Genomic DNA, 288,358 nt, shown 5'->3' with positions numbered 1-288,358 from the left:
CCCGGAGCTCACCGCTTTCAAGACCCCATTGGGTTTGTTCCATTTCAAGGTCCTTCCTTTTGGATTACACGGGCACCCGCCAGTTTTCAAAGACTCATGGACCAAGTATTACGAGGATTAACCTTTACCGCTGCTTATCTGGATGACATTGTGATTTACAGCAACACGTGGGAGCAACATCTGAAACACATCCAGCTGGTTCTGCAACGTCTCCAGAGAGCTGGTTTGACGGTTAACCCACAAAAGTGTGCCATTGCAAAGACTGAGACTGAGTATCTGGGATTTGTAATTGGTGGTGGAGTGATCAGGCCGCAGGTGGGAAAGGTCCGGGCCATTGAAGCGTGCCCTCAGCCACGGACACCGAAAGGAACTGCGATCATTCCTGGGCATGGCTGGATTTTACAACAAATTTATCCCCAACTTTTCTAGTAGAGCTGCAGTGTTGACCGATATGGTGGGTTCAAAGTGTCCGAATCAGGTTCGCTGGATCGAAAGAAGCAGAAGCGGCATTCAAAGACCTTCGAACTGCCTTGAGCAGGAACCCTTTATTGCATAATGCTGATTTTAACCAACCTTTTATTCTTCAGACAGACGCTTCTGATAGAGGCCTAGGAGCAGTATTGTTGCAGGGTCCTCCTGATGCCCGACATCCCATTGCTTTCCTCAGTCGCAAACTCTTTCCCAGAGAAGTCCGTTATTCCATTGTGGAAAAGGAATGTCTCGCTGTGAAGTGGGCGTTGGACTCCCTGAAATATTACCTCTTGGGAAGGGAATTTGTTCTGGAAACCGACCACAAGGCTCTGCAGTGGCTCCAAAAAATGAAAGATACCAACAGTCGAATAACCCGTTGGTACCTGGCCATGCAGCCCTTTCGCTTCTCCATCCAACATGTCCCTGGCAAAGAGAACCTAACGGCAGACTATCTTTCCCGCTGTGCCAGTGACATGTGTGAAGGGGGAGTATGTGATGGCCCACGAGGCAGCCACACATCAATGAGCTGTAATGTTACACATGCACACATACATACCACACACACGCGCACATACACATGTACATGCTGGCTCTAATTTATCCGGCACATTTTTGAGCTTATGTTCATTCTCTTAAGGGCCTGTATTCATATCGCAGGTATTATGGTAATTATATTTAGTTATTTAAGTTCTAGTGCATCATTGACTAGTTGGAGTGCACACATTCTAGTTTATGGTGTACGGTTTATACTTTTATTAATATTGCATTTTCTGAGTTTAAGTTACCGCTGTGGTGCTGAGGAGTGGATGGCTGGAGCTGTTGGCTGTGAATAGTGGTGGAGTTTCCGCGTTCCTGGTCCGAGTGTTTTAAGGACCGGCATGGCACTTCGACCGCTGCTTTAGTTCCACTTGCCGCTACCAACAAGCAGATTGACTGTGGGGAAATGGGGTGGATGTGTTGTGGATTTTCGTTTCTAATTTGTTGGTTTTCTTAATTGATATTTGTTTATTTCTTCAAGATATGTTTTTCATTTTATTCTGATTCTTTAACTGGCCTGGTTATGAATTTTGTTATTTGTATTTGAAGTTTGTGTTTTTGGTTTCCCCTTGTGTGTTCATGTGGACTAGTCCGTTTGTATAAATGTGTCCCAGTTGTTTTATTCAAGAGGTCAGTTCAGTTCTCTCATATTCTGTTATTGGAGTTTAATTTTGTTCTGTTGACCTCTTTTATTTGCCTGGATTTGGGTTATCTGGACTTTGTTTTTTTGTTTCTATTTGAATTATTTTGGTCTGATTAATTAAAAGATTATTTTGGGAAACAGTTTGTTACGGCCCTTATTCCTTGACTGTGCGGTCCCTCACAGGCATTAACAGACGATAAAACTGTAATGTCTATAATGTCGATGAATCATCATTGTGTAACTAGATAAAATATGATTATTAATCATGTTTAAAAATCAGTAATTAATTAATAATTGTATTATTAACCCCAGTGAACAATCTGAAGGCAACTGTGGCAAGGAACACAAAACTCCATAAGATGTTGATTAATGGAGAAAAATAACCTTGGGAGAAACCAGACTCACTGTGGGGACCAGTTCCCCTCTGGCTAACATCATGAATATAATGTAAATATTACTAATGTATTGTTAAAGTCATGGTTTAAAATGATTAAACTAAGTAAGTGTTAAGGGTCAGTGTTTAAACAAAGATTTTGTTTGAACTTTAAGACTAATGACCAATGTCTTTGAAGTCCATCCTGGATTAACTGCAGAAGTTCACATAGATGCAATTGTCCTTGTTAATTGGCTGATGAAGGCTTTTGTTGGCAATTGTTAGTCTATGCATTCCATTTCAAGATCGTAGTCTATCAAAAGACCGAGGTAATTCAGGCAGAGATCAGGGATGTGAAACGCATTTCAACCTGGCCGGTAATTTCGGTGAGGTTTGGTGTGGTCCATCCTAAATCCAAGGTTCAGACAATAGCATATGAAGTATTCCATGTCTTATGGTTGGAGTTGGCATAAGTTCATCCTCTGAAGTCCATCATAATAGACTGAAGTGATGTTTGGCTGACACCGGCTGCATTTAGTCATCATCATTCAGCGACACGTAGCAGTGGAGTCCAACATGAAGCATGAATGGTGCTGGATCCAGCCGGTTCTGGTGACCTCAGGATAGGTCTCCCTAACACTGTTCGAGATGCAGACACACTCCCTCAGTTTAACTCTAGACTAAAGACTCATCTATTTAGCCAGGCATACACCTAATTTATCCTCCAACCCACAATTAGGCTGCTTTAGTTGGGTCTGCCGGAACCAGAAACAAGAAACATTGATCATGATTTATAACTCTGCAATAAATTGAATGGCATCTATGCTTATATTATTTTATTTGTTTCCCTGTCTCAACCTCGGGACTCCATTCCATAGTTTAGGAGCCAAATATGAAAAGGATCTACCTCCTTTTGTGGATTTTGATATTCTAGGAACTATTAACAGGCCAGACTTTTGCGATCGTAATGAATGTGATGGAATATAGCGTGGTAGGTCACTTAAGTACTGTGGAGCTAGACCATTCAAGCTTGTACGTAGTTAACAGAATTTTTAAAGTATGTATAGAATATAAAACATATAAAAAATATAGACAAGTTTTTCATCTAATAACATGTGCAGCTGTCAGTGAAAAACTGTGTTTTATTATTTCAGTCTCACATGAAGCCCTGACCACTGATATATACGCGCACATGGATATATCGACATACACAATTTTCTGCTTGGTATTGCATTTTCTAAAGTCAAACCAATTCCACACCACAGAGGATGTACTTTTTCCTTCATAATCTCCTCTCATCTTCTCATTCAAAAGAATTTGAGGAAGGAGCAGTCCCTCCACCTTGCGCCATTTATCCAACGGAATGTGTAATTTGTACGTGTTATGTGCTGTACACATTTCTCTTGTGGCAATTTTGCATTACCATTATAGAGACGATAATCCAAAATGTATATCGGTTGGCAAATTTCTACTGGTTTATCATGTCTACTGGTATATCGTCCACACCTACATCTGATTATTTACCATTTTGAATATATAGTGACTGAAGCTTCCTTCCGTGTTATGGCCATTTGTTGCCATGGTAAGAAATCCCTTTAAGTTGTCTGTCAGGATACTTTTTCACACCTGAGTTACATTTGCATTTCTCACCTTCAAGATAAAATGTTCACCCCTATTGTTAATTTACCTCAAACTGGATTGGCTGCCATTAAACTTAACCTACACTTAAAACAACCATTGTGTCACTGCATACACTGGCTTCCATTTTATTGGTTACAGTTTGTTTAGCACATCCCTAAATCTTGACAGCTATTGGGCCACTGCATGCATTTTATTGGTTAAACTTAACATCTACCCCACCCAATCCCAAACAGCATTTAGCTTATGCCTCTTATTACAGGCTTTTCTTCAGTGTTGACTCAACATAAATGCTGAGACAATAACTGGGTTAAAAGATCTTTATTTAAAAGGAAAACATGAACTATACAAAATATAACAATAATAAAATATACAAAAATCTGAAACACATTGTGAAGCTTCAATTAGAGTTCAGTAAATTAACTGGCATCTGACTCTGTGTGGGTCTGAATCAAGTCTCTTCTGTAGCTCCTGGAACAGAGCTTCTCAAAGCTCCTGGTTTTACAACCCACACTGCACAGACAACACCATCTTCTTCATCAGATATCATCTCCACGGAATAAACTGACCCACTTTATCATAGGTGGCCTTAACTACTATGTACTTAACCATTTGATACAAAGTTCTTAATATGTACGTACAAGTTGTTGCATTGTAATTATATTTAAAGTACTTGCATTTAATTACATTTGTAGTTACACTGTTAACTTTACCCCTAACACAGCCCTTACCCAAAAACCTAACTCTAACCCCTAATTCTAACATTACCCTTATTCTTAAACCTACCCATACCTCAACTTCACTAGCAGTACATTGGGGAATTGTGCAGAACAACCTGTAGTTACACAGTAAATACACAGTCCTGTATGTATTTAATGTTAGTACATTGTACAAAATATCCCTGTATCTGTCTCTGTTGACCTGGTCTGTAGCAACTGCGAAACATAACCGTCATTTAACCACTGAAAACGGTCACTTAAAAAACTCCTAACAACATATGCATTAAAAAAGATACATTAACTATATAATTGATTTTAAATTTACTCCTCTCTCTCTGCCATAATCTTGATTGAGTCTCTCTGCTCAGCCTTTTCCAGGATGAACGTAGGAATACTTCTTCCTCATAGTCTCATTATAAGTCTTGCAGGACACTTAAAAGACATACAATATTGGTAGTAACTGAAGACTGAATAGGTAGGCCAATATAAAAATGGATATTAAAAGATTGAAACAAAATTCAAACGAATGTTACCTTTTATAATCTCAGAAGACGAGTTGAGTCTGGTCGTACGGGAAAATATTATTGTGTGAAAAAGAGGAATCATCATGTGAGAGATTATAAGTTAAAATCAGATGAAGTTAAATACAGTATTGGTATTTATTACAGTATAAATAATCTGTTTTACCTGGTTAGTGGATTCATTTAAAGAAGATTCTTCTTACAATGTTGCTGTCGGACAATCTGTCTGTAGCATCTGTAGGTGTGTTTGAAGTGACTCAAGTATGGCCAGAGAGCAGAACAACAAAAGTCTGTGCAGGAGGGGTGGGGTGTTAGGTGGAGGTGTGTATGTGGGGATGGTGGGTGGGTTGAGGGGGGCCAATCATGAATAGTCAACCAGGGCTAGTTGTTATACTTGTTTCTCCAATAAATATTTCTCAGAGTTGGGTTACGTTTAAAAGTCTTTTCTGTATAGACACACACCTTAAAGCCTTCCCAGCTGAAATAACCAGCATTGCTGATCACCAGTTTATTTTGTGCTTGATTGCTGGTCAGCCAGCATGGGATGTTAGTGTGTTGGTGTCTGCACCAGGGGCCGGTTGCACCAACTATAATAAGTTACATCTTAGCCTAGTTGTGGCGTAAATGGGCACTAAGTCACAATTTATGCACTACTAAATATTAGAAATTTGCCCCATTAAACTTTGGTAGGATGTAACCCTGCGTATAAACTTAATATTTATGGAAGCCTCCGACCCAAAAAAAGCAGACTGATATTTTATGACATCAGTGAGCTCATGTTTTGACATACAGTATGATGTTGACATTTACACTCGTTTACATTTACGAGAGAAAAAAAAAGGACTTTTACAGGTAAACGTCATATTATGCAACTATGCATTACTTTACGGAGAGCTTACGACCTATATATATATATATATATATATATATATATATATATATATATATATATATATATATATATATATAAACTGTTATGTTATTTTCTGCAATACTTGTTGACATTTCATGACAAAGTGATCATGGCTATTGACCAAATGCTTTAGGCAGTTGTTATAAATGATCCATTGGCTATTTAACCAAACTATTATTTCAGCATATGGTAACAGTGTATGTTGAAAATGTATATTACAAAATTTTTTACAAATACAGATAAATCTCTTAATTTTAAAATCATATTTTTTCTATAATGTCTGTCAAAAATGTAGAGTAAAATAAAAGTAGTTATTATTGAGTTGAATATCACCACTGTTTGGTTAACAATTTATAATTTCAGGGTGTTTATTTTAGCATGTTTGCCTGTACAGTAATGTAGTTCACTGTAGCTGACAATAAGCCATACTTTCAGTTATTTGTCTTCCCCTGTACTCTGAAACACAGCAAGCTTGAAGCACCACAGCAAGCGATTTCCCTTAGGCCAAACAAGGCCAACTGGGGAGTGAGGCGGGCCAGTGTCAAAGAAGGAGTTTTGCCAAACTTGCCAGGTTGTGTATCCAGCAACCAACGATACAGGTTTGGGACAAATCCGTTAAAATGCACATTTGACAAAGTGGTGCCCAAAGAAAGAACTTTTCATGGTTTGAGATCATGGACGGTATGCTGGGACATTGTCCCACTGTTAGTGTAGAGACCACTCGGGAAACCAGTTACAGTCAGTGAATTGTCAATGCTAACTTATCTACAGTAGGTAGCTAGCTAATATACATAAGATATAAACTCAATATTGTAGATAACTAGATAGCATGATACATCAGCTTGAGCTTCCCTTTTGCTTATAAAATGGGCGGTTGTGAGACATTGGCACCAGGGTAGCGTGTTAAGGGTGATATTAGGGCATAGCTGTGGGGCTATTGGTCTGATGGTGGGAACCAAGATTGATTATGGTGTTGCGGCTCTCAAGGTCTGAGGCTATTGGACCCACCTGGCCTGTTGATAGCCCTGGCTCACACTGGCCTGATAGTGGAAAAGCGGCTGTTGACTCCATTGTGAAAAAAGGCCAAGCAGAGATTGTACTTCCTTAGCAAAATAAAGAGGTTCAACCTGCCAAAGATGCTGCTGATACATTTATACTCAGCATTCATTGAGTCTGTCCTCTGCACTTAACTGTCTGGTTTTGCTTGGCTACCAAATTGACATCAGAAAACTACAAAGGACAGTTCAGACTGCTGAGAGGATTGTTGGTGTCCCCCTGCCCATCTTTCAAGAACTGTACACATTTACAGTGAGAAAAAGGGCTGAAAAAATCACTCTGGACTCCACTCACCCTGCCCACTACCTTTTGGCAGTCACTACAGAGCACTGAGCACCAAAACAACCAGGCACAATAATTTATTTTTCTCTCTCAGGCCATATATCTCATGAACAGTTAAAACTGCCCCCAAGGACTCACCACTGTGCAATACAATCACGTGCAATAACAATTCACTCATATTTTTATTCTACCATTACATTCCTTTGCACAAAAGTGTATATTTCTATATATCATATTTGTACATATGTTATTTGTTTTGTCTTATTGTGTATTTCTATATATATTTAATTCACTTATTTTTTATTTTATTTTATAATCTGTGTCTTGTTGTTGTTTTCCTCTGTACACTGGAAGATTCTGTCTCCAAGACAAATTCCTGAGTGTTATCATACAGGATAACACATTTGGCAAAAAATCTTAATCTGATTTTGATTCTGAAAAACTAATCTGAAACTAGAAAACTAAAATAAAACTAAAGGCCTGAGAATACTGTACTTCAGTTGTCCGCGTTGCTGATCGCTCCAAGCAACTATGTGTGATGCAAATTTAATCATTAGCACAGTCCGCACATGTCCCAGATTTTCTCGGCACGCTGATAGTCCTTGTTTATGCGCATCGTCAGCACATGCGCCTGTTGTTCACTGTACTAAAAGAGTATCATAAAGCAGTCATTGTGTGCATCCATCAAACATGTTCATATTCGCTCGTGGCCAAAAGAGTATACTTTGAAAAGCAACAAAGTCAATGGGCACAATCTGATCTGTAAATGCAGAAAAACAAGTATAACCGGGCCTACAGTCATAGAGTGAAAACCAAATTAAAAATTCAGATTTTTTTAGGCACTGTGAGTTTGCAGGTCCTTGCATGTGACAGAGCGAAGGAAACGGGGTAGAATCACAAACCTCCAGGAGAAAATAGAGGAGAAACCCAGGGATTGAGAAAGAACTGAGAGGCAGATAGAGGGAGAGAGGGGGGGTGTTCTGGCTGGGTTGACAGCAGCCCATTCATCCTCCATGCTAGAGGAGACAAAGTGCTGGCTGGCTTAGGACAGGGCCCATAAATCACCTTCCATAAGACACACTACCTACTGCTTATTACATTCAGCATGACAAAGCCTCTCTCCCTTTCCCTTTTTCTGCTTTCTTCTCTCCACTCCTCTCTATTCATTTGGCCTTGGGTTTCTCCTCTTTCCTTTTTTTGTACTTGTTTCCTTTTTCCTGTATTCTTGTCTTTCTGTATCTGTAGGAAGTGTAATCAAGCTTCAAATCATGACCCAAAACCTACTGTATCACTTCAGAAGACATGGGTTAAACCCCTTGAGTTGATTGGATTACCTTTACACTGCCTTTTTGGAGCTTGAAAGTGCATTGTGTATCCAAAGCCAGTCTCAATATCACTGTATCCTGTTCAATTCCATTATTCACCATCTAGCTGTTTTAAAGGCAAACACGTGCCTTCCCAGTAAAAAATGCAACTGATCGGGGTCAGATGACCTTATTTATACAGGGATTCCTTAAGAACCAACTGACTAGTCAATTTAAAAAATATGTATTTTTGTAAATCCTTATTTTTTCATTCTTTGTAGTGAAACAGGATGGGTGGCTGGTGGCTGGCTCTCTGAGTTGGACATGTTGCTAATGCTCCAAGTCAGACAGATCAGAAGAGGGCAAAAGAGACAACATTAAGATGAAATTGTAAAATACATCCTCAGGTACTGCACACATAGGACAGAATATTACAGAGATATTTTACGCTTGATGCATCATGGCCATTACCCGAAGTAACCTTGGTAAGACTGGATGATTTCACGAGATACTGGACAAAGACAATTTTCAATGTACTTTATTGGCATGATTGTGTTTACATACAATATTGCCAAAGCATTAATACACAAAACAGATAATGACAACACAAATAATAATGATAAGACAGAATTAAAATAAGGTGCCAGATAATGAATAAAATAAAATAAAAACTATAATAACAATATACACTATACAATATAAAATAAAATATGCATTTAACATGACATTATAAACATAAGAGAATAAAAGTACTGTGAATGAAGTACATTAAGGCAGTGATTGGTTTCTGAGAGTTTGCAGCTCAAAAATGAATTTAGCTGCAACTGATGCATGATGGTCCTCCCCCAGTAACACCAGCATCTGATCGGTTTCTGCCAAACTGGAAAACTGTGGCATGAGGTTTGAGAGTTTGTGTAGGTATCTTTCTCTCATCTCTGTAAATTTCTCACAGTGAAGGAGAAAGTGTGTCTCTGTCTCGACCTCCCCCGTGTCACAGTGAGCATAGATTCGTTCTTCCTTCGGAAGCCATGTTTGTCTGTGTTGGCCTTTTTCTATGGCCAGACTGTGATCACTGAGTCTGTATTTGGTGAGGATCTGTCTCTGTTTTGGATCTCTTACAGTGTGCAGATATTCTGCCAGATTATATGTTCTGTTTAGGACCCGATAACATTCCAATTTGATTTGGTTTTTACTTTCATTTTCCCAATGGTCCAAATATAAATTTTTGTATATGTATATGTATATGTATAATAAGGGGGTATCTGCCTAGTTCGGCCCGGCATGCATTAGTAGGTGTTCTTCTCTGAACTCTTAGAATGTTTCTGCAGAATTCAGCATGCAGGGATTCTATGGGGTGTTTGTCCCATCTCGAGTAATCTGCCATACAGAGGGGACCCCAAACCTCACTTCCGCACAGAGCAATAGGCATTATAATACTTTCAAAGATCTTACACCAGATTGTTACAGGAATATCAACTTGGATTTGCCCTTAATAGCATAGAATGCTCTTCTAGCTTTCTCTTTTAGTGCATTCACTGCCAGACCAAAACCCCGAGGTAGTCGTAGTGTCGGGTGTTTTTAGACCGAGGTAGTCGTAGTGTCGGGTGTGTTCTATTGCAGTGTTCCCCATGTCTCCAGAGAGGGACAGTCTCCATCTCTGACTTTGCTACAAGAGTAAGAATGCCAATGGCCTCATCAATCTCCGCCTCTACATTATAGAAACACAATATTTTCATTTCCCTCTCTTCTCCATCGTCTGAGTGCATGTGTGTTTGTGTGAGCCGCTCTAATGGAGGATGTGTTACAGCAGGGTAATGATCTGTGCATGTGTGTGTGTGTATTGATCAGAGTGTGATTTATTTCAGCCGTCTCATGATTATCGGGTCATTCATCATGTCTGAATTACCCTATCAATACCGCTGCCTGCACAGACCACAAGAGACTGCAAAAAGAGAGAGAGATTTGTTATGAGGGTAGCAAAGAGTGGAAGGGATGTATAAGGAGAGAGGAGTGGAGTAGAAAAACATTTAAATACTTCCTCCCATCTTATCCTGCACACCGTAAACAACTGCCACCTCAGCAGTTCTTTAATATGTTGAAACCCCCCTACTTTATTAGAGTGGAAAACCAATCTCTTCAACTCTCTCAAATAGTTATAAACCCTTTGAATAAACTCAACTAACAAGGTTTTGCTGTTCTGGCTCAGCTGAATCTGCACAGAACAGACAGCAAACATGAAAGAGTGGTCTGCATAAGGCCTCATTCACACTCAAACTAAACAGAATAGTTCACCACAAAATAATAGGCCCTTTCCCACTGCATGAACTAAAGCCAATTTTAGGTACTTTTCCCCAGGAATAGTACATTTTGTCATTCGTTACTGAGGAACTATAGTTCCTTATAGCTGTTTTAAGGGACATTTTAGCTCCTACTCTGGGGTAGGTACTTTTGGGGGCTACTGTGAGAGGTGCTGCAGTCTGTGATTGGTCAAAAACCTATAATGCACAAGCAATGAAAAAGTATTCAAAACAAACAATGTATTCAAAGAGAATCACCCGTTCTACATGTGTGTGTATTTGTGTTACTTCATCTTGAGACACGCTTTGAGTTTCATTGCATCTGTATAGTTTGTGCTGTGTGACTACAGAAAACAAAGTGATTTCTGGATGACTACATTGATTTTTTTTCCTGGGATGATGGATATAAACAATAAGATGTTTATTGAGAGTGGGTAATTGAACACTATTTATTATACACTAAACCGTTATGAAATCTAGTTTACATGAGGGAAGTATAGCGTGCCTGTTACAGAGTGGTTAACTTGCATCAAGATGTCTTTTTTAAGTCAGTGAGTGAGTATTTCATCACAGTAATTTATGTTGAGTCATAAAAGCCTTTATTGTAAAAAATAAATGGATTTATAGTGCGTTTTCAACATGATGCCAGCTGAGTTCAGCATGTGCTGTATGGTAACTTGTCCGCCTCATCTCTCCTCTCATGATGGCTTCAGGATGCATGACTTAAGCACCAAGTAAAAACTGTTTCCTGAAGACATAGATAATGAGGTAGGATGAAATAAGGTGCTTTTTAAACAGTTCATAGATCCGTTTGCTTAAGAGTTTCATTCATCTAAAAACACTGTTGTTTAAACCATTAACTGATAGGGCAGAAAGAAAGGTACCTATGTTTTCAGATGCAGCCAAAGTTTGTGTAATACAGCCCTAGCGTCCTCCATCGGTGTTGTTGATTTAGTTGTTGCAATTGAATCACGCATACAAAAAAACGTCAGAAGACAAATGGTCGATAACAGATGACTACAAGGGTTACTATTGTGAGTGTGAGTGAAAGAGGGGAAAAGACTCCTCAGGTGTCCCATTCCTCTAAAGAGTTCTCATTTAGAAAGTTACTAAGGGAAAAGTACCGGGAGAAAGTGTCTAATTCTCTCACCATAATTTTCTCACAATTATGTCATTTCAAACTCATATGACTCTCCATAGTAGAACACAAACAAAGGATATATAAGTGTTTGTCCATACAAAAGGGACCAAAACTTTCAAGCTCCAAAAAGGACATAAAGGCATAAAAATGGTAATCCATACGATTTGAGTAGTTTAATTCCTGTCTTTAAAAGTGATCGGTTTGGGGTGAGTAACAGAGCAAAATGTAGCTCCTTTTTCACTATAAATCTTGACATCTGCAGTCTCTTTGGCGTAATCATGATTTGAAGCTTGATTACACTTCCTCGCACTTGATGCATAAGCAGAGCACTGAACACATGCTCTGTGCATTCCGATGTGAAGACTGTTTCACATGGTAGGCAGTAAAACTATGCTGCCTTCTAAGATATCCTTATAATGCCTAATAATTTACATAAATGTGAAGAGAAAAGTTGACAACAAATGTATTTCATTCAATACCTAAAAGTACCAATGATATACAATAGTTGTTTTGTTAATCTTGTTAAAGTTAAACAGTTTTAACCAAATATTTATGTGTGCTACGTATTTTTATGCTAACTAAAGTTTGCGTTGTTAGCTTAGCAACATGGTAACATCAAATTGTGAAACAGTCTCCTGTGTTACATCCAAAGTTGCTGCCCATAGAACATTGAAATATAAATCAATATAAGGTTCCATTGCAATTAAGGTGCTACCTTTGCATTGCTGGTCACCAATTTATGATGTGTTTTGGGTGCTGGTTCCCCAGCATAGAATGCTTGTGTGCTGGGGTCCCCACCAGGCTTTTTAACTAGCTTAACCAGCTTATTTAGAAAGACCATGCTGGTCTACAAGCTTCACCAGCAAGGTTTAGCTGGTGAAAAGCATGGCTTTGTTGGTCCACCAGCTAGACCAGCACCAAATTGCATTCTGGTTAAGCTGGTCTTTTCAGCAGGACAGTATACAGCAATGCAGCTCATTAGGGTTTGAAACAAAACAAAAGACACATACAGTACACACACATCACACAAACGCATTTAACAGGGAAAGGTTTGTTGTTGTTCTAGTTTCTTTTTTTTCATCTCTTGAGGCATTTCTCATGACAATGCTGGTTTAACCACTTTGAAAAACATTCCATTTACAACACTTTTTGGCAGCTTAATTATATTCTTTGTGATCTTTACTGTAATTGCTCTCACTGATTGTCCCCTGGAGTCTTCCAATGTCACCTCCTTGTCTATTTCAAGGGATGTCAGCTTTAACTTTTTCCTACATGCCCAAAATCTCCATTTAAAAGCTTACAGAGCTGTAAAAGCTAGAGGACATGATGAGATGCTAGCTTTGGCACAAACCATGGGAAAGCCTGTGTTAGCGCCTAGCAGCTAACCGCGTTTTGAGTAAGTGGTCGAAGCTGTAGGATGCCACAGGAATTAATGTAGCTGTTAGCATGGGTGTGTCCTTAGCTCATCTGTGGCTTGTCCCAGAGCTCTGGGGTTGCATAATTGAAAAGAGTCGTTAACTGCCTGGGTGAAAGAAGACAGTCTTAAAGTTTGTTATTGAAGTGACAGAGAATTATTACAGTAATTTACAAATGGTAGTCAGTCTCTGAATTACTCTATATTTTTCCATGCAATCTAACACATTTTAATAACAGTGTTGGCATCCACTTTAGATTATCTAATACCAGCTAGTAGACTTTCAAAATGAGCTTGATTAACCATGCTGAAAAATAAAAACCCTTGTGGTGTCCCCAGCAGGCTTTACATTTACATTTATATTTATGCATTTGGCAGACACTTTTATCCAAAGCGACTTACAGTGCACTTATTACAGGGACAATCGCCCCGGAGCAACCTGGAGTTAAGTGTCTTGCTCAAGGACACAATGGTAATAGCTGTGGGGATCCAACCAGCGACCTTCTGATTAACAGTTATGTGCTTTAGCCCACTACACCACCTGGCTATGCTGCTTCACAAGCTAGATCAGCACCAAACCAGCACTAACCAGGATAAACTAACCTAGACCAACCTAGGAATTGTGTGCTGCATAAGATGGTCTTTTTAGTTGGGATTATCCCATTGAATCAACTCATTAAAAATAAAGAGATCTCTGATAATTCTGTTGTTTCTCTTTGACAAAAATTAAGATTTAAAGGATAGAAAATGGAGTCTTTTGCTCACCACTCTCTTTTGCTTCTCAGACTTTTCCTGCTGAGAAAACTGCCACAGTAATCTTAAACGGGTCTCCACTAGAGTTTAAAAGAGATCACATCAATGTCTCACTGTGCAAAGATTTGCCAAGTTACAAAGTCTGCAATCAAGAGTCAAAGACTTCAAAATGAACTTAAACATTTCTCATCAAACTCTTTTAATACACATTCTGAGCCATGCTTTCCACATGAAAATTCTCCAGTCTTGCTGTATGTAACAGTTGTTTAATGTGTGTTTAGTTAAGACAAATATTGCAATAGTCATCAAGTCTCACTCTACCCCATGGACCATAATCCAAATAACCATCAAGCCATGTCAACTCAATGAACCTCTGAGACAGACACTCACTCTACGATAACTTTTCATATCGTCATGCACAAATCATTCATTCAGCCCACTTGGAATTTTTCCAGATTGAAGCAAGACATAAACTAATATGGGTGCTTTACATTCAAGGCCTAAAGTCTCTGTCTTTTTCTCTCATGCTGTTGCCAGAGATTATACTTCTGTAAGATGAGAAGCACTATAGACAGTGTGGATGGGATAATCAATCAGGCAGTGCAGGAGAATGTGAAAGCATAGAAGCTGAGGCAAGGAGAGGGCAGCAAAATAAAATACATATACATGGTTATGAGTGCAGGCTGCATCTGCACCAGGGAATTGGAGTCATAAATCAAAAAGGCTGTCAGAGGAGAGAAAGAGAGGGTGAGAGAGAGAGAGAAAGGCAAAGGTAGTGTAACTAAGAGAGAGAGAGAGAGAGAGAGAGAGAGAGAGAGAGTGTGTGACACTGTCACTGACTCTTCTGCTCTCTCCTTCACTGGAATGCAATTTCCTGGAATGTCAGGCGGCGAGATGGGGAGCAGATAACGTGCCATGAGTGTGAGTGTGTCTGTCCTCCACCCCGTCCACAGCGGCAACGCAGCTCAACCCAAATCTCATTACAGAGACATGATAGAATTTGCTCAGTGTGTAACCTCATTATTCTCACTCACAGATAAGGCCTGTAATTGGCCAGATCTACAGAATGGAGAAGAAAGAGGAACTGGCAAAACAGGTGTGTGTGTGTGTGTGTGTGTGTGTGTGTGTGTAACTGGCCAGGACTATGCCAAAAGAAACAGGAAGTGACTGACATTGCAAAGTGTGCGTGTGGGTGTGTGTAAGGCTGACCAACCGCATGTGCACAAAGTACTTTATGTGCAGGAGATTGTTGCTTTGTAAGTGGGTCTCATTGCATCATGTGGATTTAAACACTGGTCAGACCTGTGTACAGTTAAGACTGTGGGTGAGAGCCCTCTGGGCAAAAACTGTTATGGTTTGTTTTTCTCAAATGTCAGTTCCTCTTTCCATGCCAAAAAATCAAAGTTGATTTGGGGAATCAGTGTGAAATTGACTGAAACTGCAGTATGTTGCCTTTCATGGTCATGCCTTTCTAGAGGGACATTGAATGGAAATTAGATAAAAAAAAATAAAAATACAAACAGGGCAATTGTGCCTTTATTTTCGTTTGGGTGAAGTACATTGATGGTCTTAGTTGTGTCTCATGAAAATCGTTGTCTAGGTGAAACAAAAGCAAAACAAAACAACCAAGAAAAAAAAGCCAAACAAACAAATAAAAAACAAAGTCAGGTCATCATTATTAATTTGTTATGGAGTCATCTTTTCTCTTGTGTGACATATTTGTGGACTATAAAACTAATATAACAGAAAATGTATCATTCTAATTAATTAGAAAGACATTTATTGACATTTTACCCACTAGTTCAGTGTTTCTGTGCTCTAAAGTTATTCATAGTACACTCAAAAAAACAAATTCATCAACTTTACTTAATTTAAGAATGGTTTTACAAGCAATTTAGTTGGATTAAGTCAAATCAATTTACTGTGGTTGGTTTAACTCAACATTATTAGTTTAATCAAATGTTTTGTTCTAATGTATTATTAATTTACGAAGGTTTATTTAATTAATTGTCTTATGTTAGTTCAAGTTAATAATTTTTTATGATCGTTCGAAAACTGTTTATCATTCGAATCAGTTTGATAGCAACTGCATATATAGCTCAGCAGCATTCAAATCAAACATCACTTGAAAGTGCAAGTCCATCCTAAACCAAAGCACAAGCACCAGTTTTCACCACAAAAGTAACCCTCCAAACTCCAGCCAAACAAATACTACTTTTAAAAAATTATTAAAAACAGAACAATAAACATGAACAAAACTCCTTCTGTTCTTATCTTGCTCAGAAATGCATAAAATAACACTTAGTTTCAACATTTGTTCACACCATCCAGTCCCTTGCAAAGCATGCTGGAAATTTGAAATCCCCTGGACAGTTTCATCAATGCTACAAAAGATATTATGAATAAAAATATCATATAGACCTTACTCCATTACATCTTACAAATGTAATTGAATTTAATGTCATGCATTTAAGTTAAGACAAAATATTCTAGAATTGTGTTGCTTTAGTTAATTTTAATTAAGTGAACAACCTGCAAAAATCATTTTTTTAATGTAAATGCTTAGGCTGCATACTTGCTCAAAACCACAAAAAAGGATCTGAAAGCTATAAAACCTCAGAACCCCATGTTTCTCCCTCATTGCAATTTGTCAAACAGTACATTAAGCTAGAAATCACTAAAATGAGAGAATAATAACAGTAATGTGGTGGAGACCACTGTAACTAAATATTGTGTGTGTGTTTGTGTGTTGTTATCTATCCCAAGGACCACCCATCAATCTGTCTGCCCCACTGCCACACACATGCAAACCTTGAGGTCACTGCAGCTTTCACTCTCACACACAGTAAACGTACCCTAACGACCACACGCCCTGTGCCGGAACAGAGGTACTGTTCCAAACCTAACATGGAAAATCACACTGTGGCTATAAGACTAAAAGTCACAGCTGATTCAGACTGGACAACTGTGCTTATTCTGTAGGCCTGTTTCATGTCCAATCAAGCCCACTGCAGAGAGTGTGGCCAAAACATAAACATTTATTCTGTATTGAGCTCTCTTTCTAGGTTATTATTTCTCATTTAGAATCACTGTATCAGACCATTGCTCAAACCAAAACAAATGGGTTTTTATACATTTGTTTCTTTTGGTTCTAGACTCTGTAGACTCTTAAAAATGGTTCAATGCATTTTACAGCTTATATGCCATTGGACAACCTTTTCCACAAATAACTTTTTACTCCCTTGCTCTTTAGGAAACCATCAATGGCCCCCAAAATTATTTAGAGTCTTAAGCCACAAAAAGTGTATATGAATGTCATTGAGTTAGATAAGAACATATCAAACCAAGCATTTATTTAAAAAAAATGTAATTAAATGTAAGCAAAACATTTCACAAAAAGAAGTTTTAAATAATAATATGAATAATAAACAATAAGTATATCCTGTAAAGTATATGAAGAATTTCTGGTTGTCAAACTTTAGTGGAACATGTCCATAGTTAAAGTAAACTACTACATGTGTGGTTTCTTTGCTAGGACACCTGCATAAGAGGGCAACTGACTTCATACACACCCTAAAATTCCCTTTTTAATATTCCCTGAAAGAAATTGCAAAAATGGCTAAGAAAGTGATGTTCGTTCAGAGAAAAAAACATTATTCTTTGCCGATGACATGTGATTTGATATCTTGTATGCAATTTGGGGCTGGCCGATATGGCTGCAATAATTATATCTCAGTATTTTTCAGCTTTTTGACCATATTCAATATTTATCTCATTAATTATGTATTTGTTTTAAAATGGCATTAAAAGTGTGTGTGTGTGTGGGGGGGGGGTGGGGGGTTTAGTCAAAGGAACCATAATTTCAACAAAACAGGTGTTGTAGCCAACTATATTGGTAATGTTTAATTCGTGAAATAAAAATGTTAAAATAATGAAGGCAAGTTTTCTACAGCTTTAACTAAATGAACACAACGATCGACATTATTTAGTCATTTTCATTTAGATGCACCAATCCAACAATACATTAACAAAAAGTAATATTTTCATACATACACAGTATTTTTACAAAAACAGTTTATTTGTGAATGAACAGGGAGTGCAAAAACTACAAGTTAACTCACTTTTGAAGCCCAGATTAATTTGATTATAATACAATATAATACTGAATTTGTATTATTATTTGAATGAGGATTATATTTGTTTTGTACAATAGTAAAATATTTTTGTCACATTTCCTTTACCTTGAGCTTTTCATTTGGTGAAAAGCTAGAGGTACTGTCGTATTTATTTTCCCTTCAGCTGGAGCTTTTATTTTGGCAAAAAGCTAAAAGTGCTGTCGTATTTACTTCCCCTTCAGTTGGAGCTTTTATTTTGGCGTAAAGTTTAAAGTGTTGTTGTATTTGTCTCCCCTTCAGCTGGAGTGTTTATTTTGGGTTAACAGCTAAAAGTGCTGTCACATTTATTTCCCTTTCACATGGAGCGTTTATTTTGGTGAAAAGCTAAAATTGCTGTTGTATTTGCTTCCCCTTTAGCTGGAGCTTTTATTTTGGGTTAACAGCCAAAAGTGCTGTCACATTTATTTCCCTTTCATATGGAGCGTTTATTTTGGCGAAAAGCTAAAATGCTTTCATATTTACTTTCCCTTCAGCAGGAGCTTTTATTTTGGCAAAAAGCTAAAAGTGCTGTCGCATTTGCTACCCCTTTAGCTGGAGCTTTTATTTTGGTGAAAAGCTAAAAATGATGTTGTTTTTACCTTTAGCTGGAGCTTTTATTTTGGCGAAAAGCTAAAAATGATGTTGTTTTTACCTTTAGCTGGAGCTTTTATTTTGGTGAAAAGCTAAACGTGCTATTGTATTTACTTCCCCTTTAGTTGGAGCTTTTATTTTGGCAAAAGCTAAAAGTACTATTTGATTTACTTCCCCTTCAGCTGGAGCTTTTATTTTGGCAATAAGCTAAAAGTGCTATTTGATTTACTTCCCCTTCAGCTGGAGCTTTTATATTTGCGAAACACTGACAGTGCAGGTTGTATTTGAAACCTTCCAATGTTGCTCATTACAAATCTGGCGAAACGTTGTGACCTTCTTTTTTGTGATACCATGTTCTATTTTTAGATTGAACTTGTAGCATTTAAAAAAGTTTGTATAGAAAAACCAGAGCTGTCAGAATTAGCGCAAGCAATTAATGAAAAAAGTTTAACACGTAAATGTTTCTTAATCGCAATTAACGCATTTACCATTAATACAGCATAAACACTGGTGTGAAGGGTGGACATTTTGTAATGTGTCTGCCTGGAGTCATTACACCGATGCACACACCACAGCGCCAGAGCCTTCTACCTATGGAGCCAACAAGCTTAGCATAAAATAACATGGCAGTAGACATTCTATGGGCAGTTCAGTCGTGACACACCGCTTGACTGTTATGCTCTCTCCTTCCCTCCTTCAGGTTGTTATTTCAGTAAATAAAATAATCTCTGACAGCGCTACCCTGTCAGTGATAAAATAATGGAGAAAGGTGCTCTTATCGCTATTTGTTGTACAAAAAACCCCAGATGGGACTTGTGACAGAATTCAAATATTTGTAAGCCTATGTAAGGTACATTTTAATTACCTCAGAAGCACACCAAATCTTAACTAACATTGCCACCCTGACACAAATCATGAATGTGGCTTTATTATTGCTGTAACAAAGCAGATAGCCAAGGTCTACTGGCAGATTCGTATTGTGGAGGATGACAGTTTAAGGGATTTAAAGCCCATTGCAATGAAAATGCAACCTGTACGGGGACTATTATTTATTTTTTTTCAATTAGTCAACTTCCCAATTAGACTTTGGGAAAAGTTTAAAGTTACGTTTAATATGAAAATCGCCTGCTTGCATATGAAGCATATGAAACATGTAAACGACAAGTCACAGTTCGTTTGTTGTTACGTGCCATCGTGTTACTACAATAATAGACCGGTGTACAACACAGTGTCATTTAAATGGTCCGCATATCAGAGCCGCGACAGAGGCGTTTGAGCTCATAATGTTAAATGCTCGTCTGTTTCATTATCTCTCTCTCTCTCCTCAACAATTCCCTGTAACTTTTACCGGTCTTGTCTAATGATAAAAAGACAAATATCAATAAAACTTCTATTATAAGCAGATATCTCATTTAAACAGATGTAATAAACCAACCTCACACAACTTCAGCAGATCCAGCATCCTGTGGACATGCTCATAAATCTTCCTCTGTAGCATGTATTCTAACAGTCTCCCCTCAACAGTTCCCTGTAACTTTTCTAATGATAAAAGGAAAATATCAATAAAACTTCTATTATATGCAGATATCTCATTTAAAAATGTCATTCACTAACCTCACGAAAATCAAGTGTTTTCTTCCAGTTGAGCATTCTTCTAATATAAGCATGTATTCTATCAGCCAGAATCAAAAACTTCAGGATCAGGTGTGAAATTGAGGAAATATAGTGATTAATTATCATTTTTAGCAATTTTATGTTTGTTATTGCTGTATTAAATTGAGGGTTGTATCAGCCTATCTGCCTGTCTGGATATCGACATCGGCCATTAAAAAAAAAACATATCGGTCGACCACTAATAAAAGCATTATCGCGATAAATCATGAATATTCGATATATCATCAAGCCATAATGCAATTTCATTAATTTCATACATTAAGCATGGTCTAAGTGTCCAAATACTTTTTGGGACCACTGTATGTAATGATGCTTCAATAAACCCCCCCAAAAATTACTTATTATTACTTATTATCTCAAAAGCCATATAGCCAACACAAGAACCCAATGTAGAATACACAGATTCTTGATAAGAACAGGATTCTTTGCTGAGCCTTAAGGCCCCAATATACTTCCGGAGAAGTCCTTCTTCGTTCTTCGTTAGGCGGTAAAATAAGTTCAAAATAGCCGTGCAACGTTGTACTGTTTGTGAACGTTCAGACATCGCCACACCGCTATGGGAGGTGCTAAATGTACATTTAAATATGAGGATGTGCTGTAAAACCTTAACTAATGGGACATTTAAATGTCTTATTAATGACTTTATGCCTCATATTATGAGTAGAATTCTCACTAGATCAGTAAAAGATGCCTTTTTAACCACTCTATGATTATTTAAAGTAATATATATGCAGTAGAAATGTGGAATTTGTCTTGTTTACATTCTGAATTCATGATCTTAATGGGCTCAAACACTATACATGGTCATAATATGCACCTATTTATAAAAAAATAAATAAATGCATGACATGTTCTTGGAAAATGTCTCTACATTAACGATTGTACAGATGTAGGTACATTTTTACCAGCTCGCTAATAACTGCATGGCGGTGTGTTAATGTTGACTGATGTTGACTGACTGAACAGGAATTAGCTGTCAGCCTCAATGTAGGTGGAGCTCCAGATCACACCAACCAATGATGTGGACCAATGACTGTAAAAGGTGTTTAGCAGCCGGTAAGACATTTTCCTAAAGTTTGCATAGGCAAGCTGTTAAAAACTAACAAAACGAATTCAAAAACATCTTGTTTTTGGCCAGATTTAGTTCTAAATTACTTCACACCCATTCATTCTTCAATTTGGTATATTAGGGCCTTAGAGTTCTCCAAGAAACAACTGAACATTTATTATCTCTCTTTTTTCTCTCTTTTCACAATCCTCCTATCCGCTTTGTTTTCTCTTTACATTTTAATCTTTTAATCCCTCCGGCATGTTCATTTACATTTCCATGTACTGATGCAAGAACAGCCATCCCCATCTGAATCAGAATCAGAATGAGCTTTATTGCCAAATATGCTTACACATACAAGGATTTTTTATTGGTGTTAGAAGCTTCCAGTCCACAAACAATACAACAACAAGACAGATTACAATAATAATAAAAATAAAGCTAATAGAAAATATAAGTATATGTAGAAAGACACAACACTATATATATATATATATATATATATATATATATATATATATATATATATATATATATATATATGTATACATATATATATGCATATACAAATATTTTTTTTGTATAAAATGTAATGGAATGCAGAAGAGTCAGGATATGTTAAATAAATATAATTGACTAAGCTGTGTATTGCACGTAATTGTATGATGATCCCTGCCATTAAATGAATAAACCCAGGTCTGCTCTCAGATCACAGCAGCATTGCTCCTATGAACCGTGATCAGTGCTGAAGTCTGTAGTCTGACAAATTCATCAGCTGACAGGGGGTGGAGGTGGGAGGGTTTGACTACACTGGGACCTGCCAGGGCTGTCATTACATACTGAATGGCTTCTCCCACACACACACAAACACAGGCAGCTGGTTGTCTGTCCTCTGAGAAGGCAGACATAGTAACAGAGAGAGAGAATTTGGATCAAAACAGAAAAACAAAGTGAGAGAAAGACAGAAACTGTGGATTTGTAAGTAAAAGAGAGAGGGGGAGAGTGGGAGGGAGAGTCAAGGGGTGTATCGTTACCCCCTATTTTTTGTTCCTTTTCCTCTCTCGGTGAAGGCATGTTGACATGTCATGAATTCAGTTCCTGCTGTGTGAAGGCTCAGTGTGTGTGAAGTCAAACAGCTAGAGCAGTACATTAGTGTCACACACACCTAGAAAAACACACAGACACACACACAGCCGTCATATAAGGGGTATTATGAGTTTGGAAAGGGCAAACGGGCCCAACAGGAAGGCGTCCCAACCTGAAGAGGCCTGTGTCTGTGAATGTGTGTGTATTGTGTGTGTGGTGTCTCCTCCCTCCCTTTCAAGTGTGACAGTGATTAATGGTTCTCAGCTGTCAGGTACATTACTCACATGACCTCTCCTTTTCACTGACACACATTTTCTTTCTGTCTCTCAATAGCAGACACCACAACTCCACGGGGGCGGGGCTGAGCAGACACAAACAGAAAGACTAGAAGATAAAAAGCAGAATAGGGTGGAGGAAACAACATGCGGTTCCCTCTGGACAGTGAGCTGCAGCTATTTGAGCACGCCGATACCCCTTTGCCAGAGAAATGATGCTGGTTGTTGTGCCAGAGCCAGTGCTTGGCTGTGGCGTCTGCAAACCTTCCTCAGAACCGGCTTGAGTTTTCACTGACTTGAGAGTCATACTATGACCTAACTGAGTTTTTTTCTACATAACTGCCCACAAATAGGTTACATTTACATGCACTTGAAAAGTTTGAATTCAGTCAGACTAAAACAATAATTTGTCTTGTAAAAATGTCATGTAAACGCTTTAGAATTTCAGTCGTTTTTTTGCAAAGTCTGATGAACAGAACCCTGTAACAGGAAAAAGAACAAAACCACTAAAAAGGGGGCAAGAGCACAAATGTGTGTGTGTGTGTGTGTGTGTGTGTGTGTGTGTGTGTGTGTGTGTGTGTGTGTGTGTGTGTGTATTTATCACTTTGTGGGGACCAAATGTCCCCATAAGGATAGTAAAACCCGAAATTTTTGACCTTGTGGGGACATTTTGTCAGTCCTCATGAGGAAAACAGCTTATAAATCATACTAAATTATGTTTTTTGAAAATGTAAAAATGCAGAAAGTTTTCTGTGAGGTTTAGGGGTAGGGTTAGGTTTAGGGGATAGAATATAAAGTTTGTACAGTATAAAAACCATTATGTCTATGGAAAGTCCCCATAAAACATGGAAACACAACGTGTGTGTGTGTGTGTGTGTGTGTGTGTGTGTGTGTGTGTGTGTGTGTGTGTGTGTGTATGCGTGCATGCGTGCGTGTGTGTGTGTGTGTGTGTGTGTGTGCGCATTAGGTCTTCTCATGCCTCTGTCAGTTTGAAGAAATCAAGACACCCAAAGTCAGCCATTACTCCTTCTCCCACCCACCCACCCTCCCTCCCTCTCTCTCTCTCTGAATGATGGATGGAGAGGAATGAAAAGTTTCCTCTCCTGGATCGAGCCGTCGTCATCAAGCAGCCATCTGCTTTCAATCTCTGCATTCCACCAAGCCTTCAACCACTGATCTTGGACCAGAAACTTTCCCAAACCCTGCAAAGACTTTTACCAAAGAAATGCATAAAACTGATCATAGATCAAGTCAGTCAGACAACGACAATTCCATTCTTCCTCTTCAGGGTCGCTGATGCAGTGAGGAGAACGAGCCAGCCTGACAAAAGAGGAATGTCTGACGAGGCATTGCAGTTGGGGTTGTGAATCAAATATAAAAAGAACCAAAAGGTCTTTAGGGAAATTACTTTGCTTTTAAGCATCACTGTCAGCCAAGTCTCTTATTTAATGCACTTTTTTCAGTTGACAAAGCCCTGGACTGAAAAAGAGCAGGTTGTCTTCTGAAAGGTTTATGATAGTTCTAGGCTTTAAAAATGTGATAGCGTCACAAAAATCCTCCTTTAGCTCTCCACCCTCCAAAGAGGACTACAAAACAGAGGATCATCTGTGAAAAGAAAATGAAAAGAGGGGATAGGAAGAAAGGATCGAGAGTTCCAAACTTCAGAGTAATTACCCATGAGGCTCCTCCCAGCTCTCTGTGCAGGGCTGTCACAGAGTTATGGCAAGAGAGGAAAGTATGTGAATTTAAACAAATTATTTTAACCATAGTGGCGCAAGCCTTTCTGTCAGACTTGATTTATTACCAACAACGGATTAATGCAGGAGAGGTGAGGAGGTCAGAAGCTACAGAAAAGAGAAGAGAAGAGAGAGAGAGAACGTTTTTTAGGCCACACAACAAAACTGTCATGAATGTGTAAACATGGTTGTCTTGCTCTTACAGCTGCTTCCACATCTCCATCTTCAACGTTAGTCAGGAGGAAAAGAAAATAGTAGTGTAGAGAATCTTGGAGATGAAAGTTTGGTATTAACGGTTTGTATTTCCAAGAATAGTATGCAAGATTAGAATTTGTGTGCAGTTTTGTTGTCTGCAACCATGTATGCTTTTGTGCTGATATTTCCCACAGTTCTGAACACTTTTATAATTTTCAGTTGTGGAAAAATGGTGAGATATATGAGGCTGTCACACCAACTTCTAAAATAATGACTATAAAAGTTAAGTATAAATTCATTTAAAGGTGCACTACCTAGTATAACAGGGGGGTTACCAAGATGAGTAGTATTCAGCTGGTCATGTGATCTCAACCTGGCGGCCCCCTTGAGGAAGCCCATGTGAAATAAACATGCTTTAATTAGGCTACTGATATTGATTCTTTATCTCATGTGAGTGATTTTAAACATATTTTTCAAAAGTACTACTTACATCTTTATGGCTATTTTTAGTTAGAAAGAAAAAAATCTGAGTACATTTTTAAGTAGTGTTGGGTTCGAATTCACCTTAGTCGAGTCCGAGTGAAGTCAGAGTCTGTAAACAATCAAGTCTGAGTCCATAACAGCCCGTTGTAACCGGAGCACACACACACAAGACGAGACAGTCACAATGTAGATGAAAAACTGCTTTATTCGTGAATAAAGCAGTGCAGGCAAAAGTACAAACAGGGTAAATCCAGAGAGAGTAGTCGAGGGAAGCGAGGGTCAAAGCCGGGGTAATCAAAGATACAAACAAGGGGGTCGAAGACGGGAAAACAGTTAACAACTATGGCGGGAAGGACTAAACAGGGGAGCGAGGGGAATAAGCGGAGATAGGGGGGCTGGCAAGCTAAGAGGAGGGTCGAAACTAGACGAGACTAGCAGGGGGGCGAAACTAGACGAGACTAGCAGGGCAACGATATAGGGAACTAAATACAATAACCAACACCCGTGAAACGGAAGTACAGTGTATTTATAGGGGCGAGTGCAGGTGTAACGAATGAGGGAGTGATGAGACGAGTGCCGGTGAAACTATGAACAGGAGTGCAGATGACGCGAGTGCAGGTGTACATAATAAAGGGGTGATATAGACAGGTGTCGGTGGTCATAATGTTCTGGCCACCGGCGTGCATGTGGGTCAGAGGAGGGAGATAGCCCACGAGCGAGAGCTCGCAACAGCACCAAGAGCGTGAGTGCTCGTGGGAGGAAAGAGAGCGTCAGACTCGAAGGGGGCGGAACGAGCGAGTAAGCTCGAGGGAGTGCGCGTGTGTGTGCGTGACGAAGCGGGGAGACGCAGAGATGGGGCAGAGGAACGGAGTTCGTGACACCCGTGTCCGGATGAATCAGTTCAAGAATCTGAATTAATTGTGTAACCGTATTATTTTAAGCTTATATTAACCTTTACAACTAAGAAAAACTTTGCAGTGAATATGCCAGGGACTTTAGCTAGATTCTAACATTTTCAGTACACAATAATGTTGTCTCTGCTATCCCTGCTGAAAAGATCAGCATTACTGGTCACCAGCTTATGTTGTGTTATGGGTGCTAGTGCTGGTGTCCCCAACAGGCTTTAAAACTAGCTTAACCAGCTTCATCATAAAGACCATGCCGGTCAGCCGGCTTCACCAGCTAGGTTTTGTTGGCGAAAAGCATTGCTATGCTGGTCCATCAGCTAGATCAGCACCAAACCAGCAGAAACCAGCCTATACCAGCATGGGAATTACATGCCGCTTAAGCTGGTCTTTTTAGCTGGGATCAAGACTTTATTTTCATTTTAAAAGTGATGTGCATACTTTTAGTGCTCAGTAGATCTATACAAATTGGGACACAGCATATGTATGGGATATTATCTCAAAATACACACATGTGGTCATTCCTCTGTCATGTGTTAATGTTTTTATTTTTCTTTGTGTATATTAGCTGCCTAGAGTGATTTTGTGTGTTTGATTATCTGTACCTCTACATCTGGTGCATGGTATTTTTCATCAGGAGAGTTTCATTCACAGCAGTTTACATACAGACATACAGATCACCTGACAGCAGAAACCAATTTGTCTGTGCTCACATGTGCTGTAATGCACAATGTCATACACACACTTACTTTCTCCCAGACCCTCTATGTGATTCTCTCTGTCATCTCATCTGAAGATATAAAACAGACTTCCTCCCTTCTCATAACACAGACTCGGTGGAAAATGTGTGGAGTATTATCGCTGTGTTTGCAGGCAGTCAGACAGGCCAAGATGACAGGTGACATCACACAGGTGAGATGAGGATGACAGCTGGCATGTGTCACAGTAGGTGAGTTACAGGTGGGCGTGACCTGCCAGTCAACATCAGTTAGAGTAGCAGTGTCTAAGCCAAGCATATATATCCACTTACAACCCACAGCTCTGTTTTGACAGAATGTTGTCTCAGCATCTGCACTAATACCAACTTTTCTAGACTTCAGAGTAGAGTATGTAAATAAACTCTGTAAGACATAATTTGAGTTCAAAACAAATTAGCACAACATAATAGCTACATACAGACCGCTTATTTTCATCTGATATAAGCATGGGAATACATTTTATATCTAGGGTCTAGCTGAGCTGGAAAAGGAGGGTTAATGTGCATGTACGGGTTTTGCTATAACCTGACAAAAGCTGACGTATTGTAGCTATCAGAAGTGGAGTAGGAGGTCAGTGGTCCAGAGGGAGATCATCCATCATTTCCATCCACATGGCTGTCTAACAGCATCTGACAGGCTGCTATGTCTCTATTATCCCTCTCATCCCCCTCTGCTCTATTCTTTCACACTTCTCTTTTTCCTTTTGTCTCTCATTCTGGCCCTTTGCTGATGCTAAAGTTTTAACCTAGGCCTAACTTTTTCTGTGATAGTTTGGCATGGTGGTGTTTAGATAACACATACTTTATCAATTACAAGTTACTTGATGTTACATTTTTAAATATTTTGCATTTTATGTTCACCCATTGGAAAAAGAATCGCACATAAGATCTCTTCATTATACCAATATTTAGCATTAAATATTAGTAAATGGAGACATTTGCTTAATTAAATTTTACGGTTTATACATTTCAAGTTAGGCTCAATTGACAGACAATTGGCAAAAATTTGTTTACAAAGTTTACAGTGCTGCACTACAATGAAAATTAATGGGGGTACATTTTGTTATTGTTTAAAGGCAGAAATGTGGAACTTATAATTTTATAAAAGCAATTACATTAATTCTATACTTACATCTAATGCATTATTTGAGCTGTAAAGTAGTTTAAATTGTAGTTTTTAACTTTTGATGGTTTTAGGGTTTGCAGTGTTATGTTGTCATGACAACGAAGTTGTAAAATTGGATATAACTTTACACACAATGTGACAAACTGTGCTTGATAAAAATAACAATGAGACACGAAAGAGCAACCTCTGAGCAATAAAATTATTCTCTGGGCAGTTTTGCCACAAACAGAATCTAACCTGAATCTCAGGACAGCTAATCTCTTCATTGTTCTTCAAGGCCGTTATTTGTTTGTTCAACTGTTATACTGGCAAAAATTATTTTAAATTAAAATAAACTAAAGTTTAGCCTCTTCAGGTGTGCTTTTGTGGCTTTGTCAGCAGGATAGGGAGTAGTTTGTCATTCCCTCATCCCTCAATCCTTCCTTCTCTTCAAAAAATTATGACTAATGTGTGTGTACATGTAGGCATGACATGATGTATCATTAACAGTTTGACAGCCACTTCTTTCTCTATGAGTGTTTCACCATTTAGCTGTGTATCCATCACTCTCAATCAATAGTCTTGTGGTTGAGTGAATCGTTGAGGTAGGCACTTGACTGACAGAATCAATCTCAGCCTCTCCACAACAATGTGCTCAAGCCATACCACCAAATTCCATTTCGGACAGAAACCCAGTGAGAGGACAACTGGAATGCTTGTCTCTGTGGGATGTACAGCTTAAAGAAAAGTGGACTGGAAGACAGAAGGAGGGTGGGAGTATGATGATTTGTTCCTGATTTGCAAAATCCTGCTGAAAAGACCAGCATAGATGATCACCACCATACAGGGGCATCAGAGTAACAGGGGGGCCCACAGAAAGGCTTCTTTGATATATTATCATTAGTTTTTATAAATAAATAAATATATATATATATATATATATATATATATATATATATATATATATATATATATATATATATATATATATATAGCAATAACATGCTATTGTTTGGAATAAAAGGTGGCAAGAGTTCCACCTGTAAAAATGTCCTCTATAATCAGCCTTGTATCCTCCCATGTTAGTGACCCAAACCCCACTCACCAAAAGGGAAGTGGTCTGGTTCATCAGCCAGCATGCGCTCTGAACTGAGAACATCATGATGTACATTGCTTCAGTCCGTTAATGTATCTACAAAAATATATCCAAAATTGGACATTTCAAAAGAAAAAGAGCAGGAGGTAGTAGAATATTTATGAGGTTTTTTTACAGAAGAAAAGTGAGCCATACATGTTAACGTTGCTACATTGTGAATATAAGTTTGATATCCATGGCCCAAAATTAACACATTTATCACATGCCACATGCGAGGCAAAATTGCTTTTGGCAAGAAAAAAAAGGTAATTATTATACATGTGAAATTTTCCTCATATTTAAACTAAAAAAATATTACTGTAGTTGCGCACAGATGCCGTTATCTATTTAAAGATACAGTACTGATTTAGCATGTGTTCTGTGTATCGATGCAAATCATTGTAAACAGAACAATCTATGCATGTAAACAATAAACATGTAACAAATATATAGATACAAATTTATAAATGCAGTTACAAGACATTAATTGATGGAATATGTGTTTGACCATTTTACAAAAGATAAAATGTGACCAATCTGATGAAAAACTGACAAAATAAAAAACTTAATCTGGAAATCTGTAATCTAATCTAAAATGTTTATACTGGATAATATCTCCACCACAAACACAAATTGTTTAGGGTGCCCTAAAGTTGGTGCTATGCCCCTGCCACTGTTTTGGATGCTATTCCCTTGCTTAGGATGCTCAAGTAGCATAACCACCTATACCAGCACAAAACCAATATGCCTACAAACCAGTATACTAGCCTATAAACTTAATTCTGAGCTTTTTTAGCAGGGGATTTTGCCATATTGTACTTCCTTGCAATGGAACCCCTGTAACACATCAGCATGTAGAAAGCAAATTAAATAACTCACCCACTTAAAATTCTTTCCCACACTCTCTTATGGCGAAATGTCAGGAGTGTGTGCCTTTATGACGTTTTACACAGGGAGAGCAAGTGGCAACAAATGGGCGAGTTTGATTGACAGGCCATTGTCATTTCTGGACAGGAATCCCCATTATCCCTCAGGCCTCCTAACACTGCTATAGGGATTAGTGTGCATTCATTACTGATCAGGGTTTGATGAATAACTTTCAGATCCTCAGCACCTTACAACAAAAGCTGTCAGACAACTATTCAGCACTCTAGACAAGTGGCTCAAATTCTACTGATACTTTTCCATTATCTCATTCTCCTGCAAAGCCCGAGAGACACATACTAAGGGGGCAGTGAGTCAATATTCCAGCCTCAGCTTCTTGTTAAGAGTGACAGTTTATGAATATGTATAAACATGTATAAAGGATAAAGATCTCTATTTCTTCCTTTCTCTCACACACACTCTCGCTCCCTGGGTGTCTCTCAGCTCTCTCAGCTGTTCAAATATGGGTGTGCTATTTATATGAGGGTAGTGGAAATATTTACCTTGCGCTGCAGAAGTAAAATGAAATGAATGGGCATCATTTCAGCTTGACAAATTAGCCTCCGTGTGTTACCTTCCAGTGTATGTAAGTAGGCCTTTTGTAATTGGAGAGATGGCTGGCCTGTCTGTCTTCCGATGGGCTGTGATGGTGATGTGTGTTCTATCTTTGCAGGGATGTCACCAAAGCAAAATGTATTGCAATGTTTTTGGGGTCCTATTAGAAAAAGGTCTGTTTTTGGTGATTGGTTATGGCATTATGACAAGCTTAAAAATGCTCAATGTTTCCATTTTAAATCATGTACACATATATAGTAGCTATAATCACAGACAGACTGATTACACTGTGAATTTGTCAACAGCAGGTCAAAAGTTTTTCTTACTGAAATTCAAATCACTGATGTTGTTGAACGTATGGGCATGTGTGAGCTTCAGTTTCCAGGTGCAATGCCCACATGGTGGCACCAAAAGCAAGTTGTATTTTTAGTTGTTTATGATGTAATACAGTCAACAGGAATGCATATTTTATTAACCCTACACAGTAACCCAAACCCGACCCAAAACCCAACCGTCAGTGAAGTAAAAATGTCATTTTAGAGTGTAAAAGCATCCACTGAATTACAGTCACCATTTTTTATGTGAATGCATTTACTTCCAGGTTCCCATGGGACCAGAACCCATTTCTCATAGGTTACTCATGAGTAGCACTAGAGAAAAATGTGTTCACACTTGAACCGATGCAAAAATGTTTGAAGGGGTATAGCGCTTGTCAGTAATTTGGCTAAATGGGGTTGATTTCAGGGTATGTGAATTTTTAGATCTTTTGTCATAGAATGCATTTTAAAGGGTGACGTGTAATTTATGCACCACTAGCAGCAACAAAAGGAATTGCAAAAACAATGACCGTTTTCCAACAGGTTTCCAGTACACTACCTGTTCGGTCAAACAGATAGTCCAGATCCAAACTCACACATTGGTTTAGCCAATATTGCTACACATGTCAGGCTGGTTGAGGTGCTCAAACAAACAGAGCAATATTTTGATAGTGCCACTGAGCCATACTGTTTAACTTTCTAGGAAATCAAGCTATGAATGGCTTACTTATAGTTGTCTCAGCAAATTAAGATGATATAGGAGAAAATAAAATAGAAAAAAATTACCTTTAAGACGGATCGAGAAAAAAAAATCCAGCTTACATATCACAATCAGTACAAACTGATTAAATGTCATACACAATTTAAAATTTAATTAAGAGAGTTCTATGGTGCAAAAAACAGTTGTTCTTAATGATAATGGCAGACCAAGATCAATATTTTGTCTTTTTCCCAATAGATTCCCCCCAGGGTTAAGAGGCAGACAAAGAGTGAGCAACAAAAGAGAGACAGAGAAGGAAAGCAAGCAAGCATGTATTGATCTTCTGCTAGGAGAGATTGATAGAGCAATAAGGAGCTGAGGCGAGGAAGGAGGGACGGAGAGGGAGAGAGATGGAATAAGGATAGAGGAGAGGGACAGAGACAGAGTATACGTGTGATGGGGAGAGAGGCTAAATGAAAGTGTGTGGAGACCATCTCAAGCCAATCAACTCATACGGGCTGCATTATAACCGGGGATAAGATGACATATGGGGTGACTGTGAAAGAGAGGGACACAGAAGATGAGAAAGAATGGATGAAAAAAACAGGTGATTCGTTCTTATCAAGAATCGAGTAGTGAGAGGCCTACGAGGCAGAGAGGGTAATTATCTCATCATAATATAGAGGAAACACACAGACAGACAGACAGACAGCTAGATAGACAGATAGATAGATAACAAAATAATTTTAGTAAACCATTCATTTTAAAAGAAGTAACAAAATGCAGTTTGAAATATATTTCAAATAGTTATAGATAGAATACGTCACACCGCAGGACATGTGAACTTTTCAAAAAGTATTTACCGACAAGGCGCAAGGCCACATAAGGGCCAGATTGGCACTAGTCCACCAAGATTTGGCACTTATCCACCCACATTGATGGCTGGTCCACCCAATCAAAACTGCAGGAACATAAGAACAGTTTGCAAATAAAAAGAAACTGCATTTTGTCGCACGCAAAATAGATCACATGCAAAATAATCATCATATTCCTGTAATAAATATAGTTAGAATTTTTTTTTTTTTAATTTCAAATAAAAAATTTGATATGATTATGGTGGACTGAAATGGGTTGCAGCGGTTTCCGGATAATGTTGTAACTTAAGCCTTTACGATCATTTTAACTGACATCGTTCATTATTTTACGATGGAGTAATGCATGTTTCCCAAACCAGCACATAGATCGCTCATTATAAAATTTAACTTAAGTGCTTTGTTACGGGAGCTGTCCGGTCTAAAGGTGCTGATCACTTCGGCAAATATATCCAGGTGTTTTACTATGGGCTGAAATATGTGCCACCAGAAACTGAATTTGAACCATTTATATTTGAATTTGAATGGCTAAACTTGAATAATTGCATTGAAAAACTGAATTTGAATCACATCATTTGAAATTGTATTGTTTAATTAAAATTGAATTTATTCAAAAACTGAATCTGAATTGTATCATTTGAAATTGAATTTATTCGTTTGGAACTGAAGTCCAATAAAATTTGATCCTCACTGAAAATTAAACTCTCTATATATCTTCACATTCACTTCTCACAATTCAGATTCAGTTCTCAAATTCAATTTCAAGTTACTGAGACAGACATCTGGGTAGTTGGAGGATGAAGGAAGAGCAATCGGCATAGATCGATAGATAGCGTTCATTAACGCACAGGACTCCTCTTGGGCCAATCAGCACCAATGTTTTGGAGCACAGTACGTTACCGCCATGAAACTATGGAATTACGATTGTGTCAATAATAATGAATGTAACTTTATAAAACTGAGCGTAACTTTTTCAGAAACTATCAAAAATATTCCATTACAAAAGAAGAAAAACACAATTCAAATGAAAAAAATGAACTTAGTCGCATCGAATTTAACAGGCTCTTCAAATATGCTTCATTTTTTGTTAATGTTTTTCAAAGATTCGTTTTAGCAAATCGTGGATTCTGAATACATTGCCACAGATTTAAGCTACGCCGCAGTTTTTAGTTTGCTGTTTTGAGACAAACCTCTCGTGGGGGTGGGCTTAACAGTGATCTACTCTGATTGGATAGTGAGCTTTTGATGGACAGGTGCTCTCTGACCCGGATGTACAGGCGTCACTCAGTGGCGCGCATATTAGAAAGCTCTCGCGGTGATTTGTAGTTATGCAATACGTGCGTGCTTTGTTGTATTACTTACTAACAATATGTAAATAATATTTGACCTATAATTATATAATTTAATATTATATGAGACCTTCGATCAGTCTGTAAAGATGAGCTCTCAGGAGAGACATGGAGCGGCATCATCTTCCTCCTCTTGTCCTTCAAGGCAGCTTGAAGTAAGTTACGTGTTACTGAAGTAACCAATAACATCGATAAAACTTTTATTCATGTAACGTTACAGTGTGCAACAGTTCTGGCTTTATTTTGCAAATTTATTGTTGTATTGTAAATGCATGCTAAATAAAATGTTGCTGTTTTGTCATTGTCATGACTGCAAAACTGAAACCTGGCCATATCTTGGTCCACTGTTTGACTCTGCCCCGACTGCTGAACGGACTGCTGCTGACCCTGCCTTGTACTGGTATTCCCGAGCGACTGGTTAAGAATTTCAAGGTTGTTATGTACAGCTGCAGCATCTGCACCAAGATTTCTGCCTTGCTGTAGAATAAAGACCAGTTTGATATCTGCACTGTCTACATTGACACGTCCTTGAATATAATAACTGTGCAAAAGAGCAAACAATCAAACTACATAACATCATGACATGGCATCAGTGCATTGCAAACTTGTGAATGACAATAAAAAATTATTAAAAAATATATAAAATTATGATATTTTATATGTGTTTATCAAAACATTGTGAATAAATATAATAAAATATATGCAATATTCCACCACTGTGTTGAAATTTAGAGTGTTTTCTGTAAAATTAGAAAATTGTATCGATGTTATTGGTTACTTCAGTAACACGAACTTACTTCAAGCTGCCTTGAAGGACAAGAGGAGGAGGAGTGGAGCATTTGTTTAATAAGCAAGGTCTTTTATTCAGATATTCAGAATTTCTTTCTGAATACCAAATACCAGTAACCCCAAAAGAATTTGCTACAGTAATGGGTGCTATTCCCTCTGGTTTATGTATGCTTTTTAAAAACCGTAATTACTTCACCCCAGTATCTACTGCATCCTTTCCTAAACCTTGTGATACTGTTGGTCAAATCTGTTTTTCAGAGTCGAAAGCTAAAAACTATAAGATCTTTATTTCTTAAGGATTTGATTTCTGTTCCACCTGTTATTTCCTTTTGGAATCATTTGTTTGGTAACCTTAATTGGAAAAAATCTGGTCTTTACAGCAGAAATTCATTCTCACAAATAAAGTGAAAGAATTTTCCTTTAAGTTGATACACAGGTTTTATACAAAGATTTAAATCTGACATTGAGCTAACATGCTCTTTTTGTGTGAATTCTGATGAAACAGTGGTTCATTTATTTTGGTGGTGTCATTACACTCAGAAGCTCTGGAATGAAATTGATGTTTTTATCAAGTGTAAGATTTTGCCAGGCTTCTCAATACATATGACAAACATTATATTTGGGTATTTTGATTCAGACCCCACAAACGAAAATGTCTGTTTTGTTATTAATTTAATTATTTTCTTAAGCAAATTCTATATTCACAAATGCAAATTTTTAAACTGTAAACCTATCTTCTCTGTCTTCTTAAAAGAAATAGAAAATTATCTAAATTTGATTTCAGTATCTACTAATAAGAAAGCCATAAGGACTGTTAGAATCTGCATTGCATTTGATCTCTTCATGTGAACATTTTTGTGTGATGTAATGCCCTACCTCTTCTTTTATTGTTATATACATTCTTATTATTATCTTTTTTTTTTTAATTATTATTATTTTTTCTATTTATTTTTGTCTTCTTTATTGTTTTGGTTGATATTATGTGATGTAGGTATGCTTTCTCTTTTGTATGTTCCTGTTCTTTGCATTAAAAAACATATATATATATATATATATATATATATATATATATATATATATATATATATATATATATATATATATATATATATATTTAAATAAATAAGAGGAAGATGATGCCGCTCCATGTCTCTCCTGAAAGCTCATCTTTACAGACTGATCGAAGACGATTATTAGACGATCGAAGGTCTCATATAATATTAAATTATATAATTATAGGTCAAATATTATTTACATATTGTTAGTAAGTAATACAACAAAGCACGACGTATTGCATAACTACAAATCACCGCGAGAGCTTTCTAATATGCGCGCCACTGAGTGACGTCTGTACATCCGGGTCAGAGAGCACCTGTCCATCAAAAGCTCACTATCCAATCAGAGTAGATCACTGTTAAGCCCACCCCCACGAGAGGTTTGTCTCAAAACAGCAAACGAAAAACTGCGAAGCGTAAGCGAAATCTGTGGCAATGTATTCAGAATCCACGATTTGCGAAAACGAATCTTTGAAAAACATTAACAAAAAATGAAGCATATTTGAAGAGCCTGTTAAATTCGTGCGACTAAGTTCATTTTTTTCATTTGAATTGTGTTTTTCTTCTATTGTAATGGAATATTTTTGATAGTTTCTGAAAAAGTTACGTTCAGTTTTATAAAGTTACATTCATTATTATTGACACAATCGTAATTCCATAGTTTCATGGCGGGTAACGTACTGTGCTCCAAAACATTGGTGCTGATTGGCCCAAGAGGAGTCCTGTGCGTTAATGAACGCTATCTATCGATCTGCGCTCGATTGCTCTTCCTTCATCCTCCAACTACCCGGATGTCTGTCTCAGTAACTTGAAATTGAATTTGAGAACTGAATCTGAATTGTGAGAAGTGAATGTGAAGATATATAGAGAGTTTAATTTTCAGTGAGGATCAAATTTTATTGGACTTCAGTTCCAAACTAATAAATTCAATTTCAAATGATACAATTCAGATTCAGTTTTTGAATAAATTCAATTTTAATTAAACAATACAATTTCAAATGATGTGATTCAAATTCAGTTTTTCAATGCAATTATTCAAGTTTAGCCATCCAAATTCAAATATAATGGTTCAAATTCAGTTTCTGGTGGCACATATTTCAGCCCATATTTGTCTTCTCAAAATCAAAATAATGTGGAAATACTAATAAACATGGACATTGTTTGTAACCTTGTTGAGGTGCCGAAATGTATTACTATTACAGAATTAAATTAAAGAAATAATCACGGCTTTGGTAAGACAGGGTTTCAGATGTTTGCTTAGCTTATAGAGATTAATGAATGTGATGCTAGGAGTGCATGTAACGTGAATGTACCCGATGAGCTTCACATCATAATAAGGGGATCTCACATAGCCTGTGTTGTTTCTTTGCCTGGAAACTGAACAGATGCACAAAGAACAGGATTACAATGACGGACATCAGTGCTGAACTACTCATAGACTTTTCTAAACAGAATAAAGGGAATCTCTCATTGCACACTCACTCTAACCTCCTTTGATAAACATATTTTATTTATTTATTTAGGCCTACTTATATATACGTTTGAAACTGCAGAGTCAGTTTACTCACATATGTCTAAATATTTTTTTTTATAAGATAATATTTCTATTGCAATCATAATTATGATTATCAAATGCAATAAAACATTATACTGTATTATGTGTTATGTAAATTTAGATTTAGATTTAGACCTAATTTAGAAATATCACGTTGCATGCACAGACTACGGAGACTGCCAGTGATTTTTATTTACACTTTTTTTATCCTCTAAAACAGTGGCTTTCCAATGATCAAAATATATTAATATAATTTATTCAATGTCCCTTTGTCTCTGATAAACAGTGAAAGATCCGAGAAAGATACATTTAATTTGCACTAAATGGACTTAAGAGCGGTTCAAAACTCTCATTAATTTACAAATGTTTTTATATAGATGACGATGCATTTGAGAAATGCACAGTAGAGATTTAGTACTACTTAAGTGCTACTATTGTTCTTCTTAGTGCTTCGGGAAACCCAGCCAACACCTGTGAAAAGCAGGAGAACTGAAAAGTGTCTAACAATAATGTTTATTGCCATATCTTTTTGGAGAGTGGTGGTGGTGTAGTGGGCTAAAGCACATAACTGTTAATCAGAAGGTCGCTGGTTCGGTCCCCACAGCCACCACCATTATGTCCTTGAGCAAGACACTTAACTCCAGGTTGCTGCGGGGGGATTGTTCCTCTAATAAGTGCACTGTAAGTCGCTTTGGATAAAAGCATCTGCCAAATGCATAAAAATGTTTTTATTTTTTTTTATCTTTAATTTTAATTTATTGTATTTATTTCTATGGCCGTTTTATTTTTGTGTTACAGGATCAAAAATGTGCTTCCACATGCTTTACTTAATTTTGTGTATGACCCTTTAATTATATTTAAGCTGCACTCTCTACACATTGACTGGTGCTGTGTAGCGAACTGGTTCCGGTTGAGATTTGCGCCAGCCAGTGGTTGTTGTGGGTGAGTGCTGCCCAGAAAAATATTTTAATTAACTGTATCTTATTTTGGGGGGATTATCATCTAAATGTATTTTGTTTTGTCATGTATGAAAGTGTAGTGTATGCTATCTTCTCAAGCTACCATGTTTTACGTGTAGTAAAGTTTTATTTAATGTTCATCCGCATTATACACCATGTGTGAGCATTATTATTGGGACTGACCACTGCTTTTCAATGTGTTTAAACAGGTACAGACTTTATATTTTAAGTAATTACACATATTAAGTAATATGTGTAATTATTGTATACCTGTCCTATTATGTTCATACATATAGATTAAGATTTGCGCCAGCTGAGAGAATGGTTGTGGTGGAACATGCGTGAGCATGACATGATTTTGGGGACTGACCACCGCTGTTTAAACAGAATAAAATCCACCAAAGCTGTGATATGGTGTCCATCGAGTGCTTTATTCAACACAACACAGAGACAACCCCATTACAATTGCAGCAATATTACCTATTTAGGTACATTTCTAATAATAAACGTAATAATTGTTAAAAAAAAAAAAAAAGATTATTGTTATTGTACATGTAATTATGCAACTGTTAGTAATATGTAAATGAGTGAATATTGACTCATAAAGGCTGAGGAAAGAGGCAAGCTTCACAATTAAATTATTTTCACCAAGGTCCACTCATTTGGAGATTTCTGGCCTCGCCCCTGCTACCCACATGGATTGGATGGATGGATGGATTGATAGAGCGAAGGGCACTTGGTTAGTGTGTCATACATCCCTGCAACAAATTAGAGATTCAATCTTTCTGAAGGATGAAGCTGACAACTGATAAAATCAGAGAAAGAGACTCAGAACTGAAGCATTAATAATGGGCTCAGACCGTTATGGTGACCTCACATAGCTTAATGACATCATACTGTATATATTGTGTGATGTACTGAAACAGATTTAATGCAAAGAGCTCTGTCCCTTTCAGCAATACATATCCATGCACACGCTCATTTACATTTATTCAGTTGCCTGACACTTTTTATGTGTGTTCCCTGGGAATTCAAAATATGACCTTGGTGTTGATAGTGCCACGTAGTAATACAGGAGACACTTGCGCCAATGTAACATATACTAATTCACAGATACACACAGACACCTATCAGCACCTGAATAAGCAATGCTGGAAGGGCACAAATAGATTCCCTATGCATATGTCTGATAACATGCATTCTCTTGCATGCATGCCTGATAACACTCCTATTATGTTCAGTTTAATAAAGACATCGCCTCCTTTCACACTTTCTCTTTCTCTCTTGTCTTCTCACTCTCCTGCTGCCTGTCCCCTTGGGTCAGGTGTAATTTACATTGAGCGATGTGTGTGAGTGGATGGACAGGGTCATTAAATAGAGGGCTCCAGAATGACACATGATGCATAGCAGTGCTGGAACCATTACGTTGTGAGGTGTCTAAATGGTGTGTGTGTGCATGTGTGTGTGTGTGTGTGTGTGTCCCATCACTCAGGTGCAGCCCTAATGGAAGGCCTCTGACAGGCGCTGACAGATCACCCAACTCATAATGCTGAGCTGCAACAGTCATTAGATAGCCTTGCTAATGTCTGACCTCTTTCAATGCTCTACTCATCCTTCATCTGCAGAAAGAGAGAACAACAGAGAGAGAGACAAAGAGAGAGAAAGAAGGTGAAACCGTGGTGTAAGATTCAATGATGAGAGAAGAACGAGTTCTTAAATTTCTTTCCCAATCGAGATCAGATGTAATAAATAAAAAATAAAACTGCCTATAATTAGATTTTTTTTTAACTCATGTGTCACTCAAAATGAAACTGCACCTGTCACTAAAATATATAGAAACAACATGATTTAGCTGAAATGTTTTTAAAAGGTGTGCGAGTCGTGACAGATATTTTCTTAGTAGATGGTTTGATTTGATTCGCTCATGTCACTTACAAATTCAGAAAGTATTCAGACCCCTTCATTTTATTCACATTTTGTAATGTTGCAGCCTTAAGCAAAAATGCTTTAAATTATTTTTTTCACATCAATCTACATTCCATACCCCATAATGACAAAGCAAAAACAGATTTTTGGTAACTTTGCCAATTTATTAAAAAGAAAAAACTTAAATATAACACTGACATAAGTATTCAGACCCGTTGTTATGACACTTGAAATTTAGCTAAGGTGCATCCCATTTCTCTGGATCATCTTCGAGATGTTTCTGCACTTTCATTGGGGTCCACCAGTGGCAAATTCAATTGATTGGACATGGTTTGGGAAGGCCTCACAGCTGAAATTGCATATCAGAGCAAAAAATAAAGCCATGAGGTTAAAGGAACTGCCTGCAGAGCTCAGAGACAGGATTATGTCGAGGCACAGATCTGGGGAAGGCTACAAAAAGATTTTGGTTCCCAAGAGCACAGTCCTCTAAAATCCTTAAACGGAACCTTGTAACAACCAGGACTCTTCCTAGAGCTGTCCATCCGGCCGAACTGAGTAATCGGGGGAGAATGGCCTTGGTAATAGAGGTGACCAAGAACCCGATGGTCACTCTGGTTGAGCTCCAGAGATCATGTGTTGAGATGGGAGAAACTTGCAGAAGGACAACCATCACTGCAACACTCCACGGATCTGGGCTTTATGGCAGAGTGGTCAGACGGAAGTCTCTCCTCATTGCAAGACACATGGAAGGCTGCTTAGAATTTGCAAAAAAGCAACTAAAGGACTCTCAGACTGTGAGAAACAAGATTCAGTTCTGATTAATCGAATATTTAACTGTTTGGCCTCAATAACAAGCATCATGTCTGAAGCAAACCAGGCACCGCTCATTACCCGCGCAATACCATCCCAACGTTGAAGCATGGTGGTGGTAGCATCATACTGTGGGGATGTTTTTCAGCAGCAGGGACTGGAAGACTGGTCAGGTTTGAAAGAAAACTGAATGCAGCAAAATAGAGACATTTCCTTAATAAAAAACCTGGTCCAGAGTGCTAAGGACCTCAGACTGGGCCGAAGGTTCACCTTGTCCTTAGGGACAATGACCCTAAGCACACAGTCAAGACAACGTAAAGGTGGCTTAGGGGCAACTCTGTGAATGTCCTTGAGTGGCCCAGCCAGAGCCAGGACTTGAACCCAATCAAACATTTCTGGACAGACCTGAAAATGGCTGTCCACTGACAGTCCCCATTCAACCTAACAGAGCTTGAGCGGATCTGCAGAGAAGAACGGCAGAAAATCCCCAAATCCAGGTGTGCACAGCATGTTATACCAAAAAAGACTTGAGGCTGTAATCGCTGACAAAGGTGCTTCAACTAAGCACTGAGTTAAGGGTCTGAATACCTATGTCAATGTGATATTTCTGTTTTTTCTTTTTAATAAATGTATCTAAAATAATTTTTTTTCTTTGTCATTATAGGGTATGGAGTGTAGATTGATGTGAAAAAAAAGCATTTTATCATAAGGCTGCATCATAACAAAATGTGAAAAGAAATGAAGGGGTCTGAAAACTTTTTGAATGCATTGTACATAAACGAAGGTCATACTATTGTTACCATAAACTGGCAGCTTTATTTACTCACAAAAGACCATTTTTAACCACATCTGGTGCAGGAGTTTTCATTTTAGACCCTGGATGTAAATCCAGATTAAAGTGTATACTATTAGCAGGATATAGAACTCAAATAAATCTCCAGCAAATACAAAAATATCTAGAAAGCCTGGACTCAATTACCTCCCTCCCAATACTAGTGACATAATCATGTTCCCATTGCTTTAAACAAAGCACACATGCACAAACCTGCGGAAAAGGATGAACCAGGTCATTGTAGCAAAGGAACATGGCTGCCATCACTCTCCGTTAGGCTTTAGGCAGATGAAATGCTAAGAGACATTAAGGTAATGTAACAGCCCAATAAAGTATTTAAATACCCCCAGGGAAACTCTTTCTTGTGGACTGATGAACGAGTGGAAAGGGAGGGAAAGATTGAAAGAGAATTCACGGATAGTATAGCTACACACCCCGCTGGACTCCCCGTTTATCTCTATTTTAATCTTTCCGAGGTTTTGCATTTGTTTTCGGTCAAGTCAAGTCATTTTTATTTGTATAACGCCTTTCACAACACTCATCATTTCAAAGCAGCTTTACAGAAGATCAGGCATTGACAGAAGATAAAACTGTAATATCTATAATGTCTTAGAGTCATCATTGTGTAGTTTGATCAAATATGATTGTGAATTGTGTTTAAAAATAAGCAATTAAATAAGTAATTAAATAATAATTGTATTTATAACCCAGTGAGCAAGCCGAAGGCTACTGTGGGAGAATGTGTTTTTCCATGAGCATGGAGCGGCTCCCTGACCGAGGAACCAATCGTCTAGCCGTGAGGTTTGAGGGGAGGACGGAGGGTTCCAGTCCATCCCCACACTCACGTTGGCCCAGGCAAGCATATCGGACATCTGCGCATCAGCCTCAGCCTGGGTGGGCAAGCCCGAAGTTGGCAGCCCAGTCGAGTCCTCCGCGTCAGACGCTGCGACCCTCTCCGATGCAATGGCGACATCATCATCCTGCTCCATGGCCCCAACGGAGACATCAGACTAGCCGTGAGGTGAGCTGGTCTCACATCGAGCCCGGACAGAAGCAATCGAGCGTGCTGGGGGTTGGGTAGTTTGTGGGGATTTACCTGGCGAAACCACACACACTGAACTCCACAAATCACCTCCATCGCCAGCCAGGTTGTCCTCAATCCTGTGGGAAGAAGGATTTTCTTTGAGAAAGGAAAGCCGCAACGATGCCATGTTCAGGTTCTCGCAATGAGTACATGAACCATCTACAAACGCTGCCTCGGTGTGATCGTGACCCAGACACACAAGGCAGCGCCTATGGCCGTCAGAAGCGGAGAGATATCTGCCGCATCCAGGAACAATGCAAAAGGCGGAAGGCATCTTGATAAAGACACGTCTTTTTAGAGAAAAGATTTTAAAGGAGTTGTTTGCTTGACGTGCAGAGAAGGGAGAAAGCCACTGGCAATGCGCTGTAGATCTAACAGCAAAGCTCTCTTAGAGGTGAGTGGAACAGAAGTGAGGTTTTTCAGCTCACTGAACACACACAACCGCTCGGCTCCGAAGAAAGAATCTGACTGAACAGAGGCACATCCCGCCTTTTATACCCATATGTCTGTTTGCCAATTTGGCATTGGCCTTTTTCATATTCAAAGGTATCCGAGGCTCCTGAAATAAGCCCCTTTTGTTACTACAATTGACACAATGTCGAGTGAGTGACAGAAGGAGAACTCCATAAGATGTTGATTAATGGAGAAGAATAACCTTGGGAGAAACCAGACTCACTGTGGGGGCAAGTTCCCCTCTGGCTAACATCATGAATATAATGCCAATATTACTTATGTATATTGCAATTCATGGTTTAAAAATATTAAACTAAGTATGTGTTAAGGTTCAGTGTTTAAACAAAGATTTTGTATGAACTGTAAGTTTAATGACTAATTTCTTTGAAGTCCATCCTGGATTAACTGCAGAAGTTCACATAGATGCAATTTTCCTGGTGTTGGCAATTAATTGATAGTCTATGTATTCCATTTTAAGAGTGTAGTCCATCATTAGACCAAGATGGTGCAGGCAGAGATCAGTTAGGTGCATTGCAGTTCAACCTGGCCAGTAATGTTTGTTAGGTCTATCCTAAATCCAAGGTTCTGGCAATGTCATACGAAATATCCCATGTCTTATGGTTGGAGTTGGCATCAGTTCATCCTCTGAAGTCCATCGTAATAGACTGAAGTGATGTTTGGCTGGCACCGGCTGCTATTAGTCACAATCACACAGTGACACATAGCAGTGGAGTCCAACACGAAGCAGGAATTTAGCTGGATCCAGAGGGTTCTGGTGACCTCGGATAGGAGTCCCGAGGTTGAGACAGGGAAACAAATAGAATAATATAAGCATAGATGCCATTCAATTTATTGCAGATTTATTGATCAAGTTCACTGTTTCTGGTTCCGGCAGACCTAACTAAAGCAGCCTAACTGTGAGTTGAAGGATTAATTAGGTCCATGCCTGGCTAAATAGATGAGTCTTTAGTCTAGACTTGACTGAGTGAGTGTGTCTGCATCTTGAAAAGTGTTAGGCAGACTATTCCATAGTTAAGGAGCCAAATATGAAAAGGATCTTCCTCCTTTTGTGATTTTTTATATTCTAGGAACTATTAACAGGCCACAATGTTGTGATAGTAAAGAATGTGATGGAATATAGCGTGGTAGAAGGTCACTTCAGTACTGTGGAGCTTGACCATTCAAAGCTTTGTATGTAGTTAACAGAATTTAAAAATGAATACAACATTGAACAGGTAGCCAATGTAACAATGATAAAATTATGATAAAATAATATGATCATATTTCTTGGTTCTCATCAGCACTCTGGCTGCTGCATTTTGAACCAATTTAAGTTTATTTATTGATCTTGCTGGACATCCTAGTAATGCACTGCAATAATCTAGTCTTGAGGTCATGAACGCATTTATTAGTTTTTCGGCATCAGCAACAGAGAGCATGGGTTGTAATTTAGCAATATTTCTTAGGTGGAAGAATGCTGATCTACAAACATTGGTAATTTGATTTTCAAAGGACATATTGGTATCAGATATAACACCTAAGTTCTTTGCTGTTGAAGATGATGTAACAGTACATCCATCGAGAGTGAAATGATATTTTAGCAGCTTATATTTAGAGGTTTTTGGTACCTCTTTTTGTCAGAATTGAGTAGAAGGAAATTTCTGAATCATTTCATTGATACACTCTGCTAATTTGGAGAATTGTGAAATTTCATCAGGTTTTGAAGAAATATAAAGTTGTGTATCGTCTGCATAACAGTGGTTATTCCATGATTCCTGACAATATCTCATAGGGGAAGCATATACAAGGAGAAAAGCAGAGGCCCTAAAACTGATCCCTGTGGCACTCCATACTTTACCTTTGTTTGATTTGACAATTCTGCTAATGCAAGTCCACTAATGCCAACATAATTCTCTAGCCTATTCAAGAGAATGTTGTGCTCTATTGTGTCAAAGGCAGCACTAAGATTTAAAAGCACTAGAAGTGAAATACAGCCACGATCAGATGATAAGAGCAAGTAATTTGTAACTCTGATAAGTGTAGTCTCTGTACTGTGATGAGTCAAAAACAATGCAGCATTACAAGGAAATATGCTGAAGGACATTTCATCTTAAAGAGTAGAAAATGAAAGTCCTGTCATTAATAACTCACCCTAATTTTGGTCCAAACCTGTATATGCTTTTCTTTCCATGAACACATAAGGAAATGTTTTGAAGAATGTTCAAGCTGCTCTTTTTGTACAACAAAAGTGGGCAGTGATGTTTACTGCCGCATTCAAGAAATCACCATAAAAACTATGATATACTGTATTTCTTAAGCCTTATATTGTCAGGGTAGAGACCAGGAGATCGGAGGTAAGTGATTCAAATATAGTTTTATTCAAGTATAGAAGGTGAAAGGTAAGTATCAGGTGACTTTTCAGGTGCTGGTTTAGTGAAGATAGTTCGTTGCACGGAGAATAACTGGAAATCCAAATGACTTGGATCGTAGAACATTCACTCTGTATCAGTTCGTTAACTCCTTCTCTTTTTTGGAGCAATCGGGCCGGTTAGATCAGATCTCAGACAAGGGTTCAGGAATCGGATAAGTGATCTGGAGATGGCAGAACAGCAGTGCATAGGGTTAGTATGAATCAGGTAAGAAAACGGAATACTCAGGTTTTCAGGATCGACGGAGATATCAGGACTCAGGGAGAAATGGTCTGTTCCTGTTGGAGGCTTGACAAAGACTGGATACAAGGTGAGTGTTTTTATGAGTTGGCTGATGAGGTGATAAGTGATGACCAGGTGTTTGTGATTTAGAATTCTGGGGAGAGTGATCTTTGAGTGGTGGACTGCAATGAACTTGACTGGTCTCTGACATTACCCCCTCCAGAGTCCAGCCAGCTGACCTAATACCTTGACGTCGTGGGGGTCTACCTCGGGTCATGGAGCAGGCCTTTCAGGATGAAGTTCGTGGAATTCTGTGAGTAACATGGGGTCGAGGATGTCCCTTCGAGGTACCTAACACCTCTCTTCTGGGCCATAGTCTTCCCAGTCTACCAGATATTCGAGTAGACCCCTACGACGTCGGGAGTCCAGGATTTCTCTAACAGTATAGATGGGGTCGGCTTCAATGGGAGGTACTGGGGGGTTGTCATCGTGCACTAGGTCTGTGGAGGGAACAGGAACAAGTGGATGATGGGGTTTCAAGAGTGAGACATGGAATGAGGGGTGGATGTGATATTGGGCTGGTAAACGGAGCTGGTAGGTGACTGGGTTAAGTTGTCTTACAACGGGGAATGGACCAATGTATCTCGGACTTAGTTTACGACAAGGGAGTCTTAGACGGATGTCTCTGGTCGAAAGCCAGACCAGTTGCCCAGGCTGATATTCGGAGTGTTACTGCGGTGAATGTCTGCGAAGTGTTGTTGACGGTTCAAGGCTTGTTGGAGATGATGATGAGTTTGGTTCCATACCCTCTCACTGTTTTGGAACCAAGTGTTAACTGCGGGGACTTCAGATGACTCACCGGACCATGGAAACAATGGTGGTTGATAACCCAGTACACATTGAAATGGTGTTAGATTCGTGGAGGTTTGTCGAAGGGAGTTTTGAGCATACTCTGCCCATACGAGATATCGGCTCCAGAGATGTTGATTCGAATGGCAGAAAGTACTGAAGGAAACGACTGACATCTTGTATTTTTCAGCTCCGTTTGACCATTTGCTTGTGGGTGGTACCCTGATGTTAAACTCACTGTAACATTCATTAGTGCAAAGAAGGCTCGCCACACCTTGGAGATAAATTGTGGCCCTCTGTCTGACACAATATCCTCCGGGATGCCAAAATTCGGAAGACGTGTTCCATCAATAGCTCTGCAGTCCCGAAGGCTGTGGGTAAGTTCTTGAGGGAATTAATTTGCAGGCTTTGGAAAAGCGATCAATAGTTACCAGGATACATGTATTCTCGTCTGAGGGAGGAAGGTCAGTGACGAAGTCGACTCCAATGTGCGACCAAGGTCGTTCGTGGGACTGGCAGAGGCATGAGTTTTCCAGTGGGTAAGTGACGAGGGTTCTTGTTCATGGCACAGAGAATGCATCCTTGGATGAAAGTCTTGATATCCTGTAACATGTTGGACCACCAGTATCGAGTTTGAAGAGTGGAATAGGTCTTATTAACTCCAGGATGACCTGTGCCGACAGACGAGTGTGCGGAGGAGATTAGAGAGGTAGGAAATTCTTCGGGTACGTATATCTTTCCGATAGAACATTCTGGAGGACTGGGTTGGTGTTGAGACATTTCAAGCAGTTGTTCATTTAGGTCCCACTGAATGGGATTGACAAACATTTTTTCGGGGAGTATACTCTCAGGTTCTTCGTGGGAAATTTCGGGGGCATGGAGACGGGACAAGGCATCTGCTCGGACGTTCTTCGAACCCGGACGATAGGAGATCTGGAAATGGAAGCGAGTAAAGAAGAGTGCCCATCTGGCCTGGCGTGGGTTAAGTCTCCTTGCCTCTTTCAAGTACTGCAGATTCTTGTGGTCTGTGAGAACTAGGAATGGATGTTTGGCTCCTTCTAGCCAGTGTCTCCACTCTTCTAGCGCAAGTTTAACGGCCAGGAGTTCTCGATTACCAATATCATAGTTCACTTCTGCAGGAGATAGCTTGTGGGAGAAGAATGCACAGGGCATGGGTTTAGGTGAGGAAGCAGAGTCTTGTGACAACACCGCTCCTGCTCCTGTTGTAGAAGCATCTACTTCCACAATGAACATCTTTTCAGGGTTCGGGTGTTGGAATAAGGGGGCTGTGGTGAATGCGGTTTTGAGAGATTGAAAGGCATGTTCAGCCTCAGTGGTCCAGAGCAGTGTTTTCGGTTTTCCTTTGAGTAGAGAGGTCAGAGGAGCTGTAAGCAGGCTGTATTGATAAATAAATCTTCGATAGAAATTCGCAAATCCAAGAAATCATTGTAACTCTTTGACAGACTGTGGAGTGGTCCAGGAAGTAATGGCTTTGGTTTTACGATCATCCATCTCTACTCCTCTTTCACTGAGGTGGTAACCGAGAAATTCGACTGAGGTTTGATGGAAGGAGCACTTCTCTGCTTTCAGGAACAGGGAGAATTCACGTAGCCGTTGGAGTACCTGAGAGACATGTTGCTGATGCTCCACCAAGTTTCTGGAGTAGATTAGGATATCGTCTATGTAGATAATGACAAACTGATTCAGGTAGTCTCGGAAAACTTCAACCATGAAACTTTGGAAAACTGAAGGGGCGTTGACCAGACCATACGGCATGACGAGATATTCGTAGTGTCCTGCTGGAGTGATGAATGCAGTCTTCCACTCGTCAGCCCTTTCGGATTCGAATGAGATTGTATGCACTTCTCAAATCCAGCTTGGTGAATATCTTGGCTTCTCGAAGTTGTTCAAGTGAAGAGGGAACCAATGGGAGTGGGTAACTGAACTTGACGGTTATCTTGTTTAAAGCTCTATAATCTATACACGGACGTAAACCTCCATCTTTCTTAGGGACAAAGAAGAAACTGGCGGCAGCAGGTGAAGTAGAGGCCCGAATATAGCCTTGTTTTAACGCTTCTTCAATATACTGTTTCATGGCTTCTTGCTCAGGAATAACCAGAGAGTAGATTCGCCCCTTGGGGATGGATTCTCCGGGAATCAGATCGATGGCACAATCCCATGTCTCGATGGGGTGGTAACTTGGCAGCCTTGACGGTGTTGAATACATCTGAATATTGAGAGTAGCATGAAGGAATGGATACCGACAAGTTGTCTATGGGGCTTTCAATGGAGGTTGAATTCATCGGGATGGTGTTGGGCAAGTTGGCGATGGGCGTATACGGGTGTTCAAAACTCATGGATCGAGCACAGGCAACCCCATTTCAAAATCTTACCCGATTTCCAGTCAATGTTAGGTTGATGTCGTATAAGCCATGGACGGCCAAGGATAATATCAGTCTGGCTATTCTCAAGTACAAAAGGTTCAAACAGTTCATGGTGGGTGTCTTCAATACAGAGTAGAATAGGTTTAATTCGAGACGTGACATACCCCTGATTAATGGTTTCACCCGTCACTGCATGGATGGCGTATGGCTTGGAGGTGGCGGATTGTTGAAGTTGGAGTTTCTGACAGAGCTGCCCGGAGATGAATTCTCCTGCTGACCCGGAATCCACAATGGCTGTAGCAGAGACATGGAAACGTGTAGATTTCAGAATCTCAGATATCGTTAACGGAGCTGATACAGAGGCGGACGTGCAGACAGAACTCACAAGCATTCTAGGAGGTCGTGTAGGGCATGAACGAAGAAAATGTCCTCCCATTCCACAATATAGACACAGTTTTAACTCTCGACGGCGAGAACGTTCAGCTTGGGACAGTCGATAGTTATCCACCTGCATCTTCTCGACAGTGACTTCGAGGGTCGTTTATCGGGTACTGATGTGGTGAAAAGGTGGGTTGCTGGGCTTCGCGATAGCAGCCTTGAGATCTTTGGTGCACACGGAGAGCTTGCTGTATGAATTTCTCGACCCCAGGCTATCATCATAAATCGCAAGTTGAAGGCGGAGTGCAGGATTCAAACCACGTCGGTAGATGGAAATGAGCTTTTCGTTCCACCCACTGGCGGCGGCTAGAGTGCGGAATTCCAGTGAATATTCAGCAACTGACTTCTTGCCTTGGTGTAATTGCAATAGCTTGTCACTGATGGATGAATCATCTACTGGACGCTCGAAAACTTCTTTGAAATGGTTTATAAATTCTTGTACAGAGGAAGTAACGGTAGATTCCTGCAGCCACAAAGTTTCAGCCCATCTTAATGCAGCTCCTGATAACTGTTGAATGATAAAAGCAACCCTCGACTTTTCAGTGGGGTATAACTGGATTTGTTGTTCTAGAGCGAGCGTAACACTGTAACAGGAAACCGTTGCAATCCTCCGCCCGGCCGGAGAATGGCGCTGGACGGAAGTTGGATTGGCGAAGCAAACCAGAGAAGGAGCGGGTTTACGGAAGTGCTGGAAGCTGGCTGACTGGGATTAACAGCGGCGGCTGTCGGTTGTGCAGGGTTATCAATATTACAAACAGATTCCATCAGCTGTTCTTCTTCCCTTTTTTCGCCAAGCCTTCTGTCAGGGTAGAGACCAGGAGATCGGAGGTAAGTGATTCAAATATAGTTTTATTCAAGTATAGAAGGTGAAAGGTAAGTATCAGGTGACTTTTCAGGTCCTGGTTTAGTGAAGATAGTTCGTTGCACGGAGAACAACTGGAAATCCAAATGACTTGGATCGTAGAATATTCACTCTGTATAAGTTCGTTAACTCCTCTTTTCTAGAAGCAATCGGGCCGGTTTGATCAGATCTCAGACAAGGGTTCAGGAATCGTATAAGTGATCTGGAGATGGCAGAACAACAGTGCATAGGGTTAGTATGAATCAGGTAAGAAAACGGAATACTCAGGTTTTCAGGATCGACGGAGATATCAGGACTCAGGGAGAAATGGTCTGTTCCTGTTGGAGGCTTGACAAAGACTGGATACAAGGTGAGTGTTTTTATGAGTTGGCTGATGAGGTGATAAGTGATGACCAGGTGTTTGTGATTTAGAATTCTGGGGAGAGTGATCTTTGAGTGTTGGACTGCAATGAACTTGACTGATCTCTGACATATATACCTTTATGCCAAGAACAGATTGAAATTTAGTTGTCAGATTGAGTTGTCGTTTACATAATGTCGCATCACGCCAAGTTTAGTATGCTATTTTGCAACCAAGATTTGAGGCCAGCAGCAGAGAGGAGGATTTTCAGTGAATAATTTCTTACATTTTAGTCTGCTCATCACACAAAAGTATCATGTGGCTTGAACTTAAAAGTTAGTATCACAGAGAGTAAAAATCACTGTCTCCTTTCATTGTATGGAAATAGTGAAATATCTGCTTTTGCATTTCTCGAAAGAAAGAAAAATTAAATGATGACAGAACTTATTTTCTAAATCAGAGCCATCTTGAAGCAAATTCCTGTTATTGGCAAACAGGAACTACAGGACACCAATTTGAATCTTGAACTTGGAAAATGTAAGATGTAGGCATGTTTAAATGATGCATGCGTAACGAAAATGATCACAGATGCATTAAGAATGTGGTAAGAGAGCCTGGGCAGGAAATGGTCTGGCTGTATTGATTATTCACAAGCCTTTTATTGCATTGCAGCAAATAGCTAACAGCCCTGTTCCTGCTCTGTGGTGAATTATTAAACAGAGTGTTTTGTTATGTGTCAGTAACAAAGTCATTGTAGATTTATTGTAGCTGAGGAGTCACACACACGGCAGTTCTCTGAGCACCGTTTTGGAATGCAAGAGGATAGTGAGGACAGTTGAGAAGATCATCGGGGTCTCTCTTCTCTCCATCACAGACATTTACACCACGCTGCATCCACAAATCCACCAGCATTGGGGATGACCCCACGCACCCCTCACACAAACTCTTTACCCTCCTGCCGTCCGGCTAGACTGCAACAGTTTCTTCCCCAGAGTCTGGACTGATAACACACGCACACTCTCACACACACACACATACACACACACACGCACACACACACACTCACTCACACACACTCACACACACACTCAACTGGACACCATCCAACTCCCTTTTCAATTTTTGCTCATTTCTGTATTATCTACCCAGAAGTTCATAAATATTTTACTTAATTTCTTTTTACTTTCTACCTGGCTGCTACCCCAATAACTGTTATGTCCATATATGATATAAGCCTATCTGCTGAATACTATGTCAGAGTTTCCAAACCACTGTGCCACGGCACACTAGTGTGCCATGAAAGATTGTAAGGTGTGCCTTGGAAAATGATCAAATTCCACAAAATAAATTAATGCATGAAAAAAAATTCAGGGATCCAAACTCCTTATATTTCGGAGAAATTTGCAGTTTTGAAACCATTCTTCACTTTTGTTACTGTGAAGAGCAATGATAAATGTGCAAAAGCGACTGATATTTATATGCGTTAAGGGTTTTTCACATGACTCATTGAATACACTGCAGAATACAATGAAGTCTATGAAGTGACTTTACACCAAAGTGTTTTTTTAGACACACTTTTTTCCTTTACCAATAATATCTAGACACACGTAAAATGTGAATGATATAAAAGCTATTAAATGTCTTATTATCATTAAATTATGGAAAGTAAAATTATGGGTAATAATAGATTATGACAGAATTTTTACGACCCTGTCCGTCAAAATGATGGACGATGAGAAAGTCTAACTTTCTGGCACACACACACACATACAATGTGACTTTTTTTGTTTTTTTTGCATAGCCGAATTTCAAACATTACAAGTAAACATGCTACTAAGATGGACAGAAAACACAGACAAATGACTATGGTTATCCTATGTGGGATAATATAGCTGTATATTGTATATTCAACTGAATTGACTTGATCCACTGTCAGTGCCAATCAGGTAAACCATGCCAATGGCCCATAGACCTCTATGTGGCGAAACACTGAGAAAATCTATGGCATTTACTGGGTGTAATGGGCTAAAGATGGAGGAGCTGGTTCAGTCACAGGAGGAACAGAATAATCTCACACATAATTTCCTGTGGTGAGACATTCAACTAAAACAGAAGGAGATAGCAGGATATTAAAACTAGAGAGAGATTACAGTTGGAACAATGAGTTAAAAAAGTGATAAAGCACTTGGCAGTGACCTAATATGACCAGAAGAGACAGAGAAAGAAAGCGAGGAAGGGAGGATAAAAGCAGAGGGAGAGAAAGAGAGGGAGAGAAGTAGAGGAGTTAGTTAAGATTCAGGAGAGCTGCAGTAGGCCTATCATTACCATACATCAAGACAATAAATGAGGCTTTCAGCGGGCCGTAATAAGAGTTTGATAAATCATCAGGCGAGAATTAACTAGACGTCAAAACAATGTGCAGGGCCTGATGGATGGGAAGGGTGGGGGCCAGGACACACATTAGTCAGGCTGGCCACTGACACAAACTCACACACACACACACACACACACACTGAGAGTGGGGGCCTGCACGAACATTAGTCAAGCTAGTCACTGGCACACACACACACACACACACACACATACAAGAGGGAAGGGGGAGGAAAGGGGAGGATAGAGAGTTAGAGCAAAGTCACAAGAAATGTGTATGTGTGTAGTAGAAGAAGGTCAGAAGGGAGATTTTGATCAAAGACAGATGTGTGTGTGTTCAGTTACATGCAAATGATGGATAGAAGAGGGTTTACACTTATATGACAGAAGGTTAAGGGGATAGTTAACCCAAACATGAAAATTCTGTCATTATTTACTTGACCTCATATCTTTCAAATCTCATATTGTGCCATTTTTTGTTGTACCAAATTGTTCAGATTTTGAGGAATATTAACACAGCTCTTTTTTAAGACAGTTCAGAAAAGTAGTCCATATGAATTATGCGCTATATTACAAATCTTCTGAAGCCTTGTTTTAAGTGAGGAACAGACTGAAATTAACTTAAATATAAATTATTTTTCAGCTCATGCAGTTAATCATGAAGGGACATTCTAACCTTCTAGGTACAATTTGAAAATATTACTTTTACTAATTATTGGTTGCATTATAGCTTTTGTAAAATGCTAAAATCCATTATATTCCATCAATAAATGTCCTGTTTTATTTTTCATACATATATTTGCTAAAGGTTTATTGTTTAAATGCATAAATTCCATTTATAATTATTTACATTGATACTCAGAACACATGCTAAATTGTCTCTTTAAATAGCCAAAGGCACCTGAGCTCAATGACAGGTGATTTTGTTCCTTACATATTCTATCTAATTCAGATATATGATAGATATCATATATCTAATCAGAGTTATGGGCGTCATAGATAAACATCTGATGGTACATTTTGCACTGAAGTGAAATATGTTTAAACAATAAATGCGTGAGTAGTGGCAGATGTTGACAGTTTGATATGAATTGTACACGTCACTTTATTAAGCATCTGATTGTTGTTCACTCTTTAAGGAAAAGCCAAGTGTGCAATTATACAGTTGCTAAAAATTTTACCCAAACATGTTTGCAAACATTAGAGGAGACAAGGCAAATTATAGGGAACTCCCCGTTTTTACAGTCTTTTTAAAGTCTTGCGACAGTTTATTCCAACCAATAGCATGTTATTACTATAAATTTATAAATGATAATATAATGGAATATCAGTGAAGCCTTTCTGTGGGCCCCCCTCCAGTGAGGACCCATGTTACTCAGGTTCATCATAACCCATGGTCCGACACCCCTTATAGCACTTGTTAGTGAGTCAGAACAACCCGATTTGTGTGTGGGGTGTCACACTTTGTGACTATTTTTGCAGATTTTTCCCATCTTGTCTGTGAGCCTGTCACACTTAATAGTTAAGTGAATTTGTCACACTTAATGTGACACCGCCTTTGACTTCTTTTTTTGCAACTCGACATGAGTGCTCTTTACAGCAGATGCAGGCATAAGCATATATCATGTGAGAGTTTGATAGCAACACCTTCTGTATTATACACAGCATCCAGCATCTGAGAAGAGTCCTCCACTGTTTCTGTGTTCCTTGTATTCTATGGCATATTTACAGCGCTGAATACATTTAGACCACAAGGTTTGTACACAGCTAGAGTAAATTACATCTTATCTGTGCGTTTAGAAGTGCTTTTATTCTTATTTATGTGTTGACATTCGCTAATGTCCTTCATAAAAGCGTGACAAGCTGGACCGACTCCATGAGCGAGTGTCTGTGTGCTCATGCTGCTGTTGTCAATCAAACTCACTGCTCTCTGTATATTAGCTGCTCTCTTTTGGCAAATAATGAAATAACCTTTTTTTAATCTGGGTAACGAGTAACAAGAGGCTCTGTCTCAAATTTTAAAGTATTCATTTAGCTAAAAAAACTGAATAAGGTAAAAGTTGTAACAAATGTAAATAGTCATGAAAGTGCTGAAAAAAAGCTTTCTGAAAAAAGCTACTTAAGGACAGAAACAATGTATTTGTACTTTGTTACATTACACTACTGTATATAATCTAAAGCTCTACAAATGTAAAGCGCATTTCTACGTGTAGAGCGGAGGAGGGCGGGGCCGGGGAACAACGCACGTCCGGTCCCCAGTCAGCCTGACGGGTACACATGTGCGTTGTTCCAGCCTGGCCCCGCCCTCCTCCGCTCTACACTACGTTATATAATATACTATAAGATCTAAGTACTAAATATAAAAGGTTTTACACATTTATTGTAATGTTGTGCAAAGAACTGGGCAATAGAATTCTTTTAATGGTCTGTCATGATATGACATATTAGATATGTCATACAAACATACTTGTTGACTCCAAAGAGCAATAAGCTTCTCTTCCAAATGCACCATCCATGAGCGTTTCCAGACACAGCGTTTCCTCCAGGAAACTTAAATACATTCTATATTAAATTCAGAAAAAGCCAAATAAAAATGTCAATTCAATAACAAGCAATTAATAAAATAAACGGTGTCATAAATTTAGTTTATTTTGCTATAACATATTTTTTAGACTGGTCCAGCTAATATGCCCGCTCGATTTTAGCACTAAAAAATGTAGCTTGTTTAATTGAATGTCGATTTATATTGTCTCCAGCAATTTACAACAAAAGTGAAAAACTAAGGATAAAGATGCACGAAGGTAAATATGAGAAGTGAAACAGGGAAAGAGATACCCCTGCCTGCAGACTGGTGTATAACGAGAAGCATAAGTAGGCTACTGTGTGAGGCATTAGGGACCCGGTGTAACACTCAGTGGCGAGTGCCTGTGTCTTATTCCCCTCTCGCTCCAGCCCACCGCGGGGTTGATTTAATTGCGTGGCGTTGACCTTTCCATGGTCGCCTTGACAACCCTGTGGGCAGCGTGGAGAGGTGACTGCAGCCCGATTACTTCTGACAGGGCGAGCAGGCACTAACGATGACGAGGAAGATGAGGACGAAGAGTGGATAATTAAAGCTCATAGTCAGCATTGGCTAGTCGATACTGCCAAGCTCCAAGGACTCCTATGTCAGGTCTACTCAGCCTTCGGAAACTTGAGTGAATGTGTGTGTGTATGAACCTGTCAGGCCAGGGAGCAGAGGGGTAAGCTAAAGCGACAGTTCGATTGAACAGCACGAGGCACAATTACTACGTAACACTCTGAAGATAATAATGTTCCGTAGTAACACACACACACACACGCACTGCTTTACAGTTAAACTGATGTAATATATCTCTCGGGGCCTCTGAACGGGATTTGTCCTACAGAGGCATGTAGGCCGTTAGAGTGCTGTCACTGCTGGGATGCCATTGGCCTCTGCTTATGGCTCTGCTGCTTGCTTGGCATATTTAGTATGGTTGCCTTACCTTGAATCGAATGCCCTTTTACCATGGTAACCATAGTTTCAGTCAATAAAATTATATTGTTATAAAATACCATAATAAAATTGTGGTAACTTTGTACAATCCACCACCCACATAGAAAAAGCTTCTATCGCTGTTTGAGGGAGACCCTATTTTAATGTAATATAGTTTTGCAGTAGGAACAATAATTGTAAAAAAATAAATTAGAAAAAATCATTAAAAAAACATTTTCACAAAAAAAAACAATTACTTGAATACACCTTGTAAAGGGATTAATGGAAAGGAGGAGGCGAGAACCGGCTTGACAATATCAATTACATTTCATAAAGAACTTAAATCAAAAGACAAACACTCACATATGACTGACAGCTGCCCGTATATATGCACTCTCTCTGTCGCACCACCATGCACAGTCGGCCTTTATCCCTCTCGGAGGCTTGATTAGCCTGATAAGGGGCCGAGTGTGTAGAATCAAGACCCCCACCCTCCACCCTGTCACATTCCTCCCTCGTTCTCTCAGGCCAGGGAGAAAATCACGACCCGGCCCCACCCTCCACCCTGTAATATAGTTTTGCAGTAGGAACAATAATTGTAAAAAAAAAAAAAAAAAATCACAAAAAAAGAATTACTTGAATACACCTTGTAAAGGGATTAATGGAAAGGAGGAGGCGAGAACCGGCTTGACAATATAAATTATATTTAATAAAGACAAGCACACACATATAACGGACAGCTGCCTGTAAACGCACTCTCTCTCTCTACTGTATAGAGCAAGTTTTTTAATTTCTAATTTCAAAGAAATTTTGAAAAACATTTCTGTGGCTTAAATAAATAAAATTCTAATTGGTGTAACTGTCAGGACAGTAAAAAACAAATCCAAAACATAAAAGATGAAATTCTTGGAAAAAATAAATGTTGGAATGATCTATATATATATATATATATATATATACACTGCTTCAAGTCCAGAGCAGCATTGCATGAAGATGAACACAACTGTTTATTTATTTTGGTAAAATAAGAGCTAAATGGCTACCTGCATGTTGCTTACACCACCTGACTTTGATTTGGTGGACAAATATTATTTTTTTTATGTATTAATAATCTTTTAAAACAAAATTGCTTTTATATATTTATATATGTGTAAATATTTGTATGAACATTAAGATTCAACAACGAAGACATAAACAGGTAACACTTTATTTTGATGGTCACAAGTAGATATTTCAATGACTATAAGTGACTTATCAACTGGCTTCATACCTGCCAACACTACCGTTTTGTTATTTCTCCTGGGAAACTCCCGTAATTTCCAAGGTTGTCCCGTTGCCAGATCTTGTATTAAACGCATCCTACTCACACAATCGACACATCACATAAATTTCAACCCATTTGTGACCTCAACCTGGCAACCTACAACCCAGTTGCGCTGTTGATACCTGCACAGGTAGTAGACGCGGGAAGTTGAATCAAGCATCACTGGTAGATGGGAGGAGAAGATTCAAAAATAACAAAATATCATGTAAATTTAACAACAGCTGTTCCAGCAAAGGTGGGTTTGTGCCCATAGGCGACGTTGTTGCCGGTGATGTCTGGTATGAACCTGCCTTACAACAGGCCTACAAGCCCTCAGAACAGCCTCTATAAGCCTATTGCGGGCAGTCTGAGCACTGATGGAGGGATTGTGCGTTCCTGGTGTAACTTGGGCAGTTGTTGTTGCCATCTGTCCCGCAGGTGTGATATTTGGATGTACCGATCCTGTGCAGAAGTTTTTACATGTGGTCTGCCACTGCAAGGATGATCAGCTGTCCTTCATATCTCCCTGTAGCGCTCTCTTAGGCGTCTCACAGTACAGACATTGCAATTTATTGCCCTGGCCACATCTGCAGTCCTCATGCCTCCATGCAGCATGCTTAAGGCATGTACACACAGATGAGCAGGCACTAGGGGCGGACTGGGAAGAGAAATCGGCCCAGGATTTTACATAGAAACTGGGCCAAAAGTATTTTTGTCGCTGTCCTTTTTTGCATATCGCTGCCCCATTCGGAATATCACTGTACCATTTTGTGGCCTGGCGCCAACAATCATGCCATAATCAGAGATCAAAATGTTCCCCCATTCTGCCTGATTTTATGCATTGCACTGCTGCCACACAATTGGCTGATAAGATAATCACATGAATAAGTAGGTGTACAGGTGTTCCTAATAATGTGCTCAGTGAGTGTCTATAAAAGAACCATGGATTTTGGACGTGTTCCATGTCAATGCAACTGTTCATGAGTATGGTAAACATTGATTTACCTTAAGCAGATGCTTTTATCCATAGCATCTTGTAGTGTATTAAACTTGTAAATTGCATCAGCACATGTATCTCCAGGGAACTGAACCCATGACCTTGGCATTGTAGCGAGATGTTCTAATAGTTACGCTACAGGAATCAAGCTTCACAAGACCTTCAGGCTTACATTGAGGAGGACATTTCAAAATGGCCGCTGTGTGTGTGATTACTTGGGAATGAGTGATGGCAATAGAAGTAATAGAAGCCATCTGTCCCAGTAATGAACATACTCGTCTCAACGAGCTGTTTTTAATTAAGGCCCACTGCATTAGCCGTGATATGTTGCTTATCAGCAGTCTCTGTCATTATGCAAATATAATTAAGATCATCAAGCAGCATATAAATTAATAACAGAAGTGGATGCCAAGTTTTCATTAATGGATCTAGCAGAGCTTTTGTATCGCCTCGCTACACGCTGGTGTCATTGTTGTGGTTTATGTTAAAAGTGGTTTGGAGGTCAGGTTTCGGCTAAAGGTTGAATCACGGGATGATGAAAGCAACAACAGGTTTCATTCAATCTTTATTCAAGCAAGATAATAACTCTGTGTTAACAACATTTTGTTGTGTTTAGTATCTAGATGCTACTATGCTAGCTTAAAATGACAGTAAGTGATTATAAGTTTAGGCCTAGTTACATTTACACACTTGGAAGACATGATTATTAAGTTACTTCATTACATCCAAGCTATACATTTTATCAGTATGTGAGTTCCCTGGGAATCGAACCCATGACCATGGCATTACTAGCACCATGTCTACAGCAGTTGAGGCTGTAGTTTTCTAACATGTTTTCTAACATTACAACACTTCACTAAAATCTCCCACAGTCAGAAAAAGGCACATTTTCGGTCCATATAACAAGTCAATTGACTTTTGAATGTACATATATTAACACAATAATTTCTGTGTGGTTCAAGGACTGCAATGTCCATTTCGTGCAATGGAGAAAGACAGATGGAATGAACTGAAAGCCAGAGAAAGTTCAGAGCTGGAACGAAAACCAGTCCTGAAGCTCAAAAGCTAACTTAACACTGCTGAAAGACCTGACAGCACTGCGTAACTCAATATACCCTCATGAGTAAATGAAAAGAGCATGGAAACGCAAGACAGCAGCCACAATACTTCCAAGGGAAAAAGACGATTAATCAAAATCTTTCTCTCGCTTTCTTTTGTCATTCACACTAACACTCTGTACTTACTGTATTATGTACTGTTTATATGTTATTTGATGTGTTTGTGTCCAGCACACCCTGCTATGCTTCAAAGACTGTGTATGTGTGTGTGTGTGTGTGTGTGTGTGTGTGTGTGTGTGTGTGTGTGTGTGTGTGTGTGTGTGTGAGTGTGTGTGTGTGTGTGTGTGTGTGTGTGTGTGTGTGTGTGTGTGTGTGTGTGTGGCAGGGAGATGGGTGCCCCTCACTGACCCTGTGGACATTAATCTCTCTCCTTGTCAGGCTAATGGATGATGATGGACAAGCCAGTGTTTGCCACGTATCACTGCACATATACTCTAAAAAACACTCTGGCCCCACTGACAGCAACACACACAGACACACACACACACCTTCAGTCATTCAGTGGTTGACACTGTCTAAAGCAATCATTCAGTGGGTTGCTGCTAAATCTGCACTCTGTGTGTGTAATTTTGAAGTGTGTCCTATTTGTGTGTGTTTGTGGATGTGTGGTGTTGAGGTGAAGTGTTACCAGTAAGCCCCTTCTGTGATACAGCATATCCATTGTATGTAGCTCAACTAACTCATATAAGCAAGCAGTAATGCCTTTGCCACAGTCACCCCCTCTGGTGTTGGAGTGAGGAACTTTGGCCAGTGTCCACTCACTCCCAACCATTGAGCATTAGCATCTGTAATGAAAAATAAAAATACCCATAAAGGACATAACTTAACTAGCACAAGCACTGCTACACTGTCAAAAGGGGTTGGAAAATGCATCGGACAATTGGCCTACATCTTTGTGTGAAAGAAAAATGTCTCTTGTGTGGAATTACTTAGAATTGGGTGTCAATGACAATGAGTTTGTAAACTGCACTGCAAGAATATCATGAGGTGGAACAACCATTAAAACTTCTAACACAACTAAATTGATTACTCACCTTAAAGCTCGACACAGCAAGGTTATATTATAATTTTGTTAAAGCTAAAGTGGGGGCTGCTTTAGCTATAAAGAGACTAGCTTCATCATTCAGAATTAATTTAATGCGAGTTAAAGGAATATTCAGGGTTTAATATATGTTAAGCTCAATAGGCAACATTTGTAGCATAATGTCGATTGCTACAAAAAATTATTTTGACTCGTTCCTCCATTTCTTTAAAACAAAAAGCAAAAATCTAGTTTACAGTGAGGTAGTTACAATGGAAGTTAATGGGGCCAATATCTGGAGGGATTAAAGGCAAAAGTTTATTATTTTTATCAAGGCACTTACATAATGTCAAAACTTGAGTATTATTTGAGCTGTAAGTGGAAATTTTAAGGTTGCTTTAGGGTTTACAGTGTTGTGGCATCATGGCAACAAAGTTGTAAAATTAGATATACATTTACACAGAAAAGATTAGAAAGGGAATTTCTCATCTAAAATTTCTCCTTCACAATGACTCTTTATGAGGCCATAATTCATGTATCCTACATAAATAATATATTGGAAATAAATAAAACCCTATGATATACTTAAAAATAAATTAATTGAAATTCAGTAACTGTAATCTGATTACAAGAATTTAAAATGTAATGCATTACACTAAAAATGTATTTCATTACTGTAACTAATTACTTGGTTATTGGATTACACCCAACTCTGATGCAGAGAAAGAGAGAATAAAGATATTATAAAAATGTATTTCAAAGCTGTGAAATTAATTATCAGTGATTTGTAACAAGGTAGCATAAAACAGCAAAACCACCAAACTGTCTGAAAATGCAGATAAGACATTGGTGTATCCCTAGTCAAAATGAACTGCTCTGTAAAAATGTTCAACCCACTAAAATTTAAAACTTATAATTAAATTAAAGTCAAAGTGATGCCAAAGTTACAACTTGATTAAAGGCATAGAAATCAAGTTGAATCTGAAGAATTTTCGAAATTCTGAAAAATGACAGAAATAATTGTGACAAGTTAAATGGAGAGAAACAAAGACATTCTATTAACATAATGATTAAAACATCTGATGAAAACTCAGTGTGCTGAGATAGACATCAAACAATACCCATTCAAAATTTCCCCAAAACATTTGTAGTGTGTTTCTGAGGTGTCACAGGGAGGTCAGAAACACAACATTGTCACTCAAAGCCTGCTTCCCTCTATTTCTCTCTCTCTCTCTCTCTCTCTCTCTCTCTCTCTCTCTCTCTCTCTCTCTCTCTCTCTCTCCCTTTCTGTCCAGCCAGCACAGTTCCAGCACATTTCAAAGCAATTACTCTATGTTGATTTAGCTGTCATTGGGGGCATGTGTTTCAACATGATTTATAGACTTGCTCTCTGTGCCAGTCGACTTGCCATGAATTGCACAATATTCAGAAAGGGCTCATTTGCTTAGCGTTACATTAGTGGGGCCGATGATTGCTGCACAAAGTCATGTAAATGAGTTCTGAGAGGCCCCATCACTCATGATGTCATGTAGCCAATCCTATTATTATTTATTAGCATAATTGCCCTGTGTTTCCCCAGGCCATGTAGCACTCCTGATATATGCCATGACAGCTCCACTCAGTGTGACAAGTAGAGATATATAGAAAGAGAGAGAGAGAGAGAGAGAGAGAGAGAGAGAGAGAGAGAGAGAGAGAGAACTGCACCCCTGCATAATATCATGTGACTGCATGTGTGTTTCACTGCCACTTTTGTGTGAATACAAGGTATTTTTTTCTTTTGGTCTTTGCTATTCTATTGATAATGAAAGTAGAGAGACGAGAGGAAATGAGAAGGGAATTGGATTTGGATACGACCAAAGTCTTTAAGGCAAGTCATTCCACTTGGTAATGCCCACAGGCAGCTATTTTCTATGCAGTTAATAGGCATACAAATACAGTTTCTATTTGCTGTCATAGGTCATGAAGAGCTAACAAAACTTATCGAAACATCAAAAGTCACAACATGATTGTTAGATCCAATACCAACCAAGATCTTAAAAGAGGTATTCTTTGTAACCTCAGAACCTCTTCTTAATATTATTAACTCTTCGCTATCCTTATGACATGTCCCAAGAAACTTTCAAATGCAGTTATCAAACCACTTATTAAGAAGCCACAACTTGATCCTGGAGAACTGGCAAATTATAGACAGATTTCAAATCTCCCGTTTATGTCAAAAATACTAGAAAAGTAATTACACCAAAATATGTTCATTTCTACAGAGAAATAGTATATATATGAACTATTTCAGTCAGGATGTAGGCCTCATCACACTACAGAGACTGCACTTATCAGAGTTACAAATTACTTGCTCTTATCATCTCATCGCTGCTGCATTTCACTTTAGTGCTTTTAGATCTTAGCATTCAACATGATAGATCACAACATTCTCTTGAAAAGGCTAGAGAATTATGGTGGCATTTGTGGAGTTGCATTAGCATGGTTTGCTATTTAGCAGACCGCTATCCTTTGTCTATGTAAATGAGGAATTGTGAAACCAAACAAAGTAAAGTATGGAGTGCCATAGGGATCAGTTTTAGGGACTCTGCTTTTCTCATTGTATATGCTTCCCCAGGGAGATATTATCAGGAATCAGGAATTATCAGAAGTTTCCACTGTTATACCAACGATATCCAATTTTATATTTCTTCAATACCTGATGATATTTGCAGAGTGTATCAATTTAATAAAAGATTGGATGGCCAGAAATTTCCTTCTACTCAATTCTGACAAAACAGTGGTACTAATTATTTGACTCTCGATGGATGTACTGTTACATCGTCTTCAATAGCGAAGAACTTAGGTGTTATATTTGCTACTAATCTGTCCTTTGAAAATCTAATTACCAATGTTTGTAGAACAGCATTCTTCCACCTATGAAATATTGCTAAATTACGACACATGCTCTCTGTTGCTGATGTTGAAGAACTAATTCATGCATTCATGACCTCAAGACTAGATTATTGTAATGCATTACTAGGACGTCCAGCAAGATCAATAAATAAAGTTGGTTCAAAATGTTGCAGCCAGAGTGCTGACGAGAACCTAGAAATATGATCATATTAGCCCCATTTTATCATTGTTACATTGGCTACCTGTTAAATTTCGTATACATTTTTCAATTCTGTTAACTACATACAAAGCTTTGAATGGTCTAGCTTCGCAGTACTTAAGTGATTTTCTACAAGCTATATTCAATCTCGTTCATTACGATCGCAAAATTCTGGCCTGTTAATAGTTCTTAGAGTATCAACATCCACAAATGGAGGTATATCCTTTTCATATTTGGCTCCTAAAATATGGAATAGTCTACCTAACACTGTTCAAGATGCAGACACACTCACTCAGTTTAAGTCTAGACTAAAAACTCATCTATTTCACCAGGCATACACCTATTTTATCTTTCATCTATCAATTAGGCTGCTTTAGTTAGGTCTGCCAGAACCAGAAACCATGATCATGATCTAAAACTCTGCAATTAATTGAATGGCATCTATGCTAATATTATTTTATTTGTTTCCCTGTGTCAACCTCAGGACTCCTATCCTGAGGTCACCAGAACCAGCTGGATACAGCTCCATTCCTGCTTCGTGTTGGACTCCACTGCAATGTGTCACTGTGTGATTGTGACTAAATGCAGCCGGTGCCAGCCAAACATCACTTCAGTCTATTATGATGGACTTCAGAGGATGAACTGATGCCAACTCCAACCATAAAACATGGGATACTTCATATGCCTATGCCTGAACCTTGGATTTAGGATAGACCTCACTGACATTACCAGCCAGGTTGAAATATTTACGCTGCAAATGATCAAGAACTCACTCTGTGGTAGTCAGCATTCGAGCTTGCCTCGATGCGCAGCCCTGATAACACGAAGCAAGTGCTGCTACAAACTTCAGCGTGGCACTTTACTTTATATTCCATTATTTCTCCAATATTTCTATAGAATACATTACAAGTCATCAATATAAACAAGTCGTTTTATTCACCACGCTACTGCAAACGGTGCTCTTATAGTATCTATTAAATCCAACTCTCAGGCACAAACTCCTATGATTTCATACATCCTCGTCAAACGAGACGAGTCACCCTGAACCAATAATATATTATAGTTATGAAATGACTTGCATTACATTGGAAAACAATCTACAAAGCAGCTCCTAACTATACGGTTAAGTAATAAACATCAGAATACTGTATGCATCTGGGCACTCAGTTTCAGGTGCCTTCTAATTTCATGACAAACCAACTTTAAATTACGTCGTTCGTATACACACGCAAGCATCTTTCCTGACATCGTCTTAAACATGTTCCTGACATTTAATCTAGCAACTAATATGTTCAGGCAACAGCAGATGCTATGTTTTTCATGTTACCATGTTTTCTGTTGGCTCAACACATCCCTAAGCAGCACAAATGTGCTGTCCATGTGCCGCAACTGCGGCGTCTTTCGAGCCATCCGACTAAACAAGTGACACAACCGCAGCACGTCTTTCAGACCATGCATCTCATCCTCCATGGCTCTGTAACCCATATTATGCCACTCAAACCAAATGAACCATCACCCACTTAGCAACTGACGACAATAAGGCTGTTTCGGGTCTTCCCAAAACAGTTCATCATAATTCAAACATAGCCTACCCTCACGTCAAATGCTGTGCTCAAACCATTCGTACCACAGAGTGAGTTCTTGCTCATTTGCAGCATAACTTTTCACACGAAAACATGGGCTCTTCCTATTAAACTCGATGTGATCCCATGCTTGAGGATTTAGCTTTTTTCTCATAGGGAGTTTCCTTAAATGCATCATATATCACTTCCAGAAGAATGTACTGTCCTACCGTCATATGCCATGTGGGCCCACGCCTACAGATTCAGCCACTCGCAGCTCAGAGAAGCTCAGTATAATACAGCTAAAATATTATCACACAAATCGCACGCTCTCCCATTGAACGCTATGCAGTCCCGTGCCTGAGGGTTCAGGCCATTTATATCGCAAACGCAAATGCAAGCATGCACCCTGATATTGTCTCTATAGGGCATTATAGGGCATTTATTTTCATTTTCAATCTGCCAACTCCCATCCAGCCCTTCCAATCGCTAACACCTGCATCTCAAAATACTCAAGCCATTCTTTCTGTATCGATGCCAAAAGGCCTGCCCGAGCACCAAATCCGCTCACTAGGCTGTTGGTCATCTGATGTATTCCATAGTTACATATGTAGAAACCATCTCCATATCAAGAAAGTGCACCTTGCCCTAATAAAATAAAAAAGGGGAAGCAGCCGCTCGCTCTACCTTGTCCATATTTTGGAGACCTTTCCATACGGATGCTGCGAGGCTCCACCCTGGCCAGCCCGGAAACCCTCCCATTCATACCACTGCAAAGGCCCTCCTTCTTACATACATTCAAGGGCTTTCCCGTTCAAATAACAGTGTGGGTCTTCCCATTCTGATGCTGCAAGGGTCCACCCCTGTAAGCCCGGAAGCCCTTCTAGCTGTACCGCTGCAAAGGCACTCCAACACAACAGGAGAGCATCAAGGGCTCTCCTGTTCAAATCGCAGTGGGGGCCCTCCCGTGCGAATGCTGTGTGAGCTTACTCATGTTTATTTGTATCGTGGGCTCTCCCATTCATACAAACTTCCCATTTAGAATGCAGTGAGGTCCCCCGTTCGATTGCAGGAGGGGCTCATCCACTCGAGCGGCAGCCACACACTTGGGGTTACCCTGTTCGCTGCACAGGCCCATCCTGTCGAATAAATTGCATCTGGAGGGACGTTTAAGGTCTGGTCTGAGTGGCTCGGGTTCTCCCACACCTGGGACAGACCTGCCCGTTCGGGGAGGTGACCACCGTTGCTTGAGTGTGGCGAAGCCCTCCAGTTGCTTTTACAGCTCTTTGTGAGAGCTAATTTCTATTCGGCCACAACTGCCACTGTCTTTCATTTTTTCAGCGTAATTTCACTCACTAATTCCTCCCTATAGTGCACCTATTGGTTTCCTATACCCCAAGCAGACCCTAGAGTGAGGCTTTCTCTGCATGCGGCTCCATTTGTCAGTACATCATTTCAGGTTCCATTCTTTTAGAGGAGGGAAGATTAAAATCATTCGGTTCCTCTTATTCCTTCCAACACATCACTTCTGCGCCTCTTGAGGCTACGATGCCAGCGACGTGCTGTTCTGTTTGTTGGCTTCTTTTGGTGGTCATTCCAGTTCAGGTCAAGTCTCGAGCCTCGAGCCCTCTGCCAAGGACAGCAAGCCACATATGTTTACGCTATTCTCGCTGCAGGATTACATTAACTTGCGAACTACTGAAATGGTGTTTTATTAACAAAGATCGGGAGGAGCAAGTTAATTTAATCTGACCAATCTCACAGCCAGAGTAAGAGTATATAAACAGCTGCTTACCTCTATGTAGCATTGAGAGCTTCTGGCATCGCACCACCTCAACATCTCCTCCTATCTATTCCATTCCATCTCTTTTTACTGAAAGATGGGATTTCCATTCTAGCTGAGAGTCTTGATTTCTCTCTTTTTCTGTTAATGGCACATCTGCTTCTCATATACTCTCACTGACATACCTCAGGTCAGATTCAAACCCCAGTCTACAAATGAGCACCATGGCTCAGTGTGACTGGTTAGACTACAATGTGTTTTTGTGCGCATTTGACCTTTTTCAGAAATACCAGTCATTCTACATGAAGCTAAAGCATTCTCACACCAAACACAAATCTGTTGTTTCCAACTGAGATAAATGGTGTCTCTCAATAAATGAGATAGCTGTGTACATCTGTGCATTTGAGATGTACTCAATCTGGATAACCTGAAAAGCGCACCTTATCCTTCACACACACAACAGCAAACACACACATTGCTCAAATCACTCACATGCACTCACAGTTTGGTATGGAGGCTGTGTTTATTCAGAGAAAGGAGCCTGAGTCTGGCTGTTATCAGCTGGTGTACAGCAGGAGTACGACTGATACATCACTGCTTTAGACAGACAAAATACAGATTGTGTTTATAGACACTCAGAAACATGCACAAATAGAGAAAAATTCCAATTCATTTGGTGATAAATAAAACTGATTTTCTGCTAACCCAGCTTAATATGCAGGGACATCTATAAGTAAGTAATTGCTTGGTTGATCTCTTTTAAAAATTAAAGAGTGTGGCACTATCAAACATTGCTCTATTTGTTTTTGTCTCCTGACCGAATTTTGGGAGGGGCTATCATTTTAGCTGATCAATGGAAGACAAGGAGGGTTTGGAAAACCATTTGAAAACAGCCATTATTTTTGCAAAATCGTTGTGGTGATGCTAGTGGACTAGACACACTTCAATTTTAATCCTGCATTTTTTTATTTTTTTATTTATTTACTCCCTTTTTTCTCCCCAATTTGGAATGCCCAATTCCCAATGCACTCTAACTCCTCATAGTGGTGTAGGGACTTGCCTCAGGAGGATGAACCTCTGTCTGACACCGTCAATTTGCGCAATTAATGGTCAATGGTAAATGGTCTGCCCTTATATAGTGCCTTTTTTAACCTTAGCACGTTGCACTGTGTCCCAATCACCCATAGCAGCAGAGCTGCCATGCAAGGCGCTAGCCTGCCATTGGAGCAACTTGGGGTTCAGTGTCTTGTCCAAGGACACTTCGGCATGTGGAGTCATGTGGGCCAGGAATCAAACCACCAATCCTGAGATTAGTGGCTGACCCGCTCTACCACCTGAGCCACAGCTGCCCCTATATCACATGGTTTGTTGAATGCATTACCATGGAGACATAGCTTGTGTGGTGGCTTCATGCTATTCTCTGCGTTATCCATGCACAACTCACCACGCACCCCACAGAGAGCGAGAACCACATTATAGTGACCACGAGGAGGTTACCCCATGTGACTCTACCCTTCCAAACAACTGGGCCAATTTTGTTGCTTAGGAGACCTGGCTGGAGTCACTCAGCCCGTCCTGGATTCGAACTTGCGACTTCAAGGGTGGTAGTCAGCGTCTTTACACGCTGAGCTACCCAGGTCCTTAATCCTGCATTCCTGCAACACCATTGCATCAAACGTACATGTCTGTCCTGAAGCCATTGCATAAAGATGTTAAAGAATACCTAGAGGATCTGTTGAATAAGGGATGATTACTAAATCCAAGTCACCATATTCCTCGCCAGTAGTCTGTGTGCGTAAGTAAGATGGAACTCTCTGCCTCTGCTGTGACTACCAAGACTAAACAAGAAATCCGTTCCAGATAGACACCCTATTCCCCATATACAGGACATGCTTGATAGCTTGGCTGGTAGCATCTGGTTTTCGGTCCTTGATCAAGGCAAGGCCTATCATCAGGGTTTCGTAGAAGAGTCAAGTCATCCTCTCACCACGTTCATAAAACCATGGGGATTATATGAATAGGTGAGAATCCCTTTCGGATTGTCAAATGCGCCTGGTAAATTCCAAAGGAGCATGGAGGAGTGCCTGAGAGAACTGCGAGATGAGGTATGTCAACCGTAGTTAGATGATAATCTAGTTCATTCAAAGATGTTTGAGAATCATCTTCAGGACATCAGAAAAATGTTGCAATGTTATCAGAAACATTGTGTCAAGTTAACACCTTGAAAATATGAAGTGTTTCGAATTTAGGTATGATTCTGAGGGAAGCTGGTGACAAAGATGGCTACACGATGAACCCCAACTACATCGCTCCTGTCCAAGCGTTGAAGAAGTGGACACCTAAGACAGTTGGCGAGATGAGAAAGTCATCTTTTACTGAAAATGGGAAAGGAAGAACAAGAATACTGCACAGAAATTTAGTGTTAAATTGTTATTACTTACCTGTAGAGAAATACTACTTACCTGTGAGACCTGAAAAACAAAACAAGAAAAATGGCAGGGTTGAAAAAACATCAACACTGCAGAACCAAACAAACTGTGAAAGTTCAGACAGTGAGGTGACTGGAGATGCTTGATGGGAATGCCAGTAAACAAAGAGAGTCAGAACAAGAGTAGGCGTCTGCAGTCAAAACCCTCAAAATTTCATCCAGAAGACACTGTGATGCTGAATGATACAGATCCAGAAGAGGTTAAATGAGCAAACAGCTGTCCAAGATTTTCATGTCCTCATGAAAAATGTCAAGTATGTAATACCTATATAAGTGTACCTTTGAGTTTTTGTCCGATTTTCAATACTGTTTTTGCTTAAAATCCAAGTTTATAATGTTATAATTTACCCCGGAGCTGGATGTGTAACAACTGAGACATTTGCCCTAGTGGCCACCAGAGGTTGCTAGGAGTTGAGACTTTTATTTTGAAATTTTATGTTTACCTTCTTTTGTCTCTGTTCCTGTTTCCTGCCCTGATTGTTCCCAGCTGTATCTCGTTTGCCCCAGTGTATATAATGTCCTTGTGTTTGCTCAGTCTTTGTCAGTTGTTGTTCCTGTTACCCTATATGCATGTTACGTTTGTTCGGTTTCCAAGTTTTGGATTTGTTTTGTTCCCGTGTTTTCCAAGTTTTGTATCTGGACTAGTTTTGTTATTAAATATAAGCTGCAGTTAGATCATGCTCTCTTGACTCTTCCTGCGATCATTACAGGATGATTTGGATAATGTTTTTGAACTCTATCATGAAGGATTTTATCAAATCCCTTTGGAAAAAAAAAAAGAATGGGGATGTACTTCCACAAAAAGTGGGCGGGCAATGTTGCGCTCTATTGGCAGATATACGCTTTTAAAGTGTGTAATGTTCCTCTTCTGGGAAAATGCACCAAAAATATTGATGACTCATAATGCAATACACAGATTTTAGATTTTTAGAATGCAACCAACAAGCAAGAAATCATGGTTTGTAGCTCTGACGTAACTATAACCTGTTGACATTTTTTTTAAATGAGCCCTATGATATGTACTGCCCAAACTTCCTGTATGAAAAGAAAATATGACATCACAGGACAGAAAACTGCACTCGTCAAGCCATTTCATGCAGTCTTTAAAGAATGGAAACACCAAGGAACAAGTACAAGAAAGGACAAACGAACGGCCTAGTGTGGGAGCCACTGCACATTGAGTTAAATCATTTTTGGAAAAGGCTGTTCCTAGCATGACAAATTACATCTGATTCACACTGTCATCATATAAAATGTAAGGTTCCATTATCGCCTCTATGACATCACAGTCCTCCTGATTTTGTTCTAGTTAATAAAAAATAAAAAACACATTCCTTTTGCCTTCCTCCTTTTCTTCAGCTCATTTTTCTGTCTCTCAGTTTACGGATGATCTTTTTTTCCTGTTTTCTGCTCAGCCCCCTCTACTCAGCATCGCTCCCAGAGGAGGTTTTGTTTTTTAAGGGATGAATTATTGAGTTAAACAGGGGCGATTAATCAGAGTGTAATGGGGCTACGGGGAGGAGCGGACGAGCCATGCATCAATACAAGAGATGAGCCCTGTCACAGCACACATCCAGCACTCCTCAATCATCCCCACATTAACACCAGAGAGAGAGTGAGAGAGAGGAGAAGAGGGATAGGATGCAGAGAGATTAAGAGCGAGAGAAGAGAAACAGAGAGATTAAGGGAGGGAGTGAGCAGGGAGACAGTGGGGAGAGATAAATTGTGATGTAGGATGAAAGGGGGGGTTATGAAGGATAGAGACAGGAACAGGAATGAGAGACAGAGAAAAGGGAAGAAATATTGATAGCAAAGAAAAGGAATAGGAGAGAAAGAATGATATGGGTGGAGACATGGGCTCATGGTGAGTGAAGCAAAGATAGCTAATTTAGAAAGTGGGGAAGTGAGAGAGAAAAAGAGAAGGAGAGACGGGGGAGATAAAAGGCAGATTCTGGCAGCTGATGGGGTGCTAAACAGTATGTTTGATCTCTTCTGGTGGTACCGGTGCACAAGCTGCACACATACTGAGACTGAAGAGATATTATGTCTCACACATTAAATCACTCTCACATTTACAATTACTCAACATACCACATGCCTGATATTATATGTACACTCACCCATGCAGACAAACTATAAAGCTTCCAGCGATGCCAGCATTGTGTTAAACCCATTATGTCCAACACACACAAAAACGCTGTCTTTCAGATGACCAAAAGAACAAGAAATGTATTGTATACTCAGAGAAAAAATAATTGTTTAGATGTTGTTTTTTAATAGCTCTTAGAGACTTAATACATTTCTCAGTTATGTTTCATAAGTTTCATGTATCAACTTTGTCTCAGATATTTGTCCCAAACCTCTTAAAAATAGGCACAAATGAAAAAACTGTTGACATATAGTATGAGTATAGAGATATAAATGTGGAAAATTTGGTCTTGGGTGAACTTAATGAGAAATTAGTGAGTTCATATTGAGATCTCTAGGAATCATAAGCAATTTAACAACCCTGGTTCTGATTCCTCTGAACAATTTGATTAACTTCTGAGAACAAATATTTGTAAATAAGAATTCTTATTGCATTTCCTGCCCTTAGCAGACTGTTACTAAATTAGATCAATTCAGATTTCTGATTTTATGTAAGTTTTTTGATTCACTAAATGAGGTCACGTTTGTTTTACAGTGTAGATTCAAAAGAACCAGCTCATGAGAGTAATTTGTTGGGAATTGGCCTTAACAGGTCGTGTTATATGTTTGGCATTGAAGATTCAAAAGAACAGGCTTGTAGGATTCATTCAATTGGTAATCAGACTACACTGGTTGTGCGCTGTATGTTTTGTGCTGTAGATTCAGGTTTGATGTTGCGTTGTCACTAAATAGCAATGTAGTAAACACTATCAGAGTATTTTGGTAAGGTGTTCCTTTTGCATAGGTGGAAGAATGCTCGTTCGAGAACCGTTAACGTAACTGAAAGTCATAATAATCATTTGTTATTGTTTTTTGTTTGTTTTATTTTTAATGGAACTGGTTCTGAATTTTAACCAGTTCTTGGTTCCCTTCCCCCTACACACTGTGGTATCTTGGCAAACCTGAGCACATCCAAAAACTATTCAGCGCGAGAAGGAGCACTTGTATTAAAATTAATGGGAGAAATTTGAACACTGAATATGACGGATGTAGAAAAGGAAGTCCCACCTTACAGAAAAAGAGCCAATCACCTTTTATGTAAAGACATAACCTATCAGTCACCTCGAGAATGTGCATGCGCATTAACTGGACAAGCCTGAAAAGTATTTTTTTATTATTTTGTTTTTTTGCATGATCTGAGCAAAAGAAGCAAAATGTATGATATTATTGTTGTCAGATTTTACTGTTTTGAAATATGTTCTTTGATCGCAATCTTGACCAACCGTTTTGGAGATATCAGTCCATTCATGTAGATAGGAGCTGTTTTTTATGCCACCTGTATCCATAGAAAACAGCTGTCCGGGAGAGTTCTTAAGATGGCAGCCGAGTGACTGACTGACTTGCCTTGAAAGTGACTTTGGTACAGAGTCATTGATGAGATCTCATTTGAAACAATAAAGGAGATGCATGTGAGATTACAGGGATTACTGGTTCTCGGGAGACATATCCAAGAAGCAAGAGACACAAGCAGAAGTCTCCATTGCTCTTCATTTAATCTCATTGGTGGCCTGGAGAAACACTCAAAGAGATATTAACGAGATCTCATTTTCGATTTTTCTTTCTTGGGTAAGGATGTTATTTAAACACCAGAACAATTCCTTTCATGGTAAATTACACAACACAGAGCCCAACAGTACTCTTACAGTTCTGCCTGTATTCTCACAGTAGTGTGTTTGTAAGTTCAGTGCTGAATGTCAGCATTGTAGTGCAGAGAGAGGGCATTATGACAAATATTAATGAGTGAGAGAGTGGCTAGCCTCTGCAATATGAACTCCAGCTCATCTGATCTGAGTTGAAGGGTATGGATCAGCAATGCCCACACTGTGCTGCCTGAGTCCGCTTTCTCCCTGAGACAGCAATCATGCTGATAAACCCACTCTACCGCTTGGATGTATGCTAGTGAATCATAATCCCTAACCAGACTCCCGCTGTCACAGAGGTAAAGATATGTTTGATAGGCTGCCAGTTAGAGACAGTCTTCTCTGCGCCTGTCTTCTTCTCCATCTATCGCTTCCTCTTTCAAGGCCTTCAAACCAAAACTGTCAATCAGAAAGTGTCTTCAGTATGGAAAAAAAAACTTCTCCCCTTCTCCCCACTCAAAACTTCAAAGCAGGAAATCATACAGGCTTTACTGAGACTTTAATAGCTGAGACAACTGACACTCTCTCCAAAGACGTTCAGGCATGGTTTAAAAGCCGTGCCAACAAGTGAGGACTCATCTCGGAGTGTCAGACAGACAATCATACGGTCTGTGGCTCTTCATTAGTTAAAGAGAATACCCCAGCGTCTCAGCCGGCACTGTTATGGCCACGGGCTACAGCCTAATCTCAGCCCCCCACCAATGAAAATAGACACACTTTTCACAGTATGCAAAGGAGTGATCCCTGGTAATGACTCTTTCACTCACAATCTCTCTTCGTCTTTCACTTCTTTCTCATCTTCGCCATCCTCCCTTCATATCTGTCATCCTGTTGTGGGTGAAGGAGTTTTTGGGTGATATCAGTGTTGACTGCGATGTCTCTCTCCGCAGTTAGATTTCTCAGCTCTCAGCATACCTCTTTATTCTGAAATAATCTCATCCTCACTCTGTGGTTGCAGCGGTGGGTAAATATGTGTGTGTTTGTGTATAATACACATATAAAAACACACATTTGTTTTTCTATCATGGTGGGAACTTTTCATTGACCACTAATGGTTTTATACTGAGCTAAAGATATTTTCTGTTCCCTAACCATACCCTGCTGAAAAGGCCAAACTTCAACTTTCCTCTGCAGCACAATGCGAAATTTCTTCGCATGAGATTGCATTTCCACTTTCAGATGCGTTTGAATGGGAATGAATGGAGCGAAGTGCAGTGTGACCCCACCTTAATGCTGGTTATTGCTAATTTTAGACAGTGTTGGGTAAATTACTCAAAAACAGTAGTCCACTACAAATAACTAATTACTTTTCTGAAATTGTAATTAGATTACTTTTCTTTTTAATTTGTAGGAAAAGTAATCACTTTACTAATTACTTTACTTTTAAGTTACTTTCTGAAACACTTTTCACAGAAAAGTTTAGAATTTTCTGCTCAGTGATTTCAAAATGTCTATTTCCTCCTTGTTCATTGACTCATTAGGAGCACATGCCCTTCAACTGTCATAGAAACACAAACAGGCATATTATGCACATATGTAATAAATGACATATTAATGTCATTCATGTTTTAAATGTATTCTACATAATATTTTTGAAATTTTAGAAAACTAATTCTAATTGGACAAGTCCAAGTCCATTAAAATTGAGTTCGTACTCGGATTTTTAATTTTAATGGAGTACCCCAACTTTAGTAAATGGTTTATCGCCCTCATGTGGTCTCCCAATGCTGAATTGGTAAGCACACCATTTGGGCTTCTAATTTAAATGTCAGGTAATTTGAATATATAGATGCCTCAAAAATATAATGTGCCGAACAATAATCGCTATATCTATATTTTATGACATCCCTAATTACATTAGTTCATTACTTTGTAATCAGATTAAACTCAACACTGGTTCACCTAAACATTATTTAGTATGTTTATAGAGTCGGCCCCACAATAGCCGCTTTTCCTTTATCAGGCCAGTGAGAGTCAGGGCTATCAACTGGCCAGCCTTGACCAAATAAATTGTGTTCCCACCATCAGGCCAATAGCCCTGCAGTGTTGCCCTAAAACCCACAGTTAATATGTAACGTCACACCCCACCTATTTCACAAGCAAGAGGGAAGCTTAAGTTGAGGTATCATGTTATCTAGTTATCTAGAATATTATCTAGAATATTTAGTTTATATCATATGTAAACATTAGCTAGCAAGATAAGTTAGCGCTGACAACTCACCGACTGTAACTGCCATGGTGTCCCGAGTGGTCCCAGCACACCATCCATGACCTCGAACCATGATCTTTGGGCACTGCTTTGTCCATTGTACATTTTAACAGATTTGACTGTACACACAATTTTTTAATTTTTCCAAAACCTGTACCATTGTGCGCTGGATAAACAACCTGCAAGTTTGGCGATCTTTGTGCTGAAACCTCTGACCTGACTCAGCGAAACTCCGCTTTTGACATTGACCCCGCCTCAGTCCCCAGTTGGCCTTGTTTGGCCCAAGGTTAATCGGCTTGTCAAAGGCCATTGACCCCAAGGAAGCCCAGAGGTGGCACGATGAAGCCCCGGAAGTGATAATCGGAACACAACTGGTCCTGGTACGCACTTGCAAGCCTTCATTTGGCCCGTTAGTGGAAATGCGGCTAATGTAGCTGATTTCAGGTTTCACTGTCCTCGTGGAGACATTTGGATCTCACAATGTTGAGAAAATCTGACCCATAAACATCAGACCACAACATTTTCCAGCAAATTTACCTTCTTGAAGTGTTCCTCGTTCCTTCTTTTTGTCTTCTGCCCAATTTCTCTCTAAATGTGTCAGTCTGGTGTGTGAGCAGTGGCTTGTGGTAAATAGAGCTGTTGATTGAATAACCTCTGCACTGCCAACTCACAGACCTCAGGCAGAGACACAAACACACTCCTGAAAACAAACACACTCCAGGTATTCACTGACACTAACTCTTTAACAGATCTTTAAACCAGCCCAAACATATACACTTAAACAAACACTCTGACAACTCGTGTCACTCATACAGCACAACTGAGAAGAAAATGTTATTGCTCAGAAGTTGCTCTTTCAAACCTCAGGAGACATAATGGAGATCTCAGTTATGTTTAATTTATTTATCAACTTTGTTTCAAATGTTTAGAATTAGTAGAAATAAAAAACAAATGAGACAATGGTTGTTTTCCATTTCCATTTATTTACAGTACTGTGCAAAAGTTTTAGGCACTTGTGACAAATGTTGCATAGTGGAGATGTCTTCAAAATGAATGCCATAAATAGTTTTCATTTATCAATTAACATCATACAAAGTCCAGTAAACATAAAAAAGCTAAATCAATATTTGGTGTGATCACCTTTGCCTTTAAAAATTCTCCTAGGTACACCTGAACACAGTTTTTCTTGGTTGTTGGCAGAAAGGATGTTCCATGCTTCTTGGAGAATTCACAGTTCTTCTGTCTATTTATGCTGTCTCAATTGCTTCTGTTTCTTCATCTCTTGCAGAGCGCACTGTTCTTCTATTCTAATCTTTCTATTTGCAAAAGTCATGTTTGGGAGTCTAAAATGTATTTTCCCTATTGACACACTAAAGCTGAAGATATAAATAACCATCTTAAGTGCCTACACATTTTGCACAGTGCTGTATATATTTACCTTTATTTTTTATTTTACTGATAATTTGTCTTTATTAACTTCACCCTATTTATTTTTTTGTGTTGTCTATTGCAATACTTTTAGTTCTATATGTACATTGGCTATATTGTAAATGCTGACAGTCATGCCAATACAGTTTTAATGATTATGACTCTATATTGATATTCGATCAAATAATTTAATTTCAGAAATGCTCAAGTTCATATTGAAATCTCTGACATTTGATTGTCGGCTTTGGTATCTTGGCAAATCCAAGCATAATTTCAGATATTTTTTAAGATCTGTTCTGAAACTCTAGTGGAGACACATGAGAACACTATGGTTTTTTCTCACATGAAATTTTTTTTAATCTGACAGACAGGAGACTTAAGAAAGAGACATGACTCTTCTTTGTTCTCTATTTACTCTCATTGCTGTCAAGGAGAAACAACTGAGATTTTCCTATGGTATCAATCCCCTCATACACTTCTCTTGCTTTTTTCACCCATGAAAAACAGACTCTAAAAACATAAATTAACTTGCTAGCTTACCTTTAGTAAAAAAACAATAACACTTTCACACCTATCTCCATCTGCCATCTTTCCACCCACTGGCACATACACGATCAGCCACAACAGTAAAACCACCTGCCTGATACTGTGTAGGTCCCTCTCATGCTGACAAAACAGTGCCAGATGGGCTAGTTTGAGTATTTCTGTAACTGCTGAGCTCCTGGGATTTTCACACAAAACAGTCTCTAGTATTTCTCAGAATGGTGCCAAAAACAAAAAACATCCATTAAGCAGCAGTTCTGTGGACGGAAATGCCTTGTTGATGGGAGAGGTCAACAGAGAATGGCCAGACTGGTTCAAACTGGCAAAGTCTATGGTAACTCAGATAACCACACTGTACAATTGTGGGGAAAAGAACAGCATCTGAGAATGCTATTCTGAGATGCGGGTTGGCGCTGTTTTGGCAGCATGAGGGGGGCCTACACAATATTAGGTAGGTGGCTTTAATGTTGTGGCTGATCAGTGTATGAGGAGTGGACATCACCTCCCTCCATCAAACACATGCTCACACACACACACAACAGCACAACTGATCGCACTGATAACAGTTTGATTGACCGCAGGGTGCTGTGGCATCCAGTCGACTATGTGATCTAAACTGGGCACCAGAATTTGGATTTTAATACTCACCCTCACACACACTAATTCAGCACATGCTTGTTTTTCCTTACCCTCTTCTCTTCCCTAAACCACGTCTTATTAATTTTAGTGGTCTATAGACTAAAATAGTGGATGTAATTTTGGTCAGATCACGAGGGTAAAGACGTTTTCTAAGAAAGCACAAGCTGCATGAGACAGTGAGAGCAGTGTGTGTGTGTGTGTCTATGTGTGGGCTCTCAGCAGGATGTGGGCACCCCTCCCAATCCTCCTGGCAGTCTCTGTGTGTGTGTGTGTGTGTGTGTGTGTGTGTGTGTGTGTGTGTGTGTGTGTGTGTGTGTGTGTGTGTGTGTGTGTGTGTGTGTAATGTCAAGTGACATGTGTAAGTGGGTGCTGTCAGACCCAGGAACATCAGTGTGAGTGGCAGTCTGTGTGAGAAACAGGGACAGCCGCACGGCCATGGAAATAAACACTCCTACACACTCACTCACTTCTGTGTAATGCAGGAGACATTATTAGTTAAACAGTTACAGTTAAACTTGTGTTAACTGTAAATGTTGATGTTGTAAACTAAGTAAAGTTGGACACAGAGAGAGACAGACATAAGCTGTGTCCTAACCTGAACAAATCTGGCTTCGCAGTCAGTATAGGGAGGAAGGAAGGTATCATAGGGATGTGCACAACTACCAATTTTCATACTCGACTAGTTGGTCTGTTGTTTGAACGACTAGTCAACTAATCGGTGTTAAGGATAATAATGTATAAGTAGGCTCCATTATGGTCATAGAACATATTAGAAAAGTATGAAAAGTGGCACAAAACCACCTATGCACTTCCTGAATGCAGAATGACATTCTTCAATGTAAACAGAAACCTTGGGAGTCTCATAACAAATCTTGCTGCACATTCAAAAGCACAAAACTACAAAATAATGATACATATAATTCACAACATCAAGCAGTTTAACCTTTTTAACTACAACTATTTATTTAAGCAGTGTTGGACAGAATCAGTAAAACACTTTAATCTCTCCAAAGCACCTAAAAATGCACTTTACTCACAGCAGAGGATTTAAAATCCGATCGTCTTGTAATGTGTTATTCATGCAGCACTTTAATGGCTGTAACAGCAGCGGTGCATAAATGGACATAATCTAAAGCATTAAAGAGACAAAACTTCTTGCAGAGGGTTTTACTGTGCTGACTATTATTCACTTTTAGGCACAGCAAGCTATAATCATGCAAGAACACTCTCCAAGAAGTTGCATCACTCCATTAATTTGAGAATTTATAATCATAAAAACCACCACCACTAAAAATATTAATGTTATTAGTCAACCCTAATAATCGACGAGTCAGTTGTTGGACGACAAGTTGAACCCTGCAGCACATCACTAATATCTACAAAACATTTAAAGCACACCTACCATAAGCTCTGACGTTTATTAATCGGTGGTATATGATTCTTCTGAAGACTTCAGTCACTGTTATATTAATATAGTTTTAAAAAATAAAGTTTCTAACACCAGAATTCATGAACTCCAATATCCTACATTACAACCTGAGAGGGGAAGTCCAGCAATCAGAGTATCACAGCTAACAAACCATGGCAAAAATATAGTCCCCCTAAACTCTCAAATTATGGTCTTAATAAAGTGCCCGATGTTGTCTTCTGCTGTTGTAACCATTCGCCTCCAGGTTCAACTACAATTGTACAGAGTGGGTGTCTGAGTTACCATAGTCTTTCTGTCAGCTCGAACCAGTCTGGCCATTCTCCTCCGACCTCTCTCATCAACAAGGGGTTTCCGTCCACAGAACTGCCGCTCACTGGATGTTTTTTGGTTTTGGCACCATTCAGAGTAAACTCTAGAGACTGTTGTGCATGAAAATTCCAGGAGATCAGCCGTTTAAAAAAAACTCAAACCAGCCAATCTGGCACCAACAATCAGAAAAAAGATTTGTCTCACCAATTTACTGCCCAGAGAATGTCTATGGGACCACTGCGATATGCTATTCTATGCTAAGCTTGTAGGTTCCCTTATGTAGAAGGGTTCTGGTGCCTTCATACGAAAACCATCCATTAAAGGGATAGTTACCCAAAATTAAAATTCTTACATTATTTGCTCTCGTTATTCCAAAAACTGTATGTCTTTTTTTTTTCTGTCGAACAGAAAAGATGTTTTGACAGCCTCAGTCACCTTTCACTTTCATTGAATCTTTTTCCCATATAATAAAAGTGAATGATGACAGAGGCTGTTAGTCCCAAACATTCTGGATAAAATGTCCTTTTGTGTTCCATGAAAGAAAATAAGTCATATGGGTTTGGCATTACATTGTGAATTACATTGTGATTAAATCACAACATAATTTTCATTTTTGGTTAAACTGACCCTGTAAGTCCTGGGTAGCGAGACAACAAGGCAGCTTCATCTAGCCATAAGATTTATCCAGCTTGCCTCTATCAATTTTTGGCACCACTTTTTGCTTCCATTCCTCCTATCATTTTCTCTCTCTCTCTCTCTCTTGCTCTATACAGCCATAAAACTGTCAGCAGACCCTCTCTTGTGGTGTTTGAGGGGAGAGCTCAGGCACAAAGGCCTGTCAAAGAAGATGCTATTATTTGGCTCCATTTGCACATCTCATTTTCTGCAATGAAAAAGTGCATAAACACATGCATCACAGAGCCTAGCTGATCTGGCACATGATTCAGACTCTCTAATTTAATCTTGCTCTTTCTGACAAGGTGAGGATAACAGGACACAACTTTTGATCAGTATGTTGGAAAAAAAAGAGCGAACAAGAGGAAGAAAGATGAAACAAGATTTAGCAGGACATACTATTCTCAGAGTCCTCATCTGTGAGAATTCTGGGATAGCCCCCGGCAGCCCTTGACCTATATAAGTGGACCCTGACTGAGAGTGCGTGTCTTTGGTGGTGTATGCAGACAGGTGTGTGTGTGTGTGGGGGGGTTAAATGGGGCAGGCTGAAAGGCAGACAGCCTCTGTCCCTTCTCCTGCTTTCATTTCTCTGTAGTGCTGACAGGTGACTGACAGTTTGACACACCTGTCGGAGCTTAGCCTCCCTCATGATGACAGATACAGGCATATCTCTCTCTCCCTCCCTTCTGCTGTCTTCTCTTCCTGATCCCAGTTGTCTGCTGCTCTTGAGCAATAGGGCTAAGTGAACTTCCATGCATTAAAAGGTAAAGAAAACCAGAAGCTAAACTAGATCTGTCTCTGCGGTACTTAAGAAGAAATTCTAGCCCTATTATCGAGACTGTTTGGTGGAAAATCTTCACTCCTGTTGTAGGGAGGTGGACAATAATGAAGAAGAGAGGCTCTCAGTTGCCCTTTGTCTGCCAATTTTTCTATTTTACATTCAACAATGCATCAATCAATGAGCTCCAAGGGCATTCTATGAGAACTTAGGTTCAAAATGTGAAACTTTAACTGGTAGTTCATAGTTTAATTGTCTACATTTTCTTTTGAATTTATGTATTTGTCTTCACATATGCTGATACTGATAGCACACTAAAGTTTTACTTCTTCAAATTGAGTTTCGTGTGAAAGTTCAAGAGGAGCCAGTTCAGCTTCTGTCAATTACAATTCAAGGGTAAATAAATGGACGACTATGTATTAAAATTATACCACCGTCTTCTAATCTGACTGGAAAAGCAACTTAACAACAGTGCTGATATTAAGTATAATGCAACTGGAACTCCGCTTGTATCAATCAGCTTTTTTCATTTCCGGCATTCTAGATGAAAATCTGTGTGTTGCTCTGCGAAACGCAATTGTTGATCCTGCTTTTGCTTGTTTTAGAACTATTTGTCTTTTTGAAAAATAGACAAGATAACTGTCCATGTGCTGTTGCACTGAATATTAAAGGGATAGATATAAATTCTCTCATCATTTAAACACCCTCGTGCTATCCAAAATGTGAATGACATTCTTTCTTCTGCTGAACACAAACAAAGATTCTTAGTAAAATATCTCAGCTCTGTTGGTCCATTCAATGCAAGTGAATGGCCTTTTTTACCATAAATTCTCCTCACTGTCCAGTAGGTAGCAATGTGCACAAAGGATGCAAATAGCCAAAAGCAAAAAAGAATGTGAAAGTGAAAAAGGAGGTTTATAGTAGAAAAGGACTTACAAATGAATCTGTTTCTAACCCACATCTATCATATTGCTTCAGAAGATATGGATTAAACCACTGTAGTCATAATGATTACTTGTATGCTGCCTTTATATGCTTTTGGATCGTCAAAGTTCTGGCCACAATTCACTTGCATTGAATGAATCTACAAAGCGAGATATTCTTCTAAAAATCTTTGTTTGTGTTCAGCAGAAGAAAGAAAGTCATACACATCTGGGTTGGCCTGAGTGTGAGTAAATAATGAGAGAATTTTCATATTTGGGTAAACAATACCTTTGTGAGAAAACCTGTCAAAAAAATGACTTGTTCTTATTTTACTCCAAAATGAAAAGAAACTAATTATAAATTATATTTTCGCATATAGGAATTGAATCTTATTTTAAGGGTTTTTACATTATTTCTATGACACTTATGCACATTTTGCCCCCTAATTTCATTACTCCCTTGTGAAAAACATGGTCATTGTGTAATTTCAGTGTGAATGGGAATTTAAATATATTATTTAAATTGTACAGTTTTCATACATCCTACTCACTTGGTACTGCCTTTCATTTGTGCTCATTTTAATTAAAAAATAATTGTACGACAGCGTCCTTTTACTGTATTTTATACTGATTTATGATAATAAGAATGGGGGGTAAATGTGCTTTAGTGTCCTGAAAATAGTCACAATGCAAAGAATCTTAATTTTCTTGAATGTAGGACTCTTTTTCTTTATGCATAATATAATGTCTGTTTATATTTCTTTCTTTTTTTGATTTTGGGTTAAATATGATCAGGAAATTTTCTTGACAGGTTTTGTGAGAATCATCCCAAGATGACATGATTCATATTAACTTCTGCTGAATCACAGCGATTAGAATTCAAGAGATTTTAGAACTCGAGTCGAATATCTTCCTTGTGTTCTCCATCATGGACAGCAAGTCAAATATTTTTATTTACCTCAAATGAGCATATTATGAAAATGTGAACTTGTGAAAGTCTTTTAGGAGACAGGAAAGGCAAAAAAATATTGCTTTAGTGAGATAACATATTCCTTTTTACAAAGTCTAGTCTCAAAGTCTATATTGATCAACATAAAAAACAGTGTTGTACAAACTACACATGTGCTCTGACGATAAAGGCTTGTGTTAACCTGACGATGACCGTCTGTCTGTTAGATAGAATGTGTGTGTATGTGTGTGTGTGTCTGTGTTTTACAGGCACTGAGCTGGCAACCTACAGATGGAATGTGTTTGTTACAGACAGCACCATATGGTCTGATAAAACAACTGTCGTCTCTAAAGACTGCTAATGAAACTTTGTGTTCCACAATAAATAATACATGTATAAAACACATATGATCAGGTATGAAACAGTATGCTTGACCTCCACAGAGTCCTAAAAACATATAAAGACTGGATGTGAGTGAGAGGTGAGAATTATCCTATTATTTGAAGAATAATAGAATAGAATAATTGCATTCAGATAATGTGTGAGAAGAGTGCAATTGTTTTGAAAAGTCTAAAATTTAGTCACACTCAAAAGGAGCTTTAAAAGTTAACCCATTACACCCTCACAAATGTCTCTCAATGCAACCTTCATACACTATAGTGTAATGCCTTGTTTCACCAGCAGAGGGACCTTCTTGGAAATGTTTAAATTTTGCTTTGTTAAACCTATTAATCCGAAATTACCACTTAATCAAAAATATTAGGCCTTTCAGTAGATTCAAATAACTTATTGTCAATAATATTTTTATAATGGATTAAAGTTTTATAGATTTGAGTGGATGACACTTATAGCAGAATGTGTGCTTAAATATCCCATCTGAATTTCAGCCATAAATAAATGTTTTTCTCAAGCAAGTTTCTCCATGATTTTCCCCTGAATTGTTAAAACTTGTGAAGACAAACAAGCTTAGGTGTCTCACTGAAGGAATAGTTCACCCAAAAATTACAATTCTCTCATCATTTACTCACCTGCATGCCATCCCAGATGTGTATAACTTTGTTTCTTCTGCTGAACACAGAGATTTAGAAGAATATGGGGTGGGTCCATAAGATTCCAGTGGTTAAATCCATATCTTCAGAAGCTATATGATAGGTGTGGATGAGAAACAGATCAATATTTAAGTCCTTTTAAGCGATCAATCTCCACTTTCAATTTCAAATTCTTCTAAAAATCTTTTTTTGTTGCATGTGTGTTCTGCAGAAGAAAGAAAGTCGTTTACATCTGGGACATGAGGGAGTTTAAATGATGAGAGAATTTTCATTTTCAGGGGAACTATCCATTCAAGGAAACACAACTTGTTGAGCCTTTTTTTCACTCGCAAAAGGCTTTTGATTGTTTTATTAAAGTGACTTTACAAATACTAGTGATAATACTAAAATATATAGTATGTAGTATATGTAGTAGCCTATAATATCAGTTCAAAAGAATGTGTGGTTTCATATACATGATAGCATACTTGAGATTTACCGATTGGGGCTGTAGGAGTACTGAAAACAAAAAATGCCCTGGAATATATTGGATTAGAGAAAAGAAAACAGAAGATAAAAGCACAATGTGATAAAAAAAAATAAATGCACAACTAGTGTAGAAGTTTTATTCTCTCTATTTCATTGTAATTCTTTGGAATCCTGGCACATGCTTTGGCAATACGCTGTACACTTTGCCATGCCAATAAAGCACATTTCAGTTGAACTGAGTGTGTCTCTTTAGTCAGTGCAGTGGAACATCCATCAATTTCAATCATGAAGAGAATTCCATGTGTCAACAGACTATTGAAAAATAAGATTCTGAGCCAAGTCAGTGTCAAAATTTAGGCTGCACTGCAACTCTAACTGTACATGAATTAGACAGGCTTCTTTCCTGTATAAAAAACATCTCTCTCTCTCTCTCTGTTTCTGGTTGGACAGTGTGCTTTAATTATAAATTAATTGTCTCATTAGGAGTAAGTTGCTGCTGGCGACCACACTGAGCCTGTCAAGGTTAATTACTGCAACGTGTTTATTTTGTAATAGCTCTGCTGTGAGCTGTCACACGTGGATACAGTCCTCAAACACATAGAAGAAAGTCTTGGACACCAGTAACTCACAGAACAGCCTCTTCATCGCTCTCTCTGTCTTCTATTTTCCTTCATATAACCAATTAGAATTCCATGTAGAAATAAGAAGTAATGTTTCTCATATAAGGCTTCTGGTCAGAAAGCAAAAAATGCAGAATGAATATGGTGACAAAGTACAACGGGCCGTATTGTAATATAAACTAATACAGCTTCTGGGATGTATGAAACTGTTGTGGACCGAATTCCGTCTGCTGGTTGGAAGTTTGAGACCCTGATGTAAGCAAACATTGAACACACATAATATTATCAGGTTCAGCAATTAAAGAGCTGCTATACCACAGACTTTACCTCATTCATCATCATAGTACAAGAGATTAGACTACATCCCTCAGTCTTTCTTACTCACAAATTTTATCAATTTTCACTGATATGATGTATTGAGAGTTCAGCATTGTAGAGCTGACGTTAGAGAGAGAAGATTTAGCGAGTCGTGGACAGATTTATGTCAGTTCTGATCTGCTCAGTAACTCATCTGCTGACATTTCTCTCTGTCTCTCTCTCTCTCTCTCTCTGACTGTTTTTTGCAGTGCTGTTGAGAATGGAGCTGCCCTCATTTATCAGACTGTCAATCTATCCCTCTTTTCCACACCACTGCTTTGACACACTGACTAATGATGGATTGCACTAAAGACACCTTGTTCTCAGCAACACACACACATGCACACGCACACAGTATACTATTCGACTGAATGACACTATCAAACAACATCTCAAAGCAAAGACACCTGTCTCTCTCTCTCTCTCTCTCTCTCTCTCTCTCTCTCTCTCGCTCTCTCTCTCTCTCACACACACACACACACACACACACACACAAACACAAACCCACGTCACTGATTTACTATCCCCCAAACCTCTAACTACCCTGTAAAAAACAGAATTAGATTCAGATTTTATTGTATTCTTGCTTAGTCAAACTCTAACAGTTATTTCAGAGAAATATTGTAGATGGAGGCTGGAAACAAATATGTTGACGTTGTTAATTATTGCACAGTATATTCTACTCTTATCAACATAACTGAGGAAACATTGATAGGTGTTCTCCTGTGATGTCATTGAATGCTAATTGTTTTCAGTGTGGGACTCTAAACGTGTTAGATGAGGACACCATCTAGTGTCACACTTTGGTGTAACAACTTGTGTTTGCAGAATTGATCCTTCATGACTTTTTTAATCCTAAAATAATTATATGACCCTTTAACTATATTCTGTGGGAAATGTTACATTACTTATGAAGCAACATTACTGTATTGGGCATCAACCACATTCTGAAAAGTGTGGGCCTATTTATTTGTAGGCCAGATTGTTAAAACTTAAATAATAGCAATCAAAATTATTTAGATTAGGTCTGAAGAGCATATTTAAAGAAACTGAAGGGAAAAAAGAAGGGTCATCTTGAAACTAGTTTATGCTGTTATTGTTTCTATTATTATTGGGTCTGGGATCCAAAACATAAACAGTCAAGTAAGTCACAACAGAACATGATGGTTTAGTATTTACTCACCAGCAGGGGATAAAATTGGATTTTTGAGGAGGCATTGCTATATCTTTCTCTGTTGTTATATTAGTGGAACTCAAAGCTTTGCATGCGCAATATTAAAGTGGTAAAGGGGTCTTGACATAGCCTACTCCTTTTTTTTTTATAATTGTATTTTTTTTTCCGATGAGGTCCACTAACAGTAATGTTAGTAAAGTTTTTTTTTGCACCAAAACAGTCATACTTTAGTCTGTTTTAACACTTGGGTCCTCTTTAAAAAAAAATAATAATAATAATAATAATTTCAAGACCCTTTTAAGTAGACCAAGAAGTTAACAGAGTGAAAAATTACCCAGTTCTCTTTGACCTCTAAAGTGGGTTCAGGTATCTTTTTGGTCCACTTGACCCGTTACAGGGTCTCAGTGCATTTTGTATTCACACAGTGTTGTTTTTGTGAATCCCAGACCCCATTTTAAAAGACAAAATTTATAAGTTTTACTAATATGGCAATATTAAATGTTGAGTACGATTAGCTCTACATATTAAGATTATTAAACATGTTTAATACCCTTAAAATGAATAATAAGCATGAGTACAGGTGTTTTTGTTCAATAAAACATATCTTATTGATCTTTTGCATCAAAAAAGTACTTAATTACATAGTGTAAATACATAACACCTTGTTTTTATACATTAAGAGGGAAAAGCAATGCGTCATCTTTACTGGTGTATGGTAACCTGTCAGGGTCAAACAAGTTTGGCATTGCGCGAATGAGAAAATCAAGTGAGCCCTGAGCGCTTTGTGTTCACAAAGCACGTTATTAGCGAACCAAATCGCAGGCTGCAAGCGAACCGTACTTAGACCACCTCCCGAGATGGTCTCAGTTCGGTTCGTTTTAAAGGGGCCTGAGGTTGTTTCGTTTGTTCACATATGGGCCAAAAATCCCACGAACCATGCTCAGACAGACCCCTGAAATGGACCTAGTGTTAAAACGTCAGATCATGTAATAAGATCATTTTATAATCAGACCATTTTCCACACAGTCTCTGACACTCTGTCTCGAATAGAAAATACTGCCTCCGGTGGCTGCATTCGGAGGTAGGAAGGGACCATGGCACATCCGAATCCAAGGTTCTCGTCACATCCTGTCTTCTGAGATGACCTTTCCGATTTTTGATGGCAGCATAGCTGTATCCTTCGCTGACTATCAAATCCCACAATTCTGTACGGATCCACAGTGGTTGAACTGAAGAAAAAAGTTGAGGCAGAAGAGGCAATTGATATCCAATTTGTGTATAAGTTTTTCTTTTCTAATTTTTTATTCAGTTTCTAGCTAGAAAGTAGTTTATTGTTCTAGATTATTAGACCTTTGTAGTTCTGTTGAACTGAATGAATGCTGGTATCTTATTCCTAGCAACGATGTCGATGTGACGTTGCGATGCTTAGGAAACCTATCCGAAACCCGTTTCCAGAGGTACCTCCATACGCATACTTGCTGTCTGTTAAGTCATTGACTGATAAGTCAGCAAGGCAACAAGGTAGCTACATTTGATTTCGGATGCAGCCGGTGTCTCCTGTTTATATCAATGCCTACTGTTATGATTGGCTCAAATCTTGCAGCCCCTCGAATACACAGCTATATACACTCACCGGCCACTTTGTTTTCACATCTACTTATTCATCCGATTGTCTAATCAGTCAATTGATTTTATCATTGGCAGCAGTGTAATGTATAAAATCATGCAGCTATGGGTCAGGAGCTTCAGATAATGTTCACATCAACCATCAGATTGGGTGAAAATCGCAGTAATTTAGACAAAAAACATCCAGCAAGCGGCAGTTCTGTGGGCGAAAACAGCTTGTTAATGACAGAGGACAGAGGAGAATGACCAGACTGGTCCAAGCTGACAGGAAGGTGACAGTTACTCAAATAAGCACGCATTACAACAGTGCTATGCAGCATTTCTGAACGTACAACACTTCGAAAATCAGCTTAGAACAGAAAACTGAGACAGCAGTATGAGAATCAGAATAAACTATATTGCCAATATATACAGCCGGGACTGGTCATAGAAGAAACAAGTGCACACAGACAATTACAGTGAGTCACAGAGTATAAATAGACATACGAATAATAGTACATATAACACAATGGTAGGGGTAGGGGTATGTGCAGTTACTGAATTAAATATGTTAATTTACATGTGTACTTGAGATATTTATTTACATTATTACATATGGAGGAGTCCTGAGGCAGTTTAATTATTCATGTGGTAAATGGTCTGAGGGTAAAAACTTCTTGTGGATGTCCTGGCAATCAGTACACTGTAGCTCCAGCCAGAGGGCAACAGTTCAAAGAGGGAGTGGGGGCAGGGTGTGAACAGATTCTACCTGCACGTTTCCTCACTCTGGAAACGTACAGGTTTTAGAGGGTGGGCAGGAGGGCACCAATAACCATCTCAGCACTCCTGACTGTCCATTGTAATTTTCTTCTGTCTGATTTGGTGGCTGAACCAAACCAGACAGTTATAGATGTACACAGGCCTGGTTGTACAATATTTTATCCCCACTTCTGAAATCATCCTCTTTGGCATGACAAAGCTGTCTGAGTTTTCCTGTAAATCATGGTTTATCATTATTGAATGATAAAAATGTCCTAGTAGGGATGCACCTATCCTCACAGAAACTGATATATGATGTTACAGTATCTGTGAGCTCGTCCAGGTCTGTGGCTGCAGCTTCAAAAACATTCCAATCAGTGCACATGCTTACCAAAACTGGACAGTAGACGTTTGAAAAAACATGGCCTGGTCTGACAAATCTGGATTTCTGCTGAGGTACACAAACGGTAGGCCCACTGCAGCATCAGTTTTCTGTTCTTGGCTGACAGAAGTGGAACCCAACATGGTCTTCTGCTGCTGTAACCCATCCGCCTCAAGGTTTGTACATGTTGTGCATTCTGAGATGCTATTCTGCTCACTACAATTGTATAGAGGGATTATTTGAGTCACTGTAACATTTCTGTCAACAAAAACCAGTCTGGCCATTCTCTGTTGACCTCTCTCATCAACAAGGTATTTTTGTTAATAGAACTGGATCATTTTTGGTTTTCGCACCATTCTCTATACACTCTAGAGACTGTTGTGTGTGAAAATCCCAGGAAATCAGCAGTTACAGAAATACTCACCAGTCCTTCTGGCACCAAAAATCATGCCATGGTCTAAATCAGTTAGATAAAAAAAATTCCCTATTCTGATGGTTGATGTGAACATTGGCTGAAGCTCCTGACCCATATCTGCATGAGTTAATGCAATTAAATCATATATTCACTGCTGCCACATGATTGGCTGATTAGATAATCACATGAATAAGTAGATGCACAGATGTATGTAATAAAATGGCCTGTGAGTGTATATTTGAAACACAATCGAAAGAGAATGTAGTTTTAACCATTAAAAACTACATTTCAAGGTTTACACATAAGGCATTCTCATCACATTGCATCTGAATGTATCAAACTGTCCACTCAAGCACAGCAGCCCCATAAACTATAAATATCAAACAGTCATGAGATACTGTATGAAACATTCACAAATGGAATTGGTTCTTTATTGTTTAGCGGTTGGTGTTTATAATTGCACCATCTTTCAATAACAGATACTTTACAAAGCTTGAATCATATTGTGACTTGTACACAAGCAATCCACACAAATATGAGAAAACACATAATACCGTACATGCTGAAATGAGCCAAACACACATATAATCCATGCTGAAATATGACATGCAAATAATCAAAATTTACAGTGAATTATTAAGCAAACACATATTATCCTTTGCTGATAGGCCAGAGCAGAGATGCTGGTCTTCACAGGCGTGACATCGCACATATTCCATCGTCTCTTTACTCTGGAGGAGACGTGGTTCTCCAAGCCACTAACAACAATGGAATGGAGCAGAACAAATTCGTTTTTATAAGTTGAGCTTGTTCCGCTCTTAAAACAATCCACACATCACTTGCAATGGTCAAAGACGTCCATCTAGTGCATGTTTACAAAGACCAACTGTGGTGGTGGGGGCGTGGTTGAGCGCCAGATGGAGAGCAAGATCAAGAGAAGAGAATGGTAAGGATCATCACCTGTCAATGATTGTCTCTAACAGCTGTTTGTCAATGCAGTGAGAGTGGAGACAGGGTTTAAGAGCGAGCCAGATGCCAGTGAAGGGAGAGAAAGCTACCCACGCACACACACCCAAGTTTTGTTGAGTGGAAAATAAATTAGTTGAATTTCGCCGTCTCCCGCTTCCTCCTTGCACCCCATCACAAACTTTGTTACACTGGTGCCGAAACCCAGGATTGGAAGGAGGAAGAATGCCGCTGTGGAGGCCTTACCTCTGGAGGAAATGTTTAACACCCTTGCCAGCATCCACCAGTTGCAGCATCTGGCCCTCCTCGAGCTGTGCATGGAGCAGGAGCAGCAGTTCATCCTGCTCCTCCAGGCCCAAGCAGAGGACAGGCAGGTGCTCTGGAGCTTGCTACCCCAGGAGGGGGCTGAGACTATGAACCCGCGACCGCCCTGGCCCATGTTCCACTGGTCAAGATGGGCCCCCAGGATGATCCAGAGGCTTTTCTGGAACTCTTTTAGTGGACAGCAGGTACATGCATTTGGCCAAGCAGCCAGTGGACAGTCTGCTTGTTACCGCTGTTGTCTGGGGAGGCCCAACTCGCAGCGCAGCAGTTGCCAGCAGAGAACCTCCTGGTGTATGCTGACCTCAAGTTAGCCATCCTGCAACGTGTTGGCCAGACACCAGAACAACAGCACCAACACTTCCACTACTTGACCTTGGGTGAGCATGGCCCAACAGCTGCGGGACTCCTGCCACCGGTGTTGCTGTCTGAGGAATGTGACATTGGTACTGTGATTGACCTGGTGGTACTGGAGCAGTTTATTTCTCGGCTTCCACTCCAAACTGCCATCCAGCTGGCAGAGAACCATATGGTGGTGTATTCGGGAGCCGGCGAGCCCAGAGATCCTATTTTTCCTTCTCTCTCTCCCCTTCCTCTCATCTTATTCCTCCTCCCCAGGCTTCGAGAAATGCACAATGTGCCGGTCTCCCCTGTCCCGCTCCGCTTTCACTCCAAGGTTGGTCAACCCGTGCCTGCTTCCTTTGATCCTCACTGATCAAGTCACTACTTTCTTGTCACTTACACTCTGTGAGCTGTATGGATTATTGTACTGTATATTAAATCGATTCTGACAAGCATGTTCAAATGGTTTAACTAAAACCTGAAAAACATGATTCGTAAGTTTGTGCACGAAGATGCTCAGAATTGGGATAAGTGGCTTGAACCCGTTATTCGCAGTTCGAGCGTTCTCACAAGCCTCCACAGGGTTTTCCCCGTTTTAATTATTGTATGGCCGTAAGCCTTGTGGTGTCTTAGATGTCGTGAGGGAAAATTGGGGGGAGGGACCTTCAACCAGTAAAAATGAAAGTCAATATGTTATTGAACTGAGAGCAAAACTCCACACATTGGGGCAGCTATCACAGGAGAATTTGGTACAGGTTCAAGAACATCAGTCCTGAACGTCAGTCCCGGCTGTATAACAGGGGAGCTTGGCAATGGGAGATAATGTGAGGTTAAACTAATGGATGGGGTGGAGCACAGCAAATGTACCACCTCAGCCTCTTAAAACCATGGAGGGAGGTGGTCCCCATAGCTTTGGGGACGGTGGTACCAGAGAGGGAGGAGCTTGGAATGGATGTGAACTTAAGAGCGATGGAGGCTCCCCCGGTCACTTGCAGAGGCCACCTCTCACCATCGCAAATCACGGACATGACCCAGTTGCAAAGAGAATTTTCTAACGTATTCTCGCCCCTTCCAGGTCGTACAAATCTCATAGAACACTATATTGAAACAAACCCAGGGTTAGTGGTACGCAGTCATCCCTACCGATTACCCGAGCACAAAAAAGTGGTTAGAGAAGAATTAAAGGCCATGCTCAATATCGGGTAATAGAAGGGTCACACAGTGACTGGGCGAGCCGATGGTTTTGGTTCTGAAGAGCAATGGTTTGGTCCGGTTTTGTATGTATTATAGAATAGTCAACGCAGTGTCTAAATTTGATGTGTCTCCAATGCCTTGTATTGATGAACTGCTCAATAGGTTGGGTGCGGCTCGCTTTTACTCGACACTGGATTTGACAATGGGCTATTGGCAGAGCCCCTTAATGCCAATGTCCCTTGAGAAAAAAGCTTTTCTACACCGTTTGGATTACACCAATTTGTGAACCTTCCGTTCGGTTTGTTCGGGGCCCTGGCTACGTTTCATCACCTTATGGACAGAATCCTCTGACCGCAATCTGCTTACACTGCTGCCTATCTAGATGGCATTATTATATACATTATGGTTTGGCAGCGACATATGCGGCATCTGCAGTCTGTTCTATTGTCGCTGTGATGGGCGAACCCTAAGCAGTGCCCAATTGGGTGGGTGGAAGTACAGGTAGCCAGTGGAGAGAAATCAAAAGGGGGGTGAAATGAGAACTCTTTCATTGATTTAAGATAAGACTCACTGCTGTGCTCTGGACCATCTGCAATGGCTTAATCATACTGGTTGAGATGTTGGCCAACAAGTCAAGTCAAGTCAAGTGGTTTTTATTGTCGTTTCAACCATATACAGTTAGTACAGTACACAGCAAAACGAGACAACGTTCCTCCAGGACCATGGTGCTACATAAAAACAACAAAGGACCAACATAGGACCACATGAGACTACACAACGAAATAAAATACCTGTATAAACTACCTATATATACCTATATAAAGTGCACGTGCAAACATGTGCAAAAAGTACAGGACAGTACAACAAATTACTGACAATGAACAGGACAATAGGCAGTGCAGCACCGACCAGTACTCAGTAGTGCAAAAAGATGACAGTTTCTAAAATGTAAACATAACATACTATGAGATAGTGTTCTATGCACATAGCAGTTATTGAGGTAGCAGACAGTTATAAAGTGACAGTAATTAAAGTGCAACTCAGGACACGTGTGTGTCAAACCAGTCTCTGAGTATTGAGGAGTCTGATGGCTTGGGGAAGAAGCTGTTACACAGTCTGGCCGTGAGGGCCCGAATGCTTCGGTACCTCTTGCCAGACGAGAGGAGGGTAAAGAGTTTGTGTGAGGGTGTGTGGGCTCGTCCACAATGCTGGTTGCTTTATGGATACAGTGTTTTTTGTAAATGTCTTTGATGGAGGGAAGAGAGACCCCAATGATCTTCTCAGCTGTCCTCACTATCCTCTGCAGGGCTTTGCGGTCCGAAACGGTGCAAGTCCCAAACCAGGCAGTGATGCAGCTGCTCAGGATGCTCTCAATAGTCCCTCTATAGAATGTAGTGAGGATGGGGGTTGGGAGATGTGCTTTCCTCAGCCTTCGAAGAAAGTAGAGACGCTGCTGGGCTTTCTTGGTGATAGAGCTGGTGTTGAGGGACCAGGTGAGGTTCTCCGCCAAGTGAACACCAAGGAATTTGGTGCTTTTGACGATCTCCACAGAGGAGCCGTCAATGTTCAGCGGAGTGTGTTCACCTTGTGCTCTCCTAAAGTCAACAACCATCTCCTTTGTTTTGTCGACATTCAGGGACAGGTTGTTGGCTCTACACCAGTTCGTCAGCCGCTGCACCTCCTCTCTGTATGCTGACTCGTTGTTCTTGCTGATGAGACCCACCACGGTCGTGTCATCGGCGAACTTGATGATGTGATTCGAGCTGTGCATTGCTGCACAGTCGTGAGTCAGCAGAGTGAACAGCAGTGGACTGAGCACACAGCCCTGGGGGGCCCCAGTGCTCAGTGTGGTGGTGGTGGAGATGCTGTTCCCGATCCGGACTGACTGAGGTCTCCCAGTCAAGAAGTCCAGGATCCAGTTGCAGAGGGAAGAGTCCAGGCCCAGCAGGTTCAGCTTTCCAATTAGGTGCTGGGGAATGATTGTGTTGAATGCTGAGCTGAAATCTATGAACAGCATTCGAACGTATGAGTCCTTATTGTCTAGGTGGGTGAGGGCCAGATGGAGGGTGGTGGTGATGGCATCGTCCGTTGAACGGTTTGAATGATACACAAACTGCAGTGGGTCTAGTGAGGGGGGCAGCTGGGTCTTAATCTGCCTCATGACGAGCCTCTCGAAGCACTTCATGACGATGGGTGTAAGTGCGACGGGACGGTAGTCGTTGAGGCAGGACACTGAAGACTTCTTTGGCATGGGGATGATGGTGGTGGCCTTGAAGCACATTGGAACAACAGCGCTGCTCAGAGAGATGTTGAAGATCTCTCTGAGCAGCGCCGTTGTTCCAACGTGCTTCAAGGCCACCACCATCATCCAACAGAGCCAACAGTACGATTCCAGTCCGAATACAAATCGAAGGAAATTTCTATCCAGAACAAACTCTAAATCTTTATGCTAGTTATCTGACACCTGGCTAAGTGATTGTGTAAGCATACATGTATATGTGCGTGGAGTGGGAATAAAGCTTGATCAGTGCTGGAGATAAATATTTATCTCTAGAGAGGGAATAAAGCACGTTCAGCGTTATAAGCTTTATTCCCGCTCCACTCGTGTTGCCTCTTTCTCCACTATAGAAATGAGGTGCTGCATAAAGTATAATTTACTGTACATATGAGTTGCAGGTGTGATATGAAAGCAATAGGTTATTAGCGTAACCCCGGTTCTCTGAAACATCGAGTGGAGAGATCCACCTATGGGAAGGGCATCCAATTACACCAAGTCTGGCCAGACAGACAGAAGCACATGACCTATGGGAGGTAAAGACAGACCTGAGAGCATATAAGGAACTGCACACGCTGCTGTTCCTCAGTAAGTATATTTGCTTCTCATGCAGCAAATATGGCAAGCTTGGTGGATCTCTCCACTCGATGTTTCAGAGAACCAGGGTTATGCTAGTAACCTATTGTTGTCTTCCATCATCTCGTGTTCGAGATCCAACTATAGGAGACGTTGACAGCTCCCCGATTGCCCAATACACTCACAGTGAGGCATTGCAAGCCAGTTAAGGGAATGATCACCTTAAAGAGGCGGTGCTTGACACATCCCATAATCACAAACCTGGCTACCCTAAAGCAGAGCATGAATAACATGTTAGTGGTACAAACATATAAATCAGCACAGCAGCATATATAGAGTGAAGATAGCACCCAGTCAGGAATGTAAATGCATGCTTGGTGACATGTATGTGCATGGCTAACTGGCCCATAACCCCTTTTCTTACTCTTCATAAATATAAAAAGATAGAAAAGGAGCTAACAGGGTAGGGGTTATGAAGGACCCACCCCCAGGACAGAATGAGGCCCTAGTGTTCTGAATAGTGGGAACCACACATGGGGGGAACCCATTGAGCTTAAGTTTATTTAGCCCAAAGAGCCACGCTGTCTGGGTGGGGGTAATATATCCCCCCGTCACTTGAGACAACAGGTCTGTGCATAGAGGGATGGCTAGGCATGCAGAAGAGGAATTATCTCTGCCAGCCACAGTGATTTGGACCACCTGGGTGCTATCAAAATGAGGGACAGGCCCTGCTCTCTCACCCTGGCCAGAGTTAACAGGCACAGTGGAGGGAATGCGTAAAGCAGCACTTTGTGCCATGGGTGGGAAAGTCCACGTTCTTTTGTGAGATCTACGGTCGCCTGTCCGAATCTCTCTCACAACATGCCAATTATCTGAGGGTGAAGGTGCCAGTGTCCGTAGAGCGAGTTCCTTCTCGACAGAAGGTCCACGCCCCTGTTCAAAATGCCTGGAACATGGGTCGTGTGTAATGACAGGAAGACCCGTCTGCTCCACACTAAAGTGTGCCGTGTGTTAACATTCTGAAATTGAATGTCCTCAAATGTTTGTTCAACACTGAGAATAGAACGTAGACATCTTTCTTTGAAACTAGGAAATAACAGTAGTAAACCCCCTGATTGCATTGATCAAGGGGGTACTACATGAATCCCCCCCTTCCCGAGGAGGGAGGAGATTTCCTCTTTCGGAATGTGAGCAGCGCTCTCCTCTGTGTGAGAGGAGATAACACTGCCGAAACATGGGGGTTTCCTGGCAAACTAGAGTCTGTACCCATTAATTATGGTTCAAATCAACCTCTCAGGAGCCAACACAGCTTTCTAAGCTGTTGTGTGACCCCACATGAACCGGGGAAGCACTCACAGCTGCGTATATGCCCGATTTGCTTATTTGTGATGCAATGGTGCCATCTAGTTGAGAACTTAGGGGTAACATGTGCGGTTGCAGAGAGATATTCTCTCTCTGTAATTTATTTATTTAATTAGCTTTTTGTGTGTTGGGAAACACTGGGGCCGAAGATTTTATTGAATGGGTGAGATAAATGTAATAGGGGCAGTGTGGTGACACTGCTTGTGTACTTTTTCTCACTGTAAACACCTCCAGCTCGAGGAGGCTCCCTGAAATGAGCTGGACGGGGAACACACATTGTTCTGTACTGAACACTGGGCACCCACTGGTGGGTGGTTGCTGACCGACCCCACCAAGAGAAAACCTTTTTTTTAACAGGTGAACTAGAAGGGCAGGATAGGAATCCGGGGTGCTGGCAGCCCGAGAACGTGTACTCAAAGCCCTGCTCAAAAGACTCTGCTGTGGAGGTGGTTTATTGCATGTCTTTGCCTTACCAGAGTTCTGGAAAAGACACCCCATGGCAGGAGGGTTGGGTGGCTGCACGGGGCGCCTGGTGCGGTGCCGCTTTCCTAGGAAGGCATAATTCAAATGCTTCGTCCTCCTTTTTCTTGTCGTCGCAACGCTGTTGCATCAAAGTGACAGCAGGGCCAAAGAGAGCCTGGTCAGGCTATACTGTGGCACCCACGATGCGCCGCTCCTCACTGTCAGGGAGGCCCAATAGATTAAGCCAGAGATTAAGCCACACATTCTCCGGCCACTGAGAGAGCCATGGAATGCCCGCAGGCTTGGACAGCCTGACAGGCATTACAGAGGACAAGGTCGTTAACTGTGACAATCTCCTTCAACAGAGAGGGTGTGGGGGTCCCTTTCTCTAGTTGTTGCCGTATGTCGACAAGTAGTTCAGCCTGGTATACAGAGAAGAGGGAGGAGACTTTGAGGGCCCTGACAGCCAAGGCCGAGGCTTTGTAAGAGGCCTGATGGATGGAGGCAGAAAATCAGTCCATTTTGTTGGGGAGAACAGGCTTGGGGGGGCAAGTAGGCCACCTTGAGGGGGATTAAGGTGTCTGGCGATAGAGGGCTTGATGGCGGGGGGGTCACCCATGCCAAGGGCTGTCATATCCTTCACATCGAGGCCCGCAAGACCGTGTTTGAGGTTGAGCGGGTCTCCCCAACAATGCCTCATAAGCTTAGCATATGCAGGGTGGACAGGGAGAAGTTATTTTCTGGGGCCAGGAGGGGGGTCCCAGGAGTTTCCCATTGTGGACGTTCCTCTATAGGTCAGTGGCACTTTGTAGGGCTGGCCATTCGATATTGAGGTGAGCGCCGTTCGCTCACAAATCTCGATGAGGAGGGACTGTGGTAAGGCCGTGGGGGTTTTAGCCTGGGGAGTCATGGAAGACTGGATGGCCTCCTCTTCATATGAACCCTCGAGAAGCCCTGCATCGTCCTCGTTACCAGAACAGGTGGCTCATTGCGAACGAGGGATCCCCTGAGTAAGTGTCCTCGGGGAACGCCGGGTTGCTTTGATCGGTCCAGCTGAGAGCGAGACCATACCCCGGGAGGCCCCCAGGAGTACGTAGTTTTCCCCCGTTAGAGTCTGTAAGTTCGGGGTCGGTGCACTGTGTAGCGGCAACTTTGAGCCTCAAGCGAAGGAGTTTTTTGGCAGCGCCAGGCAATGGATACAGATTTCCAGGAATTCCATAGCCTCCTCCGCGTGTTTGAGTCCCATGCAAACGACACAGAAAGGATGAGGGTCTCTGGTGGCACGCGATAAGTTGTCCCCTGGGCTAGCTGTAGGTTTGGAAAGTGCCATACTAGAGAAAAACTTGTGGTGAGCAGCCATAGATCAGGGGAATGGTGAGAAAGGCGGACAGCCTGACTGTTAGGAAGCGAGTGTGGTCGGCTTGCAGCAAACAGACACAGCTAACTTGGCTGAAGCAAAACAGTCATGTCTGGCTGATTTGAACATTGTGTCCTCCTGTAGACAAAATTGTGAAAGTCCAATTCCAACCAAGCTGAGAGAAACAGAGGTCGCGATAAGCGAATCTCAACTGAGGAACAGCAGCGTGTGCAGGTCCTTATATGCTCTAAGGAGGGCGGGTCCTTACCTGGGATAGGTCACGCATCTCTGTCTGTCTAGCCAGGCTAGGTGCAATTGAATGCCTCTGCAGAGGTCAGGTATGGATGCCCTTCCCATAGGTGGACCTCGAACATGAGATGATGAAAGAGAACATTAACGTGGCGCCATTAAACGATAATGTTTTTCCCCCATATAAATGTTACTTGAATAATCAGCATATTACGAAACAAATAGATTTTTGTTCTAATTTTGTGAAAATTATGCCATCATGGATGGCAAGGAAAGCCTATTTAATTATTATGCAACCAGTATTTTAATGCTTCACTGTTGTGTAAATTGTATGTTTGTTGTTAATAGATTCTCACTTTAAGGAAATATAAAAATGGTCCATTCAAACTTACATTTTTATAAATGTTCTCACAGGGGATATCCCTGACACCCAGTGTTTTTTCATGAGTCAAAATACATACGTATTGGCCTATATAAATATTTAAACAAAAAAGTGCCCTTAACTGATGATGGTCTTTAATGTCTATAATAATGTACAGGTGAAACTCAAAAAATTAGAATATCGTGCAAAAGTTCATTAATTTCAGTAATTCAACTTAAAAGGTGAAACTAAAATATTATATAGACTCATTACAAGCAAAGTAAGATATTTCAAGCCTTTATTTGATATAATTTTGATGATTATGGCTTACAGCTTATGAAAACCCCAAATTCAGAATCTCAGAAAATTAGAATATTGTGAAAAGGTTCAGTATTGTAGGCTCAAAGTGTCACACTCTAATCAGCTAAACACCTGCAAAGGGTTCCTGAGCCTTTAAATGGTCTCTCAGTCTGGTTCAGTTGAATTCACAATCATGGGGAAGACTGCTGACCTGACAGTTGTGCAGAAAACCATCATTGACACCCTCCACAAGGAGGGAAAGCCTCAAAAGGTAATTGCAAAAGAAGTTGGATGTTCTCAAAGTGCTGTATCAAAGCACATTAATAGAAAGTTAAGTGGAAGGGAAAAGTGTGGAAGAAAAAGGTGCACAAGCAGCAGGGATGACCGTAGCCTGGAGAGGATTGTCAGGAAAAGGCCATTCAAATGTGTGGGGGAGCTTCACAAGGAGTGACTGAGGCTGGAGTTACTGCATCAAGAGCCACCACACACAGACGGGTCCTGGACATAGGCTTCAAATGTCAAACGTCTTACCTGGGCTAAAGAAAAAAAGAACTGGTCTGTTGTTCAGTGGTCCAAAGTCCTCTTTTCTGATGAGAGCAAATTTTGCATCTCATTTGGAAACCAAGGTCCCAGAGTCTGGAGGAAGAATGGAGAGGCACACAATCCAAGATGCTTGAAGTCCAGTGTGAAGTTTCCACAGTCTGTGTTGGTTTGGGGAGCCATGTCATCGGCTGGTGTTGGTCCACTGTGCTTTATTAAGTCCAGAGTCAACGCAGCCGTCTACCGGGACATTTTAGAGCACTTCATGCTTCCTTCAGCAGACAAGCTTTATGGAGATGCTGACTTCATTTTCCAGCAGGACTTGGCACCTGCCCACACTGCCAAAAGTACCAAAACCTGGTTCAATGACCATGGTATTACTGTGCTTGATTGGCCAGCAAACTCGCCTGACCTGAACCAAGAGAAAGATGAGAGACATGAGACCAAACAATGCAGAAGAGCTGAAGGCCGTTATTGAAGCATCTTGGTCTTCCATAACACCTCATCAGTGCCACAGGCTGATAGCATCCATGCCACGCCGCATTGAGGCAGTAATTAATGCAAAAGAGGCCCAAACCAAGTACTGAGTACATATGCATGATTATACTTTTCAGAGGGCCGACATTTCTGTATTTAAAATCCTTTTTTTATTGATTTCATGTAATATTCTAATTTTCTGACATTCTGAATTTGGGGTTTTCATAAGCTGTAAGCCATAATCATCAAAATTATATCAAATAAAGGCTTGAAATATCTTACTTTGCTTGTAATGAGGCTATATAATATATTAGTTTCACCTTTTAAGTTGAATTACTGCAATTACTGAACTTTTGCACGATATTCTAATTTTTCGAGTTTCACCTGTATAGATTTTGCTCTCATGGAAAGAAATTGATACTTTTTCAAATTTTCAAATTGACATTCAACTGATCAGAATTTATAGTCAGGACATTAATAACGTGAAAAATGACTATTACAATTTGAAAATAAATTAAACTACTTCAATGAGTTCTCATCAAAAAATCCTCCACTTGCAGCATTGACAGCTTTGCAGATCCTTGGTATTCTAGCTGTCAGTTTTTCAAAATTCTCAGGTGACATTTCACCCCACGCTTCCTATAACTTACCATAGATGCGGTTGTGTTGTTGGGCACTTCTTACGCACCTTACGGTCTAGTTGATCCCACAAAAGCTCAATGGGATAATTTCTTTTCTAATGATCTGTTGTACAATGTCTTTGTTTCTTTGCCCACTTTGTTTTTCTGTTTCAAAAGTTGCTTTTTTTTTTTTTTTGCACTTTTCCCATAAGGCCTGCACCCCTGAGTCTTCTCTTTACTGCTGTTCATGAAACGTGTTGAGCAGGTAGAATGCAATGAAGCTGTCATCTGAGGACATGTGAGTACAGTGGGTACGGAAAGTATTCAGACCCCCTTACATTTTTCACTCTTTGTTATATTGCAGCCATTTGCTAAAATCATTTAAGTTCATTTTTTTTTTCTCATTATTGTACACACAGCACACCATATTGACAGAAAAACACAGAATTGTTGACATTTTTGCACATTTATTAAAAAAGAAAAACTGAAATATCACATGGTCCCAAGTATTCAGACCCTTTGCTGTGACACTCATATATTTAACTCAGGTGCTGTCCATTTCTTCTGATCATCCTTGAGATGGTTCTACACCTTCAATTGAGTCCAGCTGTGTTTGATTATAATGTTTCCACCTCCATGTTTGACGTTGTGGATGGTGTTCTTGTTGGTGATCTACAATCTTGTCCCTGACGTCCTTGGACAGCTATTTGGTCTTGGCCATGGTGGAGAGTTTGGAAACCGATTGATAGATTGCTTCTGTGAACAGGTGTCTTTTATACAGGTAACAAGCTGACGTTAGGAGCACTCCCTTTAAGAGTGTGCTCCTAATCTCAGCTCCTTACCTGTATAAAAGACACCTGGGAGCCAGAAATCTCTGATTGAGAGTGGGTGAAATACTTATTTCCCTCATTAAAATGCAATTCAATTTGTAACATTTTTGACATGTGTTTTTCTGGATTTGTTTTTGTTGTGTATTCTGTCTCTCACTGTTCAAATTAACCTACCATTAAAATGATAGACTGATCATTTCTTTGTCAGTGGGCAAACATACAAAATCAGCAGGGGATCTTTTTTCCCCTCACTGTGTGTGTGTGTGTGTGTGTGTGTATATATATATATATATATATACACTCACCTAAAGGATTATTAGGAACACCATACTAATACTGTGTTTGACCCCCTTTCGCCTTAAGAACTGCCTTAATTCTACGTGGCATTGATTCAACAAGGTGCTGAAAGCATTCTTTAGAAATGTTTGCTTTGTGACATGGTGCATTATCCTGCTGGAAGTAGCCATCAGAGGATGGGTACATGGTGGCCATAAAGGGATGGACATGGTCAGAAACAATGCTCAGGTAGGCCGTGGCATTTAAACGATGCCCAATTGGCACTAAGGGGCCTAAAGTGTGCCAAGAAAACATCCCCCACACCATTACACCACCACCACCAGCCTGCACAGTGGTAACAAGGCATGATGGATCCATGTTCTCATTCTGTTTATGCCAAATTCTGACTCTACCATCTGAATGTCTCAACAGAAATCGAGACTCATCAGACCAGGCAACATTTTTCCAGTCTTCAACTGTCCAATTTTGGTGAGCACTTGCAAATTGTAGCCTCTTTTTCCTATTTGTAGTGGAGATGAGTGGTACCCGGTGGGGTCTTCTGCTGTTGTAGCCCGTCCGCCTCAAGGTTGTGCATATTGTGGCTTCACAAATGCTTTGCTGCATACCTCGGTTGTAACGAGTGGTTATTTCAGGCAAAGTTGCTCTTCTATTAGCTTGAATCAGTCGGCCCATTCTCCTCTGACCTCTAGCATCAACAAGGCATTTTCGCCCACAGGACTGCCGCATACTGGATGTTTTTCCCTTTTCACACCATTCTTTGTAAACCCTAGAAATGGTTGTGTGTGAAAATCCCAGTAACTGAGCAGATTGTGAAATACTCAGACCGGACTGTCTGTCACCAACAACCATGCCACGCTCAAAATTGCTTAAATCACCTTTCTTTCCCATTTTGACATTCAGTTTGGAGTTCAGGAGATTGTCTTGACCAGGACCACACCCCTAAATGCATTGAAGCATCTGCCATGTGATTGGTTGATTAGATAATTGCATTAATGATAAATTGAACAGGTGTTCCTAATAATCCTTTAGGTTAGTGTGTATATATATATATATATATATATATATATATATATATATATATATAGACACACACAGACCCACAAAGTACTATTGCTGCTAACAAGGCAAGTAATAAAAAAAGATACAAAAAGTATAGGCACCCCTGTTAAAAGACCAGGTTTTTGTGATGCAAAAAATTAAAGATAAATCATATCAGACTTTTTGCACCTTTAATGTAAAAATTACAAACTTTGTAATGCCACTGAAAACAAAAGTGACATAACTGCATAAGTGTGCACACCCTTTTATAATTGGGTAGCTCAGCGAGTAAAGACGCCGACTACCACCCCTGGAGTCGCGAGTTCGACTCCAGGGCATGCAGAGTGATTACAGCCAGGTCCCCTAAGCAACCAATTTGGCCCTATTGCTAGGGAGGGCAGAGTCACATGGGGTAACCTCCTCATGGTCACTATAGTGTGATTCTCCGTGTTGTGCATGGATTGACGTCTCCGATGCGGAGGAAACAGAGATATGTCCTATGCCACCACGAGGACTTGGAGCGTATTGGGAATGCCAAATTGGGGAGAAACAAAAACTTTTCTTCAGAAATTAACATTTGACAAACTATAGGTGAAAATATGACCACTATAACTTTTGAGCCTTGTGCAATTTGAGGCAAAGTGGTCACTTTAAAACACAGAAATGTGTGTTGTTCTGCTTGGTTCTCTCCTTCTTAGAGCCTCAGAGGCAAACAAAGAAAGACTTTTATTACTACACGTCTGACATGGCCCTATTGTACTGTGCTGAGGCAGAGAAAGCACATGCTAGTGTTTTGTGACAAAAGAATTGCAGACCAACAGAATTCTCCTAATGACTTAATGTTTTGGTATAATAAAGCCAAATTATCTGATACAGTTGTGAAATGAGCATGTAGTCTTTGGTGGAAAAAAATAAAAATAAAAAGTATAGCGACATTATCTGGTAGCCATCTAAATGCTGTACAGATGCACTGCCATGTTGAATACAATGCAAGGTATTGTATCTATAAACCACCTTTCCTGCAGTATTACCAAACTGTCAAAAAAGAATTCTTCAAAACAAAATATCACAAATGACCAATTATTACTGCTACAAAAGAACATTGTCACATTTGTTTGTCTACTTTCTCCCTCATATGTTCCATATGTTGAAGCTTCAGTGCTGCTTTAATAAACCATTTCATTCCACCACATTACAGCAAGAGGAAATAACTTGACTCAAGAATATTTTTCCCCCATAAAACACTCAAGACTAGTAATTGTTTTGAAGGGTTATTATTAAGTGTCTTTACACATGGAATACAGTAAGTGTACCAACATTAGATGGAAGCATATAATAGGGGGTGTCTCAAAATGACAGTAAATTCTCAAACTTTTTACAAAAGAAAAAAAAAAAAGAATCTGAACAAAAGCAGTGACATTAAATAACAAATGTTGATAAATTTACATGACAAGAATAAAAATAAAGAATAAAGACGGTTGCTCATCACTTTTGATTTGATCAGTTGTTTTGCATCATTACTCTGTTTAGGGGCCAAGAGAGAAAGGAATTTAGACATGCGAGCAACTCGAGAGCATGTGGGTGAAATCCAGGAGTATCTCACACTTCTTCCCCCTTCCACATTAAACCAACACTGACATTACAATAACTGTTTCAAAACAACAAGGGAGCATGCAGGATCTAACTTTTTTTTTTTCATCAGTCTTTGGCTTGTAAAATCAACAGTGACTCTTGAGGGTAAATTATGGATAGAGGGCACACTGAAATTTAATCTCAGTAACTAATTAACACCTTGGATTTTATGTTTACAAGAGATTGTAACAAGAACAGAGCTCATAATGTCCATGCAGCATTACATTACAGATGTTAAACACACCCTGAATTTACAAGATTTAAAGAAATAATTCACAACCTCATTTTACACAGAATTACAAAAATCTTTACAAAGATGCTACAGCACTGCCTTTAACTTTGATTAGCCTCTGTGCCACCAGACCCTCAACAGAGCTAAGCAAACATGATTTTGTAAAAACATGAAACAAAGTTTTAAAAATTGAGCTTAACAATTAAGTATTCCATGTTACAAAATGAATATTCTAACATTTAAATTGGAAAAAAGGGAAGCATGTGTCTTCTGCACCTCTGTGTTAATAGAATTTATTAAAAGCTTTAGTAATTGCATCCAAAATTCTCAATAATTTCAATAAGTTCCTGAAACCTCAAGTATATGTCAAGGCCACAGAGGAATCCTCAATGTATATGCAGAATACCTTTTATCACTAGATTTAACGAGATAAAATATCTTATTAGCACAATCACACCGTCTCAATTCTTGAAACCTTTCTTGTAAAAATAAATGTAAGCATAGTTGTACAGAACAAAAAAAAAACAAACAAAAAATTGGGGTGGGGGGGAGAAAACTTAGAGCAGTTTGTTAGGCCTCATACGTTCTACACAATGAGGTGCGAGCCAAGTTCAGCCTGCAGAACACATTGAAAAGACATTCCATTTGTTTCAAAACTAAACAATTAAAGTCCCCGAAATGCATTACTTTTAAAAAAAAAAGAAATTGACAAAAAATATGTCCTGGGGCCTAAAAATAAAATATAAAGACAAAGACAGGATTCCTTCCAGGTTAATTGTCTAAGTATAATATACAGTGGGCTGAATGCAGCCCTTTCAACAACCCCTGAATTGGTGTAATGGTGAGTCCCATTGGGCAGATGCCACACTGAAGCAGGGTTTAATGATTGGACTGAAAGATTAGACAGCCAAATTTCTAATTATTTATATCCCTGCTGATTCCAGGCCTGCCCGTAGACTCCATAAGGCATCTGCCAGCCATTGGCCATATACTGGCCCATTTGTTGACCGTTGCCATATGACTGGCCCCACTGTCCGTAAGACTGGGCCGGATAGGTAGGTTTATTCTGCTGTAGACAGGAAAGGGACAGATAGAAACAGTAAAACAACAAGCTTAGAGACATAACTGCTAAAACAAGATTGCAGAGGAAACATGTTCCTGAGTAGCAGAATTCTAACCAATGAATTTCCATGATTTTTCTATAACTTTTCCAGTCATTCGTGCTTAAATATGGACAATGTTTTTAATAGAAGTGTTTAGCCAATTAAATATTTTAGAGCAAGAAGAAAAAATAAATTAAAAATCGATCGCTCAGATACTGACTCTTAACTGGTTTTGGTATCGGTCTGACAAGCCTGATCTAAATCGGATACAGCGCATTAGCCATGGTCGTTACTGTCAAGCTCCAAAAATGACAAAAGCTCCATAACAGCTAGGGTTGCAACGGTATGAGATTTTCACAGTATGATAAGTCTCAAAAAATATAACGGTTTCACGGTATTAGACAATTACTATTATTAGTGAAAACAGAAGGGTCATTTTATTTATTTATTTTTGAGCAAGCACTTTATAATTGAAACCATTTATTTTATTGAAGTATGTGTTACACTTAAGAATGACGCGGCGTCCACTCTTGGTACATACGTGTAAAAAAAAAAAGTCTCCCATTTGAAAATAAACAGAAAAAATAAGAATGCTAACAGAATTATAATAAACAGAATTATAAACATGATAAAAAAAAAAATATCATGCAACTATAAAATGTCATAACTAAAGCAGTTTAAATGTTATCATAGCATGTTAAATTAACTAAATGAAAAATAACATCAGCTGTGTGAGCTTTTGAAGTAATGTCCTATGATTATTAACAGTTAACATATACTGTAGAGGAGCGACAGCACATCCAGTCTGCTCCTGTCTGTCCCTTTAACTCAGTGCTTCTCAACTGGTTTTGCTTCAGGACCAGATTTTACATTGGACATAAAGTGTTGACCTGCCATAGATTAAACATAACCTGTATTTAATGTATCCTGGGTTGCATTTCCTTTTATGTTGTATAGATTTGTTCATGGTTTTCCAGTACAAGGACATGCATAAAGTGTCATTTTTGTTGATGATGTCAATAACAAAATGTACAGGAATTTGTCTCTCCCCCTTTTAAAAATTTAAGAGCATATTTACTTATATGAGCACATTATTATCCTGTTTGTTACCTAATATTAAATATTTATACACATATTACACAGAAGGAAACATTACCATGGTTAGGTCAGTGTGCTAGTCTTTAAATAATAGTAATAATAATAATGTATTTATGAAAAATAAATACTAGCTGAAACACATCTTGAAAATTTAACTAAAACTGCCACTATTGATATAAAATGAATTCTAATATATTCTACCTTTAGATTATTTCATATGAAACTATAACATTGTCAAAATATAAGTTTCTTTTACTCGTGTATAATCCTGAAACAAATTTGTAAAGGTGATGTGTGTAATTAATATTTTTAACAATTTTGGTAAAGGGGCCACATCGGGCTTTAAGTAGTGCATGGGGGGGCACATTGTATTACTTTTGAGATACAATGTTCTGCATTGATTTGGTTTTTGTATTTTTTAAGGCCAGAAATAGTTGTGTACTCAAGTTTCTGAAGTGTATCTGTGACTAGCGAGACTATTCTGCAATTGCCTGAAGTATTATATTGTTCTACAAAGATGGATACTTTTCTATCAGGTATTAAAAAAACTGAAGGCAGAGATTATAAATTTATTTTGCCATCTCTACTTCCCTGTTAATTTATTATTCAGTTTTAATAATTAATAATAATAATAATAATAATAATAATAAAATAAAAAAATAAGAAGATATTTATAGAACTTTTAATGTTTGTCACAAAGCGGGCGAGTTTACTTTTTTTTTTTTTTTTTCTAAAACTTTACCCGTTTACATGCTAAGTGTCATGGTTGCCAGATTGCACAAAATAAGTATAACATTAGGTGGAATATTTCCAATTTGCACAAGTATAAATCTCAAACTGGGGGTGTTTCGTCTCTTATTGAGCATGTTATACACTTGTGGAGATGCGTTAGGTCCCAAAGCAAGTTAACTGAAATATCCAATGAAAAATAAAAACGCTTTTACGATAAATGAGCCGCAGGCCACATTAAACCATGTGGATTGCCTGATCCAGTCCAACTTGGGCGGCCGCCGAAATATCTTCAATGGGAGAACCATGGCATTGCTCTTTCCCTGCTGTCTGCGACCCAGTCCGAATAGACCAGTTGAGAAACACTGGTTTAACTCACACACACTCATGTCAGACACCCTCGCCTTGCTTCTCGCAGACATTTTCTCCACTGCGTGCACGTGTGTGTTGCAAGTTGACGAGTCTGACAGGCAGACAAGGAATAAAGGAGATACGCACGCGCATGAGATTCTCCGTCCGGTTGCATTTTTTTCCTCAATACCGTAGATAAGCAAATGTACATGGTATGATAACAGTCAATTTTCAAACCGTGATATACCTTGAAACCGGTATACCACTGCAACCCCAATAACAGCACAATTATAGTAGTCCATATGACTTACCATTTTCTTCAATTTCTCTTTAAGTCATATGATAGCTTAGTAAATGCATTAAACAAGTAGTTGAAGTTTACATACACTTAGATTGAAGTCATTAAAAAAAATATATATATTTACCACTCCACAAAGTATTAGCAAACTATAGTTTTGGCAAGTCGCTTCGGGCATCTACTTGGTGCATGACATGAGTAATGTTTTCCAACAAATGTTTACAGACAGATTTTTTTCACTTTTAATTGACTAGATCACAATTCCAGTCAGTCAGAAGTTTACATACACCAAGTTAACTTTCCCTTTAAGCAGCTTGGAAAATTCCAGAATATGATGTCAAGCCTTTAGACAATTAGCTTCTGATAGGTGGTGTACTGAATTGGAGGTGTACCTGTGGATGTAAGGCCTACCTTCAAACTACCTCCACAAGTCTGGTTCATCCTTGGGAGCAATTTTCAAAAACCTAAAAAGTTACCACATTCATCTGTACAAACAATAGTACCAAAGTATAAACACCATGGGACCACGCAGCCATCATACTGCTCAGGAAGCATTCTGTCTCCTAGAGATGAACGTAGTTGGGTGTGCAATGTGCAAATCTATCCCAGAACAGCAAATTAACTTGTGTAGATGCTGGAGGAAACAGATACATTTACGCATTTGGCAGACGCTTTTATCCACAGTGCACTTATTACAGGGACATTCCCCCCAGAGCAACCTGGAGTTAAGTGCCTTGTTCAAGGACACAATGGTGGTGGCTGTGAGGATCAAACCGCCAACCTTCTGATTAACAGTTCAGTGCTTTAGCCCACTACGCCACCAGCACTCCATAGACAGGTATCTATAACCACAGTAAAACAAGTCCTATATCGACATAACTTCAAAGGCTGCTGAGCAAGCAAGAAACCAATGCTCCAAAAACACCATAAAAAAATTAAACAAAAACTACAGTTTGCAAGTGCACACAAGGACAAAGATTTTACTTTTTGGAGAAATGTCCTCTGGTCAAATGAAACTAAAATTGAACAGCTTGGCCATAATGACCATTATTATGTTTGAAGGAAAAAGGGTGAGGATTGCAAGCCAAAGAACACCATCGCAACAGTGAAGCGTGGGGGTGGCAGCATCATGTTGTGGGGGTGCTTTGCTGCAGGAGGGACAGGTGCACTTCACAAAATAGATGAAATCATGAGGAAGGACTATGATGTGGACATATTGAAGCAACATGTCAAGACATCAGCCAGGAAGTTAAAGATCGGTCACAAATTAGTCTTTTAAAAGAACAATGACCTCAAGCATACCTCCGAAGTTGTGGCAAAAAGGCAAAGTCAAGGTATTGGAGTGGCTATCACAAAACCCTAACCTCCCTCCAATATAAAATTTGTGGGCAAAACTGAAAAAGCATGTGCAAGCAAGGAGGCCAACACACATGACTGTTACACCAGTTCTGTCTGGAGGAATGGGCAAAATTCCAGCAACTTATTGTGAGAAGCTTGTGGAAGGCTACACAAACCGTCTGACCCAAGTTTAAAGGCAATGCTGCCAAATAAGTATGTAAACTTCTGACCCACAGGGAATGTGATGAAAGAAATAGATGAAATAAATAAATCACTCTCTACTGTTATTCTGTCATTTCAGATTCATTAAATAGTGATCCTAACTGACCTAAGACAGGGAATTTTTTCTACTATTCTTCTCTTGAATGTCAGGAATTGTGAAAAACTGAGTTTAAATGTATGTGCCAATGCACATATGTTTTATCAATTGTAGAGGCCACTGTAGCTACCCCTTGTGTACGTGTTTGAAACCCTGTATACTCCAGAGAAATGTAATGTCAGAGCGGGATTTGAGCGAACACTTTTTCACAGGTGAGAGCGAGCGGTACTTGAGCGGAGCGTCCAAGATTTAACCGGAGTGTCACGCCGCTCTGCTCACATGCTCTGGTGGACAGCCCTATTACTGAGAGATTTTAATCAAGATTTAGGGGTACCTGCGGCATCTGCATTTGCTGCATGGATCTCATATCGGCTGTTTCTTTGCCCCAGTAGCACTTCACAGTGTGGCCCTCGATGCAGGTCCCATTCACAGACACTATAGCATGGGCAGCACCCTCATGAGAGTCAAACCTGTGAAGAGAAACAAAGCAGCAACATGCAACATTTTTATTTGCCCACAACATAGATGAACAGTTTAAGGTGCAATAATGGTTGCAGGTCATAGACAAATAGTATAACATACCTCACAAATGAGTAGCCTTTCTCTGGGAAAACCCGGATCTCCATTATCTGCCCAAATGGAGAGAATGTCTGTCTCATCAGCTGATCTATAGCAGATGAGGAAAACGACATTCAAACAATTACAATTTATATATCCTCCACCGGTCACACTTGACTCTAGGGCTGCAAAATTAAATTAAATAAAAAACGCAATCACGATTACAGCTGCCACGGTTATGCAATCGTGAAAATGGATGATTATAGCGTTCAATTCATGTCTGCTCCTGTTGCGTCAATGGTTTCCATTTACAATGTGTTTTTGCAGCAGTTAAGTATTCTAACCAATCACTAACATGTCTGCTGAGCAATGAAACGGCAATGGCCAATCACAGCCGCTTCGATTAGTCCTCCGTCCCATCTGTAATGACAACTGATCCTAATGCGCAAGTTTTAAACCATCTGAATGCCCAGATGCTTGCTTTATGTTCTTGCTCTGTTTGCGCAGCACACGAAAATACTGAAAAAACATCACCTGCCACTTGAAAAGAAGGTGTAGAACAAGAGCAAAAAGCACTTAGTAATTATTTTGGATTCATTGCATAATGCACTGCTCTTTCAACGCTTGAAATTTGTTCAGTAGGAAAATATAAACTAAGCCTACGAACAAATTTCTTTATAAAACTGAAATCCAATAGTTTTTTTTGGACTGTATAAAGAGGTAGACATCAAGTGCCCAATATACATTGGGACTCCAATTCGGTTTAAACATAATTATTATTATTTTATTTTTTTTAAACCTTGTAGAGCTGTAATCTAGGAAAAGTTTGGTGACTCTGAAAAAGCTAAAATACAAGATAGTTTTTGATTAGTAACATTTGTCACTACATAATTCACATACTTGTGTCATTTCACAGTTTATGACTTAGTTATCTGAAAATGTGCAAAGATTTAATGAGTAGGCGTGTCCAAACTTTTGACTGGTAGTGCAAATCTCAAATAGATACTTCTTTCAAATCCCATGTGTTCTCAACTACAGTTTATATAATAAAAGCATTTATCCATTCCATCCTATATAAACTAAAATCTTGAGACATTGGTACAAACCTGAAAGGCCAGAAGCAATTCCACCACAATACACAGTGCAGTTACTGGGACTCGACTGGTTCAGAACCTCCTCATAGGACAAGTGTTTGTTACTGGCTGCACAGGAAAAAAGGTGGAGAACATTAGTTAAAATATACTGCATACATCCATGATGCATAGATTAAAGAAAGGTTCTTCAGACACAAACCAAGATTAGTTCATTCATTGGTGTTTTGGTTTGTTTTAATACTGAGGCAGTTTTACTTCGCTCCGAGCTCATAAAAACTTTCACGGGAATCTCTATTTTATTGTCTATGACTAAAGCTGTGTGTAAGAACCTACATGATTAAGCCAGTTGAGCAAGTACAGGAAATGACAATTGTAAGAATAGTTGATAATACAGGTGAAACTCGAAAAATTAGAATATCACGCAAATGTTCATTAATTTCAGTAATTCAACTTAAAAGGTGAAACTAATATATTATATAGACTCTTTACAAGCAAAGTAAGATATTTCAAGCCTTTATTTGATATAATTTTGATGATTATGGCTTACAGCTTATGAAAACCCCAAATTCAGAATCTCAGAAAATTAGAATATTGTGAAAAGGTTCAGTATTGTAGGCTCAAAGTGTCACACTCTAATCAGCTAAACACCTGCAAAGGGTTCCTGAGCCTTTAAATGGTCTCTCAGTCTGGTTCAGTTGAATTCACAATCATGGGGAAGACTGCTGACCTGACAGTTGTGCAGAAAACCATCATTGACACCCTCCACAAGGAGGGAAAGCCTCAAAAGGTAATTGCAAAAGAAGTTGGATGTTCTCAAAGTGCTGTATCAAAGCACATTAATAGAAAGTTAAGTGGAAGGGAAAAGTGTGGAAGAAAAAGGTGCACAAGCAGCAGGGATGACCGTAGCCTGGAGAGGATTGTCAGGAAAAGGCCATTCAAATGTGTGGGGAGCTTCACAAGGAGTGGACTGAGGCTGGAGTTACTGCATCAAGAGCCACCACACACAGACGGGTCCTGGACATGGGCTTCAAATGTCAAACGTCTTACCTGGGCTAAAGAAAAAAAGAACTGGTCTGTTGCTCAGTGGTCCAAAGTCCTCTTTTCTGATGAGAGCAAATTTTGCATCTCATTTGGAAACCAAGGTCCCAGAGTCTGGAGGAAGAATGGAGAGGCACACAATCCAAGATGCTTGAAGTCCAGTGTGAAGTTTCCACAGTCTGTGTTGGTTTGGGGAGCCATGTCATCGGCTGGTGTTGGTCCATTGTGCTTTATTAAGTCCAGAGTCAACGCAGCCGTCTACCGGGACATTTTAGAGCACTTCATGCTTCCTTCAGCAGACAAGCTTTATGGAGATGCTGACTTCATTTTCCAGCAGGACTTGGCACCTGTCCACACTGCCAAAAGTACCAAAACCTGGTTCAATGACCATGGTATTACTGTGCTTGATTGTCCAGCAAACTCGTCTGACCTGAACCCCATAGAGAATCTATGGGGCATTGCCAAGAGAAAGATGAGAGACATGAGACCAAACAATGCAGAAGAGCTGAAGGCCACTATTGAAGCATCTTGGTCTTCCATAACACCTCAGCAGTGCCACAGGCTGATAGCATCCATGCCACGCCGCATTGAGGCAGTAATTAATGCAAAAGGGGCCCAAACCAAGTACTGAGTACATATGCATGATTATACTTTTCAGAGGGCCGACATTTCTGTATTTAAAATCCTTTTTTTAATTGATTTCATGTAATATTCAAATTTTCTGAGATTCTGAATTTGGGGTTTTCATAAGCTGTAAGCCATAATCATCAAAATTATATCAAATAAAGGCTTGAAATATCTTACTTTGCTTGTAATGAGTCTATATAATATATTAGTTTCACCTTTTAAGTTGAATTACTGAAATGCATGAACGTTTGCATGATATTCTAATTTTTCGAGTTTCACCTGTAAACCTGCCAAAGATATATTTTGTCAAGCTGATCAGACAGACTCGCCTTCATTGTTTGGTTTAGGAGCAGACGGCTTCCTCGTGGCCCAGTTTGTTCTGATCTGTCTGCCTCCCAGCCACTGGCCGTTCATTTGCTGAATGGCACCCTCTGCATCCTATCATTGACAGACAAAACAGTTAAACCAATTTTATCCTACTGAGCAAAAAATGCAGAAAATGGCACTTGATATTTTTTCAAGCATACGCTCACCCATTTATTAATGAAGGAGATAAAACCGTATCCTTTTGATTTGCCTGTGGCCAAGTCCTTCACCACACGGGTGTCCCTACACCAAATATGAACACATGAACTCAGTAAAACCCTAAAAGTTACATTAACAGAACAGTCCAGCAGCAATGACGTTTAAATAATTTCAAAATTACACAATATCTCTCTTACGATATCTTTCCAAAAGGAGCAAAGGCTGCCCTGACGTCATCTGTTGAGATTTCTGGGCTTAAGTCACCAACAAAGACATGGAAATGATCTACAATAATAGTTTGAGAAGGGAAACAGACATGAGCAAAAGTACAACAATCCACATGTTACAGTTTGAACACACATGCCCTTATAAATTAATGACACTTAAATCAGTCAAACCATAGAATACATTTAAGATGTCACTTACTGCTTGTATCTTTCTTCTGACTGCTTGGCATTGAGGCCCAGTTAACTTTCATATCCTGTGAGAGAGAGAGAAACAGGGCAGAGTAAGTTAAACAAAAATCTAACAAGTCACCTCCATTTTACTAAGCCGCATAATATGGTTAGCCTCCTACCGCAATAACTTGACCGATCAAAAGCCTGGCCGATCACTCAAAATAAAAGAAAAAGGGACTAGGAGCACAAAACGTTTCCGTAAAAAAAGTTTCTAAATAGCAAGAGACTTAACAAAGTGACATTATCAACTTGTATTACGCCTCAAATGGTCCTTCATTACCTGTTGAGGATAAAATATTTGCACCGAATATGTTTTTGCCAAGGCTTTTCTGAAGTTGAAGGTAAAAAAAAATGTGTATGGACGACCCATACCAAAGATGACTTAAAGGCATAGTTCACCCACATATTCAAATTTTCTCATAATTTACTCAATGCCATCCCAGATGTGTATGACTTCTTCTACTGCTGAACACAAACAAACATTTTTAGAAGAATATCTCCGCTCTGTAGGTCCATACAATGCAAGTGAATTGTGGTCAGACTTCTGAAGCTCCAAAAAGCATATAAAGGCAGCATAAAAGCAATCCATACAACTTCAGTCATTTAATATATGTCTTCTGAAGCCTTGCAATGGTTTGGGTGAGAAACAGATCAATATTTAAACCTTTTTTTTTTTTTACTAAGTGAAGATTTATAATAAAAAAAAAGAAACTTTAATATTGATCTGTTTCTCACCCACACCCACCACATATCTTCTGAAGACAGATTTAACCACTGGAGTAATATGGATTACTATTATGCTGCCTTCATTTAATTTTGAGTTTCAGATTTCTGGACACCATTTACTTGCTTTGTATGGAGCTGCCGAGCTGGAATATTGAAAGAAATTCTAACACATTTGGGATGGCATGAGGGTGAGTAAATGAGATCATTTTTCATTTTTGGGTGAACTATCCTTTCAATAAGAAACATAGGATGTGCCAGGTTCCCAGGTGCTTTGTGACATTTGGAAAAGCGAAATTAGGCATTCCAACGGATTGGGTTATTGTATACTAAAAATGTCTAGGATGATTTATTATTTCAGCAATTAAAACTTTCGAGTAAGCCATATGTGTAATTGTGTTGCAAGCCATAGGCAAACATATTGTGAAAGGGCTTAGCCTAATTTGAGACTGACAAATCCTTTTTTTATGTTGACAATAAACTGAACATTAGTCCAGGCCAAGCTTGAGCCATGTCTCTGAAATTGGACTCATGGCAGCAATAACATCACATAATGAACAAGCAATATTTGTATAATAGCTAATTTTATTTGTCTTTGTCCAAATGGATTAGTAGTTTACCCAAAAATGAAAACTGTCATAATTTACTCAACATTGTTGTTTTGAAGCCGCATCACCTTTTTTAATTACATGCAACAAAAATATTGATATTGAAGAAATATTGAAAGTAATGATTTTCATTTTCCATTTAACAAAGCAATAAAGTGAACAGGGGCTGTCAAACTACAACAGGACAAAAAAGCACCACAGTAGTAATCCATGACTTCTTTGTTATATCACTGACTTTAAAGCTGATATTTCTAGTTTAAGTATACAGAAGCACAAATAAGATTTGAAAGCCAAGGCAGATGGCAAGATTTTCAGTGAACAGCAGCTTACCTTTTGGTCTATTTCTCAAATAAATTAGTATCTGGGCTCAGAAGGATTAATATAGCATACAATCATATTCTACTTCTGTGGTACTTGTTTTGTCCTCTTTGGAGTTTGACAGCCTCTGGTCACTTAATGCTTTCATTTTGTGAGAAAAAAAAAAGCAGCTGCATCATACTTCAGATCCTCTCCTTTTGTGTTCCACAGAAGCAAGAAAAAGGGTGAGTAAACAATGACTATGCACATTTTTGGGTGAACTATTAATTAAAATGGCAATAACGAAAATGAAAATGCTTGATTGTCTGGATATGTATATGGACCGGATGAGATGAAATGCTGTTAAAAAAGGGATTTGAAGTACAGGTTCAAAGCTACTTACCTGGAAACAGGCTACAAACTACTCTCATATGTTTATATGTGATATCTTACCTTTCCTAATATCTTCCTGCCGTTCATGGCAGCCAGAGCTGCAGCAGCGTGTCTGTTCTCATAGAACTCCACAAAACAGTATGGGTCGTTTCCAGCCGTCTGCAAAAGACAGAAATGTGCAAAATCTCCTTCACTCCAATACATGTTTGTTAGAGGTTTAAATCGGGTTTTTAACTCACATCAATGATCATTTTACAGCTCTTGCAGGGGCCGATCTGGGAGAAAACTTGCAGGATGAGGGCCTCCGTCACGTCCCTGGAGAGGTTCCCGACATACCTAGATCCACAAGAGAGCAAAGGATACTGAGAAATACAGTTATTGCGTTGCGTTTTTCCTCCATCTCTCGCGCTAGAAGGGCATTCCGCGGGGTTTCATTTCTGCCACGTTTTAAGCGCACGGTAGCAAACGGCTAACATGAACCCGCGATCTCCTCTTTAAGAGTAGCCGGACATTGCAAACGTGCAGTCTGCCTGATTCGAACTCTTACACCAGAAGATAGTCTAATAAAGGCACAGTGGAGGATAGAACAAGGCACAGAGGAGGATATAACAACATTTAAAACTGATTTGAAGCAGTTAGCCCACTGGTTAACGGAAACTCCGCGCTGCAAACGGAACCTGCGTGCTAGCAAAAGCCTGTCGTGCAGTGTACTCGTAATATAGGGCAGACCAGTCTATCAATCTTTATAAAACTGGATAAATTAAAACAGGATTCAGGCAAACACACTATTAATCATCGCCATGTCAGCTAGGCTCGGTTCGACTGCTACAGATTGGTGTTTGTCTTGCCGGTTTGTGCTGTAGTACCTGAAAGCATGCACGCCCATATATTCAATTTAAAATAGACCAATAACGACAATAAAAGGATTCACATTCTTGACCTGATTATGCTAGGTTTGGCGTGTTGCGCGTACGAGCTCAGCGCCGCTTTAACAAACGTGTTTAAACACGAGTTTGGTTTCGTTAAACGGCCGACAAAACTACAGCGGTACTTACAATGTCTTGGGCTGGTCCTCGTCCATCATCATCATCATCATCGTGCTGGTGGGTAAATGTCGAAGCTTTGATTAAAAAATGCTCTGTTTTGTAAGGTTCGAGCAGTTAAAGCCTCTAAGATTTTAACTTGATAGTTAACGCGAATTTACTGGAATAACTTCCTCTGACGTTACACACGAAACGTCATCACATGACGTTGCAAGCCTCCTCCTTCGGCTGTTTATGCTCTTTTAGGAACGGATAGAAATGATTGCCCCCTACTGGGGCGGATCATATACGGACAGATTCTTCTGTTTGACGCAATCTTTGCATTTAATTCTTTGCATTCAGCATGCAAACGTGTAATAGTCGAAAATAACAAATATATTTCAAGTAAATTGCACAATACAAGACAAAATTACATCAGATACGTTTCACAATATTTGGTCTGCTATTGTTGAGGTTCTGTCTTTTATTGCACCGAGACATCCAGTAAATTATATAAACCAAATAATTGCAATTTAGGAACATCTGAAGCATATATATGCACACAAAAAAAACTGATCATGTATATTGCTGAAGGTCCAATCACATGTATGTCGCCACCGGTTGAGAGGCGTGTTCAGATCCCTTGATGCTACTGTAATGAAGATGGCGGAGAGAGGAGACGGCCAACAGAAAAGCTCAGTGATTGCATGAGGTTCTCACGAGAACATTTGGGTAGTTAGGTGAGTAAAAAGGAGTGGTGTAACCTCACTGGTATTTACTTTTCTCGATATTTATCTAATTCCGTGAAAAAAAGGGTTTGGTTGGCACACGGCACCAGATGGCTAACGCGGGTCAACTTATGGAGGAATAGATTGCAGAATAAAATGGAATTGGTTTATAAACCAATGATTCGACACTAAATTGCAGTTTTGAACGTGTGCTTGTTAAAGTGTAGCAATATATCCATTCGTTTCTTTTTGACGACAAATTACTAGCAAGGGCCTTTTTGGGCTTATGGTTATTAGCCAATATCCTACAAACAGAATAATATTTGGTTTAGCAGAAATTCTTTGTTTTTTTTTTTTCTACATTTTGTTCATACATGCATCAAACATTAAGAGGGAAAAAAACGGCAATTGAAAGATCTAGATGCCAACACTTGCATATGCATATAAATGTTGACATCTTAAAGGTACACTTTTGTTTACTCCTTTGGAAATTAATAGTAATTTTGAAACATGTTTAAAGTCATGACAACTCACATGAGATGTCATATGAGTACCCTTATAAAAGCTGTTTTATTGTGCATGGAGAGGGTCTCCTCATGGGGGCAGCCATGTTAGGATCCCATGAACAACTAATGCTATATATATATATATATATTTCATACAGTACATGTACCTCAAACCCCCAGTTTGAGACTTTCAAAATCTGGTCACCCTATAGAAAACATGCTAACCGTGTCTGGAACTTCAATTATGACAGATTTGAACGTTTATTGGAATTACTGTTCATTGTGTTGCCAATGCATAATGTTAAAATAAAGAGAACAGAAACAATATAATATCCAGTAATTTATTCTGACTTTCTCTCTCTCTCTCTCTCTCTCTCTCTCTCACACACACACACACACACACACACACACACACACACACACACACACACAGTCATTTCACTCATTCTGTTTTACACCGTCAATCAGTGATTTGTTTTACATTTCATTTGGAATTGATATAGAGTTTTGTTTGATGTTCAGTTTATAGAGTTACGACAAGACTTACTTTCTCATGCCAAATGCACTAAAGATGACTTTGGAATTATGTTTTCTTCTACTGTAATATCAGTAATGAAATTTGACAGCTATTTGACCCACGTTGCACAAATGCTGTTTTCTTATTCTTTATGTATCACTTGATATAAAAACTATACTATAAAATATTTAAAAAAAACTAACAAACAAAATGAAAACTAAACAAAATTGGAGAAAAAAATGTCAACAAAATAGAAATGAAAATTAAATAAAAAATCTAAAACTATTATAACCTTGGTGGGGAAACTCGTATTTACGATAATTTTGATAGCACGTGAAGGCAGCATAAGTGGGAAACAAAATGCATAAGATCCCAAACTTGCACAAATACACAATGAACCATGACAAGAGCTCTTTTTTCTGTTGTAGCAATGGATAAGAATAACTGAACACACCTGAATCACTTTTACATGACCAATGATGCATGTTATCTAACAAATTAAATTAATTTACTTAATAAAACCCTGAAGGGTAAGTCATTGGTTGACCATTGCATATAACATATTATTATTTAAAGCATTGAAATTTAAATAACTTTAAGCAAAATCATTGCTTTCCATCATCTTTTATGTTGACATGCCCCTTCCTCCATCAAAACTCGGCAACCCTGGTTTCATCTAGAATTAAAAACAACAAACAAACAAACAAAAATGATCTAGATTTCTGAGTTTCCCACTTGTAAATAGGTCTTCGTTGGGTATTGTAAAATCGTAATTACAATATTTCCAACCACTAGAATAGTACATAGCATATTAAGAGAAAATGCCTTCATTTCTTAAATAACTATACATGTAATACATAAAGGCAACTGCAATTCTTTGATTCAAAAGTATTTAATTTAGCATTAAAACGAGTTCATAAAATTATGTGGTTTTTAGGTACAAAAAACAGTATTTATTATACATGTTGCCTGCCATACAGAGAGACAATAAATCAGGCAGGTATGTATGCTTGCTTTTGAGTCACTTAATAAATAAATATTTTTGCCATACTTTGATGTTTCAGGCTGAAAACAAAATCTAATTTATAACTTGCTTGACCTAAACAAAATGGGTGTGGTTTTAAAGCTTAGAAACTGGACATTACATATGCATATAGACAATGTGCAGGTGATTTTTGTAATGTGTAAAAGCACAGAGTTTATACATTTTAAACAGATGTGTATTTTTGCTGCATTTTCGTTTGTAACTTCATGAAAAATTAACCGAATATAAAAACAGCAGATGCTCCCAATAATCCAAAGACAATGTGACATGATCACCAATCAGTGATCATTGATGCATATATCTTTACACAATCTTGGAGAAAATATTATGCAACCACATATCTTTTTATTATCCTGGGGGACAGTTTCTGGTTACAAAGCGGACCAATCACAACCTTTGTGGTCTGCGTCGAAGCAATGCATTTTATACTTTTCTGAATAGGTGCAACGCAGAAGGCAGTAGGTTCGACGCAGAAGTATAATTCGGCATTTATGCTGCATTCACGTCATGTCGGATTTACTGTAATTATGTCCTCAGACCTTGGAAGTTATGACAAAATGGCTTTGTTGTTGATAACAGTAAAATATTTATCACTACATTAATTCATTCATTAACTGCCATATTTGTTATTTTTACATGAAGTCATTTTAGGAAAGTTGAAGCTTTCCTAAAATGAGTTTACAACTCGTGGATTAAACTAATCAAAATAGTGTTTTTTTTTTTCAATGACATAGTTAACTGAAAACCTTTAATGCTTCTTGTAAAGTGCTCCTGGTCTCTGAATAACTATTTCTATTTCATTTTCTCTTTCAGTGCTGGTAGGAGATCTGGCCTCCCAGGATGGACAGTGCTTAGATGTGGGCAACGTTTAAGCTGAATGCATTGTGATTTCCAATAATTGAGACAGTGATTTCTAAAAAGCTGTCTACATTAATGAAAAGAACAATGTAGTCAGCTTAGCATATTCAACCCTGTACATGATTATTATTAAATAGGTGTCTTGAGCTGTTTGATGTATTTATGCATGTGTTACGGCTGCAGTTGTTTAAGCTGAAGAGTTATACATAGGCAGATCACTTTCCTAGTTGCGTTCTCTCAGTTTTTAATATAGCTTTTTAAGAAATTGAACATGGATGTGAATGAGATTTTACCCCCCCTCCCATTGGAGCCACCAGACGCAGTATTTGCGGGTAACGATTACTGTAAAGCACCTCCACTACCTCCCCTGCAAACGTCCAGTGACGCAGAGGAAATGGACGTTAGCTCTGGTGGTGATGGACACCAAAACACCCCAGCAGTGGACAGGGATGAACAGCTCTTCCTCAACAAACGCACATTGTCCTTTAGTGTCCACCCATCAGATAATTCTGACCCTTTGGCCACGTGCCCTAGAACTGCTCGCCATGCTCCCCCAGTTACTAAATTCTTACCTGATCTCAAACTACTTAGAGATGTAAAGATCAGTGTCAGTTTCTCAGACGGCAGTAGGAGTAAAGACAGGAAGGTGTTGTACACGGGTATGGGGCAGGGTAGTGAAGAAGATCACAGCCTAGAGAGCCTGAATGGTGAGTTGCATGATTCTCGAGATCAGGGGAGTGTGCCGGGCAGCTCGGGCACAAGTAACGATTCTCTAGGTTTAGCTAGAAACATTGAAGTGATAGAGGCTGAGCAGGAGAGCAAGGTTGAGTTTGCTGTGCTAGATGACCTGGAAGATTTCAGCGAAAACTTTCTGGAAGTGGAACATGGAGAGCAGAGTGGTTTCAGGTCTGAGATGATAATTCAACAGGAGCATGTGCGCGAGGAGGAACTGAATTACTCCTATGAGGTAAAAGTGATATAATTATTTGTTGCATAATGACTTATTTGATTTGGTGACAATCATTTGACGTTGTCTATATAAAATGTGTAATGTTATAACTTGGCATTTTAACCTCTAACTGATCATCATTCAGAATATCTACTAAAATGTACGCCCACCACTAAATAGAGCACATGCTTATCATTCATGATGAGGGTTCCTGGCTTGTAACAAGGTGGTCCATTGGGGAAAATTTGAATTACAGCACACAAAGTGGACTGGGATCAAATGGGCTTTTGGAGTAAATTTTTGTTCAGTTGATATGCCAATGGCTGCCAGTTATTGACCCATCCTGTCTTCCAGGAGGACTTTGACAATGATGTAGATGCCCTGCTGGAGGAAGGCATGCCCTTGCCTAAGAAGAGGCGACTGGCTGAGGACGTTTACACTGGAGACAGTGATCACCATTCAGATGGAGAGGCTGGAGTTCAGCCCATGATGACCAAAATTAAGACCGTTCTTAAGAGTGAGTCTCAGCAGCCCTTGTTTTTATCTTGTATCAAGTTTAATTTCAAGTCCTAAGCACTATTGACAGCATTGTTTAACTTGTCTAACTGTTAATGTGTTTGTTATTTTGTTTATGTAATTATTTAAAAAATATATTTTTCTGTTTAACATGACTGTCCAAAGTTGATTGGTCTTTTCATACAAGGTAAATCCTACTCCAGAGAACAGCTTTAAATAATGGCTTGGTGTTTCTGCAGGTCGTGGGCGTCCACCTACCGAACCGTTACCTGATGGATGGATCATGACATTCCATAATTCTGGCATTCCAGTCTACCTCCACCGGGAAACCAGAGTTGTAACCTGGTCTAGACCTTACTTCCTTGGAACTGGAAGCATTAGGGTAAACAGTTAGACAGACCAAAGATCTCAGACTTTCATGATGGTCTATCTGTTATTTTGTCATTGCTACCTCATAATCTTTGCATTCTTGTGAATAAAGGCACTTCATCCCTCACTTCTACTCATCTTCCCCATAGAAACATGACCCACCAACCAGTAGCATTCCCTGCTTACACTACAAGAAAATGAAGGAACAAGAGGAAAGGGAACAAAATGGTGAGGTAACTCCGAATGCAGAGGTGTCGCCGGTGAAATCGGGGGAAGAGGGTATCTCATTGGAGACAGCTGACGAGCCAGACTCTACTGCTACAGAAGAGGCACCTGGCCAAACTACATCAGAAGTGCCAGATCTTGACCTCATGGAGCCAGGAGGGTCTTCAGAGCGGAAGGAAGGACAGTCCAGTGATACTGCACAGGGAGCCCTGGGCCAGGTCAAAGCCAAGGTTGAGGTCTGCAAAGACGAATCTATTGGTAAGAAATAGAAGTCGACTTTTAACTAAGGTGGACAAGGCTGATAACAGATTAATCAGCCGAAAGTTTGTGAAATGGATTTATAGAAAACAATTATTACTCTTTCCTTATTATGATGGGCACAGACATAGAGGCTACAAGAGTCCAAAATGAACAAAATCCCATATGCAGTTTATTGATTAACCAAAATTTAAGTTTTGGTGCATAACGCGGAACTTTTGACTATAAACAAGCCCAGAAATATACATACTTATATTGGGACTCTTATTTTGAAATGACAGAGACCTGGCTACCTTACAATGCTATATATTTAATTATTTACGAAACTAAGCTTATTATAGCCGATATTCCTCAGAAAAATGTTTGTGTATATATACTATATTTCACCAGATAAGGTTTTAAAATTATTCACAAGATATGGAAATATGATATTAAAATATGGATGAATATTGTCAATGATTAAAGTTTTAGACACGGCAAATCCCCACAAGTTGTCAGTGATTGTTTATATTTTTTATCTTTAGAGGCTTTAAAAGCCATCTTTTCTAACTGTAGACTCTGTAGTGCAGGCCACAGAGAGGAATAAAACAACTTTTCGATTTTGCAGATAACTAATAGTTTCAAAAAGCAACTATCAGCACAGATGAATTGGTAAAACTATATGTCGGTCTACTTGGTGTTATGTTGCTAAACTCCTTTCTAAAGTGAGTAAACATTTTTGCTTTTTTCACACTGCACTCAATGAGTATTTGGACACTGCTCCAGACACTGTTGTGCACTTTGTATAGGATGTTACAGATAATTTATCAGATTGGAACACATGAATGTTTAGATCGGCTTTGTAAAAATCTGATTTCATGGTGGTTTTATATATTTATTTCTGTTCAGACTACCAAAAACAACAGATTTGAGTCGGATATGTCAATAAATGTATGCACGTCTGAACAAACCCATTGCTGAAGGGATTTCTGAATCACTTCATGTGCATGGTGAGTTAACCCTGTCTTTTCCTTAATTTTGTCCCAGATATTGAACGATTCAGACGCTACCTAGAGAAGTGCTTTGATTTTGAGCAAGTGACTGTGAAGAAGTTCCGCACATGGGCCGAGCGCAGACAGTTCAACAGGGACATGAAGAGGAAGCAAGCAGAATCTGAGAGGCCCATCCTACCAGCCAATCAGAAACTCATTACGCTGTCTGTGCAGGACGCGCCCACAAAAAAAGGTACCTGTTTGACAATTCATTATTTTATAAATTGAATAGCACACAACATTAGGTTTTTTACCAGTCTGATCCTGTTTACATTTCAGAATTTGTCATCAACCCTAACGGGAAGTCAGAGGTGTGCATATTACATGAGTATATGCAAAGAGTGCTGAAGGTGCGACCAGTTTACAACTTTTTTGAATGTGGTAAGTAGCATGATGTAATGTATATAATACAAAAAAAAAGCGTAGTTTAGCTTCTAAAATCTGATTGGATGAGCCATGTTTGAAGCCATTGTAGAATAACAGATATATGTATACCTGCATTAAATATCAATTAGATTTTATATTAATGGGGCATGTTTCCTTTTTTACAATATCACCTAAATTTAAGCTAATTAACTATAATACTTGCCAGAAGAATTGTGAATAATTTTTTGTGTTATAAATGACAAACTGAATGTGTCTTCTCATATTGCTGTTGTTGCTGCTTTTTAAAAACAATAAACTACTCAAAGCCTTGCATAACAAGAATTTCTACTAGCAGGCCAGTGTGAGCAAGGTCAATTAACTGGTCAGCTGGGGACCAATAGCCTCATACCTCGAGCCGCAAGACCAAAATGTATCTGCATTCCCACCACCGGGCCAAAAGCCCAGCAGCTTGACCTAAAACCCGCCCTTTATAGGCCACCCTGGTGCCAACGTCACATGCCCTGCCCATTTCACAAGCAAGAGGGAAGCTCAAGCTGAAGTATCAGACTCTTGAGATTAGCTAGCCCTCAAAGTGAACATGTAGAGACTGAAGCTGCCATTTGTTTGCTTATTTTGGTCTTTGCTTGGTGGAATGTGAGACCTGACTCTGTGAAACTCCGCCTTTGACACTGGCTCCACCTTAATCCCCAGTGGCCTTCTTTGACCCTAGGGTAATTGGCAGGCCGAAGGTGCTTGGCCGTTGGCCCCTTTGAGGCATGATGAAGCCCCGGAAGTGATAGTGGGAACGCAGCTGGCACGCACCAGCACACTCTCATTTGGCCCGATAGTTGAAATGCTGCTATTGATGTACTGGAATACTAAGCCCTTAAAATTTTGTAGCATTAAGTTTTAATATTATTGTTGTCTTTGTCTAGAAAACCCAAGTGAACCCTTTGGAGCCTCAGTCATTATAGATGGTGTTACATATGGCACAGGAACAGCAAGTAGTAAAAAACTTGCGAAGAACAAAGCTGGTACCTTCACCCACACCTTCATTCCAGTTCTTAAGCTTAGCAAGAGTTTATTTTGCTTCTTGAATGGATTGTCTACATCTGCTGTTTTTATAGACAACAGTAAACATTAATACACTAGCATAATGGGGAACTGTAAGTATTCATGCTTTTGTTTTCTGTCGGGCAGCTCGAGCAACACTGGAGATCCTCATTCCTGACTTTGTCAAACAGACGTCAGAGGAGAAGCCCAAAGAGGGAGATGAGCTGGAGGTACTTTGCGTCCTGTCTCTATTCCTCAGTTTAGCTTGAGGATAACATTGCTTTGCCATTATGCCATCAACCTCCATGCAGAAATCTTTTATTTATATAGTTCCTGTCTTTTTGGTCATTCATTTCCTCTTTTCATCCCACAGTATTTTAATCATATCAGTATTGAAGATTCAAGGGTATATGAGCTGACCAACAAAGCAGGTTTACTCTCACCGTATCAGATCCTTCATGAGTGCCTTAAGAGGTATGTTAAGAAATAGTCTGTCAGTTGATTACAATGGTAATTTAATATGACAGGAAAACATCAGACAGTCTGTGGGTGTTTAAATCTCATGTCTCTGATTGGAAAACATCTAACGAGCTGTTTCTTTTTCATCCATAGAAACCATGGGATGGGTGACACCAGCATCAAGTTTGAGGTGATCCCAGGAAAGAATCAGAAGAGTGAATATGCCATGACATGTGGGAAGCACACTGTGCGTGGCTTATGTGAGTATCCATGATCAAAACTGTAAATAAACTAGCACATTATGAACCATATATGACATGTAAGAATTGAATTTATGAAAGGTACGTCATTCTACAATGATGCCTTTTGTACAGTCAGCCACATAGCTAATACTGTTGCTATTGTTGGCTGCAGGTAAGAATAAAAGGGTGGGAAAGCAGCTGGCATCACAGAAGATTCTTCAAATGCTTCATCCTCATGTGAAGAACTGGGGCTCACTGCTGCGCATGTACGGCAGAGAGAGCAACAAGATGGTCAAAAAGGTCAGCTTTTTGAAAACTACTTGTACATCCCTTTTACAGATTTTGCAATATGAAAGTACATTTACAATAAATGCTTGATCATCAGTGATGGGCTGAAATAACATTTTACTAGGTTCTCATAAAAGTGATTTTTATTTTCTTCCACTGTAGCTTAGTTTTACTTGCCCTACCAATATTTTCACTGGACCCACACCCATAAAAAAAGATTTTTTTCATTAAATGTTATGTTTTCTTTACCAAATTTTTTTGTAAAGATTGGTTTGTAATAATAGCTGGACATTTCACAGATCCTACACCGCTATAAATGCATACATTTCCTTGCTGGTAAAATGATGGCATACTATGCAAAATATTACTGATTTTAATAATATTCAACACATTCTAAATTGACTCAAGACAATCACTCATCATTCTTTGACAAAACCTCATGTCAGCCAGCTTCGTAAAGTTACCTTGTTGCCATTGGTTTATTGTGCAGTTGTAATGAGCATATAAGGCTTGGGACCAATGATTATCAAGATATGTTGATGATATATTGTTTATGTACCTTTCATATAGCCTACACAATGTATTTTAATTTACAATTATGTCGTTTTGTGGTTTGACAGCTTGAATGAAAGCCCTATTCAAGGATGCATACAGAAAAAATTGATTAAAAAATGTCACCATTTATAATTGTCACTTTGCGTTTCATACACTAACCTGCAAACTCATCAACTCAGTCAGTGTTAATTCTTGAATTACAAAAACCTTCATAACTTTGGACTGCCTGTGCTGCATCAGCTCGTCCTCTGTGCTTTTCCTACCTGCGACCCAGCTTCAGTAAATGTTAAATCACCCTCTTGTGGTCTCCCAACACAATTACGCCATAAGCCCAACTGAGTGAATTGAAAAGCATGCAAATTAGTCTGCTGATTTAAATGTCGGCTAATGTTTATATATAGATGCCTCAAAAATACAATGATAAAAAAATGTCAATCAATAATCAATGTGTTGATATTTTATGACATTCCTATACTAACTGTATTATTGTCATCTTCAGGAGAATTCTGATAAGAGTGTGATTGAACTTCAGCAGTTTGCCAAAAAGAACAAGCCAAACCTTCACATCCTCAACAAGCTACGAGAGGAGATGATGAAGCTTGCTCAAGAAAGGGTACAGTTGCAAATATGACATCTTCCAGACAAATCTTGCATGCTAGTTTGCTAATTAAATGTCCTGTTTACAGTTTGTTACATTACAACCAACCAAGATAGATTCAATAACTGGAAAAGGCTAAAAGCTTATTTATAATAAGAAATATACAGTATCTCACAAAAGTGAGTACACACCTCACATTTTTGTAAATATTTGATTATGTCTTTTCATGTGACAACACTGAAGAAATGACACTTTACTACAATGTAAAATAGTGAGTGTACAGCTTGTATAACAGTGTAAATTTGCTGTCCCCTCAAAATAACTCAATACACAGCCATTAATGTCTAAACTGCTGGCAACAAAAGTGAGTACACCCCTAAGTGAAAATGTCCAAATTGGGCCCAATTAGCCATTTTTCCTCTCCGGTGTCATGTGACTCGTTAGTTTTACAAGGTCTCAGGTGTGAATGGGGAGCAGGTGTGTTAAATTTGGTGTCATTTCTCTCACACTCCCACATACTGGTCACTGGAAGTTCAAAATGGCACCTCATGGCAAAGAACTCTCTGAGGATCTGAAAAAAATAATTGTTGCTCTACATAAAGATGGCCTAGGCTATAAGAAGATTGCCAAGACTCTGACACTGAGCTGTAGCACGGTGGCCAAGACCATACAGTGGTTTAACAGGACAGGTTCTACTCCGAACAGGCCTCGCCATGGTCGACCAAAGAAGTTTGGTGCACGGCTCAGCATCATTTCCAGAGGTTGTCTTTAGGAATTAGACGTATGAGTACTGCCAACATTGCTGCAGAGGTTGAAGGGGTGGGGGGTCAGCCTGTCAGTGCTCAGACCATATGTTGCACACTGCATTAAATTGGTCTGCATGGCTGTCGTCCCAGAAGTAAGCCTCTTCTAAAGATGATGCACAAGAAAGCCAGCAAACAGTTTGCTGAAGACAAGCAGACTAAGGACATGGATTACTGGAACCATGTACTGTGGTCTGATGAGACCAAGATAAACTTATTTGGTTCAGATGGTGTCAAGTGTGTGTGGCGGAAACCAGGTGAGGAGTACAAAGACAAGTGTGTCTTTCCTACAGTCAAGCATGGTGGTGGGAGTGTCATGGTCTGGGGCTGCATGAGTGCTGCCGGCACTGGGGAGCTACAGTTCATTGAGGGAACCATGAATGCCAACATGTACTGTGACATACTGAAGCAGAGCATGATCCCCTCCCTTCGGAGACTGGGCCGCAGGGCAGTATTCCAGCATGATAACGACCCCAAACACACCTCCAAGACGACCACTGCCTTTGCTAAAGAAGCTGAGGGTGAAGGTGATGGACTGGCCAAGCATGTCTCCAGACCTAAACCCTATTGAGCATCTGTGGGGCATCCTCAAACGGAAGGTGGAGGAGAACAAGTTCTCTAACATCCACCAGCTCCGTGATATCGTCATGGAGGAGTGGAAGAGGACTCCAGTGGCAACCTGTGAAGCTCTGGTGAACTCCATGCCCAAGAGAGTTAAAGCAGTGCTGGAAAATAATGGTGGCCACACAAAATATTGACACTTTGGGCCCAATTTGGACATTTTTACTTGGGTGTACTCACTTTTGTTGCCAGTGGTTTAGACATTAATGGCTGTGGGTTGAGTTATTTTGAGGGGACAGCAAATTTACACTTATACAAGCTGTACACTCACTATTTTACATTGCAGCAAAGTGTCATTTCTTCAGTGTCACAAGAAAAGATATAATCAAATATTTGGGGGGTACTCACTTTTGTGAGATACTATATATATATTTTTCTAGTGCATAATATAGTTGTACTTGTGGACCATTACACCTTCTATATGTATCATTTCAGGAGGAAGCAAGGAAGAAGCCGAAGATGACTATAATGGAGTCGGCTCAGCCTGGCAGTGAGCCTCTGTGTACTGTTGACGTCTAACAAACCCTTGTGATAGCAAATAGCACTGACCAATTGTTAATAGTTAAAAAAAAAAAAGGTCATTGTACCATTACTGAATTATGCATTACTTTGCAGTCCAAATGGCAATACTAGTTACATTTTATCAGATTTTATCAGATTTTTGAGCACTAATCCCAATCGGTTATGTCCATGTTTTATGGGTTTAGTAAGTCATATAAGGTCTTATGCACTAAGGGAATGTAGAATGAGCATTATATACCTCCAGATGCACTTCTACACCTGTAAGTGCTCAAATATAATGACTATTCGGCTGATGACAAGAATGCCTATATGAAACAAAATGTTAAAAATATGTTGAATAAGTATTAAACATGCTTGCATTTTACGTTTGTGGCTTTTAGATGTTGTTAATAAAATTGTGTTATTCGCTTAAAATAAACTCAAATTAATTTAATATTTACAGTAAAACTACAGATTTCACAATGACCGATACTATTGCAGTATTCTCAATTAATGCATTTCAACAAACATGTCTGTCATTTTACAAAGATCGGTTCCTTTAATTTCTATCTTCAGTGGCCATGTCTAGTCCTAATGGACCTTATGGACCTCAGAGTATCGCCATATTTATCTTTTGACATGAATAAAAACAAGACAGTGGGTGATAGACTTACAGTCTCTTCAAAGGGTTGTACTGTTGTTTAAATTGTTGTTGATTGTTCAGCTGATGAAACATTGAAAACGCATCTTAAAAATTATTGGAATGGACAGAAAAGATAAGCTGTGATCTAGGATCTTTATATGGTTTATGACATTGTACAGACTGTAAATCTATTACTCAGCCTTGTTTTCATTTGTGTTAAAATATATATTCTACCTAAGGTCGGTTCGGACATTAAATGCTTTAGAAATGCAACATTTGTTTAATCTGCACACCTCCAACTGCTGTTCAGAAATGTACTAATGTTAGAACTGTTTGCTTGTATGAAATGAACAACCCTTTATTTTTTTTTTTTTAATTGAGTAGTAATGCATATCAATGGCCATCTTGACTAATTTTTAGTAGTGTTGTCTTCAGTGAGCACTGCAGAGAAAACACAAGCACAAGTGTTTGAGGTACTGTAGTTATTAAGGGAGATAGGATGATAGTGTGTGCTTTTTTTTTTTTTGATGTGACAGTTATGCTTCGATATAATCTTAACTCTTGCATTAGAGACTGGTTGTTAATTCACACAAGAAAAAGTGTTTCCCCTTTCATTAATGTGTTTCAAAAGGGAAACAAATCCCACTCAAATCTACATTTGTGATGCTATACGTTACGTACAGTATTTGCTGTGGAGTGATGCTTGCTTTCTTGCATTGATACTCTAGAGAAAGGCTTTTTGAAGCATGTGCTTATTTGCGTGTTTAAAATAATTTTGTATGGTTTGTGTACATTTGCCATGGTGATGAGGTGATTGTGTGCTAATTTTATTTAGGTTTTATCACTTTGGTGTATTAAATAGCTTGAACCACAATCATTATTTCAAAAGGCAGTCTACCAACAAAAAGTGGTAACTCGGTACCTCAAAAAAAAAAAAAAATCAGACCATGTCATAATATTCAATAGCTTGAAGAACAGTGTGAACCAAAGCTTTAACCGTCTTAAGCAGTCTTTTTTTTTTTTTTAATACTGCTGCATAGCTATTCATAAATTATATTTAACACATATATGGAACACTATGTTAAATAAGGATAAAAAGATGCAATAACTGCTGGATTAAAATATGTTCCCTGGTTGAATAAAAACTCCCAAAAATCACAATTATTGGGGAGGGATAAAAATGTTCTGGCCTTGTTGAGATATGACACCAAGGTCTTCAAAGTCACTGTTTTTATGCTGAGAGGGGGGGAATCAGGTTTTCTTGGGACAGAGACTAAATAAAACCATCATTGGGTTTAGTATTTTATTTGGTGTGCTTCTGAATGTTTACCGCATCTATGAAGGCACTTTCCTGTTTCCATGAGCACAATACTTCTGCCATGCTGATAAGAGTGCTTAGAGAATGTGCTTTCCCTATAAATGTCTTGAGTGTATGACTTGTTCTGTCCGTCTTGCCAAGTGTGTATTAGTTGTATGAAGAAACATCCTTTTTAGTTGTAATAATTGAAGAGATAATGTTGAATAATTTAGCTGCAAGTAACGTTGCCTACATTTTTTATTGTTACATGATTTCTGATACACAGTGATTTGTTTATGCAAATAAATCATGACCAGAAACTGACTGTCTTGAGCTGTTTTTGACTGGGTTTTACTGCAAACATAAAGGAAACTATACAAGGTTGTAACTTCAAATAAGAAATGAACATTTGACAGTTAATAGTTTCAAACAATACCATCTGTATATTTGTATGGCCATAAAGTGTGTTGTGGCAGAAGAGTAGCTGTCATGACTTGGTAACTAATTACTGCAGAGCTTCAGTTCTCCGGGTTCTGCTGTGTCTGACTGTCAGTGCTGGAACTGTAGTCCACCCTTTCAAACAGCAGGATGGTCTCGCAGTGCATGGTCTGGGGGAAGAGGTCGACAGCCATAGCTCTAACTGGGCGGAAGGGAGCTCCTCTCACACGGTTAGAAGGAGCTCTGCAGAGACTTTAGGTTGAAAGAATAGAATAGAAAATAATTTATAATTAAAATATGTTTTTAGATTATCACAAAGTAAGCTGATGATTCGATGCAGCATCTATAAAATCCTTTGAGTATTTAAAGTGCACTGAGTTTTCCTTTTTTTTTTTTTTTTTTACCAACTCCTAAACTTTAAAGAATTAGTAGTAGTAAAATATAATTTTTTGGAAAAAATATGCTTAGATATGTGTGCTTTACTGGAAAATGGCACATGTTTTGAACAGTTGACCTTCCTCAGTGCCGGTCGTTTTTGACGTTTTGTATAGCATATATAACTGGTCCTGCTTGACCTGCTCTGAGCAGGATTCAAACTGGGGTCTCCAGCTAACGAGGAGGCTAAAGACAATATTTAAAAATGATGTACACTCACATGAGACGACGACTCTAATAATAACAGTCTTAAAGTAAAAGCTGCTTTGTTCTATGGTTCTATGCATATGGTGCTGGGTGCACATTCACAAGCACCACATGTTGAGATCAAATGACCAGATGAATATTACTCCCTTTATCTCAATAATCCTTTGTAATTGGCCACTTTCACTAGTGGAGAACTTCTGTTTTGGCATAATACTGCATCTTAGCCACTAGGCATCACCACAACATAAACAGAAATTAACTTACTCAATAAAATTATTCATAGCAGCTTTTGCATTGCAGGCCACATAGATGAGTCTCTTCAGATGCTCTGCTCTTCTGATCGCAAGAATAACTTTGGAATCTGGTACGAGTAGAAATGATACATAAAAACACCACATCCAAAAATGCAAAGCATTAGATAAATATTATACATTTCACCTAAAAATGAAAATGATGTTATCATTTCCTACACAGCCTCATGCTGGTCCAAACCTATATGAATTTCTTCCATGGAACACAAAATGAGATGTTAGGCAAAATGTTAGCTTTAGTCATCATTCAATGGAAGTGAATGGTGACAGGCTAAAATTCTGCCCAACATCTCCTTTTGGGTTCTTCAAAAGAAAGTCTTACAGGTTTTTACATGACTGAGCAACTTATGACAGATTTTTCATTTTTGGTTAAACTATCCCTTTAATAATTTAAAAAGAATTGTCCTTACGTAGCCCCGCTCTTGGAGGGTCAACAACTGCAGTGACGTTGGGGGATACAACTGCATTAAGAACAGTGGGGAACACATCCTCAGCCTTCCCACAGTGGAATTCTACATTGGTCAAGCCTGAAAAAGTACATTTGGAGTCAGAGCATAAACATGAAGAGAGAATAAACGGACCGTGATATTTTTCACAATCTTGATAGTAGTTTTAATTTTTACGGCACTCTACAACCTACCATTAGCTTCAGCGTTAGCCTTAGCATCTTCCACTGCCTCCTGACACAACTCTATCCCAATCACCTTCTTCACCCTCTGTTGATGACAGATGGAAACCCAGAAACGGCTCAAATTCAGAAATAAACAGTGACATGAAAACAACTGTGGCTAAGTTTAGGCTAACTCTCTTTCTGAGAACTGATTGGCTCCGAGAAGAGTTTTCTGTTACAAAAGTAGTTGTGTATTCTGAGATGCAAAGACCACACCTTTGCCAGAGAGATGCCAATGGTTCCTGTTCCACAGCACACATCCAACACAGTGCTGTCCTCATCTAGTTGAGCCCATTCGCCCACAGCAGAATAAAGAACCTCAGCCGCAGGGGTGTTCGTCTACAAGTATCACAACAGAAATATCAGTAGGACATTTAAACTTAAAATCAGTTCTCTACTAATGTACTCAAAAGTTAAAATGGAGATGTTAGGGGCTGTTCAGTCTCAGTCACCATTCACTTTTATTTTATGGACAAAAGAAACAATGGAAAGTGAATGTTGACCGAGGCTGAACATTACACCTAACATCTCCTTTTGTGTTTCTCAGAAGAAAGTCATATAACAACATGAGGGTTTTAGAGTAAATGATTTTCATTTTTGGGCGAACCTTTAATATTCTGAATAATGTTGTGACACGCCCCAAAGGAATAAGACACAGACAATTTAACTGTAAATTTATACCATAATCTTTACTTCAGTTCAATCTTGTGTCATATATACTGCATACTGTGTATTCAGTATATTGTGTAAATTGCGTAGCTTGATTATAATGTATTTCCTCTGTAGTTCTGTATTTATTTGTGGTACTGCCTATGTACTGTAGTGTCTCTCTTCCAAATTTTCCATACAGCATCAACAAAGTGCCTGTCTGACTTATGTTGGCAGAGATTTAACTGATCACAGCATTAGTTCCACATTAGTAGGTTCACCTGGAAGAATGAATGAGGAGATATGCGGAATTTCAATCCGAGAAGCTCTTCATGAATACATTCATCCCCAGACACATGCTCACATGGCAGGTCCTCCGTACCAGCAGATGTCCTGGATCAAGTGAATAAATGAATGAATGATCAATTGTTACATTTGAGATGTGCCGGCTTTTTTGTATCACTGAGCTTACCTTTGTCCCATTCTCACAAAATACAATGATGTGATGCCACTTTCTTTTCCATCGCCGTCTGTAAAATAATGTCGCAGGTTTCTTTTCAGTTCCTCAAGTTCTTCTTCTTGGAGTTTCTAGGTTGTTTAAAATAGTAAGTGGTTTAAAAAATAGAAATAACGACATCATAATTTGTTAAATATATATGAAGTGAACAGAAATATAAGCATTAAATACACATCTCTCCTTACCTGTGGATTGAAGAAAACAATGGCCATGGTTTGCTTTGTCCTACACGTCCGCACTGTTAGTTGCCGCCAGTGGCCCTCATAAGTCTCTGGACTGTATACTGCATATGGAGTTGTCCTGTTTAGAACAACAAAATTGATTAAAGTTGAAGTGTGTAATTTCTGTGCCACTCTTTTCAATGTTTTCTCCTATGTGTTTTTACAATGGCATTTTTGGATTTATGAGTAAAATGAGGTCTGTGTGGTAAATATTACTTGATTATAGGTAGACGTTTTGTTCTACAACATAAATTACACACTTTCATGATTCAGACAGGAATTTTGAAGCTACACTGAGGCAGTACAAAAAACACATGGCAGCTTCAAAATGTATATTTGAGGCATGAAAGTGTGTAATTTATGTTGTAGAACAAAACATTAGTCTACATATCTTCAAGTAATGTTTACCACAGACCTTATTTTGCTCATAAATCCAAATCTGCCACTATAAAAACCCATAGGAAATTCCTGAGGGAACCCATGGCGAATTAGCCTTCCAGGTTCTCCTACAAATTGACATCATGGCTGAACAGCTTTTTGTTATAGTGTCGGTATGGAGGGGTCACTCAAATCAAACAGAGACAGTTTTACAGTTTTTGATAAAATGAACCTACGAATGGCCTACATAAAGTTGTCTCTGCATATTAGGCTGGGATAAGAATGAGAAAGTATTTAACACAACAAAAGTTACACACTTTAGCTTTAATAAGTTGAAATGCAAACTTTTAATATATTTCTGAAATTATCTTTTCATTTTTTCCACTTACAACGTTTAATTGACAGACACACAAATTTGGTTAAATTTGGAAACAGATGCTGTCATATAGGACTAACTGTTGTTTATTAAATTCAAGAAAACAGATTTTATTTATTTATTCACCTGATGAATTGCTGGAAGGCCTGGACGACCATCTTGGCCTCAGAAGAAACATGGCTGGTTTCTGTCGGACTCACTACAGCACAGGATCCGCCTTTATATTTACCCAAGCGAAAGCCCACGGTCTTATCCTCTCCATCCGCTCCCACTCCAATCACAAACTCACACTTATTTCTGTACTCCATCTGCAGGTCAGAAGGACACCAGTACAGTGTGTACAGTGACAAAGCACACTGAATCATCACACTGTCTGTATTTGTAATGATTTAATTAAACTGATTATTTTGTACTAGTCCGAACAGGTTGGAATTCCATGTGCAAAGACATAAGGGAAAAAAGTGCACATTAATAAGATCTTAAATATTTTAGAGCTGACACATAGGGTGAAATCTGGTGAAATATGAGGGCTGGTTTGAACACCCACCAGTCTGTGTATCCTGTGTCAGAGCCCTTAAGCATGTATCTGGGGACAGAAGTACACGTGCTTTCACTAGAAACCTTTACCAATCTCTTACAAAAATGCACTGCAACAGTACACGGGCAAAACAAAATACACAGAATAACACTGTACAGTACACATACCATGGTACTGACTGATTACCATATTATTGTACCATAGTCTTTACATGTCCATGTCCAAGGTACTTACCATTCTTACAAAGAATACCATGGTACTTTTCTGTTAGTGATGATACTACAAGTTTATGAAAGTTTGATTGTTATAAGAACCGTTTTAGGTGAGCACACAGGAGTGATACCTGCACAGGTGATGGCTGTATGGGCTCCAGTGGGCAGCACATTTTGTTACACTTCTCTTTCTGAACAAACAGCCATGGCAGCATGGCTTTGTTGTTGTTGCCAATTTCTCTGTGCACAAATAGAATACAAACATGTCATGTGCGAGGAAACTGGCAGGAGCATTTTTACTTATCAAAATAACTGTTGCTATACCACCAGAAGCATTGGGGGATGATTTTGTCATGCTTATATAACTGGACACATTAAAGAACATGTTGTTGATACCTGGTCAGTTTCTGCAAAATGTCCTCCACCTCTTGCTGCTTCCTCTTGAGCTGTTCCTTATAAGGCACGTTCCACAATGGCGTCACTGCATTGGCAATCTGGATATTGAGAGACTCTTCTTCTACCTCCTTGCTACCTGCAGCACGCTTTGCATCAGGTTGCACACCCTCCGTTTCCTCCTCTTGTTTCCTCTTCTTTAGAATGGGATCAGCTTTGGGCTTGGCGAGCCGTACACTTAAAACTTTATTCTTCCACTGCATTCCATGGACTGCCTTCATGGCCTTGTCCCTTTCCTCCTGGTTCTTAAAAGTCACAAAGGCAAACATCTGTTTGCTGAAAAGCTTGACTTTGTGAGGACTGATTCCATGTTTGTTTAGGAACTTCTTCAGGTCATTAAAGCCAATGTACTTGGGCAGGTTCTGAATCTCAACTTTGAATATCTCTGATGTGAAAAGATCCCCTTTGGTATAACGGTAGACATTGGAGTCACCACCTGTTGCTCCCTCTCCTTCTGCTGCTGGCTGATTCTCTTGGTTTTTCTCCTCCATCAAGTCATCTGTAAGAACTGATTTCTTCTCTGTGCTGGGTAATGGATCAGCAGGGGCACTGTTGTCAACAGCAACATCTGCCATGTTGCTCTGTATGAAAGACCAATGAAACGTATTATTACACTTACAAATATTGTTCTGTGTTTGCTAGTTTTACTATGGATTATCCATGCTGCATTAACAAAATCAACGAGAATTCTTATGGAAATTAAATGCAAACAAACTACGAGCAAAGTTATTACTGTTATATTTAACAAACCTGTGTTGTCAATCGCCTTTTTATTATTCAGTATTCTACAGTCATATATCACTATGAACCAGAACGGAGCTCTACAAGCACTGCACTTCTGCATACATGCAAGCTGCCATCTTTAAAATAAGAACACGTGTCAAAAGCAGCGTATCGTGGTCGAGGCTAGAAGGTTGACCGTTGGGGTGGGAAAGTATCGCGAGAGTTGCATTTAAGCTTACTAAAGAGTGGTTTAGTAGATTTAGGAGTAAGCTTTAAGGTAAGGGTTATGTTAAAAATTAGGGGAAGGTGTAGGGTTTCTGTAGGTCTCTAAATAAACACAGTAGGTTCGTTTGAAATAAGCAAGTTCAGTGCAGAACCGATCACCAGCAGATCTATGCCGGTGTCGTGAGCAATCCAGTACCCCCTGAAAAGGAGACATATCCAGCTGCAGACCCGCAGCACCACCAGTTTCAGAACCCCAGCGCCAGAACCTGAAGTGAGGGGCGGAGTTATTGACAATGAGACAAGCATGGCGGAGAGCATGGTGAGTTGTGTAACGTTGTCTAACGTTTTTGACATCATGTTGTGAAACATTATCGCATATATTAAGTTCAGCGTTTATCTGCTAAATATTTAATTTGTGCATAACTTTATCATCTTAATGAAGCTTGAATATGTTGTCATACTTTACTGTATTAAAAAAAAATTCTACGGATGGTTCGATACATTTTTGCGTGTTGTAAATGGGCCTTGCGGTGACGTTTTGAAGACATCTTGTGAAGCTGTTAAAGTGTTTGTTCCACGTTCCTCTGTTATATGCATTGTTTGTGAGTTAATGTTACCTTATAGTTGAGGGGTTTTTTTACGTTGAGATTATTGTGTGGTGCTTTCATCTCTTGTAGAGACATTTCGAATGAATGAAGACCACAAGGAAAAGGCCCGCAACAATCTCCTGGAACAGTCAGAAGCTTCCAGAGAGCCCTTGTTCTGACGATTTGTGCTACCCATCGATATGTGCAACTTACTGGTTATGCGCATGTGCAGACTCACAGTTTTGTTCTGCGTGACCACGCCCATAAATCTATGCATCCTTGCTGTGGAGACTTGACGGTGAGCATTGCAATATCTTTAATCCTTTTTTATTACATAATTTGACATGTGAACGTGTAAATGTTAGCATGCACACCTTATTTTCAGCATAATATAGCAATTAGCTATGAATGACCTACGTTCATCGTGTGTTCTACTTCTTTCAGAGTTTTGAAAGTTTGGAAAACTAAACCCACTGTTTCTAGGGAATGCAGATGATTACTGCGTTGTATGCTCCTTGCTTGAAAAAGATGCAGATCAGAGCATGATTGAAATGGTAAAGTATAACATAAAAATGCGTATATATTGTACCTCAATGAGTTTTATGTATCTAATGCTGATTTTTATTTTTTTGTAGGTGCAGTGTGATTTGTGCTGTAGGTGGGCACATTTTCAATGTGCCAAATATGAAAAAGATAGTTGTGCAACATATACATGCAAAAAGTGCCAGAGTGTGTGAAATGTGTACAAAGTAGGTAGCAGCACTTGACACGTAAGTAATCAGAATGTGCTAATGTTCATGTAGTGTGATATGGCGTGAGGCTTTAAAATAAATAAATACATTTTATTTGGAGTACTTTCATCATTTATTTAGTTTAAAAAAACTGGGAGCATTATTTGATAGGGCACGTTGGTCTATCAAAATATGCAACTCCTGACATCTTAAAGGCATAATTACAAAATATCTCAACATACTCTCCATATTCATAAGGTGCATATGGAGTGAGTAGTGATGTAAAATAAAGTGAATTTGCACTGGGAGCATTATTTGATAGGGCACGTTGGTCTATCAAAATATGCAACTCCTTACATCTTGAAGACATTATTATGTAGTATTGTTTTTTCTAATGACAGTGAACATAAGGTAAATATTCATGTGTCAAAAAATGCTAACTACCATATGAATATTTGTACGGTCAGCCAGCTGAACAAGAATAACTGAAAGTTTCAGTTAGGAAAGGTGTGCTTTGACAGGTCAAAAATGAATATTTTATGATAATTTTTACTTTTCACACAGTTTTAAAAATAAAAACAGTACAGTATACAGTACTCATAACTTATAATTTTATTATAATTGTATTTCATATAATATACAATAATGTCATTTTTACTTGTTATATCAAATTTGATAATTGCTGGTTCATTTAAAATATAAAAATATGCTCCCCATACACTTACCCTGTTTTAAATGAAATAACGATGTCTTAATATTGTGAGATTTACATCATTATGGAAACAGTAGCTAGAGAATGAATCGACATTCTCTGTGATCGATTCGCGCTTGGGTAGCATTTTTCGACAAGGCAGCACAAATCGTCAGACTCTGCTATCGATTCGCGCTACGGTAGCATTTTTCGACAAGGCAGCACAAATCGTCAGACTCTGCTATCGATTCGCGCTACGGTAGCATTTTTCGACAAGGCAGCACAAATCGTCAGAACACCCTTTCTATTTCATTTTGTGTTCAGGGATGACATGGAGTTATTTTAGCAAGAATGTAAGGACAAAATGGGCCTGAGAGTGAATTCCTCATTTGATACATTTTAAGTTTAATTTATACAGGATTGTCATGATAAAATGGGCCTAGGGGTGAATTGGTCATTTGTTGTATATATTTTTATTGTTTCTTTTAAAATTATGCTGAATTTTCTCTCTTTTTTTTAGTTTTTTGACATGTTTTATTTTACATAAAGAAAAATGCATGCTGCACATGTTCTTGTGAAATAAAGTATATTTTATATAAAATGCCCATAAGTTTCAAGCATTTTTTTTCACCATCATGATCAGGAAGTAACTCTCATAATACAATGAAACGGATAACTATATACAATTATATTACACAAGATCAATGTTTTAAAGTGCTTATTGTACTGTACCTTAAAGAATCATTATAACATACGTATAAAGTATGGTGTTTCGTTTGTAATAAAAGCAAAGTACTCTCCAAAACGTTAGGTGGCGCTACTCGGTTTCGAACGTAAGCTCCGCCCCTCACTTCAGGTTCTGGCGCTGGTGTTCTGAAACTGGGGTTCTGAAACTGGTGGTGCTGCGGGTCTGCAGCTGGATACTATTGCTGAAAAGCGGGCCACCAGCATGGCGGGAACTCCGTGCCAAAACCCAAACGTCCGACCGAACAAAATTAAACCGGATCAATTTAACCGGATCACTCCGGATGGAGTTTTGGCTATTCAGCGCAAGACACTCATACTTTGAGTCAGGGGACAAAGCTGGAAAACTTCTGGCTAGATATATAAAATAGAGAGAGTCTTTTTCTACCATTCCCTCTATGAAATCTGTTGGTGGTGAAATATTTACCTTGGCCATTGATATAAGGCTTTTAAAGAATTCTATCTTGATCTCTAAAGATCCATGTCTTCATCTACTAACTTTGTGGAACCATTAGAACTCCGTAAACTGAAAACTGAGCATACAAATTCTCTTGATTCTGAGATAACCTTGGAGGAGATTGGCGAGGTAATTAAGGCCTAACCTATAGGCAAGACTCCGGGGCCAGATGGCTATTTTGCTGAATTTTTTTAGATCTTATGCTACAGAACTGGCTCCACTTTTCTTAAAAGTTATACGTTTATACAAATGTCTAACCGATTAAAGTTATGAAGTTTCTTATAGTTTTCTTATACTTTTATTGGTTGGTTTAATTTACTTTGTAGACACCAATACAATACAAATGAATGGATTAATTTCAGATTATTTTACTCTGGATAGAGGCACCCTGCAGGGTTTCCCTCTTTCTCCATTATTGTTCTGTCTTGTCCTGGAACGATTAGCTGCCGCGATAAGAAAGGAGGATGACTTTCCAGGGGTGGTGGCGGGAGGTATGGCGCATAAGCTTTTGCTTTATGCAGATGAGATTTTGTTATTCATCTCCGACCCTACTAGATCTATGCCTTGCCTCCACATACATATTAATTCTTTTTCTAAATTCTCAGGATACAGTGTTAATTGGTCTTAATCCAAAGCTTTGCTTCTGACAGCATACTGCCCGGTAACGGCTTTCCAGCCGGGCACCTCCCAGTGGCCCAAACAGAACATTAAGTATTTGGGTATTTTAGTCCCTGCAAATTTGTGTAATTTTATAACAAATATCTCTCATTTTGTTTTGGCTCATTGTTTGTACGCCACCGACATAAAAATGTATTAATCTTAATTAATTACCAAGTTTAGCCTGTCTGTGCGCAAAGATTCATCTGAATGTAGGCTTATATGTAAAATTAGAATGCTTAGAGTTGTTTTTAATAAACCTTATCACTTTGGCATCCAAGGGGTTCATTTGTGAAAGATTATGTCATTTAATAATTGTATTAAGATTCATCCGGTGTTGATATTTCTCTTTAGTTCTTGAAATAAAAAATAATATTTAGATTTATTCACTTTTAGTAGTTTGTAGTTATGAATTTGTTATTATGTATTAATGTTGTTATGTACTTTTAACATATATACTGTATAATATATATACTATTTTTATTGTATACTGGGTATTCTATATTGTGTGTATTGTATACTATAAATTGTATATTATTTTTTGTGTTTTGTGTAATTACGTGTATATTAGATATGTAAATTGTGCTGTAAATCTGATGTTTATTGTAAATTGGTATATGTCTCATCTCTATCATGACTGCTATGTTGCTTGGAACTGCACCCAAGACTTTCACCCACTGTTGCACTTGTGTATATTGTTGAGTGACAATAAAGGGATTTAATAAAGTGATTTGATAGAAAATATATTCAATAATATAAGTTTTGGTTTAATACAAAGCTTAAGATATTTTCCTATTATATAAACTGACACGTTTATAATATCTTATGATATTATACCATTTATGACTTAGAAGTTTGATGTAGTTTACGTTAATTTAAATACTTATAATATAGTACCTTTGAGTGTCCAGAAGATGGCGTCAATTTGTTAATTTGTAGAATAATACTGAAACAGAGACCTAACCATGAAAAGTGAGCCTTTGTTGGTGAAACAAGATACTTCAAAATACAGCTTTTTTGTGTAATCACAAAAGATAAAAGACTTAACAGTGTTTGGAATGCTTTAAAATGTTTATTATGTACCTGTTTTAGAATAGAAAAGTTTAACATAAATGTAACCAATGATGGAAACATGTAGTAAACATAAATATGCAACAGACAATGGGGGAATGTATGAATATGTTTTACAGACAATTTTCGTAGGCTCAGAAGAAAGATATCCAGAAGAAGGAAAGGTTGTCTGGCTTTCTCTCTTAAAGCTGCACATGACATTATCTGGAGATTCTAGGTTTCCTGGAAAGGAGTTCCAATACAATCAGATATCAATATATCGTGATACTTTTTTCTCATGCTATTGTATCAATCCCAGTATTAATACTTTTATTTTAAAAAATGTGTATTTATATCATGTCAGTGAAAGATGACTTCACTAAAGATGAAGCAGATTTTCTAAATAAGAGTGGCTCTCCTCATTTCTTTCATATATGAGCAAATATGGACATTATAACTGAAATATACCCAAATTAATTGTAATTGAATCAAGAGCTTGTGAATCGTAATTGAATTAGTTATACAGCAGGAAGAACCAGGATTTTGAAAATCTGCACTAATGTATGGATTCAGATCAAGTTTATTTTGTATTTTAAATGTTATTTATTTATTTACTTAATTGTATTTTATGTACCCTTACACTGCAATTAGTTCACCCACCTCCTATGTATATATCCTATAGACAGAGCTGTGATGCCATGTACAGTATTTAATCATATGCTTAGAATACTGTATGAAAACATGAAAGGCAGTGAAAATGCATGTTAGATCCAGTGTTCACAAGATCTCTCTCTCCCTCAGAAGATATCCATATATCAGAGTTCTCTCTGATATCCTAAACCATTCAACATCAACAGCTTGTTATGTTAACACCCTCCTACCAGCCTAAGAGTCAGCATGGGGATACAGCAGAAGGCAGGAGAAGAAGTGATGGTAAAAATGAGCAGAGTTTATTGAATAATCTTAATTTTCTCAGTGCTCAGTCTGACTTTGTCTGATCAGTTCAAATTCAACAAGTGTTACTATACCATGCAAATTCAATGGACAATTACTTCTTCACAACATCATCCCATGACATTGAAAAACTTGAAATTGAAACCCTTTCTCTCTAACTCGTGAGACAATATAGCACACAACGTAAAATTGAACAATTTGACAAATAACAATATGAAAAATTATTAAAAAAGGATTATATAAAAATGATATATGTATGAATAATAAAATAATATGAAAAATAGAAAGATATGAATTGATATGAAAAGACTTTGTATGTAGCGCATCCCCCCAGCAGTACAGATGCCTGCTGTATTGTACTATAACAGGCAATTTAAAAGGAACATTTATATTTAATCCCTATAGAAACAATAATAGTGGCTCAATGATTTCTGTTAGTCTCCCCAGCCCTGAATCCTGAATCCTTCGGTTGGTTCTATTTGCTTCTCTGTATAAAGATAATTTGTCATTTCAAACGAGCCTAATGGGTGTATTCTGCAACTGGATCCTGGACTTCCTGACTGGAAGACCTCAGTCAGTCCGGATCGGGAACAGCATCTCCACCACCACCACACTGAGCACTGGGGCCCCCCCAGGGCTGTGTGCTCAGTCCACTGCTGTTCACTCTGCTGACTCACGACTGTGCAGCAATGCACAGCTCGAATCACATCATCAAGTTCGCCGATGACACGACCGTGGTGGGTCTCATCAGCAAGAACGACGAGTCAGCATACAGAGAGGAGGTGCAGCGGCTGACGAGCTGGTGTAGAACCAACAACCTGTCCCTGAATGTCGACAAAACAAAAGAGATGGTTGTTGACTTTAGGAGAGCACAAGGTGAACACACTCCGCTGAACATCGACGGCTCCTCTGTGGAGATCGTCAAAAGCACCAAATTCCTTGGTGTTCACTTGGCGGAGAACCTCACCTGGTCCCTCAACACCAGCTCTATCACCAAGAAAGCCCAGCAGTGTCTCTACTTTCTTCGAAGGCTGAGGAAAGCACATCTCCCAACACCCATCCTCACTACATTCTATAGAGGGACTATTGAGAGCATCCTGAGTAGCTGCATCACTGCCTGGTTTGGGACTTGCACCGTTTCGGACCGCAAAGCCCTGCAGAGGATAGTGAGGACAGCTGAGAAGATCATTGGGGTCTCTCTTCCCTCCATCAAAGACATTTACAAAAAACACTGTATCCGCAAAGCAACCAGCATTGTGGACGACCCCACACACCCCTCACACAAACTCTTTACCCTCCTCCCGTCTGGCAAGAGGTACCGAAGCATTCGGGCCCTCACGGCCAGACTGTGTAACAGCTTCTTCCCCCAAGCCATCAGACTCCTCAATACTCAGAGACTGGTTTGACACACACGTGTCCTGAGTTGCACTTTAATTACTGTCACTTTATAACTGTCTGCTACCTCAATAACTGCTATGTGCATAGAACACTATCTCATAGTATGTTATGTTTACATTTTTAGAAACTGTCATCTTTTTGCACTACTGTGTGCTGGTCGGCGCTGCACTGTCTATTGTCCTGTCCATTGTCAGAAATTTGTTGTACTGTCCTGTACTTTTTGCACATGTTTGCACGTGCACTTTATATAGGTATATATAGGTTTTTTATATAGGTATTTTATTTTGTTGTGTTGTCTCATGTGGTCCTGTGTTGGTCCTTTGTTGTTTTTATGTAGCACCACGGTTCTGGAGGAACGTTGTCTCGTTTTGCTGTGTACTGTACTAACTGTATATGGTTGAAACGACAATAAAAACCACTTGACTTGACTTGACTTGACTATTCGACTTCATGCAGCGCTGCGCAGACTGATCGGCACCGGATTTGAAGCAGTGCATGTCGGTTCGAAATTTTTTCTGACTTGGGCTACGTTTCATTTCAAATTTGATCCCCCTTCCCTCGCAAACTTCACTTCATCTCATGGACTTGGATGTACGTCACTGCTTAGGTTGCACGAAGGGAGGAGGGCCAAGATGGTGTCGTGGAGGGTGGTCATGTAGTTTTTTGCTGGCGGTGATGGTAGGAATGTGACTAATCAGTAAACTATTTATCTCTCTTTTTTGTGTACTATAGTGACTCAAACTCTGAAAATCACATCTTTTATCGGCCTCTTGTAAATGTGAAGAAAGAGGCGTATTTTGTCAAAAATGATGTATGTTGAGGTTGGTGCTGAATTTGAGTTAGTCTCCGACACATGCTCGAGCAACAGATTCACTGTACTTGCTGATCAGTCTGTGTCATCTAATGTACACTATGAAGACAAACTTGAATTTGCAAGAAACTCCTGCAAAGAGTCCTCCTTTGACAGGCCTTCGAAAAAATCTAAAAAGAAGGCTGAAACAAGCAGGATTTTTTCAGATATTCTGATTGCTATTCAAGAATTGTCCTCAAAGCAGGATGCTACCTTCCAAAAACTCATCATTATTGAGAGCTTAACCAAAGCTACTTCGAAAGCTGTTGACAACCTGTCTGTGATAGCGTAGAAGCTAGTTTCTGATGTAAAGGAACATGCAGAGAAGATGTACAAAATGGAAGGTGATATTATTGAGCTTCGATCTTCAGACAAGGATGTCAGAATGAGAATTGAGCAGCTTGAAAGCAACAATCTGCGTTGGTGTTTAAAATTGCAATTTGGTTCCTGAATTCAAGAACAAAGATCTACGCTCAATTGTTCTAAACATTTTAGAACATGTGGTACCAACACTAAAATCAACAATGCACTTGACGTGTTGCACCAAATAGGGATACGGATCCAGGATAATTCTAATAGAAACATCATAATACGGTTCTCTGTGCGATCATTCTGTGATCTTATCTGGAAGGCTGCTAAGGATAACTCCTATCTGAAAGAAAATCGTATGCGCCTTTCAGAAGCCCTGATTCCTGCAGATATCACTGCGAGATCAAAATTACGGCCTATTGTAAAGAACGCAAGAGATGAAGGCAAGAAAGCATCTTGACAACTCTGCTACTCAAAGATGCAATAGAGCCTGTCCCTCTAGCCGAGAGGAAGAAGGGTTTCTACAGCCCTTCATCGTACACAAAAAAGGCTGTGGGTTTTGGCCAATCTTGGACTTACGAGTTCTCAACCGGGCTTTACACAAACTCCCGTTCAAAATGCTCACGCAGAAACAGATTCTAACCTGCGTTCAGCATCAAGATTGGTTTGCAGCGGTAGACCTGAAGGACACGTACTTCCACGTCTCCATTTTGCCTTGACATCGACCCTTCCTACGGTTCGTGTTCGACGACCAGGCGTATCAGTGCAAGGTCCTCCCCTTTGGCCTTTCCTTGTCCCCTCGTGTCTTCACCAAGGTCGGAGAGACAGCCCTTGCCCCGCTACGGGAAGTGGGCATCCGCATACTCAATTACCTTGACGACTGGCTCATTCTAGCTCACTCTCAAGAGTTACTATGCGCCCACAGGGACCAGGTGCTTAGGCACCTCAGCCATCTTGGACTTCAGGCCAACTGGGAAAAGAGCTAGCTCGGCCCCGGTTCAGAGCATCTCTTTTCTCGGCATGGAGTTAGACTCAGTCTCTATGACAGCATGCCTCACGAACAAGGTGTATGTATAAGGTGCCATGCTCTTTTCAAGCCCGGCACAGCAGTTCCACAAAAACAGTTCCAGAGGCTCCTGGGGCATATGGCATCCTCGGCACGGTCGTGTGCTCGGGTTGATGCATATGAGATCGCTTCAGACTCGAGTCCCGAGATGGACATGGCACCGTGGCACATACTGTGTGTTAATCACCCCTCCCTGCCATCTGACTTTTAACCCTTGGACAGACCTCTGTTTTCTGCGGACTGGAGTCCCCCTACAGCAGGTATTCAGCAGGTCGTGGTCACCACAGACGCCTCTCAACTGGGTTGGGGCGCCATGTGCAACGGGTATGCGGCCGCTGGCTCCTGGACAGGGCCCTGGCTGCATTGGGACATCAACTGCCTAGAGTTGCTGGCTATATTCCTTGCCCTGTGGAGGTTTCTTCTGCTGATTTGGGGCAAGCACGTCTTGATGCGTTCAGACAGCACAGCGACGGTAGCGTACATAAATGCCATGGCAGCGTGCACTCTCGTCATATATCACAACTTGCCCTTTGGAGTCACCAGCGACTCAGGTCGTGTAGGAGATTTTATCAGTTATATCTGACATGTAAACATTGTTAATTGTACCACAGTTATATCTGACAGGCAAACATATAGTTGGCTGTATGTGCATGAAGGCCTTAAGAACGTGTGTTCTATATATGTGTGACATTTTAAAGTGTGCAGAGTAAGCACTACGTGTGGGCTCTCATGACTGCTTATGTGTGACATTTGAAAGGTTGCAGAGTAAGCAATACATATGGGCTCTCATGACTGCTGGGAGAAAAATATCCCTTGCAAAGGTGGTTCTGTAACTTCCTAGTTTGGTCAGACCAGAGTTTGACCAAATAATGCATGTTTAAAAAAAGGATAAGCCCAACCTTGTTTGTGAAGCTGTATTTAAGTGAATGAAAGCCAGAGTTAGTGAGTTGCTCTGCAGGCCGACTCGGCTTTATTGGTTGCAATAAAGTCTAATATTCTGAAATCAAAACCTAAGAATTTGAGAGTGATTCTTTATAGATTAAGGCAAAAATCTATAACAGTCGCTGCATGCCACCCATATCCCAGGCAATCTCAATACGGCAGCAGACGCGGTGTCACGACAGGTCTCGCTCAGCGGAGAGTGGAGGCTCAACCCCCATGTGGTCCAGCTGATTTGGGACCGGTTCGGAATGACACAGGTAGATTTCTTTGCTTCCCAAGACAATTCCCACTGCCCTCTCTGGTACTCCCAAACGGAGGCCCCTCTGGGGACAGACACACTGGCACACAGCTGGTCCCGTGGGCTGCGCAAGTACACATTTCCCCCAGTGAGACTTCTTGCACTGGTGCTGTGCAAGGTCAGGGAGGACGGTGAACAAGTCACCTTCGTGGCTCCTTACTGGCCCACTCGGAATTGGTTCTCGGATCTCATGCTCCTCGCGACAGCACCTCCCTGGTAAATTCCCCTGAGGAAGGACCTTCTTTCCTAGGGACGGGGCACCCTCTGGCATCCGTGCCTGGCCCTTGGACGGGATGCGGAAGATCTGCATCTTTCTCATTTTATGTTTTTTAAAATATACGTTTAATGCTTTTTATTTGTTGTATGAAACCACATACTGTTGTGTAAAGCAGTCTTTGGTCGTCTAATATAAATGACAAGCCAAAGCATAAAATTTAAATTGTTTGTATTATTAGATTTTAATGGATCACCAGGTTTAAAGAATAAAAAAAAATATATATATTTTTATTTTATTGAGATAATTGAGAAACAAAGTAGAACGAAATTGGTTATATTTAATATTTTACATCAGTTATGGACGACGCAATTATACAGTTAAAAAAAATTTAATGTGCAAAGTATTGAACATCATAATGAGTCCAAATAATTAACTTTTACAATTATTGTCACACAATAAAAACATTATAAAAAATTTTACTTACATATTTTCTACAGCACAATACACTTCCAACAACCAGTGTGTATGTACCAGTGTATTAATAAATGAAAAGATGGGTAAATGTTTTGTTATTGTATAGTTATTATTTTAAGTAGGCTATAACAGTCACTGCTACCAAAAACAATCAGTCTGATCAGCTGAGTGAAAATTCAAGGAGGGTCCCAACGTGCATTCAAAAGTCACCCACACACTCGAAGTCTTAACTTCTACTTGCACAATAGTAGTTAAACACCGGAAATACGTAAGACAAGTGGGTAACCAGGCAATACCAAAACCGCAAGTGGGGGTATTGGGACAGCCTAAATTGAACACGTGAGAATGGTGACAGTTCTCTTTTAGCCACGACCGATGATCTATTTTCAAAAATATGATTAAACAATTTTTTTTATTATTTAAATTGAATTTAAACTGAAATATGACTTTGTCCGTATAAAATGGGTTAAATTGGTTTAATGTGCGCGCTGATTGTTATTTAGTCAAGTGCACGAGAGCGTGGACCTTTATTTTGAAGTGCCACTCCATCGTCCAAAGTAAGTGAAAAGTCTTTGCTCTGACGAAATTGAAGTTTTAGACTGCTGAAGAAGTTCGTGTCCGGAAAAGGGAGGAAAAAAACAAGCGAGAATGACCAACTTTTGCTGTTACATATTATATGAGTTTCGTTAAAAAATAGACCAGAAAAAAGACCAGAGAGGAAATTACTTTACATTGAGCAGGTAATTGATTAAGAGGCCATACTCGTTCGACAGTAGAAGGTCTAGCTCAGTGCTATCTTGAATTCAAATTACAGCGAAAAGTCACCTGTATTTAAGAGGGAGCACTGCAAGATTTTAGCTGAACTGTAACCAGGTGTAAGACCCAACAGCACTGGAGATTCGGATCTGATTAGAATAAGCAGTGCGTTAGTGATCAGATGTGGCTTTTGGGACTGGAGAGAGGAGACGTGTCAGTGATAAAGAGGCTGAAGAGATAGCCCCAGTGCACACATCAGCCCGGTCCGGCCCTCACCGGTGAACAGCCAACACATAACCGGACCTGTTGGCTTTAAAACTTCACTACCTTGTGAATTTGACACCTGACCCGCATCTGGCGTGGAAGCGACGCGTTTATGTCAAGATGGGTTCTCTGTTTCGCAGTGAGGAGATGTGTCTGGCCCAGCTCTTCCTACAGTCCGGATCCGCTTACGACTGCATCAGTGAACTCGGCGAACTCGGGCTGGTGGAGTTCAGAGATGTAAGTCGGTAGTTCTCATTAATGGGCCAGAGCTACATTTGTTTATTAAACATTGACTTGTGTTGAAATCCATTGAGCTGACTGTCATACACCAGTGAGCCTATAATGCTGTCTTGGTAGACTGCTCACTAGTTTTGAATGCAGCCCATAAGTTGATGCCCTCAACAAGCATCAGTTGTGTGTAGTGTTCAAGCCTATCAATAACTGGGCATTTTGTTTCGTTATAAGGTGCTATGCAAAAGTCTTAGGCACATATGATGTTTCACAAAAATATTTATCTAAAGATGGTTATTTATATATTCAGCTTTAGTGTGTCAATAAGAAATATAAATGTAAGACTCCCAAACATTCCTTTTGCAAATAGAAGAACAGGGAGCCCTGCAAAAGATGTCATGGCCCCCCACAGAACTTTGAGTCAGTCTGGGATTTCATGAAGAGACTGAAGCAATTGGGACAGCCTAAATAGATAGACAAACTGTGGCAAATTCTCCAAAAAGCTTGGAATATCATATCTGACAAAACTGTGTCCAAGTGCACCTAGGAGAATTGGTGATGTTTTGAAGGCAAAGGCGGCCACACCAAATACTGATTTAGCTTTTTTATGTTTACTGGATTATTTCTGTCTTGATAAATTAAAATGAATTATGGCATTATTTTTGAAGAAATACTCACTATGTACACTCTTCATATGTTCCTTAAACTTTTTACCAATACTGTATGTGAAATAAAAAATTGTATGATTACATATCAGATACAAGAGATCAGACTGTTGAAGTGGTGTTATAAATAATTGGTAACATTTAGTAATAACTTTAACAAGTCATTAACAAATACTATCACATTAATGATACAGTAATAATCTGATAAGCATTATATAAAGTACATTCAGACAAAATGTCATTAAACTTTGAGTCATAATTTTATTTATATTCATAATGACTTGTACACAAATTACTAATCTGTTAAACATTATGTAATTTGTTTTAAGGACTGATTTATCAAAGTTATTATGAAGTACAACATATTTGTATCCCAAAGTAATTATTCATTTCTTTCCATTTGCCTGTATGTAAATACTAATATCTAATTTATAATTTTTTTTCAGCTCAACCCTAGTGTGAACTCCTTTCAGCGCAAGTTTGTCAATGAGATCAAGAGGTGTGAGGAGATGGAGAGGATTTTGGGTAAAAAAAACTGAATGATTTTAAATGGCTTGTTTGTGGGTGGAATATATTTTGTATTTTTTTAACTTGGTAGAGTAGGTGAACTGGTAAAGGAACCGAATACTTTCTGAACACAGTATACTCCCATTACAGTGAATTATGTATCCAGTAGGAAGAGAGTAAAGTAATTTAAATCCTTATAAGGCTGTGTTTGGTAACTTCCATCATGAAAGATTTCTGGAGAATTTGCTGCCTAAATTTGCATCTTGGACTTCTAAAACATATGTGGAGATGACTCAACTTGACTCTGACACTGCAAAAATAAATTCTTGTTAATAAGAACTTCATTCTTGACAATTGAATCTTAACCCAGTAAACATTGAATCTCATAGTGTTGAGCTTCATTATTGTACAGAAAAATGTCATTGATTGCTTGTGCTTTCCCAAAGTTACTTACTAGAATGAATTAACTCACAATGAGCTTATCCCAAAACAGGATATCTTCTGAGAGAAATTAAAAAACAAGACATCCTGCTGCCAGAAGGAGAGGTGAACCCAGATGCACCTTTACCCAAACATGTGATGGGCATAATGGTGAGACCAGTTCAATACTTTACATTTGTGCAGTTCTTCAAGGCACCTTTATGTTTACTTGATGAGTCAGACACATTCAAATTAATGTTGTGTTATGGTCTGCTGGCTATTGAGTACGATACATTTTAGGCACCGACCGAATTGCCTCCAAACAATCGAGTGTATCTAAGGGGTTAATCTCGTCAACGTCAGTGATAAGCATGCTAGATGTGCCCAAATCTAAAAGTGCTGATGATTGGCTGTGTTTAGGCATCAAGGAAAAACACTAGTATCAGAAAATGGTTTGAGTTCCAGGGTTGAGAAGAATGTTATAAGTAACATTGCTAACACTGTTCAACATTGCAGAGAAATACTAAACCGGAATAATGAGACTTTAAAATATATTTTTTACAAGCGCACACATGAAGCGAGCCGCAGCGACACCGGGAAAAGCGGAAATGATCCTGAATGTGACGGAAAAACCGCCAAGAGACTGTCTGAACATTGTGTTAATTTATAGAGAGAAATGCACATTCGGGTTGAGCAAAACAGACAAACATTGATCTCTGGATCAATGATGGTCAGAGTGATCACCAATAGCTGATGCCTTTGACCATGTCATGATGATATTTGGCTCGTTTTCCCATTAATCTATTAAATTATTATTAGACTATTATTATTATCAAATGAATATTACAAATAATTTGCCTGTAGATACAGACACACGTTTGAAGAAGCACTCTTTATTATATTATTAAGTACACATGACAGAAAAGCCGTATATGGACATGTGTGATGTGCTGATATGGAGGTGTGCAGTCTTGTGGAACACGCGCTTCTAAGGATCTCACACTTTGTTTCTGCCTTCCGATTTGTATTTTTTATAAGTGCTGCAAATGACCTGAGACATCTCAGTTCAGGAGTGCTTTAGGTTCAGAGCAGTTTATTGTGAACGCAACTCTGCAGCCTGTAAAATAATACTAACTATATAAAATAATACAAAATGTATATAATAATACAAAAACACATTCACCTAGAACCATGATTTATATTTCAGTGATTATTATCATCATTATAATTATTATTTTTACATTTATAATAGTTTTTATGTCTTCATTTGTGTAAGTAATTTTCCATCTGCATCTTTAGACGGATTCTTGCCTGACGATAAATGGAAATGTGGTTACGTATGTGTATATATATATATATATATATCACTTTATTATTTATTTACTGTTTTGTTTGGAGTGCAATTTGAATTTAGAAATTTATTTGATTTTAAGTTTTTTTAAAATTAATTATTTAATATTTATTTAATATTCAATGCAAAATCAATAAAGCAAGAATATTCACCAATACTTCAGACCAGAGGTTTCTGATGTAATTGTATATATACACTCACCTAAAGGATTATTAGGAACACTATACTTATACTGTGTTTGACCCCCTTTCGCCTTCAGAACTGCCTTAATTCTACGTGGCATTGATTCAACAAGGTGCTGAAAGCATTCTTTAGAAATGTTGGCCCATATTGATAGGATAGCATCTTGCAGTTGATGGAGATTTGTGGGATGCACATCCAGGGCACGAGCTCCGTTCCACCACATCCCAAAGATGCTCTATTGGGTTGAGATCTGGTGACTGTGGGGGCCATTTTAGTACAGTGAACTCATTGTCATGTTCAAGAAACCAATTTGAAATGATTCAAGCTTTGTGACATGGTGCATTATCCTGCTGGAAGTAGCCATCAGAGGATGGGTACATGGTGGCCATAAAGGGATGGACATGGTCAGAAACAATGCTCAGGTAGGCCGTGGCATTTAAACGATGCCCAATTGGCACTAAGGGGCCTAAAGTGTGCCAAGAAAACATCCCCCACACCATTACACCACCACCACCAGCCTGCACAGTGGTAACAAGGCATGATGGATCCGTGTTCTCATTCTGTTTACGCCAAATTCTGACTCTACCATCTGAATGTCTCAACAGAAATCGAGACTCATCAGACCAGGCAACATTTTTCCAGTCTTCAACTGTCCAATTTTGGTGAGCTCTTGCGAATTGTAGCCTCTTTTTCCTATTTGTAGTGGAGATGAGTGGTACCCGGTGGGGTCTTCTGCTGTTGTAGCCCATCCGCCTCAAGGTTGTGCGTGTTGTGACTTCACAAATGCTTTGCTGCATACCTCGGTTGTAACGAGTGGTTATTTCAGGCAAAGTTGCTCTTCTATCAGCTTGAATCAGTCGGCCCATTCTCCTCTGACCTCTAGCATCAACAAGGCATTTTCGCCCACAGGACTGCCGCATACTGGATGTTTTTCCCTTCTCACACCATTCTTTTTAAACCCTAGAAATGGTTGTGCGTGAAAATCCCAGACCGGCCCCTCTGGCACCAACAACCATGCCACGCTCAAAATTGCTGAAATCACCTTTCTTTCCCATTCTGACATTCAGTTTGGAGTTCAGGAGATTGTCTTGACCAGGACCACACCCCTAAATGCATTGAAGCAACTGCCATGTGATTGGTTGATTAGATAATTGCATTAATGAGAAATTGAACAGGTGTTCCTAATAATCCTTTAGGTGAGTGTATATCGTGAAGGACGGAACAAAACAAATGTACTTCACACACATGATATATTTTCCAGGATAACGAAATACCCGACAGGTAGAGAATGCACAGATGAAGCTTGCCACAGAGATGTGAACACATTTTAAATGCACTTATTTTTTTCCAGTTTCATTTGAATATTTAGTTAAAATAAATAAAAAATAAAGTTAAAAGTTTGAAATCAAGGTGTCTTGCTTCATTGTGTAAGCTTAACCCTAACCATGTTTACCGAAAATTATCCCATAGTACCACTTAGCTTCCAACCAGCGGTAATACCGTTGGTATACCGTATACATACCGTATAATTCGTCGTTTTCCTGTGGAGTTTTTTCTTTTTCTTTTTTCGAACAAAGTATCGAAAAAAAGTATTGTTTAGGAACCAAGGTATCGATATCGAACATTTTTGAAGATGCAATACACATACTAGATACAGTATTGGTGTAAATGGTAAGTACTGTATTTAAATTGCAATTAGTTCAGCACTAGTATGTATACTGTATGTATTTTAGTTTTTTTTTTTAACCATAAAACCAATGTATTTTTTAAGAGATTCTTTTGATTGGTTCACTATTCAAAATGTAAACGACAGTGATAATGTCATTGGGAGAGTTGCATATTACAATAAGTTTGATTGGTCTTTTCTTTCTTACGTTTATTTGCATATTCAGTTGTGATTGGTCTTTTGCTCTTTTCTTTCTTACGTCTATTTATCCATCCGTATTGTATATTTTTTTAAATCTCTTTCAAGAAAACGGTCCTCAATGCCATTGCATTAATTTACATTGACAGGATAGGACAACTGATATTTAGCTATGACAGATGCCTCTGTGCTTTGTTTAGGAGCAGCTTCAGAGACTGGAACTGGAGCTGAGTGAGGTCACCAGGAACAAAGAGAAACTCCAAAAGAACCTCCTTGAACTGACCGAATACACACACATGCTGCGCATCACACGCAACTTTGTGCACCGCAATGCAGAGGTGGGTTTCGGTGGTCATGTGATTCCCTGTCCAATGTTTGGATCTATTGTTAGAGCAGTTCTCTTTTGAGTTTAAAGTAACACATCTAAAATATTTAACACATCTGATTGGTGGAAGGATATCATTCACTATGTTACTGATATTAAGCAAAAAGCTCCGCATATATCAAAAGCTTTTACAAATTGTGCCCAGTGGAATTGTGGAATGATTAAAAGGAATTTGCTTTAGAGAGCAGTATTGTGGGAATCAGGCAGGGGATTCAAAGTCACCTGATTTTCACTGACTTCTAGAAAATTGTGTCAGTACAAATAGGCTTAACTCTTGACTTTCTCTACTTGATCACTATGGCTGTGTGTGTCTGTGTTTGTGTAATCTCTTGCTGTGTTTTTGCTTGTGTGTAAGCAGAGGGAGCTAGTGCAGGTTCAGTATGAAGAGTTCCCCTTTCTAGAGAAGGAACCCATGATGGACTACACCAGCATGCAGAGGCTCGGAGCTAAGCTAGGGTGAGCAGTGTTTAGAACTCCCCATATAACTCTGGGTTAAAGGTTCCCTTTTGTATTTCTATAATCAAGGGTCAGTTTCCATTATCTAAATCCAGATCTTGACTATAACTAAAAAAAACTTAAACTGATGTCAGATCAGCCGCAGATAGTATATATTTATGTAACGTCATGTATTCATGAACATGCAAAACATGTGGTTTTCTAAATTGGCCATGCTGTAACAGCACATTTAAAATTAGACTTACTAATCCTTAGAGTTTATTTTAGATTTGTACATATAAATTGTCTGTGTTTTGTTACATGTTTCCACAAATACCGATTATAATATTTTAATTAAATGACAATTACATGCATAATAATTAGGCTACATACACAATGATGTTTTTATATTTTTTGTTTTTAAATGTTGATCAATTTGTGCTTTTGTATTTAGAGTGAAGGTTACTTCCAATGTAACATGTCCACAAACTTTTCTCAACATCAAGATTTTAGGTTAAAATATACACTCACTGAGCACTTTGTTATTAACACTATGGTCCTAATAAAGTGCCTGATGTGGACTTCTGCTGTTGTAGCCCACCCGCTTCAAGATTCTATGTATTGTGCGTTCTGAGATGCTATTTTGCTCACTACAATTATACAGAGTGGTTACCATAGCATTTCTGTCTGCTTGAACCAGTCTGGCCATTCTCAATTGACCTCATTCACCAACAGATGTTTCTCATTCTGAGTAAACTCTAGAGACTGTTGCGTTTAAATTCCAAGAGATCAGCAGTTACAGAAATTCTCAAACAGCCCATCTGGCACCAACAATCATGCCATGGTCTAAATAACTGAGATCAAGTTTTTTGCCCATTCTGATGTTTATGTGAACATTAACTGATGCCCCTGACCCTTATCTGCATTATTGTATACATTGCACTGCTGCCACATGATTGGCTAATTAGATAATTGCATGAATAAGTAGGTGTACAGGTGTTCCTAATAAAGTGCTCAGTGAATGTAAAAGATACATTTTTATCTTGCATCCTGTAACTGGCCACCATGTCAATGTCCTGTCAACTACCCAGAATAACATATTTCCTGTAGTACATGCAAGTTGGCGAGTGCAGTGCATACGGTGTCATGTACAAGGCAAGTTTGATGCATACATGGAAGTAATCCTCTGTGGTAATGTTCTGAATTGGATCTCATTTTCCTGCTGCTCAGGTTCATTTCTGGGATCATACAGAGAGTGAAGATCGAGGCATTTGAACGAATGCTCTGGAGAGTGTGCAAGGGCTACACCATCCTCAGCTACTCTGAAATAGACGAGGTCCTGGAAGACCCTGATTCGGTGAGATAAATTTGCTATTCGTAATGTTTAAATCTATTCTTGCTTTGGGTAGATTAACTTACCTGTAAACATACATATATACAACTATATGTGCACTGTATCTAATCAGTTTAAGTGCTTGCATTTGTCATGAATATAAATGTAATTCATGTTTTAAATGAATGTAAAGAATAAAGATAAAAAAAGTAAACTAATTGATTAGATTAGAGTGTTTGTGTAGTGTGTACTAGAGTTGAAAACGTATAGTAGCCTACATAGTATATATTACTGTGTATTCAGTATTTTTGTGTAGAGAATAAATGGAGTGGTTTTTATTTAAAGTCTTGCTTTAAATTATGGTGTTACAGCAATTCCAGAGAGCACCAGAGCTTCCCCCTTTTTTTTAACCCACTGGTTTCTTTTGCATTCAGCTTGATACAAGCTTTTACATAAATAAGAGAAGCTTGTTTAAAGATCTTGCAAAACACACAAGGCACGTCTAAAAGTCTTTTGAAATGGTTTGTCATTAGTTTGACTGTTCTATGTGTGGTTTGTCAGGGTGAGCCAACCAGAAGTGTGGTGTTCCTCATCTCATACTGGGGAGATCAGATTGGACAGAAGGTTAAGAAGATATGTGACTGGTAACTTAAACTTACCACATTCTAACAAATTCAGTTATTCTCTTTCCATTGATATGCCTCATGCCTGAGGTTGTTTATAAAGTTTTGAGAAGTTGGTAATTGTTTGTGATTTTTTTTTTAATCTCCGTAGCTACCACTGTCACCTGTACCCATACCCGAACAGTAACGAGGAGAGGGCTGATGTGGTGGAGGGACTCCGTACACGCATTCAGGACCTGCACACGGTGAGGCCATTTTAATTCTGATTGGTCTTCTTTCAACATCTGTTTACATACTGAATCGTGATTGGTCCAAAACATTGTGAAGAAATGTAAAAGGTTAAGCTTGATAGGATTGCAGACATCTTGAACCTGTTGTTGAAATGATTTTGGTGGTAATTCCTTCCTTTTATAGGTTCTTTGCCGAACTGAGGTTTACCTGAGGCAGGTGTTGATAAAGGCCTCAGAGTCTGTTTACACTTGGGTGATCCAGGTTAAGAAAATGAAGGCCATATACCACATCCTCAACCTCTGCAGCTTTGATGTCACAAACAAGTGCCTCATAGCCGAGGTGTGGTGTCCTGTAAATGATCTGCCTGCAATTCGGAGGGCTCTAGAAGAGGGATCAGTAAGTTAGCATTTCTGTCTTAAATTAGACAAGCTTGTCAGTTTTTAGCTGCAGTGTTTCTCACAATATTGAATGAACTGCTGTTTTTCTCTTGATGCCTTTAACACAAAGCACAAAGCTGAACATACTCCTGTAGACAAATATTATCATGTCAATGTGACATTTTGAAGTATCTGATGTGTTATTGTGGGCTTTATTCCTCAGAGGAAGAGTGGAGCCACAGTTCCCTCTTTTGTCAATCGAATTCCAAGTAAAGACACTCCACCGACTCTCATACGCACTAACAAGTTTACCTCAGGCTTCCAGAGTATAGTGGACGCCTATGGTGTTGGAAGCTACAGAGAGGTCAACCCAGGTAAGAGAGAGCTGCTAGAGTTGTCGACTGCTCTGTTTTTACCTCTGGCTCTCTTCCTGCAATAATGACACACAAGTAATCGGGGACTAAAAACGAAATGTTTTTAATTTCGGTTTGTTCTGAGCAGAAACTGTGTTTTTTTTTCATTCCGGTTCCAGCGTTCCGCTACCTCTTTCCAATTGGTAATGGGTTATAACTAAATTAAAGAACCATTAATAACTGACATTTTATCCCAATTATGTGTAGTTGTCGAAAAAGGTTTTCAGCATGTCATAAAAGGCTACATCCAAAACATGCATTAAGGCAAAGAAATGTGTGATGTACTTTCCTTTAGAATCAAAGCACATGCTTATCATGCTCAACTAAAAAGAGTGAAGCCTTATTTTTTGGGCAACATGTGGTGGTGTAATTCCAAACATGTACTCTAATAAACCATTTAGGCTATGGTTTCATGAAAAAAAATGATCAGAAATAAATTAACCGGTTACCAACATTTAAAAATAGTAAAGTTTTCACACGTTTTCAGTCCCTGCAAGGAATATTATAAATCACATAATTTGAAATTATAACATGTCCTGATTGTTAATGCATATTGTAAGGATACGAATACCCAAAGGCAACAGAGGGCATGGAATTAGATCACATAACTTTTAGATTTTCTTTGTTCTTTCTCACAGCTCCATACACAATCATTACCTTTCCCTTCCTGTTTGCTGTGATGTTTGGAGACCTCGGCCACGGCCTCATCATGGCACTGTTTGCTCTGTGGATGGTTCTCTATGAGAATGACCGCAAGCTTAAGAAAACCAGGAATGAGGTGCTTTGTCTAAACTTAAATGTGTCAGCAACTTTATTGTGATCCATTATCAACAGCTGTTTTCACTGCTGATTATTACACAAGTGCCTTGAAGCATGATCTGTTTATTTTATTCTTTCAGTTACCCATTTTGACATGATAATTAAAATTAATAGCAACCATTATAACAAATGTGTTAGTCAATTAAAGTTTTATAATGACATGGTACTTTTTAGATCTGGAACATGTTTTTCGAGGGCCGTTACATCATCCTGATGATGGGCGTATTTTCAATCTACACCGGAATAATATACAACGACTGCTTCTCCAAATCACTCAACCTGTTTGGCTCAGGATGGAGTGTCAAAGCCATGTTTGACCATGGAAACTTGACGTGAGTGTTTGAAACTCCCACACTGCCTATATACTTTATACAATGTGCTACTTTTTAAAGTTGCATACTACACTGCGTACAATACACAACTTTAGGATGTTAAGTTGTTTTTACACCAGGTAGAACCTTCCATGTTTCCATATAAATGGGATCTGGTTTTCAGGAAAGCACATTCCATTTGTCAGCTACTTGTTAGGCCAACCTTTACCCTGACACCTAAATCTAAATTCACATATTTGGGGAGGCAATACCCAAAACAAGTCTCATAAAGTGATGTGTGAAGAGGTTTATGCCAGGTAAACTGCATAAGCAACCGATGAATACGAGAAATAAAAAATATATAGTTTGTGTATCCGTCATCTTTAAAAGAAGACAAGGAAATTTGGAGTTTGTGAACCAAAGAAAGATATTTTTTGTTTAGTCCATCTCAATAATAAATTTTAGTTCAATCTTACTTTACCTGACCACAAAGGTTTTTGGACAGCAGGTACAGAGTGTGCTTTCTCACATATACACAGGGTTGGGAAGGTTATTTTTTAAATGTATTCCACTATAGATTACAGAATACATGCTGTAAAATGTCATTTGTAACGTATTCCGTTAGATTACTCAAGGTAATTAATGCATTCTATATTCTTTGGATTACTTGTTCAGCACTGGTAGATTTTTTTCACTTGTTTTGACTAGTCAACTCTGCCAGTGCAGTAAGACAAAATACACATGTTAAAAATACATTCTTTGACAAACCTAAATATCTTATGCAGTGTGGTTTCTAAATCAAATTGATCTTGTTTCAAGGAGTTTTAGATATTTTTAAAGGAAACAGGAAAACAATAAAAAAATTATCAAGAATACGATTTTTGCCCTAATATCAGAGGTCTTACTAGAAAAATATATAGTGATCCAATGTGAAAAATATGATTGTGCCTGGTAACATGTGCATGCAAAATGGCTAGAAATGGCATTTTAGCTTAGTGTAAAGCTGACAATTTACACAAGATTTATTTCTATTTCTTCTGCTCCAAACTTACTTCCCTGTCTGCATGTATGAATCATAAGAAAGTGTTTCACCGCTGTTCAAATGCACTTTGGATCGCATCATTTATAATGTTTTCCATCTGAAAGGACTAAATATTAAATGAAACAAATGACAATAAAATGCAAAGTAATCTCTTCAGTAATCAAAATATTTGTGAATGTAACTGTATACTAATTACCAATGATTTAGTGGAATACAGTTACTTATATTTTGTATTTTAAATACAAAATCCCGTTCCATGTATTCCGTTAATCACCAACACTGAATATACTGTATCTATAATGCACTCCTACATTTCTCTTCCTCAAGCATGAACACACTCCGCTCAAATGGCTTCCTTGCACTTGATCCAAATGTCACAGGAGTCTTTAAAGGACCCTATCCTCTGGGGATTGACCCGGTAAGTCTTTGACTGACTTTTACTGCTATGTTCTTAGTGTCACTTTACTTTTCTGCCTGGTTGAGTAAATAGAGGTATATTCTGTACATTTTATAGCATAAAAAAAATACCAGTAAAAAAAGAAGCCTAATACATTATAATTGTGCTCTCTGTAGATCTGGAACCTGGCATCGAACCGTCTCACCTTCCTCAACTCCTATAAAATGAAGATGTCTGTTATTTTAGGAATAATTCACATGACATTTGGCATCGTCCTTGGAGTTTTCAATCACCTGTGAGATATTTCATGATAATTTTCACAGAAATGTTATCTACTTTTTAATGCATGCAGTGTCTTGTTTGACAATGCGCATCGTGATATTTTAATTGTGTCCAATGCATTTTGATCTAATTTTCTGAGATTATCTTTCTAATGCTTGACATGTTCATTTGTGTAGGCACTTCAGGCGGAAGTTTAATCTGTACCTGATATTTCTGCCTGAGCTTCTCTTCCTGCTGTGTCTATTTGGGTATCTGGTCTTCATGATCGTCTATAAGTGGCTGGTTTTCACAGTCAGGGACTCTCAGACGGCTCCCAGCATCCTCATTCACTTTATCAACATGTTCCTCATGCAGGGAGACTCTACCCAGCTGCTTTTCCCAGGACAGGTAAGACTATGAGCTTTATAGGTCAAATTTATACAGTCATTGGGTTATTGCCATGTAATGCAAGTCTTTCTTTCTTGCTTGCTTTCTCTCTCTTTTTCTCTTTCTTTCTTTCTCTTTCATTTATAGCTGCGAATCGATTAATTGTGATTAAACTTGGTACATTAAAATATAATATATTTACTTTACACTGTGTCTCAAAGAACTTTGGTTAGTCATCATTTTTTTTTTTTTTTATCTAAATATGTACATGTTAAAATGTTCAAAAATGTTTTTTTGCAATTGAGACATTTTTACAGGTATAAATCTTTGATACAAGAATATGTATACATGTCATAAAATCAGTGGTCCTGCTGAAATTAAGTTGGGTCAAACCTTCTGGCATATTCCAATGGACATTTTTAATAATAGGATCAAATGAGCAGATTACATTTATTGGCAATATTTATTTAAGTTTATATTGCCATTGCGTTATTAGACACTATACATACAGGTAAAAAACTATTGAACGCTTAAGTTGAATTATTACTATTAGTCACAGAAATTAATGCATTACATTTCCCAGCCTTTCTTTGGAGTGGTGGTGGCGTAGTGGCTAAAGCACAGGGCTGTTAATCAGAAGGTCAGAAGGTCGTTAGTTCGAACCCCACAGCCACCACCATTGTGCCCTTGAGCAAGGCACTTAACTCCAGGTTGTTCCGGGGGGATTGTCGCTTTGGATAAAAGCGTCTGCCAAATGCATCAATGTAAATGTAAATGTTCTTTCTTACTTTACTTACTTGCCTACTTTACTTACTTTACTTCCTTTTCTTATTACCTTACTTTACTCAATACATTCTTACTTTCTAACTTTATTACTTACTTTACTTGCATACCTTTCTTTCTTTCTTACTTTCTTCATTTACTTACTTGCCTTCCTTCCTTTACTTAATTCACCCATTTTCTTTCTTTTTCGTACTTTATTTTCTTACTTTATTCCTTTACTTACTTTCTTTTAATTTCTTACTTTCCTCAACTGACTTACTTTACTTAATTCACCAACTTATTTTCTTCCTACAGGCTGGTCTTCAGGTGTTCCTGTTGATTGTGGCCCTGTTCTCTGTGCCTGTGTTATTACTGGGCAAACCTCTCTACCTCTACTGGCTGCACAAGGGCAGAAACCGTTTGGGCATGTACAGGGTCAGTATTGTTTGTGTGTGAGTTCTCTAGGTAGTTGTAGCTGAAGCTTATTATCTTATTTGTCTCCTTGTCTGTGTAGGGTTATCAGCGTGTACGGCGGAGCAGTGAAGAAGAGCTCTCTCTCTTGCACACACATGATATGGAGGAGGGCAGCAGCCTGGACAGCCATTCCATCAACTCTGACAGCCAATCAGCGAAGGTGAAACTTCCTGGAATGTAATTTTATGGGATTTCACATTCTGTTGCGTAAAGTGCTGTATTCCTTGTGTCAAGGTTTAGGAATAACAAAACTAATGCTGAAAGTTGTTGTATGTCCTCTTTTCCACAGTTTGACTTTGCAGATGTGTTCTTGCATCAGTCCATCCACACTATAGAGTACTGTCTGGGCTGTATCTCTAATACTGCATCTTACCTCCGGCTGTGGGCTCTCAGTCTGGCACATGCCCGTGAGTACTATTCCATCAAAGTATTATTGCATTCTACATTCAAGAATCCAAAATAATATTGCTGAGTTGAAAGTGCCAATAGGACTCCAAGGACGAGGCCAGTCAAAGTGACAATTTTTACGTTAAAATTCTTCTTCATATGCCCTTCTTAAAATGCCCTATGGCATATGGGGGAGTGGTCAGCAAACTTGTTTTAAACCTTGTAATTGTCATGGTATTATTGTTGTCAAAATAATGAGCACATTAACTTACCGTAATTTCCGGACTATAAGCCGCAACTTTTTTCCCACGCTTTGAACCTCGCGGCTTATACAATGACGCGGCTAATATATGGATTTTTCCCGCTTTCAAATTTTATAAAAAAAAATTAAAATAAACATTCTGTGATGTGCTCAGTTTTTTGGCGGCGTGAAGCTTTCATTAGACCAATGAAATTGCCGAACGGGTTAAGGTCAAAACAACTTTTTTTGTTTACTGTTTAGATTAAATCGAGCACGCTCAAACTTCCCATTATTCTGATTATGGTAGTAATTTTGTCACCCTCACCAAAGACATGGAGAAACGCATATGATGCAGCTTTCAAGTTGAAGGCGATTGATCTGGCTGTTGGAAAAGTAAATAGAGCTGCTGAACGGGAGCTTGGTCTTAATGAGTCGATGATAAGACGTTGGAAACAGCAGCGTGAGGAATTGACTCAGTGCAAAAAGACAACTAAATCTGAGGCTATTCAACTCCGACACCGAAGGAGATGACTTCAGTGGTTTCAGTGCACAGGACGAGGAAGATAGTGACCAATGACTTTATTGGTAGGCTACTGTTTACTGCAAATGTTTTATTACAAGCCGTGTGTGGCAGCGGGGGCGTGGTCAAGCACCCGTAGGGGAGAGAAAAGCTGTAGGCCTAAGGGCGCATACATCTGCGCTAAATTATGTCTAACACCGGTGTCTAATTTCAAGTGCCCTGCTTCACGTGTCCTTCTTGGGAAAACTGTCACACGGGCACCAGTGTGACAGTTTCCAGCAGGGCACTTGACGTTCCAGGTAAGGCTTTTAATGGCCACAGCAATGTTTACAATCAATTTTATAAAGTTTCTCAATTCTTCTATGCGCCAACATTAGACTGACGTGTGTCACTTTCTCAGCTCTGTGGCTGCTGCCTTTTTATGCCGCTCTCCCCATGCTTACTGAAATTAGACACCGGTGTTAGACATAATTTAGCTCAGGTGTAAGCTCTTACCGCTTTTCTCCCGGACGGGCGCTTGACCACGCCCGCTGCCACACCGTGTTTCGTTAAAGCCTGAGTAAAGTTCATTTGTTTCAATGTACCGGTAGGCACCTGCGGCTTATAGACAGGTGCGGCTTATTTATGTTCAAAATAATATTTTATTTAAAAATCTGTGGGTGCGGCTTATATTCAGGTGCGCTCAATAGTCCCGAAATTACGGTATGTGAATGCCTTTGTTGACATATCAATGCCTATTCAGTATTCTGGAATGTGCAGGGGAGGTTGTTACTCATTTCATATGCAGAGAAGTTATCCAATCATAACAGAAGTAATTTAGATATACAATGGCAAGAAAAAGCATGTGAAGCCTTTGGAATGATTGAATTATATAAATTTGTCTTAGATGAAGATCAAACCAGATTTAAGTTACAATAATGAACAAACACAATCTGTTTTAACTAATAACTAGGGCTGTCAATCGATAAAATGTTTTCATTGAATTAATTACATGGTGTCCTGCTTAATTAATGGCATATACAAATATTTGTTGAGAGCCCCTCATATAACAATAATTCAGTATATAATGATTATACATATTTATATAAATATATAATTATGCATGGTTATATTTAAACATTATTTATATATATATATATATATATATATATATATATATATATATATATATATATATATATATATATATATAAAATATGCAGATAATTAAAATGCATTACATTCTTGTAGCAGAAGAGTTAATCATTGATAAGACAATACAAACGGCTTTAGAATACAATGTATTGTTTACTACCATATTATTGATCGTAGGTCAGTCATTGGCATACAGTTCACAGCAATTCATTTCACAAGTGAATTTGTCAATCAGTTCGAGATTTATTATGAGGTCTTGTTTAAGGACCCATCAATGTACACCTGCGTCAGACTTTTTTTTTTTTTTTATAAATTGCTTATAAAACTTTTACATCTAGAGCCAAGAGGTATATTAAAACAAACAACAACAAAAAGGAAAATAAATAAATAAACAGGTTAAATAAAAATATCAAATTGTTTACATATTTCAATACACTTTACAGCTTTCTTGTTAGCTGTTAATGTTAAAATTAGAGTCAGAAGTTGGCAAACCTGGCATCCAATTAATGAAATGAGATTGGAGGTGTGGGTTAGAGCTTATTTGACTTTAAAATCACTCAAATATTTTGAGTTTACTATTCACAAGAAGCATCTGCTGACTTGGACCATGCCATGCAAAAAAAAAAGAGTTCTCAGAAGACCTACAATCAAGAATTGATGCTTTGTATAAAGCTGGAAAGGGTTACAAAATGATATCAACAAGCATATTCATCTGTCCACAGTTAGACAAATTGTGTATACAGTAAATGGCGACAATTAAGTACTGTGGCTACTCTCCATAGAAGTGGCCGTCCAGCCAAGATGATTCAAAGGGCACACTGCAGTGACAGCTAAAGACTTCATTGGAACTTGTTAACATCTCTGTTCATGAGTCTACTATATGGAGACATAAAACGGGCATGGTGCCCATGGCAGGACCCCCCTTAGGAAGCCACTGCATTCCAACAAAAACATTGCTGCATGCTTGAAGTTTGCCAAAGACCACCGTGACTCTCTATAACGCTACTGGGAAAATGATTTGTGGACTGATGAAACTATGGTGGAATTGTTTAGGAAGAACAAGCAGCATTACATATGGTGTAAAAAGGGCACCGCATAACAACATGAAAGCCTCATCCCAACAGTGAAATACGGTGGAGGGAGTGTCATGATTTTGGGCTGCTTTGCTGCTTCAGGGCCTTTACCACTTAACATCTTCGAAGGGCAAAATGAATTCCCAAGTTTATCAAGATGTCCTACAGGATAATATCAGGGTGGCTGTGCACAGCTAATTCTCAGTAGAAGTTGGGTGATGCAGAATGAATAACAGTAAATATCAAAGTAAATCCACAACAGAATGACTTCAAAAAAAGTAAATCCACCTTTTGGAGTGGTCCAGTCAGAGCCCAGACCTTAACCCAATAGAGATGCTGTGGAATGACCTCAAGAGAGCTGTTCACACCAGACATCCTATGAACATGGCTGAGCTGAAATTTCAGTAAGGTAAAATGGTCCAAATTCTTTCTGTATGTTGTGCAAGTCTAATCCGCAGCTACCGGAATCGTTTGGTTGAGGTTATTGCTGCCAAAGGAGGATCGACCATTTATTAAATCCAAGGGTTCACTGTGAATGTTTAACAGGATGTGTTCAATAAAGACATGAGAAATTATAATTGTGTGTTGTTAGCTTAAGCACATTGTGTTTCTCTATACTTGTGACATTGATGAAGATGAGATCACATTTTATTACCAATTAATGCAGACAATCAGCTAATTCCAAAGGGTTCGCATACTTTTTCTTGCCACTGTAGAAGTCTTAAAGTACAGAAACTAAAACAGCCAGTGTAATTCTAAGGGTCAGAGAGAGGGTGGTAAATTGTCATAAAAAGCTACAATACAACCGTTTTTTGTGACCGAAACGTTGTAAGTGGACATCAGGGGAAAAAGGAAATGCTACAAATGTGTACAATGTGGCAAATTTAAAATAAAGGACTGCTGCACATGTGTCTTGTGATCCAGAGCTGTCTGAAGTGTTGTGGGCGATGGTGATAAGGGTAGGTTTGCGTGTGGACACTAGTGTGGGTATCGTGTTCCTGGTGCCTGTCTTCGGCCTGTTTGCTGTCCTCACCGTGTCCATCCTACTTGTGATGGAGGGACTTTCTGCCTTCCTTCATGCTCTCAGGCTCCACTGGTCAGTACAACACCTCAAATAAACAACATACAGGACATTCTACTGAATGCAAAGCTTGTATTAAAGCAATACAATATGGGAGGCTGTGCTGTATAGTAAATATAGTTTTATATTGCTGCATAAAATTGGTCCACCATTGCTTTTGCTCTAAGATGTCCTCAGACCTAATTTATTATAAAAGCCTAAGCATGCAGATATTTTTGGGTGTTCATATCGGCAGTCAAATCACAGTAGCTGAAAGCACTTCTTCCAAACACATGGTTTCTTGGTGGCACTTTTGTATGAAACGATTCATACTGAAATTGGCTTTCTGTCCTCAGGGTGGAGTTTCAAAACAAGTTCTACAGCGGTGCTGGCATCAAGTTTGCACCATTTGCCTTCTCTCTCTTACACAGCAGCTTTGAGAATGATGGGTTATTATGAACTGTGTGACACTGAAAAGCAGAGCTGTGAATCTCATTGCTGGGCAGCTCTCTCAATTATTTTTACAGATTTATATACAGTGATGTTGTACTACATGCTAAATTGGTCTAACCGAATACTGTATAGATTGTCTGGAGATATCAGATCAGAGAACAGTAAATGTGTTTCCATCAGTGTGAACATCTTCCAACAGACCGAACTTATTACAAACTGAGCCGCATCAGATGTTTGATGATTTTGGGACATGCAAACACACCAAGATCTTACGCAAAACTAGAGACTTTGGAATTGAAATAGGACTTGGTGACATTGAATTAGTGCTTCAGTTCTGTTGAATGTATTATTTAAATTCTACACCCTCACAAAAGTGCTGGTTGCTTATATCGTTTTCTACCATGTTGCCTGATGGCTATGCAGAGATGGGGTGTCTCTCCATAGCTAAGAACATTCCATGAATGACTATAAGATTCCTTATATATACATATATATATAAACAAAATCCTAATTTGATTTTAATTGAAGATGTAAATTCCATAGATTGTTCCTCTCCTCATTTTCACCAGCCATAAGTTTAATTTATAAAATTGAATGGTACATTTGAAATGATGGTAAAAGATAATACAATTATGGGTTTATGATACAGCATGTATTGATGGGTGTTGGCTCAGAAAGTCCTAAGATTACAGTATGTCGTCTTGGTGGTTGAACATTTAGAAATGTCTTCTGTACAAGAATACCTGATAGAAATATCTGGGCCTCCTATTGACAAAGTGCCTAACATGCCGAATGTATTCAGATTGGTGGTGAATTGGGTTTATTTAGCTGTCAACAGTCATTAGATGTGGTGAAATTAATCTGTTGCTGTTCAGGGCAAACCTTGAGGACAGACAATTCAAAAGTCATTTAAATTTGTTTTATAATGATGTCAAATGTTTTTAGTGATCTTAAACTGTCACAGTTTAACACTCTTTGTTCTGCATCTATACAATGGTCTTGTTCATTTAACCCTTGACATTAATGTGAGAGATTGTGGTGTGTGAATTATGAGCCACTAAATTAATTTCTGGTTTTTATTTTATTAACAGTACTCATAAAACGGGTTTGTATGATTTGAAGAGTGTGCATTATTACAATAACCATACATTCCAAAGTTTGGCTATGACATTTTCATATTTAATATTACTCATCATATCAAACCATTGAAGCTGAGGTAATAAAGCAGATAGTTTGATTAAATAATTCTGACTTGCATCATTTTTAATCTCTGTTTTTTTTCCCTAAGATAAAACAAATCGAGGCATTTCACATAGCAAATATTCAGTTACTCTGGATAAATGAGATCAGAAAAACGCCTTGCTGTTAGAAAAACACAACTGATTTCTTAACATGCACTTATAGGTACATTACTTTCCAAAACACTGAAATTTAACTTTAGTCCTACTACATGACTCTGTCTTGAAGTCTTTCATTTTAAAATGATTTTAGTGTAACAAAACACCATCTTAAAAGAGGCACACCATTCATACGGTGTTAAAATACTCTGAAATCAACAAAACATGTTAATAACATGTACAGTGTTATCAAAAAGTGCCTGCCAACATGTGTCAGGTTTTTTTTATACAAAATATTAATATTTAAACTCAAACATTAGCAGCATGTCAAAAATTAACTTCTGACTAGCTGAATTGTTTTAGATAAGACACATTTACAAGTAAATATCTTGCTTTTAAAATCCAGATTTTGACCAAAACACAGCATTTATTAGGATGTCATGGCATCACTAATTTAGTTTCCATCATAATAATATGGTAATTATCTTTATCACAAAATACATGTGAAGGTCTAAATCTACATTCTTGACAGCAATCCGAAATAAAGTGAGAACTGCTCTCCAGAGAGGTCTGCTATGAATCCACTTTCTCTACAGGTCTTAAAGGGATAGTTCTCACCCTCATGTTGTTCCAAACCAATGTGAATGTTTTTGTTCCATGGAACACATACAAACACACAAAAGGAGATGCTAAAAGTGATGTAACTTTTTCAGTGTTGAATTACTTTTTCTATCCCAGCTTAGCACACAGAGACAACAACAAGTAAGCCATTCAGAGGATAAAGCTGACACATGTTATTCCTGCGACACTAGCACCACCTAATGGAATTGCAAAAATAAACAATGTTTTCAAAACAGCTTTCTGAATATGCCCTTAATCTGCCATTGATCAAACAAAGAGATAGACCTGCCCCCAACTCCCGCTATTGGTTTGCTCAAAACAAACACAGGAATTATCTTGGTGCCACAGAGACAAGGTGTTTACAGTTTTTGAGAAAATTTACCTAAAACTGTAAACTTTTTGAAAACTGTAAACACCATGTCTCTGTGGCGCTATAAAAATTCCTGTTTGTTTTGAGAGACTCGCTTAGACCTGCCCCAACAATATTACTCAACCAATGGCGTGAGTTGGGGACGGGACTACTTGAACAACTGCAGGTGAGAGGCATATTCAGAAAGCTGTTTTGAAAACATTGTTTAATTTTGCAATTCTGTTCGTTGGCACTAGTATCCCAGAAATTACATTCATCCGCTTTAAGCAGTTCACTTTCATTGCATGAAAAAATGTATGCAATGAAAGTGAATATTGACTGAGCGTCTGTAAATCATGAATTACATTTTTTAGGTGAACTATAATTTTAACACTCGAAAGAAATTGATTTGATTTTGACAGTATCTAACTGAAGCTACACATGTTTGTTTTGGATCTGCAGAGTACTAAAGTGCACAGCAAAACTAAAATGTGTCCTTTTTCATCACTTTTTTCGCTGTTGTTCTACAACGGATTAATCTAGGGTTTTATGTACCTGTATTATTGGGTCACTGAAATGTAACAATTCAATTCAACTCTATGGGAATATAAAGTGTGCTTCTCTATAACAGCACCACATTATAACATGATAGACAGCCATCCCCTTCATTAGGAACACTTGGGTAGTAGTCCACTATTTCTACTGCTAATAAATACAAGCATTTCTCATGGGTACATTGCCTAACACAAAATAGATCTTTTCTGTATAACATTTTGTATTTGAAATGGGTGATTGCTTGAATGGATGATTGTGTTCTTTTAAAAGTTTATATGGGTGACTCATTTTCTTTTGTTGGGTGATAATTTATTCATTCAGTATGCTGATTGTACAAAAAAGAATTTCAATTGCATTGATATGCATGATACTGTGGCAGTCACAGTAACATATAAAATGACCACTGTTGTATTGTCCAATACAACAGACACAAGGGCTCTTTCATAGAAATGGTAATTCTTTCATCATTTACTTACCCTTTACCCCCATCCTGCTCCAAACCAGTATGATCGTCTTTCTTCTGTGGAACATAAATGATGTTTTGCAGAACATCCATGCACAAATATGGACCACATGGCTTGTGCGCTACTGTATACACCTAGTCTGAAGCCTTGTGATAACTTCAAAAGCTAAGGACGTCTTGGAGCTTGACAGCCAATGGCCACAGTGTTCTATCTTAATCCCCTGTGATGACCTTATGTAGAGTCCACCGTTTTCTTCTGACATTGTTCGCGCACGAGATACAAAGCAAAACACTTTGTTAAGGCTGTTTTTCACAAGCTGTTTCTGCAAGTTACAGTCTTTACACTGGGTGCATGAGCTGCGCAGTGCTACGACCCTGAAGCCATTGTGAGAGGAGAGATTAAGCGCTCAGCCTATTTCAACCACGCACTCCGAATTTAGCGGAAAACATGTTGATAATAAGATTTGGAAAATTAGCGCAATCCTCCAAATAGCACGCTAGCAGCTTCAAGTTTGTTTACTTATGGCTGCTGCTGATTCTTTTCATTTCTCATTGCTTCGCGAGTCATACGTTTATGACAAATCACAGGCTGCAGCACCTTCCACAGTTGCTCTTCACCTGAAAAGTACCTACCACTGAGTAGGCGCTAAAAAGAACTCCTGCTAAACGGCTAAGAGGAACTATAGTTCATATTGTGCGATTGCAACGAAAACTTGTTTCTCAAAAAGTACCTAAAACAGGCTTTAGTTCCTGGGCCTATTGAATGTAAAAAGTGGAGTTTGGACATATAGCTAAATATCTCCTTTTGTGTTCCACAGAAGAAAGTCATACTAACATGAAAGCAAGTAATTAATGACAGAATTTTTCAGAGTGAACTGTCCCTTTAAAAGAAGCTGATATTTATTTGAACCTCGTTGGCTAATTGAATACATGAGATGATTCTTAGCTATCTTGAGCTAAGCAGAGAGGGAGGGGCCAGGGAGAAAGTCTTTAGCTGGCTGTTCAATGATGAACCATCATGATCCCTTAATTTTATGGGATATGCAAATGTCAAGAACTTCCTTTGCTCAAATATGGTATTGTTAATATGAAAAGGTACTACAGGAAGTACACAAGCCTTTAAGCTGAACAATCACACTTATGTTTCTCTCGTTTAAATGTTACAGATCCTTGAGTTGTCTTGAGTCTCCTTTTCTTCAAATGTGTTTTCCAGGGCAAGAGCATCTTTAATATGAACTCATTATAAACAGGAACGAGTAAAGAAAGTGCATTTGCGAAGGGGTTGTACTGAATAAAAACAACCTGATTTGCTTTGGAAGATTACTTGGGGCGGCACTTGGCTAGAAGAGTTCAACTGCACACACACTTGTCTTTGAGGTGAACTTCAGATAAAACATGTTTAGATTTGGTGTCCCGCTCTACTCTTTTCCTGTGCAAGTCTGTTTAAGAGACAGGCAAAGATATATGTCATTAGGTCTGCAAACACACACTGACACACAAACACACACTCACTCTCTAGGAGTTCCAAACAGAGCAGGTTTTCATGACCTGCCTTCACTACCTCTGTGGTCATACAGGAATCAGTCTGCAGACCTTGAGGAGTCCACGTAAAGGGATCATTCCCCTTTTGTCTATTTTCAGAGTTAGTCAAATGTGGTCAGAAGATTTCAAGACACATCCTCCAGTCCTGTCTCTCTTTGGCCTCCCAGTAACCACCCTTATAGACATAGATAGTCTCTCCCGTCCTTTCATCTGTCCTTTGGTGGAACCACAGTGGGTTGTAGCCCTCAAATTCCCGCCCTGAAACACAAAATAACACTACATCACAAAAAGAACACCTAATGGCAGTGTAAAGACTATTTCCTACGAATAAACTATAGAGCTAAATTTGTGATTGATTATGAAGAATTTGGGGCATAAGAGCCAGATAACATAATTATTAACTGACTGGCCTTTGTATTTTCATGCATTTTATACCCAAGGTGTATCCAAAATACACCCAAAGTTTTGATGCTACTCAATGGTGGGTGGGCTTATGGTGGCTGTTTATGTCTGGACCGTCTCTCTGGAATCTCTAACCCTTAAGCCTAAAGTATACTTCGGTTTTGAAACAAACGCTTAGCATCTGTGCACGGTTGAACACTAACCTTTCAAAGTATACTTCATATGACTGTGCATGCATACACAAGCAATATTTGCAATTTTCGCCACTATGACTGCTATGAGACACTGGACTATTTCTCTTGAGGAGTTTAGACCCATAAAAGTCATTATATTCCTTCAGACTCAAATTATACAAATGCAGGGATCTCCTGACATCCTCACATACACACTCTTGACGTGTGTAACCAGACCTGCTCGACCAGCTCCGAGTGGGATTCGAATCAGTGTCTTTGGCATAGGAGGCGGGCATGCTAACGAGGAGGCTTAAGGCTAAAGCCACTAGCGTCAATCGCTAGTCCACCTCTTGAGGCCAGGGGAGTGAGGTTTACACTCTTCATAGCTACCTACCAGCTGACTACCGTTACAGGTGCACATCCAGTCTCCTATTGTTTACTGGTGATTACCTCTTCTTCTAGCACTTTTTCATGAAAGCAATGGCTCAACTGTGAGTGTTGCCAGCTTTTTGAACCACTAATTAGTGTGGTTAGAAAAATTTTGCCGTATGTGTTCAGTGCTCGAACACTCTGCTGATGATGAAATTTGCATCAGGTGTCCTGTACACATACTTCTAGTTTTCATATCTGACCGAAGAATCCTTTGCCGTCTGCTCACCTTCATCTATGGCTTCTGACGCATCAGCCTCTCTCTTCCTCCTCGTGGCTCTTTGCCTCTCCTCTAGTCTCTGTTTCTCTGAGTTGGCTTCGTCCCAGCGTCCAGCTTCCATCAGCCGCTGGTCCGGCCTCAGCCTGCTGTCTGTCAAACACACACCTTCCTCTTCCTCATTCAGTGTCAGAGCCAGAGAGGAGAAATAGTACATATTCTCAGCATTATCACTGAGAGTAGATGGATAGAAAAAGAAAAAGAAAGAGAAATGGAAGTGAAGGAATGGAAGGAATCAATGAGTGCTGTGGCATTTGTCGGTAGCTCTTACGGTAGTGGATATTTCTTCCACAGTAGTTTGGGTGAGAGCGTCTGGTAGACTGTCTTCTGTTTGCCCTCAGAGCTGCTGCTTCCTCTGCTACTCTGCACGATCTTGGCGCTCTCCATCTTATCATCCCATGTACCTGATAGGATGTAGTGGGCCTGGCTATCACTGTCCATCACCACCCCTGTCACCTTAGAGAGTGAGAACAAGGAGAACAAGCTCTGGGGTTGAACTACAAAAGCATGCAGAGACAGAGAAAAGGCAGAAAGATGGTTTAAGCAAAATAGCAACATAATGAAATATCATGAAAAACACTCATGCATAAGTAACTCTGCCATCAATCATAATTCAGGGTGGCAGTTTATGGCAAGACAGAGACAGAGAGAAAAAGAGAGAATGAGATCATAGTGAGCCTTGCCACTCACAAAAATATTATTATTATTATTATTATTATTATTATTATTATTAATATAATTACAAGTCAGAAGTTTACATACACCTTAGCCAAATACATTTAAACTACGTTTTTCACAATTCCTTTAACTCAAAACCTAACGATGGTCATTATGGACAAACAGTTACATTTTAGTTTCATCAGACTAGAGGACAAGTTCTTTGTCCCCCATGTGCACTTGCAAACTGTAGTCTGGCTTTTTTATGGTGGTTTTGGAGCATTGACTTCTTCCTTGTTGAGCAGCATTTTAGGTTTTGTCAATTTAGGACTTGTTTAACTGTGGATATAGATACTTGTCTACCTGTTTCCTCCAGCATCTTCACAAGGTCCTTTGCTGTTGTTCTGGGATTGATTTGCACTTTTCGCACCAAACTACATTCATCTCTTGGAGACAGAATGCATCTCATTCCTGAGCGGTATGATTGCTGCGTGGTCCCATGGTGTTTATACTTGCGTACTATTGTTTGTACAGATGAACGTGGTACCTTCAAGCATTTGGAAATTGCTCCCAAGGATGAACCAGACTTGTGGAGGTCCACAATTTTTTTCTGGGGTTAATTTCCCCATGATGTCAAGCAAAGAGGCACTGAGTTTGAAGGTAGGTCTTAAAATACATCCACAGGTACACCTCCTATCAGAAGCTAATTGGCTAATTGTCTAAAGGCTTGACATCATTTTCTGGAATTTTACAAGCTGCATAAAGGCACAGTTAACTTAGTGTATGTAAACTTCAGACCCACTGGAATTGTGATATAGTCAATTAAAAGTGAAACAATCTCTCTGTAAACAATAGTTGGAAAAATTATTGTGTCAAGCAGATGTCCTAAATGAATTGCCAAAACTATAGTTTGCTAATATTAAATCTGTGGAGTGGTTAAAAAATTAGTTTTAATGACTTCCACCTAAGTGTATATAAACTTCTGACATCAACTGTATATTATAATAGTTATGATTTATATTAATAGTTATATTCTGTATGTAATATAATATAATCGTATTTTTTTCAGTTAAATAATTACACTAAATTTCATTTAAATAATCTTTTAATTTGTATTTAACTTAACATAAATAATTATCGCCACTAGTCACATTGTATGCAGCTAACCAGAAAATGCTTTGGTGATACAAAATGTACAGTTGTTTATTGTGCCAATAAAGCACATAAAATTGCAAATTGTAAAAGAAGACAGAGAGGGAGCAGGGAGACAGTATTAGTCAAAAACATACCTTTCGTGGGACTTCCCTTGAGAAGTAACTGTAGGGAGAGAACTTAAGCTGACAGGTCTCTTTGGTACTGTGGTTGACTATATCAATATCTCCTGACTGAAAGATAGAAAGGGTGAAGGAATACAATTGAGATGACAAGATAGAGACAAAACTTATTATTAAATGCTAGATTTCACAGAAAATTATAACGGGCATTTTGAAATGTATAATTGTAACCTAAATCTAGATCAAAAGTATTACCTGATCAATCCACAGTTTGCCCACAATGATGTTGTGTACAGTGGAGGTGACTTTACGCCACACATAGTGGTTTCCACTCGCATGAAACTGCAGGTGGATTGCACCTAGTTATATAGAGAGAACATCAGTAAAATGGCTGTTCCAATTGAGAGTGCATATACTTATCTAGAGTTTGGGGACATCCACAAGTGGAAAAAATATGAATAAATATATATATATTTTTTAAATGATAAAAATCCAATATGTTTTCTAGTAGGGGTGGGGTTAGGGTTTGTCTTAGCGTTGACCATTGCTATTATAATTACCTATATAAAAACAACTAGCAAGTCTATGGCATGTCCCAATTTAGGTAGCTAAGTAAAAGTGTGTATGAAATGAGAAATAGGAGAGAATAAGGAGCAGAGGCTCACCCAGAGGCATAATGGAGAGGTATTTGCCACGGAACTTGCTAGCGATGGTGATCTCCTGCCACAGGGTCCAGCCTCGCTGTGACATCACATGATGAGCAGCCGCTGGTGGATGATGACTGACCTGAGACATAACAGACTGCCACTCAATATCAAACACACCACTAGGTGGCGCTGCTTCATTATTCTAGCCAAGGAGCTCCAAAATACTAACCATCACAAATGGGCATTAATTTATTTTCTAGTTCTGATTCTGGAATTCTCACAGTCACCTTCAACCATCATTACCCTCAAAACAACAAACCCTGCAATCTGCACCATCTCCAATGATGGTTGAAGGTGACTGCACTAAAATGTATTACTGCAGCTCTGCTAAAATGGTTGGCTCCTTTCTGTAAAATTGTTTGCATTTTTCCACACTTATCAGTTGCTTTAGACAAAGGTCTAGATTCAGTAAAAAAAATAAAAAATAAATAAATAAATACAAATTATATATATATATATATATATATCTTAATGGACAATCCAGATAAAATAAACGTAAAACATTTTTTTAAAGCGTTGTCTAAACTTTAAATATCTAAATAGCAGAGCAGGTCTTTTGAGATTTTCTAATGGCAATGCTCACTACTGTATAGTCAGGAAGATTCGATTAGCATTCTGAGATCTTTCAGAGCTCATTGTAATCTGACCTGTTCACAGATGGAACGGTAGCCGAATTCTTCCAGGCGGTCCAGTTCATACGTCTCTCCCAGGAGAGGGTTGAAGGGCTTGGCCGTCCGATGCACTGTGGTGGAATAGGATGAGACAGAGAAGGCTGCAACCAGACACATCTGCTCTAGAGAGTTCTCACAGCGCGCTGCCTTATCCAGCAACTCATGGTACTCCAAATCCTCTGTCAAGCGTTGCAGCATGGACAGGGGCTCGTTAAAGTTCACCTTGAGACAAAGAGCAGGAGAGAAAGTTACCATGGTTGCATCCTAATTCACATACTGAAAGTATGTCATCACAGGTGATGGTAAATTTGGTAAAGTACATCATTTTGAGTATTTAGAAAGACAGTCTTAATACCACAGACCCTTATAATGTTTGAGTTGTCATGACAGTGTTAGCATTTAGCTACATTTAATACCTAATTCTTTATAATTTTTAGACTTTACAGAAAAAAATGGTGTGGTAACTTTGGCAGACTTTGCTAAAGATGCTACAACAAAATCGTGAGGAATGCAAACAAATTTCAGCAAAGCCTAATATTGGGACGCACTAATTCTAATGTTCACATCCTATTTATAATCCTTTTCTCCACATGTGGTGTTGCAGATGTCATAAAATAAATGCTTATGAGATTAATGCACATAGGACAACGTCCCTCATTCAGAAAGGTGTATATGTGTGACTCACAGGCATTGGGATCTTAGAGAGTTCTTTGCCAATGCAATTCTTCATGATGCTCCACAGATTGAGCGAATAGTTGGGTTTCTCTGGGATTTGTGTCCGCCGCCTCCTCCTGTGAGGCTGCAGCTCTTTCCCTGAAAAATCATTACTGCTGATAGAACACTGAAAAAGAGAGAGAGGGAGGGACATGAGGGTTTGTAGTAAAATACATCTGAATCTTGTCATATGTTTGTGCTGAGAGATGACGTGTGAATGGGCCTGACTGCCCTTGAGGAGCACAATATATAAACACTGAGGAGACAGTCAAGCTGAATCTTATGTGTCTCTACGGCACGTGAATATGTGGCCCTTATTTTGGGATCTGGTTTAATGTGCAATGTCCCATTCACACCTTGTATTAACACCTGTCTCGGGTGAGCCGATCACAATTGATTAGCCGGGACAAATCAGTGTTTACACCTGGTAGTAACATGTGCCTTAAATGCATTTCCTGCAACCACTTGTGATCGGATTTTAAGGGGAAGGATTAGAGATGTACACGAGTAATCGAGTAATCAACTAATCGGTAATTTTTCTGCACCATCTAGTCGAATATTAAAAACGCTACTCGAATATTGCAAATTAAATTTCATTTCTGCATTTGCCTGCAGTGAGCAGCGCTGAATTACACTGTTCTGTCCGAATCTCTTGCCACATCTCGCTGTTACAATTGAGTCGTCTATGGGCTCTGTGGATACACGTGCTGCAGTGTTGGATGAGAAAAGAAGATGATATGATGGCGTCTGTGCTTTCAGGCAAAGAAATGTGTACGTGAAGCTCATAAGACCAGTATGTGTGTATGTGCTGAACACAGGCAGAGTGCATTCTGTAAAAAAACTAATTTCACCACTTGTTTTTCTGAATGATAACATTTGAAATGATAAAAATGTAACAGCCTTTATGTAGACTCAAGAGTTTATATATGTGCATTACCCTAATGCTGTCAGTATTGGTTGCTTTGTACAGTAAGCTCCGGTGCGTGCAAATGTTTTAAATTTTTTTATTTAATCTTATTTTGAGTCCATTCTTGGTAATGTTTATGAATAAAACTAAATTCCACGTACTTGTCATACGTCTTATTTTTTTATTTACACTTTAATTTACGAGTAATCAATAACACGCTTTTAATGGGTTAGAGTACTCGACTACAAAATTACTTAAAAATGCCCATCCCTAGAGGGTCTCTAATCTTGTGACAACATATTTAAATATTATTCAAATATATTACAATTTTAATCTAAGCACAAACATGATCCGTTATTTTAGTTGTAAATTATTCTGTATTATAATATTCTGTCAAATGCATGTATTTGTGTGCATTTTTCCAAATCTTACTAATCTGACAGTTATTTTTTTTACAAAGCCGCATATAACCGGCAGAGTTATTATAATAATAATTTTAGCACAAAGTTTAAAACTTTTGCTTTAGCAAACTCTTGATTAACAAATGAGTAGGTGGTCCTTCACAGTGGTGGTCGCATGCGTTTCTGACTACCTCGGTTGGAGTGATCGGATCTCAAAAAATGTTGGACCCTGTTTACACCTGTATATAAATAACACTGTCCACTTGTGACTGGATTAGCTGAGACAGATGTTAATTCCAGGCATAATCATGGCCTAAGAAATCTCACATTGTCCTCTTGGTTCCAGTCGTAGGGGTGTCCTCCGCTAGCACCACTGAGATTACTCTGAGAATGCCTGCAGAAACAAGAAAAAGAGAGATGCATGATGTGTGGTGTAGAAAAATAAGCAGAACAGAGGTTTGAATCTGTGCTTTATCAAAGGAATGGAGATATCTGGAGCTGCTAATAAAGCATGCAATAAACCAGTAAACAAGAGTCTCTTACTAAGAACATTCTGAGATGACAGGAACAAATATCAGGAGTGTACAAAGTGTGAAATTACAAAATATCTGCCTTAATGCAGCTTAAATCTGTAAACATTAAAATACTCATTGTTTCAAAATTATAGCCACAAGACATGAGCAACATGCATGCTAACATGAATTTAGTGTGATAAAATTGCTTACTAACCATGTTTATGTAAAGTTATAGCCAATTTTACAATTTCAATGCCATTTCAACTTAAAGCTGTAAATCCCAAAACCTGTAAAAACTATGATTTAATCAGAATAGTAAAAGTTAGTACTTTTATAAAATTATAAGCTTCAAATTTCTGCCTTCAAGCCCTCTAAATATTAGCCCGAATTTGTTTTCCAAATTTAAACTAAATTTGTACTTTTTTATTTTTAAGGAAAGGAGGGACGAGTTGAACACAAAAGGTAACTACTGAGCAAATGGTAACTTGTATTGAATCTGGAATATTACTTTAAGATGCCTCTTGGAGACATACTGGAGACCAGCATCCAAAACACAAATGTTATCATCCCATGTTTAAAACAACTTTGCTGAAAAATACAAGCCCTAAAATAGCAGGTATAAAGAGCAAACAGTCAGTAAATGTGAGAATGAGCTTGACCGGTGTTGAGATAGGTCTGTGGCAGTCACTGTTATAAAGGCAGGTGAGTCCTCCATGGCATCAAAATACTCTGTATCCTCATCTTCATCACTCGCTTCCTCTTTCCTGGGCTTTACACTCACTCCTATACACACACAGACAAACACAACAACAACAAATCAAGAATGAGCACAACACAACACCAGTCATGGTAGTGCACATGCATCACCCAGCTCCAGTGTCTCACCCGTATCGGTGTTGGGTGTGTCAGGCGTGTTAACGGTGTGTGAGGGGGCCTCTCTCCAGGCTCGTTCCAGGCTGTTGTGCTGCTTGGCTAGCTGCTCAATGGTCTCCTCCAGGTGGGTGCGCTGCTCTCGCTCATGCTGAAGTACTCGCTGCCATCTGCGGCTGTGGCTCTCTGCCAGGTCCAGAAAATCTCGGCATGCCTGCACAGGGACAGACGAGACACAGGGTAAACAACAACAACACAAACACAGAGATGTGCACATTGTCTCATACTTCAGGACTCTCAACTCAAATAAAAACGTAAATAAAAAACATAATATTTTAAAGAGGACACAAGGTTTTCCTTGCTCTTTTGAAATAAAAGTTTGAAATAAAACGCTCACAATGCAAAGCAACCTGCCCAGTCCACCCAGACCTTATATGGAAAACAAGTAACAGAACAATGCAGGAATAGTCTTGGTAATGATGTCACAACTGTGAATGACAGTGTGTACTACACTGGTACACAGAGGTTAGCCAATCACAACAGAGTTTATACTGTCCAAATATAAGTCTTACAGGTGGAGTCATACCTTAATGGGGTGATTATTTGCAACCAGGTGTCAACAGCACCTGCCACACAGCGTGGCTATTTGCACCCTAATTGTCAATTGGAAACATAGAAATTTATGTCAAACTGTATTATTGGTGTTGCTGCAGTGGCGTGGGGCGTAAAACATTGTGCCTTTCCGGCCCATGTTCGATTCCACGTTTGTCGCACTATTTTTCCCATTCAGTTTGCTGTCTCCACTCTTAATATTTACTTTAATACTACTTGTAATAAATAATACATAAAAAATTTATCTAAAGATAGTTTTATCACATTAATATTGTAGTAACCTTGTTTTTGGCAGAAACCATAAATATAAAGCACTTAACAATGGTGTCACTACAGTAATATGGTCTTTATATAGTAATCAAATTTAATTTTGTGTTCATTGTAATTTTACTAAAAAATACAATGGTGACACTATGGTAACTGTAGTAAAACCATGTAAGGGAAGGTTAGGGTTAGGTTTAGCAGTAGGGGTTGGTGTAGTGTGTCTGTGGGACTCTAAATAAACACAAAAAACATGCTGCAGGAATTCCCTCCATACTGTATGTTAGTATTTAATTAGGGGTGCAAATAGTATCTGCTATTATTTGTACCAGGGTTGGGGTGCAAATAACATTTGCCACTATTTCCACTGGGGTGTAAATAGCATATATCTTTATTTGCACCAAAGTGCAAATTGCATATACCTATTTTTAAATGTAAAAAAAAAAAAAAATTATTCCAAAGGGTCAGAGAGAAGTTGGGAAATGGTCACGAAAAACAAATGTAAGTTTTTGGTGCAGGCAAACTTGACTGATATTATAAGTGTATTTTAGAAAAACAAATATTACTAAAGTGTAGGACACCGCTCCTTAAATAATATATAATCCATTTTAGGATTATACATTTAAATCCTACATTTCTGAAATTATTAAATATATTTTCACTAACAATATTTTATAAAAACTCCTCAACTAGAGAAAATGCTGCCTTGACATCCTTATCCTCCACTTCTGCTTTCCCTCGCTATCTCCTCCATCACGATAATCCTGGTTCCCAATTCTCTTGGGATCTTATCTGTCCTCCTGCCGAAGGCATCACACATCAATTCAACTGTTTCCTCATTACTGTTCTGGTCTCCCTCATAAAAATGTTCCCCACAGGAAGAGGACATGGAAATGCCTTCCTCTCTCTGTCCTTTTCATATTCCACTCTTTCTCTCTAATATTTTCTACCCTCATTTTTTCTTGTTCATTAGCCAATGAAGTGTCTGACTTCATTAAAAATATTATATTGAAGGACTCTCCTGTAGCTTAACTGGCAGAGCATAGTGCTAGAAACACCAAGGTCAAGGGTTTGATTCCCAGGGAACACAATTTATACCATGAATGCACTTTAAGTGGTAGTACTAAAAGTGGCAGCCAAATGCATACACATAAATGGAGGTCTTTAACAGAACTGGCAATGGGAGTCGATGAAACTGATCAAATGTAGAAGCTCTAGTTGTCAAAGTGAAAGCAGAAGTGAAAGAGTTAATCAGATGACTTGTGCATAATCAGAAACACGCAAACACAAAACAAGCAGCAGATTTATAAGCCAACAGCATGTCTATGGGCTGAGTCATATATATATTTTTTTGATTTGTAGTCTCTGATTTGCAGAATTGAGCAATACAGATGCGTAAGAGAGGTTACTCTTGGTCAACACATATGCAAAATAATCATACGATTTCACACACAGAAAATGTATATTGTTTAGAGGTAGCTCTTTCACAGTTTAGGGCATTTGATATGGTTCTCAACTGTGTTTAATGCAAGTACCAACATTGTATCTGATGTTTCTCCTAAAATTCCTTGGGAAAAATAAGAATAGAATCAAATGAGACAACTGATGACATAAAGTAAGAGTATGGAGCTACAAATGTAGTGTGGACAGCATAGGTCAGATCATTTAGCCTTGGAAAAATTTGATGAGAAATGTTTGAGTTCATGATTGCTGATCTTGTTATCTTTGGTTCTATATCTGAGCACAGTTTGTGACATTGTTCAGATCTCTTCTGGAGACATGGGCTTAATATGGTCTTAAGGAGTAAAATCTGAAAAGCTCTCTATTCCATTTGTTCTCTATTTAATATAGATGATGTCTGGGAGAAATAACTGAGATATTAAAGAGATCCCATTTGTGACATTTATTTTGCAGAGGTACTGCTGTAACCCGAAAACCTAGAAAACTATTCTTCCCTCATATAGCACTATATGTGAATGACAAATGGCTTGTTTATATCTCATTATTATATACAATAACCCACACCACACATACATTTTACTGAAAATAAACATTCAAATGTAATTCAGTATATGTGAGAGCATCACTCTCATCAGAGCTCGTCAATCACATTAATGACTAAGACTAAAGTATAGCCACAAATCATTAAGGCAGCTTCCAGTCACAACCAATTACATCTTTTACAGTGCCATTGCCTTGGGGTGTCAGAGACATCTCTCGACTGTACTCTCTTTCTGTCTCTCCATCCCTCTATTTCTTCATCTCTACATTCATCATTGTTTCTTTATTCATCATCCTCATCTCTCCGAGCCACAAAGGCACAACTAATCTCACTGACCTCTCTCAGTTGGATTTATTAGTCAGACAGACACTGATTTTTTTACACCATTCGTGCTTAAATATGATGTGTTAAAGAAATGTTTGACTTGCAGTATTTTATGCTAAATAAATTATAAAAATTATAAAAACATTTATGATGCATGTTTTCACGTGTTTTAATTAAAAGCAGAAATAAAACTATTTAAAAATGGTTGGACATTTTAAAGTCTAAAATAATCAATGGTCCAGGTTGTAAAAAAAACAACAACAAAAAAAACTTTACACTACAAAACCAAAGTAATTCCCCACTCACCTGCACTCCCCTCGGAACTGACAGTCTAGAGCTCTGCTACGAGAGAGGTTATTTTCTGCTACACTCAGAATGTGACTTTGGCTTCCTCACACATTCATGAAACTACAGCTGCTTACCTTTAACATAAGCAACACTTCCGTTATTTAAAAAAAAAAATTGTTGAGTGAGGCAATGTTGCCCAGAATGCTCGTGACTCCAGGAATAATCTATAATCTGTAATACTTGCTAAACTATTCACATATCCAATTTCACACACACACACACAACACACACGCACACGCGCACAAACACTTAGCTTTCTAAACGTAGACATACCATACTGCCCTTCAAAACCAAAATGCAGTAACTATGCTATATGTGGACTATAAAATGTTCTCAATCTGTTTTCTCTGAATAATAGCTTAGTTAAGCCAAATCCATCTCTTGTAGGCTGGATCAAAGTTTAAGAGACCTGATTTTGGTTATACAATAACTCAATTTTGAAAGTTACAGCAAAAATGTGTGTTACTGCCTTTGGCTTTGCAGGGCAGCTCACACACACCTTAACCCAACCTTTAAAGAAAATGTTTTACATTAAAAAAATTTAATAAAAAAGTATTTATTTTATCTATGAAACGATTTTCCAACTGAGGATGTCATTTGATCACACATTCCTGATATATGATATCATACGATCATTAAGACATCACAGGACCATCATTTAGTGCCACAGAGAGTGAAGAAAACATATTTTCATCACCTTCCGAATACAAATGTACAGTAAATATATAAGACCTGAAGTCTTAAGATAATCCACTTATCCATCATAAATCTAAATGGTCTTCCTCTCATTAGACCTGTGTAGTCTGTCCATGTGTAATTGTGGTTTAATGAGCTGGGCCACACAGTACTATTCAGCACTTTTCATTATGTGTGTGTATTTCTATTTAGCAGCCTATTAATAATTTCAGAGATGAACAAAAGTATAATCGACATAGCTGTCCAAACAGAGATCTCACTACAGAATTTGTATTATAGCAGGCAAATCTGGTTAAGAGTTAGATCACTTAAACACTTAAAATCCTGACAGCTGTCTGCAGGGCTGATGGTTTATGTTAATCTCATAAAGATCAGAATCATTTCAAATAGAAGCATATAGAATCAATCAATAACACATAACACACTGGTGAGCTATTCGTTTTTTTAAATTATTAAGTGAAGTAGATGTTCCTAAAGCTCCTAAAGTTGCTACCAGCACAAAAGTATACACTGATGAGCCAAAACATGATTTGCTGTTGGACCTCCGCGTGCCGCCAAAACAGTGCAGACTCTGAAGGTGTTCTGTGGTATCTGGCACCAAGATATTAGCAGCAGATCCTTCAGTCCTGTAAGTTGCGAGGTGGATGCGCTCTGGATCAGACTTGTTGGTCCAACACATCCCACAAATGCAAACTTTTCATCATGTTCCTCAAACCATTCCTGAACAATGTGTGCAGTGTGGCAGGGTACATTATCCTGCTGAAAGAGTCCACTGCCATCAGGGAATTCCATTGCCATGAAGGAGTGTACCTGGTCTGCAACAATGTTTAGGTAGGTTGCACATGTCAAATTGACATCCACATGAATGGCTGGACCCAGGGTTTCCAAGCAGAACATTTCCCAGAGCATCACACTCCCTCCAACGGCTTTTCATCTTCTCACAGTTCATTCTGGTGCCATCACTTCCCCAAGTAAATGGTCTACACATACACAGCCGTCCACATGATGTAAAAGAAAATGGGCAATTTTCTTCCACTGCTCCAAGATCCAGTTCCATGGGCGCTTTGACTGGTCTGCGGCTACACCGTGTGTTGTGACACGTTCCTCATGTAACATCATTAATATTTTCTATGACTTGTGCCACGGTAGACCTTCTGTCAGTTCGGACCAGAAGGGAAAGCCTTGGTTGCCCTTGCACATCCTTGGGCGTCCAACACCCTGCCACAAGTTGGTGGTTTGTCCTGCTGACGGGGAGCACCCCACAAGCCCCGTAGTTTCAAAGATGCTCTGACCCAGTTGTCTGGTCACAACAATTTGGCCCTTGTCAAAGTCACTCAGGTCTTTCCTCCTGCACATTTCTCCTGTATTCAACACGCTGACTACAAGAACTAATTGTTCACTTACCATCAAATCTACCCAGACCTTGACATGTGGCCTTGTTAGGAAAATATCAACGTTATTTGCTTCACCTGTGAGTGGTCATCATTTTTTGGCTCATTTGTGTATTTTAATTTCTCAGTATGAGTATTTCAAATCCCGGACAAGCCCCAATAATTTTACGACCCCAAGATGGCCTAGGGATATAATGGTGTAATATTAAAAATAGATTTTAAAGTTATTTGTGTACTAGAACAAATGACAAGGGAAATTATAAGGGAAAATATGGTGCAATAATCTAGCATATTTTTTATATAAAAAAGTGTTAAGTAAATTAGTGAAAAGTGAAATGGAAATAATTATTTACAATAACAGGTAAATACCAAAACACACAGTAAAGGGGAAAATGGACGTGAACGGAGTGGTGGTGGCATAGTGGGCTAAAGCACATAACTGTTAATCAGAAGGTCACTGGTTCGATCCCCACAGCCACCACCATAGTGTCCTTGAGCAAGGCAATTAAATCCAGGTTGCTCCGGGGGGATTGTCCCTGTAATAAATGCACTGTAATTCGCTTTGTATAAAAGCATCTGCCAAATGCATAAATGTAAATGTAAATGTAAAATAAATGACTAGAAACCAAAAAAGTAAATAAAATTGTCTTCAAGACGCCCTACCTAATGTAGCCCAAACATACATAGGGTGTCACTCGCTCCTTACATAGTGTTTCTATACAGAATAGTAACCCTACGTGTACGTACATCACGTGACATCTTACCTGTCCGCTTCTCTCTAGTATGACAAAAAAAAAACTGTAACAATGAAAATGGGGACAAAAATAAACCAAAGAACAAACAATAAATCAAAGGGGTCAAGGAAACGAGATAGTAGACGCAGTCACAAACAAAAATAATGGAAGTAATAATGGATAGTGATCAAACAAATGAGTACAGTGACTTTAGCTAAAGCTTCTGTGAATGGGTTTTGTTAAGAGTTTTAAATTGGGCAGTCAATTTTAATACATCAGACTACAGAGAGCCAGAGCAAGTTCAGACTGACACATACCATTTAGCATGGACACACACAGGAACATAACAATCATATTTTAAAAACTGTGGTTGGTCCTTTCATTTCTTTGACTGACTAAGTTGCAATATGGACAGATTTGATGCTGACAGACGAAAGTTTGGCTTTGTGAGTGTAGAGTGGACTTGGTGTCTATGTTCAGAAATGTTCACATAAGCATTAACAAGTAATTCACATGTGATTAATAGCCACAATTGTACATGTGGTTGAAATACTTTTGCGAATCCCACAAAATCAATATAAATAGCTAGATATTGTAAAAGTTCACCTGAGCTCATGTTGAGTATAGTCCACCACCAATGCCGAAATGGCATTGACAAGACAAGACAAACTTACTTTCGAGTATTGATTTTCATCACTGATGGTAGTGAAACCTTTCCAAAATTTGATTTAGTAAATCAAATGTAAGACTCAGAGGACATCCATAAAACTGAGCGCTATACATAGGCCTGTATTGATCACAGAGGCAAGCTCTACCTTTATTGATTACCAACAAAAAAAGCTGTCATTGATTAAAATAAATGCAACAACAAGACTCGACTTTAGGCCCAGAATGACCATGAAATGTGATACTTCCAGTTTTGAATCTTCCCAGGCACAAATTAGGATTAGGTCTGGAATTAACAGGATGTAAAGTAGAGCTGTTGTAGTATTATATAATTCCATTCTGAAGCTAGTTTTGGAAATGGGTCTGTATGATAAAAGATATCTCGGTAAGAGCTAATAAAAGATTAGGTTGTACTTTGTACATATTGATCGAAGTCACAAGGAGCTAAGAGGTATAAATGAATCACAATCATTCCTCGCACTATTTCTGAGCCCGTTCATATTGACGATGGCATTTGGGAAAATGAAAGGAATTAAAGGAAAACATTCTCCACATGACTAAACACACTGAATACAAGGTTTAGTATTAAACCTTAAGGGCCGGTTTCCCGTTAAGGGCTTAAAATAAACCAGGACTAGGCTAATTCTACTTAAATTAATCCACACTAAACAAATGACTTTCTGAGATGTTGCTTAAGTTTGGATTAACTAGTTCTAGACTACAGAGTCTCAGATTAAGGTAATCAAGGACAAGTGAGATCATCTTTTGGAAACCCGATTAGATTAATGGCATGCACATGTGGCTAAGGAGAGGTTGCTATAAAAACCTGGTATGGAATACTTGTAATTCATTAGTCTTAAGGAGTGTGTGGAACAGGAGTCACTACACTTAACCAAAAAATGGATAAAGGCCGAAGAAAACGCTCAAAAAACTTCAGTGAATTTGAGAAGACCCTTTTTAAACAAATTGCATCAAACTATCCTGTAATTGAAAACAAACAGCATGATTCAGGTACAGAAAACAAGAAGAAGGAGGCATGGATTTCCATATTGAATGAATTCAACTCAAATGAAAAAGTAACCAAACGGACACTCCAATAAGTTCAGGTAAGATTTATTGTTGCCCCATTCTTACAAATCAGTCAATTATAAATGTTTTCATTAATGAAATGTAAAAAGAAAACAATATTATATAGAACTCCTACTTCAGAGTATATATTATCTTGTAAAGGTCCTGTGGAAAAACATAAAAATAAACCTGAAAAAAACAACTGCTGCTACGCGTCAAGAGCGTTTCAAGACAGGTGGGGGACTCCCAGTTCCACCAGACACAGAGGAGTTGGGGGACTTGTTGGCTGGGATTATTGAAAGTCAGCAACCCCTGGAAGGTATTCCAGATGATGACCATTTGGACAGTTCAGGTGAGGAATCTTTCAAAGACTCATTTTATAGGACACGTCTCATTTACAGTAACATGTGCTATCCCATCCAACATAATTAAATGCAAGTCATGTCTTGTAACAAAAATTAGGTAATGACCTTTATTGTTGAAGTCAAATGTAATGCTAAATTTTTTTTCCATACAAAGATGACCTGATCTTGACACAGGACTTGGGGGGCGCAAGGAACAGTCAAGATGCTCAAATGAATCCAGCAGCAGCCAGCACCAACATGCAGCAGCATCCAGTCTCCTGCAGTAGCATTAGTCAGCATCCAGCAGTCTCTAATCCAGGCAGCAGGTCAAGAGGGAAAAGGATGACCATTCATGAGAAACTTGCCATAGAGTTACATGAACGTAAATTACAATATTTAAAAGAAGAACATGAAGTCAAAATGAAAATTCTTCATCTTGAGTTGTCTATGAAAGAGAGAGACATGAAGCAGCAGCAGTGTCAATTGTCTTTGGAACAAAATCTCAGTTAAATAAATAATTTCCTGAATTTTTTTTACCTGTCTATGCCAATCATTTATGTATCACTCAAGGCTCATTTATGAGAAGTGCTGCAAAGCAAAAGCATCTCTGTAAGCAAGTCCATTTCTGTCATTGGCTAGCTCAGCGATAGGGACATGTTGGTCATCATCATCTTCAATATCAGGGTCTGGGCAGCCACACTGTTTAAGAAAATTATGAAGCACTGCTGTTGCAATAATAACAACAATGCAGCACCTTCTAGGTTCAAACCGCAGTGTATTTCGGAGACACTGGAAACGATTCTTCCATACACCAAACATGCGCTCTATTAGCCCTCTGGTGAGCATGTGAGCTTGGTTATAGCGCTGTTGCTCTGGTCTGACTGGATGGAGATAAGGGGTGAACAAGAAGTTTGTCTGTGCATACCCACTGTCACCAAGTACAATTCCAGAGTGTTGTCTTGTTTCAAACTGACCGTACAAAGAGGAGTTGTGGAAAATCCTTGAGTCATGAGTTGAACCTTTCCAATGTGCAACAATATTGGAGAACTGCATAGTGGGAGTGCACACTCCTTGTACATTTATTGAAAACCAGTTTTTACGATTTCTGAATTCCTCAGCATCTGCTGTAGAGGGACACTTGATGGGAATGTGGCAGCCATCGATACAACCAATGACTCCAGGGAAGTTCCTATATTCATAGAAATCTACCTTGTAGGTGGCCTGTTCAGCAGCATTTGGGAATTTGATGAAATCCTTTTTCAGTTCACATATAGCACTGCAGACTTTGTGTACTATTTTGCACACTGTTGATTCACCTACACCACACAAATCCCCAGTTTCACGATGGAAGGTTCCACATGCCAAAAACCTAAAGGTAATTAATATTTGTAAGGAAGGAGAAATAGGGTGCCCCTGACTAAGTCACCTGAAAGCTTGGGCTGCAGCAAACCAATTATTTCTGTTGCATTTTCCTTTGAAATACGGAAACGGTCAAGAAAATGTAAATCATCAAAATCATTTAGTGGGTTGCTCCTGTCTTTCAGCAACCTTCTTTCTGGTCTTGGTGGTGGTCTCTGATTGTCGTTGAAATAGTCGAGGTAATCCATTTTCTGCTACTGTGAACGTGAGCCTTGAGGCAAGAAGTTTTTAATCTGAGGTTAAACCTGCTTCTGACCAGGTTTAATTTAAGACTTCATTTAGATCTGAATTAGGTCTAAGCCTACTTCTAGAAATCCGATTGTTTAAGTCTAGACTAGTGCAAGTCTGAGACTATTGTAATCCATGTGTGAGAAAGCTACTTCAATAAATCCAGGTTTAAAATGACATTTAGTCTACGACTAGGCTTAATCCCCGTACGGGAAACCGGCCCTATAGGTTTAATACTAAAGGTTTAGTTCATCCAAAAATGAAAATTATCTCATCATTTACTCCATCCTGTTGGTTTTGGGTGAGAACAGACAAAACGTAACTCCTTTGTCAGTGTATATCTTGACGATTCTCCTTGGCGATCATGATATTAAGCTTGATTACACTTCCTATAGGGCCATCTAGCACTCTGCACATGCGTAAAGCAATAGGATGTGTAATCGAGCTTGAAATTATGATTGTGTCTAGAGACTACAATGACAAGATGTACAGTGAAAACCAACTGGATTGCGTCAGAAGAAACTGATTAAACCACTGAAGCCTTATGGATTACTTTTATCCTGACTTTATTTCCTTTTTGGAGCTTCAAAGGCCTGACTCACTTGCATTTTATGGACCTACAGAACTCTTTGTTTGTGTTCAGCACAAGAAAGAAAGTCATACACATCTAAGATGGCATGAATGTGAGTTAATAATGAGATAATTTTAACTTTTGGGTGAACTATCCCTTAAAGGGGTGAGGTCAAGAGGAATCAAATTTTCCATGATATTTTGACATACAAGAGGTCATTGTACTATACAAACATATTGTAAGCTTCAGAACTTGAAACTTCCTCCCCAATGCAAAAAAGCATTTACTGACACAAAGCTGCAAAAATGCTTTGTTATCTACTTCCGTGGTTTTCCTATGTCATTAGGTCGCATGAACCGGCAGCATTAAGTGCTGAGTTTCACAATGCTCTGCAGCACGTACTGTGTAAAAAGACTGACTATGTTTGGCTCTATATACAGATGTGTGCCAGCATTCTCCATCTCGAAAATCATAAATTTTATTTGCTCTCCGTTTACCATCCGCACAAATATTTGCCTCCTGCACTGAATCCTGTGTGCAAATGCACAATATTTCCAAGACAAAGAAAGGCTAATTTTTAGTTCAATAAATAGAGAAAGGAGAAGAGAGCCAAAACCGAGCATTTCAGTCAGAGGGCCAGAGACAATATTTTAAATGATCATATATATAACAAAATTCTGACTGCTTTTGGTGCAGAAAACTTTACAAACATAATTATTCATCTCAGGTAACATAAAAAATTTATAAAATGCATGACATGACCCCTTAAAATATGAACAAAGTTAGGCTGTGCATTTACATGTGCAACAAAACACTATTAACTATCAAAAAAATCAGCTCATCGTAAAAACTCAACGCAAGAAAAGCATATTATTTTGAAATTGTCGGGTTTTTCTTCAGTTTTGAAATCAAGATGTAAACAGGCACACACACACACACACACAAACACACACCAACAACAACAACAACAACCGCCATTCGCCACTAAGCGGTGACGTCACCACGACACTTGTGCCAGGCTATGTGCACGTTAAGGCCACTTGAAGTGTCGAACGGCCGCTGGCAGGAGGTCACGGGACAGATCCAACAGGTGACACGGGTCGACTGACTGAGATGACTGGCTGATGCACCACCTGTGCCCCCTACTGTGCCAACTTGCTGTGCTTTAGCCACCCGGCGCTCTGCTCGTTGTTGTGTGCATTGCTCCTCTGCGCTCCGTTGTTGTTGGAGGGCGACTGCCTCCAACTGGCCAGTAGCATCCTTTACAAGTCTCCTCCAAAGAGACCGATCTTGACACTGCTGGTACCAGTCATCGGCAAGTCCACTCAGCTCCACATCCTCCTGTACCACATCACTCCATCTCTTCTCCAGCCCGTGCCGCGCCCACTTAGCCCCCTCTATCCGGCCGATCAAAGGCTGTTTAGGCATGCGGTGGCCGAGCATGCGGGCTACATGACCCAGCCAACGCAACCTTGCCTGCCGGAGGAGCTCACCTATGGGACTTTGTCCACATCTTTCAAATATTTGTGAGTTCCTCACACAATCCAGCCTGGTTAAACCCAGGATGGATCTTAGGCAGGCCAGCCTAATGTTCCATTAGGGGGGTCCACGTTTCGCAAGCATAGAAAAGGGAGGGAATGACCGTGGCCGAGAATACCTGAAGCTTTGTGCAGAGCGACAAACCGGGTAGCTTCCACACAGAGTTACGCAACCGATGAAAAGATAATGCCGCTCGACTGATTCGGAGTGAGACCTCTGCTGTCAAACCGGAGCTGGTCATAAGCACACTTCCCAGGTATGGAAAACACTCCACTCTCTCACAACTGCCCCATAACCAATTGGGAGCTGTGGGGGTGGAGTGTCCAATGGTACATAATACCCAGGCAGGTGCTAAGTTTTGGTTGGGCTGATGGTAAGGCCCCATCTCTTAGTGGCAAGCTCCAGGTTCATCAGCAGCGCTTCCAACTCCTCCTCTGAGCAAGCAGCAATCACCAGATCATCAGCATACATAATGTGGTTGACCAATAGGGAGCCATCCCTTGACTGCACCCGGGCATCGATCAACCTCCCATTATATCTGTACCAGATGGAAATTCCTCCGGTACAGCCATCGAAGGCTTCACGAACCACGTGGTTGAAATAGATATTAAATAATGTGGGAGCCAGAGGACATCCCTGTCGCTGTCGCACCCCAAGGTGAACAGGGAATGGCTCCGACTTCCGACCACGTAGTTCTTGCACACACACACACACACACACACACACACACACACACACACACACACACACACACAGTTAAGGTGTTTAAATGCAGAGCGAAACAGGTCATGTGCAAAAATGTATGAATGTCTTCATTCCAACGTTCCAACAAATGAAACAATTTTTTTTTTTTTTTCAGAATGTAACTGAAAACTAGGTTATAAAAATAATAATAATAATAATCTAACCGTACAGTTCACCACCCATGATTCGGGAAGTATTTGGCACCGCGGTTCACCTCAAGTTTATTGACACATCTTGAGCCTAAGGTCAAATAGACACAGGATCTGTATAGATGGATACACTCTTGTCTGTGTTTCACGTGGTCAACTTGATGATATCACTGTTCAGTAAAGGTTGTGTGTAGTTGAAAATGGCAAGTGGAGAAAACGCTGATAGGTCTCCTCTCCTGTCTGGAAACATTTTATTTTGCAGTAAGTTACAACAGCGATGGTCAAAAAACGTTTACAAAACAGGTGCTGTTTGCAGACATCGCTCAACACGAGTGCCGTATACTGGTAATACATAAACATATGATCATTTACAGCGAAATCACCGGGGAAAGATCGGGGACCAGAGCTGCAGATTAGCCGAAATGGCAGACACTCCCTTTCGTTTTTAAGCAAGAACTCAGTGCTGATTCGGACAGACATAAAACAATTACTAAAGTAGGGTGACCTACTCACACGTCCTCTTTTCCCCGGACATGTTCGGACCTTAAAAAAGCGTCCGGCCGGGATTTTTAAATTTGCAAAAATGTCAGGGATTCGGCTTTAGTGTCGTTATGATGTGCATCTGGTCTAATACTTCATTGTGTGCGCGCGCATATTTTCATTGCTTTAACCCCTCTTTGTATGTCCCGCCTTCTCGCACACCAATTGGTCGATTATAAGAGGCTTGCAGCAACTATTGGCCAAATTCCTGCCTGTCAATCTCTCCGCGAACGCACGAAGCGCTGTTGTGTTCGGCATTAAACAATTGCTTGACAATAGCAGTAAATGACAGCTGAGTGGAAACAATGCCCAAACGAAATTGCAAATTTACAGAAGATTTGCACAAAAAATTCCCATGCTTTCGTCCAGGTCGAGATCCGTGGGAAGCAGAATATATGGCATGTAAAGCATAAATGGCATGTTTATATATATATGGAATAATACGGTTCAAAACAGTGTTGCTATAAATGAAAACTTTAATTTGGTGAAAAAGACAGTCTTTTAGCATTATTCCACCCCACCCACCTATAGTAATATTGTAGTAACCTTGACTGCTTTCACCATGGTTTTCTCTACAGAAATCATGCTTTTGATAGAAGTAACCATGGTTTTACAACAGTAATACTGTAGTTTCCATACAGTAACCATGATTATACTATATAATGTAAACATGACAGTAATGATGTTGATTTTGTAGTTACTATGTTTTTACTACAAATACCATAGTTACTATGGTTACTGTAAAACAATAATTTTTATTAAGGGCAAACCTGTTGAAGTATTTGTTACCAAATAGAGTATTCGTACTTTGAATTTGGCAGTAATCTTTTTTTGTTCTTGTGTACATTGCAAATACCGGACTGTATCGAAACCGTGACCCTAAAACTGTGATACAAATCGAACCGTGAGAAATTTGAACCCTTACACCACTACTGAAAATGGCATCAAAGCATTGGTACCCGGTTAATAACCAGTTTATTTCATTCCAATATTTTTTTCTCTCCATGAAAGCAGTCTGAATGTACATTACATTTTCTGAATTTCACCACTTCCTGTTGCTCAAAAAATAAGGCTTCTCTCTTTTTAGTTGAACATGATAAGCATATGCATTGATTCATAAGGAAACTGCAGCATCAAACATTTCTTTGCATTTAATTAATTGTGGTTGTAGACCTTTTAGACATCTACATATAACTACTACGTATACATGCAAGGTTAATCCAGATACAAGGAAATTATTTAGGTAAAAAAGTGTATTTCTCAGTTGTTTCCAAGTCTTCACTGAATTATTGTTAGATATGATGCATTGATACATATTTAATGCTGTCAAGTTCTGACCGAGAAGCAGACCTGTATTTAAAACAAATAAGTAAAATAAAATAATTTAATAATTATTATTTAATTAAATTAAATACATGTTTAAAATAATTCGGCACGCTTAAGATGGATGTTAACTCCAAACACGCCCAAGCAGCATGTGCATGCACGCAGGAAAGAGAGATTTTGGCTAATAATTGATTTTAGTCCAAATGTATTTTTTTTAATATTTTAAACATATTAGGGGATTTAATTTTAAGGATACATTTATTGAAAATCCAGTATTTTATATAGGCTACTGTATACTTTGCTTCTAATGATTTCTATGCTGATAAAAAATGTCATTGCTTATTATCAGTTATTTTGATAGTTTTGAGTGTGTTTTTCCAGACCAGGTCCCTTTTTGTTTCTTGAGAGATCTGGTAAAACTGCAACTGGTACATCATCCACACTTAGCCGCTATTTCATTTTTTTCTAACCTGAAAATGCATTAATTGATCCAAACACATGATGAAGTGGTCACATTTCTTCAGCTCAAATAAAATAAATATGTATTCATATCAAAATATCCATAAATTCCTACCAAATGTGATATCCTTAATTTACAGTAACATATACATCAACTATTAAGACAATTTTGAGTACTAAAAGCTATTAGCGATCTAACTATTCCCTAGTAACTGGACATTAACCCATCTCAACATGTGTATATGGGGCAACAGACCATTACGTGTGTACTTACATTGATCATAGCATTGGAGGTGATGCGGAAGAGGGTTGCTCTCTCATTCACAGCCTTGATCTTCTCTCCTCCCTCCAGAGGCACTCGTAAGGACTCAAGCTCACTCAGAGACCGCTGCAGCGCCGCTCCGTGCTTAGCTATCAAGTCATTACACGTGCTAAGGTCATCCAACTTACTGGCCAGTGTCTTCAGTGTACCATGGATCTCACTGTTGTCAGACTGAGAGGTTGGCTCCTCGTCCGCAGAGTCATCTAAACAGAGAGAGAAAAATTCAAAATGGAGGAACTTGGACTCATAGATCAGGAGGACCTTAATAAGCGTAAAAATAGACCAGCTTAATTTGAAATACCCAAATAAAATCAAAAACACAAGAATCCATCTTCTATAGCAACTTGTTCTATGTAGGGTCATGGGTAGTGCTGGAGACTATCCCAGCTGTCTCGAGCCAACAGCAGGAAAACACAATGGACAGGTGGCCAGTCTATCATAGGACTAACACACACTGACATACAGTACACATTCAAACTCTCGCTCTAACCTACAGGCAATTTAGAGTTTCCAATTCACTTGACCTGCATGTTTTTGGACTGCAGTGGAAACCAGAGCACCCGAAGGAAACCCATGTGAACACGGGAAGAACATACAAACTCCACATAGAAATGCCCTGGTTGAGCCGGACTTGAACCGGGGACCTTCTTGCTGTGAGGCGAAAATGCTACCTACTGAGCCGCCGTGTTTTTGGAATTCCATTTTGTGTCATTTGTGGAAAAGAAATTACACAGTTCACCTTTAAGGAAAAGATAATTTTCTGCCCAAAGATAACTTTAGTGAAAGTAAAACTTAAATGTGCCTAACGTTAAATTCCAAAAAACAAACTTAAAACAGAAAATCCTCAGAGAACCATCCCTTCCAAATCTGTTTCCCAGCTGTTCATTTTAATGAGTCAAAGACTGCAGCTCCTCCTAATCCCCCTCATTAATTAATGCTGATTTACAGGTGGCTAAAGCCCTAAAGGCAGTCAGTTATGCAAACACAGCAGCAACATCTTACACCACCACACTCACTAAATGGTAGACAGCTGTGGGAGGTGTGACTACAAAAATAAATTATCTGTTAAGAAGAAACTTAAGAAGTCTCATCCGAGGATAAGATTTATTTTGATAAAACTCATGCAAGGTTAAGATTGTAGAAGCACAAACACATAATTATGATCTAAAGGTGAACCAAGTAATTTTTCCAAAATGTTTTACACCTAAAAGAATAGAAGAAGAAGAAAATATGTTTAAATGTATTTACACTCACGTTAGATGAAGATTGCAGTCATCTCAGTGAAAAAAGCTATTTTATTCTACATAAGGTAAATGTTCTATTTGTCACCCATTTTATGAATGATATGATGCATTGAGCACTGCAGCAGTTTATATAAAAACACTCAACTTTGTCTTATAAGTATAATATCTTTTAATTTAACTGGCAATGTATCTCATCTATGATCAGATTTTCTAAAGCTATGGCCGGCCAATATTGTCTCAGCGACAGCAGTAGAAATACCCAGTGGTGACACAGAGTACTAGTGTCATCCAGCAAAAAGTCACTGACAATGTAAATGGGGCTTCATATAATTTCCTGCTGCTCATCGATAGTCTCAGTTAGCCTTAAATCTAGAAGCAAGATGAAGGCAATGTTCAGGTCCATTCATGACATTGAGAAGAATACCATTGTGGGGAATACCACTCTCGGATTTCGAGTTTTAATTACCATCACCACACACACACAAATTATCCAGTAATAATAGCATTATTTTATCTAACCGAGTGATTTTCGTGATGACTGGTTCCGTTAACCTACAAATTGTACAGAGCGAATCGTGAGACAAAATGTGACCGTGTAGTCCGATACCCAAAGAAATGACTCTTTTGAGCTGTTCTTTTCAATCTAAACCGTGAGAGATTATGATTAAACACTGTAATCCGATTCCCAAACAAATGACTCTTATGAGCCAGCTCTTTTTAGTGAATCAACAAGACTTATGCATCAGTCGGAGCTGACTGAATAAATATTACTGGATTTCTTGATTTAAATAATCCAAGAACTGTGTACTTCATGATCATGGGACTCACACAGTAACTAAGTGTTCATATGACAACATTTAGTTTAAAATACACATTTGCTTTTGTTGTAATAAGTCAATAATCATAAACACATTTGCCAGTGGAAAAGATGTGCTAAAAATAAATGATAAATACATTTGCAGCCCAACTGATTCCATGGCTGCCTTCATTAGTGTTTACTGGGATGTGTAGACACGCTCTCACATAAACACATTTACACACACACACACATTAAAAGGCCCCTTTCCAATGACAGATGCAGCATAAATCTTTGGCAAACAGAGGGAATACATCAGAGCAGAGTCTGGAACTCTAGCCATGACCAAATTGAGCAACACAGACAATAATGAATCTCTCAATTTGTATTTGGAAATTAAGTCATGTACAAATTGACAGACTGAAATGATAGTCAGTGAAAAATGACCCCATTAACATTCTTAATGCATGTTACTGGTTTTATTGTGTATGATGCGATTAAAAAAATAGTTTGTCTTTATCAAAAGGTAATAACTTGTTTCCGCTTTTGAAGCGATTTTCTATTTTGGACTGATGTCACAAAACCCTCTTATTTTCCACCCATCCCCTCCAACCACCTGGCTTGATTCTGGTATGTAAAGCCCAATTTTCACTCAGAATGGGTTGTGAATGGCATTTCACATTGACTTAATTAATGGCATGTTTCTATGATTTAGAGTTTGATGGATGAACAAAGAGGGCATCAGATTCTGAATGAATGTGGCAATCAACTCTACAGAAGAATATGTGAGAGAAGAGGGTATGGCAACCTCCTACAGAGCAGTGAAGCAGGGCAAGGGTGAGATTGATTTGACTGTGTTTGTTCCTCAGCAGAGAGCAGAGTGCCAGTCAGCAAACTGTTCAGAGACGGAACACATTAACCTTCTCATGACTCAACAGTACCCAACATTGTGTGTGTAAGTGTGCACGTGCGTGTGTGTGTGTGCTATTAATTATGTTTAACCTATAAAAAAGGAAGGACTACTTAAAAATTTAGGGCTGTCAAAAGATTAACATAATTGTTTTTAAAATGTTCAGTTTCTTTTTGAAAATAATTTTTTTTTATGTTTGGGGCTCAGTAATTAGTGTAGAAGACATATGTAGTGGAATATATACATTTATAGCAAGACACCAGACAGAGGCAGATTTCTGCAACACTGCTAATTACACATCTCAAAAGTTTCTTTATGATTGCCACCACAACTGTAAAAACGTGTGAAAGACAAATAAGCTCAAGTGTCTCATTAAAGCTCAATTTCAACCAAAGCATGAATTGATTTTCGCTTAAAAGCAATCTTTTGTAATAATGAACCATTAATGATGAAGGTGCCGATGAAGTGTTTCTTGAGCTCTAAACAATTAATGTTGGGTAAAGTTTAGTTAAACACTAACTAAATGAGAACCTTCAAATATTAATTCCTAATATTAGTTTTGCTGGTGGGCGACAGAAATGGACTGTTTTAATCTAAACTACAGAATGACATATCAAGGGTCCACAACAATGGAGTGGGGTGTAAGTCTGAACTAATTGCTGTGCTCAACCAAATCCTCCATTCTCAGTGCTTCTTTTTCTCTTTCCATTATTCTGTCACAGCAAAACACACACACACACACACACACACACACACACACACACACACACACACACACACACAAGCTGATCATGTACGTCACATCACGTATTGGTGAGCTGTGTCACATGTGACTGCTGACAGAGTCATTTGTGGGAAAGTCAATTCCACTGTCCTCTTTTTCTGAGGTTAACACATAGAAAGTTTTCATAGGTGTTTCTGTAATTCTTGGATGTTTTTGAAGGGTTAGGGTTAGAAATGGTTAAGGTAAATCAGCTGTGATTTGGAAAATACAACTCATTTTCACAGCAGCATCCCAGTTCAACAGAGGGACAAGGTGGCTTGCTTCATATTTGACCATCATAAGGACCATTTCCTTGGGGCTAAACACTTTTAATCCTATCAGTTTTCCTCTATAAGTGTGCTCAAAGTTCAGCCAGTTCAGAGAAAAAAGACAAAAGAACATAAACACCTGAATGGCCAGATCAGGTAGATTTACTGCAGATGAAACATGATAATGCAGAAATGATGCAGATTATGTAACACTGCAATGAGCAGAAAACCCTTTTCAATCCTCTTCATTAATTTCTGAGAATACCAAACCCTCCACCATGTGTTGATCACTTCCAAAAGCATGCAAAAAACTTAGTCAGAATAGCAGGTCACTAGCATATGTTGTGTATTGGATGCTGGGGTGCTAGCTTCTTAAAGGGGTCATGACATGAAGAATCAAATATTCCTTGATTCTTGAAATATCCCTGTTAACATCTAAGAGGTCACTGTATTATAAAAACTTACAGTAAGTTTTAGAACTCAAAACTTTCACCTCACTGCAAAAAACAAAACAAAAAAAAACACAAATAAAAAAATGTGTTTAAACCAATCTCCAAAATGACTTCCTCCACATTGTGATATCATAATGTCAGTCAAGAGCAGAGAGCCAATCACAACACACAATTTATCATTTACGATATACATTTTGTGCAAATATATATTTATATAATATTAGTGTTACTAATAATATTAGTGAACCTCAAGGAACATATTCAAATAATACAAAAGGCATGTCATGACCTCTTTAACTGGCATAACGTCATTGGTCAAACCCATTTCTGCTGGTTATAGCCATGCAGGTCCACCAGCATGACCAGTGCCGAACCAGCAAGTTCCAGCCTGGACAAACAGGGAAAATCATGCAGATTTGAGCTGGTCAGTTCAACAGGGCTCCTTTTCCTGCTGAAATTCCGCTGGTAGGATTTACCATCCATCAACTGGCGCCAGCTCCATTATAGATTATGAGAGAGGGACACTGGATAGTCTCTGAAATATGACTGGCAAATTAGTAAACCTGATCATGGACTATGGAGAAAACCCACGTAAAATCACAAAAAGTTATATTTTCAGTCATCTAAAATTATTATGCGAATAGTTAATACAGAACATGTCTATGAGCTTTTTTTACTCAACATATAGATTTTTAGTAAAAAAAAATAATAATAATATGAATGTATATGGGAGTTTTTATTTTAGGTGCAAATTTTTTTATTTTTTTTCCTTTTTTATTTCACAATTTGTAAAGACCCTTTTGCCTTTTAAATGGTCCTCTACTGTCACTAATAAACAAATATTCTATGTAGTCTCTCAATTAATATGAGTTTATAAAAACAGTATGCATAATGATTTTAGAAGAAATAGCAAAATGCTGTTTAAAATAGTTTTAGATGGCGTATCATCATATTCCAAGTCTTCTGAAGGCAGAAAAGGGCATTCAAACAACATGAATTGGCATTTTATACACATTGACGTGAAAATTAAACGAGTTGTCACGTCAACATGCGAGCTACTGTGAACGATCTTCTCTTATTGTGCTCATGAACGTGCAATGGACATTAAGACACTTGAACTATATTACTACCATTCTCATTTCATATCGTTATATCATGTATAATGTACAAGTATCACTTTTATTTTAATTGTCTGTTTTGATTTAATGTCTGCTTCAATAGTTAAAAAAAAGTGCTTGTTTCAGTCTGTAATTCATGTTAATTTCATTTAAACTCCTTTTCCATTTACTCACTGGGCAAAATGATAACAAATAGTTGGAAATGAGAACAAACAACATTGTTATGATTGTTGCAGTTTTTGCTGTGGAACACAATGTTTTACATTCGCCAAAGGAGAAGGGAGTTTTAATATATTAATGATATTCAATTTGTGAATTATTCGTACTGATTATTTTCAGTGATTTGTTTGATCCAATTTAAAGTTCAAAATGATTTGATTAAACTGACTTAACTCAATAAATTGACAATCTTCACTGTAAAATGTCCAATTAGAAATTAACTGAAAGACCTTGAAAGAGCAGATGCAAATAAACCTTGTGGGTTTAATAGGAATCTGCAGTCTAATGAAGTGAAAAAAACAGTTACTTTTGAATAGCAGCCACATTTAGGATAACACATGCACGATTCAGGATGTTTTTGTTAGTGTTACTGACATGATTCTTTTGTAAAGCACAGTTTAAAATATTTGCAAGTGTCTTTTAATATGGGACTTCCTGACTGGTTGTTTTGTATGACTCAGTTTGCTAAAAATTTACTTGTGTTCATTTTATGTTGTAATATCCTGCTTTTCATTTTAATTAGAGCTGTGGTGTCAATTCATACAAATTTGCAACAAAGTTTGGTTTAAATAAACAATATTGTAATGAAGAGTTTTTCATAAAAGGGCTGTTCTTCCTGTGACTTAGGATTTGTTTAAATCCTAAGTCAAATAGAGCCAGTTGTATTTTTGCCCATGGACAGAAGGAAAGGATATGGATAAGTAAAAAAAAAAAAATGTGATACTTGAGAGCACCACCAAAATAATTGTTTTTTTGCATATCTGCAGGGACACAAAAATGGATTTGCAACATACAGTTTGCAGCGCATAGGGGCGCCGCACAAAGGGGGGGTGGCAACTTATTCCAAAAGTGGGGTGGACGGATGGCGAAATGTTCAATGGGGCAACGCTGATATTTGCAAATCCTGTCCTGGGACTTGCATCCCTGTATATTCAAATAACATTTTTACAAATGCATTTATCGATTTCAACACAGATGAGCCAAAACATTATGACTACTCACAGTTGATGCAAATAACGTTGATCATCTAAAAAGGCCACATGTCAAGGTCTTGGTATGCGGACATTGAGTTCTCTTAGTCAACGTGTTGAATGCAGGAGAAATGGGCAGGAGTAAAGACCTGAGTGACTTTGATAAGGGCCAAATTGTTATGGCCAGATGACTGGGTCAGAGCATTTCTGAAACAAGTCTTACGGGGTGCTCTCGTCAGCAGTGGTGAGTACCTACCGACAGTTGTCTGAGGACGGACAAACCGGTGACCAAGGCACAACAATATGCGAGGGCAACGAAAGAGTACCCGTCTGGTTCGAACCGACAGAAGGTCTACTGTGGCGCAAGTCACAGAACATTTTTATGATGTAATGGGAGGAATGTGTCACAACACAAAGTGCATCACACCTTGCTGTATATAGGGCTGCGTAGATGCAGACCGGTCAGAGTGCCCATGATGACCCCTGTCCACCATAGAAAGTGCCTACAATTGGCACACGCGAATCGGAACTGGACCTTGTAGCAGTGGAAAAAGGTTGCCTGGTCCGATGAGTCCAGTTGTTTTTTTTTAGATCACATTGACAGGCGTGTACGTGTGCGCCATTTACCTGGTTAAGTGATGTCATCAGGATGAACTGTGAGAAGATGACAAGCTGGTGGAGGGAGTGTGATACTCTGAGCAATGTTCTGCTGGGAAACCCTTGGTCCAGCCATTCATGTGGACGTCAATTTGACACTTCACCTTCCTAAAGATTGTTGCAGACCAGGTAAACCACTTCATTGCAATGGAATTCCCTGATGGCAGTGGCCTCTTTCAGCAGGATAATGCACCCTGCCACACTGCACACATTGTTTGGGAATGGTTTGAGGAACATGATGAAGAGTTCAAGGTGTTGCCCTGGATTCCCCAGACCTCAATCCGATAGAGCATTTGTGGGATGTGTTGGACCAACAAATCTGATCCTCAGCACATCCACCTTGCAAATTTCAGAACTGAAAGATTTGCTGCTAATGTCTTGGTGCCAGATACCACAGGACACCTTCATGGTCTTGAAGTGTCCATGCCTCAGGGGGCTGGCACTGTGACACGTGAGTACCAACAGCATATTAGGTCATAATGTTTTGGCTCATCAGTGTATGTAGCTAAACACAAACTAAGTTATGGAACTTATTTATCATTTATCAGCATGATGAAATGGAAAGTTACCCAAAAGTTATAAAAGTCACTATTTACTCACATTTGCCATTCTCTGTATATAGCCTTGAATGTAAAACCACAAAAAGACATGCTTGTAACTGAAAATACATTGTGTATGCTATATGAAAGATACATATTCACAATATATAATCCAGAGATGGCTAAAGTAAATAATCTTTTAATTTATTAATGTGGTTATACAATTTTAATGGTGCCTGGGCCAAAGATCATGCAAATGGTTTGATGGCTCCTTGTTAATAGCAGCAGACATCTTTCATTATTTGACAATAAAATCATGGGTCTGGCTATCAATCTGTTAACTTGTTAAGTTTCTCTAAATGACAGCTGCCATTATAGGTTTCAAATATCTGTGATTCAAATTAAAATAAGTCAAGAATAGCTGCAGCAACCTTTTTTGTATATGTTTTATAAAAGAACTACAAATTATGAGCGTTGAGATGACAGAAAAGCCACTTTGCGTCCGCTGTCTAGTAACTGACACAGGTTGAGATGGCAGGCAGATATTGTTTTTCGCTTTATTTATGAAGGACTTGATTTTCCTTTTCTCCTTTGTAATAAAGAAAAATAGCAAGAAAACCAAAACGAAAAGGCCTTTTCTGGGACTGAAAAGTAGCTGCTACTGAAAGAGAGTACAAGAAAGAAAGAGAGAGAGAGAGAGAGAGAGAGAGAGAGAGAGAGAGAGAGAGAGAGAGATAATAATGATAATAGTAGACTTTTGTTCATATCTAATATATATGATATCATCCACAACATTAAAACCACCTGCCTAATATTGTGTAGGTCCTCCTCCTGCCACCAAAACAGCACAAACCCGCATCTCAGAATAGCATTCTGAGATTCTATTCTTCTCACCACAATTGTACAGAGTGGTTATCTGAGTTATCGTAGACTTTGCCAGTTTGAACCAGTCTGGCCATTCTCTGTTGATCTCTCTCATCAACTAAGCATTTACATCTACAGAAGCAAGGTTATTTTAGCTTTGCATTTTCGAATTATTTTTTATTTTATTATCATTTTCAGATTTGCTAATAGAAATAGTCCCACACTAGGCTCGTTTCGTTTCCTAGCAGCCATCATTCATGTCTGAGTCAACTTCATCTATCAGTACAAACAGGCTTAACTAACCTCACGTGCATTAGGCTGCCCACCATGTGCAGGAATTCACCTAAACAGCCATACAGGTCAGATTTTTTCGTCATGTGATGAGAGCTTGTTGATTACGAAAACAATTATTTATTTTTGATGATTATTTAGTTTAGTTTTAGTTTTTCATTTACTTTGAAATATGAATTTTATTTCAGTTTACCAGTTATCCAGTTTTTAATTTATTTATTTTTATCAATAGTTTTCGTCTTAGTTTCAGTTTTAGTTTATGAAAATAACCCTGCGCAGAACTGCCGTTCACTGGATATTTTTTGTTTTTGGCACCATTCTGAGTAAATTCTAGAGACTGTTGTGTGTGAAAATCCCAGGAGATCAGCAGTTACAGAAATACTCAAACCAGCCCATCTAGCACCAACAATCATCCATGCGATTATCTAATCAGCCAATCGTGTGGCAGCAATGCAGTGAATAAAATCAAAAATGTGATCTCAGTGATTTGGACCGTGGCTTGATTGTTGGTGCTAGACGGGCTGGTTTGAGTATTTCTGTAACTGCTGATCTCCTGTGATTTTCACACAAAACAGTCTCTAGTATTTACTCTTACTCTTTTATAATATACAGTATAATATGTTCAAAGACCATTTTACTAATACATTGTCCTGTCTGGAACAACTTCACCATACTATTTCTGAGTGCTGTGAAAGCTACAAGAAGGTTATCTTCAACTTTTGATTCATTGCACTTAAATGAGTGAAACAATTGATACCTAGGTACACACATTGCCTTGTGCACTGATTTTATTAATCAAAAAACATCTATAACAACCATAAATTGCTACAAAGTTATACTGATGCATACTTTAATCCTCTACAATATGTTATTGAAATTTGATTATGAAGTGGAGCAAACTGTAGCAGGCACCATGATAGAGCAACAGTATCATTGCTATTAATGTAAAGTATTGTACAGTTAAAGTTATAAATTATGAGGTTATGAAGCAGCAGACAGGGCTGAGATAAGTTCAAATGGGCCAGACTCAGAGGTGGGTAGTAACACGTTACATTTACTTGAGTAACTTTTTGGGGAACGTACGTTCACACAGAGTCGCGCTAAGCCGGTCTCACAGACTGTCACTCAATCACTGCAACAGCATCAAACTCTTCAAAGTGAAACAATTTCTTCGCTCCGCACAGTGAAAAAAATAATAGTTTTGTCATGCAATGCCTTCATTTAACACAAAGACAAGGTGATATTTCAAGATTAAAATCAAAGCTTCAATTTAAGGCAGCACAATGAGGTAAGTTTTGGCTATAATTCTAATGCGGGCTTTTCTGTGTAATGTGATGGTCATTTTCAGGGTGATTCTGTAACTGGGCTCTTATGACATCAGTTTTTAAGTGTACATTCTTAAATCAGTGCAGCAATATATCAGTGTGTCATAAGCAGTATTTATGCATTTACTCTGCGCCCTCGCAAGGGTACTGGAATCTATCGCAGCTACTTCAGGCGGATTAACTGTATAAATACATGCAAACATCCAAGTTAAGTGTAAATGACTGCCATTCGCGGATCGACAACAGGAGCGCGAACAGACAGCATATCTGTATGTTCACAGCGAGGTGCGTGGGGCGCGCGTGTGTGAGATGTTCAAGCGCAAGGCAATCGTAGCGATGAGAGTGGCTGTGTCTGCAATCATTCACTCATTCACTATTTCCTATTTAGTGAATGGCAGTTAGTGCACTATATCTCAGCAGTAAGTGAACAAAATGAGTGAATTTGGACGCTGACATATACACCGAGTGTCGGAGTTCTGGGGCTGGTGCAGAAACGTCACATATTAATTTTTTTTTATATTTGGGCCTTACTTGTTATTCTTATTAAATAATACATTAATACAATAAATCTTAATTCTGTCTGTCATTTTTTATATATACTGTGTGTTAATATAAAGAGTAAACACATTTGATTAAATAAAGAGTACATTTTAAAACCTCTCTATATGTTATTATGTTATTTTAATCCAGTAATAATTTGTCAGAAAGTAATTTACTATATTCAGCATGAAATAAAACAATGTAGGAATGAAGGAAGCAGTAAAATCTTCTCCTTGGTGGAATGTGGGATATTAACCATCATCAAGTGTACTTGAAATGTACACTTGAAATTAGAGTGCATTGTGGGTAAGAATGAGTGAACAAAAGTAGGGAACGAGCGGCTCACTCAGAATTCAGACACTTCTACAAAATAGAGGACACTCTAAATAGTGCACTATATAGTGGATAGGGGATGGTTTAAGACACAGTGTGAGTTCCACGACTGGAGTTGGTGCCCTATATAGGCTGCATTTAGAGAGTGGCGGTACTGCTGTACAGAACTAATGATCTAAATACTTACGACACTGAAAACTGTAACTACACTGAAATAAGAATCCACACAGGACTTTAAAAGCTATGAAATAGGGAAATAAGTTATTAATAAAGCAAGATCTTGCTTTGGTTTATATTTCAACATTATATATAATGTCCTATAATGTATAACCTCTCTTCTTATTGACTAATTCATCCAGATCTGACAAGAGCTCTTAAAGGGATAGTTCACCAAAAAATTACAATTCTCATAATTTACTCACCCTCATGCAACCGCAGATGTGTATGACTTTCTTCTGCTGAACTCAAATGAAGATTTTTAGAAGAATTTCTCAGCTCTGCATGTCCAGTCAATGCAAGTGAATGGGTGGAAACATTTTAAAGCTAAACAAACAAACATAAGTCAGCATAAAAGTAATCCATAAGACTCTAGTGGTTAAATCAGTATCTTCAGAAGTGATGTGATAGGTGTGGGTGAGAAACAGAGAAACAGATCACTTTCACATTCTTCTTGTGTTTTTGGTGATTCAGATACTTCTCTGTATATAGCCCCCTTCTGTCTAGCAAAAAATTACAAATATTGAGCTGTTTCTAACCCACACCTATCATATCACTTCTGAAGAAATGGATTAAACCACTGGAGTCTTATGGATTACATTTATACTGCATTTATGTGCTTTTTGGAGCATCACAAATTTGGCCTACAGACCTAAAATATTCTTTTAAAAATCTGAATTTGTGTTTTGCAGAAGAAAGGAAGTCATATACATCTGGGATGGCATGAGGGTGAGTACATGATGAGAGAATTTAAATTTTGGAGTAAACTATCTCTTTAAAGTGATAGCTCAGCCATAATTTAATATTCTGTCATCATTTCTCTACCCTGATGTTGTTCCAAACCATTGTGATGCTTTGTATTATGTGGAACACAAAATATGTTAGACAAATGTTAGAGACTGACAGTCTCAGTCACCATTCACTTATATATATATATATATATATATAAACATTCACTGATGGTAAATAGTGACTCAGGCAAACATTCTGTCTAATATCTCCTTATTGTGTTGCATGGAAGAAAGAAAGTTATATTGGTTTATAAACAAGATGAAGGTCAATGATGACAGAATTTGCATTAATAATAATTCTGTAGTACGTTCAAAGTGTATTAATGTGTAATGGAATACAGGGGAGTAAACATCTATTATGTCATTTGTGAAAGTAACGATTTACACACTACTTGAGTACTCTTAATTGGATACTTTCTTACTCAAATAATTATTTGTGTTAGTAATTTTACTTCTACTTGAGTAAATATATTTTTAAGTAATTGTACTTTTACTTGAGTACAGTTTTTGGCTACTCTACACACCTCTGGCCAGACAATTAGCTCAGAGTGTCTGTTCATGTGTTAATAATTGAGTATTTTTAGCAGATTGCATCATCTGTACCAGCTCTGGAAACCACGTCTGGTTTTTCCAGAGTGGGGCTACCAGGAGCACTGCACATTTCACCTCCCTGATCCGACTGATGACCTGAGGCAGCATCACGATCGGGGGAAAAGCATACAAGGGGTGGCTCGGCCAACCTTGGGCGAGCGCGTCCGTGCTTTTTGAGAAGAAGAGAGGGCAGTGCGCGTTTTCCTTGGAGGCGAAGAGGTCGACCTCTGCCTCGCCAAAGGTTCGCCATAACCACTGAACCGTCAGAGGATGGAGAGACCATTCTCCTGGGAGAACTTTGTCTCTGGATAGCATGTCCGCTCCTTGGTTCAGGACGCCTGGCACGCGCGCTGCCCTTAGCGAGCGCAGGTGGTGTTGTGACCATAGGATGAGCTCCTGGCCATAGAGTGCAGGGAGCTTGACCTGAGTCCACCTTGGCGATTTATATACTGAAACTACCGTCATGTTGTCCGCTCGGACCAGGACGTGTTCGCTTTGCAGGTACGGAAGCAGGGCTCTGAGAGCCAAGGCGACCGCTTTCATTTCCAGACAGTTTATGTGTAGGCGCTTTTCCGGGTTTGACCAAAAGCCGGAAACAGGCCTGCCCTCATAAAGGGCCCCCCATCCTATTTTGGAGGCATCTGTCGTGATCATTTTCCTCCACGTATTCACGCCCAGACTCACACCGGTTTGATACCAGTTTATGGCTTTCCAGGGCGTCAGGGCTTTTATACAGCCGTGATTCGCTCTGATCAAAAAGTGGCCCGAGCACCACGCTGCGAGTGGGGACACGGCTCTTGAGCCAGCTGGAGAGGACGCATGTGCAACAATCCTAGCTGGAGTACAGCTGATGCTGAGGCCATGAGACCGAGCATTCTCTGAAATTGTTTGACGGGGCGCGTGCTACCGTTCTGAACGATGTTGCAAGGCGCCGAATAGAGAGTCGCGCTCTGATGAGAGGCACGCTGTCATCTGCACTGAGTCTAGCACTATTCCCAGAAAAGAAATATTCTGGCTGGGGATAGCACGCTCTTTGCAAAATTTATTCTGAGACCCAGGCATTGTAAATGGCTGATAGTCCAAGATCTGTGTGTCATTAACTGAACCTCTGATTGTGCTATGATTAGCCAATCGTCGAGGTAATTCAGTATCCGCGACTCCCGCTATCTCAGGGGAAAGTGCCGCGTCCATACATTTCGTGAATGTACGGGGGCCAATCATAGGTCGAATGGTAGTACTGTGTACTGGTATGACTGTCCCTCAAAGCTTAATCTCAGAAAGGGCCTGTGGTGAGGCGCTATCGGGATGTGAAAGTAAGCGTCTTTCAAATCCACTGATAGAAACCAATCCCCGGGCTGAACTTGCGCGAGGATATGTTTGGTTGTTAACATTCTGAACGAGTGAATCATTAACGCTTTGTTCAGATGTCTGAGATCCAGGATGGGGCGAAGGCCACCGCCCTTTTCGGACGAGAAAATAACGGCTGTAAAACCCGCCTCGCTCAAAGAGGGAGGAACAGTTTCTATAGCGCCCTTCTCTATCAGTTTGAGCACCTCGGTGCGTAGAACATGTGACACATCTTTCCTCACTTTCGTCTCGACCACCGCTGAAAAGCCGGGTGGTCTCGCGAGCGAATTGAAGTGAGTATCCGTGTTTTATTATGTTCAAAACCCATTTCGGCATGTCGGGATTTTTTCCCAGGCTTCTGCTCGCGACAGATATGGGCTGAATGCCGGCTGGGGTGTGTCGCAGTGACTGGGCCCCGCCGGCAAATCGCTTTGTGCTAACACAGAATCTACGGCTCTCAGAGGCACAGGTGCGCGCTGAGCAGCCGTGATTGAGTGCCGAGTGCAGAGGTGCGTGTGAGAGTACAGGCACATGCGCTATTTCCGAAATGCTCACAGCATGAGTCGGAGAGGTGCTTGAAACTGTATGAACAGTGTTTTGAAGTGGGGTGCATTCATCATTATGGGCACGCCGCCACATTCATAAAGCTTTCCGCGATTTAGCGGGAGTTTCTTAGCTCGCGCATTGCATCTGTGATGTTTGCGGCATAGCTGTTTGAAACTGTGTGGGTAGCTGTGTGTAGGGGTGCGTGCAATACGGCAGGCACACGCGCTACACTTATAGCACTTCCCGTTTTTACTGGGGAAGTGTTTATAACTGTGGGACCATGCTTGTGTGTAGTGGTGCATACATGACAATAGGCACACGAACTACATTTTTGAGACATCCAGCCTGAGCTGGGGAGGTGTTTGGTACTGTTTGGACAGTATTGATATGTAGGAATGCGCACTTTAGTGTGGACATGTGAACCCTTAGTGACTCAGGCAGAAAATGACTCTTTTGGTGATTTCTGTGTGTCGCCGTGAAAACGGCGGTTGATTGCAGGTGAGCGAGTTTTATGACTGGCCCATTGACTGCTGTATAGACATTTCCAGCCGCCTGTAAGGGGACTGGGTAATGTTTTAAATGTTTGCGAGGGAGCGGTCCGGCATTTGCGAGACGCTGCATCCTCTCTTTCTTCCTGCTGCTAGGAAGACTTACGAGGCTCTGTGTTCAGGGTGATTCTGGGTCGAGGGCCTCATTGCTCCTGCGGCTTTCTTCGGCCAGCGGAACGCGAGCGGCATCGAGCGTCCTTTTCAGGTCTGCTCTTCGGCTGGGAGACGGGCGGCTCTGCCCTGGCTCACTGCTGCTGCTGGGGCGGTTTTTGAGATGAGCTGGAGCGCTTAGGCAGGAAGTGATGCATAGCTTGCGAATCCTTCCGCGCCTCAGTGAGGCGCTCCGTGAAATCTCTCACCGTAGGTCCGAACAGGCCGCTCGGAGTGACAGGTGCGTCAAGGAAGGGTGCCTTATCCGCGTCCTTCATCTCCGTTAGCGTTAGCCACAGGTGGCGCTCAAGGACGATCAAATTAGCCATGGCCTGGCCAATGGATTGGGCGGTGGCCTTTGTGGCTCGCAGAGCTACGCTCCGTAGCACTGCGCAGGTCCTTAAAAGCGTTGGGTTCAGGTCCAGACTCGTCCATAGAGCGGAGAAGTTTGGCCTGAAACACTTGTAGAACCGCCATCGAATGCAGCGCTGACGCAGCTTGACCAGCGGCGGCGTATGCGCGACCGGTGAGAGCTGATGTGGTTCTGCACGGCTTCGATGGGTGAGAAGCTCTGGCCTTCCATCCAGCGGTGGAGGGTGGGCATAGATGGTTGGCAACAGTCTCCTCTAGGCGCGGAGTTGCCTCGTAGCCTCTTTCTCTCGCGTCGTCCACTGAGGAGAGCGAAGAAGAGAAAGAAGGCTTTAGGCGAGCCGAGTGCGGGGCTTTCCACGACTTCGTGAGCTCGTCGTGCACCTCAGAGAAGAAAGGAGAGGGTCTCTGTCGGGGCCTGCCGGCGCTCTGCAGGAACCACTCATCCAGCCGGCTGCGGGCGGGTTCTTCCGAGAAGACCAGTCGAGCCCGAGGTCTTCCACGGCCTTAGACAGGATACGGACGATCTCCGAGTCCATGCTGGTGCCCGCTGCAGTGTCCGCTGATGCCGATGGCGCTGGGTCGAACGAGCCCGGCCAGTCGTCGGATGCAGCGTCAAGAGAGAGGCTGTCATCCTTTCCGTCGTCGCCCCTGATGTGCCGAATGAGACGAGACCCACCGCTTTTGTTCTCGCCGAAATGGACCGGCGGCGGGGAGACATCTGGTAGCGGTGATGCCCGCGGGGACTGAGCCGGCGTGACATCACCAGAGTCGGGGTGCTCTGGCAGCCTCTGTGAGCGGCGCTTTTTCTTGCGCGGCTCGAACAGAGGTGGCAGCACGAGGGCAGCCGGCTCGCTTGCGGTGAAAACGGCAAAGCGATTGCGCAGCTCGGCGAGGCCCAAGGAGTCGCATTCAGGGCATCCGCCCTGAATGAGTGCAGCTTCTGCGTGGTCCAGACCCAGGCAGCGAGTGCAGATGATGTGCCGATCTCCGTCGGAAAGAGGGCCTCTGCACGAGGCACAGGCTGAAGGCATTTGAAACAACGCCTGGAAAATAACTCTTTTACTTTCTTAAAACGCGTCGCGGGGGCGAACGCTTGTTCAATAAAAGGATATGCGATGTGCGCCGGATGGCGTAGCAGAAGGCTTCGAAGGCGGCTGAAGATGCCGGCGTCCTCTCAGCAGTCCCGCTGTAAGCTTGTCCACGGCGGCGAAAGACTCCAAAAATCCGGAGGATCCAGCGAAGAGAAGGTCTTCGCTGAAGGAGATTAAATCTAAAAGAACTGGCGTGACGGGACGCTCATTATATAGCCCTCATATGCTAATTTCAGCAGGCTCTGAGCCGCTGAACGCGGACGCCCTCATTGGTCGCGCGTTCTAAGTCGCCCGTCACAGGTTCGAAGCAGTTGCCGCAGCACAGCCAATGACCGAGCTGCCTCGCTCATCACTGTCTGCTGTGCAGCTGCAATGCGTTTTACATAAAGACTTCAATATTTCTCGAGAAACTGAGTTTTCCCATAGCGTAAGCTACTTACGCAATAGGAGAGACCTCTCGATAGGGAACCGTGGATAGCAAGGATAGTTGGAAACAAGTCATGGGTAAGTATTTTGAATGGGATTAAACTGAAAAATAAGATGTAATCAAATAATTGATGATCACTTGTGTGTGACGTTATATCAGTATAATTTGTTTCAACATCTGAAGTATTAATTTTGCACTTTTTATAGAGCTCAATAAAATTATATTTTGGTTGCATTTGAGGGCACAAAAAAGGATTGATTGTGTAAAATAGGAACATATTATCGGAATATCAATCGCAGGGCCCTGAATCAAATCAAATCAAACTCGTATCGCGGCAGACATTGAAGTATCTGCAAATACCGGATCACAGGCCAAGAGAATCGATATCAGATTGTATCATGATGAAACATGATTAACACCCCTATAGATTACATGATTACATATTAACAAGGCAACAGCAGTAAATTGCTAATAATTATTGATCATTTTCAATATCATCATACTCTTACCCCAAAGTGCAATAATCTTGATGAACATTTTGAGTATGTGCTCCTTTTATGTTACATCAGTAAGATATGCCCCTCAGCTTTGTAATAGGTGATGGACTATTAGTAAGCAGTAAGGGTTAAACGTGTTTCAGTGTTTTTAGATGAAAGCTTTGGCCTAGGCAACACCACTGTTGATTTTATGGTCATTCATTTTCATTCATTTTATGTTGAATGTGTAAATCTCTCTCTCTCTCTCTCTCTCTTGCACTGCAGCTTCCAGTCGGCCTTTATCCATCTCTGAGGCTTGATTAGCCTGATTAGGGGCTAATATATGGTCATTAATGTTTGTAATGCTGCAATTTTTTTTAAAATGAACATGATGTCTCAGTGTTTTGAGTTATAAACTCTGGCCATGCACTGTCATTGCTGTTAGATTGAATGTTTATTTCATTAATGTAATGTTTAATGCACTTTTAAAAATGTCATAAGGAGCTCTGTGACATGGCAGAGGGTGGGGCCGGGTCGTGATTCTGCACATCTCGCCCTTAATTAGGCTAAATCAAGCCTCAGAGAGGGATAAAGGCCGACTGGAAGCTGCAGTGCAAGAGAGAGAGAGAGAGAGAGAGAGATTTACAGGCAGCTGTCTGACACTTGTGTGTGTGTTTGTCAAGCCGGTTCTCGCCTCCTCCAATACATTAATCCCTTTACACTGGTACCGATATCCAGGAAGGAGGAGGGATGCACCGTAGTACAGTCCTTGCCACTACCATCAACCCCACAGGAGTAGCTGTGGCCATCTGCCGGAGGACGTAGGAGCCCGGCCGCCTGAGAGTGGATGAACAGCCGCCGACCGCAAAGGGAGAATGGACTCCTAACCGGCTGCATGGAGTGGTCAGAGCCACTGCCAGGGGTGGAGGAGACCACTACCAGCCGCTGAAATGCGGCGGAGTATGAGACTGCCAAGCGCGAGCGGGGAGGGGCACCTGGCTGACCGCCTGGAGCGGGAGAATTGCTGTCAGGGGCGGGGGAGACCCCTTCTGTTTCCTGAGAACGTGGCGGGAGCTCCTCGGCCTGAGAGAACGAGGGAGTAATGTGACAGGGCGGAGGGCGGGGCCGGGATGTGATTCTGCACACCCGGCCCCTAATCAGGCTAATCAAGCCTCAGAGATGGATAAAGGCCGACTGGAAGCTGCAGTGCAAGAGAGAGAGAGAGAGAGAGAGAGAGATTTACACCTTTGTGTGTGATTGTCTTTTTGGTTCAAAGATAGATTTATATTAAAACTATTATTTATATTGTCAAGCCGGTTCACATCTCCTCCTTTCCATTAATCCCTTTACAAGCTCTTTTTGATAGTAATAAAGAATGGAATACATTTTCTTCCTTTTTGTACATTTATGTTAAAATAATTTAAAAAGAGGTCGAAAATAATCCGAAAGTAATCAGATTAGATTATCCCAAAAATGTAATAATTTTTTTGTCAAGTACTTTGTAATCAGTACCTGATTACAATTCAAAAGTAATTTGCCCAGACCTGTTCCTAGTTAGTTCAAGATACCTAATGCATAACTAATCTTAATGAATAGAACCTTATTGTAAAGTGATAACCAGATTTCTGCCACAATTTCTGGCATCTCAACATGTATATTCATTTCCTACTTGACTAAACTAAGCTCCTCTCAGACAAAACCTATCTCTGTCAATCTCAGTCCAGCACTGTTGAAGGTCACACAGCTGCTGCCTCCTGGAGCAAAAAAAGCTTGTCCTAGACAACCTTTCTTTCATTGATCACATTGCAGCCACTGATCGGTTCTGACACTTCATGTTCCATAACATCAAGAAAACGCAACCAGTACCACCTGCATCACATCTGACCTTCTTTACCTTGACTATGCATATATGCTCTGTTTCAAAACCCATTAAGATCCTTCGCTTGAAGAAAGAGGTTTCATTTCCTGTGTTGAGGTATTACATATTAAAGCAGGAAATTCGTGAGGGGCAAGTCATCACAGATTGGATATTATGGGGTATTTAAGACAACATTGGTCTTGACATGTAAACAGTAGGCAGCTCAAAAGTTATGCTGCTTTCTAAGATACCTTCTTTTGGCCAAATTCAAAGGCAGCATTGTATGATTCCTTTTTTTTTGTGCACACTCTTTTAACACGTCAAACTCACACACCTACATTACGCGTGCCACAATATCAAACGCAAAATTGTAACTGTTTCACACGGAGCACTGAGGTAAAACAGAAACTAACTCCAATACTACACAGAACTAAATGAATTGAATGTGGCATATCATACAGTATATTACAATACCATAATAAAACATATTGGAGAACACAACCACAAAACTAATCTTCCACAATATCAGACCTGTATTGATGAAATATCCACCAAACATGAGCTCATTCAAATTTAACAATAGTGGCAACAGCAATGTTTACATTTATGCACAAATACAAGTCAGAGAGAGAGAGAGAAAGAGAGAGCTAAAGAGATAGAGAGTGCAAGCTACACAGTAAAGTAAGGAATGTTCACTTTTTTACCAGCCCTGCCAACATTTTCAGAGGCCCTACCACAGAAAAATCTTTTTTTATTTGTTATTTAAAAAATAATTTATTAGGTTTTCGATTTGCTATATTAGCTCCATAGATAGCTATAAATTCACAAACACACACATTTGTTTATAATTTTCAAACCATTCAAATGGATGCAGTCAAGTTTATCTATATTGGCCAGCTAGATAACTTTACCTTGGTGTCATATTTATATCAGCAGAATTTGCAACAACAACATTCAATAAATCACAGAAAACAAATATTTGTAAGGCAAAAAAACAAACAAAAAAACACATGTACATGATCAACAAACGCAAGAGTTAGTGACACTGCAGCACTATTCCAAAAGACCTCCATCAACTGTCCCGAAACTCTCTTACACTGGCCCTTTTTATTATTGCGTCCTGCTGACCCATGCTTCCTGACAAGAAGACTGGCAGACATAGAATAAAAAGGCAGATGGACAGCATAAAAGCATACCTCTGAGGCAGGTGAGGTTCAGGAGATGACAGAATGAGGAGGAGCGAGTCGGGGCCCGTACAAGAGCGAGAGGAGCAGGAGAGTGTGATAAAGAAGAGGAAGTGTCATCTCTTCCTCCGGAGTGAGCACACTGACCGTGGCTGAGTCGGCTCAGACAGCCTGAGCTGCAAAAGGAGCGCACTTTTCCCGGTCCCCAGCATGCTCCACTCTTCATTCCACCACACTACAGGCCCGCTGCTCCTCACACGCGTTCACGCAACCAACCGCTGCACAGGAAGTACGGCGGACTACTACATCAGCTGCCTGACAGCAGGGAGAAGTGGCCACACTGCTGAGTCTTCTCATAAAGCATCACACACAGGCACACGCTCGCAAATGCGCTCACCGTCATGCTGCAAAGAGCAAACACTTCTCTCTAGAGCCAGAACAATTATAGACCTTAATGGCCTTGATTTCACATCCTCACTATCCCACCTAACCTTCAGAACACACACACACACTGATAGAGCAGGACACTGGCATTCCTCTCCTCGTGCACAGCTTAATGCAGTGTAGAGTAGGATAGAGAGAGAAAGTAAGGGGGGAGGGAAGGGAGGGATCCAGTACAGTAGTCTGCAGTACACTGCTGTCTTGGACTGGAATAGACCGTTGGACACATTTTCTGCCCTTTCACAAACACACAGACCTTGTTGGGCTGGGAGATTTATTGAATATTCATTATATAATCACAATGATTTTGCTGACGATATAAGATTAATCAATAGCGTGAATATTGCAATCATTTTAATACGCTTTGTATTTGGCCATTAAAGGAATAGTTCACCCCAAAATGAAAATTCAGTTGTTATAACCCCACATGACTTTCTTTATTTTTCAAATACAAAGGGAGAAATTGTGCAAATGTTTGTGCTCAGTGATGTCATTCAGTGGTAGTTTATGGTGACCACCTCTCTTCAAGCTTCAAAAGGACACAAAAGTATAATTCAGTCTAATAAACTATTGAATGCGATTCATGCCTTATTCTGAAGGCATTCGATAAGGTTTAGTGAGAAGCAAACCAAAATCTAATATATTAATAAGTGAAACTCTTGACCAACCATTGCTGACCTGAGAGTGAACGAGAGCAGCTACCCTGCACCCACTCACGAGATGTGCCGTTCAATCGAAAACATGTTTTATTTATCTAAAAGTAGTAGTAATGACAGAACAAAACACAGCTGCACACAAACCAGAGAACAGTACATACAAACACGTCTGAAGAGTTTGCATCTGAAGAATAAATGCATTTCTATGCCCAGCCTTATTTGTTTGAACTGGAGTACTCAGTCAAACTGAGATTGAGTAGGCTTACGGTTACGGTTACCTTTTCCACTGTAGTGCTTGAGTGTGTCAGTTGTTGATGGCGTGAGAGGTACACATTAGAGCGAGTTTCAAATTGACAATCGTGAGTTGCCAAGTACTAAAGCCATTCCACAAACAGAGTTGAGCAAGTCTTTCTGTTAGCTTTCTGTGCCAAGAAATCCATGATAAGAACATTTGTAATCGTGCTGTGCAAAACAGTGCTCAAGTGGAAATGCTACTTGAACCGTTCATCACAGTGCTCAGAACCGTTTGGCCCATTGGTGGAACTTAGGGGCTGTGCTTGCTTAGCATTCATATATCTCTATAATACACATCTGATTACATTAATTTGGCAAACGCGTTTATCCAAAGCGACATACAAAAGAGGAAAACACATAATAAGCGCTTCATCTTAAGGAGACAGCAGTACAAAAAGTGATGCATTACAAAGTTTCACTAGCAGTCGATTAGGTCACATGGACATAATGCAGCCACTACAAATAATTTTATTTTTCTTAATTCATATTTTGTCTTGTTTTCTTGCATTAACATGCTTAAAAGTAGAAGAAACTACAATAGGTTAAGAAAAATAAACTTAAATCAAAGGGATTATGCCATTAGCAGGTTTTTTAAGAATAAAATTAACTTAAGTTTTTTCAGATTTCTGTAAAAACTAGACTTAATACTGTATATTATGCCATTTTGCTTGTAAAGTAAACATATTTTTTTTTCAGAATGTTTATGTATTTTTACTGGAAAGCAAGACAAAAATATAAAATAAGAAAATTATTCCTTAGTCGACTAATAGCTCAGAGTAATCGGTTTTGAAAATTGGTAGTTTTGCAATTACAGCAACTTGAGGTTAAATTCAACATGGTGTTTGCAAATCATTTTACTTTCGTAATCTGGAGTAATTCTTATTAGAACAAAATGTAAGGCCATTATATAATCCATCAGGAATTGATTGGATTGTGAAAACATCCCCCATACGGAAATGGAGCAGTGAGGATTGGTGATGTCAGCCAAACTAAAAGTTGTTTCAGAGGCAGAGCAAGTTATTACATCTTGATGAAAGATTACAAAGACAAACATTTTTTTTTTCTTTAAAATAACATGCACTGAATGTATTGTGCATAATAAGACCAAATCAATTGTATTAATAAAGTAAATATGCTTACATTTACATTTATGCATTTGGCAGACGCTTTTATCCAAAGCGACTTACAGTGCATTTATTACAGGGACAATCCCCCCAGAGCAATCTGGAGCTAAGTGCCTTGCTAAAGGACACAATGGTGGTGGCTGTGGGGATCGAACTTATTAACAGTTAAATGCTTTAGCCCACTACGCCAACACCACTCCATTTACACCACTTACAAGGCATGATATTGTCCAACATGATCTCACAGGAAATCAACATTATGCAACCCCATTCTGGAAAATTGCTGACAAGGGCTATCCCCATCACACATTTTTGCATCAATTCAAGTGTGAACACATTACCCTCTAGTGCCCCAAGACACGGGTTCTGGTCCCATGGGAACCATGAAGTAATCACTCTCACTAAAACAATGATGAACACGATTCAGAGTTAGCCTTTTCATTCAAAACAATTATTTTTACTCCACTGATGGGTAGGGAGTATGGTTAATAAAACACGCATTCCTGTTGACTGTACTACATCATTTACAACAAAAAATACAGCTCACATTTGGTGCCACTCTGTGGACATTTCACCCAGAAACTGGAGCTTACATGTGACACATCATTCAACACCATTTCCAGCTTCCGCCACTGGGGGGCAATGATTCAAATTCAGGGGAGCACAGGCTGATTTCAGAAGCAAAACGTTGGACCTACTGTTGCCAAATTCAAAGCAGGATCAGTCTGTATTGTCAGCCGTCAGCTCACTTCAAATAACCAACCATCTGGTTTCCAGCCCTGTTCTTTAACCACTCCACCGCATAACCCCATCAATAAGTATCAATATGTATGAATTCCAGTCTAGTATCTCTCCATTTTCTTAGATCATTACAAACCTATGACTACATACAGAAACACGCACACACATACACACTCTCAGTCTGGCAGATGACCACTAAGAGCTGCATTCAGCCCCAGTAGTACTCAGTGTCCGTTGCAGTGCCCTGCACGTTTATAGCAGGACAGGTCACTGTTGTTCTGTAAAAATCACAAGCACTAAAGACTCTTGTACACACACACACACACACACACACACACACACACACACACACACACACACACACACACACACACACACACACACACACACATGTTGTGTTTCCATGTTTTATGGGGACTTTCCATAGACATAATGGTTTTTATACTGTACAAACTTTACATTCTATCCCCTAAACCTAACCCTACCCCTAAACCTAACCCTCACAGAAAACATTCTGCATTTTTACATTTTCAAAAAACATAATTTAGTATGATTTATAAGCTGTTTTCCTCATGGGGACCGACAAAATGTCCCCACAAGGTCAAAAATTTCGGGTTTTACTATCCTTATGGGGACATTTGGTCCCCACAAAGTGATAAATACACACTCACACACACACACACACACACACACACACACACACACACACACACACACACACACACACACACACACACACACACACACACCAACAGAGTCTACTGCCACTGTGTAATTCTCTATTACTGCTGCTGCACCGCAAGGTCACCTTTAATAATCGTGTGTGTATTAGTGACTGTGTTTGTGTTTAGGTGCCGTCCATCAGGCTCAACTATATTCATTCACACTGACAAGTACAAAAGATCATGCAAGAGCACACAAGCCACACACATGCATACACATACATAAGTACATGATTACTTAGCTATCTTCCGTATATGAGGATAAACCATAGACTTCTATTTTTTAATATATATATATATATATATATATATATATATATATATATATATATATATATATATATATATATAAAGCTAATTATAATAATTACTATCGACTAACTCTAAATTCATCCCTCAAAGAAATATGAAAAATGTACTTGCTTAATTTATTTATGTATTGATTTTTACAAATGAGGATTCCTGAATGTGCCAAAAGGGAGGTTTTGTCAGTTTTAGCTCACTTTTGGTTGGGCGCACACACACACATTTGTCTTTCTATCCCTTTTCATATTGAGCTACCTCTAAACTTAGGCCTCACAAAAACTGTCTACTTTTCTACATTTTTAATAGTTAAGACATTAGCATGTTCATAATTTAGTATGTTTATAAAACCATTTTCTCAGTGGGGAGTCGGGACCACTGGCTGATTCCCACCTATACTGTAGGTGATCTTATGTAGACAAAACCTGACCTACCCACCCCCACACACTCACAATCCAACATGCACTCCTAACTGCATTCATTTACTTCCTGTTTCATGTTTTCTTTATCATTGAAGATTGCATCCCTGATGTGTAAATTTATTTTTGGCTGCTCTTTTTTGGGCCATTTAAACTACAACCTAAATTATGTTTTTTATTTCATACTGCAAACGAGGAGACTTATTCACCATTCCCCTACAAAGCAGTTTCAGATCAGCAATCTCCACCACTGAATCCCTTCAAAGAACAACAGCGTCTGTGACTTATATTTGTCAGATGTTTGATGACAGAAATAACAAGTGTAAAGAGAATGAAGGGCAGATGGAACACCAGAGACAGGCCAGTCACAATTATTACATGATCTCCTGACAGCAATCATGTCTATGATCAGATTTTTCAATCTAATTAAAGGAATTTATATAGGAATATTCCGGGTTCAACAAAAGTTAAGCTCAATCGACAGAATTTGGGGGATAATGGTCATTACCACAAAACTTAATATTTTGCCAGATAAAAAAAGAATGAGGAAAACCATTTTAACTTAGTTCATTTTTACTTTACTCTCTCTCACACACACACTCCCACTGTGTGTGTGTGCCGTTTATTGCCTGGTATTAAGATTAGTTTGGGTGATCCCGATCACAAGACAGGCGCAATCACCATTTACACCACAGATAATTCCAAATGGACCTCTTTTGACCACTTGTGTTTGGATTTAGAAGGAAGGGTGTGGCAGCGGGGGCGTGGTCAAGCGCCAGTCTGGGAGAGAAAAGCGGTAAGGGCGCTCACACCTGAGCTAAATTATGTCTAACACCTGTGTCTAATTGCAGTAAGCATGAGGAGAGCAGCATAAAAGAGCAGCAGCCACAGAGCCTCGGGGGAGAGTGCCTACACCCGGAGTAGCAACTACAGAGAAAGTGTGCTGTACAATTGTGTTTGAAATAGAAAGTGTGTTAATTAAAGAACCTTACCTTGAAGCCGACGCTGCTTCCTGTGTCTTCCTTAGTGGAAAGCATCACATTGGTGCCAAAACCCGGGACACAAAAAAAAAATACAAATAAAAAATTCCTGCAGATTATGGAACAGAGTCGCCCCATAGAGTCCTCCCAGCTGGCGGAAGTCCTCCAGTCCCTCGCTACACTCCATCAGAGCCACCAACAATCCCTGCTTGAGCTCCGGCAAGACCAGGATCGTCGGTTCTTCGAGATCATGCGGGCTCAAGCAGAGGACCGGCTCGCCATCCGGAGCCTCCTCAGCCAGGAGGCCGCTCCAGCCGCAGCCGGACACCCGCGCCACATTGCCCCCACCCGCGTTACAGAAGATGGGGCCGGCAGATGATCCAGAGGCGTTCATCGATTTGTTCGAACGTACGGCGGAAATTTGGGGGTGGCCACAAGACCAGTGGGCAGCCCGTCTAGTCCCTCTCTTGTCCGGGGAAGCACAACTCGCGGCGCAACAACTGCCGGCAACAAGCCTCCTGGCCTATGCAGACCTGAGGAGAGCCATCCTGCAACGGGTTGGTCGGAGCCCGGAAGAAAATCGCCAGCTCTTCCGGGCTATGAAACTCGATAAGACCGACCGCCCGTTCGCGTTCGCCCAGCGGCTCCGTGATGCCTGTCGGAGGTGGCTACTTGCGGGGGACCGCAACGTCGAGGGACTGGTCGATCAGGTGGTACTGGAGCAGTTTGTTCAGCGTTTGCCCAAGAGAACGGCGGAGTGGGTCCAGTGCCACCGCCCGGCGTCGCTGGAGGAAGCCGTACAACTCGCGGAGGACCACATGGCGGCGATTCCAAGGGCAGATGATCCCTCTCTCTCTCTCTCTCCCCTTCCCCTGTGTCTTCCCCTGTTTTTTTCCCCTTTGGGCTCAGCTAAACGGGTGAGGGTGAGGTGTGTGCATGGGGATGTTCACAAGTATCCCATGGTGACTTTGGCGATCAAATTCCGGGGAGAAAAACATAGTGTGGAGGCAGCGGTTAGTTCCCGCCTCACCCATCCGCTAATTTTGGGTACTGATTGGCCGAATTTTAGAAATTTATTGGAGGGAGTTTGTTCGGATGGGTCCTGCATGAAAGTGAAGAGATGTGTGATGTGCGATGCTTTGGCGGGAGGCGGAGCTGGGGCCATCCTCGGCTGCTCGAATGGCGAGGAAGGGAGAGGTTGTCGCCTCCTCTCAGCGAATTCCCAGAGGGGACTTCCCTTGGAGCAGTCAGCGGATGAAACCCTTAAACACGCTTTTGACCAAAAGAGAGTAATCGATGGTCAACAACTCCGGCGGTGTCGCCGTTTCATATCCATATTTTTAACTATGAAAGATCGGTTGTACAGAGTGGCCAGGACGCTCAAACAAAGGAGGAGGTGACACAATTGTACAGCACACTTTCTCTGTAGTTGCTACTCGGTGTAGGCACTCTCCCGAGGCTCTGTGGCTGCTGCTCTTTTATGCGCTCTCCTCATGCTTACTGCAATTAGACACAGGTGTTAGACATAATTTAGCTCAGGTGTGAGCGCCCTTACCGCTTTTCTCTCCCGGACGGGCGCTTGACCACGCCCCCGCTGCCACAAAGGGTCTCTGATTTAATGACGGCATACATCAACCAGGTTACTGCATGATAATACAGCACAAAAAAGTACAAGAACGAAAAGCATGAAAAAAGTGGAGCATCCAACTACCAATTATACTAGCATTTAATTTAAGTGCAAACATAATCTTTAAAGGGGTCATGACATGGTTTTTTTTTATTGTATTATTATGTTCCCTTAGGTGCAATTATAGTATTAATATATTTTTTTAAGAAAAACTTTTAAAATCTAGTGATTTATGACCTTTTCCCACCCTGTTTCTCATCCTCTGATTCAAACAGTCTGTTTTGGGGCGTTTTCCATTTAAGACTTCAGTGTTAACGCTCACTGTTATGATTGGCTAACGTCAGTGCCTATGTATCAATTATTGACGCCTCCAGCCAGAACAATATGCAAGTAAACTAAGTAAAAACACTGTGATTATTCATAATGAATGAAATTGCGCTTTAAAAAGTAGTTTAAAGTTTAAAATAGATTAGCTACTTACAGTTTAGCGCCGTCGTTGTTCCCAGAATAGTCGGCACGGACTTATCTTTGAGCAACAGTTTTCTGGCAAAGCCAGCATCATATTGAGATTTGTTCTCAAAACAGTCATCCTTAAAATGTACAGAACAAACGCTTAAGTTAACACTGCCGTGACTGGAACGTCCGCAAAAAATAAACTGCATCCATTTTTCCCTGACGCCTGGATCTTTCGGCAGCTTATTCAGAGGTTTTGTTTGACCACAGCCAGGAACAGCACATCTGTGTGGCATCGTAATTTTCCTGTGCACAAGTAGTCTCTGTCAGAGCTCGCTGTCCATCGACTGAACACTTGTGAGGCGCACGGCGATACTGAAATGAGCGTAGTTGTCTTGGCGCTTAAAGCGTAGTTATCTTGTGCTGGAGGCGGTCATATGCAAACGCTGTTACGCCACTTCTAACCGACATCGTCACTTCTAACCATGAATCCAGAACGAGCTGTATTTTGAGCTTGATTAAATAAATGATTCGTTTAGAATGGGAGGACGTCTTAAAATATTAAACTTGCAGGACGTTTTAATGATACAAAGACCTCTTATATACCAAAAGATCAAGGCAAATTTGGTTTCTCATGTCATGACCCCTTTAAAGGAAAGTTCCGGGTTCAATACAAGTTAAGTTCAATCAACAGCATTTGTGACATAATGTTAATTACTACAAAAATTTAATTTTCCTCCTTTTATTAAAAAACAAAACAAAAATCGAGGTTACAGTGAGGCACTTACAATGGAAGTGAATGGGGACAATGAAAGTGAATGTGGCCAATCTTTGGATGGTTTAGTGAAGCTTATAATTTGATAAAAGCAACTGCACTAATTCTTCTGTTAAACCCATTTATTATTTGAGCAATAAAGTTGTTTAAATTGTAATTTTAACAGTCATTTTAGTGTTTGTTGACATAACATAGTCACGGTAACAAAGTTGTAAAATTGGCTATAACTTTACACAGAAAAGGTTTGTAAGTGATTTTATCACACTAAAATCATGTTTTAACATATATCCTTTATGTCTTGTGGTTAAACTTTTGAAAAAGTGAGTATTTTACGTCCCCAATTAACTTCCATTGTAGGTGCCTCACTATAACCTAGATTTTTGCTTTTTTTTTTAAAGATAAGGAGGAACGTGTTGAAATTAATTTTTGTGGTTATTAACATTATGCCACAAATGCTTTAGATTGAGCTTATTTTGTATTGAACCCAGAACATTCCTTCAAAGAAGAATTCTCTTATTTAATGGAGGACCTGTAACTGAACTTCAGAAATGTGTGTGCTTCTCATCTGTTTCACTTTATGTTGATATTAGGCACACTGAAAAAGTTCATTGAACTTGTTTAACACTTTAACATTTTCCGCTCGGATGGTTTACTTTTAAAGCCGCAGGTAACATCAAAGTAAAAAAAGAAAAATTAGCGCAGTTGTTGACTGACAGGTAAAATATTCACCCTAGAACAGCTTGGGAGTCAAACAATCTATCATATATCCACTGTCATGTATATGCCATTATAATGGATGTTACAACCCTGAATATTGCTCTAGTACTTATAAAAGGATAACAAGTATGACAGATTAAAATAGACCCTGACAGACATTTTACATCACAGTCCGGTCAGAGTGACGGATAAAGGTTTTTTAGAGCACAATCACTACTCTATATCCCATATATTTAAGTAAAGAATGACATTTCCAGGGACTAAAATATATATATATATATATATATATATATATATATATATATATATATATATATATATATATATATATATATATATATTAAATGGCTTTTACTAAGCCACTATAGACATGAGGTCAAGCTCAAATATGAGCTTAAAGGTATAGTTCACCCAAAAATTTTAATTCTCTCATCAATTACTCACCCTCATGCCATCCCAGATGTGTATTACTTTCTTTATTCTGCAAACAGAGATTTTAAAGAGAATATTTCAGCTCTGTTGGTACTTACAATACAAGTGAACTGTGACATTTGAAGCTCCAAAAATCACACAAAGGCCACATTAAAAGTAATCTATAAGACTGCAGTGGTTAAAACCATATCTTCAGAAGTGATATGATAAGTGTGGGTGTCCATCAGAAGGTGACAACCAGTAATTTTAGTTGTGTACAGTACAGTTAGGGTAAAGTTAATGTGTGCCACCCTAGAAATTTCAAATGCCCCCCTACGAAACTCATCCTGGCACTGACACTGCCTACACAGCGACCTGAAAAGTGTAAAAGTGGAAAGTCAAAATCACAGGAACATAATCACAGGTTTTTAAAACATTCTCAGCACTGTAGGAGTGAGTTTGTATAGCCTATTTTTAGAGGGGATAAGAATTCACAACCCTATGTGCTTCAATTTGAGAACTTTGAACAGAGACATGAAATAACAATCTTCATGCAGTCAAAAGTTTGCATAAATCTGATTGAATCATATCATGACCTGAAAGACCTTTTGATATAAAGGCAAATGTTTGAACGCTGAAATTAATTTAGTAAGTATAAGTTGAAAATGTATTAATTTCTTATAAAACTAAAATATTACATTTTAGATTTTTTTTTTTTTTTTCAATTAGATGCATTGGGCCTGAAAGTTAAGGAAAAGGAGCCAACTTGTTATCAAGGCAAAGAATGGCTTATTGAAGAAGCTAAAATATAAGATAGTTTTGATTTGTCTAACAATTGTATTATTGATAATTCCCATCCTTTCATTTGTTTCATCTCACAGTTGTCTTCAATTTTGACAGCCCAAGTCTCCATTCACTTTCAATATGTGAAAAAGAAGTGTCAACATTCTTGAGTATTTTTCCATCTTGTGTTTTAGTATTAAAGTGTTAACAAGTTAGGGTGAGTAATTGACAACAGAATGTTTTATTTTTGTGTGCACTATCCCTTTAAGCCTGTGACACAATCCATCAGCAAGTTAGACAGTCAATCAGCTGCAGGGTTACAAAACTCTGATTGCTTCTGCTTACTGAGAGAGTGACACATACAAACTATAGTCGCTTTCACACATATAACCTTTTCAAGAACATTTACTGCAATTTTCAGTTTAGAGGTCATGTGTGAACAACCCATTCGAAAATACTGGTAAATTTAGCACTGGCTATTTCACTGAATGAGAAGTTGTAACAACCTAAAAAGTTAAGTTCTCCTTCTGTCACTCACTCGACGTTGTCCAACAACTCCAATCGTTGAGAAAAAGCCAATGAGTGGAATTCGAACCCTCCAGCTACACCCATGTGACGCGCATTCTACTTACGCGTTCGAGGCCGGCTCGGCTGGAGCTAGAGGCTTTGGGTTTTTCAATCGGCGCAGTCTCGCTGGGTAGACCCCCGCAAACCTCCCGTTCCCCATCATGCTTGTTTGCCCCCGTCGAGCTCAGAGATGTGACCAGCTTAACATCTCTTTCGGAGCCCGCGAGGAGGATGATCCTCGATTGCTGCATCGGAGAGCACGCTGGCAATGTCGCTCACCACACTGAGGCCGACGCAGAGCTGACCACCATGCTTGCCCGGGCCGCCATGAGTGTTGGGTTGGACTGGAACCCTCTACCCTCCCCTGAGCCCTCGTGGCAAGATTATTGGTGATTGGTTCATGTGTTCGCCCTGCGGAGGCTTTTGCCAGTGATTCAGGGCAAGCACGTGTTGGTCCGGCCAGACAACACGGCGACGGTGGTGTATATAAAACCAGCAAGGCGGTTTATGTCCAAGTCGCATGCCACAATTCGCTCGCCGTCTCCTCCTCTGGAGTCCACAGTGACTGAGGTCGCTGCACGGCACTCATATCCAGAGCAGCCTCAACTCCACAGCTGGCATGCTGTTGCGGCAGGCGACGCTCAGCGTAGAGTGTAGACTCCACCCCCCAGGTTGTTCAGCTGATTTGGAGTTGATTCGTCAAAGCACAGGTGGACCTGTTGCTTCCTGGGAATCCTCCCACTGCCCGCTCTGGTATTTCCTGACGGGAGCCCCCCATGGGACAGACATGCTGGCCCCAGGGGCTGCACAAATATGTGTTATCCCCTGTGAGCCTACTTGCAAAGACCCTGTGCAAGGTCAGGAAGGACAAGGAACAAGTCACCCTTGTGGCCTCCCTCTACGAGGCAGCTATTTGCCCTGAAGTGGCATTTATTAACAAATTGGTGTTCTTCCTGAGGGAGATACGTAGTCGGTCTGTGCTTTCCCTCCTATGGGAGAGGCTGGAGGGGTAGCTGTCCCCCTACACCTTGAAGCTTTTGCATTGACAGAGGATCGCTTTTGCACTGGGGTTCCCGGCCAGATTCTGAGTGGATGCTAGGGATGGCCGCAAAATATCTACATGCCCACAAAAAGGAAGTCTTTTATAAAGTTGACGGACTGAGTAAGTCATGGTAATTTTTTTATGCAGCCTCCGAGTGAATTTGACTCTTGACCATCCGAGGAAACGGGATGAATGTTTTGTTATTTTTTGTAATGGTTCCGCCTAGCGACTGGAGTTTGTTTTGTGGAATAACACTGCTTCGGGACAGTTGTGGATGAATCTGTTCATTCCTTGTGCTTATGCCTCCTGTTGGCTGGAGTTTGTTTTGTGGAGTATTTTTGTGGGACATTGGAATGATTACATCATCTTCTGCACTCATAAACAGCCGTCTCACTGAACACTTGTTTGTTTGTCCGAGGAAACTGAATGGCTTTATATCGGTTGGAATTTGTTTTGTGGTGGAACGCACCTTCGAGGCAGTTCTGTGAATGAATCTACACATTCATTGTGTTTATTCTGCCTATTGGCTGAGGTTTGTTTAACAAAGTATTTTTTGTTATGTAGTTTTGCCTTACAAAATTAAGGTAAGGGAAAGTTGGCAAAGGGTTAATGCACACGTTTTAGAACATTTGACATCAAAATGTCAAATGTTAATATGAGTGGATTATCTTTCTCCACATGGAATGTGAATGAATTGGGGCACCTCATAAAAAGAAGGAAGGTTATTTATTTTCTTAAGCGTAAGAAATTTGATATAGTGTTTCTACAGGAAACACATCTTTCCTTGCAGGAAGCTGAAAATTCTGAGAACATATGGGGGTGGGCATGTTTTCTTAAATGCTGGCTCAAGTAAGTGTCATTATATTGATAAACAAACATCTACATTTCAAATGTCTCAAACCGATTAAAGATAAATTATAGAGAATCATTATAGTTTTAGAAGAAATTTTGGGTAAAAGGTTGGTTTTGGCTAATATTTACACATCTAACAGTCTCAGTCCTTGATCATAGTGAAGCAAAAGTGTGTAAGCCCCTAGAGCAAAGTTGATGCTTCACAGAATGTGTAAAAATCTTGGTATTGCAGATATTTGGTGACTTTTGAACCCATCTGGTAGGGACAATACAGTTTTTTCATCAGTCCATATTATTTATTCTAGAATGGATTTTTTTATTTTTTTTATGTAAGTCCCTCATTTTATCTGTTGTGGATTGCTCAATCCACAATTGGAAACATCTTAGTCTCAGATCACACCCTGGTGAGTTTTGAGGGGTTGCCACATCCAGAGAAAAAGAAATCAGATAGGTGCCGCTTTAATGTATTCCTTTTGCAAAATGCTGATTTCCAACAAATGTTAAAGACTGAAATCAATGTTTATATGGAGACCAAATGGTCCTCAGTATCCTCTGTGGGCGTGGCTTGGGAGGCACTTCAGGCCGTTCTTAAGGGTCGGATCATACATTATGCCTCATTTACCAAAAAATCCAAAGCACGAGAACTCTTGGAACTGAAGCGCAAATGTCGTCTGATGGTATCAGAGAACAGTGGTTTTGGTTATTCAGTCATACATTGAGTCGGGGGACAAAGCAGGGAAGCTTTGGTTAGATAGATATCCAACGTATTGCTTATTTACCGCCATGGAAATCTAGGCCCGCGGACGGGCCCTTAAATGTACAAAATAAAAGTATGCGATAAACAAAACAGCTGTGTGTTACATTGGTACACATGCCACATATCTTTGGAAAGCTACATTTCTTGATTTTCTATTGATATAAACCATTTTAAGATACAATCACAACAGCAGGTACAATCTATATCTTTGTCAGACCACCAACATATAAACAACCAATAACAAAATTTAGGCAACTCACCTATGATGCCTCATAGTTGTACACTGAGCCATAACTTCCCGACAAAAACGGTGTTGTTTCATTGTCAAATGTCCAAATGATCAAATCAAGTAAAATGTTTAGTCCAAATCACAGTATTACATCAATAAATATCCACAGACTCTTGTTGCATAATTTCAAAGCACCTGGCAGCTGTGCCTAATCTTTCACATATTACCGGTACTAACTTCAGTTCAGATGTAAACATTTCCTATATCCAGTATCAAAATGGAAGCACGCACTCTGACCTTTCGATTGACACCTCATTTGACCCAATAGGAGCTTCCATGTCCTGTCCACAGCCTTCAATACCCAACCACCATCTGTGTCGAGTGTAAGGGCATACCCACTTTCCTTTGTTTACTGATCAAACCAATTACATTGAAGAGTGGAAATGACTGACGATCGTATAGCCAATGAAATTCTGAAAACAGTGATATGTGGCTTTAGTGGAACGATTAGAGGACGGCTCTGTTGTGTGTGTGCGCAAAGTTTCCTCGAGTTTACCCACTGCTGTAGCGCCTCAGCGTAAATGCATGCAGAGCTGCTTTGGAACTGTTTACACATTTGGCGATTTAAATATGGTGAAACGGACTGAAAAACAGGATTTTCACCCCAGGATGTGATATAAGAAGGCATTCATTGTCAAAATTCTGAGTTTGGAGATGAAATTTCTGAAAACAATACAGATGATTCAGAGGCAGATGGAGAGATGAGACATGGCTCTGGACAAGTAAGTGTTTTCTTGTGTTTATAACATATATTACTGTATATTCCGCATAAATAAGCTTTAGTTTGAATAATGAATACACATTTTGTAATTACCCTTTGTCGTGTGTTTCCTCAGTGAGTGTTTGAACCGTTTGTGCGTGTTTTTAGTTCATTGTTTGTTTCAGATCTATTGACATGCTATATAGATGTTTTGTATATTTACTGTAAATATATATATATATATATATATATATATATATATATATATATATATATATATATATATATAGTAAATAAATCAATAAATATAAGTTGAAAATAAGAATATATGTTGTGTTTGAGAGTCTATTTGTTACAATGCGGGAGGTGGGGAGGTGTAGGGCCATCTATTTGTTACAATGCTGAATTCATGGGGGAGGTGTAGGCCCATCTCTTTGTTCCATAGTACATTGGCAAAGTATACAGTATTTACAGTAAATATACATACAATAATACATATTTACACACTCGAAAAGAAAAACTAATATATATATATATATATATATATATATATATATATATATATATATATATATAGAATACAGAAAAGATGGAAAAGTTGTGTCTAGCTTTGTAAATTACATTTATTTATTATCCCCCACTCAGCAAGCGGCCACATAAAGTGGAGCAGCAGGACAGCACCTCATCAAGAGAGGAGGGCTTTCAGAGAGACACTTGCTGAGGAGCTGGCAGAGTTGGGGTCTCAATCCACAGCCAGACCCAGTATCTCCTGCTCCACGAAGAGCACATCACAGGCCGTTGCACATCACCAAATCTTGCACCGCTGGTCGTCTGAAGTGCAGGCAGTGTCATGCAAAGACACCAGTGAAGTACTCTCCTGTGTTGTGCCTATGTGCTTTGTACACAAATGTGACTGCTACAATGACTGGCATGTTGCTAGAAACATGTACAATTTTATAATGGTTTGTAAATACTTTATGTAAAAATTAATGTAAATAGTTTGTTGTGTATTTTTTATATAAACAAATTGTCCACCATAGCACTAGTTTTGACTCTTTTATATGCACAACATTTAGTTTCAAGAAGGAAAAGGCACTCTAATGTGTTTATGCATCAGTTACTCTGTGTCAGCAAAACTAATAGTGGATCTGGATATGGAATATGATAGCTCTAAGTGTCATCTTTCATTAGAGCCCAAAATTATGACTGTACGTTGAAGCGTTCAAAAGTTGCAGCCTTTTTGTCCTAGGTTTCCAAAGTGTCCTTTTGGAGTATCCAAAAGGCACTTTTGTAAAACGCCTGGGTGTACCCTTAGAAAAACATGTGTAAAATATTCATTTTTTATGATATTGTTATAACATTTGAACTTGGACTAGGTAAGGATTCATGCTGTGATCCCATTGTGTTCTCAAGCTAATAGCTACAAGTTATAGTCATCTGCAGGCATCTGTATGCAAAACAAATTTCAGGCGGAAAAAAAAACTTCTATTTCATTGTGTTCAAACTTCTATTACTCAGAATCAGTAGCACTTACAGTAATTCTGACTGCTGGAGAAAAAACTTCAGAGTGTCCCCTTTCAAATGTGACCAAAACCATGCATGTACTCCAAACGGTTCAAGAACAGCTTTAAATTTACTTTGGGTATGCCTTGATTAGGCGTTTTAGGCTAATTTTACAGGATTGGGAAGAGGTTAAATATCAATAAACATTAGCCATCATTTGCCTAATGTTCACAGCAACCCATTTTGCAATTGAAAAGTCCAACATTTATTATAAGGTCTTGTCTAAGGACCAGTCAATGTACATCTGCATCAGACAGATTCTTTGTTGCATTATGTCATAAACATACAATATTTAGGTTGCGGTGTCAAGCTTAATTCATTTTTTGGGAGGGGGGTTCCCTTTTCTCCCTAATTTGGACACCTCGTGGTGTCACCACTTACCAATGTTTTTTGCTTTTTGGCACCATTCAGAGTAAATTCTAGAGTAGGTTGTGTGTGAAAATCCAAGGAGATCAGCAGTTACAAAAATACTTAAACCAGCCCATCTGGCACCAACAGTGCCAAAAACAAAAAACATCCAGTGAGCGGCAGTTCTGCAGATGGAAACGCCTAGAAGGAGTGGCCTTTACCCTTTGACAAGCTAGTCGTTGCCATGGATGTGATCAAGCGCCATCAGTCAGTTGAAAGAGTTGGTAGTACTGTGACGCGAGTCCCCCCCCCACACCACACACTGACAGGATTGGAGAGGACAGGCTTTCATTCAAAGGCAACACCTTTTAAATGTTCATGCAGCATGCATTCATTAACATGAGGGTGAGAATGCAATAGAGTCATTAGAGTTGTGGTTTACATTGTCCCAGACACAAATGCTATCCATCCATCCCTAATGTGTGTTAACCGATCTAAGCACTTATATTTGTAAATCATTGTCTTGGAATAAGTCTCAAAAGTTATTTAAGTGTAAAAAAACATGACCATATTTTCGATACAGAGTACAAGGCTTGGCATTTATTTGCATTTTATATAATGGTCTGTTTGAATACTCAATTCTGATTGGCTGGAATGTGTGCGGTTCAAACCATTGAATGCACAGGTAGTTCCGGTCAGTTTTAATCACTGTTCCATAAGAACATTACATTAAAGAGCAAGCAGAGTCAGCAATAGCAATTCAAAACATTTACTAACCACTTTCATCAGCATAGCTAATATCCTGGAATTTATCGTGTTTTGCATGGAGGGTGAGAGAAGGACATCAGGACCTAATAAGTGCGTCTTTCGCTTTCCGGCAAGGTGATTTAAACTGTAATGCTTTGTGTATATTATGTTTCTGTGCTGAAGTGCCGCCTATAGCCACATGCTCACACATATCTGACTCAAACGCTGAATGAGAAGTGCTGTTTGTTAACAAAATAAAAGCAGCATTTTGCAGTGAAGCGCTACCGTGCAAGGGCAAACTGCTAATTCATTCTTAATTCAGTAAATCATGCAGTCTTGATGGTCAAAATCTGCAGGTTCCAGAGTGTTTTGAACACTTTCGTCGGGTAGTTCTTCGCCTCCATGTCAGGCATTTAAAATCATTAAACTCAGTCGCACACCTAGCCGTGGAAGGATTATCCCTTACTTAAATTACAGACATAAATTACCAGTGAGAATAATGTACTGAGAGTTTACAAAACAGTGTATAATTTATTTGTGCATTCTGTTACGAGCAGTTGTATGAATCTTTGATGCTGTTAAATGCATTATTAAAATAAAGCTGAGTGAATGGACAGACAGTTGTTGGGTTTACTGCCCCTTCTACCCTCACTCCACTGCTGATCATGCCCACTTTGAGTGCATCATTTAAAATTGTGGTGAGAGCTCAACTGTGCTGAAACAGGGGTGCTGTGACGCTTTGTGTAATTTTTTTTTAACACATTATATTTTATATAATGAATCGCACTGAATTAATGTGTTAAATCAACAGCCCTAATACAAATACATATACTGTCAATATTAGTTCCCCCTTTAAATACAGTATATCTAATAAAAATTACATGTCAGTGTTTTCAAAGCTCTGTGTTCTTTATTTTGGTGGGCATAAATGTAATGTAATGGTGATTGAGAGAAATACTTCCAAAGCCTGTTGTAACATCGACTATTGGATAAATGCATTTCAATGTGAATGTTCTATCAAATATACAATATTTTATCCAAGCACAAGCTGCTTTAATCCAGCAAATATTCATTTTTAAATATAAGTAATAATATAAAAACTATTGTTACTTTTACTTTACTGTAGATTTCACAGTAAAAATATATGCGCATGACAGTTTCAGAAGAGCAAGACATTTTCACCAGGAAGCAGTAGACATCTAGTAGATTGCATAAAACAGGTTTTCCAGTAAAATATTCATCATGTTGATGATGTAGAGGCTTTAGAAAACCATGTATTAAATATGATACGCACAGTTTTATAGGGTTATGTCACACCTCTCTAAAAGGGGATTGAAACTTGCACCTGTTCAACTATCTCTATGCATGTTAACCAGTCAGTTCCTCTTGCCCTTTCTGCCCTGAAGACACTGACTCTGATCCAGCTGGCTGTGTGTGTACACTTTGAACACTGTGCCATTGACCTGACTGGTCCATACAGCGCCAAACGATACAGCATGCATTAGAATGCAATTCTGGAGCAAAAACACTCAGAAATCTCATATCTGCTAGATTACAATGACAGTTAAACCTAAGAAGTGGAAAGTGAGAGTCTAAAAATAAGGAGATGCCTTGATGTGTGTTTGTGTGAAATGGTTTCAGAGACAGATAATCAGATGCAGGTGACAGCTTATCTAAAAGAGCCACGGGACAGCAATCCAATTATTGCAGCCAAGATCAGACCCATCTGATTATTTACAACCATCTCAGCTACCAAAACATGTACACTGTGAAGCACACTGTGAAACACACATTCAACTGTGTGTGTGTTTTTCCCATGAAATCACAATCTTGTTGCTTTTAGTCCATGTGTGTTAGAAGTTGTCTTTCTTATTCATAAAAATCAACCAAAATTAGTGATGATTCATTTTGTTCATATAAAAAGAAATTTGTTTGTTAAACCTTTTCACTGAGTAATTAACTTTATCTTTGGCCTTTGATATGGCATTATAAATGGGGAAAATGATGCAAGTTGGATTTAAACTTGTGTCACCCACATGAGAACCATGGCACAAACTGATAAAGCATGTGTATCAGTGAGCAACTGCAAGCAGCGTTTTTGTAGCCACCACTGAGGCCCAGGGTGAAAGGAATGTGAATATAATGTTGGAAAACCATTTAACCATTAGGCCACATTTATGAAGAACTGTGTTTCTCAACTGTTGTTCTAATACAGGTATGAACATTGAGAGAATATCTCTTTGTGTGTGTGTGTGTGTGTGTGTGTGTGTGTGTGTGTGTGTGTGTGTGTGTGTGTGTGTGTGTGTGTGTGAGCGTGTATTTATCATTTTGTGGGGACCAAATGTCCCCATAAGGATAGTAAAACCCGAAATGTTTGACCTTGTGGGGACATTTTGTCGGTCCCCATGAGGAAAACAGCTTATAAATCATACTAAATTATGTTTTTTGAAAATGTAAAAATGCAGAAAGTTTTCTGTGAGGGTTAGGTTTAGGGGTAGGGTTAGGTTTAGGGGATAGAATATAAAGTTTGTACAGTATAAAAACCATTATGTCTATGGAAAGTCCCCATAAAACATGGAAACCCAACATGTGTGTGTGTGTGTGTGTGTGTGTGTGTGTGTGTGTGTGTGTGTGTGTGTGTGTGACACAAATAATTTCTTATACTGGAGAAACACAAATAATTTGTCCAGTACTGTAACCAAAACCACCAGAGCAAAGAGGGATTTTATTTATGGGAAACAAAGCTTGTTTTTCTGACTTACAGACAGCCATTAAAGCCATTACAGCTACTGTCTGCTGTATGAGATGGTATACAAGAGCACATGTCGCATCAGAACATGGTTAGATATTGCAGTAATTTAGAGTGGAAATCAGTCCATACGGCCCAAGATGGCCCACTGCTGAGACACAATTTCATATCACAGCAATGTCCTTCTGTAAACATTTAATATACCATATGTTCTGTTCTCTTGATTACTCTCTCCCTCCCTCTCTTACTTCCATATACTCCATTATACAACAATTAGCTCTACTCCTCAAATTTTGGACATGCACCATGCTGTTACCCATTAGTCGTGACGTCATCCTCTCCAATACCACATCACAAACACATCCTAACACACAAAGTTTTGCTGATCATGTTGAAAAACACTTTTGCTAGCGGGTCCCTTTTTAAACGGTTATGCATAGCACTAGTATTTCTGTTATATTTGAAGGACACATATATTGGAGGTTACTGTAGCATTTGTGTCATCTTTCTCAAAGTACCATTTCAGCCACTTCGCTCTTTCAGTGCAGAGCCATCGGCCTCCACACAAGCTGGCAAGTTTCCGACTTGTAGGCTGGCAGGGGTAAGGTCCTTAAAATTCATGAGTAAAGCAATAACTATTTGGACAATTCAGCAATATACATTAGGAAAAAGATACCTGATTGGTCACAGAAACTGTCATCCAAACCCTAAACCTAACCCTAACAAATCAGATAGAGCTTTCTTCATTAATATGGATGAGCCTTCCCTTGTCATCCTACGTTTCAGAAATGCCCAACCTCTGGTTTTCCTACAGGCACATTTTGTAAATCACGCGGAAAGTAACTAGTTGACTTCAGGCTGACGGTGTCAACCACAACTTGTTGTCTCTACAACTTTGGTACTACAACCCTCACTGTCTCACAACATTTTAATAGTGTCTCTTATTTAAATGTGTGTGCAAAATATTCTATTAAAATTAATGGAAGAGATTGAAACCCCCAACGGTCAATGGACATAGAAAAGGAAGTCCCACCTTACAGGTAAAAGAGCCAATCACCTTTTAAATAGAGACATCGTCTGTCAATCAACTAGAGAACGCACAAGCGCATTAGCTATACAAGGTGGGAAAAATTAGTTTTTTAGTGCAATCTGAGGTAAATAAGCGCAATTTATGGTACCAGCTGATTTGAAATATGTTCTTTGATCATAATCTTGACCAACTGCTTTGAAGATTTCGGTCTTTCCCCATTCAAATAGATAGAAGCTGCATTTGTATGCAGCTTGTTTACATAGAAACATAGGTGCCCAGCTTTCCCGAGAGCATTCCAAAATGGACTGACATGCTAAAAAGACTTTGCCCTAGTTTGCAGGATTCTAGGGGTCTATGGGTTGTTTGGCAACATGAAAAACTTGACACCTTGGCAACTTTGGAAGCTATTGTTGTTGCAGGAGAAATACATTTATGAACAAATTTTACCTAATTTTATCTGACACTTAAGTTACTTGATACAACTTTTTGTTTGCAGAACTGTTAATAATTTCTTGCCATACACATCCAAATCTACACACTATGCTTGTGTTTGCTCAGAAGGGTGCAATACAGTATTTCTCTATTTACACAACAAATCTTTTGCAAATTATTGTGAAGCCAGTGGGCAAAAGTGAACATTAGATTGAGTGTTACTATGTTGAGATCAGTCCTGAGGGTAAAGGCGGCTAGACACTAGAGCCGTTTTGGGGGCTGTGATGTACTCACCAAAAGCCATATGCTCAAGATGCTATAGATCTGTCCATCTGGCTGCCAGTTTGTGTCTCTCTCTCTCACACACTCACACGCTCAGCCTCTCCCTTGATCTCCCTCTCTGTCTTGCACTTTTCCTTTTTTTCATTTCCACGACTTCAATATTTCACATCAGGGAGTGTTCAAGAGAGAAATTGCTTCTATACATAGAGCAAAATAACTGCCGCAAGTCGCCCTAGTTAATGTGTGTATTTGTGTGTGAGTGTAAGTAAGAGGAAAAGTGAGAAGGTGTGGGCAGGAAAGTCTGGGCATTTCAAGATGTTTCTCTGAAACTCAGAGATTATACTACATATGTAGGAGAGTGCTGTGCATGACTGGGACAGTTTGAAGAGGTCAGAGATCACGTTCGTTTATGCCAACTGCTCAAGCATCTGGTGAGGACAGACACCAAATTAAACCAAACAAGCAATTACTGAATGGGAAGTGAGTGGAACAGAATAAAACTGCTCTGAAAAGAAAGAATGTCATGGATCAGTGATGGAGAAATATAAGGAATTAGAGAGACATCAAGCAACATAAGGATGACATCATGGCAGGCTTTCCAACATGCAGGGGTTTTTAAACTTGTCGCAAGAGGGTACTAAGATGTCTGTAAAAAATGTAAGTGAAAAAAAAGAAGAAAAGAAAGCCTGACCCCCGCGATTTCCGCCTATGTGTGTATCTTTAACTACAGGTTATTATGAGTAAGATGTTAATTCAGTAACACAACCTAACACCCTTTGTCCAATGATTATTCATGATTTTTCTATTGATTTTCCCGTCGTTTTTGATGAACTGAGCATAACTAAAACATATACAGTACACTCACTGACCACTTTTTTAAGTACACTTGTACACCTACTTATTCATGTGATTATCTAATCAGCCAATGGTGTGGCAGCAGTGTAATCAATAAAATCATGCAGATATGGGTCAGGACCTTCAGTTAATGTTCACATCAATCATCAGAATAGGGGTAAAAATCTGATCTCACTGATTTCAACTGTGGCATGATTTTTGGTGCCAGACGGGCTGGTTTGCGTATTTCTGTAACTGCTGATCTCCTGTGATTTTCACGCACAATAGTCTCTAGAATTTACTCAGAATGGTGCCAAAAACAAAAAACATTCAGTGAGCAGTAGTTGTGTGGTCAGAAATACCTTATTGATGAGAGATCAATTGAGAATGACCATACTGGTTCGAGCTGACAGAAACGCTATGGTAACTCAGATAACAACTCTGTACAATTGTAGTGAGCAGAATAGCATCTCAGAATGCACAACATGCTGAACATTGAGGCGGATGGGCTACAACATGTCAGGCACTTTATTAGGACCATAGTGTTCCTATTAAAGTGCTCAGTTAGTGTATATTGACTATAGACATTTCCATAACTTTTCTAGGTCTGTAAATCACATCTATTAAATGTAATGATATTTTACATTAAGTTTTCCATGGGAACCCTCTGGATATCAAATAAAACATTGACATAGACAGATTGTACAAAACACAATGGACAGATAGCAATCACAGAGACAACACCCAGCCACCTCAAGATCACATGACACAGCTCATCAGACCCAGAGAAAAGGATATGGACTGTATTCGCTCCTTCACTTTTTATACTAGTCCCTCTCTCCTCTTCTCCCTTCTTTAACCTTCTTTCCTGACAGTTTTATAATCAATTAGGATTGCTGTACAAACCAGTGTGTTTCCAAGAATAAAGAGTCTCTCAACTGTATAGTGAGTCTCCCTATGGGCTAAAACTTTGGAGATGGAATTGTTTCATATTAACATACAAATAAAAAGTTGGTTCACAATTAATTTAAATGAGATCCACAAATAAATATAAAGAATTTCAAAAAAATGAAATTAAGTCACAAATAGAAAGAATGAGATTTATAAATATATGTTAGCAGATTCACAGAAATAAAGTGAATTCACAAATAAATTAAATGAGATTTCCAAATGAAAAAAATATTAAAAAAAATATTTTTAACTGACAAACACAACTCGATTGTGAATCGCACGCATTTATTTGTGGATTGCTTCCTGTGCGTTTGCGGATCGTTACACACATTCGTTACACATATATTTTGAAACAAATCTAGCGTCAAGATGTGCACACAAACCTACAAATAGGTGGACTCCGATCAGATAACCGCCACATTACTCACACCAATCGTAGCACATTCTATCTTCAATCAATCACGCTTCGTATTACTATCAGGGCAGGACCACAGTCACAGCTCTCACGAGTATGGAATCAAGCACTTACGGATAAGCTCCAAGATTGCAATCTTTTAAAGAAATGGACGTCATCAGAGAAAAACTGTGATTTAATGTTTGTTTAATTTTCTCTCAGTTATAAATATGTGTATTGTCTTGTTAAATGTCAACAGCTGACAATTGTCCATTTGTAGAGTGTCCTTATCATTAGGGATGTGCACAAGTAGACGAATACTCGAGTATTCGTTCTGCAGTAATTATTTGAATAGTAAAAATACTATTCGAATTTCAGTACATTCAGACGGACACCAAAAATGCGGGTTATTGTGAGATTGTGGCTTACTGCGAGAAAGCTGGGTTCCTGTTTAAATGTACTGGATAAGCGGTGTACTCTTTACTCTCGTATATGTGCAGCTAGTCAGAAAGCAGCGTCCCCATAGCAACATTATCCCCATGATGCTTCTGTAAAAACATACATGGCATCCGAGAAAGACTTTGCTAGCTGAGTTTACAAATGAGTATAGTTTACTGAGCACATGGATATGCTTGTTTTTCTCAACAAGAACATGATACGAGATACAATATAAACATAACTATTATATGTTGTGTTTATATTCATCCTGTACATTAACTGAGTCAGTCTACTTCATTAGCGGTTTCTTTTTCTTCGTGTTGCATGAACTTAAATGCTTTCATTCTATAATTTTTTTTTCATGCATAACTTGTTTAAATATTTTCAACAAAAAAAAAAACACAGGACATAATATAAGCTTGTTTTTGATATAATTAGATGCTTGTTTTTTTTAATGGTGATGCTAAACTTTATGACAAAAAAAAATTACTTTCTCATGAATTACCTTCATTTAAATAATGAATATTCGAATATTTGTTTTTGAGCTTAAATATTTGAATACCAAATTATTGATGATCAAGATCTGCTATGTCATTCATTTGCATTTTTACATTTTCAAAAGAACATTGTTTAATATGTTTATTAAGCCATTTTCCTCATGGGGACCGCTGGCTGGGCCACCCAAAGTTGGTAATCTCAGGTTATACTATCCTTGTGGAGAAAGGTGGTCCCCCACAATGTAGGATACATATGTACACACACATACACACACACACACACCAAGCAAAAGGCAAAAACTAATAAACAGCAACAATGCAGATCAACTGAAGTAGATGGAAACAATTGGAGATTAAGACCCACATACATATTTTTTTCCACTCTCACTCATGCAAATCACACAGTTTAATGCCCAATGGACAAACATAAAAAAGGAAGGAGTGCTGGGTAGCGGGAGAAGAGGTGGATGGAGCTATGAGAGAGAGAGAGAGAGAGAGAGAGAGAGATACACACCATCTGTCAGACTGTCCTAAATCAGGTCAGACTGGAGTGTGTGAGATTATAAAACACACTGAGACATGGCATTGAGGTGAGACATCTAACACACAGCCCACAAATAACATACTGTGCACACACATGCCATTTTCAAACAACATATATGAGAAACTTTGCTTTATTCTAATAAAACTTTACACTAATTACCGATAACATAAAAGAAGGAAACCCAAACATGACAGCTCAAACTGCACAAAACCACAGCAGAAAAATTATGTTAACATATCATATAGACTGTATTTTAAACACAGCAAAATCATGAACACTCCCTACAGAAAATTAACAAAACATATAACTACAAAATATACACTAAACCAACTGCAACATCAACGAGCTGGACACACGCTTTAATGGTATTACTTACACACAGTAGAGAGCCCTCCTTCTCCTCTTCCTCCACGCTGGTATGAGATTCAACTCTCCTTTAAAAATCCAGAGAGAGCCAGAGCAAACGAAGAGAGAGAGTGAGTGAGAGAGAATGAGCTCTATGACCTCATAAAAAGAAGTGGTCAGTTCTGTCACTTCTGCGCTCCGGTCTATACTCAGAGAAAATGAATGAGCTTATTGAGAGAGAGGAGCGAAAGAGATATATAGTGTTTGAAAAAGACAGGGAGGGGGAGAGTGATGGCAGTAGAGGAGGAAAGATAGGTGGGAAAATAAGAGGAAGGAGAGAGAGAGAATATCAAAGAACCAGTGAATAGCAACCATCACCAATTAATTTTTTACACTATTCTCAGAAGACTGACTTCAGAACCATGGACAGAGGATGAGGAGCAACAAAATGTGTAAAAAAAAATTAAATAAAAGGAGATGAAAGGCAACATGTGAAAGTGTTGTTCACTTGATCTCAGGTGAGTTGCAGTGTGTGTGAAATGATGACAAGAAAGTTGAGCAGTTCATTCTTGCCCTTGTGATGTGCCCACTGAGGAATTATCTGTAATGAGTGTGTATAACAGAACTTATCATTCAGCTACACTCTCTCTGAGCATGACAGAAAGACACAACAGACTATCTAAACAAGAACTGTATCGTACTATTAAGCAGCTCATACTGAAAATGGGAGGAGATCAAAAGATGTAAATGTAAATGTGTAATTCTCATGAAACCTTTAAAGGAAATGCCCTGGACACACATTTAACCTCAAGTTAATAATAATAAAATATTTATTAAATTCAATTATATTTTCACAGAGAAAATGAAGCTGAAAATGAGTTTTTGCTTTGGGTTAATCCATCCCAAGTGGTCCCACATAGGTTGCTTGTCCATTTTTAATTTTCCAAATTTTCTTTGAGTGATTACCTCTATGTATTGGTGATGCAAAACCACCAATTTTGTTATTATTATTATTATTATTATTATTTTACTTGGATTAACCATGACAAATTTGGTTATAAAGATGTTTACGGAAACCTCAATATCTCAGCTCAGGATGGTCCTAGTTTGCTTGGAACAAAAACTGATCTCTATATTACAAGGTGCATGTACATATATAAACATTTTGTACATTCCTCTTCCTTAGATTTAGAACTTAAGTCCTAATGTAATGATCAAGATTGTTGAAAGTTCAACATTTAGGGCCAATTTATAATGGGAAGTGTTTGGGTCTCAGTCTAAATCTTTTAGGGGGTACCTAGTTAAGTATAGTGTGCATGCAGAACATTTCAGGTTTGAGAATTCTCTTTCTTTTATGGGGGTGAGAGTGCAATTTCTTCGGGTTGATTATCTCTGATGAGGGACCAGATAGAACTTTGAGATAGAGTTTGAGATTTCACTGGTTACAGAGCTAGGGCTAGTAGAAATCTGGGAAAAGTCTACTTTATTCATGAATTTTGAGAAATGAACAGATGTAATATAAGCATTACAAATAATAAAAATTAACAGTATTTTACAGTAATTATGTTTACAATTGATATGCAATAGCTTATGCTTGTCAATGAGTCATACTGACCATCCTCGGACCATACTGAACCGAGATATTGAGGTCTCCGTAAACATCTGTATATCCAAAATTTGACACGCACTATGACACAATGATGGCCGCCGTGGATAAACCAAGTAAAACAAAAAATTGTGTTTTTGCGATAGCAAAACATAGTTAGTCAATAAAAATTATTAGGAAACAAACAACTTTTCACTTACTGGATCAGGGTGTTGCTATGCAGTTGTTAGGGAGTTCTGGGTGGTCGCTAGGGCATTGAAACATGGCTGCAGGTTATTCTGGATAGGTGCTTGCTGGCCCAAGTCAAAAGGGCACACCACAAGTCTCTTCCTGGATATGACACGGGACAGGTACCTCCTTCAGTGTAAGTATATGGTTTTTTTTTGCCCATTTTATCATTCACCAAGCCAAAATCTTATGTCAGATCACTTATGTCAGATCACAAAAAAAGAAAAAAAGAGCACACTTCTCCTCAAAAGGTGAGTTATGCGGCAAGTTTACAAACCCCTAACCTCAAGTGTAGTAACAGTAATGCTTGCCTTTGCCATAACCACTAACTAAAATATCTGATATATTGGTATAATGTCAGTATTATGGACAGGGATCCTCTGCCATCTGCTGGAATCTTGCTGACATTACACTATAGCATGCATGTGTTTACATGAAGCCACAGATAAATTGAGAAAATATATTCAGTTGAATCATTCTCTTTTAAACCTGTAAATTAGTATTTTCATCTATGCATAATCTCAGTGGAAACATCACCATGATGCCCACATCCTGACAACCAGCCACAGAAGCAAAGGGGTCAACCCGCTGTCGGAGTAACTCAGACGATTTGTGTCTGTGTGGTCGAGGTGTGAATGCTGGGACATTTAGTGAGCGAAAGCGAGAGAGAGAGAGAGAGAGAGAGAGAGAGAGAGAGAGAGACAGAAAGAGAGAAGGAGAGACAGACAGACAGACAGGTGGGAGTTGGAGATAAATGACTGGTATAAAAAAAGATGCTGTTACGATTATGGCTTATAGATCTGAAGGTGCTGAACCAAAAGCTTAGATCAATGAGGAGCCTCTGACCCACTTCTCTGTGTCTCCCTATTTTTAGGAGAACACACTTGGACATCATCACTTTAAAGAAAGGCTGGGGAAGACAACCTGCTTTTCCACAGTCAAACCACACTTGAATTAAATACTATTTCTGAAAACATCTGATGATGTGAGGTTTCTCGCCCCTGGACCCTTTACCTGTTTGGCAGCTTACTTTAATCATACCTTTAATCTTACTTTAGCTTGATATTCATCCTACATGATCAATTTAGATCACATCACCCTGGTGGAATATCACTTTTTACAGCTAAAATATTTAAAGGTGACACTGTGTAATTTCTCTGCCATTAAAGGCAAAGTTCACCAAAAAAATGAAAATTCTCTCATTTATTACTCACCCTCATGCCATCTAAGATGTGTATAACTTTCTTTCTTCTGCTGAATACAAACGAAGATTTTGTTTTTTAGAAGAATATCTCTGCTCTGTAGGTCCATAAAATGCAAGAAAATGGTGATCAGGCATTTGAAGCTCCAAAAGAGAGGTAAAGTCAGCATAAACATAATCATCAATGTCTTCTGAAGTGATTTATTAGGTTTTGAGTTAGAACAGACCAACATGTAACTCCTTTTTCATTGTACATCTTGTCATTGCAATGTCTAGGCACAATCATGATTTCAAGCTCAATTACACTTCCTAGTGCTTGACACATAACGCTAGATGGCAAGTATGACATATAGTATGGAAGCCCAGGGGTGCCATTTACAAAAGAACGAAGGAATAAATTATCAATCTATTAATTTGAAAATAAAAATGTGAATAAACCAATTTATAAATGGAAAAATAAATATACACATTTCAATGTGAATAAATAAACCAATTTATAAATGGACAAATAAATAGACACATTTAAATGTGTCTATTTAATTAATGTTTTAAAATGTACTTATATTTAACAATAAAATTGACCATTAATAAAGCATATTTAATTCATGTTTAAAATGTAGCAATAAATTAGTACATTAATGAGTCTTATAAATGCACTTTTTAATGCACTTTGAAAGCACCTTTTAAATAGCATTTTATAAAGGTATTTGACAATTTCTTTTCTTAATTCATTTGCCATTTGCTTTTCCTCATTCTTTTGCCAATGGCTTTTCTTTTTAGTTTTCCTTTTCCTTTTCTTTTCTTTCTCCAAATGAGAATAAAGTTTAAAAAATGCCAATTCAGTTATAAGACACACCCCCTCTGTAGTGATGTAAGATGGCCTGTCATTTGACGACGGTATGAGCAGTTTACGTGATATTATTGGATCTGCGATTCCCGCGCATAAGAAACGGATGCAAAGAATATCAGAAATGAATGGTGGCTCGTTCACCGTTGCTGTGAAATGCTGAACGCGGGCGGCCCTACCTGAGTGTGCACAGTGATACGTGTCCAGTATGGGATCTGGTAATCATGATGCTGTCAACAGAACCAGCCTCCCGACCCGTGCCCCAAACTGAAACACGTGCATCAACCACAATTTGCCTCACCCTACTTCACCGCTTGAGGTATCGAGCCGATGAATCATACCACCAGATCCTGCACTAAAGCCCATTCGTGAACTTGGCACCACATATAATTAAATCTGTACAAAATCTATACCATTGAAAAATTTACGTTTCACTGTCCACCCCATGAAGCAATCACATTGAGCGCATTTTTGTTTCCGTCTGCAATGTTTATATTTGATTTCAATGTAAATGTGCCCTAGATTGACGCCTCTGATGGCTTGTTCATGTTTTTAGATGGCATGTCAAGTTAAAAAAGAACCTAAACTGTTAAATGTACATCTCGAGTCGAGACACCTACGTTTTGCCCTTTTGTGGCGCTGCATGTCATTTTAGTGCAACAACAACACATTCCAGCATGTGAACGGCACCATGCAGGTCAAAGTGCCCACGGACTGTACAGTGAAACTGCGAATGGCTCATTAAATCAGTTATGGTTCCTTTGATCGCTCCCCACATACTTTGATAACTGTGGCAATTCCAGAGCTAATACACGCAAACGAGCGCTGACCCCACGGCCCCTCGTGGGTCGCGGGATGCGTGTATTTATCAGACCCAAAACCCATCCGTGACGGGCCTCGCGTCTGCCCCGGCCGCTTTGGTGACTCTAGATAACCTCGGGCTGATTGCGCGCCCTCCATGGTGCCGACAACTCATTCTAATGTCTGCCTTATCAACTTTCGATGGTATTTTGGCGCCTACCATGGTGACCACGGGTAACCAGGGTTTGATTCCGGAGAGGGAGCCTGAGATACGGCTACCACATCCAAGGAAGGCAGCAGGCGCGCATATTACCCACACCCGACTCGGGGAGGCAGTGACGAAAAATAACAATACAGGTCTCTTTCGAGGCCCTGTAATTGGAATGAGCGTATCCTAAACCCATGGGAGAGGATCCATTGGAGGGTAAGTCTGGTGCCAGCAGCTGCGGTAATTCCAGCTCCAATAGCGTATATTAAAGTTGCTGCAGTTAAAAAGCTTGTAGTTGGATCTCAGGAGTGGGCTGGCGGTCCGCCGTGAGGCGAGCTACCGCCTGTCTCAGACCCTGTCTCCCGGCACCCCCGGATGCCCTTAGCTGGGTGTTCAAAGCAGGCCGCGTAACGCCTGAATATCACAGCAAGGAATAATTTAATACCACAGCTAGGAATAATGGAATAGGACACCGGTTCTATTTTGTGGGTTTTCGGACCCGGGGCCATGATTGAGACCGGGGCCATGATTGATTCACCGCTAGAGGTGAAATTCTTGGACTGGGAAAGACGGACGAAAGCGAAAGCATTTGCCAAGAATGTTTTCATTAATCAAGAATGAAAGTCAGAGGTACCATTGTAGTTCCGACCGTAAACGATGCAGACCCACGATCCATGACCCGAGGGCCGCGGGTAACCCACTGAATCAGGACTGGGGATTGCAACTATTTCCTATCAACGAGGAATTCCCAGTAAGTGCGGGTTGATTAAGTCCCTGCCCTTTGAACATACCACCCGTCTACTACCGATTGGATGGTTTAGTGAGGTCCTTGAATCGGCCCTGCCGGGGATCCTCGCGGGCCTTGGGAGAGCGCCGAGAAGATGATCAAACTTGACTATCTAGAGGTAGTAAAAGTCTTAACATGGTTTCCGTAGGTCAACCTGCGTAAGGATCATTACCGAAGGCTCCGGAGGGCGAGAAGGCCGGACGGAACGAGCCAGCAAACGAGGCTGAGGCGGGGATAGTGGCGTCGCCCCGCCCGAGGCGAACCCCCCCCCGCAGCGGTTCTTCCTCATTGAGCGAGGTCACCCGTACACACGGCACAACGCGGGCGTCCGGTGCGGGCGAGGGTACAAGCGACCTCCGGCACGACCGCGGCTGTGCCGTCCCCCCGCACGTGTCCGGACGCCGTCTCGCCAGGTGGTTAATTTGGTTAAATAATGGTTAATTTATATTAACCATTTCTGTTTTATGCACATCAGCATTCTTACAATCAAACCGCCAGTTCCCACTTACAATACAGTCCAATACGAAAACAGAAGGAATTGGGGAAACAAGACAATACACTTAAAACTTGAAAAACCAAAGTAGAGATGGTATATGCAATGCAGTACTAGGACCATTGCAGGTGCAACATGCATCTCAATCAAGCCATTGCACTTCACGTATGCATTTCCACAGGATTTACCATAGTGTAAAACAAAAGAAAACCTATTTCCAAATCTGGATTGTCTGAGGAGAAAGAACAGGATGTCAATTAATAGCCCAAGTATGAAAGATCACCCCAAGTCCGGCTCTTTGAACCCACGGCGGGCCGCCTGGGGGCGGCGCGTGTGGGCGTCCGGATGGTCGCTCGCCCCCTCGCCCGCACCGGGCGCCCGCGTTGTGCCGTGTGTACGGGTGACCTCGCTCAGTGAGGACGAACCGCTGTGAGAACCATATTATGGCAACCACGAGGAGGTTGCCCCATGTGACTACCTTCCCTAGCAACCAGGCCAATTTGGTTGCCTGGGTAACATGGCTGGAGTCACTCAGCATGCCCTGGATTGGAACTCATGACTCCAGGGGTGGTAGTCAGTGTCTTTAGTCGCTGAGCTACCATGCCCAAATTTTCGAAAATTCTGTGAATAAATTAAGAGGATTGTACAGCTGGGTGGGTCTGCAGCAGCTCTGTGTGTAGTCGCATGATAAGACATTTAACTTTATTTATCCAATAAGTAGCCTTCAAATTTGTAAACAGAAGCCTTTCTTGTTATGGTTGATGTTCAAACCATTTTGTCTCACATAACTGTCAGTGGTAATTTCATTTCCATTGAAATACGATATGTAATTAATATAAATAGCTTATAATAAAAAGTATTATTAAATAAGCAAATAATAATATTCAAAAACTGTATCTAAACTATTCCAAGGGTAATAAATAAATACTAATACCACCGACACGTATATTTTGTAACTTTGCATGTCAGTGACACTGGCTGCCCGAAAGTGCACCGTTTAGATTGGTTTCATGCTGAAGATCTGCTAAGAAGTCAGTTTTCATGTTTTCTCTCATAAATGTAAACATGTTTAAATGTCAATATCATCATTTACATTTACAGCATGTCTAAAGCAAAATATCAGTGCTGGTATTACTAGATTACATTGACACTGTCAAACACAACATACTCTTAGACAGACTGGAACATTCTGAGCATTCTGAGATTATATTCTTCTCACCACAATTGTACAGAGCATTTATCTGAGTTACCGTAGAGTCTGTCAGTTCGAACAAGTCTGGCCATTCTCAGTTGGCCTCTCTCATCAACAAAGTATTTACATCCACAGAACTGACGCTAACTGGATGTTTTTTGTTTTTGGCACCATTCTGAGTAAATTCTAGAGACTGTTGTGTGTGAAAATCCCAGGAGATCAGCAGTTACAGAAATACTCAAACCAGCCCGTCTGGTACCAACAATAATCCATGTGATTATCTAATCAGCCACTCATGTGGCAGCAGTGCAGTGCATAAAATCAGGCATATACGGGTCAGGAGCTTCAGCTAATGTTCACGTCAACCATCAGAATGGGAAAATATGTGATCTAAATGATTTTGACCATGGCATGAACTCAATTTTCCCTGCTTTAATAGCTAATGTGCATGCATTGATTGACAGCCGATGTCTGTATCTAAAAGGTGATTGGCTATTTTACCTGTACGGCGGGACTTCCTATCTATATCTGTTGACCATTGGCTGCAGTTGGGCGTTTTAATTTTTCCCATTCATTTACTAGAAGTGGCCTATCTATGCTAAATATTCTCTGGTGCAACTTAAAAGTAAAAGTGTTTCACGTGTGCTATAAGTAAATGTCTCATTCATTATGCACTGCATGTACAATTGGTTTGAGTAGGTATTTTTTGAGAAAATGCGATTGCTAACGTGAACATGCCATCTATTGTTGCTGGACTACTGTGTGTACTGTTATGTCTTTCTTCCTAACGTATTAACAATTTCTTCATGTGCAAATAAATTACTATAATTTGATGACTAAACAGAAATCAGAAGAAACTGCTATCTACCATTTAAAATACAATATTAATTTTATTTTATTTTTTTATAAAGTTTTGTGTGAAATTGAGTAAAGATAGTGCTAAATAAGAGTTTATTATTATTTTTTTGCTATTTTATGTTTATGTTATTTACTATATTAAACTGTGTTATATATCGGCCACCCTGCTCTCTGGATATCCATATCGGTCGACCACTACTCATGACTCTAATGGCCCCACAAAATTTGGGCTAGACAGTAAAGCCTCTAAAAGGAACGATCCATTTCAGTCACAAAATACAAACAAACAAACTCATGTTTATGAGAGTGCTTCTGTTCTTACCAGACTGATCATTCATCATTCGGATGGCTTTAGCCTTGGCCAGCTCCAACGCTGTCACCCATCTCTGCCTCTCCACCTCCGTGCTGGCTTTCAGATGGTAAGTGCGACCCCCACTGCTCAGAACTATATTGCAGGCATCCTCTGTGTCGATGTGCGCCGTGGCAAGGTTGATGGTGCCGCGACATGTGTGGGCCATCTCTGCCTGTGTCCTACCATGAGCGTTGAAGACAGAAGGACAGACAGGAAATGAGAGAGTGTTGTTGATACATGATTTAAAAAGACATGTATGAATAATGACCAAATAAATATTAGATAAAGAGACCAGTAAAAGGACAGAAACAAACAAGGGCGAGAGAGATAAAGAGATGAATACTGCTTTTGAATCATTCAATCAAATCTCCAGTTTGATATGTCCATGCAGTTCAGAATATAACCTGAACAGGGTTTTCACTTAATGACACTGGTGCTCCTGACCCTGGATCAGTATTCATTCATTTGGCAGATGTGTTTATCAAAAGAGACTTACAGTGTATTCAAGGTATACATTTTATCAGTTTGTGTGTTTCCTGTGAATTTAACTCATGACCTTGGTACACTTCGTGCCATGAAAGCTAAGTGGAGATGTAGGAACTCAATCCCCTTCCTTTAATCACATTACATTAGAGATCAATTAAGACCACACATTTTAAAGTCTTACATGTATTACAATGCTCTCTGGAATACTTGATTCTGATTGGTCAAATGCGATATCCAGCGGTCTGACATTTCTGACTAGTAAGGCACATCAGGGGATAAAGTGATGTCAGACTGATCACTGTCGACTACTAAGCGGATTGATGTAAAGTCTGTTGATCATAATTGGAAAATAAAACTCTTTTTAGTGTAATCTGATGCAAAGAAGCACAAGTTATGATACCAGTGTTGTCACATTTTACTGCTGATTTGAAATATCTTTTTTATCGTAATCTTGACCAACAATTTCTGACATTTTGGTCTTTCCCCATTCAAGTAGATAGGAACTGCACTTGTATGCTGCTTGTTTACATATTTAAAATAGCTGCCCAGCCTGCCTGAGAGTGTTCCAAAAATGGCCGCCGAGTGGACTGACATGCTAAAAAGATTTTGGTAGAGTTCGGAATGCAAACCACAATACTCTATAACTATTTCTGCCATTAACATATATGGCAGAAGTAGTAAGAGTAGTATATGCCATTCTGAACAAGGTACTACGCAACACTAACAGGATGTGACATCACAGATCTCTGTGTAACGCTCATATGAGCCCTCAAAAACACTCACTTTCATGCACGCACCTTTCTGCAATCAGCTCACACAAACATGTATTCAAGCACAAACAGATACATTTGAACACACACACACACACACACAAAGTTGTGGAGAGAGACTGAGCACCTGTCAGTGTTAAATTCTACACAGAGCTGCATATTCAGTGGGCAGAGAATGGAGGATAACATGGCTACTGAGTGTCAGCTGGACCCCTCTGAGAAAAACACCAAACAACAGCACTCAAACAAGCCAGCCAGTGCCACGACCAGTGAGAGAGGACAGAGAGTGATGTAAGCCCTGAAAGAGTGAGAGATCAGGAAGAAAAGTTAAAGTTCCATTATTCAACAGCAAAGAAAATAAATTACTGAGGCCTACCCTTGAGGAAACACAACCGAAAATTTAACAAGCAACAAGCAAAATAGAAAACTACTAAAAGCAGGACTATAGCTCTGTTTGATCTTACTTCATAATGCTGTCCACTAGAAATGTATTTATGGGCTGATATTTGGCCATTCGTTTACTGGCCTAAAATTCAGCCAATTCAGTGAGTTAACAAGTGTTATCTTAAGTCGGTTCCAAAAGCAACCATCACATTTGTCATGGATCATACACATTTTCTGTTTACAATTTTGTGAATTTCAAATAAACCTGAAGATTGATACAGAATACATTTGGCATACTGTCTATAGTAGACATTGGACAGGGTAGACATAGGGTTGCCACCTGTAACATATTATACGGGATTGGTCTCCATTTCAGGTACTGACTAGGCACAACCCTAATTAGGTTCTTCAGTGAGAAACAGTCTAGAGCTACAAGGTGATATGGCTGCTGACAATTATGTCATATGTACTTAGACAGAGAGATGAAGACTGTAGCTCAACTATTCAAAAACACGCTGTAGCTCGATTAGCGCCAAAAGTTATGGTGTTGTGTTGCCACTTGATGTCCAATGTAAAATCTGGGTCCTGAAGCAAAATCAGTTTAGAAGCATAAAATTGACATTTCTAAAAACATATTGGTGACCACTACTCTGCACTACAAGCTATGAACTTTGAGAAAAATGCAGGTCAAAACAGGTAAAACTGTCTGGGTCAGGGTGACTGGTCCTTTAGAGTGAGAAATATCTCAGGCCTGAAAGGATCCCAGAGTCCGCTATGAGTCTCTAAGGTCATTCTTAGGAGCACTGATTGAACAGACCCTTAAGCAGAAGCAGAAAAATATCCTAAAGCCTCACACAAAACTGCACAGCGGTCTGAGACAGACTCGGGGTATAAGGAGACAGAGAGAGAGACCTCTGTCAGCTGGTTATGAAACACTTTTTTCTTAGACACAATGTCTAACATTGATTCAGACACACACACCAGACCTTCTCACAGCAGTGAAGCTCTGCTGACTCTGCTGAGAAAGCATTGGAGAGGAAGAGTGAAAGAAGTGAGGGAATAAGGAAAGCAAGAGGCATAAAGGGGGCAAAGAGAAGGAGAAACAAAAGGGTGGGAGAGAACGAGTGAGCCAGAATCTTGTCTGTCTCTCTGTGTGTGTGTGTGTGTGTGTGTGTGTGTGTGTGTGTGTGTGTGTGTGTGTGTGTGTGTGTGTGTGTGTGTGTGTGTGTGTGTCTTGCTGCTCTGGTTACCCAGTATCTGTTGCACGTCTCTAATGGAATTTCAAAGCACTGACCTCTCAGAGAAACTGTGAGAAGAGCTCCAGACAGAGGATCTCTTACATAGATACACACTTTGTTTGTCGGAATTAATATATATATTTAAAGTGTGTTCATATGATGATTTGTGTATGCAGGAGTGTGTTGTACTTTAAAGTTCCCTCACTGTTTGAGCTCTGATGATTAAAGTCAAACATAGTGCATTTCTGTGCATGTTTTAAGTGCTTGTGCGTGCACACACACACACACACACACACACACACACACACACACACACACACATTCACATATCTAAATGTATCCCATAACTTAGCTGTCTGTCACTAATTTGGCTTCAACAGTACTGTATGCAGTGGCCTTAAATAGTATTGGAAGCTTAAGCCCCTCTTGCAAATCTAGAACTATGTATTTCATTGCATTAGATACAAAACATCAACTAAATCACATATTTGCTATTCTAACCAATTGGTCCCAGGGTCTTTTAGTGGATGTATGAAGTCAGGTGCCCTCAAGTACAGGTGTAGCTCATCTTAATTTTGAACAGTACATTAAGTATATATATATATATATATATATATATATATATATATATATATATATATATATATATATACTTACTTATGTAAGGCTACACAAGAAATTGATTTAAAACCAAATTAAGTCATCAATCTGCAATGGCACTTATTTAAGTTTTAAAATGTAAGTTTAGCGTTGTAAGCAGAAATGTATTTCTATGGAAAAAATGCAATTAAAAATAAGCTGTCTCAAAAGCTAATAGAGGATATTATTTAATTCCACAAGAAAGGTCATGGCTAAAAATAAATTTCCAAGGCACTTCAATTTCCAATAGACAAAGTTGGCAACACCATTCATACATTTTTTAAATATGGTACAACAGCAACCTTCTTGGGGTGTGGAAGAAAGCAAAACTTCACCAAGGGAAATGTTGACTCCAGTTGACTGGAGTCAACATTCAAGATATAATTAGGAAAGACCTGTAAGAAGCTTTTATAGATGTATGATACTAAACTGAAAATGAGTTCTAGACCCATGGGTCAGTAGTACATCTGAAGTAAGATGACAAGGTGATGACAAGAATGACACATCACCACAGTCAAGCATGGAGGTGGGTCAGTCCTGTTATGGGGGTGATTTGCGGCTGCATGAAACGGCTATCCTGACTATGTGACTGACACCTCCCCTCCAGCCTCTCCTGCAGGAATGGAAGCACCGACCCGATTGCATACCTTTGGGGGTCTTCATGTCGGGAAGAACACCACTTAGAGAACAGACAGCACTTCAAGGCATACAGGCACCTCATAGAGGGCGTCTTAGCCTGAATGTTTGTGTATACTACCACGGACAGAAGGCCACATAGGTCTTCCGCGTCTCATCCAAGGGCCAGATGTGGAGATTCCAGAGGTCTGGTCGCGGGTACCCCGATGGTACCCCGTCCCTGAGAGGACATCTCTCCTCAGGGGAATTTGCTCTCCCCTGAGCATGACCTGCCGCAATAGCATGTCCAACACAGTTGAGGTTGCCTGGGATGTGAGTGGCTCACAACGATTTGAGTCACTGCTGACTCCAGAGGTGGAGACAATGGTGGCGACAACAGGCGATTGACAGTTGATATACGCTACTGTTGCCGTGTTGTCCATCTGGACCTTTGAGTCCCGAGAAGTGCATGGCGCCACGGGGCACATCGCATACTCGTCACGCTGATCTGCCGCCACCTGTTCATCCCTTGGACAGACCTGCTGTTTCTACGGACAGGGGTTCCCCTAGAGCAGGTGTTCAGGCGTGACCGCCGCCGAGGACATCATAAGCCCCAGGAGCCTCTGAAATTGTTTCAGAACAGGGGCGCAGATGGCTGTCGCCGACTTCCTTTCCAGAAATGGGGGGGAGTGGTAGGCAGGCCGGATGGCACCCCATCCTTAGTCGAGGGTGGTGGGGATATGTGGCAGTGGGGGCGTGGTCAAGCGTCCATTCGGAGAGAGAGAAAGTGGTAAAGGCACTTACACCTGAGCTAAATTACATCTAACACCTGTCTCTTATTCCAGTGAGCATGCGGAGAGCGGCATATTACAACTTTGCGCTGGAGTATAAGAGGTGTTGCATGATCTGGCCAGATTCAATTAAACGCTGCCAGAGCTTGCGTCCACTTATCGTTTTACGATATTTCTCTTTCTTTCTACAGGTGAGCAAATGGGTTAAGAATGTAAATTAATTATTAGAAAGTAAACGGTATGTGTCAGAGTGTGCAGGGAATGTGTTAAGATGTTCTTTCTCTGTGTAAAAACATTTATTTAATGTATATGTTCAGCTATTGTTGGATTCATGCATTTAAGAAAAATTTGTAATCAAAATAAGGGTTTTAAAGTTCCAATATTTGAAAATATATGAAAGAAATTAGTTTTAAAATTTTGTAAAAGGAGATGGTATGTTAATTTGCCTGTTCAGAGAAAACGTGAGGGAGTTAAACTGAAATTACTGTTAGCGGTGCAGAGCCAAAATTACGCTGAGTGTAATGAGTTAGATCCAAGATGGCAGCCTCCATGTGTGAAACTTGGTCAATGTGAAAATGAATTCAATGTGTAGAAAGCATTAATCTTTTATTCATTAACAGTTACGTAAACACAACCAGTGTTATTAATATTTACAAGAAAATGTGAGAACTGAATATATGTATATATCTTTACAGACTAATATGACGATGTTATATTACTGATCATATTGTATGGTATTGAAACTCTAATGAGTCAGAAATAATGCACAAAGACACCTGGAACTTGAAAAGACTATTGAAAATGTGTGTATTGAACTTGGACGGTTTTTGTCAATGTTAGTGAGTGTTTCTGCTTAACACAGACATGTGATGTTGAAACTACAGTGAATGTCAAGAGTGCTTATTCATAGGATAAATTAAGATACTATTACTTTGAAATTTAATAGGAAGAAAATCTATTATGAACAGATTCAATTAAAAGCTGCCAGAGCTTGCACCCACTTATCGTTTTATGATATTTATTTTTCTTTCTACAATTCACTATACAACTTTAAATTATCCACTCAAGCCACCCTGGCCTGAGGTGGGTAACACATCATTGCTCTCCAACTCATTTCCATCTCCGAACTTGGAGTTCTTACAATGTGTATGTAAAATGGCTAGAAATAGCATTTTAGCTTAGCATAAAGATAACAATTTCTATTTCTCTATTTATGCATTTGGCAGACAAGTTTGGCAGTAAGTTGCTTTTATCCAAAGCGACTTACAGTGCACTTATTACAGGGACAATCCCCCCAGAGCAACCTGGAGTTAAGTGCCTTGCTCAAGGACACAATGGTGGTGGCCATGGGGATCGAACCAACAACCTTCTGATTACCAGTTATGTGCTTTAGCCCACTACACCACCACCACACCAAATATATTTTTATGAAATGTTTAGTGCTTTTGCTTTTTCCCCTTAAATGCTTGAATTTCTGATATTTTGTTATCTTTTAAAAATAACTACTTAATTTAAAATAAAATGGAAAAATATAAATACTTTTTTGTTATCTAATGCAATAACAAAATTGTTTTTGAATGGCAACTCTCTTTCATTGTATAGACCTACACAGAGGTGTTTCCAGCATTGAAGGACATCCGGGGCTTAGCCCAGACAATTTTATTTTCATACTAGCAACCACTTCTCTGTAGTCCAAAGCTGGTGAGAGGGTATTCTTTGAGTTTTGCTCTGGCTGGGCCTGTTTCTACAGTTCCTAAATCTTCCACTCTAGTACTATCCTCGACTAACTCATCCTCTCTCCTCCCTGAATCATCTGTGATGCAAAAGAACAGATACAGCCAATAACTTATTGCAATCAGCTTCAAACAACTAATTCATCAAGTGCTACATATTTCAAATTGTAGACCAATACCATTGAAGTAAATGTATTGGGAAGATCCGATCAGTGGCATTGCCCTAAGATCTATCATGATTCTTGAATTTTCATGTACATTACCATAAAGTTATCACAAAAGAGTTATATTATAGTGAGTAAAGTGAGGTAAAAAAAATTATTTTATATAAATTTATATTTTTTGACATAAATGGTCAAAATGATGTATAAGATCCTAAGTTAAAGCAATACATGAATAACTTTAGTCTAAGTTCATTGACACACCATGGCATCGAACTGTATATTTCTAAATGTTCATCTGTCATAATCCTTTCATTAGGATCATTAGGATCATTAGGAGCATTGGGATAAACAATGTTTCACTTTTAACTTTCTCTAAAGTAAAGTGACTGATTAATTGTTCCCAGTTTCCATGCCTGATTCTGGCACAGCTGCTGCTGCTGCTCCTCAGTCTGCAGCTCATCTTTGCTACACTCTACAAAACCATTTAATCAAATCAAAGTGTATATTTCCTACAAATTAATATCACAAAACAAGTCACACATAAATTTTATGTTAATGCTTATTGGTTATCCTTAGAGAAAACAACACCTGATAAACAAGAAAAGTACACTCAGAACGGGACTTGAATCAACGGCTCCGGCGTATGAGCCGGATGCGCTAACAAGGAGCTAACAAGTAGATTCAGTCGCTAGAGCACCTGTTGAGCCCAGGAGAGTGAGGTTTACACACTGCACAGCTATCTACCTGCTGGCTCACGTTACAAGTGCAGTGTGATAAAACTAGTGTTCCTGACTACCCACTGACTTCTTTCAGAAAAATCCCTGTAGCCTCATTTGCTTCATTTTTGCTGTTTTTCCTGCTAACTGCTTTTAACTCGCCAATAAGTAACATTAGTTGATGTCAGCTCCTCCCCTACCTGCTGCATATTCAACAGAGAGGAAGAAATGAAGTAGCCCATAGGCTACCGACAGCAAAGAAACTTATTCTATAGGCTAGATTATTTTTAAGACCTATGTCTATTTTACAGGCTGTATGCAGTATGTGCAAAGCCAAAGCACAATGAAATAAGGCAATTTATGATTACAGGGGCTTTACATAGGCTTTTGTCCGGTTTCATAATTGTCAGTTAACATTTCAAAATACATTCGGGGCTACACTCAAACCATTCGGGGCTGAAGCCCCGGCAAAATCGGCTGCCGCCGCCTCTGGACCTACGCAGCTAAAATATTCTTCTAAAAATATTCGCTTGTGTCCATCAGAAGAAAGAAAGTCATACACATCAGGGATGGCATGAGGGTGAGAAAATGATGACAGAATTTAAATTTTTGGGTGAACTATCCTTTAAGCGTCCAAATACTATCAGGGGCCACGTTACACTATGAAAACACACAAGCATTTAGAGATTGCATACAGATATCTGGGTTATTACAGTAAATGCACACAATTATACTGTATTGTACATAGAGTATAATATCATTATATGAGCTAATTACATTTTCTGTCACCTAAACCTACCTTTTTTCATTTTTAAATTTTAATTAAGATTTAGTATGTGTACTACTATCCTTGTGGGGACCAAATGTTGGCAAAAGCTGACCTACACACATCTGCAGTACAGAGATAAAGAGGGAGTGAGAAAGAAAGAAACAGAGAAAAAAGGCCACAGCATTAACAGGAAACCAATGCAATGAAAGAGAGTCCAATGTCTGCTGGCTACATTTATCAGGCTTTCAGAGGGCTGATGGTCTGACAGTCAAAAAACCAAGCAATTGGCTGAATTTAAACTCAGGTGACTGAGCCACAGGGGGAGGGACAGTGGAAGAGTGACAGATTCACATTCTTTTCATAGACTAAACATTAATTCACCAATTCACTATGAGCTGAGGTTTCATTCTCAAAACCTACCAATGCCCGAGCAGAATGGAGACTTTATCCATGATGTACAGAGGGGTAATAGCAGAAATCTTAAATTAGCTGCACCCACCCTGCAGAGAAAAGACTGGACACAAATGGCTGTAAGTGGGTCAGAACTGAGAACATGAAGCCAAGATGAGGAACTATGTTCAGGGGCAAAAAAAGAGCACTATTGCTTATTTTGCACTATTTTCCTATTTTCAGTGAAAATTAAATGTGTTGGCAACAATATGTTCTCAAAATAAGTTGGCAATTATTTTCTCATACCAGTATAGCACAAATAAAACTGAGAACTGAAATAAGGGTATGAACATTTAAAACAAAGACAAAAACAAAAGGCAGATGAGAGACAAAAGAATTCATCCAAAAAAGAAAACAGAGATAAAACCAGTAGACTGAGGAGAAATAAGGAGGGTGTGAGAGCAAAATAAGATGAAGTGAAAGTAAGGAAAGAGAGATGTATGTGTATAACCAAATATTTCCATTTGCAGACTCTCTGATCACAGTCTGTCCATAGAAAAAGGCAGACAGAAACACTATTGGCTTCCAAATGAAGACGTGTGGGTGTGCCTCAGCTGACTTTTATCAACATCATCACAGTATAACACACCCTGACCAATATCCTTCTACTATAATTTGTTTTGTTTAACGTGTATCTACTACCCTAAAGCTGTTAATGAGCACAGTGCCATTAAGAAATATGCACTTGTCCTCCATTTCTGGTGACTTGAGAAAATGAAAAGACATGATGACATTTCCTGTACATGAATAAAGTGGATGCTCACTGACTTATACAATGCATTCTAGGAATTTCTAGGGCGATAACATTCACTGCGCTGGAAAGATTTTAACAAATGGACAGTCCTAGAAATGGCTAAGCACAAAATAATGAAGTAGGGAGCAGAATTAGACAAATCCAGAGCATTAAACAGACTTTGTAAATACACCTACTTGCCACACAGATGCAGCTTCTGTGCCACCTTTGCAGTGAAAATATGGCTTTAATCATTCAAATCATTAATTCCCAAACAGCCGATTTAAGTCGCTTGAGGATTTAAGAATATGAGTTTGGTAGATCGAATTCCTGTTATATTTTGTAATTCATAAATATTCACAGTTCCACGAGAAATAAAAGTTCACATTCAGTCAGAGATACCTGGCCAAGCAAAAGCTGCACTAACCAGGCACAAGCCCAAGGGATTTTTGCATTTCAGAAAATATATAATATTTTTGCCACATTTTTAACTGTACAGTAGATTATACATTCTTACGGTTAAATTAACTGTAACATTTGTAATAGTGTTAAATAGTGAAATTGTATAATCGTGACGTCCCTAAGCATGAGAGACCTGTGGTGGGGGTAATATCCAGTATAAACTTTTTAGATGGATATTTACTAGTGCTAATTATTTTTATGTTCAAAATCAAATATTATTTGGATCAAGCAAAACATTATAAAAATAATCTATACAAAGCTTCCTAGCAAAATAAATTATACATATATATATACACTCACCTAAAGGATTATTAGGAACACCTGTTCAATTTCTCATTAATGCAATTATCTAATCAACCAATCACATGGCAGTTGCTTCAATGCATATAGGGGTGTGGTCCTGGTCAAGACAATCTCCTGAACTCCAAACTGAATGTCAGAATGGGAAAGAAAGGGGATTTAAGCAATTTTGAGCGTGGCATGGTTGTTGGTGCCAGACGGGCCGGTCTGAGTATTTCACAATCTGCCCAGTAACTGGGATTTTCACACACAACCATTTCTAGGGTTTACAAAGAATGGTGTGAAAAGGGAAAAACATCCAATATGCGGCAGTCCTGTGGGCGAAAATGCCTTGTTGATGCTAGAGGTCAGAGGAGAATGGGCCGACTCATTCAAGCTGATAGAAGAGCAACTTTGCCTGAAATAACCACTCGTTACAACCGAGGTATGCAGCAAAGCATTTGTGAAGCCACAACATGCACAACCTTGAGGCGGATGGGCTACAACAGCAGAAGACCCCACCGGGTACCAATCATCTCCACTACAAATAGGAAAAAGAGGCTACAATTTGCAAGAGCTCACCAAAATTGGACAGTTGAAGACTGGAAAAATGTTGCCTGGTCTGATGAGTCTCGATTTCTGTTGAGACATTCAGATGGTAGAGTCAGAATTTGGCATAAACAGAATGAGAACATGGATCCATCATGCCTTGTTACCACTGTGCAGGCTGGTGGTGGTGGTGTAATGGTGTGGGGGATGTTTTCTTGGCACACTTTAGGCCCCTTAGTGCCAATTGGGCATCGTTTAAATGCCATGGCCTACCTGAGCATTGTTTCTGACCATGTCCATCCCTTTATGGCCACCATGTACCCATCCTACTTCCAGCAGGATAATGCACCTTGTCACAAAGCTCGAATCATTTCAAATTGGTTTCTTGAACATGACAATGAGTTCACTGTACTAAAATGGCCCCCACAGTCACCAGATCTCAACCCAATAGAGCATCTTTGGGATGTGGTGGAACGGGAGCTTCGTGCCCTGGATGTGCATCCCACAAATCTCCATCAACTGCAAGATGCTATCCTATCAATATGGGCCAACATTTCTAAAGAATACTTTCAACACCTTGTTGAATCAATGCCACGTAGAATTAAGGCAGTTCTGAAGGCGAAAGGGGGTCAAACACAGTATTAGTATGGTGATCCTAATAATCCTTTAGGTGACTGTATATACTGTATATATATATATATATATATATTAGATTTATGAGGTTGCTTGTTGGCAAAGTTACCATAACATTTCTCAAATGAGAAGAGTGCCAGGTTGTTCTGTCTATCCTGAGACATTTCTGCTCTCAGGAAGTCTTAGAAAATCTTAACTTGCTTAACTTTTTTTATAGAAACAATAAAATTCACAGTGAAATCACATGCTTCAAGTGAAATTAGGCATCAAAACGTTTTAATGTTCTGCCAAAAAGACGAATAATTGTTTATTACTTTTAAAACCTGGCATATAAAAATGAGTATACAGTTTAAATCGGAAAGAGGTCTAATATTCTTTGGTTTCAGTATTGGCCAAATCAGACCAAAACTGATAATTTATTGAGATACCAATGTGGGCACAGAACAACTGTGTCCCTAGAATGGGATCCAGGCAGGTTCACAGGCTTTTCCTCAGGCTCCTTTACTAATACAGTCTCTCATTGGCCGGCTAAAGCAGCTTCCCAATGCAGCCACATGCAATAAGCACACCAGAGCACATTAAAGGAAGGAGGAAGTCAATTAAGAAATCAAACATGGAGAGAAGGAACCAGAGAGATAGGAAGTATGTAAGAAGACATGAGGAAAAAGATGACTCATAGCAAGGAGAAGGGGGATGCTGTGACAAAGTGCAAACGCTGCATTTACGCAGTCCATTACACTTTAACGGGTTTCAGCGCTGCAGATGACAGAACAGTGTGAGGTGTGAGGTGGGGGGATTCTGTTTTCTATTGCTCTCTGTAAAATGAACTCATCAGCAGAACACATCCAGGGCACATCCTGTAGAAAGCCTCAATTTTTCCTTCAGATGCTGCATCAGTGTGTAAGCACTATAGAGCACAACATTCTGGTTTACGGAAGTAAAAATCCCATACATTTTTTCCATAGACGTATTTATTTTCAACAATAACATATAAACCTTTAAAGACAGATCAACATGAGATCTGAGTTTTTTATTTTTTTTTATCTAAGGTACATGCTTCCATTGAAGCCATTAGTCCATGTTTAATAGCGGAATTCCAGGTGAACAACTACACTACCCATGGTCCAGCAGTGAAAGATCCACCAATCAGAGAACTGCAGCCAACAAAGCCTGGCAAACAAAACCAGCAGTGATCACTTCCATGACACTCTGTGAATAATGCAATCAAGTCTGACTCCCTACACCCATAAACTATCCATCCATCTATCCATCTTCTATAGCAGCTGGTCCTATGCAGGTTCATGGGTAGAGCTGGAGCCTGACTCTCAAACATAAAGTTTTTATACTTACAATCAACAACCTAAAATCAATAGTTTAACATATATCCAACTTTTTTTTATTTGATTTCGTTATGGGTTTTTAGCTTGTATGCCCTCGTGAAAGACTGTATAAGTACACAGTTGTGCACCTTTGTCTTTTTGTCTGATTTTTACATACTTTTTGCTTCAAATCAAATTTTGTTATGTTGTAATTCTGGTTGGTTTGGTTAATGGCTTAGAACTGTTTTATGAAGGATTTTATTAAAAGTCCACGCCAAAAATTATTGGGAAAAATGCACTAAAAAGTTGGGCAGACACTACTGCACTGTATTGGCAGGTGAGTTTTTCTAAAGTGCACATAAGGAAGAGTGATCAATGCTCCTCTCATTAAAATTATGAAACCATTAAAATCAGCTCTTTCCCAAAGGTAAAGCAGAGTGCGTAAGAGAGAGAGAGCGCATGTACAGTATGTGGAAATAGAGAAAGACCAGCAGTGGTGGATACCACATTCTCAACTCAAAAGCAATCCATCCAGTATGTAAGAAAAGACCCAGTCGACGCTCATATGACTCACACACATGTCAGCACAGAGATTCTCTCCAAGAGCGTTGAGACAAAGAATGGGATGGGAGGGCAAGGAGGGATTTAGCACTAGCACTTGACATCCTTGGTCACTGATTTAATGGTGTTGTGTGCAATTTTTCATATCCCAGTTTAAAGGTAAAGTGTTTTTAACTGCAAATATTTTAATGTTTTTAAACAAGTTGGACAAACAGGTAGTCTCGCCCAAACTCACACCATTGGTTGAGCCAATTGTGTTATGTTGGGCTGCTTAAACAAACAGATTACAGTAGAGTGCAACAGTGCCCACTCACTGTTTCAGCTGTGTTCATACTGGAAGTATTTTTCCCATTCATTTTTTTCAAAGAAATTTCATACAATTCTTCATAAAATGTTTGAAGCCATGAAACAAACCAATCAGCTACGAGATGAATCACAAGATTACAAGCTTTGATGTTAAACAAAATCGTTAGAAAATCAGACAAAAAGATGGGGACTCAAGATTGTGTACTTTAATGTACTGTACAAGCATCGGAGAATGGCTTGAATAGTTGTACATTATAAGGGTAGATACAATATATAAAGATTTTTTCCAAAATGTTCAGATATATACAAATATATAAGTAGTATAAAAGTGTAGGGAGACCAACTTAGTGCATCTATGAATCATTGGTTTGTTTGCTGACACTCTCTAATTGGTGGACCTTTCACAGCAGAATTCACATTTAGCATAGGGCTTCACCTGGAATTCTGCATTAAAAATGTTTTTAATTATTTATTTTTTTAATTAAGTTTAAATAATATGGACTGATGGCTTCAACAGAAGCCTACAGTGTTGCTGCAATTTACAGTGAAGTGTTTGGTGTTACTCAGAGGACAGGATATACAGTGAGGGAAAAAAGTATTTGATCCCCTGCTGATTTTGTACGTTTGCCCACTGACAAAGAAATTATCAATCTATAATTTGTATGGTAGGTTAATTTGAACAGTGAGGGACGGAATAACAACAACAAAAATCCAGAAAATCACATGTCAAATTTTTTTAAATTGAATTGCCTTTTCCGAGGTGTCTTTTATACAAGTAACCAGCAGAGATTAGGAGCACACTCTTAAAGGGAGTGCTCCTAATCTCAGCTTGTTACCTGTATAAAAGACACCTGTTCACAGAAGCAATCAATCAATCAGATTCCAAAGTCTCCACCATGGCCAAGACCAAATAGCTGTTCAAGGATGTCAGGGACAAGATTGTAGATCTACACAAGGCTGGAATGGGCTACAAGACCATTGCCAGCAGCTTGGTGAGAAGGTGACAACAGTTGGTGCGATAATTTGCAAATGGAAGAAACACAAATTAACTGTCAATCTCCCTCGGTCTGGGGCTCCATGCAAGATCTCACCACGTGGAGTTGCAATGATCATGAGAACGGTGAGGAATCAGCCCAGAACTACACGGGAGAATCTTGTCAATGATCTCAAGGCAGCTGGGACCATAGTCACCAAGAAAACAATTGGTAACAGACTACGCTGTGAAGGACTAAAATCCTGCAGTGCCCGAAAGGTCCCCCTGCTCAAGAAAGCACATGTACAGGCCCATCTGAAGTTTGCCAATGAACATCTGAATGATTCAGAGGAGAACTGGGTGAAAGTGTTGTGGTCAGTTGAGACCAAAATCGAGCTCTTTGGCATCAACTCAACTCGCCGTGTTTGGAGGAGAAGGAATGCTGCCTATGACCCCAAGAACACCATCCTCACTGTCAAACATAGAGGTGGAAACATTATGCTTTGGGGGTGTTTTTCTGCTAAGGGGACAGGACAATTTCACCGCATCAAAGGGACGATGGATGGGGTCATGTACCATCAAATCTTGGGTGAGAACCTCCTTCCCTCAGCCAGGGCATTGAAAATGTCGTGGATGGGTATTCCAGCATGACAATGACCCACAACACACGGCCATGGCAACAAAGGAGTGGCTAAAGAAGAAGCACATTAACGTCCTGGAGTGGCCTAGCCAGTCTCCAGACCTTAATCCCATAGAAAATCTGTGGAGGGAGCTGAAGGTTTGAGTTGCCAAACATCAGCCTCGAAACCTTAATGAGTTGGAGAAGATCTGCAAATAGGAGTGGGACAAAATCCCTCCTGAGATGTGTGCAAACCTGGTGGCCAACTTCAAGAAACGTCTGACCTCTGTGATTGCCAACAAGGGTCTTTCCAACAAGTACTAAGTCATATTTTGCAGAGGGGTCGAATACTTATTTCCCTCATTAAAATGCAATTCAATTTAGAACATTTTTGACATTTTTCTGGATTTTTTTGTTGTTATTCTGTCTCTCACTGTACAAATTAACCTACCATTAAAATTATAGACTGATAATTTGTTTGTCAGTGGTAGGGTTGCAACAGTATGAGATTTTCACGGTATGATAACCGTCTCCGAAACTTTCACGGTATCGCGGTATACAGTATTACACAATTAGTATTATCAGTGAAAACAGAAGGGTTATTTATTTCTTTATTTTTGAACAAACACTTTATTATAATTGAAACCATTTATTTTATTGAAGTATGTGTACAAAAAAAAGTTTCCCTTTTGAAAATAAATAAATAGAAAAAATAAGGAAGCTAACAGAATTATAATAATAAATCGAATTATAAACATGATTAAAAAAAAAGCATGTAACTATAACATGAAATATAACTAAATCATGTTAGTTTACATGTTAGCATAGCATGTTGAAATGAAAAATAACATCAGCTGTGTGAGCTTTTGAAGTAATGTCCTATGATTATTAACAGTTAACATATACTGTAGAGGAGCGACAGCACATCCAGTCTGCTCCTGTCTGTCCCTTTAACTCAGTGCTTCTCAACTGGTTTTGCTTCAGGACCAGATTTTACATTGGAAATTGTGTCGACCTGCCATAGATTAAACGTAACCTGTATTTAATGTATCCTGGGTTGCATTTCCTTTTATGTTGCATAGTTTTGTTCATGGTTTTCCAGTACAAGGACATGCATCAAGTGACATTATTTTTGTTGATGATGTTAATAACAAAATGTACAGGAATTTGTCTCTCCCCCTTTTAAAATTTTAAGAGCATATTTACTTCTATGAGTCCATTATTATCCCGTTTGTTACCTAATATTACATATTTATACACATATTACACAGAAGGAAAGGCTCCTCATTACCATGGTTAGGTCAGTGTTCTAGTCTTAAATAATAATAAATTAATGTATTTATGAAAAATAAATACTAGCTGAAACACATCTTGAAACTACAACTGCCACTGTTGATATAAAATGAAGTCTAATAGATTACACCTTTAGATTATTTCATAAGAAACTATAACAGTTTGTCAAAATATAACAGTTACTTTTACTCATGTAAAATCGTGAAACAAATTTGTAAAGCTAATGGTGTGTAATTATTAATATTTTAAACAATTTTGATAAAGGGGCCACATCGGGCTTTAAGTAGTGCATGGGGGGCCACATTGTATTCCTTTTGAGATACAATGTTCTGCACTGATTTAGTTTTTGTATCTTTTAAGCCCAGAAATAGTTGTGTACTCAATTTTCTGAAGTGTATCTGTGACTAATGGGACTATTCTGCAATTGCCTAAAGTAATATATTTCTCTACAAAAGGAAGATACTTTTCCATCAGGCATTAAAAAACTGAATAAAGGCAGAGATTATAAATGTATTTCACCATCTCTACTACCATGTAAATGTATTATTCAATTTAACAATCTCTACATCAGGGGTCTGTTTTAATAAAAAAAAGAAAGAAATTGATAGAACTTTTCAATTTTGTCGCAAAGCATGCAAGTTTATTTATTTTTTCTAGAACATTACCCGTTTACATGCTAAAAGATTCATGAGGCGGGTCTCCTCGATGGTTTTAGCACACAACTGAATAACACAGGCTGCATGACTGATTACTGCAAGAGTTAGATTAACATACGGGTGCGAAGGGACTTCAACACTTCTAAATTGCACAAATAAAAAATACATATACATATTCGTCTCTGGCTTGCTTTTGCTCGCATGTCAGTGATGCCGAGATCTACTTCTATATTTAATTTAATCACTGAGAAGGTTTACCTGCAAAATTAGTACCACCAAACATCACAAGGAGCCTAAAGAATGGACACAGAGTAGCCGTATAACACTTTTCCTTGAGCAGAATATTGCACTACAGATCGCTAAGTTTGATCAAAGAGGAAAGCAAGAGATAGAAATAGCGCACTCGAGTGCATGGCTGAGCATGTTAAACGCTTGTGGAGACGAGTCTCGGTAGTCATAAATAGTCTATCACTTGGGCGGCCGACAAAATATCTTCAATGGGAGAACCATGGCATTGTTGTTTCTGACCCAGTCCGAATAGACAGTTGAGAAACACTGCTTTAACTCACACAACACACGCACTCATGTCAGACCGGCTCGCTTCGCTCTGACATTTTCTCCGCTGCATGTGTGTGTGTGTGTGTGTGTGTGTCGCAAGTTGACGAGTCTGACAGGCAGACAAGGAGGAAAGGAAATGCGCATGTGAGATTCTCCATCCGGTTGCATTTTTTTCTCAATACTGTAGATAAGCAAATGTACATGGTATGATAACCGTCTATTTTCAAACCGTGGTATACCGTGAAACCGGTATACCACGGTGCTGCAACCCTAGTCATTGGGCAAACGTACAATATCAGCAGGGTCTTTTGAACTAATAATGCTTAAATCAATTGTCCAAATCTCTGTTGTCTTTTGCCCTTGCTGCAGTATATAGATCACCCTGGCCGTATTCTGATTTCCTTGGGCATTTGCACATTTTCTAGCAGATCTAGTAGTTACTGTGGATAGTTTTAATTGTTGGTGACTTCCACATTCACATAGATAATGAAAATGACACATTGGGATTAGCATTTTTCTATATTCTCAACTCTCTTGGAGTCAGACAAAATGTGACAGAACCAACTCATTGCCATAAGCATATGCTAGATTTAATTCTGTCTTATGGAGTTGATGTTGATACTATAGAAATTCTGCCGCAGAGTGATGACATCTCAGATCATTACCTCGTCTCTTGTATGCTGCGATCAGCTAACGTTACTCAATCTACACCACATAAATTACGTGACTGTTCGAGTACGAATGGGGGCTTAAAGTAGCCAGGACCGCCACCTGTGGCTGAATCTGGTCGAGATGTGGGATAACAACAAAGTTTGCTTTCTCAACACGGCCATCTCCCAGATCAGCCTATTCGGGGACACCGTTGAGGACTTTACCCAGCAGTTCTCGGTGGTGAAGAAATCACTCAGGCCAGGGCTCCTTCTACAAGGCAGCTGTATTCCCTGAAGTGGTGTGTTTTTGCTAAGTGGTGTTCTTCCTGTAGTGCAGACCCCCAGATTTGCGAAGTCGGGTCAGTGCTTTCCTTCCTGCAGGAGAAGCTGGAGGGGCGGCTGTCCCCCTCCACCCTGAAGGTGTACGTAGCTGCTATAGCAGTGCACCACGACGCAGTTGAATTTAAGTCCCTTGATAAGCACAACCTGATCATCATGTTCCTGTGGAGCGCCAGGAGGCTGAACCCTCCTAGGCCGTGCCTCTTTCCCTCATGGGACCTCTCCGTGGTCCTGCTGGGCCTTCGGAGAGCCCCATTTGAGCCCCTAGAGTCAGTTGAGTTAAAGGTCATCTCATTAAAGACCGCCTTCCTGACCGCGCTCAATTCCATCAAGAGGGTCGGGGACCTGCAAGCGTTCTCTGTCAGCAAAACGTGCCTGGAGTCTGGTCCGGAAGACTCATGTTATCCTGAGACCCTGAGGTTCCTAAGACCACTTTTAGGCATCAGGTGGTGAGCCTGCAAGCGCTGCCCCAGCAGAAAAGGAACGTTGTCTCCAAACAGAGGCTTTGACAAACCATCGTGTTGGCCTACTAGACCCAGGCCGTGTCCGCCCCCTCGCGGGTTCAAGCACACCCTACAAGGAGTATGGAATCCTCGTGGGCACTGGCCAATTGCATCTCTTTAGCAGACATCTGCAGAGCAGCGGACTGGGCAACACCCAATAGCTTTGCAAGATTTTACAATCTCCGGGTTGAGCCGGTTTCATCCTGTGTTCTTTCAGGTACGAACAGGTAGAGTTTGGTAATACGGAACAGCTGGCTGGGTGAATCGCACCCCTCCACTGAGGCGAAAACGTGTGCTTTTACCCCCAGTCGAGTTCACAAAGTCATGGACCCTGGATGTCCTTCCTCCCTAGCCCTATGGCTCACAAATTCAGCAGAGGAGTTCACAGCCAGGCCCACTAAGGGTACTAATATGCCCTGTAATTGGATAGTTGCTCCACAAGTGCCGATTACTCCGGTAAACTCCTGTGATGTATTTTCTGCAGTAGGGTCTCCGTGTCGGCAGACCTGCGTCTCCCTTGTGTTTGCAAAGCTCCTCCCCTTCGAGACCATGTGTCGTATTGCCACATGTTGACCTCTTCTTTGGGCATGATGTGGTCTTCACTGGGTCTTTTCCCCTTGAAAGAATAGGAAAGGAAATGAACACCTTCCCCGATCCGTATAATAGTGTTAGATGGCCCCAGCCAAGGGAACAAAAATGTCCCTCTAGCCACAACGCTATACTAGCCGCTGAAATGGCCGGGACCTTGTCTCAGCTCCTCAGCACAAAACCTGAACAAGAGTGGCCATTCCTTCTCCTTTTATACCCGTATGTCTGGGGGATTGGCATGCAAATTCCACTCGGCCTTTTCTCAAAGACTGAGGTGTTTCAGGGCTCTCAGTGTCACTACATCGACACAACTTCTCGTTTGCTCCATCAGGGAATGGAGGTTACGATAGTAACCGAGATGTTTATAATCTTTACATTGGCTACTGATTACATTTTGCATTAACTTAACATTCTGTTAACTACGTACAATGCTTTGAATGTTACAGCGCCACATTACTTAAGTGACCTTCTACAATGCTATAATTCCATAACGTTCATAACAATTGCAAAATACTGACCTGGTAATAGTTCCTTGAATCTCAAAATCCACAAAAGGAGGTTGATCCTTTTCCTATCTGGCTCTTAAACTATGGTATAATCTCCCTAATGTGAGCCCACACACTCACTCAGTTTAAGTCTAGACTAAAGACTCATCTATTCTACAACTCATCTACACTTAATTTATCCAATAACAATTTGGCTGCTTTAGTTAGGTCTGCTGGAACCAGAAAAAGTTTTCATGACCTATAACTCTGCAAAAAATGTTATGGCAACTACGCAAATTTTATTCTATTTGTTTCCTGTCTCAACCTCGGGATTCATATCCCTTGGTGTCGGACTCCACTGCTACGTGTCTCTGAATGATGATGACTAAATGCAGCCAGTGGCAGCCAAACATCACTTCAGTCTATAACAATGGACTTCAGGGGATGAACTGATGCCAACTCATAAGACATGGGATACTTCTTATGCCACTGCCTGAACCTTGGACTTAGGATAGACCTCACTGAAATGACCTGCCAGTTGAACTGTAATGCACCTCACTGATCTCTGCCTGCATCAATTTGATCTAATGATGGACTACACACTTTAAATGGAATACACAGACTATCAATTAATTTCCAACAAAAGCTTTCATCAGCATACTTACAAAGGACATGCATCTATATGAATTTCTGCAGTTAATCCTGAATGAACTTCAAAGATATTAGTAATGAATCTTACAGTTTGCACAAAATCTTTGTTTAAAAACTGACCCTCAACACTTACATAATTTACAAATTTTAAACCATGACATGCACTGCACACAAATAACTATTGATATTATATTAATCCTGTTTAGTCAGAGGCAAACTGGCCCCCACAGTGAGCCTGGTTTCTCCCAAGGTTATTTTTCTCCACTTACCAACATCTTATGGAGTTTTGTGTTCCTTGCCAGTCACATTTGGCTTGCTCACTGGGGTTCTAAATACATTTATTATTTAATTATTTATTTTTATACACAATTTACAATCATATTTAATCAAAATATTATAATCAACGTGATCATTGATAAATATGATCAAACTAGTCACAATGATGACTCTAAGACTTTATAGATATTGCATTTCATTTTCTGTTAATGCATGATTTTCTAATAAGCTGCCTTGAAACTATGTGTGTAGTGAAAAGCACTATACAGATAAAAATGAAATGGCTTGACTATACAATTGATGAACAACCTTGGAGCTCATGGTAGGTGGTTTATAAGTTATTGTTTAAAAGCAAAACGAAAATTGTATGGATTTTTACTTCCGGAAGAAGACTGTTGTGCTCTATTAGGTTTGGTGCCACTAGTGGCGTAAAGATTACACACTTCAGCTTTAATGTGCAGAAACAACTGTAAGTAAGCCATTCATATGTTGATTTCACCAAAAGTAAACATTGGAGCACTTGCAAAATATTGCTATATTTGTTTGAGCATAACATAATATTTCATTCAAGCTTTGAGTTTGGAGCAGGACTATCTTTTTTTTCCCTAACAATAGCAAAAAGAGGGGATGCAGAAGGGATGTAACAGTATTTTTGCTAGCGGCATAAAAACATACTGAAACCTTAAAGACAAGTGTGTGGATTTCTCTTTAAGTGACCATTTGGGGCTGAATGGACTAATATATGCTGAAAAGAAGAAAATGCTGATACATTACATGCACCACCCACTGATTCAGAGAATGCTGCACTCTGCATTTAAGTGCAGTAGGATGTTGTAATAGTGCACATTTAGCAGCATGAAGCAGATTTGGCTGAAAGACTTGTACAAGTGTTTTCTTTCACTTGACTTGCAGTATAGTGAAAGCTAATGAACTAATTCAAGTAAAGGCATAAAATACAGATCTACACTCACCTAAAGGATTATTAGGAACACCATACTAATACTGTGTTTGACCCCCTTTCGCCTTCAGAACTGCCTTAATTCTAAGGTGCTGAAAGCATTCTTTAGAAATGTTGGCCCATATTGATAGGATAGCATCTTGCAGTTGATGGAGATTTGTGGGATGCACATCCAGGGCACGAAGCTCCCGTTCCACCACATCCCAAAGACGCTCTATTGGGTTGAGATCTGGTGACTGTGGAGGCCATTTTAGTACAGTGAACTCATTGTCATGTTCAAGAAACCAAATTGAAATGATTCGAGCTTTGTGACATGGTGCATTATCCTGCTGGAAGTAGCCATCAGAGGATGGGTACATGGTGGCCATAAAAGAATGGACATGGTCAGAAACAATGCTCAGGTAGGCCGTGGCATTTAAACGATGCCCAATTGGCACTAAGGGGCCTAGAGTGTGCCAAGAAAACATCCCCCACACCATTACACCACCACCACCAGCCTGCACAGTGGTAACAAGGCATGATGGATCCATGTTCTCATTCTGTTTACGCCAAATTCTGACTCTACCATCTGAATGTCTCAACAGAAATCGAGACTCATCAGACCAGGCAACATTTTTCCAGTCTTCAACTGTCCAATTTTGGTGAGCTCTTGCAAATTGTAGCCTCTTTTTCCTATTTGTAGTGGAGATGAGTGGTACCGGTGGGGTCTTCTGCTGTTGTAGCCCATCCGCCTCAAGGTTGTGCGTGTTGTGGCTTCACAAATGCTTTGCTGCATACCTCGGTTGTAACGAGTGGTTATTTCAGGCAAAGTTGCTTTTCTATCAGCTTGAATGAGTCGGCCCATTCTCCTCTGACCTCTAGCATCAACAAGGCATTTTCAGCCCACAGGACTGCCGCATACTGGATGTTTTTCCCTCTTCACACCATTCTTTGTAAACCCTAGAAATGGTTGTTCGTGAAAATCCCAGTAACTGAGCAGATTGTGAAATACTCAGACCGGCCCGTCTGGCACCAACAACCATGCCACGCTCAAAATTGCTTAAATCACCTTTCTTTCCCATTCTGACATTCAGTTTGGAGTTCAGGAGATTGTCTTGACCAGGACCACACCCCTATATGCATTGAAGCAACTGCCATGAGATTGGTTGATTAGATAATTGCATTAATGAGAAATTGAACAGGTGTTCCTAATAATCCTTTAGGTGAGTGTATCTATTTTTTTTTTACACATATTGCAGTGCGGAAACATTGGTACATGGTAATGCTTTTCAACTACATATTATGTCCTAATCTCATTACTGGGACCTTAAAGTAATTTTTCAGTTGTTAAAATCCCAATTTTGAGAATCCTGACCAGCCTGACATAGCAACATTAGCTTAACCAATGACAAAAGTTTGGATTGAGACGCACATTTGTCCAAATGCTACTATTGGTAGACAGGAGGAGTATTTGGTAAACCTATTTGGGAAACCTGTTATTATTTTTGAAATTATTTATTATTCTGTTTGGTGATTAATTTAATCCATAAATGAAAATGTACAATAACAGGGCGGTTACTGAGATTAAGCAAGTAGTACTCTTAGTAATAACAAAGTCCCTTTTCACTATTTTTCAGTCTTATCTTGTTCATGAGCACTCTCAATGAAAACAAACAGGCAACATCACATAAAAAAATTATTGGCTCTTTTAACTGTAAGGTGTGAATTTCATTCCTAGAGCCACCATATTCAGCATTACGATTTCTCCCATTCACAAGTTTACCAGTGACTATTCAGTCTCTGGTTATAATTAAGACAATGCAACATCCGGCCAAACCTCTCCCCATTTCTGGAGAGAAAGTCAGCCACAGCAATCTCTACTTAGTCTCTCTCAGCGAGAGCTTACAACTAATGCACAGCACTGGTCGCTTCTCCCCTCCACCTCCTGTGAGAGCAATGCCCCCAGCTCTCTGTCAGATGCATCCGTCTGCAAAATAAAGGGGAGAGAGAGAGAGAGAAGAGAGAGAGAAGGAAGGGCCTCTGGTTCGCTGCCTCCCAGAAATGCCTCGAGGAAGCTGGGAGATGAACTGCTCTAGTGTCACCAGGTTGACAATCTCCACAGCACCGTGGACTCCTCAGCCAGCAACCATTTCCATCAGGCATCCCGGAGCTGTTGTGCAAAAGCAAACGCGCGACCGTGTTCCCGAACCTCAGGGACTTGAAACACTCATAGTCTTTAATAACCCTCAACCTTTCAAATGTACTAAACAGATGTGTTTTCAGTCTGGATTTGAATGTAACTACTGTTGCAGCACATCTGACCTCTTAATGTAGTTGGTGACAGCTGTGGGTGAAATCATAGCTAAATGCTGTTTCACATTATTTTGAGTGAACCATTGGTATTTCGAACTATCTTGATCAAATCTTCATTCATAATGTAATTACTACTGGCTTTCACTGACTTTAAAGCACATGAATTCATACATACTGTACACTGTCGAACTCTCTGGCTCTGCAGCACAGTTTATTTTGCAGGTTGATTTGGCAGACATTAGCGCAGCCAACACATTTTCCAGGCACTCCATTGTGTTGGCTACGTGCACACCATTGACTGAGCTCTCAAATGACAGCACATCTAGCCTTACAGCACCGCAATCACCTTCCACCATAATAGACTATTAATAGAGGAGAGCAGAGAGAAACATACTTATCTTTCACATTCGGCAGGTTTCACTTTCCCTCAAAACTTTCCAGAGTGGGTAGAAACCCTGTGGCCCACTGTGTGAAGAGTCAGCAGGTCCACAGAGGCTGTCTGGTTGAGACGCTGAGTGATGGGCATTGCTTCAGCGCTCCTACATGAGCCTTTGCCCTTATTTCATTAGTTGTTTGACTAAAGATCTACTCCGTGACACTATCATGATGACCCTCATGACCATCTGATAACAATTAATTCAAGATCACTGTTGGTGCACAATGCAGCTCTGACAACAATTGAGGTTCTCCACAGCACATTGGCTCTCTCAGATACACTCAAATTCAGTTGCTTGAATGTTTTCAGTATGCTTTGCTGCATTCATGCTTTGGCTGGTATAGGTAGGCAGAATTTAAAAGACTGAATACCACTGTATATAGCAGTGGTTCTCAACTGGTTTGCTTCAGGACAAAAATTGTTTAAAAAAATTTACAATGGAAATCAACTGTTGTTCAATAAAATCTATTAATATTATGAACCACGAGCAACATAGGGACAACAATATCCAAAATAATTAATATGACATAGAAAAATTAACAAAACAACAGCAAACAAGACTAAGGGCCATTTTCATCAAACACGTTTTTTGCTTTCTTTGCTTCGGTATGCCTCGTTTTAAGGTAAAGCTGTGTCAAATTAAATTAACTTGAAACGTCTTGAGAAACATGCAATTTGTTCCATTCGCAGTTTTGGGTGTAATCAACGTTACAAAATAATTAGTTACTGTAATTTAATAATTTTTCAATCAAAAAGGTAGTGTAATTCATTACATTTTAAATACTTGTGTCACGATTCCCTTGTTGTCTGCCCTGGGTTTCACTTGTCATTGTTAAATGTACTACACTTCCCAGAATCCACCTGCCATCACCACTGCCATTTTGTTCATTGTTCTCACCTGTGTCTAATTCAGTCATCACTCCCTGGTTATTTAAGCCCTGCTTTTTGTTCACTCCTTGTCGTTCAAGCCTGGTCTGTGTTCCTTGCCCTAGTTCTCTGTTTATGTTTATTTCCCCATTGAGGGTTTTTCCTTTGTTTATTTGTTTGTTCATTTAATAAAGAAGTCCTGCATTTAGATCCTCTCTCCTCGCTGCCTCATTCGTAACAACTTGTAATCAGATTACATTTACTGACTTTTTTATTAATTTAATTAAGTGCAATTCTTTATATGGTTTTGCTTATTTCTAATATATTATTTATGTAGAATACATGAATTGAGTCATTGAGGAGGAGAAATGTGTGGTGCTGAATGTATAGGTGTGTCCCAAACACTTCTGCACTATTCTACGCCATTTTGTAGTGTAAGAAGTAAGAAGTGCGAGTAGTGTGTTTACACAAACGATGCAGCAAAAAGAAGTGTCCTTTAAGTACCCGGATGATGCACTTTTTCAACTGTGAAAACGGAGTGTGGAATGTTGGACACTTCATGCACTCAACGCACGCGGTTTGTCGTACATAGCGGAAGGGGCAAGTCACCTGGTTGCGCTGCTGGTCTCACAAACAGTTATAAATAATTAAGAATGTAGCAGCTAGCAAAACTTCAGTGGATACAGCACCTTACAAAATGTAAGTTGAATGCTTAACTATCACCCCAAGCTGTGTGAATATGTATGTTGTTTCAGATATAAGTTTTGAACTGAGGTTGGCAAACAAGCTAAAGTTAGCGGCAACACATTACGATCACTTGAAACATCAAATTTGTCAGCTGTTAAAAATCCATTAAGTGTTCCAATTGGGATGATAATACACTTTGAAAATTCATACACTACATGATTGAGTGCATAGTATATTTTGTAACTGCATAGTGTGTCATTTGGAAAACAGCTTATGACTTGTAACAATGAACAAGAAAGAAATATAGATATTATTTTGAATTTGTTGAGCAGAAAAGTGTTTTAGAAAGCAACTTCAAAGTAATTAGTAATGTGATAACTTTTACAATGAAATAGTTAAGTAATCTGATTACATTTTAGGAGAAATAATTAGTCATTTGTATTACTTTTTAAGTAACTTACCCAACACTGTCCATTTGTTGTGTGCGCTGAGCCTAGCTTTTTCTAATGCAAGAAAATGTTCAGTCTGAATGGTCCCTAGCACACTGAACAATCACTGGGCTAATATTGCACTGACGTTAGTTCTATTACCAAGTTACAGGAATATTTGCACCAAAAAGTAGTTTAATTGGTCACAAAGCCTTTAACATCAACAACAAAAGATATGAAAAGCTTTTTCTCCTTCCTTTTCAAAGTTGATAAGCCAAATTGTTTTGCTACCTTAACTATACACAACTATCTGGTTTGTTGCATTTTATTATTTGAATTAACGTTGTTTCCCTGCTGTTTGCGACCCACCAAGTTAAGAACCACTGCTATAGAGAACTACTTCCAAGTGTAGCAGGGTAAATAATTAGTTAATTTCAAATAGTTATTTCACTAGATTTTATTTTTCTGCTTGTTCAATGTTTTCCAGGTGATTAATGTAATATGTATTGTTCTTCAATATATTCAACACTAAAAAGTGTCAGCAAAGTATAATAGTTGTTGCTTCAATTAACATATATTAACATCATCTTACATATCTGTTGTCATCTAAGTCACATATAAGAGCATTCACTAACACATTTAAATGTGTAATATCTATACTAGACTTGAACCCCTTAAAAGTCTCTCTGAGGGACAGACCTAGATGCAGTAATGAACCAATTAAAAGACAATAGTAATTAGGTTTTGTGACAGTTACCTCGTGCAATCCACCTGTCTTCCTGACACATGGGGAAAGATGAAACATGATTACCACTACTGGCTCAATGGCCTCTTGAACAACAGGTGTTACTAGTCAAGCACACAGGTGACATGCAGAGGAGGTTTAAATTTTTAAAGAGATACTGTATCACTGTTTTTATACTCATCATCAGATGTCTCTTCCCCTGTCATTTGAGATGCTGACTCAAACACAATGTGGGTGCAGTTTGCTATCAAAAAGCACAGGAAATCCATTTTATTGGTTGTGTGTTGTCACTCTGTGGTTAACCACTGGTATCCCTTTGCCACTGTAACCGCAGTTTCTGCAAACATACAACTAAATTACTGTTATTAACTGAAAAACATTTTAAATTAATATGGAATCTGCTACAAACACTGTAAAAAGCTTTCAGATTCTTACACTTTACTTTTTAACAACAATTCAATTCTGGTAACAATAACTGTATGAACTGAGGTATTTTGACAATATGGATACCATGGCAAATGTTTGTGAGGGATGTTCAGGATTGTTGAGTGGACACTAGCCTAAGCTAACGCTGGCTAACACATCTGTAGTTGGCCAGAGGCTGAAATACAGACCATAAAAAATACTGTCGCCATAAAATAAAACATAAGTTCGCCATAATAACAAGCTACGTGCAAATATTTGATAGAATATTAGGCCTAAAATTGAAAGACACGCCCACATACACACGCAAAATCGGTAGTCAAATATTAAAGTGCCAAGACTCTCATAAGCGTCACAGAGCATTGCTGTATATGAGAATATCAGCTGACATTAGCATGAGGGCTAGTTGAGGCGCTAATGCCAACACAGAATACCGCTATTTATTTTGATACTGTAAGAGTGAGACGGACTTCTCATCTGCTCATTTTGACACTGTGGTTTAAAAGTCGGCTGGTTTCAACTTCGCAAAGGCCGGTGGTGAAATGTTTGGTGTAAACTAAGGTTCTGTCCACGCCAGAGAGGCGCTCATGAAGTGCATGAGTGCCCGCATGTGTGTTTGACAGTTCTCATGACCTGCCTTGACATGACAAGCCCGTACAGTGATCAGACAAAGAAAAGCGTATTGATACAGGTGAAATCTCTGCTTATAATTAAATATTTTTTCTTAAGTTGCATGGCATATTTGACTGTGAATGCACATCGAACGATGCATAAATACCTGTAATAGGACAACAGTCCATTGCTGAGCACGAACCATCTGCGCTGGTAACCTTTGATATAGTTAGTCCATTTAAAGAGCCAGCCTTTATAGGTGTCCGAGCCCGGGGCTGGTGTCCCGCTCGCTGGCGTGGACGCGGCACTCTTGCCCAGTTCGCTCATCCTCCTACCCCTGCCCCGGTCCACTGCCGTAGACAGATTCCGTCGTCGCCGCCGCTGCCGCTGCTGCTGTTTGCAGGGTAAGCACGGAACCGCGGTGAGAAAAGACACGAACCTGCCGGGGCCGCTGCAGGGAGCGGCCACTCTCCCCATAAACTAACCTCCGATGCGCTGAGATGAACGGACTGGTGGAGGAGGAGGAGGAGGAGGGTCTCGGACAGGGACAGAGAGATGACGAGCAGTGTGAGTGTTAGAGCTGGAGCGACGACCACTGGCGTGAGATGAGAGCGCTATCACTACATACGGTACTTCATCCAATCGGTCACACTACACATTACAGTGATCATGTAGCATTGAGTTATGCAAATTAACATGTACTTCATTATTTTATGGAGCAACTTTTTAATACACTTATGATCATCTACACTTCATCATAGACTATGGTATACTTACACTATTATTTATACACAATTTAATTGTATTTATTATTTGTTGTTGATATTATTAAATATTAATTTTATTCAATATTTATTCATATTTTTCAAAAATCCAATTCATTTTTTAGGACTTTTTTTTAGGACTTTTTTAATCTAAACTAAGTGCAACATTAACCCTTTAAGCTGTGATTGTGTTTGTTAAAGATTGGCATGCCCAAAATGAAAGGCTTATAACTTTAATAAAACAAATAAATAAAAATATATATAATATATAATAATTTTTTTTATTATTTTAAAGAAAACTGTTAATTTTTTTTTAATGATATAGATCTGATAACTGATATATTCTGAAGCTCTCAGCCTAAGAAACTGCCTTTATCTGCCATTTATCCTTGTGTCCAAAAATGTCTCCAAGTGTCCAAAAGCCTCTCCAAACAAGTAAAACATAATGATTGTACATAAGAACTAATTACACTTGTAAATACAACAATGACTAAAGGTATGCTCTCTCTCTCTCTCTCCAAAGCATGCAGGAATGGGTAATGAGATAGTATTGTTGTCTGTCAGTGTTTTCAAAGAACTCACCAACTGATGGCGCCACAGAACTGCAAATGTAACTGCAAATATCACCAATGAGTTTGGGATGTTGTCCTCAAGTAATATGAAATATTGAACACAAGCGAAGAATTACTCTAACTCAGATGTTATTTCAAACAGTTTATTAATTCTTCAGTAATTTAAAATTACGACTACTAAAAAGAAAAACAATAATTTGTTTCAATAATAGAAAAATCAGGTAGCCCTTTTAAATCTAAAACAAATCAAAACAAAAACAATCCAGACAATTATACCCAAAAAATAATCCATATTCTGCACTTGTCTGAATTTTCAGTCTACAACCTTTAACATTACTACCACAGAACACATTACAAATGTACATGAACATGACATTGCTACATGTTGTCTAGTCCTCAGTCCACAACTGAAGCACTTAACATTGTGACATGCAAATGTTTGATTCCATCTGTGCTGTTTGAAATTTCATGATACTAGCCTGCCTCCTTCTCCACCCTTTTCAGTTAAATTACATGGCTAAGTATGTTAATTTCACATATGATGAGGCTCAAGTACTATTACAAAGATCAGCTTGTACTCTCACAGTAGGTACATCTGTGCAATTTACCCCTGAATGATTTTGCTTTTGCCAATTAAAGCAGGTAGCTCTATAAGACAGAAGACACAATTTAGTTCTATTGAATATTTTTATGGTTTAAAAAGATGTTTTAAAGATTACCTAAATTACTAACTTCTTTAAGGATCTGCTGACAGATTTTCAACACTTTTGAGTAATGTAAGAGATGTGTACAAGTGCATAGATGACTCTCATAGTTGCATTTGTGAGAAAAGATGGAGATTATTCTGTGCACACTCTGTCTGGTATATGATTTCTGCCATAGGAAATCAATCTGGGTGCGTATGGCTTCTTAATGTGACATGCAAATTGGCCATTGCAGTTTTTGTAATGACAAAGTGATGACAAAGTTAACGTAGTGCAACCATCAATTTGCCAGATCAACCCAGATCTCATTGTAGACACTGAACTTTACTTAAGATTTTATGTATTCTTCATTTCTCAGATATGCTCCAGAGAGGAACAAGTTGATTGCTCTGTCATCCACTACCACACAGACTGCAGTCCACTGCTGTAAAGGAGATATCCTCCTCTGCATCTTGTGTGTACGTGTAAATCTTCAGCTTTAGGGAATTCCCAGAATATCTCTTAGCTTTATCTTTACTTCTCACAACTTCTAGAGTACCAGTGGTTGTACATGCTTGCTTAAATCTGTACATCTCGTAAACCTGCCTGAGGAAGACTTTATTTTGTGCCTTATTTCATAAATGCACCTATTTACTGTATATCGAGGAGGTAGGATGTTTGCCATGGTTACTGTACTTGATTTCTCAGGGCATCTGGTGAAGAAAGTATAATGTTGTTTTAGATGAAGAATGTTGCTGCTATCTTGTCATATATGCTCAACAACACAGGTTTATGAAGTGAAATGCTTTCGGTGGTTTCATAAGGCTAGAAAGTGTTATGTTATTGATTATGGCCTCTACAAACCCACTTTTGAGCATCTCTTACATTGCCTTGTTCATGAATACACCATAGGACAAAATGCAAAACAAGAGAGGTATTTGTGGAATGACACCTAATCCACAGCTCATTAGAAAAAATACTGCTGCCTATTTTTTGAGGGCAGCTACTGGAAGAATATATTGAGGGTTTTTTATCTAAATTGTCTTCTAAAAAATATTTTTTCCCAACAGTTAGTTAACCATACTTTTAAAGGTGCACACAGTAACTTTTGTCTTTATGTCATCTTCAGACTTCACTTTTATGTGAGTGAGACAATTCAAGTCTTTAGGAGAAAACATAATGGAAAAATTACTGAGTGCACCTTTAAGCCTCAGTAGGCCACAGCCTGCATAAATACATTTTCATTTGAAAACTAGTTGAGTTTGCTACATTTACTCCACTTATCCACACGAGAACAGTGTTTTGTCTCCACCAAAAGACCAGTTTTCAAAAGCGGATTATTGTGCCATAGGATTCGTGCATGGTCCATAGATAGCTTATCGTAGATGGTCAAATGGAGTGGGAAAATGGTCAAATGGTCAAATGTCTGTTCGTGATAAGTCTAAAGATTCACACAGGCTACTTATTGATACAGAGAAAGTTCATAAACATGTAAAAAAAAGTAGGCAAAAAACTCGACAGAAAACACGAGTTGTGAAAATTGTATGTGATCAAGGAAGCAGCTATACACAGTGCATGCCATTGAACACCTGCTATCCCTCACACCCTCACTTTCATTCCCAACAAAAATGTGTTATGTCAGTTCTCTGAATAAGGTCTATTAATTCACAAACTTTCTCTGCCATTATATCCAAGCCCTAAGTGAACCGCCAAGCTGTTTCCAAGCAACAGTTAAAAATGGTCACACTGGGATACACCTGCACCCACACAGTGTCTATTTAAAAATGAGACAGAGCTGGAAGCCGGGACGAATTATACTCTACTTGAGACAGATAAGTCAGTAACATTGTTTCCCCTTCTGTCACTCACTCGACCTTGTGTCGATGTAGTGACACTAGGGGTCACTCCTGGGAGCCCCAGACATCTTTGATCTTTGAGAAAAGGCCAATGAAAATTGGCGAGTGGAATTTGCATGCCACTACCCCGAAGATACGGGTATATAAGGAGCTGGAATGCAACTACTCATTAAGACTTCTTCTCGATCCATTCGTCCATTCATCGTCCAGTGAAGCTATTGGATTAACGGCGCATTACAGCATTACAGCATCGCAGACCTCCCATTTCCCAGCATGCTCGTTTGCCTCAGCAAGTTCTGAGATAGGACCTCTGGCTCGTCTCAGGGCGAGGGCATCAGAGATCAGGCTGGTTCAGTCTGACGCTATGCGCAGCTGACGGCCATGCTTTCCTGGCTTGATGATTTGTCCCGGGGCCCCGAGCGCCGCTCACGGTCGCGCTCCGCCCCCATACCTTTATTCCCGGGAGTGCACGATGAGCTCACGCGTTTGCCGTGGGCACATTTTACAGCCTGGACCCGGTATGCGGGACTCCCTGGGTGGTTAAGGCGATCGCGGTGCACCTGTGCCCGCAGAGCACCACCACCTGGCAGAGGTGTCCCCTGCCCTGCATGCCACGGCTGTCCTGCAAGTGCACCAAGCCAAGACGCACAAAGAACTGCATGAGGGTAGTTCTGAACTCAATATCGATGCAGGAGCTACGCTCGACGACCAATCTCACCCTCCGGGCGACGAACATCAAGGTGTGGGCAGGCGATGTGGCCAGGAGCACCACATTTGGATCAACCTGGTCAAGTCAAGGGAGGCTGACAAGGTACGATTCCTTGACGCCCCCATCTCCCAGGTTGGCCAATTTACTGACACCATAGAGGATTTTGCCCAGCAATCCTCAGTGGTCAAAAAGCAGGCAGGGACCATACAGCACATCCTGCCCTGGCGCGACTCAAGGTCCCGCACCCCGTCTGCAAGTCGTCAAGGGCGTCCCCCTGTGGCAGTAACACTGGCTCCACTACAGTCCGCCCCAGTAGGCCGGCCACAGCATGGAGCCTCCCACAAAAAGTAGATGCCAGCCGTCTCACGGCTGGTCGCCAAGAACCCAAGAACGCCAAGTGCCCCCGAGGAACAGGTAGTCCAGGAAGTTGGAGACTCGCTGCACAGGAGCTTGTAAGAGCACCACTCCTTCCCCCGATTGATGGCCGGGAGGAGGATCCCTGTTTACCTTTTCTTATCATTTCGCCACATTCTCCAAGCATGGCAGCTGGCCCTTGGACTGGTCCTCGACTGCATTGGCACATCAACTGCTTCATGTTACTGCAGTATTCCTTGCCCTGCGGAGGCTTTTGCTGTTGATCCAGGGCTGTTCGCTAAGTGGTGTCCTTAGCCCCTAGAGTCAGCTGATTTGAAGGTGTTCTCCTTGAAGACTGCCCTCCTGATGGTGCTCACCTCCATCAAGAGGGTAGGGGACCAGCAGGAGTTCTCTGTCAGCGAACCATGCCTGGAGTTCAGTGCGGGTTACTCTCACGTCATCCTGAGACACCGTTCAGGGATCAGGTGGTGAACCTGTAAGCGCTGGCAAAGGAGGAGGCAGACCCAGCCTTGGAGTTGCTGTGTCTGGTGCGTGCTTTGCACATCTACTTGGATCACACAAAGAGCTTTAGAAGCTCAGAGCTTTGGTGGACAGCGGAAAGGAAGTGCTGTCTCCAAACAGAAGATCGCCCACTGGG

General features: G+C 39.4%; 5 protein-coding genes and 1 long non-coding RNA gene across 8 annotated transcripts; 3 read left to right on the top strand and 3 right to left on the bottom strand.

Annotated features, from left to right (window-relative positions):
* Positions 1-105,508: 105,508 nt before the first annotated feature.
* On the bottom strand, positions 105,509-118,929 carry LOC127627696 (cytotoxic granule associated RNA binding protein TIA1-like). Its single transcript, XM_052104199.1, has 11 exons — positions 118,721-118,929; positions 117,905-118,001; positions 117,726-117,824; positions 115,613-115,667; positions 115,384-115,471; positions 115,195-115,270; positions 114,987-115,099; positions 113,009-113,100; positions 111,927-112,011; positions 111,679-111,814; positions 105,509-107,177 (listed from the first exon to the last, which is right to left on the bottom strand). Exons 1-11 carry the CDS (start codon positions 118,759-118,761, stop codon positions 107,028-107,030), a joined length of 1,032 nt encoding a protein of 343 aa, XP_051960159.1. The 5' UTR covers positions 118,762-118,929; the 3' UTR covers positions 105,509-107,027.
* Positions 118,930-119,351: 422 nt separating this feature from the next.
* On the top strand, positions 119,352-131,247 carry dgcr8 (DGCR8 microprocessor complex subunit). The gene is made up of 14 exons (XM_052104120.1): positions 119,352-119,427; positions 122,297-123,308; positions 123,645-123,807; positions 124,046-124,188; positions 124,325-124,658; positions 125,685-125,882; positions 125,969-126,070; positions 126,991-127,089; positions 127,256-127,338; positions 127,482-127,582; positions 127,721-127,827; positions 127,982-128,109; positions 129,152-129,265; positions 131,110-131,247. The coding sequence occupies exons 2-14, from the start codon at positions 122,613-122,615 to the stop codon at positions 131,191-131,193; spliced, it is 2,352 nt and encodes a 783-aa protein (XP_051960080.1). The 5' UTR covers positions 119,352-119,427; positions 122,297-122,612; the 3' UTR covers positions 131,194-131,247.
* Positions 131,248-133,633: 2,386 nt separating this feature from the next.
* On the bottom strand, positions 133,634-139,388 carry trmt2a (tRNA methyltransferase 2 homolog A). The gene is made up of 12 exons (XM_052104133.1): positions 139,270-139,388; positions 138,463-139,100; positions 138,198-138,306; positions 137,443-137,624; positions 136,527-136,641; positions 136,297-136,412; positions 136,106-136,217; positions 135,393-135,515; positions 135,147-135,222; positions 134,917-135,033; positions 134,460-134,556; positions 133,634-133,805 (listed from the first exon to the last, which is right to left on the bottom strand). Exons 2-12 carry the CDS (start codon positions 139,092-139,094, stop codon positions 133,634-133,636), a joined length of 1,851 nt encoding a protein of 616 aa, XP_051960093.1. The 5' UTR covers positions 139,095-139,100; positions 139,270-139,388.
* Positions 139,389-139,530: 142 nt separating this feature from the next.
* On the top strand, positions 139,531-142,314 carry LOC127627711 (uncharacterized). Its single transcript, XR_007968566.1, has 4 exons — positions 139,531-139,786; positions 140,145-140,352; positions 140,499-140,608; positions 140,690-142,314. It is a non-coding gene; the product is annotated as an uncharacterized LOC127627711 (long non-coding RNA).
* A 9,165-nt stretch (positions 142,315-151,479) lies between these two features.
* LOC127627619 (V-type proton ATPase 116 kDa subunit a 2-like) lies at positions 151,480-170,301 on the top strand. 2 transcript variants are annotated; one of them, XM_052104088.1, is made up of 20 exons: positions 151,480-152,149; positions 153,255-153,333; positions 153,809-153,906; positions 157,340-157,471; positions 157,877-157,974; positions 159,184-159,310; positions 159,848-159,930; positions 160,061-160,154; positions 160,324-160,536; positions 160,741-160,891; positions 161,569-161,708; positions 161,924-162,081; positions 163,430-163,520; positions 163,676-163,794; positions 163,958-164,168; positions 165,225-165,344; positions 165,424-165,543; positions 165,673-165,790; positions 169,663-169,834; positions 170,155-170,301. In XM_052104088.1, exons 1-20 carry the CDS (start codon positions 152,033-152,035, stop codon positions 170,255-170,257), a joined length of 2,544 nt encoding a protein of 847 aa, XP_051960048.1. In that variant the 5' UTR covers positions 151,480-152,032; the 3' UTR covers positions 170,258-170,301. The 2 variants fall into 2 exon arrangements, with proteins under 2 accessions (XP_051960048.1, XP_051960040.1); XM_052104080.1 differs by having other exon boundaries at positions 157,334-157,471.
* Positions 170,302-172,652: 2,351 nt separating this feature from the next.
* Positions 172,653-283,335, bottom strand: osbp2b (oxysterol binding protein 2b). 2 transcript variants are annotated; one of them, XM_052104100.1, is made up of 14 exons: positions 282,929-283,335; positions 254,097-254,305; positions 198,811-199,061; positions 183,131-183,329; positions 182,905-183,028; positions 182,058-182,124; positions 180,394-180,549; positions 179,685-179,930; positions 178,996-179,116; positions 178,586-178,689; positions 178,346-178,441; positions 176,671-176,855; positions 176,352-176,572; positions 172,653-175,376 (listed from the first exon to the last, which is right to left on the bottom strand). In XM_052104100.1, the coding sequence occupies exons 1-14, from the start codon at positions 283,237-283,239 to the stop codon at positions 175,234-175,236; spliced, it is 2,433 nt and encodes an 810-aa protein (XP_051960060.1). In that variant the 5' UTR covers positions 283,240-283,335; the 3' UTR covers positions 172,653-175,233. The 2 variants fall into 2 exon arrangements, with proteins under 2 accessions (XP_051960060.1, XP_051960068.1); XM_052104108.1 differs by lacking the exons at positions 254,097-254,305; positions 282,929-283,335 and adding an exon at positions 245,585-245,661 and having other exon boundaries at positions 175,234-175,376.
* Between the last annotated feature and the right edge of the window lie 5,023 nt (positions 283,336-288,358).

The sequence above is a fragment of the Xyrauchen texanus genome, chromosome 3 (assembly GCF_025860055.1).
Source record: "Xyrauchen texanus isolate HMW12.3.18 chromosome 3, RBS_HiC_50CHRs, whole genome shotgun sequence".
NCBI lineage: Eukaryota > Metazoa > Chordata > Actinopteri > Cypriniformes > Catostomidae > Xyrauchen > Xyrauchen texanus.
This window is presented reverse-complemented; position numbering and strand designations above follow the sequence as displayed.

What these genes read in the sequence shown, in the direction of transcription:
- LOC127627696 (XM_052104199.1), bottom strand. Translation starts at nt 118,761, where the DNA reads ATGATGATGATGATGATGGACGAGGACCAGCCCAAGACATT. An exon ending in TCAGAAGAAAGATACAAGCA is followed by an intron (nt 115,472 to 115,612) that starts GTAAGTGACATC and finishes CTATTATTGTAG; the next exon opens with ATCATTTCCATGTCTTTGTT. An exon ending in AGCAAATGCAGATGCCGCAG is followed by an intron (nt 107,178 to 111,678) that starts GTACCCCTAAAT and finishes TCCTGTCTACAG; the next exon opens with CAGAATAAACCTACCTATCC.
- dgcr8 (XM_052104120.1), top strand. Translation starts at nt 122,613, where the DNA reads ATGGATGTGAATGAGATTTTACCCCCCCTCCCATTGGAGCCACCAGAC. An exon ending in TTACAACTTTTTTGAATGTG is followed by an intron (nt 126,071 to 126,990) that starts GTAAGTAGCATG and finishes GTCTTTGTCTAG; the next exon opens with AAAACCCAAGTGAACCCTTT. An exon ending in CTTCATGAGTGCCTTAAGAG is followed by an intron (nt 127,583 to 127,720) that starts GTATGTTAAGAA and finishes TTTCATCCATAG; the next exon opens with AAACCATGGGATGGGTGACA.
- trmt2a (XM_052104133.1), bottom strand. Translation starts at nt 139,094, where the DNA reads ATGGCAGATGTTGCTGTTGACAACAGTGCCCCTGCTGATCCATTACCC. An exon ending in GCCTTCCAGCAATTCATCAG is followed by an intron (nt 136,642 to 137,442) that starts GTGAATAAATAA and finishes TGTTCTAAACAG; the next exon opens with GACAACTCCATATGCAGTAT. An exon ending in CTCCTCATTCATTCTTCCAG is followed by an intron (nt 135,516 to 136,105) that starts GTGAACCTACTA and finishes TGATACTTGTAG; the next exon opens with ACGAACACCCCTGCGGCTGA.
- LOC127627619 (XM_052104080.1), top strand. Translation starts at nt 152,033, where the DNA reads ATGGGTTCTCTGTTTCGCAGTGAGGAGATGTGTCTGGCCCAGCTCTTC. An exon ending in GTTAAGAAGATATGTGACTG is followed by an intron (nt 159,931 to 160,060) that starts GTAACTTAAACT and finishes TAATCTCCGTAG; the next exon opens with CTACCACTGTCACCTGTACC. An exon ending in CTACAGAGAGGTCAACCCAG is followed by an intron (nt 160,892 to 161,568) that starts GTAAGAGAGAGC and finishes TCTTTCTCACAG; the next exon opens with CTCCATACACAATCATTACC.
- osbp2b (XM_052104100.1), bottom strand. Translation starts at nt 283,239, where the DNA reads ATGGGGAGAGTGGCCGCTCCCTGCAGCGGCCCCGGCAGGTTCGTGTCT. An exon ending in ACTGGAACCAAGAGGACAAT is followed by an intron (nt 180,550 to 182,057) that starts GTGAGATTTCTT and finishes TCTCTTTTTCAG; the next exon opens with TGTTCTATCAGCAGTAATGA. An exon ending in GTCAGAAGCCATAGATGAAG is followed by an intron (nt 175,377 to 176,351) that starts GTGAGCAGACGG and finishes TTTGTGTTTCAG; the next exon opens with GGCGGGAATTTGAGGGCTAC.